Consider the following 245,956-nt stretch of genomic DNA (forward strand, 5'->3'; position numbering starts at 1 on the left):
TTGATTTTCATCACGCAAAGAAAAGAATCTTCCAGTGTTTGTTAGGAAAATCTCTAGCCCAACTACTACTAGCTGGAGTTTGCAGGAGCCTCCCAGGCCTTCCCAACCTGGTTTTCTCCCTTCCTGCCGCCTTCCTTTTGTGAAACGTTTCTTCCCTTTTTTTTTTTTTTTTTTTTTTTTTTTTTTTTTTTTTGCTTGCAGCCAGTTCAGCTCTCCTGTAGGCTACAATGTGTCAGTTGTTATAAAATCCGGGAGGCGGAGTCTAGTGACGAGGGCGGTGGAGGAGAGCTCCACCAGCCCTGCGGGGTGAGCAGTCCATCCCTGGGTCCGGCGGAGCTAACACACTACAGCCGGAAAACTTCCATCTCCATCTCCTGGCTTTGATCCTCACCGGACAGCAGACCCGAGGCGCCGACCGACCGGAGGGAGGATGAGAGATGACCGGTCCTTTGGCAACCTGACCATCTCCTTAGCAGAGCCTTCCAAAGCGAACCGGAGGCTGGCCACACGACCCAGGAGGCGCCGCGCCTCTTGTGGATGTGTGTGTATGAGTGAGCAAGCGGGTGTATGTGGTGTGTGTGTGTGAGTGAGGGTGTGTGAGTGAGGGTGTGTGTGCGTGTGTGTGTATGTGTGCGCTTGTGGTGTGGATGGGTGTGTGCACAGCACAATTGCGTGGAAGCGTGTCCGGGTGAGTGTGCACTCGTGAGTGTGTTTGTGTGTGTGTGTGCGCGCGCGTGCTCTTGGCTGCTATTATTATTATTATTTTGGAAGAAAAATCCTGGAAATCTGGGACAGGTTATGGTACTCCCAGGGTGATTTCTCCTTTTGCAAGAGGAGCTGACCAGAGAAAGCCACCAGAGCCATTTCCCTGCCAGCAGAGAGCATTTTCCTCCCTGAAGAAGGATTTCTACCCAGCTCTGCAGCCAAGTGAAAGAGATTAGCCTTGAAACCTGTGAAATCGACTATCGCTGTGTGATTACCCAGGCTTGGGAGAGGACTTGGAAAGAAAAGGAGAAATAAATCAAACAGCCTGTCAGGTTTTTTTTTTTTCTTTTGCCACGTCGGAAGATGTCATCTCAAACTAAGTTCAAGAAAGACAAAGAGATCATTGCCGAATATGAAGCCCAAATAAAAGGTGAGCTGCGGGGCCGAGGGACTTTGCCCTCCCTCCCTTCCCAGTCTCTCCCTCCTCCGTCTCCTCTGCCTCCTGGCCTTGGTGAGAAGTTGCTCTGCTGCAATAATCTTATTGTAAGGGGGAAGAGCGGCGGCTGCACAAGTCCAGACTGGCTCCCACTGCAGATAGCGCCTGGGCTGGGAGCGTGAATTACAGAAAGGGCAGAAATCTCTGCATTGCAGGTGTGTGGGGAAGATCCTACGCCTGACTTTAGGAGTGTCACTGGCACTCCATCAGCTTGGCAGTGATCTGTCACTCTAAGGCCATTTTGACAGTCCAGGCCTCCTCCCTGTCACTACCACTGTGAAAGCCCTTTGCTATTTATGTATATATTTTCTGATCTGCTCTCCCTCCCCCCCTTTTTTTTGGGCTTTTGTGGGTGGTTGTTTCTGCCTCTGCTGCCTTCTCTGGGCTGAAATTCAAATGCACGCATATCGGCTGTGGGGGGGGGGGGGGCACCGCATCCTTAAGCAGCCCTTCTTTGTCAGCGGCGTGTCTTGCCTGGTCTGAGTTGCCATGGATTAACTGTTATGGGACATATTGATCCAGACTAATGCAGGCATTTAGGCATAAAGCGAGAGTTCTGTGCAGAAGATAGATTGTCTGCTGCTGTACAGCCCGGCCCTTCTGTACGCGGTTGTTTCGGGTCATCAGCTTTGGTCCAAAGCCAACACCTCAGTGTACAGTTTGGACTGGTAGGTGCTGCCTGGCTCCCATGGTTCTGGAGAAAGTCTGCCTGCTTGGGAGAGCGAGATGACCTTTGGGTGCTGATTCCGGCTTTGGTGGCACAGAACCCACACTTCTTGCAGAAGCCGCTCCCTAAATCCATGCTAGCTGAGCAAGAGAAGGGCTGCGGTTGTACAGCTCAATGCAGGCAGGCAGCATCCGCCCTCGGGCCAGATGGTGGGCTTTCTAAGCACAGCTCCAGCGGGGAGAGCTGAAGGCTCCTTGCCCTGCTTCCTCTTTGCTGAGCCTGTGCCCCGAGAGAAGTCCCGGCTGTGGCTCTCAGCACCCATTTTCGTTCTGGTCCCTGGTTCTTCTTGCTGCGACACAGGGTGTGTTGTGGTTTCACATGGAGTGGGCAAAATACATCTCCAGTGGGTGTGGAGGCCTGGCTTGGAGGCTGTGTAGATGCTGCTTTGAGGTTCTTGTGACCTGAGGATGCCACGCCTGTTACTAGTGCTGCCTGAGGGCTCCACGCCCTAGGAAGTCAGGGGCCTCAGGCTGCCTGTCCCCCGCTGCTTTCACCCTTCAGATATTGGGGAGGGCTTTGAAAAGGGAGCAGGCATGGAGTGGGGGTGGGGTGGGGGCTTGATGTTTTCCTTGTCTTTTAGCTTTGGGTCAGACAAGCATGCTGAAGGCCCCTGGGTGGGTCCCAGGGCGAAAGGAAGAGAAATCTTTCCTCCTCTCTGACCTCCTCCTTAGTTTTTAGCTCACTGTCAGAAGCAGTCAGTGTATCAGCCTTGCTGACAATTTCAAAACAAGTCCTTTAGCTGCCAGAGATCGGAATTCACACAACTGCTCGGAACAAAAGCTGATTTTCAATTTCGTCTATCTACTTTTTAAGGAGTTTATATATTTTTGGAGAAACTCTTGACTGTTTTTTTTTTAATTAAGCATTTAAAAATTTAAAAATTAAACATTTAAAATTAAAACAGAAAAACGTGATGACAGAGACGAGAAGGGGATGTTTGGACCAATTTGTCTTAGTAGGAAATCTGCTTATCTCCCCTTGAAAGGGTTGCTGCCACCGTGCCAGTCGGCCTTTCCTGAGGTCCCACAGAGCATCAATTGCTCCAGATAATTCACTTCTTTTCACCTTTCACCTTTATTTTAATGGCTAACCAGCAAATACCAGGCAATGATAATGAATTTCTTCAGGAAATTGGTCCGAAAGATCTGGTCTCTTTGGTTTAGTTAAAAAAAAAAAAAAATTTTTTTTTCTCTAGCTGGCATCCTGAAGATGTGGTTTGTAGGACTGCTACACCTGAAGCCCTTTGAAATCTTTCTGACGACGTTCGATGTGTTGGCCTGGCGTGTAGCTCGGTGGTAGAGCACTTGCCTAGCGTGTTCTGGGCCTTGGGTTCCATCCACAGCCGTGTTTGTTAAGCACTGTCGTAGGATTGCGCCCAGGGATCTCCAGCTTCTGGGGCTCAGTTACAGACATCACTGCTCTTGGCCTGCGTGGTGTGCAGAAGGGTTAGCGTGAATCCAGTTCAGAGATGGGAGCTGAGCCTGGCAGCTCTCGTGACTTACCCAAGGTCGCAAGGCCGTTATCTTCCCAGGCTTGGTGTCCCTGGTACATTGTTTGGCTGACACAGCCCCTTGAAGGATTGATGTCAGTAGCAGATGGGAGTCTTGTGCTGGAACTGGCAGCCTCTTGATGGCATCCCATTGTTTCCCCTCTGATTTTCTTCCCCCTGCTCTGTGGCTTGTCTCTGAGGAATGTTAGACCGATGAGCAGAAATAATGCTGGATGCCAGTTACTTTCTTCCTGGCATTTGGCCAGGTTGGTACAACCAGCCTGCTCCATTAAACAAGTCTCCTAGACTGTAGGTTTCGTGAGGGGAACTTAACGGTTTTTCAAAAACAATATTGAGTTCTCTGTTGGCTTTCTCCTATTTGTCTCTGAGCAAGGCCTTTGCTGACTTGACAAAGGATGGACACTTTCATACAGCATTTCCTTTGTCAACATTTGAGATTCAAGCCTTCTCTTGTCTCCCCAGATACCTGAGTCAATCGCTCTGACTGCATACTTGTGCTTGTGTATTCCAGGGATGGAAAACTCAGCATCCTCCAGGCCCACATACTTTATATTTGGACAGCTGTGGCTCATGGATTTTTTTTTTCTTCGATGGCATCACCCACCCATTGGTTCTATAATTTCTTCTTCATGAGGACTTCTTAGGATAGGATAGACACTTTTCTGTAACTGCCCATACAGCTGGGTGTTGGGAGCCTCTGGTTGCGCCGCTGACTGTAGCTAACCTTATTTGCTTTAGTAACAAGGCCCACTACCATTTCCTGTCTTCTTTGCTTCACTTGTGTATTTGGGTGTTGTGGGGAATTTCTCATGTACCCCAGGACAGCCTTGCACTTTGTAGCCAAGGATGAGTTTGAACTCCTGATACTCCTGCCTCTTAAGTACTGGGTTTACAGGAATGCATCAGCATGCTGGCTTTATAGAAGCTATGCTGGGGATTGAACCCAGGGCTTCCTGCGTGCTATGCGAAGTTGCCAACAGAGCCGCCTACCAGTCCTTCACTTTCCTTCCATCCACTGCTTCATGGGCTGCAAATCCCAATGCCTTGGGTGCCTGGAGGGTAGAATGAAGATGATTTGAGACAGTGGCACACCTTACGGACTGCAGGAGAAAGGGTGGCGACAGTTACGGTAGACCCTAGGGCACACACCCTGTCCCAATGCACAGCCATACTTGAGTGCAACCGTTTGCTGCCACTTTTAAGCCCACCCACATCTTTCAGTTTTCTGTCGATGTCAGTAACTTGCAGGAAAGCTTCACGTTTTCAAAGAGGTTTTGCCGAGAAGATGCCCCAAAGATTTAACTATTAATACTTGGTCAATATGGTAGAAGAAAGACAACAACCCCCCCCCCTTCTGCTGGCTGTAATACTCTACCAGTATATCCTAGGTGTCCTTTAGCACTTTGCCCTTCACTGGTTACACCATGCACGTCTGCTCCTCTAGTCTAGGGGGTCTTGTTAGGAACGCGGTGAATCTGCGCTGACTTGTTCTTGGTTCTCCCACGCTGGCTCCAAACAGACATCACTTCCTATCGTCGGTGCTTCTCGCTGTCCCTTATAATCTGCTTGACAATCTGCTTGTGAACCTTGCCTGAGAGTGAAATTACATTCTCGATCTGGAAACTGGCAGGCTCTCACTCTGTTCCCTTTCTGACAATCAGAACATTTGCCTGTCTCCAGCCTCTTGGCATCTCTCCTGTCCTCCGCAGTTCCCTTGGAGATCACTGATAGCATTTGGGGATCTTATCTGCTGCATCTTCCATACCCTGAGCGCTAATTGATCTCACTGCCAGACATAAAGGTCTGTTCCACATTCGCTCATAGCATTCCTGTTTCCATTTCAGCCCAGTAGACAGTGAAACAGGAGCTCTCTGACTGACTCTAGGGATATTCATATTCGTTTTAGGATAACTTTTTAATAGTAAAAGTGAAAAAAATTGGGTAAGAAAAGCTAGCATAGAGGATAAGCATGCAGGAGTAGGTATTACTCATTTGTTCATGTATTCATTCAACAAACATTGACTGTCGACTGTGTCCTTAAGTCTTGTGTGGAATTTCATGAATATATATATATATATATATATATATATATATATTAAATAGTGTACTATATACATACGTATATAGTACACTATTTAATTTATCTTCTAAGACTTCTTTGGGAAATGATAGTAAAAAAAAAAAGAGAGAGAAGAAAATTGAAAAGGCCCACGATACCATAGTACAACCTTACAATTGAGTGTCAGTATGAGCTTGGTCTTGTAGAGAGCTTCCTACATGATCCTTAGGAGGGCTGGAGCTTCCTTAGGATGCAGGTGCAGCACACTGGATGGGGGAACTGTGGGGAACGGTGGGAAGAGTGGTCAAAAGGGCAGTTCTAGCGGGGCAAGCATTGTGTGCTCCAGCTTGTCATTGCCTGGCTGGAATGTGAGCCCACGGTGGGCAGTTCTCCCACTGTTAGGAGGAAAGCTGAACTGAAACAAAATCTCTTAGTTGCTTAAATGGTGGCCCAACTTTTAAAAATTCTACCCTGTCTAACCAAACAGTGGAATAAGGCCAAGGCAGCCTTTAAGTTGAAGTCCATAAAAACGTGGAGTGGAGCAGCAGCCAACATCTTCCTTCATCTTTGTGGTTTCCTCTAAGATAAGCCCGCGATCTTACAACACTCTAGAAGTCTCCTCCTCCCCTCAGGTCCTCCATACTCCTCTCCTCCCACCATCCTCTTCCTATGCGTGCCTTTGCTCTCCTTTCATTGCCTCTGCTCTGTCCAACCGCCATCCCTCTTCAAAGTCTGCTCAGATGGCCATCCTCGACATAGGCTGCCTTCCCAGCTCTCCTAGGCGGTATTAGTAGTTCCTTCCATCTGCCTCTCTACCCTTAGCACTGTTACTCTTCATCCAAATCTAGCGTTTAGCCCTCATCCATGAACTCCCAAGGGCAAAATGCAGGTAGCTATCTCTGTTTCTTCAGGGTACTTAGTGTACAATTGGTTCAGAGTGGCTGGGAAGTGTTTGTTTTGCCACCTCCCTTAGTCTGGACTGCTTCAGCAGAACACACCAGCTGCGTGGCTCTTCCCTCTTTCTCCCAGTTCAGGAGGCTGGCGATTCCAAGATCAAGGTGCCAGCAGATTCGGTTTCTGGTGAGAGACCACTTCCTGACTTGTCGACAGCTGCATTCCTGTTGTGCCATCACTGGCCTTCCTTCAGAATTCACAGTGATAAAGTGTCTTCCTTCTTTTAGGGGCACAGTCACATCTGGAGGTAGCCACAATCTGTTCCCCCTCTCAGTGCCAACATATTGGGTGTGGGTATGGGGCTCTTATAAGCATTTTAGAGGACACAGACCCTTGGTCTAAAATGTCATTCTTCCTGTTCCATTGAGAGGAGACGCTTTACTGTGTGCTGAGTTTCTTACTTTATCTCTGGTGGTTGTTAGTGGAACTTTGGTGAAGGGTGTGTTGGAAGTCAGTGGGTCTTCGACGAGTTCTGATGGGGTGCAGTCTGGTAAGGCTCCTTCTAGCCAGCCATCCGTGGATCTAAGGGTCTATGTTGGCCATTTCCTGAAATGTTTTTTCCCTATCAGAGGTTATAGATTAGTGATGATTCTCCAGGTAGCTCCTTCATTCATCCTCTCAGGGCTGTTACATGCCTTGCTTTGGGCTATATAGCTTTACCTAGTTGGAGGGAAGAAATTTGTGTTTTTCTCTTGTTTTGTGACCCTTCTACCTCTGCAAGAGACTCACTGCTTTTCTAGATGAAGAGCTGAAGTTTAGAGAAATGAAATCAGTTGCCTTAGATGTCCCAGGGACCCACGGCAAAACCAGGTTTGGAAAGGAATCTTTCCAACTTCCAATGGCATAGGAAGACAAAAATGCAGGTGGAGGCAACATGGTGTTGGAACCCAGGGGTTCCTTTAGAGAGAGTCTGGGCAGAGTGGGCCTGGTCCAGTGCTGTGGCCTAGTTAGTGCCAGCCCTCTTCGGAGCAACTGAGTGCATGTCAGTGGGTGCATCACTCTGGTGGGAAGTGGGTACTTGGGGTGACAGAGTTGCAAGGTGCTTTGGAAAGATGATGGAAAGGTGGGTAGGATGGGGATGATTGGAGAGATCGGGGCTCCTGAAGTACCTGCTGGGAAGGGGACAGTGCTATTGTCTCTAATGTGCTGAGCTGAAGAACCTGTGGCCTCAGACAGGACCCAGGAAGTGGGGTCCCAGCCTCCGGTTCACTGGGAAGTGACTCATTCCTGATAGCTTATTGGTTTTTCTGTGGAGTCTCTTGGCTGGCCAGGAACTGGGCTTTGGGTTACGTTCTAATTTGTTGACTCATCCTACCAGCTTGTGTTTAGGGTACTGTTTCCTGAAGTGTATCAGATGAAATTGGATGGAAGAGATTTTGGGTGAAAGAAAATAGCTGGATGCTCCAATAGGTCTCAAAAATTCTAGGATAATCTAGAGGAAGTGACCCGTTTCCCCAGGGCTTCAGACAGTCGTGGCGGTGCTGGGCATGCACTGTAGAGTCAGGCCAGTCTCCCTAAACTTTGTTCACCCCGAAAGCCTCGTTCCGCTAGCTTGCAAGATCCTTCCTTGGTTCATGGTAAGAAACACGCCATGAATTATCCATGCCTTTTCTTTTTGCCCATTATCCCATTCCCCAATTCCTTAAGTGCTTTTCTCAGGAGGCAGTTTGAAGACAGACACAGGGAAACAAATGCCCACCCAGTTCTGCTAAGTAATATCAGCATGTTGCCTTGTGGTCACTTAGAACATGTGAGTTTTGCCATTTCCAATGGTAGAAAGCTCAACTACTGATTCATATCACATGGCAGAATGGTCAGCTACTGATCCAACAGTCTGGGTGTGACAGCGGGGTATGGATGCACGAGGGTAGGGGGTGTTCAAGGCTCCTCGAGTGGATCTCACACTGCCCTCTGGAATTGTCTGTTCTGTGCCCAGTGATAACAGTGGGGATAAAAACTGAGGAGCCCATGACTCCTGCAGCTCTGAATGAGCCAACCTTGGCCAGGACCCAGAGACACAAGAAAGACCCTTTCTTCTCTTTCTGTTACTTGGTTTCCATTTCTTGTCTCTGTTTTGCTGGGTAGTGACAGAGATAAACCTGGGCCAACTTGGGGCCTTTCTACTGTTTCTTCTGGGATGGTGATCCAAGATCCAGAGGAACTTGAGCAGGCCAGGGTACTTGTGAACCACAGGCTGTAATTTGCTATCAGTCGAGTTTGGCAGCTGCAGAACTGGGGTGTGATTTTTCTTACTGAGTCTTCAGTGGTTAGTCGTTTTTTGTCCCTTATGTGTCCCCTTTCCTCATCCTCTTGTATGTAATATGCAGGAATTGGGGGTGGGGGCCATCGTGTCATCTGCATGTATACTGACTTTGGCCCACCTTGGTTGTCCCTTTGAACCTTGATTTCTGCTTTAACAGAAATCTTGTCTCTTTTCAGTTCCCATGAATCTGTTTGATAACTCTTTTTGCTGGGAAGAGACACCATGACCACAGCAACTCTTGTAAAATTAAATATTTAACTGGGGTACCTTGCCTACAGTTCCAGTCCATTATTGTCATGGTGGGGAGCATGGTGGCGCACAGGCAGAGTTGGTACTGGCTACATCTTGATCAGATGGCAGCAGGACGTGAACTGTTTCAAGGGGAGTAACTTGAACAAAGGAGACCTCAAAGCCAGCCCCCATATCGACATATTTCCTCCAACAAGGCCACACCTACTTCAACAAGGCCACATTTCCTATCGTGCCTCTCCCTTTGGGGGCCATATTGGGGAGCACAGAGGAAATCTCAGCTTCTGTATTTGTTAGGATTTCTATCGCTGTGAAGTGACACCATGACCATGGCCACTTCTGTAAAAGGAAACATTTAATTGAGGTGGAGACTTACTGTTTCAGAGATTTTAGTCCCATTATCATGATGGCAGGGAACATGGTGGTATGCAGGCAGACATGGTGCTGGCTACATCTTGATCAGAAGGTAACAGGAAGTAGACTCAGGTGTGGCTTGGGCATGTATGAGGTCTCAAAGCCCACCCCCTCAGTGACATACTTCCTTCAACGAGGCCATACCTACTCCAACAAAGCCACACCTCCTAATAGTGCCACTCCCCATGAGCTATGGGGGTCGGTTACATTCAAACTACCACACTGTATTTGTAATATACATATTATATCATGCCATTCACACGTATACTGACTCTGAACTATTGCCCCTAGCCCATCTTGATTGTCCCTATGAACCTTGGTCTTTGCTCTAACAGAAATCTTGTCTCTCTTCAGTTCCCATGAATTTGTTTGGTAGCTATGACACCTTCCTTCCCTTGTGATGGGTGGAGCAGAGAACAGAATTTTTTTTCCTTATAGACCTGTGACATCTATATTCACATTATTTTTCTTACTCTCTTCTTTGGCATGGGAAGTCTTTATCTGCATATGTGTGCATGCTTGTACATGCATGTGCATATGCATGGGTGTACATAGCATAGAACTAGAGGAAAATGTGATATCCTCATGTCATGAGATCAGACTTTCTTTTTAAAAGATGTGTGTGTGTGTGTGTGTGTGTGTGTGTGTGTGTGTGCAGGAGTCTGAGGAGTCCAGAAGAGGGTGTCAGACCCCCTGAACCATGAGTTCCAGGCAGTTGTGAGCCACCTGATAGGAGTGCTGGGGATTGAACTTGGTTCCTGTGCAAGAGTAGTAACCACTTTTAACCCCTAAGTCTAGAGTCTCTCCAGACCACTTAAAGCTGTTATCAATATTCATTCATATATTCTTGGCCTTGTTGAACCTAGGGTCTCATATATGCTAAGCAAACTCCGTACTAACTGAGCTACATCTCTGGCCGGATCACATTCTTACTTTGCATCCTAAGGACTAAGCATTTGAAAACCCAACGGCCAGAATGGCTCTTTCTCCACACTGTCCCTGAGTTAGTTGAATATGGAATGCACTGTGACTTGAGAAGGGCTGGAGTAGCCTAAGGAAACATGTAAGGAACCTTTGTAATCAGCACATGGGACTTTCCTTCTCCATCTCCACTGCCACAGTGTGATATCGATTAGCTCTTGCTGGGACTAGGCAACAACTTCCAAATTCATGGATTCTCATGGATGTTGTGATGTAACATGAGGGCCTGCTAGTTGGGGATTCCGTCCTGCCCAGTTCCCACAGTCAGTAAGTCCCAAAGAAAATCACACAGAGGTCTCCATAACTTATAAACTGAGTGGCCCATTAGCTCAGGCTTTGTATTAGCTCTTATAATGTATATTAACCCACTATCCTTATCTATGTTAGCCACATAGCTTGGTATCTTTTTCAGTGGGGTAGGTCACATCCTGCTTCTTCTGTGGTCTGGGCAGGACTGCAAAACTTCCTTCTTCCCAGAATACTCCTGTTCTCATCACCCCACCTCTACTTCCTGTCTGGTTTTCCCGCCTATACTTCCTGCCTGGCTATCAGCCAACCAGTATTTATTTAAAATATAATTGACAGAATATAGATGATTGTCCTGCACCACTTCCCCCTCTTTTTTTTTTTTTTAAACAAAGGAAAATATCCATAGTCCATTTTTTGGGAATGTGGCGTAGTATTCCAGGCTACTTCTGGTTGGTTGGGGGCACTGATAATTTTATGGGGACCTAAAAAAAATTTAGAGTTATAATCAAGTCCTGACTGGAGTATTCTGTGAGGCTTGATAGTCTCATGCAGCATTGTGACCTGAGTCTTTCTTGGTTGAGGAGCTTAGCTGTATAATGTGTCTCTGCCTGTTCTATATTGGTGGCCAACCTGCCCTAATTTCTGACAACCAAACATTTCTCCAGATATTACTAAATGACTTCCAGGGGACAAACTTGCCCTCAATTGAGAGCCATACTTTCCTTGTCCCCATGGCCTGTTTTCCCCAGAGCATCTAACAGATGTCCTTAGAGTGGTGTCTATGACCTCTGTGTAAAGCCCCTGAGTAGTGTCCCACAGAGTTTCTCACTGAGGACCCTAGACTGGATTTACAAAACCGTGGTGTTCTTGCTTCTTCCCTTGCCTGTCTGCCCTCTGGGTCTCTGCTGATTCTGCAACTTCTCCAATTTCCCCTCTTTCCAGAATGCCCTTTCTCTGGATAGCCACGTGCTTGGCTCTTTGGTATTCAACTCTCTGGTTGTGTGTCACCTCCAGCCTGGACAATTGGACAATAGACGTGCAGTAGCTCTTCATTGATCAGCTGACCTGAATTCTCTAGCGCTTGGACTACAGGGTGACTTCCCCCCTGTATTTATTTGTTCTCTGTTCTTGAGCTAAAGCTTCCAGAATGAAGCTGAAGGCTGCCTTCAGTAGCCATGCTTGTCTTTCCAGCCTTAAAAGGCTGAGTCAGGGGGATGGCACATTGGAGGCAAGCAAACTCAGAACTTTGGCGTCTCTTGTCTTGTTTGTGTGTCTGGCATGCAGAGCTTCTCCTGGTGTCTGAGAGGCGCTTGCAGTGTTTGTGGACTGCTTGAGTGTAGGAATCCATGTGATGGACTCATTACACAGATTACATCTCCAGGATGAAGCAGATCCAGGCTTCCTACAGTACAGCTGAGAGATAAGACAGAGGGTCTAGCCGGGCAGTGGTGGTGCATGCCTTTAATCCCAGCACTGGGAGACAGAGGCAGGTGGATCTCTGTGAGTTCGAGGCTAGCCTGGTCTACAAGAGCTAGTTCCAGGACAGGCTCCAAAGAGAAATCCTACCAAAAAAAAAAAAAAAAAAAGACAGAGGGTCTAGAGATGGGACTTCTGCATCCATGAAGAGCCGTCTAATATGTGCTTAGGTGGTTACTTGTGGGATGCTTTAGGAAACTGAATATAGTCTATTAGTTAAATTCTTAATGCATGTGAGATTGGAGCATGGAAAGGAAAAAAATGTATTTCTCATGCCCCTCTTCATGTTTTCTAGAAAGACGGTTTTAAAAATGGACAAAGCAATGATATATAATGTGCTAAGCGTGTCGGATCCTTTTGGAAATTCCCATAAGGGTTACGTAGATGCCTAGGGAAAGCGGAGAAGTTATTATAGAAGCAAGACTTTTTGGGTGGGGCTTTTGGTGGGTAAGGAGAAGCTCTCTGGATGGTGGAAGGCGTTTTATGAAGTGAGAATAAAATGGACACAAGGTGTGGGGACTGCAAAAGGGCCTGGGCACTTGGGAAATGCTGAGGCATTAGGTGTGTGTGAGAGGATGGGAGTGGGAATCTGTGCTGGGGGACTGAGGAGCTCTCCAGCCTGCAGGTTCATGAGTCTTTAGCAGTGGAGAGCGTGCTATGAGGGATGGGCTCAGCTTATTTCCTCAGTGTTGAAACACACATCTACGTTGTAGCAGTCATCAGAATTTTCTTGCTTTAACCTTTTTATTTAAAAAAATTTAAATTCCATTTATATATGCATGTATGTATATATGTCTCTATATTTATGCGTGTGGGGTAGAGGCATGTATGTGCCATGTGGCTGCACCTGGAGGTCAGAGGACAGCTAGTGTGAGTTAATTTTCTCCTTCCATTGGGTGTCAAGTGGGTTCTTGGTGGCAAAACCTTCACCTGCCGAGCCGTGTCTCAGACCCTGACTTTTCCTACTTTAAAAGGCTGGCTTTCTTTCCATGGTCCAGGCAGACCACATTTTGTTTCTCCATTTGTTTGTCAGTGGCTACTGGACTTGTCCCTGTGTTCTAGATAGTATGACTATTGCTGTTACAAACAGAGAGACCACAAAAGCCACAGCTTTTATAACCCCATTTGTGATTATGGGTGTGTTACACATTCACTATTTCAAAAGTTTTAGAAATAATGAAAAATATAGAAAGAAGGAGAACAGTCTAGAAGCCACTCTTGAGGTAACTACTACAGGCATTCAGTGTCTTTCTTCCTAACCTCACGTCTCGCCTCTCTTAAATCTGCTTCCTGTCTGTATGCAGCAGAAAAAAGATCTTTAATGGAAACTTATAAAAATAAATCTCATAGATAGGGATGCAAGCCTAGGGCTTAAAATAGAGCACAGCTTGATTCCCAGGTGAGGGCCTTGTCCATCTGGGTGGGCCTCTTAGGGGGTGTCAAAGGGATACTAGGAGCCGCTCTGTAGTGGTGCAGGGCTTGTCTTGTATGCTTCTGACCCAGCTCTCTGCAGATTTTAAAGACAAAATGTATGCAAAACTGAGCTTTCTCATTAGGAACAGCCTCCACACTCACAGCTATCATAGCCACTTCCAGCTTGAATGTCCCTCTTCCTTTCCTCTTCCAGTCTCACTTCCCTCCTGGTCCCTAGCCCTCAGTTCCTGTTCCTGGCACGGAACCTTCAAAGGACAGCTTTACCTGAGGAAAATGATCATTCCCTCAGCCGCTCACCTTCACCACTGGCCGCTCTTCTCCGGACATCACTCCTTCCCCGTTGTGGCTGTCTGTGGGCTCCTCGAGTTGTTGCTGGTGCTCTTGGGGTTCCTGATCCCCTCTTTGCTCCTGTGGGCTCCTCGAGTTGTTGCTGGTGCTCTTGGGGTTCCTGATCCCCTCTTTGCTCCTGGGGGCTCAGTATTTTTGTCAGCTTGACACAAGCTAGAGTTATCTGGGAAGAAGGAACCTCCATTGAGAAACAGTCTCCATCAGTTTGGCGTATAGGTAAGTTTGTTGGGCGTTTTCGTGATTGATGATTGATGTGGGAGGGCTCGTGTGCTGGTCCTGAGATGTAAAAGAAAGCCAGCTGGCAAGTTCGTAAGCAGAGTTCCTCCATGGCCTCTCCTTTAGTGTTTGTCTTCAGAGTCTGCCTTTAGTTCCTATCTTCACTTCCCTTCATGACAGATTATCAGATGTGAGCCGAAATCATTTTACCTCTGTTTAGGTCCTGGTGTTTACCACAACAATAGAAAGCAATATAAGACAGCCTTAAGAGGTTGCGGCCCGCTATCCTCTTTCCACCATTGGTGAAGGTGTTTTTAGTCTGTAGCTCACTGTAAACCTATAAACCTACAGTGTGCTGTAAATGTCTTCCGGCCATTTGTCTAATTGAAAAGCCTAGATTTTTTACCAAGTGGTCAGATTCTCACATGGATTTGAGCTTTAGCCGGATGCAATTGCTCCTAAGGGGGAAAATGTCCTTCTGTAGCTTATAGTGCCTTCAAAGGAGAGAGAGAGAGAGAGAGAGAGAGAGAGAGAGAGAGAGAGAATAGATATGAATCATTACTGAAGCACCTTCGTTTCCTTCAGGGACAAACAAGAGTGGGTGTCATTTCTTTGACTGAGTTTGTGACAATGAATGCCACCTGAGTGGCAGAGCTGCTCCCGTGTTCTTATCTCATTGAGACATTTCCAGGCAGAGTTAGTGTTATGGTTGGAATGTGTCAAGTTCCCCATAGGCCATGTATAAGAGCTTGGTCCATAGTTGGAGAGGCTGTCTGGAAGGCCACGAAGCCTTCCAACTGGTGGCAGTAGTCTCTAGGGGCAGACCTTTGGAGGTTCGGTGCGCCTCGTACAGTCTAGCTCTGTCTGCTTCCTGTCTACACAGTGGGAATAGCTGGCATTCACACTCCTGCTGGTGTGCCTTCCTGGCCATGATGGCCTGAAATCCCTCTGGAAGTGTCCGTCAAAATGAACCCTCTTTCCATTAAGGTGCTTCTGCTAGGTGTTTTGATCAGAGATACAACCATTTGTATGGTTGGCCAATAGCACTGTCTTTCCTTTGATCAGTGGCTTCTTTAGATAGGGTGTCTCCCATGATGGGAACTTGGGGAAACTGAGGAAACTTAGTCCCTGGCCGCAGATATCTGGTTGCTCTCTTGCCCTCACCTCTGGGCTCTTGCTCTTTCACTTGGCTTTTGTCCCTTGCCCTGCTCTGGGGCTCTGTCCCTGCCTGGTCCTCTTAGTTCAGGCCTTACGCTGTGCGTCTCTGTCTTTGGCTTCTACTTGGCATGCTACTAACACTGAAACTCTGCTTCAAAAATGCCAGAGGCCTGAGGACTCCCTGCCAGAGACATGGAATTAGTGTGAAAGAAACGCTGAGCTATGGTGGTCCACCTCAGTTGCTTTAGTTTAACAAGTATTTATTGAGCGCCTGCTGTGTTTGCCGCCTTCATAGACTTTATCATTCTACGGGGAATACACCTTGTAACTTGTAATTACTAACGTGCTGAACGGTATGTAAGGGGCTGTGCAGAATACAGGGAGAATTTGCAACAGAGATCTAAATGGTTGAAAGTGCTGTTGGCGATTTTCTGATATTGATCTGTAGCACTGGATCATACCGGCCAAGCTGATATCACTGCAATTATTTCCAGAGCTCTTTGGGATCCAGACAGAATCATCTTTCTATTTAGAAAAGGGTCAGAAGTCATGTAAATATTTAAGGGATCAGTGGGTCTAAGTGCTTCCAAGAGAAAAACACAACTGCAGGTGTAAACGATCCAAATAGTTCCAGAAAGAGGACACTCGAATATCTGTCCTGAGGCTGATGAATACAGTCATGGAATAGGGGCTTCTGAGGTGAAAAGGGTGTGGATCAGCCGAAGAGATGAGAAGCACTGTGGTTGTGCAGAGTTTAGCAGAAGTCACGCTAGATGCGTGAGGGATTCTACAGGGTAGAAGGCGTTGCTAACAGGGCAGACACCATGCTCTGCCCGGCCTGACTCGTAGCTCCTGGCCAGTCAGACCAATGAGACGTTCACAACAGATGAAAAGGCATTTGATTTTCTGTGCACTGGGTTTTCCACTCGAGAAAGGAGGGTCCCAACACCTCACAGTGTGTATTTGTGTGTGTGTGTGTGTGTGTGTGCACGTAAGTGTGTCAGTTAAAATGACACATTAGAATTTCCAGCACAATCCTTAGTACACAGTGGCATTTGAAAGCCATGCAAATGTTAACAAATCCAGGTGGGTGCCTGCATTCTGCACCCTGGACCGTGAACCTCAGCTTCCAGTGAAGAAGATTAAGTACCAAAGGTTCCCGGCAGGGGTTTCTGACAAAAGAAAGTTCTAGTAAGTGGTGGATAGCTTACTCTTTACTTTGCCTTCTCTCTCATAGTCTCTGGACCACCTGGGACAGTTGTGTAGCAAATTCAAAACCTATGTAGGGAGAACATTTCCCTCCTCCACACACTTTTTCAGACTTCTAAAGGATAGATGGAACAGAAGTGAAAGCTCACACCCGACCTTTTAACTTCGGTGTAAGTCAGGGGCTATGAACGTGCTGTGGGCCAGAGCCGGGCACGCACAGTCCTGAGACCTGGTTGTCTGTTCCTGCTCTGTCTTTCGGACAAGCGGCATCTCTGGTCTCCATGGGGCCCCACTGGCTGCTAACGGAGGGCTTGCCTGCCCTAACTCGTAGCTGCTGTGAGGCTCAGATGAGGTGGTGTGTGAGAAAGTGGACTCCTCTGGGCTACACAATGCTCATTATTTCTGTTTTTTTTTTTTTTTTGGTTTTTCGAGACAGGGTTTCCTCCCCGGGACACGCTGCTGCGACAGTGGCCTTGTTTACGTGTCTGTCTCCCTGTGAGTCCATTGAACACAGGGGCCTTGCTTTATTCATACTCGGGGGGCCTTGTGCTTAGAGCCGGTCACACAGGAGACATTCAAAGTAAGCTTTGGACTATCAAAGGCAAAGAAATAAAAATATAAAAGTAAAAAAGGGAAGTGCAAATAATTAAGTGTAATCCTATGAAAATGTTAAGACTGTTTTCTGGAAAACATTGCCGTTCACATCTTTAAAAGAATGGAAGAGATCAGCCTAAGTTCTAAGCAGAAAGGACATTGCTGAGGCAGAAGTGGAAACTCCAGCATGGAAAATTTCATCGGCCACTTTTGTAAAGAGATAGTAGTGCCCTCCTCCCCAACCAACCCAAGGGGCGTTCCGTTTCCAAGGGGAGAAGTGGATGAAAAGAGGTTGTGAAAAGCAAATCCTGGTACTTCTGGAGAAAGATCTCCCAAGAAACAGGAATGCCCCTCCCCCCATCCCCCCACTCCCCACGGTCCCCAGTTTCACTCATTGTCTGTCGGAAGCCTAGAAAAAAGCCTTCTCAGGGCTCCCTAGACAAAGGCCCTCCTTGGCCTCCACTCCAGACTTTGGTGGTAAAAACATGTCTCCCACAAGTGGGACAAATTCCAGTTGCCTGACAAAGTTGGAGGCTCCTCTGTAGCCTTACTGAGGCGGGGGGGGGGGGGGCTCTATTGTCTCCAAGACCCTGAGGATTGTCAGGATGGCTAACGGGGGGAGGGGGGAACCAGAGCGAATCCAGTAGAGTCCAGGGGGGCAGGCCTGCTGTTAGGAAAGAGGCCCACGCTTAGCTTGATACTTGTGTCCTTATCCATATAATGCCAGAAACCTGCAGTTTTTCCTATTCTCCCTTACGAGTGTCTAAGCACAGGCCAGACAAAGCACCATTAGACAGGTTCTTGATTGCTTAGAACACATGCCAATTCTATATGGACTGCCGTTCGCCTCGGTGAAGCCTATAGTAGCCTGCCAAAAGGCTCTGTGTTGCTTGGGATTTTAATTGGATGCTTGGGTAAGGATGTTAGCATGCCTATGTAGTTTGAGTGGCAAGGAGCCATTGGAGGCAGGCTTGGCACAGAGGCTCAGTGTCTTGATAAACTCACGATAAGTTAAAAAATATGGCTAAGTTAAACCTACCAACATTGCAGCCATGTTCCGCCTACCTTGAATATGCTCTGAACACCTACGGCGGCCTACAGTTGGGCAAATTTATCTAGCACGAAACCTGTGCTCTAACAGGATGCTTAGCATCTCACACAATTATTGAATCCTGGTATGTAGAAGCCTCTGCATTGCTGAGTGTTGTTTTCTCTGGTGATCCCGGACTGACTGGGAGCTGTGACTTCCTACAGTCTCCTGGCAATGAAAAACAGTATTGTGTAGTGATGCACACCTTTAATTCCTGCGCTCTAGAGGCAGAGATAGGTGGATCTCCATGAGTTCAAGGCCAGCCTGGTCTGTTGTGTGAGTTCCTGGACAACCAGGCCTACACAGAGAAACCCTGTTATCAAACAAACAAACCATCAAACAAGCAAACAACAAGCCAGTGTTGCCATACCACACATTGCTAGCCTTGGGAAAGATCAAAATTCAAAATTAGACACACGGTTTTTCTACTGAGCTTCAACTGTGTTCACACCATTGTCAAGTTAAAAACAGAGATGTGATTGCTGATATTGAAGTGAAGATGGTCGTGACACAGCCTCGGCATCCTCATATGTTAGGCGAAGACAATAGTCGGCCTAGACGAAATGACATAGTGCACAAAATCTCTAGCACAGCGTCTTGCACACTTGAGGACTCAAATGACGTTACCCATTTTTATTAATAATTGCAAGAGTACACCTCTGCAGTCTAAGCTCTGGGCTCAGTTTCTAATTCCTCTGCCCCCAAAAGCATGCCCGAAAACAGTCTTAACATTTTCGTAGGATTACACGTAACTAAAACAGGTCTGGAGTCTGTGAGTTCACATGCCCAGCTGGAGCACCCGATCCCTTCCCATAGGAACTAGTGTGGATGCCTGATCCTGTCCAAAACTCTACCAGACCCAACCAGCCATAGACAAAGGGGAGAAGGTCCGACCCACCCAGGCTTACCTTTGACCCCTTAAAAGTACCTTCTCCAGGATTTTGGTTCATAAAGCTATCTTATGAATGAACTGGTCCATAGATCTAATCTTCCCTTCCTGTGGGTAGATTTATTATTATTATTAATTTTTTTAAGGCAGAGTCTTGCTATGTAGACCAGGCTAGCCTCGAGCTCATGGTGATCCTCCAGTTTCTGTCTCCTCTGCGCTGTATTTAGAGGCCTGTGCCACCAGAGACAACTCAGTGAATAGCTTTCTATGACCTTAGCTGTGACCTTGATCTGGGGAAGAGCCGCTAGAATGGCCTTTGAGCTCACTGGAGCCTCCTGCTCCAGTCTCACTGATTTCTACTGTTCCAGAGAAATCACAGCTTAGCCTGGAACCAGCTCAGGCTGAGCTCTCAGGAAGACCTGGACAGAGACCCAGTGAGGTTTGGCCTGCACCTTCAGCCTGGGGGGTACGTAGCCCTTTACGATTAAACAGTGCCTCTTGGACACCTCTGGCTCTCTTCACACTCTTGAAATGTTCAAGATCCCCTAGGACAGTGGTTCTCAACCAAAACACAGCCTCTTTGTGAGGTCAAATGACCCTTTCACAGAGGTTGCCTGAGACCATTGGAAGAACACAGATATTTACATTACAATTCATAACAGTAGAAAAATTACAGCTATGAAGTAGCAATGGAAATAATTTTATGGTTGGGGGTCAGCACAATATGAGAAACCTGAGTCAAAGCTCATAGCATTAGGAAAGTTGAGAGCCACTGCACTAGGAGGAACAAAGCGAACTGACAGCACCGACCCCACTGCTGCCCCAGACTGACACCAAGCGCCAGGCAAACCAGTGACTGGTTTTGTTGAAAGGCCAACAGAAGTGTCAACTTCACATCCACGTCCACATCCCCGACTCTTTCAGACTGGGAGATCAGGAGGTCACAGGAGACCAGCCACCATCAGTGCACAGGAAACTGTCATGTTCTTGGCGGGGAGTGGGTCCATCCCTGTATCAGTCACTTCTTTCATTTTTGACCAAAGCGACTGAAGCCAGGAAGAGTTGACTTTGGCTTGGGTTTTGGGAGGACAGTCCGTCGAAGTGGGGAAGACATGGCAGCAAGAATATGGGCCCAGCCCACAGTCAAGGAACACAGTGTAGGACCCTAGCGGTGGACAGGTGCTGTCCATGTTCACAGTGGCTGTCCCCTCCTCAGCTAAATCCTCTGGAAACACCCTCACAGATGCACTCTTAGGTGTGCTGCCATGGTGCCAAGGCCCATGATCCCCTCTCTCACACCCGCTGCTTTAGACCTTTGCTTTAGCTGCCTCGTTTCTCCAGGCCTCCGGTTTCCCACTTCTGCATCAAGCTAAGAAGTCCAACGAGCCTCTCTAGATTGGCTGGCATAATGAACATAGCAGGCCAATGTGCCATACAGTTTGATGTCTTTGATAAGGAAATGCCTCCATCATCTTTCAAAATTTCACAGCAGAAATGCCATCATTATTGCCATGTGCCGAAGAGTCAAGTGTCAACCAACAGCTGCAGGCCACATGTACAGCCTTGTCCCTGGGGGCTTCATCGTCGTCTTAGTTTGTGTAAGTTCACTCTGATGTTTGCACGGTGAGATTAATGTTTGCACAGTGAGATTAATGCTTACACAGTGAGATTGTCCAATAAGTGTTCATTCCTCCACATGTCTCCTCATCAACAATAGAACCGTATGTCTCTTTGAGGATGAGTTTGAAGTTGGAGTCAAGAACAGGAGGCTGTTGGTCAAGGACTGTTGGCCGAGGATTGGGGATGAGCCTGAAGCTGCTGGAGGTTACTGAGGGCCTAGGGATGTGGTGGGTGGTGTCCTTAATTATCCCTGTAATCATTATCATAATGTTTTTGATATGTATATATGTATGTGTATATATATATATGTAGGCCAAAGGTAGATGTGTGGTATCTTTAATTACTCGGGTGCTCTCTACCTAATTTTTGAGCCAGTCTCTTACTGAACATGGAGCTCATTCTTTTGGCTAGATGCGGCTAGATGCCTGGCCAGTGAGCCCTGCAGATCCTCCTGTCTCTGCTTCCCCAGCAATAAGATTGCAGGCATGCGTTGCCATGCCTGGCTTACACAGGTGCTGAGAACTGAACTCATGCTTGTGTGGCAAGTACTATATTGACCAAGCTGCCTCCTTAGCCCCATGATATGTCTTTGGTAACTAACATTAATTCAATGTAAGGTGACAATTTTAATGCCATTGCACACTTCATAAAGAACAGTTCTGCCCAGCCTGGTCCAAGAGCTCTGACTGGACTGTCAAGTCAGAGAGACCTAGGACGGAATCCCAGATTCAGCAGGTAGTACTTTCTTGGCCTCCGGCAAACCCATTTTCTATCTCTGCCTCAGTTTCTCCCTCCTGGTTACCTCACTGGACTCTCGTGAGGCTTGGATAATATGGTCCAGGCTCAGTTCTTACCCAGTGTTTGCAGCGTGGGCCACACTTGAGTGGGTACTCTGTTATTGTTCATACCCAGATTTTCAGGGTTTGATTGGATCCAAGAATGAAATTTCGAACAGTTACAGCAGCCAGGGCAGCGTGCAGGCAAGTTAGACTCACTAGCATATTTTCCTTGGCTCTGTAGCACTTACAGAAACTGATTCATTTCCAACATTTAAAAACCAAGAGGGTTACTTTAAAAAAAGAAAAAACCAGGAGTGCTCACATAAAAATCCAGACTTTTGGCATTTTTCTCTAAGTAGGAAATCGCCCTTAGCGGGATGAATAATGGAGTCCTCGTCCCCGGGATGGGGGCTCACACTTGTTATAGTGTCCTCTGGTCTGTTTCACTCCCTGCTGTCTGCTTTGCTCATTGGGGCTTCTGAGGTCTTTGATCTTGGAGGAACGGCTCAACCTGGAGTCGACACTCTATAAATACGATACCCTGCAGAGTGCTCGGGAGAAGTCGAGCGAGGGCTGTATTTACTGGCAGGGGTCCACCGTACCATCTGCGTTATCGATTAAAAAAATCGCAAAATACAGAACCGTTGACCTCAACCGTCTCCAGGGTGGTGGCAGGGGCTTGGTCCTCCTAAAAGGGGCTCAGTTTGTACCTGTGAGTGAGATGCCACCTGATTGCAACATGTAGGTGGGCTGAAATTTAATAGGGAAAGGTGCAAAGTCTCACCCTGGGGGGGCTGAAAAGCCCTCGGGCCAAGTGCAGGCTGCTGAGCCGTGCGCATGCTCAGTGACAGCCCCTGTGAAAAAGACTGAGGTTCGCCTTGACGGTGACTTTCAGTGTGAGTCACTAGGAGCAGCTGCCAGCAAACCTAGTCTGATCTGGGACTGTGTTTATAGAAGTCTAGTGTCTGGAAGATCTTTCTAACAGAGCAGTTGAAGAGACAGGCAGGCGGCCTCAGGAAGCCTTGATCTCTCCCGGGTAGGAGGTGTTTGAGGCTCAGTGAGCTGTCCCTGCCCAAGATAATCACAGTGGGGGGGGGGGGGTGGGGGGTGGGATTGAGGCTTCAGAAGGAGATTTGTTATAGGTGATGTGAAAGGTTGCTGTCAACCTTGAGCAGCCCAGCATAGGAGGACACTTCCTATAACAAACCGGCAAGTCTTGCTTTCGGTGGGAGAAGAAAGCAGGGTGCATTGCAGAGGCTAACTGGGTGCAGCTGTGTGGTCAAAACGGGACCATGAAGGACTGTTTCTCACCAAGGATTTTTAGGCAATGGAGGTCACTGGAGATGCAGGGGACAGGAGCTGGCATACACATTACTGGACTCCTGGGTGAGCTTCACTCAGACAGCATGTGGGCCAAGCACAGACTCCGATGTTTTATTTGGCCTCGGCTGTGTCTTTTAAAAATGCGAATTTGATGCCAACGTGTAAAAGTGAGAAGATTTCACATAAAATCTGGCCTTCCGGCACCTTTGGAAAGAGTCAGAGGGTCTGGCAGTGCCGGCCGGCGTTCCTGTGTGGCAGCTTCAGCTGAGGTTGAGGGCTGGATGACTTGAGCGCTCACTTGGCCGTTGTTCTCCATCCACGTGTGTGACCCATTGAACTCGATGAGGCGGCCACTGTACGGATTGTAGTTAATGACCATCGCATCATGGTTCGTTTTGGGGAGGGTGTTGGGGGCTTCCTGAGGGAGTCACCCCTGACTCCATTTGCTCATCTGCTCAGTGGTGTGGGCAGTGGGGAGTTCACTGGGGAGGAAGCAGAAATGCCCGTCACTGTGGCTTCTATACAACCAGGTCCCAGTGGTTTCATCTCAGAAATGACCCCATGTATCCTTCGAGTGGTACCGGGGCACCCAGGGTTTACCCCTGAATTGGCCCAAATCTTCATCCTTAGGACTTCTGTGCAGCGGGGCCTGGCATCTTCTTCTGCAGCAAATCCTTCTATCTGTTTGCACATAGATGGTGATCTTCCATTTGGCGGGGCTGACTGTCCTTTCCCTGAGACTACGTAGCTAACAGGGACAGAGGTACTGGGGCTAGAGAGGCTCGTCGTCATTGCTGTCAGGCAGATGCTGAGCTAGGCTTCTGCTTAGAGGCCCCGGGTTGCCAATGAAGCACTGTGATCATGAAACATATATATTTGGCTTTTGTCTCTTTCCTAGCTTACAACTTCTAAATTCCTTAGGATTTTCAAAGGACGTTTTTGTATTCTGTTGAGTTGTCTGACTGCTGGCAGTCTTTTGGTAGGGTTAGCCTGGCCGCTGGGCTCTGAAAGGAGTTTTGTGTAGACATCTTAACCAAGACAGGGTTAGAGGGCTGGGGCTTTCAGCGCCACCCTATTTCCAGCTTCCAGAGAAGAGGGAGAGAGTGGATCACCAATGGCCAGTGACGCAACCGGTAATGCCTACATCATGAGGCTTTCATACGCCCAAGGATGGGACCTTGCTAGCTGAGGACATGAAGGTGCCAGGAGGGTAGCATGCTTGAACATGGATGTCCCACACCTCTCTCATATCCTTCACCCTCGCTCCTCTTCTCTTTCCCGGTGGATAGGATTTATAGTGAGCCACCGGACAGAGTGTTTCCTGAGTTCTGTGAGACACTCTAGTGAATTAATGGGGTGTAGGGAATGGGCTGGGGGAACACTGGTTGACAGGCAAAAGCATAGGAGAAGCAATGCGGGACTTGTAATTGGCATGGGTGAGGGGTAGGACAGTCTTGAGGCCGAAGGCTGTCTCCAGGTGTGTGTGTGTGTGTGTGTGTGTGTGTGTGCATCCATGCACGTGCTTGCGTGCTGTGGGTTGAGTGGAATGGGAATTGCTTGTGTGATTGACATATAGGACACATCTTTTTCCATATCTGATGTCTCGTGTGACAGAGAGGGAAGAACTGAGGTGGGTACCACCCTCTCTAAGAGTTGCCCACTCTGGGCTCAGAGCCTGCCTTCCAGCTGCTGGGGTCTGGGAGGGGCTATGAAAGAGCCGACTTTAGTTTGGAAGGGCTGGAATTTGGTGGCAGCAATCATAGGAGCTTAATCCAGAGCAGGAGCCCAGGGGCCAAGGCCTACCTCAGCCTTGTTGGTCAGCTTTCCTGCTCCATGATGGAATTGGCTGGACTTCTAGTCTGTCTGTGTCTGTCTCTTTGCTCTTGAGTTTTCAGACCAAAAGTGTTCAAGCTGGGATTTTAAAGTTCTTGGGACCCCTTCTAACACTGCCTGGTACAGACAGTTCTTGCTGGGTTTTCAGGCTTGTTACTTAGGAAGTGTCCTGCTGGTCTGATGGTTTTTGTTTTGTTGTTTTTGTTTTTGAGACAGAATTTCTCTGTATAACAATTCTAGCTGCCACTGAACTAGCTCTTGTAGACCAGGCTGACCTTGAACTCACAGAGACCCGCCTGCCTCTGCCTCCTGAGTGCTGGGATTAAAGGTGTGCGCCACCACTGCCCAGGTGTTCTGATAGTTTCTTGTTTAGACAGAGTCTGCTTGTCTGGTTGTCCACAGTATAGCTGTCTGGTAGCATTTTGGATTTTTTTTTTTTACCTTTTTTGCAATTATCTCAACATTTTCTTTTACTGAGTCATCATTTGAGTCTCAATTCTCTTCTGTTTTTTCCCATCCTTTAAAAATCTTGTTTATTTATTTGTTTGTTTGTTTATGTTTTATGTATGGGCAGTGTGCCCTCATATATGGGGTTGCATCACATGCATGCAGTACCCTCAGAAGCCAGAAGAGGGCATTGGGTCCTCTGGAACTGGAGCAACAGATGGTTGTGAGCAGCCTTATGGGTGCTGGGAACCCAAGCCTGGTCCTCTACAAAAGCAGCCAGTGCTTCTAATCACGGAGCCCTCTCTCTAGTGCCAAACTCACCTTGTTTTTAGGGACTTGTGCTTCAGAGGACCCTTCTTCAATGGCTATGAAGCATTCTGTGAACCGGGGCAGTTTTCAGGAAGGTATTTCCTCATGAACTAGCTGGGCCCCCATAATTACTTGGCATCAGGAAGACGCTGGGGTCTTGGAGGAGGGAAACAGGCAGGTACCATCCAATCTGCCTGGAGAGAGCCCAGTTGGCAGGACTGTGGTAGAGTGGACTGTGGTCTGTGTCTTCCTTCTCTCGCTTTCTTCTCTCCACCCCAATTCTCACACTTCTCCAGTATTTATTCAGAGGAACTAGCCCAGGGCTGTCTGGACTGCTCTGTCCTTCCCCTTGTAAAAGACACGGCATCTTAACGCAGGCATCCTGCTTCTAGGTTTAGAGTTCCTGCCTTTCCCCGTGCCGCCGGTCTCAGGCAGAAAGTAGAGACATCTCGTATCTAAATGAGGTGTTCTACGAATTGGGTGACATTTGGTGACAATTCTCATCTTCGCTGCAGGTATCAAGTGGAAAGGGCGTTATGGCTGTGAGAACACGAAGAGGGGTCTGTTGTAGGGTGGCCAAGGAAGTGGTCTGGCACTTCTGAAGGGGCATCTGATCCCTTCAGAGCCCCGCAGCTAGGGAAATGGCTTCGCACAAGGAGACTTTGACTTTGCCCATTTCATTACTGGGCAGTGTGGGGAGCTAGGACCCGGGAGAGAAGCCTGTCTGCCACCCGCCACCCCGGTGTTCTGTGTGGGAAAGTGATGTTCTCGCGAGGCTAGGCGTGGGATGAAAGCGCAGCACAGCCCGCCTGCTAAACTCTCCAACAGCACTTTCTACGAAGGCCAAGGGGCGCTTCACAGTCGGCAGATTCGTGGAGACAGACAGGTGACTCCCTGAAGCCTGTCTCTATCGTCAGCAGCTACTGGTGAAAGGAGACAGTCTGTCTTTGCAGCAGCTGATAAAGAGCCGGGGTGGGGGAGGGGCGGCCACCACATGCCCTGTGGACTGCAGAGCGCATCCCTGCCCACACACTTGGTTTTCCCTATAGCATCTTGGGGCTGCTTTGGTTTCCGGTTGACAGATGAGGACCTCCTCAGACCTTGGGTCACTGGCCCCTTATGAGGCCACCAAGAAAAGGGCTCTTTGTTCAAAAGGGTGTAGGAAACACTCCGGTGGGTTTCCTCTAGAGGTTCCTAGATTTTATTTATCTCTTAAAGGTACTGGCCGAGTCCTACATAGGAAAAGAACCTAGGCCAGTGAGTTGGCTAGAAAGCGAAAGCTCTTGTTTATGACTCAGGTTTAATCCCTGGAACCCACATGGTGGGAGGAGAGAACCAGCACCCCAAGTTGTCCTCCAACTTACCTACACACACACACACACACACACACACACACACACACTATATATATATATATATATATATATATATATATATATATATATATGTATAACACACACATATATAATTAAAAGAAATCTACTTAATTGATTATATTCTGAACTTGTTAGCTTTGTCTTTATGGTGTGCCTGTTATCATCCTCTAGACACACAAACTTCTGGAAAACACCAGACAGTAAATATTTGAGGTTTTGTGGAACATATAGTCTTGGTCATAATTCCTCCACCCTGCAAAAACATCCATAGACAACAGAGAAATGAGTGCATGAGGCTGTGTTTCATAAAACTTTATTTATAAAACAAGCTGGGGGACCGGATTTGACTCGAGCTGTGTTTGCCATCCCCGTTCCAGGGCATTGCAGTACATTCCAGCTGTTATAAATGACAGAGGGTCCTAGCCGGGGACTTCATGCTCTGTCCTCAGATCAGCTGGTCTGAGTGACAGTGTCTGTCCTGGATGAGCATGGCCGAGGTTGAATGCCTTGACTACTAATGGCTGTCACAGATATGCCTCTGGGCTCAGGACTATGAATCATGTTTCTTTTTCATTATTTGTAGCTCCTTTGGAGCAAAAGACAGGTGGGGGTGGAAGTGAGATGCTTACAGTGCTTGCTGCACACAGTCCTGATGCGTGCACAGCTGCACGAAGTTGTTGTGTGGAAGCTGATGTCTGTGTGGCTGGTGTTTGTGTTAGTAAGCACGAAGGTGATTGACAGGGAAGTCACCTAGTTAGAGGTCTTTATTTTAAAACACTTAGTGGGAGATAGTAGACAGAAGCCTCCCCCGGGCTACTGGAATCTCAGTCTTTGGTGATGACTCGGGAATACAGTCAACCAGTGTGTGAGAGTTCACAGAACACTTCACGTGTGCCTTTGCTCAGAACTCAGACTGAAAGCAGCAGAATGCCGCAGGAGCCCGGGGCAGTGCAAGTAGAGTTTACTGCAGGGGTGCAGGATGCCCCAGGACACCCAGATAGACAATGCAGCCAGTCTCAGGATGGCCTAGCACCAGGAACTGGGGTGCCAGGGAGCCCTGGTTTACTCCGGATAACAGTAACTATGCTTGCTCTCACTGTTTTCTTCTCTGCACGTCTGCTTCATTCTTCCTCAGGAAGCCATCCGGCTTTGGATTTAGACCTCATGTATGGCAGACAGTGTATGCCCACTGACCTCTAAGATTGCCCTCCCTCTCTCTCTCCCTACCCCCTCTCTTTCTTTCTCTCCTGACTTTCCCACTCCTCTACGTCAGCATTTCTAGTGAAGGGAAAAATCTCATTGGCTCAACTTAGGTCAGCCCTGAACCCCTTGCTATACTACTGATTTGAGATTCATGACAGAATGGTGTCAGCCTGAATCCTACCCTGTTGGTGGGGCGGACAATTTAGAGGAAGTCCCACAGAGCAGATGCAAGGCCAAGTAGAATTCTTTATTCCCTCTGTTCTTATAGACTAGTGGAAAATAAAGCAAACCCCTAGGAGTAACGACACGGGCAGATATTCTAGGTCATTTCATCAGACAGTGGAGACTATGCAGAGGTGAGGAACTGACTTCTGAAGATACCATGTATAATCAAGAGGTAGAAAGGTTGCGTTGGGCAACATCTTTGGGAAGGGGCTTTATATTTTTATTTTTTATTTCATTTATGGGTTACCATTAATAATTATATGATGTGGTGTCTCAGAACATGCATGTAGCATGTGACAGCCCACCAGGATAGCTACTGTACCTGTCAGCTGAACTATTTATCATTCCCTTGGAATGAGAACATTCAGGATGCTGTCAGCTAGATGTTTTACAATAGCGGCTGATGTTTAGTCAAATGACTGTGAAAAAATATAAGATATGTCCCTGTTGTCAACCTGCAACTTTACCAATCTCTCTTCATCCTTTATTCAGCCTCCCTTCCCCAGCCTCTGGTAATGGTAACTCTCTTTTCTTTCTCTGAGAGCAATATTCTCAGATTCCCAAAGGGAACGAGCACACACCATATTTGTCTTTGCCTAGCATATTTCCCTTAACATGGTGTCTTCCAGGCTCACCTAACTTGCTGTAAATGACAGGACTGCTATAAACAGTAGTCCATGGTGGATAAGTACCACCCCATGTCCCTTATCGCCTCATCTCCTCGGGGCAGCTAGAGGATTTATCTTGACTGGTGTTGAGTAATGCGGATGTCTCTTCAACATGAGGAATTCATTCCCTTTAGATGTCATTGCTAAAATTTCTTTTCTGGGAGAGACTTAAGCAATGTCTAACCCTTTTGCAAGTCCATCAAAGTTCACCTGGGGTAACCAATGCGTTCATCAGGCTTCATGGCAGAGCAATGGGTGAGAGGTTACAGACAGGAGCATAGGTGACCTTGAAGTGGCCACACTGGAAGGTCTGCATCCCACAAGGATGATGGCTTCTCCAGAGCTGCGGAGATGGAGTCCCATTCCCTTATCCTTCTAGCCCCATCCCCAAGACCGTATGCAATTAAGGGAGAATTGCATACAATTGGTTGGGAGATGGTCTGGATACTCAGGTGAGGGTCCCATGACTCTCCACACCCCTTCTTCCATGAAGGAAGGTAAACAGCCAACAGGCCCACTGTGATGATTTTCTGACTACAGGCCCAGCAGAACTCCTGAACAAGGTGTCAATGTGGATCTGAGCATAGTCCTGTACAGCTGATATGTACCCAGCGAAGGCTTCCTGCAGCAAGTACATTACCAAAGGACCAGGAAGCAGGATTTTAACAAGGGAGATTGGCAAGGATAAGACCCTAATAGTACATGCAAGTGGACTCTAAACAGAAGGATCAACCTGGAAGAGTCCTTGGCCAGAGCTGAGTGTTGTTTACTAACTCTAGAAGGCAATGAGAGATACACTTAGGGAAGTAGGCACTGTGCAAGAGACCTAGACCACAGTGACCTGTTGACGGTAACCAGAGGGTCTTCTAGACAGAATGACTACTCTTAGCACTGTGTACGTGCAAGAGAAAGTCCAATCTGGCAGCTGCATGGCCTGGCCATCGGGCTGGGAATTTCAGGGACAAGACTCAGACCCTGGGGACAAAAGGACATGCATTGTCATCAGAACAGTGCAAGGTGGAGTTTGAAAGAAGTGGGGGCACTGTAGAGTAAGATTCCCCTGAGAGTCAGTAGTAGACCGGGGTGGGGAGGGCAGCAGCAGCAGGCTGGCAAGGAAACCATGCTCACTGCTTCTTGTCCCTTTCTTCCAGCTATCTTTCCTCTTGAGAGAACCTCCCTGTTGTCTGTCCCAGTGACTTAGGACTCGAAGCCTAGCTTAACTGATCATCTCTAGAGTCTGTGACTGGTGTGGCTTGAGATTCTGTACCAGTTTAGTGACCTTTGCCTTGGCACAGATACCCAGAGTGCCTTGACACAAAAGGATAGTGCTTGGGATTTTAGGATACAGACACTAAGCCCAGTGTCAAGGGTGCCATCTGTGTCCCTGTAATGGAGTGAGCTCTTGTTTGGGGATGTAGTGATAAAATAGGATGCTTGCTGACCAGCAATGAGAGAGGTGAGCCCTGCCCTGGATGCATTTAAAACAGCGGCTGTTGGGTCATGGCCTCACAATCTGGGCAGTATCTTCAGTGATGAAAGAACAACCAGCATAGATACCATTGTGGGTAGTTAGCTCTGAGAGGCCATCTCTGATGTCTGGAGCTTTTCATAGAGGCAGGCAGAAAGGGTGAAGGCGCTGAAGCTGTGAAGTTGGTCCATCTGCTCCTCTGCAAGTGGAAACAATAATACCCACCACAATAACACAGTAACTGTTCCTGCTGCATCCTAGGTGCCCAGTCTGTGTTGTGTCTGAACCTTGAGTCCTCACAGTGTTTACCTGGGTGCCCTGCCAATGTAGGACCCCCGACAGCCATGCAGTTCATGGTTAAAATGCCTATTAATGGCTGCAGGGGACTTTACTTCAAAATCAGGCTGGTTTCTTGATGGAAGCTAGGTAGGAAGGTTTTCCCGAGTGGAGCTGCAAGATGCTTCTGTCTGCTAGAATGATCCAAAAACAGTCTAAGCTGCTAGACTATGGTGGATTCTTCCATTCATAGAAGCCAACTCTCATGGAGTCCTCGTCAGGGATGGGCAGTTCCTATCTGGTGTGCCTAGTGTGATGTGTGTAGCAGTCGCCAGCGCTGTGTTGAGGAGGATTCTGAGGCTGTGTCTATGGTTTATAGGGAAGAATGTCCCACTGGCTGTGAGCTCAGGGTGTTGCACGGGGATAGGTATTTTCCCCCTGCTAAGCTTTCTAAGGCTTGAATTCTACCACCATGGGTTAGGTGGCTGATTTCTCCACTTCTGCTCTTTTCCCTTGCCACACTTCAGCTTCCTGACATTTACAAAGTCATCTGTGTATATATTAGACACTTTTCTCATTGCTGTCCCCAAACATCTGACAAGAAGCAATGTGAGGTAGGAAGGACTTGTTTTGGCTCACAGTTTCAAGCAAACACAGCCCATCATGGTGGGGGAAGACATAGGGGCAGAGGAGAAGTGGCTGGTCACATTGCCTCTGCAGTAGGGAAGCAGAGAGAGGACAGGAGGTGGGAGGGGGCTTTAAACTCAAAGCCCACCTGCAATGATCCACTTTCTGTAGGTTCTACATCCTTCCTAAACAGTGTTACCATCTGGGTACCAAATTTCTCTTAATTAGTGTTACTAGTGTGATGAAACACCATGACCATGGGGAAGGAAGAGTTTATTTGGTTCACACTTCCTTATCATTGTTCATCACTGAAGAAGTCTGAACAGGAACTCAAACAGGGCAGGAACCTGGAGGCAGGAGCTGATGCAGAGGCCGTGGAGGAGTGCTACTTACTGGCTAGTTCCTTATGGCTTGCTCAGCCTGCTTTCTTATAGAACCTAGGACCACCAACCTAGGGATGGCCCCACCCACAATGGTCTGGATCCCCCCACTTCAATCACTAATTAAGAAAATGCTCTATAGACTTGTCTATAGCCAGATCTCATGGAGGCATTTTACAATTTGATGTTCCTTCCCTGATGACCCTAGGTTGTGTCAAATTGACATTAAAACTAGCCAGCCCATGTTCAAACACATGAGCCTGTGGGGGACATTTTACACTCAAACCTCAATAGTGGCCTCTTCCACCTGGTTCATTTCTAGGGCAGATGTGAGCAGTCTGGCTCTCTGGACTGTAGTTACAGTGTTCCTAGGGTATCTTCTCACAGAGAAGGGGACCATCCTGGATTCTTCAGTCCATAGATAAACCTCTTACAGGATGGACATCTCTTGTACAATCTGAAGTCTAAGCTAAACAGTGAAGTACTCTGAATACCATGAAAACCAATGAAATTGATAACAGGCCCTAGTAACAGGCTGCAAAGGCATGCCAGCTTTACCTGTACCCGGAAGGCTTGAGCCCCAGAGTGTTCTCACAGACATTAAAGTATGTCCTGCCACCACTGTGCTAACTCCCCCTCCTCTTCTCTCAGGGACATTGACACTGTAGGTTGCTCAATGCATGAGGAAGAGCTTACGGTTAGGGTGGTGCACCTTCTGAGCCACCTGGTCTTGTTTTCTCCTGTGCCAGTCTGGCCTCTGTGATCCTCTTGGCTGTTTGGCTTCAAGTCTGGAGCTGGGAGGAGGAGAGGGACAGTTGGCTCCAGCACAGTGAGGTCTCTTTTCACCACAGCACAGTTGCTAATTCGTATTCTTCCTTTCTGCTGTGTGTGCGCATGCGTGCGTATGCGTGTTTGTGTTTGCGTGTGTATGTGTGTGTGTGTTACCCCTCCTTCAATGCTCTTTGAACTTACATACCCCTTGAAGACCCCTTTATCGGCCACCTTTCTGTGCTGTGACGCATCCCAAAAGCAGTCAACTTAAGATAGACAAGGTAGAGAAAGCTGCAGACCTGGTGGCATGGGGACCAGATTAGGCCATAGGCATCTGGGAAATCATGGACCTTTTAGCAACTCCAGGTGTTACTGCAGACCCAGCAGGCTGAACCCAGACTAGTGTAGCTCTCAGACCTCATCAGAGAAGTCTCTTTGTGTAGATACTCACTGCTGGTCAAAGTACAGAGAGTAAGAGACTGTGGACATCTGAATCAGTCTCCCCACCAAGGCACAGGGACATGAAGATGGACATAAAGGAATGCTGTAAAAGCCGGAGGTCTAGAGGACAAAATCTAAACCAGTGGCTCTCAACCCACGGGTGACCTGTTTAGGAGTCGCACATCAGATATCCTGTGTGTATATTACTATTCATAGCAGTAGCAAGAGTACACGTATGAAGTAGTAATGAAATAATTTTGTGGTTGGGGGTCACCATAACCTGAGGAACTGTATTAAAGGGTTGCAGCATTGGGCAGGCTGAGAACTGCTGCTCTAGACAGTATCGTGTGGACAGGACAAGATCCATGCACTCACAGCAGCTGTGGCTGCCCACCCGAGACCCACACGGATCAAACCAGTCCACATTCTCAACTGGGGTGGAAAGGGGTTCACGAGCTCCTGCCCCTCAAATGGAGTGGTAAGGGGTTCACGAACTCCCACCCCTACCCGAGGAGCTGTGTGTAACTGACAGCCTCTGAGAGATGGAGAAGTAGTTTTCTTTAAGGGTATTGGTCCTGGTAGGCTGACCCTGCTTCAGTGGATGGCCCCACCCCCACCCCCAGGAGTATATGGGCAGCACACATGGAGTTGATGGGTTATTGAATAATAATAATTAATAGTAATGACAGCACAAAGTTATGGAGGGTAAGGAGGTGAGGGAGATCTGACTAAAGAGAAAATATGATAAAATCACATGATATGAAATTCTTAAACCAATTAATAAAGTATAAAGAAGGAGAAAAAGGAGTATTTCCATTCACAGACCTGGAGGTATTGGTTGGTTTGGGCTCATTGCTCCTTGGCCTGTGACGAAGTAGCATATCATGACAGGGTCTTGTGATAGACCAAGCTGTTCCCCTCAAGGCTGGGATGCAAAAGAGAAACGAAGATCCCATGGTTCTCTCCTGGGTAAAATGCTCCATGACTAGACGTCTCCTGGGCCCCTTGAAGGCACCGTGGCCTCCTATAGCCTGAAAGTGGCACTAAGCCTTTAGCAGTGGGACTTTGGGGCATTCCAGATCCACACTGTAGCATCCCATCTCCTGTTTCAGAGGAAAATAGTTTTCTTGAACTGTGAAACATGGTTTGACATCCATAGTTTTATCCCGGGCAAGGGCATGACAATGCTACACACCTCCTGCAAAAGCTGCAATCACTCTGGGGGCCAGTGAGAGGACAGAGTGGGGACAGGCGCTGGCCACCTGATGACCTGAGTGTGATCCCTGGAACCCACATGGTGGGAGAAGAAAACCAGCTCCTGCCAGTTGTCCCCTGACTGCCACACACACATGCATATCCACATATACTCACATACAAATAAATAAAGATGCTAAATGTTAAATAGCAAAAAAACAACAAGCCACAATTCTGACACCGCTTGATATAGCTCTTCAATGTTCATCTGTCTGGTAGCATGTGCTGAGATTCCTTCCTTTACAAGGCTGAGTGATACTCCATTGCACGGCTATGCCACGCTTTGAATGTCCATTAGTGTGTCAGTGAGTCACTTTCCCACTTAGGCTGTTATGAGTGATGAGGTGGCCTTGTCAGTGTTTAGCTGCGGCTTTGACAAGTGTCTGGCATCTGTGTGCCTCCACTGATTCATCCATTAAGTAGGAAAGCGTGCTTCTCCTCAGATGGCTGCTAAGATTGCTGTGAGTGTCAGAACTCCCTCGGATTTTGCTCATTAGTGTCATTCTTTCAGAAAGCACCCGGCTGTCTGCATCAGGCATCTGCTCTAGGTGTCCGGCTTTGCCAGCCTGTGGCCTGGGAAGGAGGTGGGACAGAGTCCTGAGAAGCCAAGGAGTGGCGATGAGGGAGGTGGCATTACATAGACATAGTATGTGCTGGTGACAAACCTCTGTAAGACAGTGGTTTTCAACCTGTGGGTCAAGACTGCCTTTGGGTGGGGCTCAAATGACTGTCAGAAAACACAGATATTTACATTATGATTCATAACAGTAGCAAAATTATAGTTATGAAGTAGCAATGAAAATAATTTTATGGTTGGGGGTAACCACAACATGAGGAACCATATTAAAGGGTCACAGCGTTAGGAAGGTTGAGAACCACTGCTCTAAGGGCTTGTTCATTCTCTCCAGCTTCAAGGTGGCTGGGAAGCAAAATTAGTCATCCTTTTTTAAAGGATCTTGGAATGAGAGAAAGACAGGGCTGGGTGGTTTTCAGACTTCTTTTTCCAGGCTGTGGTGACGCCTGGAGAGTTAGGGATTCCATACAGCTTGTGACCAGATGTGCTATCTTTAGCTGAGACCAGACACTATCAGAACAGTCAGCTTTCAACAACCCCTTTTTATTTACCTATTTATTTTTGTGTGTGTGTGTGTGTGTGTGTGTGTGCGCGCGCGTGTGTGCGTGTGCGTGCGCGCGCTCATGCTGAGGTTCAAATCTAGACCCATGTGCATGCTGAGAACAAAGCACTAGCTCTGAGCTACACTCCCAGTACCTGGGGTCCATTTTTAAATTATAAAAGTAATACTTGTTCTTCTCACAACATTTTGTTGACAAAATGCTCTTAACATACAGCCAAGAAATCAAGCTGGACCGTGTAATCCCAGCTGTTTGGGAGGTTGAAGCAAGGGGGCTGCAGAGTGAGTTCAAAACCAGTCTTGGTAACCCTATCTCAAAATTTAAGAAAAAGCCAAAGGTGGGTGGGGCTATATATAGCTCAGCTTTGGAATGATTGCCCAGCATGCATGCCACTAGGGAGGTGAGACTTTGACCTCAGTTGAAGAAAAAAGAGGAGGGGGGGAAGCTATCAAAGGAAGAAAGAGGACTAGAGAGTTGGCTCAGCATTAAGAATGCTAGTTGCACTATCAGAGGACCTGAGTTCAGTTCCCAGTACTGACCTTGGATGACCCACAACTGTCCGTAGCTCTAGCCCTAGGGAAACTCATGCCCTGTTCTGGCTCCAAAGGCACCGAGGGTACCTGTACATACACTCACGAAGACAGACACACAGAAACATAAAGAAAAAAACATGCTTTTAATCCCAGCATTCAGGATGCAGAGGCAGACAGACCTCTGTGAGTTCGAGGCCAGCCTGATCTACAGAGTTGACTCTAATCTTCAAGAACCCACTATAAGACCCTGACTTTAGTCAGTTTATCCACCCCCTATTCTTCGCAGCATCATGCTGTGCAGATGTTCTACATCTTAAAGTCACCAGCTCCACAGGAGAAGAACCCTGGAGGTAGCTTACAGTATCACTCAGGGATGTGCAATAGTGCAAGGAGGAGCTGAGAAGGTAAGATGTGATGAGGAGAAAGTTGAGGAATGTGGTGTATCACAGGAGAAGGGACAAGTCCCTTGGACACTTCTGGGTTTTCTGTTTGCCTTATGGCAGAAATTAGTTATCTGTTGGCAGTTGGAGTTTGGGCTTGTCCCGTGGAGAGAGGACTGAGTGGCAAAAGAAAAGGGAGTGAGGTGGGAGTCAAGCCCCAGCTGCAGCACCTTGTGGCTTTTAGGTAAGCATTGCTTTGCCTGGGTGCAGTCAGGCCATGAGGCATGCTGTAGGAAGAAGAGATCAGGAGAAGAGAGGTGGTTCATATAGGAACTGCCGTGGAAGCTGAGTGTGCCCTGTGTGACTGCAGGAGGGATGGACAGTGAGTCAGATGTGGAACTGTCTGGGAGGAAGACAGCATCCATTCAGATGCTACTGCCCTGAGTACAGAGATGAGGGAGAGGCTCGAAGGGCTGAGGCGGAACAGAAGGAGACCAGAGTGCCTCGTGATGTTATTGGTTGGGCGCTCACTGTCTGTGTTACTTGTAGCAGATGTGGAGGTGTAGCTAGGTATGATAGCTGCAATCCCTGCCCCTGGGGGTCTGAGGCACGAGGATGGTGGCCATGAGGCCAGCCTTGGGCTACGTGGTCTCAAAAAAGAAGCGCAAATGAACAGGATAGATGCAGTGATCTCTTTCAGTAATAGGCAGCTATCTGTTGCTCTAACAAAATACCTGAGATGATTATAAAGAGAAAATGTGGCTTTTGGGGGGCTCTAGGCCATAATCACTTTAGGCTTGAGGCCTGGCAGTCCACCAGTTGGCATCACTAGGTTGGGAAGGTGATGAGCCAGAGTTATATGAAACAAACAAGTTTGAAAAGTGAAGAGATTCGATTGTTGGAAGGGATCTGGTTGAAGTCCTCTGTCTCTGGGTCTCTGGGACTGAGATTTTTTTTTTTTTTTTTTTTTTGATTTTCGAGACAGGGTTTCTCTGTAGCTTTTTTGGTTCCTGTCCTGGAACTAGCTCTTGTAGACCAGGCTGGCCTCGAACTCACAGAGATCCGCCTGCCTCTGCCTCCCGAGTGCTGGGATTAAAGGCGTGCGCCACCACCGCCCAGCTGGGACTGAGATTCTTATCTGGTAAAATGTATCTCATGGTACGTAATGCCGGTGCCATGAGAACGGATGAGCAGCTTGTCCTGGTTTGCCTGGGACTTTCCAGTTGCAGTACCAGAAGTCTTCCATTCCAGAATCCCCTCAGTCCCTCGAGAGCAGGACCGGGGTCCCCTGTTCTGGATTCAGGGATTCAGGGCTGAAATAAAACCCTCAATGGAGTCTTCCTCCTATCCATTCATTCAGCAAACACATCGAGCATTGACTGCACTCCACGTACCAACTTAGGGTGCAGGGCTGTAGTGACCGACAAGGGATTCCCTGCTCTCTCGGAGATACCTTTCATCTGGGGAGTAAGAGGGTCATGAGATAGAGAAGAGGAGCAATGACAGAGAGTGTGGAAGAGAATGGAGAGAATGGGGGGATGGGTGCTGCTGGGCTGAGGGCTAAAAACATATCCTGTTCTGAAGGAGGGGAAACAAGACTTCTGGGGGTCAGGGACTCCTGGAGCAAAGTTCTAAATGGCAGGAGGAACTGGCCAGGTGGAATCCAGAGGACGGGAGCCGCAGGTAGAATCATCTTGTCACTGGCTCCTTTTCTTTAGCATAATGTCCTCAAGGTCCAGCTCTTGGTAGTGTGTGTTAGCATCCCCTTCCGGTTTAAAACTAAAGGTCCATTGTATGGATAGATCACGTTTTCTTTATCTGTTGATATGATAATGGACATTTTGGTTTCTTCCATCCTTTGGCAGAAATATGGTACCTGCATTTTATTCACACTGGTATATTATTGCTATTTTTTTTTATCCTGCTTTCCTTGAGTGCAGGGAAATGGCAAGCATATAGGACTAGGAAGCAGGAGATCTAGATGCGCCATTGATTTGGTACCAGCTCATTGATTTTGTTACAGCCTAGAGTCTCTCATCTCTGCAATGGAGATGCTAAGGCCCAATTCAAGGGCTGGTTACAAAAGTCAAATTAGATACCAACTTTAAGACTTCCAAATTGTCTCCAGTTTAGTAGCCATCAGCCACAAGGGATTGGTAAGTAGACAAGAGGTGGTTGGCATGGTTATAAGTATAAAATACACAACAAATTTTTGTGCTAAACACAGAATACCAAGAATGGGGGCCGAGGTTGGGAAAGTAGCTGCTGCACAAACCTGGAACCTGAGTTTAGACTCTGAAATCCATGAGAAAAAGCTGGGCGCTGTGCTGTATGGGGAGGCAGAGGCAGGTGGATCTCGGGGTCACTGGCTAACCAGCCTAAACTAGTAGCAAGCTCCAGGACAGTAAGAGTCTGTCTCAAAAAACAAGGTGGACAGTGTCTGAGGAATGACAGTGGAGATTGACCTCTGGCTTCCACATGCGCTCACACAATGCACCCCCTCCACACACACAGAGAGGGGAATGTAGAATGCTTTATATTTATTGCATATGTAAATAGTAACAGTGTGAATATCCAGGGTAAAGAAAATACAGCATTAACGTTAGCATGAATCTCTCTCTGGTCACATGGCTCCTGGAGCATCCGGATGACTTACTTTGTGTATTCACTGGACGGTACCCTGTCTGAGGTTGCCCACACATCTTTGGATGAGAGTTAGCCATGGTCTGGATGTTCCTTCCCCACTCTGGGGTCTGAAAGGAGAGCCTTTCCCGGCAGTTCAGACCCACACGAAGTTTGCACTGCTAAGTCTCTACATTCTAAATGGGAATCAACATTTTACAGCCAGTGAAAGCTTAAACAAGTCACGGGGAGACTAGGCCTGGGCACGGCTGCCTCTGAAGCCTGCCCCGCACAGCACAGCCTTTGGCTTCCTCCACAAAGAGGTTCCCAGCAGCCCCACTCTGTTGGGATTTGTGATTTAGCTTCCCAGAGACAATAGATTTCTTCATTTCAAAGCCTCACTCCTGTGGCTGCTGAGGCTGGGGGTGGGGAGGACCAGCCTTTCCCAGATTAGGCCTCTGTGTATCACTAATTGTATTATCACAGTTTCTTTAGGGGAAAAATCATGCATTTGATTAACGCTTTCAAAAAAAAAAAAGACCTTAGGGAGAGTTAAGATCTGCTTGGTACCACCTTTGGGTGTAGAATTGTCCTCCCCATGGGGCAGAAGAGAGAAGATTTTGTATTTTGAAACTGGAAAAGGGCTTTTGTGTGCCGGCCCCTCCCTTCCCCCCACTTTATCTCCTGACTGATGGGTATTCAGGGAGCTAGCGTTCAACACAGAGCTGAAGCCCCCAGATGACAAGACATATCTAGTTCAGGCCCAGGAGAGAGCTGGGTGGCAGCCATGCTGGAAGGTGGGGGTGTCTATGTTGGGGAAGGGGGCTGGCCGCCCTCACCCTGACAGTGCTAAGGCTGCCTGTTAGTGCGCAACCCAGAGCTGTGCGTGTGACGGCCCCAGCAGTTTGTGCCTCTGACTTTCCCATTAGGCTCTCTGCCTGCTCCAGCTGTCACAAGACCCCGTTGGCTGGTATTTTGACACATGAAGTATTCTGACTTGGGCTTTAAGTGGCTTCCAAATTCCAATTCTCCCATAGTCTGTTCGCTCACTCATTGCTCGGGTGGTGCTCTCCAGATGAGGCAGTCACAGAAGCAAGAAAGGGCCAGCTGGCAGAGACAGGTCTTGTCTGCAGTGTCTTCATCTGTCTCCGGGGTTCGGTGGGAGGTGGGGAAGGGAAGGAAGCCCTGTACCTATGTGTCTCCATCCAGATGAGCTCCTTGCGTCTTCAGCAGCAAGAAGGGTACAAGGTTGCCATGAAATGCAAATGAAGTCTTGACCTATGGGAATCATTTGTAAAGGGCTGTGTCGATGCCAGGGTTCTCTTGCTTCATTACTTAATGAGCAAATTTCCAAGAAAACAATTTCTTTTTGGAGTGTGTGGTGTGTTTGCATGTGTGCATACATGTTTGTATATGTGGGCCCATATGCAGGTGTGTGTAGAGGTCCCAAGCCCGCATCAAGAATTTTTTCAGTCACTCTCCACGTGTTCCCTGAGGTCTCTCAGTGAACCCAGAGCTTGCCGATACGGCTAGTCTCGCTAGCTGCTTGCCCCCTTGATCATTGTTTCTGGTTTCTGAGTGCAGACGAACACGCCACCACACCTGCCAGGCTTTTACACGGTTCTATGCGTCTGAGTTCTAGTCCTTGTGAGGAAAGGGCTTTTATCTGCCGAGCTGTCTATCCAGCCCCTCCAGATAGTTTGGAATACCAGCATGTGCCAGGCTCTGAGCTTGGCACAAAGGGACACCGAGTGCATAGCCACATTCTGTCCTGGAGCTTCTTGGCAAAAATCAGATTGTTAAAATGTAGTGGGTAAGAGCCGTAGTGAGGTATGGCCAGGCACTGCAGGAATGTAAAACAAAATTTCTTGTTCTAGCTTTAGTGCTGGGGAGGGTTTCCGGGAGGCCGTGGCATCTAGGCTGGAGTGGAAGTTTTCAATAAATGACAAATGAGTCCTATAATTTAAATGGCTATGAGCCGCTAGGGTAACCATTCCAGTATTCGGTGAGTAATGTATAGCTAAGAAACTGGTTCAGAGAGGTTAAGTAATTCCTCAAGGTGTCCAGCCTGGATGTGGCAGAGTGAGCATTAGAATCGAATTCAGTGCTTAGACTAACATTCCTGAGCTTGGGAGAATAGGTGATTATTTGGTTATGGGAGGAAACAGTAGCTTCAGAGACAGGGCTGGGGAACTTGGACTCTGGTACCTTCCAGTTTAATGAAGACATTATCTCTGTTATACTGAGTTCTCTGGGGACCAACCTGTGGGTTTTAGACTCCTGGGCAAGTCCACTGGAGATTTCTTTCTCAATGAAGATCTTCACAAGCAGGAAGGAGGCAAGACTGGACAGGGGAAGAGGCTGGACTCTGATGTGCTCCATTGGAAGCCTCGCTGAACTCCCAGGGGCATCCGAGATGGGTATGGCCTTTAAAGCTTGTTTGACTGGAGAGACGTGGCTCAGCTCTGTACCTTCCCATCAGCATGCTCGCTAGAGAAAGGCTCAGCTGATACTCCTGTCCTAAGTGGGGAAAGATCAGCAGAGGCCAGGCTGCAAGGTGCCAAGGGCATGGTCTGCAGGCTCCGTGGAGATGTGGGCCCTGTGTTACCTGGAGATGTTCTTGGGAATGAAGCTTCCAGGGGTCAGCTCAGCTGGGTCAGAAAGCAAGAGGAGGCATATGAATGTGGTTCAAGGAGGCTGGAGGTAAGGGTGGGGCTCTGCTCCAGAGGAGAGGTCTTGATTAGGATTTGGTCTTGCTAGAGCAGAGCAGACTAGAGAAAGATGATCCTGAGACTACCTCAAGGGGGTTTTGGGCTCCCTGGAACTGGGGATCTTGAAGGGAGATAGACTTGGAATCATAGAAAGCCTAGTACCTGCATTGGCTGATGTCTTAGTAGGGGACTGAATCTTCAAGAGTCTCAGCTCCGGGACAGGGAAGGCTAAGACTAACAAGAACTTGGGAGCTGCCACCAGTCTCTCTCTTCATGAAGGAAGTTTCCAGGGTTCCCCATCCCAGCTGCCTCAGGGCTGAACTGATTTGGCCGCTTCCTAACCATGGCTGTTTCCATGGCTACATTTCAAGCCTCCGTCTGGCCATCTTGAAAAGCATCAAAAGCATTGAGCCCCATCCATGCATAATCTTTTGTTAGAGTCCCATAAATAGCTTTTGTTGTAAGGGCTCCTCCCACCCTTCCCACCCATCCTCCCAAACCAAAGACAGTGGCTTCGGTGGCACAATCACAAGTGAAAGAAGCCAGCTGCTTTTTCTGGAAGTTGGAGGACCTGAGTTTGAAACCCTGCTTGGTTATTTGTAAAAGGCAAGGAACAATCCCTAGAATGTAGACTTGTGAAGACAAAATGGCAGAATCCTTTGGAAACAGCCTAGCTCATTGTCTGGCCTATGCGGGATTCTCAAGACATGATGGTTTCCCTCCTCTTTGTCAGGCTGGCCACTTAGGAGTGACTTTGCCCCAACATCACCCTTCATCTTCATTTTTTGTTTCTTTGAGTGCCACACGTACTTGATGTGGCATGAACTCTTCGTTGATGACAGGTTGCGCGCCTCATGGCAAACACTTAAGTTTTGTGACGGTGTCTCCGTGATATGTCTCCTGACCATGGTCTTGGGTTTTGGCAGCTCCCAACTTTGAAAGGAGCCAGAGAGCTTTGAGAACAATTGGAATTGTTCTCTTTCTCTCTCTCCTCAAAGCCGGGCTGATTCTGGGAGCTTCCAGAGATACCCAGGGGTGGGGAAGTCTTTGCCTCTGGAGTCTGTTCCAGCAGATGGCTCTGCTGTCGTTCTGCTTAGGAGGTTAATGAAGAGCAGATGCCTTCGTGGGCAAGCTTTCATTTTCCCCTAGAACTGCTTCATTTGGTTGAGCATCTGTCTTGGCTTCAAGGTTTTCCTGTCACCTGAGCACCAATACTGATTTCATCGTCCTGGGTTCAGAGGAGCCCACGTTGCCCTTGGCACACTCAGGATCTTAGGGGTCTGTTAGCCTAACCTGCGAGAGGTGGAGGCAGTGGTTGAAAGAGGGCAAGAGTGGGCACAGCTGGCTTCTGTCCTTGTCCTTCCTGCTGGTCTGATGTTAACTGAGTATTCCTGCTAGGAACCCAGTTATGAGATATCAAAATGGTGTGTGCCAGATTAGGGAATCTATCCATCTGGACCAACATTAACAGTCTCTCAAGGGCAGAGGGTGGGGGGGAGTGTCTCCTAACTTGGCTTGTAGGAGGTACCACCAGGCTCACATTAGACTTGTTTCATGGCCTGCACTGTGTATTTTCAAATCACCAATAGCCAGTGAGCTCAGGCTACAGGCGTGGCTTGGGTTGCATCAGGAAAGTGCCACGCCATCACTGGTATTGGTGGTTTTCAGATTTTAGCACATGTGACAGTGGCCTTAGTAAGTTGCTGATTGCTAGACCCCACATGATATTCATCTAGTCCGGGGTAGACTCTTGGAGGATGGGCCTGTTTATCTTTCTATTTATCCCAGGGTTAGCAAAGAGCCTGTCATAGATGCCAATCATTCATGGACCAAACAGAAGGATGCTTGCCAACTTCCTCCCATGTAGCATAGTTAGTATATAGAGGGTCTTTCTAAAGTCTATTCAAATACAGCTCATTTATCTTAAAAGCAAACTACGTCAGTTGCACTTAAAGGATACATACATTGTCTTCCCACAGCTCACGATCCTAACCCGAAGGGTTGTTGTTTTTCTTCCTGACAGTAGATGTTCCCCCTCTAAACACGTGTACCACTTCCCTAATTTGCCTCTACTCTTGTCAGATTGCTTTTAAACGCGCTTTTCGTGATTCCGAGCCACTCAACAGCATGGTGCTGCACCTTGTGACGCATAAGGCCCTTTTAAAACTCCACTTGTTTACTGAGGACACTTAACGCGACACTGTATTTTTGTCTTTAGCTTTTTGTTTAATTTTGACGTCAGGGTTTCAGAGGACAGGCGCAAGTGTTAGGAATTCCTTTAGGACAGGGTTTGATGAATTAGGAGACAACAAACACTTGTAGGGTGTTTATGTAATTCATGAGACACTTTCTATTCACTGTGTTATGATTTGGAGAATACTGTTGCTTCTCCTTAGAATCTCACTAGCCAATAAGAAGACCCAGAGCCAAGATTTGCATCCCAGATCCTCAAAAGCGATAGTTAACAATGCTAAAAATCCAAACCAGGGTCTTTGTCTTTGTCCAGCAGGGTGACTAGATTTAATGATAACATACCGTATATTTCAGAAAAACTAGGTGGAGATATTTAAAAGCTTTCACCATAAAGAAATGACAGATGTTTAAGACAGATAGCCTTACCCTTTCTTGAATATTATATTGTACCCAAGTATCAAAATATTACATGGTTGCCCATAGCATACACTTTTTTTTTTAATTCCCAAAGAAACCAAATTTTCAATGTATGGAGAATTCAGCGCCACCCAGGACCAAGGGGTCACCAGATCAGGTGGAATGTCAACCAGTATCTGAGGAAGGGCTGGCAGGTGACAGCTCCCAGAGTCTGGTAGAGCTAGAGACTCTGTTGACAGACTGGGGATCCCATGCCACCATTGTAGCTCACAGAGAACACACAGTGAAGTACATAACCTCAGACAGTCTCCAGGCCAGGTCCATGCAGAAGCCTTTGCTGCTGGGTAGCAGCCCTGCGGACACACTGAGGCTCATCCTCAAGCATCTGTACAGCTGCTGTGGGTCAGCAGGTGCAAGGTCCTCAATTTACTGTGTGCAGCGGCCAGGTAAAGGTGCAGAAGCAAGCCCAACACCTCCAGCACCATCTGTACCACTGCTATGCTTGTGCATAGGTGTACGGCCTGCTGGGAAAACCTTTTCTGAGTTCCGGGGCCTTCCCAGCCCCAGCATTTAGATGATGAAGGCCGTATGATGCCCAGAGGTCTTGCTATAAAGGCATGTCACAGCCGCGCTCCCAAGTTCTAATGGGTAGAGGGCAGACTGGTAGACCCAGCTTGTTGACCATCTCTGTGTTTTGTTCACAAGTACAAAATGGTGCCACTCTTGTGCACCATGTCCTTCCTGTGGCATACAATTTAGCTGCCGTAGGCCATAGCTATGTTGGCCATTGGGTCTCCAAACAAGTGGTTGACACTGATGGCCATGTTGACTTCTGGGGCTACCTAGGTATCTGCCTAGCTGGTTAGAATAACTACCGCTGTGCCATTGAAGACTGGAGGAGGACCCTGTGCTTGGAAGCATGGGCTCTGTAGAGTGAGAAGCCACAGCTGAAGCATTTGCTCTCTCCAGCGGCCAGCTGCACTGCCTCATGGGTACTCTCTCCAGTGGCCAGCTGCACTGCCTCATGGGTACTCTCTCCAGTGGCCAACTAACTGCACTGCCTCATGGGTACTCTCTCCAGTGGCCAACTAACTGCACTGCCTCATGGACACACCCCAGAACTGGGAAACTGTAGTTGTCATGTCCACTAGTATGCACATTTTTTATGTATTCCTTAAAAAAAATGAAGAGAAGCCTGGCAGTGGTGGAGCATGCATTTAATCCCAGCACTCGGGAGGCAGAGGCAGGTGGATCTTTGTGAGTTCGAGGCCAGCCTGGTCTACAAGAGTTAGTACCAGGATAGGCTCCAAAAATACAGCGAAACCCTGTCTTGAAAAACAACAACAACAACAAAAAGAAGACGAGAAGCAGAATTATATAAGAATGCCCAGATGAGGGGACTGGTTACTTGTTGCATGGTCACAGCCTTTTCAGGGACTACGATAAAGCCATGAGGAATGAGACCTGTGAAGGTGATATGGCAGCTCAGAGCAGAACCATCATAACCATGACACAGAATGAACAAAGAAAGAAACACAGGCCACGGAAATCATTTGATCGACTGTGGAGGGATGAAATGCCATGACATTAAAAAAAATTCAATCAGTCGTCTGGAACCTTAGCGTTATTGACAAACAAGACAAAATTGCACCTGCCCCTGGCCTTGCCAGTCTGCATTTGTGCTGATGCGTGCGTGCGTCGAGAGGCTGATGAAGTAGCAGCAACTCTCGGCTCTGCTCCTTTGAACTGAGTGTGAGTGGCTGAGTCATGGGAGTGCAGTCTGATGCAGATGATTAAGCCCGTGGCGAGTGCAGAATTAAGCAGGCCTGATAACAGGGCCCTTGAGCATCCTTCTTGGAGATTAAACCTTTCAGGCTTTTAGCAGCTGAGAGGTGCTGGGGATGGGAGATAGCTGGCTTAGGAAGGAAAGGAGGGGGCTGGGCAGATTGGATGAGGAAGGAAAATGTATCAGATTCTGGTTAAGGTTCTTTGCTGAAATTGACTGTTGCCCGCAGAAGCGCTGGAAAATGTGCCGTTCTTTGTGGAGAGGACAGTGCACTTGCTTGCTTCCTTTCTTTCTCTTGCTTGCATTTCTATAGGCTGAGTTTTTAATGTGTGCTAGCCTGCACCTCCGGCCCATATATGAGTTTTTATCCTTGCATGGGTGGCATGTGGGTATTCTTCAGAGCAAAGAGAGATGCCCCGCCTCTTGTGGCCTCTCCTTACACAGAAGGATTCTCTCAGTGTACAGTTTGTACTTTCTCATGGTAGAAACAGCACTGGAGAGAGACATGCGATCTTTCCTGGAGCCTACTATTAACCAGGGTTATTTGAATCCTGCTACACGATGTGCAGGGCTCAGGAAAAAAGGAGAAACTGTGCGACTCCCTGTTCACAGATGGAATTTTAAGACAGTGCTGGGGGCGAGGTGGCTGCCCATGCCACACGTCCCGGATACGAGCCCTGTGGTTTCTTGAGGGGATTTTGTATAAAGAGAGTGAGTTACTCTCTGCTTATCTCCCCCACCCTCCTTTCGGCTGTGTGTAGGATTGAAAAGACGGTATCTTTCTCGACTCAGTGGGCCAGGAGGGAATGGACCTCAGATGAAAGGAGCATGACTAGATATTGATGGACACATTCAGCAGAGGCCATGAAGACTCCTACAGAACGTTCAGCCACTCTGAAAGCAGCAGCACATAGTCAGTAATGATGAGAGTTGGTGCCATAAGAGGAATCACTCCTGGAGCAAGTGCAGTGATTGGTCTAACCCTTACAGGCCTTCTGGGGGAGGCAGTCGCCAGCTTCTGAAGAGCAATGGAAAACTCACCCTAAAGCAGTGATGGTCCCCAGGGGCACCAGGGTAGGAGTTTCATGTCTGAAATGCCCGCTTGGATCCTCTGCTGAAGTCAGAGTCTACTTCTGATGGATGATTTGACAGATCGGTTTTGGAAAGGGTTCATATTCATGTTCTATTTACACGAGCTCCCTCTTGGAGTTTACCTGAAGGGTAAACTCAGTAAGGAAGCCCTTTTAGCTTTATAACAGCAGTGTGGTTTAATGCTAACACCGCGTTAGAAGCAGCAATAATTCTCTCTCTTTATGTATTATATATATAGTATATGTGTGACCTACTCCAAGGATCATAAACTGTTGTTATGCACAATGTTTGGTGGTATTGAAATATTGAAGGCTGCCGGGAACTATTCTTTATTTGAAAGTGGGTACACCGAGGCCTTGGGAGTCTAAGAAGGATGTCTGGGATCCAATAGTCATCTGGCATCCAAGTCAATTCCTGGCTTATAATCTCAGCATGCTGATAGAGCCCAAGTTAGTCCCACAAGTTCTGAGCCAATTCTGCTTGTAGACTTTTGTTTGGAAAACAGGCCACTCTTTTGACAAGGCCTGGGCAATAGCTAGAGGCTGGCACTGGCATCAAAATGCCAACTTCCCTTTCCTTCCCAGCATTGATAAGTGATGTTTACAGAACGATGAATTCAGGAGTGACAGATTTCTGCAGGATTTGTGTCTTCTCCAGGCTGTGCGCCCTGACATCTGAATCCTCCTTTCCTAAGGACAGCATCTCTGGGGTGGGGTACAATGAAAGGTGCCTTTTTCTGGTCACTTTTGATGAGTTCTCTGTTGTGTCTTCTAGAGGAGGGGAAGTGTGTGCCTTCTTTTCCTTCCTTACGGGGAAGCAAGGCAAGAATGGAGGAGTGTAGCCAGGAATGGTAAGACCCAAGTACTAATCTCACTTCTGGAATTGGTGTGTGACCTTTGGTGGCTCCCTCCCTCTCTGGGCTGTGTGGCCATCTTAAGACTGAGAGTATAGGGCCAGTTTTCAAAGCTGAAGATTCCTGTGTCTTTCCTTTAACTTCCGTGGGTCTGTAGCACCTGTATTCTCTCCCACCCACTCTCTACCTAATATTTTAAAAGGAAGTCTTACAGACTTCTTGCTGTAGTTTAAGGCCCCTGGAAAAGTACCAAAGAGAGGATTGTTTATGGTGTATATATCCTGCAACTAAAAACTTAAAACCAATCAAACAAACAAAAAACAAAAGCAAAGGCAGCACAGTTAGAAAAGAAATAATGTCTACTCTTTCCCTGTGATGAGTCTTTCATGTCCCTCCAGCCAGCTCCCAAATAAAGACACAGAGACTTCTTATTAATTATAAAAAGCTTGGGTTTAGCTTATGCTTGTCCCCCTACCTCTTATAACTTAGCCCGTATTTTCATTAATCCATGTTCTACCATGTGACTTTCACCTCTCCCATTTTGTGTGTCCAACTTGTTCTGCGTCTAGATGGTATCTCCTGCGTACCTCAATCCTCTCTTCCTAGAAGTCCCACCTATCTCTCCTGACTATTGGCTATACAGCTTTTTATTACACCCATCAGAGCAAAATATCCACACAATGTACAAATATCTCACAACATCTCCCTACCTTAAGCTCTGATCTATCACTGTACTAGATAACCAGAAAGAACTTTCAAGCCCTACAGCATTTGGTACAGATGTTGCTTCCAGTACAAATGACACCTTAAAGACCTTGCCAAAGAGCCACACTTTTTCTTTTTTTAATTTACAAAAATGTCTAAGGACCTGGACATGGTAGCAAGTGCTCGTAGTTGTAACACTTGGGAAGTGGAGGCAGGAGAATCAGAAGTTCAAGGTCAGCTTTGACTGCTTCCTGAGTTCCTGAGTATCCTAGGTTACTTGAGACCCCGTGAAAAACAAAAACCATAAACAAGAACACAAACAAAAAACCAAGAGCAAAAGCAAGAGAGATGGCTGCTCTTACAGAGGGTTTAGTTCCCAGGCCCTCACAGATAGTCATCCCCATTCCAGGGGATCCAGTGTCCTCTTCTGGCCTTGTTGGGTACCCGGCATGCACATTGTTCACATACATACATGCAGGCAAAACAATCATTTATACAAAATAAGTCTAAAAACAAAACAAAATAAGAACAAACAAACAAAACAAAACAAAAATTCAAACAATAAATGTCTTTTTGAGATGGAGTCTTGCTATGAGCCTGTACTTGCCAGAACCTTTTTATATATCTCAGGCTGTGCTGGACCTTACGATCCTCCAGCCTCTACTTCCCAGTGCTAGGATTTAAAGGCATATGTCACCTCCCTTCGGGTGCCACACATCTTGATGTGGAAATGTCCCCTTCTCCCATTTTGGTGACACCCTCGTGGGTAGTCTAGGGCCCATGTCTTATTTCTGGGAGGTCCTGTCCAGACTGGTAGATAGATCCATCAAATGTATGGTTGTTGGTTTGTCTTGGATTAGTCTGCTCCAATCTGCCTGGAGTACCCTCCTGCCTCTGCCTTTCTTTTCCAGCCCTAAAGTCCACTCACTCTTGGCCGATTGCCTCTTTGAGAAGCATCCCATCAACCACACAAAGTCATGGTAGTCTTTTTTGCTGTCATTCTTCCTGGGCCCTGGGTACATGTCCTCTACTGAAGAGCATCCTTCCAGAAAACTCTGGAGGGTGAGATGGAGATAAAGAGTAGGTCTCAGGTCACAACCAAGCAATGACAAAGTCCAGGACCCTGGGCTAAGAAATTTTATCCCATTGTCTGTTTCTCTCCATGGAAACTCATTAAAACAAGAAGACTGGGGTGCCTCAAATCAGAGTGTGGACAAAATGGCACATGGTGGCTATGGAAGACAGTACTGGTCCTCTGTCCAAATCCCTCTTTCCAGACTGGATACTCACAATTTCCTCATCTGCCAAAGTGGGGATCAGAGAACCTCTCTGGAGTTTCCAGCTGTGCTTGGCTCAGACTGTGAGCTCTTAACCATTCTGCCTGAGTAAGGCACACCAGCACAAAGCAGGCCTCCCAGTGGGACCTGTAGACCGTGAAGCTCAGAAGTCTGTCCGCAGACTTCGAGGCGTAGTGAGCCAACAGTAGAAATAGATGCTGTTTGCTGAGCCCGTGGTGTAAGCAAAGTGCTTTAGACTTCAGCTCGCTAAATCCATGCATCTATCGGAGGAGCAGACTTTGCTCAGATGAGAAATCCGAGGGTCAGAAATACATGGTGATTTGCCTGGTCCACAGCTACAGTGCCTGTTTGTTGGATCCCAGTCCTTGTCTCCATTCCAGAGTCTCTGCTTTTAGCCATCTACCCTACTACTTCATTTGAAGAAATATAGAAGAGGCTCATTTCTAAAGTTTCCATTTGAGATCCAGAGACTGATTGGTCCCATCCCTAGTTTTACCTTTCTCCTTCTTAGCCCTCTTCTGGGTAGAATGGGCTGTCTTCCCCTCTGTAGCCTCGTCACTGTAGAGTAAGCACAGAAGGGAGAAAGGTCAGGAGGGCCAGAGCTAACTGTGCTCTTAGTGTTGTTTGGGATGCAGATGGGATGGGACAGAGAAGCAAAGAAGGTGAGAGCGAGCCCCCTGGGGGTTACCTCTAACAGACCTTGACATTGCTTGTGGGGACCGTTGGAGCCATCCCAGCAATGCTACAGGTCATGGGATTCATCTCTGGATTTGGTGACAGTTGGAACAACTTAATCCAGAAAGTGTGGCACTCTGTGATGTTTGGAAGGACTACAGCTCTCACTGAGTCCTTGATGGGGATTCAGAGGGTTCCACTAAGTCCTAGCCAAGTGAGCCATTTCTACATAGACCAGAGAACCCTTCTTTCTCACTATTTAGCTACCAGATGCATCCCTACTCCAAGACCCCAGGGATCACAATCCCTCCCTCCCTGGTACCACACGCAGGTTCCCATCTTGATATCTGAAATCTGCTTATATCTCTGTAGTTCTGCTGCCCCACCCCCATTTCACAAAGCTTCTAATGCCTTTCTTATGATTCTGCCAGCAAGGAAATCAAGGTCAGGAAGACTGGCCAAGCGCTTTTCTTCTGAGAGGCTTCTAAGGGAGACTGAATGAAGTTGGCGACCACTGAGGGCAGAGAACCGAAGAGATGACTTCCAGGAGGGAAAAAAGAAGGGATGAAGTACCCTGCTGGGCTCTGGGTTGCAGAATGAATACAGTTGTAGTAATAGGAGCGTTGGGTGCCATTCTGTTGTATTAGGAGCGGCGGGGCTGCGTCCCCAGAACCCTGGCCGCCTGGCTAGCTTATGCCCCGAAATAACAACACACAAACTGTATTTTTTTAAACACTGCTTGGCCCATTTCTATCTAGCCTCTTCTAGGCTAATTCTCACATATTAATTTAGCCCATTTCTAATCATCTGTGTTGCACCCCAAGGTGCGATTACCAGGAAGATTCTAGCCTACGTCCATCCTGGGTCGGAGCTGAATCGCGTCTGCCCGAGAGAGCGGAGCATGGTGTCTCTGTCTGAGGCGTCTTACCTCACTTCCTCTTCCTCCCAGCATTCTGTTCTGTTTACTCCACCCATGTATGTTCTAATTTATGAGCCCAAGCAGTTTGTTTATTACTTAACCAATGAAATCAACAGATTGATATATGACACTCCCACATCATACAGTGAAAGACATAGGCTGGACTTGGGAAGGAGGACACCCCCCAGGCCTCAGCTTCACTTCAGCTCTTGGTACATGATCCCTCAATTGTCTGTGAATCATCCCAGCTTGATGTCACTCCCCATAGAGTGTAACTGATCAGCATGTCTTCGCTAGCTCTTAAAGTCAACTCTCCTCTTCAGCTCCTGCCTGTATAAAGGCATATCAGCTCTCTCCTGGACTGGCTCATCCATCCCTTTCCTGGTCTTGGTCTCCCTGCTTTAGTCCTGTCCTTTCTATCCACCCATTTCTACTTGTAGCCTGAAGAATTTTCCAAAAATGTACATTTGATTTGGTCGTGCTAGCCCTGGGCTTGGACCCTTCAGTTCTGTCCTAGCTAATTTATTAACCTTTGAGGCAAAGAGCCTCTCACCCTATCTCTCAATGACCCTCCATAGTGGGGACCTCTAAGATTCCCCTCATGTTTGATGATAATCCAGGACACATAGAATTTAGAAAAACAACAACAACAACAACAACTGTTCTTGTGTTATGGTTTATTGCAGCAAAAGGATGTGTTGAAATTAGTCAACAACAAAAATGCATAGCTCAAAGTCTAGGAATGCAAAGTTTTGAAAAGTTTCCTCTGTGTGGTCCCACACATGGTATGACCCAGTAAATATGTCGGACACCACCTGAAAAGTTACAGCTACAGAAACTCACCTGTGCCCCAGTATCCAGTATCCAGGATTTCTCTTTGGGGACAGTCATAGAGGTATGCATGTCTTAACTCCTTAGTCTCCATCCCCTCCACCACTCTGAGAAACCAAATTGACATAGCATAGTCCAGAACCCCAGGCAAACAAGAGCAGGCCTTCCCTATGGCACACAGCATTAGCACACACTGGCTGGTATGACCCCGGTGATACAAAGGCAGTCTGATAGGCAGAGTCTTCCCAGGTCTCAGATGTGCTTCCCAGGCCCAGGTCCATTATCTTCTTGGGAATGTGCAGGATTTGATGACCACCCCCAAGTCTGTGGGTCAACCCTTCCTTCCATGCTTTTCAGCTTTCCATTCAATGGTCTCTTACACCCCTGACATTCCAGCCATATCGTGTAGCCTACACTCTGATGCACTTCTGCCCAGCATTTTCTTCTACCTTCCTTTTTGTAGTCTAGGGAAGAACTTTTACTCATCCCTAGGTCTCCAGGGAAACAGGCCATGTTGTGAAGTTGTTCCTCACCCCTGCAGGCATACTTCTTCACTTCCTGTGTGCTCAAAGCTCTCGGTCTATGCCTCTTGCCGTCAGTCAGTCATTTCATGCTCTGTGAATAGGTTTCAGGTCTATTTCCTGTGCAGTAGGATACACCATGGACTTGTTTAGTGTGGGGAACATGTGGTCCATTAGAAAAGCTTGTTTTTGTATTTATAAAAGCAGTGCTTGCTCATAAGGGAGGGATGTGGGCAGCACATGAATTTCAGGCCTATCACCCCAGTGGTCTCTACATGCTAATGATTGAAGTCATGGTGACCATGGGACATGGTCTTAGCTCTGCCTCCATGTCATGCCTGATGTCACCTAAATCTCTCTGAGGCTGGGAACCAGGGCAACTGCACACATGTGCCCACATCCATCTGTGTGAAGTGCTCTGTGTCTGGTCCAGCAGACTTGTCCATCCGTACTTGAAGGGAAGAGTGAGGGTTACGGAAAGAAATAGATGAGAAACAAAAGATAGAGTTGGTAGGGCATCCAGTGAGCACTGTGATCAGCCCTGAGTTTATTACTCAAAGTTCTTATATTCCTCAATCAAAGGGGGAAGGCAAAAGATACAAAGAACCAACAAATGTAATTACCTTCTTCATACCCAAAACATCAAGTAGCCACACCCTAAACCAAACATCTGTTGCCTGGCCTTTGGAGAATAAGGCATTCAGTAGTCACACCTTTGGTCAAATATCTTGTTGTTAACCTGGAAGGAGCAAGAATAGGTCTAAACTTTTTGACTTTTAGTCAAGATAAAATGGATCCATTTCTGTGGACTCCCACAGTGCTGGGGGCTGAAGAGAGAGAACAGAGGAAGTAAAGAACTCATCCTCTTCCTCTTTTCAGGATGTGGATGAAGTATAGGCACAAGTTCCAGGAAGTCTTCCATAATGCTCTGATTCAAGGCCACATCTTGAAGGAATTCTAGGTTAAGGTTGAAAATTAAAGGGATGACTGGTTGAACCTGAAGTGGTGTGCTGTCCTATTTCCAAGACTCCTACCCTCCAAATGTGACACATTACTGGACTCCCCTTTGATCCCAGGTTGGGGCTGACCTTGTGGAACCTCTAGCCTCAAGTTCTGTTCTGGTCATGAGGCTTCTTTGAGATTCTTGATCATTTGGCTCTGGATATGTGTGAAATTCTAATTGAGGCTCCAAACAGCAGGGTGATTAAAGCTGAATGACACAAACAAAAACACAGGGGAAATGTGCACTAACGCAGATGTCAAGTGACCCCAGGTGGCTTTGGTTTGTGCCAGCCGGAGGCCTATAAATACATGGATGGGCTCCTTTCTCTTCTGAAGCAGCAAGCCCCGGGGCCAGGAGCCAGCTTGTGATATTCCATTATGCCACAGTTGTCCTTCTAGGGCTTCATTTGGGCAACTGCAACTGTTGGAGACCAACTTATCTCAGCTGACATCATAGTGAAGCCTGTACCCTCTTCCTGTCCGATCACCTGTCTGGTTTCCCAGTCTTTCCTCCTCTCACTTCTGCTTCCTGATATGGCAACTAGAATGTTTTGTTCCTTATCCTTCAGTCTGTAAGGCTGTTGAGATGATTGCCAAGCCCCGGCAGGGCATTTTGTTCATTGTGACTTTGTTTTGGTGAAATTTCCAGAATCTTCTGTTGGTTGAGGATGCTCCTAAACCCAGTTCTGTTTTCTAAGACCTTCCTTCTTACTGTGTTTAAATCCCCACTCTGCCACATTCAGGGCTGGAGACTCAGGCAGGTTACTTACCTGTGAAGTAGGGGCGATCATAGTGCTTTTCTTGGTGTTCTGGTAGCACTGAATGAGGACATCCTTGTGTCATAGGTGATGAGATGGTTGTGGGGATTGTGATTGTTCTGTTGGGCTTAACTCTTGTCTTTAATTCTAGACTACAGTACAGTGTGAGGTGCTGAGAACACTGGGTTTTCCAGAAATTTATCTGGAATAAATACTAACGTCAACTTCTTCTCTTTGATCTTAGCTTGGTTAGAGTAAACTGATTAGATCAGACAAGAAACAGTAAAGGATGCCTCCTGGCTAGTCATTGTCACTTAGTTTCTCCTGGACCCAGATAGGCTGTTGGGAGCTTGTGAACACAACCCTTCAGGAGCCACTTAAAGTTGAAGCAAACCAGGTAGGGTGGTGTGAGCCAGTAATCCCAGCATTTAGGAGGTAGAGGCAGGAGGATCAGGAGTTCGAGATCAACCTCAGCTATGTAGAGTTTGAGACATGGTCTCGTGTCATCCAGGCTTCTCAACATACCTGGCTTTCTTCATCTTTTAATTTTTAAACTTTTTTTTTTTAGTTTAAATTTTGCCCCTGGCAGATAAAACTGATCAGTCACAATAGTCTTTTGCAGATAACTCAGTTGCTACCTAACAATCCCCAGCATGGATGTTGTGGCCATGAGTCAGGATCAACAGATAAAGCAACATCTGGGTACTGTTATGTATTAAAATATGTCAAATGTTTGCTCTAACAAATCAGTATCAAAATCTTGAGAAGTAGCAAAAAAACTTATCTCAAGCTCATTTTAAATTGGTGGGGGGAGATTGGCTCCATATAGCCATTTAGAGACCCAGGCTGCTTTTAGCTTGTGGCTGGACTCTACTTAAAAGCCTGTAGGATTTCCATGCAGCTGTGGATGGAAAAAGAAAGAATAACCTGAGAATTCTAGATGGGATAGGCCTAGAAGAGATGCTCCCTACTCTATGATATCATTGGCCAGAACTCAGGCCCATGGTCATGTCTGGCTGCCAAGGAGTCTGGGAAATGCAGTCCAACTATGTAAAAAGGACAGAAATGCGAGTAGTGAATGAATGGGCTCTAGCAATTTCTGTTGCATACACTAAAGTAACAGGAGACTCCCCTGAAGGGTTGAGGTATTGAGAAGATTTTCAAGAGGTCTCAGAAAGCTGCGAAAGGGATACAGGATTTGATCATGTTGCAGGGGAGTAGGAAGGCACTCTAGACAGAGGAAGGACAGGTGGGTCTGTATTAGTCCGTTTACTGTTGCTATAACAAAGAAGTTACAACGCTGGGTACTTACATGGAAAAAGAGCGCCTCTAGGTCACAGTCTGACTTTGGCAAGATCCTCATGGCTAATGGCAGGCACCACAGTGACAGGAAGAAGAGCCATATTACCACACGGAACGCCAGATAAAGCAGTAGGTTCTTTTTAAATAACTTGCTCTTGAGAGAGGTAATTCAGGGTCCTCTGAGAACTATGTTAATCCATTCTGAGAGAACGTTCCCAACCTCCCACTAGACCCCACCTTCTAAAGCTCCTAGATCTTTTATCATTGCACACTCTTAAACACGGAAACCTTTGCGGGTGTGTGTGTGTGTGTGTGTGTGTGTGAGGTGGGACAGCGTGCTCAAACTACACGCAGGCCTACCGTGGCAGAAACCATTTGGCCTTGGTGGAGAAAAGAACGAGGACAAGATTGGCAGCACGAAGTGTCCAGGGAAGATTCCTGGGCAGTGCGACAAAGTTATGGTGGGTCCTTGTTGGTGGCAATGCGCCCTTTAAATGGCACGCATCTAGACAAGTAGTAGTTGCCTTTGTGACTGTGACAAAACACCGAGGAAAGCCACTTACGGGAGAGAGGAGGGGTTCATTGTGGCTCCGGTGGGAGGTGCTACTATCATGGCAGGGAAGGCACCCATCAGCAGTGAAAGGCAGTTGGTCATCTTGCACCTACAGTCAGGAAGATGAATGCAGGTGTACCCTCAGGCTGTTCTCCTCTTCATACTCAGTCTGGGAACCCAACCCAATGGATGGCTCACCTTCACACACACCCAGAATGTGTTTCCATGGTGACTGGCAGTGAAGATTAACCATCACAAGCTTGTAGCAGTCACTCAATGCTCCCAGCATCTGGTTTTCCTTCTCTTGCCGTTTTTTTCAGTGAGCCCAGCTGCCTCCTCAAGGAGGGCTGTTTTCAAGTTTCTTGGCAACCTTGTCTCCAGTGGTACAGAGACTCCCCTGCGTGAAGAGGGTGGCCTGGGATGAGGAAGTACTAGCTTTGAGGCCATTTTTGCATCCTTCCCTGTTTGCATTTATTATCATGTACTAACGATTCACAGAGAGCCTTGCCCTTTGTGGGCTCCCAGTGTGGGCTCGCATTAATTTACATTGCTTTTGAAAAGCAATCAAGGAGGGAATTAAGTGATCATCCATCACAGCGAGAAAAATGTGCTGTGCTGTAACTGGCCTTGTTTGGCTACCCGGGAACCATGGGAAGATCCTTCTGAGCACCCCCAGCTCTTTGCTGCCTTGGTCACCTCACCTTTTGTCAGCCCTGGAGTGGGTGAAAAGGAAGAGGGGGAGGGGCAGAGGATGCTAGACTGAGCCAGGCTCCTCATTTTGCTCAGCCTCCTCCTTTGGACAAGGGAAGGGTAGCTCAGATGATGTTTCTGTACCCCTCCTTTTAGGCCTTCCACTCTGCCAGTTGTTTCTGAGGAGAGATGATTGTATATCATCCCAAATGGAGGCAATTACCTGCTCATAATCCATACAGTTCCCTTGCGCAGGCTTCTCTGGGACATTATTAGGAAAGTGAATTACCGTTTTTATTTCTCTATTCTACTACAGTTGTTCAGTGCTTGTTAATCTCAGCTGTGTGTTTTCTGTGGTTGTTATTGAGGTATACTATACATACAGGATGTATGTCTGTGCAGGTTGCTGCTTGCAGTCTCTTGTTTGGAAATAGTCTCATGTAGCCCAGGACAGCCTCCTAGTAGTCATGTGTGGAGGTTGACCTTGAACTCTGAACTCCGATTCTGCTTTCACCTTCCCAGATACCTGGACCCCAGGTGTGTGCTGCCACACTCAGCTGCTTGTCTTTGTTTTCTCACCACCCTTCCTTCCTCTACTTCCTTCTGATGTGGGGGGGCCTGGGCCAGAGCCCCAGATCTGTTGCCTCCGTAGGCATCTGGAAGTGGATGATTTGCTGGGTGAGTGGCTGTGGACCTGAGCTCTGTTTCTGTTTTTGATGACTTTTGAGATAGGAAGGTGCTCTGAGGAGGTCATTGATTGTATGGGGCCACATCTTATATGGCATGCATGAGATCACCTGGAGAGCACATGACCAGGAGACCAGAGGAAGCTGAAGAGATCAAAGAGATTGGCAGAGAAGAAAAGTGACCAGAAACATACTCCAGCAACACAGAGCGATAAGAAGAAGGGGCAGCAGTTTGGACTATGCAGGCCACGGGGCTGAGGGCAGGGACAGAGAGATGGTGGTGGGAAAGAGATGCGAGCTGAAGCTGGAGCTGCTGGGGGAGAGGGAAGAGGAGCAGGGGAGGACTCACTGTGTAGGTGATGAGGGTGGTGGTGGAGACTGCCCCGGCTCTAAAGAGTTACAGGAAGGTGACACATGGAGACTATGAATGCTAGGCCCTTAGCACAGGGTTTGTGCCTCTGTTGGTGTGGTTCCCCTTAATTACTGTCCATCTACCCTCAATTATGGAAAGCGACGATGATTAAATCCTGCCCCTCCCCCCTCACTTAATCTGCCCACCTTCCTGCCTCTCTGGGATTTTTAATCTTGCAGCCACATTGCTATGCTACAAGGAATACAGGAAGATTGCTATGGAAACTTTCTGCCAAAGGAAAACAAATAAGATATAAGGAGAACTCAGTGCTCATTGGCTATATATATAAGGACTAATAATTATTCTTGCTCCGGAGCTGTCAGAATATCAGGCTGCTCCTCTGTAGAGCACACTACCCCCAATGTTTATTCAAATGGAATTTATTGATTGGACTGACCCAAATTGAGGAGATTTCAATACTGTAAATAAAACATCTACCCTGGACCACCTAAGGATGCATGGGTGATTGTTTCCGGGACCTGATGGGCAGCTTGGGTTTGAGTTTGTGTCTTGCTTCTTCCTTTTGTCTTACTTTTAGCTCAACTCTGGACCTGTAAAATGGGGTAAGTAATCTTGGTTAGCAACTTGTATAAAGCCTAAGTGTGGTTTTATATCTTGTGTTTCTTGCTGCTGCCAAAATTCCTACCTTGGGGAGATAGAAACAGCATCTCCTAAGACGTAAACCCACAACCAACCAACCAACCAACCAACCAAACAAACAAACAAAAAAACCATCTGATTTCCTTGTCAGCATTCTGAAACAGTGCAATGACTGCTGACATCTTATTTACATGTGTTAGAAATAAATGATCTAGAGGAGACTGGAAGTCCACGGGAGGGTTAAGTGTATATTTTCTGGTCGGACATGCACCGTTTCCTATTAGGAGCTTGCACAACCATGGATTTGTGTGTGTGTGTGTGTGTGTGTGTGTGTGTGTGTGTGTGTGTGTGAGAGAGAGAGAGAGAGAGAGAGAGAGAGAGAGAGAGAGAGAGAGAGGAGGGGGGATTGTCCCCAGGAAATAATCACAAGGCAGCATGATCAGGGTAATGTGGGGATCTTAGGGTACTGTGAGACCTCAGGTGAGCAGAGAAGACAGATTCTGTCTGGGAGAGGTAGGCGAGGCTCCTTGAAGGACTCCTTTAAGCCCTCAAAGGCAAGGAGAAGGGAATGAGAATGAGGCATTGGAGACTCCGAGTCCGTAGCTCCTGGGGTCCAGACAGCTGGGTGTTCTTTGAGGTAGTGGGAATGGTAGGTTCAGCCTGGGTCAAGTAGGGGCTGGTGATGATTTGTGAGCGCCTCAGAGTTTGCAAAGGGCAGTGTGGGTGGGGATGCTGAGTTGTCTGGGCAGTCAGTGGTGCAAGGGGGTACAGGTTAACCAGGCATAGCATTGTTGCTCACTGCCTGCCCCTCTACTCAGTGCTCCTGGGAGCCTTCTGGAAGGGAGCAAGCTTGAAATCAGAAGACAGCTTTGGGAGCTGGGTCTTTCCTGTTACCATGTGGGTCCCAGGGATTGAACCAGGTCATCGGGTTTGGTTGTAAGCACCCTTACCCACTTAGCCACCTTGCCAGCTAGACTCAAGCTCCATATAGTCTGTTTCTACTATTCTTTTAAAAACTACTTATGTACTTTATATGTTTGAGTGCTTTGTCTGCATGTATTTCATGTGAATGCCTGGTGTCTTGGGAGACCAGAAGAGGTTATCAGATCCCTTGGGACTAGGATTGAGAGCTGCCATGTGATTGCTAGGGATTAAACCCAGGTCTTTTGAAAGAGCAGTCAACTCCTAAGTGCTGGGACATCTCTCCAGCCTCCGTTTCTGTTCTTTATTCTTCTTACCTCGTACATCAAAACGTCTCAACACCTGCCCAGCAGCCCCCTTATAAGTGGGAAGCCACTGATGCACCTGCTTCCTCTCCTCTGAGTCCCATTCACAGAAGTCTTCTTCCTCTGAGCTTTCTTGGACCACTCCATCCTCGCTTCTCTTTTCTGGAGCCCAGGATGTCTAATGACAGGGACTAGAAATGGCCGAGACCAAGCAGATGGGGGATGGAGAAGCTCAACTCATTGAAAAAGGTGTATGGTACTCAAGTATGCTCAGCCTGAGAGCTGGACATGCAGGCAGGTGTCGGGGTTAGCAATGCTATGAAACCAGATATGTGCAGTCGGTGGCTAGAACACAGCACAGGGGAGCCGGGGTCAGGAGCCCTTGGGAATCAGAGGGGAAGACTGCGATCTGGGTAGCAAGAGCAAGGTGCACGAGGATGATGGTAACTTACATGTTCAGCCAGCAGACAAGGACTTAGGAGCAAGGGAGGCAAGGCCTGGCTGTTTGCTGTGGAGGATGCAGGGCGGGGCTGGGGCTCATTTAGACTTCTTGCTCAGGGGCAGGTTCTGGAGGTGGGAGAAGAGGTGTGTGAAGAGGTGCCAGCATGAGGAACCGGCTGGCTGGATCACCTCTTCTAACCTTTCCTATAAAGCTGTAAATGATCTCTTAATCATCCCCTGGATCTTAGCTTCCACAGAATGCCTGACTGCCATTCAGGACCAAAGCTGCCACAGGGCAGGACCTGTGGCTGCATATCTGATGACAATAATGACATTCCTGGGAGCAGTGAGCATCTGCTGAGAGCAGTCACCTCACGCCTCACATCAAACCCGAGTTCTGTTCTTCACTGTTGGAAGAAACCGAGGCTCACAAGATTTATCGCCCAGGCTGGAAGGCCCCACAGCCAGTCCCCCACTGAACCCAGACTTGTATCAAGGCAGATGCAAAAGTCTACACATTTATCTGTTTTCAATATTTTGAGACAGGATCTCTTGTAGCCAGGCTGGCCTTGTGCTACCAATCTTCCTGCCTCTACTTCCCGCGTGCTAGGATGGATGATCACATCACCTTTGCCCTACTACAAAGTCCCCACTTTTAACCCTATGCTTTGCTGTGAAACAGTCGTTTCACTCCTGGAGAGGAGGAACAGCCATGCCTCTCCTCACCATGGCCTCTGGCATCACCTTGTTCCATCCCTCTGTGGATGAATGCACTGATGGCTTGAGTAGGGGGGTGGTGCAGGCAGCATGGGGCAGTGGGGGTGGGGTGGGGAGGTGAGGTAGGGGCACTGGTGAAGTTCCCTTTCTCCCTTCAGCCTCTTTGGAGGAGAGCCTCCTGAGAGCAGATGGAAATGTCTGCAGAGTCTCTTTCAGACTGCCCCAGAAAGCATTCTGCCTGGCAACAAAGAGCCTTTCAGAACGCGGCTCCTAGAGGAGGCAGAAGCTTGCAAGCTGAGAACCAAGAGGGGCTGGGATCGTTACTGCATCTGGCTGTACAAAAGAAGCAAGCCACAGAGGATTGGGTTTCAGCTCTGGGTACAGCTGGAGGGGCTGCGGGGGCTGTGCTGGCGGGCGGTGGGGGTTAGGGCCGATGCTGGTGAGGAGGTCTTTAGGCAAATGCTACAGTGTGCATCTGTGGCAGCAAATTTGTGTTTTAGCATGATGGCATAACCACGTGGGTGTGAAAGGACACACTCAACTAGTTCCCTGGGGGAGGTGTGTGCTTGAATTAAGAATAGTTTAAGATTGCAAGAGCAATACATGCCTGCTAGAAATGTTCAGATATTCCAGAGGCATAGGAATGGGCAGCCCGTGTTACCTGGCTTAGATATCCTGTTAGCATCTTAGAATGCGCTCTCTCAGGCTTGGGTTTGCGCATGTTTGTGTGTGGTATTTTACATGCAGTGACCCTGCCTGTGGAAGTATGTTAGTCACATTTCTGTTACTGTAACATGCTCTGGATACTTAATTTATAGGGAGAAAGGTTTTATACATGTCACAGTTTCTGGGGTTTTAGTACCTGGTGGGGTTTCAGTCTGTGGTAAGAAGGCACAGCATGACAGGAGCTCTCAGCATAGGAGACCTAGTCATCCCACAACCAGGAAGCAAAGGAGAGAAAGAGCATGCAGCCCCATGACCCCATTCCGAATGACTTGAGGACTTCCTGAAGGTCCCATCCCTTCACAGTAGCACCACCCTGGGGATCAAAGAAGTAAACACACGGATCCTGGGGGATGGATAAGATCCAGTGAGAGCTGAAGAGCTATCGCAGAAGGCACCTGCTACAGCGAGACATCCAGACTGCTTGGCCTAAAACCAATAGAGATGCCCCGCCTCTCTGTTCTGGAGACTGGAAGTCTGGAAGCATGTTCTTGCTGACGGCTCCAGGAGAGAATCCTTCCTTGCCTCCTCCAGCCTTGGGTGCATGCCAGCAATCCTCGGGGTTGTTGGCTTGCAGCTGTCTCCTTCTAGTTCATGGCCATCTTCTCCCTGTGACTTCATGCCATCTTTCTTCTGTGGTGTCTGAGGGTATGAGTCATATCGGATCAGGACCTGACCTGAGGGCTTCATTTTATTTGATCACCTCTGTAAGACCTTATGATTAATGGTCACATTTAGACATCTTGGAGATCAGAACCTCAATCTGTCTTTGGGGGGGACTCAGTGTACCCTAAAACAATTTTAAACTATGAAGGTCATTTTGGAGCACCTCTGAAAGCAGAGAACTTTCTCTGGCTAGAAGCAGGGGATACCGCTGGGCGAGGTGATCCACACTTGTAGCAGGACTTGGGATGCTGAGGCAGGAGGATTTTGAGTTGGGGGCCATCTTGGACTGTATAGCAGACAACCTCAATAAACTAAACCAAACAGAGGAGAAGGAGGTGGAAAAGGAGAAGGGGAGGAGGAGGAGGAAGGGGAGGAATCAGCAGGCTCTCTATGTCTCATCCGTGACTCTGAGATGCAGGAGTCCCATGCAGAGAATGGAGACCTGAGAAGCTAAGTGTCCTCCCTAAGCTGGCAGCTCACCAGGAAATGGAGATCCTCACACTAACTGCAAGGAACTAGATTTTGCAGTGACCATGATCTACCCAGAAGATGAGTCTTCCAGAATCTTCCAATTAGAGTTCAGGCAGCGAGAAAAGCCTCTTCACCCTGCCGTGGGATGTTGGTAGGTGCCCCCTGGGTCCCTATTCAACTTAGGATCTCTAGGGGTAGGGAGGAGTACTTTGTGTTTCCTTCAGACAGGGGATGTTCCCTGGCAACTGCATGGGCCAGGGTAGGTTCACAGAGTAGTACCATGGACCCAACAAGGCTCTGAAGAATTGGCCGGACTTTGAGAAGCTTATTGCCTTTGGTTCTCTGGTGTGATTGCAGGGTATGTCTTTTTGTCCATGCCTCTGACTCTAGTCACTTTGATGACACTTTTCCACAGGAAGTGGGCCAGACCTGAAGTTTATACACCCTACAGTATCTGGGACTGTCCTGATACCTTCAACCTGTGTCCTTCATGGTGATGAGGCTACAGTGCGTGATTGCAAGCTTCTGTAGTCCGGAGGGAAGATGGGGAGAGAGAGGAGAGATAAGGGGGAATACACAGACCCCGAAGAACTTCACACCTTGGCCTCACTTCCTGTGGCTGCCAGCTTACCTCACCCTTAACTCTCTTTAACTCTGCCTTTCTGTGGGTGGGAACCCAGAAGCTTGTGTTGTTGTTGTTGTTGTTGTTTTTGGGTAGGGGGAGTTGAGACAGGGTTTCTTTGTGTAGGCCTGGCTGTCCTGGAACTCGACTTGTAGGCGAGGCTGGCCTCAAACTCACAGAGATTTACCTGCATCTGCCTCCCTAGTGCTGGGATTAAAATCATGTGCTACCACGCCCAGGGGAAGCCTGTGTTTTAAAGATAGAGTTCTGCCATTAAGGTTCCTTAGCATTTGGGTGTCCCTTCCCTTGTCTTCCCTTTCCCTATGGTCCTCATGTGTCCTGACTGCTGTTCCACGTGTCCTCAAGCTACCTGTCTCCTGGGGTTATATGAAGGTCAGTAGAGGAGAGCTCATTGCTCTCTCTCTCTCTCTCTCTCTCTCTCTCTCTCTCTCTCTCTCTCAAAGGCTCTTGTTTAGCCCAGGTTGACCTCAAACTCACTCTGTACCTAGGGATGACCGCGATCCTCCTGCTTCTACCTTACAAGTGCTGGGATCGTGTGCATACACCTCCACATTTCATTTGTGAGGTGCTAGAGAGCCAGTTCTGTTTTTCACGCGTGATAGGCGAGCCCTCTGCCACCTAAGCTGCATGCCCAGTGCTCTTCCACGCGTCTTGATGTGTGGCTCTCTTTGAGAGTCTTCCTGGCATGTCAGCTTCTCTTCACTATGCTGAGAAACAGGACAGATACTCTGAACTACTGGCCTGGCAGCCCTCACCCTGGGGGCAGCAGGGTTTGTAGAGAGAGCCGAAGTATTTACTGACTTCGGGTCCCTGGACTAGACTTTCCAATCCCTTGCTAGCTGTGTGTCCCTGGGCCCTTCACTTCACCTGTGTGTCTTCACAGCCTTGTCTGGCCAGGACATGGGTGTCACTGAAGAGTATGCTGTGAACTGCAAAGCCCTACAGGGGTGGCGTCCACGCTGTTCTCTCACTGGACATCTCCCTTGGCCTATGAGACGGGCACAGCCCATTGTATAGGTGAAAAGGTGAAGACAGCGGGAGTTCAGGAACTCAACATCCAGCTTCTCGACTGCAGATTCGTTTCAGTTGTTTTATGACGTGGTCGCAGCCACCAGGAACCCATCGGTGACTACCGTGGGTGATATCTTTAACAACGGTGCCAATAATCAACACCCAGCCCTTTTATGCCTTTGATTATTTTCACTTCCCAGACGTGAAACTTGAGACTTAGCTGGGATGAGTAACTTCCCCCAGGCCACGTTTCTGGGATTCAATCTCAGGTGTGTCCGACTCCAGAGTGTCTGCTGGACAGGTCACCTCTGTGCTACTTGCCTGTGAAGTTGCGTAGCTCCGCCCACCTGCTTGAGAATGCTAGCCAGAGTAGTGCAGAGAGCGGCAGAGAAGTAGTTCAACTCCTGACTCCTACGAGAGGCGTGACCTCAGGGTCGGGAAGAGGTGACTTCCTTGTCAGGTGTGATAGAAGAAGAGCTTGGGTTCAGGCCAGGCAGGGCCTTGCTTAGCCCAGTAAAGGTAGGGAATTGAGTTGTGGCCAATGAGAAGATGGGAAATGTTTGCAGATTTCCTTTGAGTCCTGAGATCATCTTCACTGGTTGTGGAGAGCAGATTCTCAGGCCCATGGTAAACCCTGGGCAGTTGATTATGTCAGTTACTGAGTTGCTTAGTGAAGTGAAAGGCTGTGAGAACTACAGTTTTCAAAAAGGAAGGATAAGAGAAAGGCAGAGGCTGGTAAGAATGAGGAACCCGCCTGGCGGGAGGAAGCTGTGCCGGGTGAGTCATGAGAGGAAGATGGGCAGTGTTCAGGGGCTGGAACTACAGCCAAGGCGCTGGAGTTGGTTCAAGCAACCATTTCAGCTGTGGCCTGAGGGTTTGCCAGGCTGTTTCTGTTCCAGCCACAGAAAGAAACCCGTCCCTGGGGTCATCTCCGGGACTGCAGGGGGAACAAACATCATGCCCCCCTTGTTTCTCTTTCTGGGTCTTTGAGGTTAGGAAAGAAGAGGCACAGACTTTCTCCCTAAAGTCTGTGGGGGAGGAGGGAGCAGACTGGAGTTCAGCCCAGGGGAAATGTCAAAGTATCCATAGTAAACCTGGCCCGAGAATCAAGAGACCCGGGGGCTAGGTGAGTTTCAGTGTCCATCCCTTTAAAACGGAGATATATCAGTAAGAACCTTTGGCTGTAGAAATAGAATTCAGAAGTGCTGGAAAGAGGCACTTTTTGGCTCACGTGATTGATAAGGGAGAGTTCTGATTATGGGCAGTCTGATTCTGATGACTCCCCTGGTGTTATCAGGGGAGGGCCCCCTCCAGGTTTTGAGGACTTCTGTTACACGCAGGCTTCACCCTTGGCACTCTCAAGGTGACTTCTATCTGCTCTAGGCCTCAGAATACCAGGAAGAACTTGGGCTAGGAGTTCCTCCAGTGGTTCTGGCTCTGGTGTCGATTGGCCCTGCTCAGATCCATCTCAGAGTAGGGTTGCGTTTCTGTGACTGGCCAGGCCAGGGCCACACGATCTCTCCTAGAGTTAACAATAGAGTTGGTTTCCCAGCAACAATAAGGCCTGAGTATGGGGTGGGGTAAGAAAAGGGATGTGGATATTTGACAAACCAGAAACTATAGATGACCTCAGTGTCCAAGGTTAGTCTATGAAGGAAGCCAATGACCTGGGCATCTGCCATGAGCCTCTGACAATGGGCTCCTTGAAACCAAGCTGGGGTCATGGAACCCCCTGGGGAATACAGTGAAAACGTCTTCCCTAGAAAGCCTCCTAAGCATGGCCTCTGAGCTCCCAGACAGCCACAGCGGCCTCACTGTTACTGGAATTCCCTCTGCTGCCTCCTCCTTAAACCGTGGGAGGGCCCTGAACTTGATGCCCCCTCTCACCTGGTTAGTGCCTCCCATTTGTGTATTTTTATGGCTCTTTGAACCTTTCCCCGAACTCATTTTAACTGCAGCTTTAAATTTTAATACACACATAACCTAATATATATTTTATGAATCACCAGAGCAGAGTAGCTCAAGAGCTCCAGTCACATGGTTATGATAAAAAAGGGACACGTTAGTCACCTGACCTGACAATCCCATACCGTCTCAGTGTATTCAAACATTGCACCCTCCCACAAATATTGCGATTTCTGTGTATTATCAAATACGTTAAACATGGTTAGGATGTTAGAAGTGGTCTTTCCCCAACATGGTCCTTACACAGAGAACACATAGATCAGCTATCATACTATAGCTCACGAATTTGTCCAGCTAAAATAGTGGTGAGTTTAAAAATGATATCTTATGTGACTACTTGGTTGGCATCACTATCTCCTGCCTGATGGAGACCCCATCAAGGGAAGGACTGGCTTGCCTTTGGTGTGCATAGCACTAGGTAGCATGTCAGACAGCCAGCTGGCCGCCTAAGAGCAGAGAGGGAACTTAGGTGCTCTTGGTTTCCCTAAACTTTTTGTGGCATGTCTCCCCAGAGTCAGTCTCTGAACATCATGTTAAGAATTTCAGAATAGGCCAGGTAGTGGTGGCACACTCCTTTAATCCCAGCACTCGGGAGGCAGAGGCAGGTGGATCTCTGTGAGTTCGAGGCCAGCCTGGTCTACAGAGTGAGTTCCAGGACAGCCAGAACTACATAAAGAAACCTGTCTTGAAAAACTGAAAAAAGAATCTCAGAATCAGAATATGGGCTGAGGATAATTTAGTGGTATTGTCCCGGCCCAGCACGTGGTAGGCCTTGGTTTTGATTTCCAGCTTGTAAAGAAAAGATTGGAAGAGAAAATCTAGAAAAAGCAAGTATGACAGCTAACCTTGATTGTTGACTTGGCAGGATCTAGAACCACCATGCTTCTGGGTATATCTATGAGGATGTTTCCAGAAAGGTTCAACTGATGAGACCCGCTCAAAATCTAGGCAGCACCGTTCTGTGGACCAGGGCTTCAGGACGAATAAAAGGGAGACAGTGGTTGAGTACCAGCATTCCTCTCTCTCTCTCTCTCTCTCTCTCTCTCTCTCTCTCTCTCTCTCTCTTCTGCTTCCTGACCACGGATACCACGTGACCAGCTATCCTGCCTTCCCTGACATGATTGGCTGCACCCTCAAACTTGGAGCCCTGGTAAACTATCTGGGTCTTGCTTACATTGCTTTTGTTGGATTTTGTCAGATCCATGAGAAGTAACTAATAAAGCAAAGCACTAGACAGCTCTCCCTGAGCAGGGCTAGGGAAACAAGGACCTACCCGACAGAAGCCAAGAGCCACAGACTCACCCTGATAGGCCCTCAGTGGAGGCTCCTCCCTGATCAGCTGCAGGTGAAAATCGTGTTCAGATGCATCTGAGAAAGAATGTGCAGTACACCCTTCGCTAACAGAACCACGGTTTATGTTAATGACCGCATGGATTTACAGTGATTGCAACTGTCACTAGCATTGTTGGGGGATCTCTGTCCTGGGCACCTGTGCTTTCTGTCTTCCCAACAAATTTCCAAGATCAAGCAAATTAGAAGGAAGGAAGTTTATTTTGACTTACAATTTGGAGGTTTCTGTCTATGAGCATTTGGGCCTGCGGCAGCACGTCAAGGCAGTGTGCCTGATGGGGTAGATTCAATCCCTGCACCAGGAAGCAGTCAGAATAAGAAACTAGGGTTCCACAGTCCACATTTGGGGGCATAAGTCCAGTGAACTAAGGCCTCCTACTAAGAGACCCCACCTTGTAAATGTACAACTACCACCCAAGAATACCAAGCAAGTGGCTGAACTATTAACACATCGGTTCTGGTGTGGCATTCTAGATCTAAACTATAGTCACGTCTTATTGTCCTGTGTCATTCCATAGTAACCTTGTGCACCAAACACTAGGTGAAGGGAAACAGTCCTTGGAGGGTTAGAAATCTCCAGACAGCAGTAGAGCTGGTCTGTGTCCAAACTCTGTAATCACTGAAAATGTGACCCATCCTACGGAGGGAGCAGTGGGCCTCTGTTTAACTTATCTTTGTCTCTCTCCAAATGCATAGGGCATCCTAAGGGTCACACCTACTTTGGGACTTGCTGGCAAAGTGCTGGTTTACACTGACCAGGACCAACATCAGAAGAATGTAGGCCTGGCGCAGCCCCAGTTTCGCAAATATTTCCTGAGTGCCTCCTGTACCAGGCGTGGTGCTTCTAGTGCCAGAAACACAGACAGGAAGTCACGCCTCATTGTCAGACCTAGGCTGCCCCACCCACCTATGGCTCCCGTCTTTCACAGGCTCCTCTCAGGCCATCCAGCTGTGTCTTCCCTCCAGAGTGCTCTGAGTCCCTTTCAGGAGTTAGGTCAACGTGAAATGCAGATTCATTCCGTAAATGTTTTTGGGGAACTTTCGGTGACCTCTAACCCTGGGCTATGGATTGAGTATTAAAAAAAAAAAGCAAAGAAAAAGTGTGACCTCTTTTTCCTCCATGCCTGTCACCTGGCCGGGAGACAGGACAATGCCTGTGAAGCTGTAAGAAGTCAAAGCAGAAGGTGGACCGTGGGTGCCTTCACTAGAAAGATAAATCAGCCTGCTGTGGGAGGCCAGGCAGAGGAGTGGTTTCTGTTTCTCTCTTTAATTAACAAAATTAATTTTGGTTTGGGGTTTAAGCTTGTGCCTAAGTGTTGTAATAACATCTGGAGAGTGGGCAGCCCTTTGCCAGCTTCCTGGATGTTTGGCTGACGGGAGGGAACAGTTGGGTGTTCCCAAACATCCCAGGGATTTAGGGGGTTCTGTGAGGTTGAGGGGCTGGCTCAGAGGGCTTCCTTGGCCTGTGCCAGCCAGTTAGGCAAAGCCCATCTGCCCTCACCCCTTCACACCACCCACTCTGCCCACAGGGCTCTTTCTCATGTCTTGGGCTTCCAGAGGAGCCTCAGGAACAAGCCTGTGCTTGTATTTCATGGCCCTCAGTTTCCTTTTCTTCCAAATGGGGTTACGATTGCGCTTTCTAATGCGGTCAGGAGGGTCCAATGCTCAGCCATGCTTCACAGATGTCTTGGGCTGTTCTTGTTTTGCCAGGCACCCAGTTTAATTCTCCTGGGGAAGTAGAAGACGATGACCTCATTGGCCTCTGTGTCCTTCTGACACACCCAGGCAAATTCAGGCCAGGTGGGGATTCTTTCTTGGTTCCTGGTACTTTCCGTGGCTCTCGTTTCTGGGCTTTTACTGGTTTATTAGATGCCATGCTTGGCGTGATGGATGGTATCAGTTGTCGACTTGATGCCGACTAGAATCACCTGAGATGGTCCTTTTGGCATTCCTAGGGGGATTGTCCTAATTGGGTTAACTGAAGTGGGGGGAACCTATCAACTGTGGGTGGCACCATTCCCTGACTGGGATCTTGGACTGTATAAAGAGGAAAAGTGAACTGAACTTACACTTCTTAACCATGGATGTAAAGTGACCAGCGACTTCAAGCTCCTCTGCAGAGACCTCCTCACCATGATAGACTGTAGCCACAAACTGGGAGCCAAAATGAACCCTTCTCCCTTAAGTTACTTTTGTCAAGCTGTTTTATTACAGCAGTGGAAACAGTAGCGAAGATACACAGTGGGAAGACTTTTGTCTGGGGCTTGCTGCAAAATAAGGGTGAATGAAGTGGCAGGGGTTCAGGAACTAGGATTCTGTTCCTCTGTTGCACCCCAACCCCTTTCCTGCTTCCTCCACCTTGCTCCCTCCCTCCCCTCCCCTTTCCATCCTTCTACCTTTCTCCTTGACATTCTTACTTCCTTACTTAATCATTTGCTTAGCTGCATTTAAAAGTGATTTTAACTGTGGTTCACCCTACACATTAAGTAAGCATCCTAGCTTTTCCTAAGTGCACAAGGCATTCAGCTCACTTGCCATGCGTTAGCCTCTCCACTGTTCATCTCCAGGAACTTTCCATCATGTGAAGCTGAGCCGTGGCTTGTGCCCTCCCACTGCTCTAGCTCCCTACCCCACCTCTGCAGCCCTTAGCGCCCCACCTCTGCAGCCCTTAGGGATCTGGTTAGAACCTCTTTCCATCTCTGAATATGATTCATTAAGGAACCTCACACAGGTGTAATTATACAGCATTTGTCCTTTTGTGCCTGGCTTTCTTCAGAATGTCCTTAGGTTTCATCCGTGTTGTAGTATGGGTGAAGACTTCCTCTCCTTCCAGGCCTGAGGAGTATTTTGCTCTACTGGATAGACCACATTTTGTTTATCCATTTGTCCAGAGCATGAGATTGGTATCTATTCTGTGAAGGCAAAGAGAGCAGGTTCCAGCCAGAAGGACAGAGAGAGGGGATGGGGAGGATCAGGTAGAAGGACCTAAGCTACTGTGAGTTGGAGGAACTGCGTGAAGCTAGTCCCTAAGAGGCCCTTTCACTGTGAACTCTTGCAGGGAGCCTCTTGCTGATGTGCAGGCCCAGGGATTGCTTTTTCCCTACCTGCTCTCTGTCCTGGCTGTGCTCCAGTTGTTCCTAACTTTCCCCTTGACTGTCTTTCCCACTAGCCAGTGAGCTGCCAGACTACAGGACTGGTTTTGTTTTTATTTCAGTCTGCCCTCAAGCATCTTGATAGGCGTCCTTCACAGTCAAGCTGACACCTTCTCAAGGAGGGCTGAAAAGATTTATAGTCTTTTCAGTATAAATCCCATCAAAACAGGGAGAACTGGGTGTCTCTGGCATCTGGGGACTCAGAGTTGTGCTTGGAGGACTTTCAGTTTGTCCCAGAAGCCTGTCCTCTGTTTAAGAGCCGCAGTGCACAGTCACGCACGACCTGAGTGTGCTGGGCTGCCTGTTTGACTGGTTGAAGCATCCCTGCTCCACAGGGGTGTGAGAGGCACCTCCAGCTCAGAGTGGGGTCCATGTGGCCAAGCCTCCAGCATTAGCCCTGACATCCACACTCCAACAGAGCCCACTAATCTTTCCAGCCCAGCACCCAGGCGGTTGTGGCTGTGAGCCACGCTCTGCCACCTCTCCAGTTGTTCTTGATAACTTCCAAGTTGCTTCTTGCAAGACTCTGTCTGTGTTTACCCCTCCCTCTGGTCTCCCTGCTTGGGCATCACCATGCCATCATAAGTCTATCCTGCCTGGCTAGCTTATGCCTGAAATAACAGCACACAAACTGTATTCATTTAATCACTGCTTGGCCCATTTCTATCTAGCCTCTTCTAGGTTAATTCTCACATATTAATTTAGCCCATTTCTAATCATCTGTGTAGCTCCCCTAGGTGCGCTTACCGGGAAGATTCTAGCCTATGTCCATCCTTGGTTGGAGCTTCATCGCGTGCGTCTGCCTGGGAGCTGGGAGCATAGCGTCTCCCTGAGGCATCTGCTCCTGAGAGGAGCGCTGTGGAGTCTGAGCTCACTTCCTCTTCCTCCCAGCGTTCTGTTCTGTTTACTCCTCCCACCTATCTTCTAACCAATGAGGGCCAAGCAGTTTCTTTTTATTTAACCAGTGACCTTCCTCCATCATACTCTAGACCCCAGCTCTGCAATGAAGCCTTCTTGGGGCTCTTCCAGAGTGTTACCAATCCTGGGGGACCCCTTTCCCCAAAGGCACATGCATAGTCCCCATCTCTACTGTTGCTAATAGCACAGGAGGGGCCATTATAAAACACCCCTGTTGTGTCCTTCCTTCACACCTCCGTTCAGTGAGGTAGAGGCTCTTGTGGGATCATTTTCACAAGTGTAGGCCTAAGGTTCAGGGATGCCCCAGGTTGCACACAGCAGAGGCTCAAACTGGGCCGTGAACTCTATCCTACCCAGGTGTCTGTCTCCTTCAGTCTTTCATGTGTTGTGGGGGGGGGAATGAGGCTTTTGCAGCTCTAAGGGACATTAGGAGCTCCTCTGGACAACATGCTGCTATCCTGAGACTCAGCTCCATCCTGCCCCTCAGCAGGAGACAGCTCACAAGCCTGAAGATGCCTGTCTCACTGCTGAGCAGCCAGCTCCTACTTCCTGGGTCTATAATCCCAAAGTCCTACAACAGGATACTGTGGAACATTCTCACAGGGTTTCTGCCACTGACCTCCACCTCCTGGCACAGAAGTCAATGAGTTGCGCGAGATGCTCAGTGCTTTATTATGAAACAGGCTTTGCGTTTGATGGCTTTGCTTGGCTAGTGTAGGTCAATGCTGTTGTTCCGCACATCTGCATCATAGGCAGAGCTAAGTGGCGTTGATGGTTTAGGCGTGAACTGAATGTGTGATGTACCATAGCTTCCATTCACAGTGGCTTTTTGGGATGTCACCCCATCACCCGTGCAGGCCTCTCTGCAGTGAGCCTTTGCATTTGTCACTTTCTGTGATTTATTTAATTCCATCGTCCACGGCCTTCAACGATGCTTACTATTATTGTCCTCGGCTCACAGAGAGGCTTAGGATTTGTCTGGGCTTGTGTCAAAGGAGGCCGGGTCTGGACTGGAGCCTGGGACTGACCTCTGGCTGTGACTGCACAGGGTACACTGGGTGGGAGGGACCCTCTGAGGCTCTTGCCACCTTGCTGTGGAACTGTGAAGATGCATTCTGTTTTCTGCCTCCTATGCAACCATCATGAGGCTTGATGTCAGGGTGCCTGCTCTGTACTACTGCAACATAGCAGAATGTAACTATGCATGTTTGTACCACCGGTGTCTAGCCCGGAGCAGGGACCCCCCAAAACTGAATGAGCGGGGCGATGGTAAGCCAGCAGTCTTCTCCTTTTCTTCCGCTCATCTTTATGCTTGTGGGCAGAGCTAACTGGTCATGTCACAGGTTACACGGCATAAGAAGTACTTCTTTTTTTTTTTTAAGTTTATTTATTCATTTATTATGTATACAGTGTTCTCTCTGCATGTGCATCTGCAGGCCAGAAGAGGGCACCAGACCTCATTACAGATGGTTGTGAGCCACCATGTGGTTGCTGGGAATTGAACTCAGGACCTCTGGAAGAACAGCCAGTGCTCTTAACTGTACTTCTTAACAGCTGGTGGCCTTGTAGCAGGTACACAGAGACAAGAAACAGCTGCAAGCCCAGAATGATCTCTGCTCTCTTCGTGTGGCATGCCAACAGTTACAGTGTCTGTTAGAGCCAGTGATTCCTAGTCTGCTGCCCCGGATCCTCAGAAAGTGGTCGGGGGAGTATCCAGAAGCTCGGCTGACCTGAAACGAGGAGTTCATTCTGAAATCAGCGTTGGGAATTGTGCCTTCTGAGTCATGTGCTCCCACTGGCTCTGGTTCTGTAAGCTCTGGGTTCTCCAGCAGGGATCCCTCCACCCTCACCCCCCAGCAAGGCCCGAGTTCGGGCGGGTGGCTGCTGTCTAACCAGTCCCTGTCTTCTTACTCAGACCGGCTCGATGATAGTTAGGTTTGGGTTACGGGCAGCAATGGGGCTTTGGGCGAAATGTCTGAGTCTGTGGTTCTGAGCAAAGTGCTGGAGAAATCAGGCCTGTGTTTTCACCGGTTCTCTAGCTGAGGAGGGAAGCCTTCATTTTGGTGATCGCTTCTGACTCCCTATTGCAACCTCCGGTAAGTCTCTTCAGCCCTCTGATCTTCTGTGTAGTCCCCCGCAGAAGGGAGAGAGTGTGGTCTGGAGACAGTGAGCAGATGTTTGTGAAGAAAGTACATTGTAGATGGGAAAGGGCTGTGCCCACGCTGTGACTGCCATGGTTTGTCATTAGGAGGTTTCTTGGTCATCCCTGGAGGCAGTTTGCTCCAGGCTACATCTGCTGAGCACTCCTGGGGGTGGTGGGAAGGGAGGAGTGAGGCGGAAGGGGGGGGGGGCAGCCAGGCAGGCTGAGGGCTGGAAGAAGTCTGATCTGTGCTCTTGTTGGGAAGCAGAGGGAGAGCTCGCAGCTGCCTTCTTCTCTTTTCCTGAGTTGCATCCTTCATGTCTGGGGGGTGTTCCTCAAAATCAGCACTTTCCAAGGACACAGCCAGCCCAAAGCTGAGGACTTGACAAAGGATACGGGTCCAGCTTCCCACTCCTTCTGAACTAGTCTCTTCAATCTGTCAGCTGCATTGTCTCCCAACTCTCCCTTTCATCCTTGCTCCGTCTGGTACACACTTCCCATGATGTCCAAGTCACACCAGACCTCAGATCGATGCACACCTTCAACCAGCCCACAACTACATTGGGGCTGCCATTGTCCAAGGCCTTAAATCTGGTGAAGGCTCACTGTTTGGAGAGCACCCGAGAGGGTGGGCTTTGTTGGGATGTACTGCAGGTGTCTGGCGGCTGTCCTGGAGACAGTGGGAATCCAGGAACTTAGAAGGGTGTGAGAAGGATGTTGGAGAAGTCAAGTGTCAAACGTGTAAGTGCAGAAGGGAATTCATAGTGGAGAGAGAGAGGAGAGAGAGAGAGAGAGAGAGAGAGAGAGAGAGAATAAGACTATGAATTAGAGAGATCACCAGCAAGATATATTTACCAGAGTGCTTGTATTTTGACCAGAATGGGACTCATGGGAGAGAGAGAGAGATGAGTAGTCAAGGCAAGGCCAAGGTGGGGTCAAGCAGAAGGGACATGGACAAAGCCCACTGGGGACTGTACATGCCCATCAGTGATCTTCTCCTCCTGCTATACAGGTTTGCTGCTGCTGGGGGGTAGGTTAAGGCTCTCATGGCTATTGGGTCACAGAAAAGAGTAAGAAGCCCAGGGCTGCCATTCCTAGGAGGCTGAAGAGCAGAGGTAACTTTGAAGGGGATATGGAATGGAAGACACTTAGGTTGGTGAGATGAAATGAAGTCAAGATAATAACTGACCATCGGTGTAGGTATAAAATGGTGCTAGACAGTGGCTAGAATCTATGTCATGAGGGTGGCTGTGTGTCAGCACAGTCGATATATGTGGTCCTGAGTGATGATGGTGGTGGTGGTGATGGTGGTGGTGGTGATGTACCAAAAATAATGGGCCTTAGGGAGTATGCAGATGATGTACTATGCTTGCTAAATCAGAAGTTGATTTTTTATCTCACACCACAGTCCAATGATCTAAAGCTGTCAAGGAGGCTCAGGCTCCATAAGGTCACTGAGGGCCTTGGCTTCCTTCCACATTCTTCTTTTTCTATGTTCTAGGAGGTTCTGTCCACCGATCTGTGAGTTCTGGGTGATCACGATCTTATCTATTCCTGTTCTTCTGGAAATTGCTCATATGGACACCCTTGGCTGTAAAGAAGACTTGGAAATTTTTTTCTGGGTAGAGTGATGAATCCAATTCCTTTCTCTGTGGATGAAGAGGAGGAGAAATGGGGGATCTTGCAGTCTGGTTAAAAACGAATAAAGGATGGAAGTTTCCCATCCAACAAGAATTATTGAATACTGTGTTAGACACCTGGATTATAGGAGACAGACATGCTGCTCATGGCTGGGTTAGTTAGGGGGCCAGCTGAATGCCGTGGTCATCAGAGAAGGCTGTAGCTTCAACTCTGAGGACAGAGACTAGCACTGTCAGAGATGAGGGCTGTGGCAGGAAGGGAGGCATCATAGAGTAGGCTTGGGTTCATGTAGTAGCCACAAGATGCCCTCCTTCACTTGTGTTCAGCAAGTGTTTGTGGATGGGGGGGCATTTGGAATAGGTAAAAATAGGGTCCCTTCTTGTGAGGTCTTCCTCCCTAATTGGGCTTTCTTTCTTGTTAATCAGATAACACACATACAGCATGTGTAATTATAACCAGTGATAAGGCTTTGAAGGGTGGTATCCAGTTCTTTGAGTGTGCTTAAAAGGGCGTCTGAGCCATACCGAGGGTTTGGAGGATGCCAAATGGGCATCTGAAAAATGAATGGGAACCTGGTAACCCAGGACTCAGGAAGTAGAGGCAGGTAGGGTGTGAGTTCAAGGCTAGCCAGCACGTCATAGGGAATTTTAGGTCAGCCAGGGCTACATAGAGAGATGCTCACTAAAAACGTAGAGGAGAAGAAAAAGAAGAGCGGGAGAAGGGGAGGAGCCGGTAACCTTGAGAACATATTTGCTCCAGAAGGAACGAACAGCCTGTGCAGAAGCAGAAGAGGGATTGAGGAACAGCCTGGTGTGGGCGCGGGGTGGTGGTGGCAGGCAGCAGAGACCCTGGAAGGTGCAGTTGTTATTTGCATTATTGCAGGGACAGAATACCCAGTAAAGGCAGCCTGAGGTAGGAAGGGTTTGACTCCGGTTTCCTGGTGAGGAAGGCATGGCAGTGAGCAGTGGAAGGAGCATGGGGCAGGGGGTGACATCACTGTAAAGACAGTCCAGGAGGCCACAAGACCTTCAGCAGAACCCAAGCCAAATCCTAACCCAGAGGCCCACCTTGTAGCACTCCCTGTCTTCCAGCTCCACCCAGCTCCATAAAGGTTCTCCAGCCTCCACAGCGTGCTGCTAGATGGAGGCCAAGGTCTCAAACTTCCGAGCCTGTGATGACATTTCACATCCAAACCGTGGTAGAATTTAGTCAGAGGCAAGGGCACGTAGCAATTTGATGGCTCTATTAAGGATTTGGGCGTTTATCTTAAGAGCCAGGGAAAAAGGGCTGGAGAGATGGTTTAGTGGGTAAAAAGTACCTGTTCCCAAGGCCGATGGCCTTAGTTTCATCTCCAGGACCCACTTGGTAGAAGAAGAGAACAGACCCCCATAAGTTCTCTGACCTTACATGTGGACCATGGCATGCCCCTCACAAACAAACAAACAAACAAACAAACAAATAAATGTGATTTTAAAAAGCTAGAAAGGAAAGATCCAGCTGTAGATGGGCTTTATGGAAGAGAAGGGCAACATGGGAAGGGCCCTGGGAAGGATGATGCATAAGAGACAAACAGAAGACAGAGGGGGTCAGAAAGGGTGTGGGCTGAGGGGATGGGAAGGATGGGGAGACTGACTTACTGGGTGGCCTTTGTAGTTCACATGGATGATGGGGGAAGGGGGTGAGGAGCAGAGAAGTGGGTTGGAGAAGGGCTCATTCACCCTGACTTCCATGGAGCTGGGCTGTGCAGCTGGGCATGAGGCCTTCGCGGGGTGGGGGTGCTCTACAGCTACCTAATTTAATGGCTATCATGGTAGGTGGTGCCCACAGATCTGGAAGTGCCTCCTAGAGTCCCGTGTCTCATAGGCTTGGAGAACTGTTGGCGATGTTGGAGCCTTTAGATGTGGGACTTGGGTAGTCTTCAGGTCACTGGGGGCTTGGCCACGAAGAGCAGACTGGAACTCCATCTTTGTGTCCTTGTCTTTGTTCCTTGATTACCATATGGTGAACAAATTTCCTTTACCACGCTCTCCTTTAAGGCCCTGAGCAGCAGAGCCAAGTGACCAGGAACCGATACAGTAAGCCGAAATAACCTTCCCTTCGTCAAGTTGACTCTTTCCGGTATTTTGTTACAGTGATGGAAAGCTGACTGGCCCAGTGGCTGACTCAGCATGGGTCCCTTCTCAAAGTCAGATGGTGTGACCCTCCCTTCCCAGGAGGAGGCCCCTCTGTCCCTCTGAACACAGCACAAGGGACTCCAAGAGGACTCGGGAACTCAGAATCCTCCCCATCCAAAGGCTTGGCCTTATACTCTACTCCTGCCAGCTTGTCTGTGAACTTCCAGTGGGAAACCAAAGGCAGACACTGGCTCAAAAACCCCTGGAGGCCAGGCCAGCGGGCACAGCGACAGGGCAAAGGAGAGTTGATACAATGATGTCACATGTAAAGCACTTCATCCAGCACCTGGGACAGCAGGCTGTGCATTCTGCGGGAATGGTGGCTGTGCAAATTCCTTGTGCATCAGATGGGGCTGGGGACTGCCGCCTGCAGCCCCAGAAAACCTGTGTGGGCATTACTAAGTGTGGCCTGCATTTGTTTCCCCGCCTGCAGAAGCAGGCTCTTCCTGTGTGTGGGTGTGAGTGTGCAGAGTACCAGTGTGGAAGTCGGGGTGCAAGCTAAGCACCAACAGCACTGGCTGGCTCACCTTGCCCTGTTCGGTTTCCTGATGTACGTGGTAGATTACGGTGTCTAAAGGCACAGGGTCCTACAGAAGGCCAGCAGTTTCAAGCCCCACTGAGTTATTTACTAGCTGTGTGACCTGTAATGACAACATAGAAATACTCTCAACTTCGGGGAACATTGACCACATCATGTGGAAGGTGCCATCACGGTGCCTTGAATAAATGGGTGTGGGGACCGTGGGAACATAACAGTTAACCCCAATTTCCTCATATGCAAACACTTGAGCTGAGTGTGTTCTGGTGGTGACAATGACAAAGATTTCCGCGGCGAGAGTCAGTGTTTCCTACTGGTGTTTCTCACTGGTGCCATCCTGGGGTCTTTGACTCACTTAGCTCTTACTGCCTCCATTGAAGCCACCTGCTGCAGACAGGGCCACCGAGGGGGGTCACTGCATAGGTCGGGCCAGGATTCCTGTCTTTAGGGTCTATACCGCTGTTCCTGTGGGCCCACCTGACCCCGCCTCTGCTCAGATAATGGCAGTCTTCCAGCTAGGCCTGGCAGCTGAGTGGCCTAAATTTAGCCCTCTGGCTTTAGTGGTGAGCCACAGGAAAAGACCAAAGGGAAAACCAATGGGTTCTACATTTTCCAAATACCTATGGTCCAGACCGTAAGTGCAGCAAATGTTAGGCTGGCAAAGGGGCCTACGCCCTCGGCTTGTTTTTGAGGGAGGCCTGGGAAACAATCTTGTTTCCTTCTCCTTCATCTTCCCCAGTTGAACTGCCCTGGAGAATGGCCAATCGGAAGTGGTCTGTCCCCTGGGAGTGGGCGCTAGGTGGTGGGAGCACCCCTGCGGCCGCTGTTTGGTTTGGCTGGATCTGCCCTGGGTTTGGCTCGCACAGCTCAGCCCCTGTCATGAGGGCTCTGGCCATTTTGTCTCAGCAGGGCTGCTGCTTTAGGAAGCCTGGTCAGCCTGGTGGCCTGGGGAAGACAGTGTCCCCAGAGCTATCTGTTACTGAACCCTTGGGCAACCTTATTTGTGTGGATTTGCTTAATCTTAACAGCTTCAGGAGGTGGGGGAGGGCTCCACCCTCTTTTTATAAATGAGGAAAATGAAACCCAAGAAGGCTGAAGAACGTTTTCAAAATCACACAGTGTCTCAAAAAATAAGCAGCTGGGGCTGAAACCCAGCCTGCCCCTGACACCGGCCCACTCGCCACTGCAGGTACTGTGTCTGCTACAAGTGTTTGTTTGAAATCCTCAGCACATCAGACGTTGTTACACACATCATCTGGAGCCTCCGCACACTTGGAGGTAAAGATCCCGACGGATCCAATTGTGTGGCTTTAGAAGCGAGACTCACAGAGGCTGACTCCTCACTCCCTGTGAAGCCATGAGGTCAGCCATGTTGCCTGCAGGACTGTGGGCTCGTGCTTCTTAATCGCATCTGCCTCTGGTGCTTCGTCCAAAGCCAACGCACCGTGTGTGTGTCCTGCTGTCAGGTCATCTCAGGCCACCCATCCAAGCCTTGTCCTGACTGCAGTTTGTCACAGTGGCCTGCCAGTGAAAGACAGGACACAGGGGCTTCTCAAGATTCAAAAATTTGTATCACTAAGCTCCGCAAGCAGACTGGGCCCCGGATAGTCCACGAGCCCTTCAGGAATGAAGATCCTTTGCAGCCATCTTAGTGGAAAGGAAAGGCATTTTAATATCTGATGCCCCCTTTTTGCATCATCTTTTCTCATTTAATGGGTTGTTTCATTGTGGAGATAAATATCTATGTGTTTGTCTATTTATTGTGTGTATGTGGTGTGTGTGAGTGAGAGAGAGAGAGTGAGTGCAGGTGTTTACGAGTTATGGCATGCATATAGGTGTGTGTATGTTATGGCATGTCCACAGGTATGTGTGTGTTATGGCATATACATGGGTATGTGTATGTTATAGCACATACATGGGTGTGCGTGTGTTATGCCATATACATGGGTGTGCGTGTGTTATGGCATATACATGTGCGTGTGTTATGCCATATACATGGGTGTGCGTGTGTTATGGCATATACATGTGCGTGTGTTATGCCATATACATGGGTGTGCGTGTGTTATGGCATATACATGGGTGTGCATGTGTTATGGCATATACATGGGTATGTGTATGTTATAGCATATACATGGGTGTGCGTGTGTTATGGCATATACATGTGCGTGTGTTATGCCATATACATGGGTGTGCGTGTGTTATGGCATATACATGGGTGTGCGTGTGTGTGTTACGGCATATACATGGTTATGTGCATGTTATAGCATATACATGGGTGTGCATGTTATAGCATATACATGGTCATGTGTGTGTTATGGCAATCACACGAAGGTTAGAAGACGTTTTCAGAAGCCCATTCTCTCCTTCCACCACTGAATCTGAATCTTACTGTTTCTGCCGTGCTGTTCACTCCAGGCTCGCTAGCCTGAGAGCTTCCGAGGGACAATCCTGTCTTCTCACAGCACTGTCTGAGTGCTGGGGTTTCAGATGTGACACCACATCTGGGATTTTGTTCTAGGAATTGAACTCTGATCATTAGGTTTGTGTGGTAAAAGCATGTGTGTATAATATGTATGCATATATACAGATTCATATACAATTAAAATATATATCATTAAATTTGTCATCTTAGGCATTTGAAGTGTCTTAATCTATGCCATTATGTCTCAGTGACATTGAGTGCATGCTCAGTAGTGAACTACCTTCACTATTGTCCCTGCCAGAACTTTCCCATCTTCCCCAACAGAAACCCTGTCTCCTTTAGACACACTGACTCCCTTTATCTCCTCTTCCCAGCTCTGGCAACCACATTCTATTCCTTCATCTGTGAATTTGAGCACTTTAAGGGCCTCCTTTGACTGTCCTTTTGTGTCTGTCCCGTTTCTCCTAGGGGTTATTCATGTGGTCTCTGGTATTAGGGTTTCCTTCCTTGCTAAAGCTGGTGATACCCCATTTGTCTCAGTGGACTCATGACTGCCGCTAGACAAACTGCTGAGGATGGAGAGGTGAACGGTGGTGAACGGAGGTGAACGATGGCCATGTCGTTCTTCTCGCGAGTGATATGAGGAGCAGATTTCCCCATCTCTGGTGGTACTGACATTTATTGGTTGGTTAAGATAGGTTCTGCCGGGTTTCTCCATCATAAAGTTAATTAGCAAGTATTTTATTCTTGTTCGTGAATTAGTATTTAATAAGCACTTGGTGGTGTCTCTGCTCAAGCTTTCCTTATGCCATGGCTTCACATGGGAAATAGTTATTGTTGTGAAGTTATAACAATACACAGCAGGTTAAAACGACAGACATCATGTCTCACATCCTTTATGGGTCAGGAATCAAGAACAGCTTCCCTGAGTAGTTCTGGCTCCGCCTCTCCATCACCTATGTTTTGGACCTGACGGGGCTGCAGTCAGCTGAGAGTATCTGGGACTAGACAGTTTGGGCTAGCCTGCTGTCAAGGGGTATTCAGCATGAACTATCTTGGTAGAAACCCCACCTTGTCTGCGAATGAGACACAACTGTGGGAACCAGTCTACAGTTCTAGGCTTTGCCTCCTGTGCTAACATGTGGAAGAGTTCCTAAAACTCTTTACAGATGTAGTTCACAATGAGAGCTGAACTCTCATTTTGCCTCTTCTTGCTTGCGGGACCTTAGGGAGATGACATGGTATGATTCCCTGTCTGCGACACGGGGATAATGAATACCCACCTCCTGGGGGTTTTAGGTGATCATTTCAATCACACATGTGAATATAATTGTTCTATGTGAGCCCCAGGGAATGTGACTGCAAAATAGATTTTACCCGGTGAGAACTGAAAGATGCTGACAGCCACAGGATGCCTCTTCAGGCCGCGACCTTTGTCAGCCTCGCTGACAGGATCGCGGCATAAATGACAGGCTTCTTGGTCGTCTGTGGCTCTTGAGTAAAACCTCAGGGGAAACCTGGTGAAGAAACCCTTTAGTTTGCTTACGGTTCCCCTCCACCCCCAACTCTCCGTAAAAGACTAGGGTCATCAATGGAAGAGTTGTACAGAGCCTTTGGAGGCTGAAATAGGTGTGTGAGCCTGAAGGAAGAACTGTGGTTTGGCCCTGTGTTCCATCCTAGCTACAAATGGGCATTGTTCTTGTGGTTTTATTAGAGATTTGAGCTACTCTCGGGGGCCCAGGCTCACTGCTGCCACAACAGATGATACCTGACTGGATTGTTTCTTGTACACACACATAAATGCTTAAATGTGTGTGTGTTATTTGTATTAGATGGAGGACCTGGCACATGGTTAGGATACAGGAGCCATATCCCCAGACCTGTCATTGGTTGGTCTTATATAGAAACACAGTAAGGACCAGGTCCAAATATCATCAGCTATTACTCATTGACTAGCAGGAGAGCAACCTCTGAATGTGTTTCCCCTTGAAGATCCTTCCCTTGAGTGAAAAAATAATTTAATTCCAGGACCACTTCTCTGTGTAACTTCCTGTGTTACATCCTTAGTTTTCCCTCTCCCCTGAAGCAGTTTATACGTGATCTGTATGGTTCCCACATATATGTGGGTCAGAGATGTCTTTGTTCTGGGTTTCATTGGCTTCTCAGGATTCTCTGACTTTAGTTCTCACTGTCCACTAATGTGATTTAGAGAGCTTGGCCTTGCAGCCCACCAACTGGGGGAGCCATGTGGGACAGACTCCATCATTATTGGTGATGGGCCATAGGCAAGCGTCTGTTTCCTCTATGACATGAGGATAACCAAGTATCCGCCTCACACGGCTCTTTTGAGGCTCAGAGATGCTATTATACACAGAGTGCTTAGATGGCTTTAAAGCATAGTGAACACTCAAGAAATACCACTTGGAATTGTTCGAGTGGCACTTAGGAAATGTAATGCCACCCCCAAAATTTATTCCCTACCCCAAAACATCTTGAGAGGTTTGGATAAGTCCATGGATCCTATCTTGGTCTGTTTCTGTTGCTGCAATGCACCCTCTGAAGCTTGGTGATCTGTGAGGAAAGAAGCCTAGTTTGACAAACGGTTTGGAGGCTGAGAAGCCTAAGGGCATGATGCCACCTCTGCTTGGCTGCTGGTGGGGGCCTCCTGCTGCTTCAGCACATGGCATGCAGTGGAGGAGCACACAGGTGATGGCAGGTGACACAGGACACAGGAACAGCCTTGTTTTATCGCAGCTCTCTGGATAACCAATGAAGTCTCAAGGCTTCAAGAGCTCACTCTTTCTTTTTTTTTTTTTTTTTTTGATTTTTCGAGACAGGATTTCTCCGTAGCTTTTGGTTCCTGTCCTGGAACTAGCTCTTGTAGACCAGGCTGGCCTCGAACTCACAGAGATCCACCTGCCTCTGCCTCCCGAGTGCTGGGATTAAAGGCGTGCGCCACCACCGCCCGGCTAAGAGCTCACTCTTGCGAGAAAGGCATTGACCCTGTTTATAAGGGGACACCTCCATGGCCCAGGTGCCCACCACTGTCACTCTGAGGAATTAGGGTCTCAGTGCAGACATTTTATTTTTTTTTTCTTTTTTAAATTTATTTATTTATTAAGGATTTCTGCCTCGTCCCCACAACCGCTTCCCATTTCCCTCCCCCTCCCCCCGATCAAGTCCCCCTCCCTCATCTGCTCGAAGAGCAATCAGGGTTCCCTGACCTGTGGGAAGCCCAAGGACTGCCCACCTCTATCCAGGTCTCGTAAGGTGAGCATTCAAACTGCCTAGGCTCCCACAAAGCCAGTACGTGCAGTAGGATCAAAAACCCACTGCAATTGTTCTTGAATTCTCAGTATTCCTCATTGTCTGCTATGTTCAGCTAGTCCGGATTTATCCCATGCTTTTTCAGACCTAGGCCAGCTGGCCTTGGTGAGATCCCAATAGAACATCCCCATTGTCTTAGTGTGTGGGTGCACCCCTTGTGGTCCTGAGTTCCTTGCTCGTGCTCCGTCTCCTTCTGCTCCTGATTTGGACCTTGAGATTTCTGTCCGGTGCTCCCGTGTGGGTCTCTGTCTCTGTCTCCTTTCATCGCCTGATGAAGGTTAATATTCCTGAGGATGCCTATGTGTTTGTCTTTGGATTCGCCTTATTTAGCTTCTCTAGGAATATGAATTATAAGCTCAATGTCCTTTATTTATGGCTAGAAACCAAATATGAGTGAGTACATCCCATGTTCCTCTTTTTGGGTCTGGCTTACCTCACTCAGGATAGTGTTTTCTATTTCCATCCATTTGTATGCAAAATTCAAGAAGTCCTTCTTTTTTACTGCTGAGTAATACTCTAATATGTATATATTCCATACTTTCTTCATCCATTCTTCCGTTGAAGGGCATCTAGGTTGTTTCCAGGTTCTGGCTATTACAAACAATGCTGCCATGAACATAGTTGAGCATATACTTTTGTTGTATGATAGGGCCTCTCTTGGGTATATTCCCAAGAGTGGTATTGCTGGATCCAGGGGTAGGTTGATCCCGAATTTCCTGAGAAACCGAAACACTGCTTTCCAGAGTGGTTGCACAAGTTTGCATTCCCACCAGCAATGGGTGATTGTACCCCTTTCTCCACAACCTCTCCAGCAAAGGCTATCATTGGTGTTTTTTATTTTAGCCATTCTGACAGGTGTAAGGTGGTATCTTAAAGTTGTCTTGATTTGCATTTCCCTGATCGCTAAGGAAGTTGAGCATGACCTTAAGTATCTTTTGGCCATTTGAACTTCTTCTGTTGAGAATTCTCTGTTCAGCTCAGTGCCCCATTTTATAATTGGGTTGATTAGCCTTTTACGGTCTAGTTTCTTGAGTTCTTTATATATTTTGGAGATCAAGCCTTTGTCAGTTGCAGGGTTGGTGAAGATCTTCTCCCAGTCAGTGGGTTGTCTTTTTGTCTTAGTGACAGTGTCCTTTGCTTTACAGAAGCTTCTCAGCCTCAGGAAGTCCCATTTATTCAATGATGCCCTTAGTGTCTGTGCTGCTGGGGTTATACATAGGAAGTGGTCTCCTGTGCCCATTTGCTGTAGAGTACTTCCCACTTTCTCCTCTATCAGGTTCAGTGTGTTCGGACTGATATTGAGGTCTTTAATCCATTTGGATTTGAGTTTTGTGCATGGTGATAGATATGGATCTATTTTCATTCGTCTACAGATTGACATCCAGTTTTGCCAGCACCATTTGTTGAAGATGCTCTCTTTTTTCCATTGTATACTTTTAGCTCCTTTATCGAAGATCAGGTGTTCATATGTTTGTGGGTTAATGTCAGGGTCTTCTATTCGATTCCATTGGTCGACTTCTCTGTTTTTATGCCAATACCAAGCTGTTTTCAATACTGTAGCTCTGTAATAGAGTTTGAAGTCAGGGATGGTAATGCCTCCAGACAATCCTTTATTGTATAAGATTGTTTTGGCTATCCTGGGTTTTTTGTTTTTCCATATAAAGTTAATTATTGTCTTCTCCAGATCTGTGAAGAATTTTGATGGGATTTTGATGGGGATTGCATTGAATCTATAGATTGCTTTTGGTAGAATTGCCATTTTTACTATGTTGATCCTCCCAATCCAAGAGCAAGGGAGGTCTTTCCATTTTCTGGTGTCTTCTTCAATTTCTTTCTTCAAAGACTTATAGTTCTTGTCAAGTAGATCTTTCACTTCCTTGGTCAGGGTTACCCCAAGGTATTTTATGCTATTTGTGGCTATCGTGAAAGGTGATGCTTCTCTGATTTCCCTCTCTGCTTCCTTATCCTTAGTGTATAGGAACGCAACTGATTTTTTGGAGTTGATCTTGTATCCTGCCACATTACTAAAGCTGTTTATCAGCTGTAGGAGTTCTTTGGTAGAATTTTTGGGGTCGCTTATGTACACCATCATATCATCTGCAAATAATGAAAGCTTAACTTCTTCCTTTCCAATACGAATCCCCTTGATCTCCTTATGTTGTCTTATTGCTATTGCTAGAATTTCAAGCACTATATTGAAGAGGTATGGAGAGAGTGGACATCCTTGTCGTGTTCCTGATTTTAGTGGGATGGCTTTGAGTTTTTCTCCGTTTAATTTAATGTTAGCTGTTGGCTTGCTGTAAATAGCTTTTATTATATTTAGGTAGGACCCTTGTATCCCTATTCTCTCCAAGACCTTTATCATAAAGGGGTGTTGAATTTTGTCGAATGCTTTTTCAGCATCTAGTGAAATGATCATATGGTTTTTTTCTTTCAGTTTATTTATATGGTGGATTACATTGATAGATTTGCGTATGTTGAACCAGCCCTGCATCTCTGGGATGAAGCCTACTTGATCATAATGGATAATTTTTCTTATGTGTTCTTGGATTCGGTTTGCCAGTATTTTATTGAAAATTTTTGCGTCGATGTTCATGAGTGAGATCGGTCTGTAATTCTCTTTATTGGTTGGGTCTTTTTGTGGTTTTGGTATCAGGGTAACTGTAGCTTCATAAAAGGAATTTGGCAATGACTCTTCTGATTCTATATTGTGAAATACCTTAAGGAGTATAGGTATTAGTTCTTCTTGGAAGTTCTGGTAGAATTCTGCATTGAAATCATCTGGTCCTGGGCTTTTTTTCGAAGGGAGATTTTTGATAACCATTTCTAATTCTTCGCGAGAAACTGGTCTATTTAGATCATTCACCTGGTCTTGGTTTAGCTTTGGTATATGATACTTATTTAAAAAAATGTCCATTTCTTTTGTATTTTCCAGTTTTGTGGCATACAGGCTTTTGTAGTAAGATCTAATGATTCTCTGAATTTCCTCTGTGTCTGTGGTTATGTCCCCCTTTTCATTTCTGATCTTATTTATTTGCGTGTTCTCTCTCTGTCGTTTAATTAGTTTGGATAGGGGTTTGTCGATCTTGTTGATTTTCTCCAAGAACCAGCTTTTGGTTTCATTGATTCTTTGGACTGTTTTCTGTGTTTCTATTTTGTTGATTTCAGCCCTCAGTTTTATTATTTCCAGTCTTCTACTTCTCCTGGGCGCGTCTGCTTCTTTTTTTTCTAGAGCTTTCAGGTGTGTTTTTAAGTCCCCAATGTATGCATTCTCCGTTTTCTTTAAGTGGGCACTTAGTGCTATGAACTTTCCTCTTAGCACTGCTTTCATTGTGTCCCATAGGTTTGAGTATGTTGTCCCTTTATTTTCATTAAATTCAAGGAAGACTTTAATTTCTTTCTTGATTTCTTCCTTGACCCAGGTGTGGTTCAGTAGTTGACTGTTCAGTTTCCATGAGTTTGTCGGTTTTTTGGGGGCAGCATGGTTGTTGCCTTCTAACTTTAATCCGTGATGATCTGATAAGACACAGGTGGACACTGATATTTTTTTGTATCTGTGGAGGTTTCCTTTGTTTCCGAGTATGTGGTCAATTTTTGAGAAGGTTCCATGAGTTGCAGAGAAGAAGGTATATTCTTTCCTATTTGGGTGGAATGTTCTATAGATGTCTGTTAAGTCCATTTGCTTCATTACCTCCAATAATTCTCTTAATTCTCTATTAGGTTTCTGTCTGATTGACCTGTCCCTTGGAGAGAGAGGTGTGTTGAAGTCTCCTACTACTAGTGTGTGTGGTTTGATGTCTGCCTTGAGTTCTAGTAATATTTCTTTTACATAAGTAGGTGCTTTTATATTGGGGGCGTATATATTCAGGATTGAGACGTCCTCCTGATGAATTGTTCCTGTTATGAGTATAAAGTGACCGTCTCGGTCTCTTCTGATTGATTTTAGTTTGAAGTCAGTTTTGTTAGAAATTAGTATGGCCACACCTGCTTTTTTCTTAGGACCATTTGCTTGAAAGACCTTTTCCCAACCCTTTACTCTGAGTAGGTGCCTGTCTTTGTGGTTGAGATGTGTTTCTTGCAAACAGCAGAATGTTGGATCCTGTTTTCGTATCCAATCTTTTAGCCTGTGCCTTTTTATAGGTGAATTGAGCCCATTAATATTAAGTGATATTAATGACCAGTGGTTGTTTACTCCGGTTATTCTTATTGCTTTTGGTAGTAGAGATTGTGTGTCTCCCTTCTTTGAGATGTGCTCGTGAAGGGTCATTAGATGCCTGGGTTATTGTAGGCAGTGTTGGCAGTGTTGGATTCCTTGGGTTGCGATTTTCCTTCTATTACTTTCTGTAGTGCTGGATTTGTGGCTACGTATTGTTTAAATCTGTTCTTATCCTGGAATGTCTTGTTTTCTCCATTGATAATGAACGATAGCTTGGCTGGGTATAGTAGTTTGGGTTTGCATCCATGGTTTCTTAGCTTCTGCAGAACCTCTATCCAGGACCTTCTGGCTTTCATAGTTTCCATCGAGAAGTCAGGTGTAAGTCTGATCGGTTTACCTTTATAAGTTACTTGCCCTTTTTCTTTTGCAGCTCTTAATATTCTTTCTTTAACCTGTATATTTTGTGTTTTGATTATTATATGGCGAGGAGATGTTTTTCTTTGATCCAGTCTGTTTGGTGTTCTGTATGCTTCTTGAATATTTAAATGAATATCTTTCTTTAAGTTGGGAAAGTTTTCTTCCATAATTTTGTTGAAAATATTTTCTGGGCCTTTGAGCTGTGACTCTTCTCCTTCTTCTATTCCTATTATTCTTAGGTTTGGTTTTTTTATTGTGTCCCATAGTTCCTGAATGTTTTGTGTTGAGAATTTGTTGGCTTTGCTGTTTTCTTTGATCTGTTCGTTTATTTTCTCTATGGTGTCCTCAGCATCTGAGAGTCTTTCTTCTAGCTCTTGTATTCTATTGATTATGCTTGTTTCTGTAGACTCTGCTCGTTGGCCTAGATTTTCCATATCCAGCTGGTCCTCAGTTTGTATTTTCTTCTTTGCCTTCATTTCAGTTTCCAATTCTTGAACTGTTTCCATTACCTGCTTGATGGTTTTTTCTTGGTTTCCCAGGGTATCATGTACGTATTTACTCATTTCTTCAAACTTTTTGTTATACTTCTCAGCCATTTCTATAAGGGCATTTTTTACATGTTGTTTAAGGGACTCTATTATCTTCATAAAGTCGATTTTTTCCACTTCTTCTGTGTTAGGTTGTTCAAATACTTCTGTTGTAAGATCATTGGGTTCTGATGTTTTCATGTTGTTTTTCGGATTATTGGGTGAATTCTTGCCTTGGCGCCTGCCCATTTCCTCCTATTGATCCTATCCAATGGGTCCTTTAAAAACCGGATCAGGTTTCCCTGCTGGCCAAGGGCTCCGCTTACAAAATGCCCTCACTCTCTTTCGTGGTTCCTGCTGCAGGCCAAGAACCCTCTCACCCCTCCGAAGGATCTTCAGGACAGGACCAGGCTCCCCTTGTGCCAGTGACCTGGCCAACCAAAAGCCTACCTCTTTGATTCAATTGTAGTAGGGCGAACTGCTCTCCTTATTGCACGCCTGTCCCCGCCGCTTGGGTCTGCCGCTGTGCTGGTCCCAGAAAGCCTCTTCCTGTATGTGGTGTTGCTCTGCCGCGTCTGGCCTCCGCGCCGCTCAGCTGTGTCTGGCCGCTGCGCCGCTCCGCCTCTGCGCGTCTGGCCGCCGCGCGCCGCTCCGCCTCTGCGCGTCTGGCCGCCGCGCCGCTCCGCCTCTGCGCCCAGTGCAGACATTTTAAAAGGATACACTCAAACTTAGCAGATTATGTTTGAGGTTTTTTTTTTAAAGAAAACAAGCAGGATATTAATATTTTATCCATTGAGAAATGAATGGGTGCAGGGGTTCCCTTTGAGAGGCCAGGCCTGTCTTTACTCACATGCATCCTGTTTGTTGAAATATAATATTCTGAGGCATTTCCCTGTTGCCTTCCCTTTCTCAGAAAGAACCCAGTTCCCTTGGGAAGTATGTTACCTGTTCTTACTGCTTGACCAGTGTGAGTTTTCCCCACTCTAAGCTGACAACTCAGTGCGTTGGTGACAAGACCAAGTTGTGGCCCTGTTTGCAATACACCATGGCAAGGAAACAGGTCTCCGAGTATCCCAGCGAGAGGTGGGACACTATAGTCAGGCTTAGTGCTTGAAATCTGATTGGAGTGGGTTTTCTCACCAGAGGTGGGAATTTTAAGCATGCTTCTTTTGGTTGTTTCTGAAGGCATGGCAAATTCAAGTGTGTCCTGTGGACAGTCCCTAGCCAAACCACCCAGAAAACCTGCCACTCACCATAGCCTTTCCAACTCAAAACCATTTGTGAGGAAAACTGCCACTAAGGAAAGTGAATGAATGAATGATCAACAATAGGCAGATGGAGTCACCTCAGGCTATAAGAAACAAGAACAACAAACCATAGCCTCAAATGTGAATGTTGAGAATCCCCAAAGAGCTAAGGGAAAGAATAGCATCTATAACAAGTAAGAAATAGTGAAATAGAAAACAAATAGAAATGAAACAAGAACACAGGATGTAAAAAGAATCAACTAGAAATCAGCAAGAATAGGTTATCATTTTGGATTCATTAATAAAACTTCAATAGATGGAATTGACCCAATCTGACATGCCTGAAGTGAACTGAACTGAAAGATTGCTCTGAGGGCTACAACAACCACGAGGGCAGCTGAGAGAATGAAGGAGCAGCTAAGAGACTTGGAGAGTCTCTGCAAGGCTCAAGGTTCTTCAGTGGGGGATGAAGAGAGTAGACAGAATGTGTAAGAATCAATATTTGATAAGAAACCAAAGATAATATTTTCTTATAACTGAGGAAAAAGTAGCCCTATGATTGAAAAAGTACCATGAGTGACATATAAAAAATAAATCCCCATTGTAGGGGCATGATGGTGCATGCCTTTAATCCTTATGCTGGGGAAGGGAGTCAGAGGAAGGTGAATCTGTATGAGTTCCAGGCCTGCCTAGTCCATGTAGTGAGACCCTGTTCCAAATCAATCAATCAATCAATCAATCATCAATCAATCAACCAATCCACATATCAACAGAGTGCCACTTCAGAGCCTCAAAAACACTTTCTTCGTAGCTGCAGAGAGGGTAGACAGTGTCCCTCCAAAGAAAGACAACTAGGTTAACAGCAACAGCAAGGGCCAGAGGTCTTGTAGGAACCTTGACGGTTCTGTCGACCTGGCCATCCATGCTCAGTTCTGCTAGCACACAGCAGCAGAGCTGAAGTCAAAGAATTTTCAATTATTCAAAAGGAAGAACGTTCACTATGTGATGGCACCAGCGAAAAGAAACCCTCCAGGAGGCTGGCGTTAGACATGGTTTGAGTGTGTCCTCATGGGTCATGACTAGAAAGCTTGGTCCTCAATGTTGGCACGTAGGCTGGGCCTTTGAGAGGTGCGACACAGTAGAACCACACTCAGGAAAAAAAAAAAACAACGTAGTTTTTTTCAGGATGGATGCCAATGAGAATGAGTACGATGAAAGAGCAAGCTGGGCCTTGAATCCCTCTTTCTTCCTCTCTCGGTGGTTTCTTCCTCTTGCGTGATGACTTTGACCACACTGTGATACAGCCCGGATTCCCTCGCTGGTGACTGAAGGCAGGAGGCTCCCTGATGTTGTACTTCCTCTTAGTAAGTGCTCAGCCTTGAGCATTTTGTTAAAGCAATAGAATAAGGACTTGTAATAAAATAGCCAACAGTTAAAGAATATTAAGGCCAAAAGGATGGGATTAAAATAAAAAACTGAGGATGTAGCTGGGGCTAGGATGTAGGTCAGTAGGCAGAGTAGTTGCCTAGCCTGCAGGAAGGCTGCGGGTCTTTCCGAGTCTGCATAAACCAATGGAGACCCTTGTTGGTAACCCCAGCAGGAGGATTGGAAGTCTAAGGTTATCCTCAGTGACATAGTGAGTTCAGGGGTAGCCTGGGTTACGTGAGACACTACTGCCAACAAACAAACAAACAAACAAACAAATAAATCAAACCTTGAGTCTGTGTATTGGTGAAAAAAAAGTTGTATGACAAGTGGCTGTCTTAAAAAAAAGAAAAGGAAAAGTAAGTGAAACTTTGTTTACGAAAACCAAAACAAAAGGGTTCTTAAAAGGGGCTACAGCCCTTTCATGTGATGGTTGCTTGGGAGGAAGGAAGCCTGGTGTTCCCAGATCTCTGGGTTTTCAAGACAACCCAGACAGCCGGAACTTTTATGTGAAATTCCTTGACGTTTGAGAACTAGCAACAAAAATATTTAGCACACCAAGCTCTTCAACACCTTGTAGGTTCAAATAGAACTTCAGACAGCTGTTTGCCCTGCAGAAAGTGACCTTTAGTGCCACCCCAGCTCTCCAGTCCCGTGAGCAGGAAAATCTTCAGAGAGGAGCTGGTGCTTGTGCTACGACTGGGAGGAAGGAACTTGAGTAGGTGAACAGGGGTGGGGGTGGCCTGCCAGGTAGGAATGGTCTAGGGGCCTCTTGGGAGGAAACATATTTGCTGGGGGTGGGGTTGGTTGTGCGAGATATTTGAATATTATTATTTTCTTAATGCCTTTTCTCTTGTTCCAAAAATACCCCCACCTTAGTGGACTGTCCCTGAGGTTGAAGAGAGGCAGATAGATCTAGTGTTCAATGTATTGAGAGACTTACTGAGGGAAGTGTGGATTGTGGTCCTGGGTGGCAGCAAGGCCAGTTGGATCTCTGTAATTTGGGTCAGGAAGAAGGGTCCTTGGGGTGGGATGGGGAGCTCAGGACAAAGGTGTTAGTCCAAGTTGGGAAGAACCAGGATTTTTAAAGCTCCTGTGTGTTTAGACACATCCCTGAAAGAGGTCCAGCTAGAAAACTGTGCTCACCACTCTGACTGTCGTTTGCTAGGAAATTGCAGAAAAAACCCAGTCAGGAGCAGTCAAGGCGATAGAGACTCAAGATGGCTGCAGTCCTGTCAAACCGAATGCACATAAGCTGGAAACTGGGCTGCTCTACGTTTTGCTGTTTAGTGACTTCGCTCATTCTCTAGGGGGTGGGTGGGGAAGAAATGAACACTATTTAGTGACAAAAGTGAGAAAGGGGAGCAGGAGAGGGGATGGTGCGGGCCGCTTCCAGAGGCGCTGTGTCCTGGGTCCAGCCCTTTAATTGGAAACAGTGCTGTCCACAGTGTGGTGACAGTGTGGTAATTCACAGGAATTTCTCAAAAGCTCTAAGGCTCTGGCTCTGAGCTTTTCTAAACAGCAGGGTGGCTGTGCTCAAAACAGGCTCAGTTTCTTTGAAATCAAAGAGGATGCAGGAGTGGCGGGGACTGAGTAGGAGTGACTGGGGGAGGCTGGAGGGCAGGCAGGAGCTCAGGTTGTCATCCTGTTCTTGCTATAGGCTTCCCCAGAGGCGGAATCTGCCTTTCTGGAAGATTAGATTCCAAAGTCAGCATGTCAGCCCCCAATCTCTGAAACTGCCTTCAAAATGATTTAGTGTGTATAAACCTGCACAGTAACATGTACTGTGTGCACATGTCTCACAGAGTGCCTGCAGCAGGGTAATTCATAGCATTCTTTCCGTGATCGTTTTGTTCATTTTTACATGTCTGTTTGATTACATGTAATCGAAATGTTCTTATGTTCACGTTGCTGCTTCATTTTATGACCTCGAGCATTTAAAAAATAAAGTAAAATGACATTAGTAACTGATTGTCACCCAACAATCTGATGTCACTGAATCCCTGTCCTCATCACAGGAGGCTAGGTGGAATTTGGTAAGGACGCAGGTTCTGTGTTGGGCAGATTCAGTTTTTATTTTGCTCCTGTGTAACCTGTGACTCTGGCAAAGTGGCCATTTGTTTGTTTGTTTGTTTGTTTGTTTTGTGAATGATAGCATCTGCCTTGCAGAGGGGGCTGTTGAAGATTAAGAAAATAATATCTGGTATATAAAATTTGCTTAGTAAATGTTACAAATTACTACTACTTTTGTTACTATCGGCCAAGGACCACAGAAGGAGTCGCCTCAGATGAATGTGGGTTTGGAATCTGTGAAAGCCAGGCAAGGGCAGCAGGGTAGGGTGTTAAGCTCTGGCCCAGCCAAGGGCTCAGCCAGTTTGGGTTGCCATGGTCAACTGTGCTGTCTTGAGTTGGAGCCGGAGTCCTGAGCCTTTATACATAATTCGTCTTATACAAACATCAAAATGGACACTTAGCAAAAAAGGACAACGAAGAGGTTATTTACATAATTGTCTCTCTGCATGTTATTCCCCAATACACTAAGGTGTTCACTCTGCGTATGTAAATATTACTGTATTGCATACACTAAGTCACGATGGGCCGCAGATATGGGTGGTCACTGGAAGACAGTTTCCACAGAAGGTTGGCAGGCACAAATAGTCTTCCAGCCATGATGGTGTGTATCATGACCTCCATGTTCTGAGATCAAAGCTTAGCCTGCTTTCTGTGAAGAAACTGGAAGGCTAGGAAGGGAAGCTGCTCTCCTCATGTCTCTGGGCCTGTGAGTGCTAGTGTCTGTTTCTTTCTGCCCATCTTCTGTCCTCAGTCTCTGTACTGGCTCCTTCTACCTGCTTGTTTGGTATGTGGCCACCAGCCCAGGCTCTAGTGCCCATTACAACTGACCTCAACTCATGTCTTAATGGAATGGGGGGGTGTGGATACCCCATCTCTGTATCGCCAACCACAGTCTATGCCACAGAGGCAGTAGGATACCTATAACCTCCCCTTTCCAGTGGTTTGCCAGCTCACCCTCTGAAAACAAGGGTTTAATAAGCACTTATGATGTACTAGAGACTCAAACAGGCGCTAAGCCCTGCCCTCAGGAAGGTATTTTCTCCATGGGACACAATCAAAGCAGAGATGGGGTGACTGAGGGAGCTTCCCCCGGTACCGAACTCTCCTTGCTCCTCTCCCTGTGCGACTTCAGTCATCCCCTCCTTCCCTCTGCAGTCTCTAGCCCCATCCTGGGGTCGCCTTCCCTTTCTTATCTCCGTTCTGCCGTTAGCAGTTTGCTGGCTGCCTCCCAGCCGGTCTCGCCACGGCTGACAGCACCCTGTTCTTCAACTAGCAGCCTCCGCTCAGTTTTCCGTTACTCTGAACATCACAGCCATCCTCACAGACACCCAACCTTGGCGTGCTTGACTGTTTTTCCATCCAGTCAGCTGTCCAGTTGTGTGAATCTGTTTCTTCTCTGTCTGCTCACATCTGTCTGCTTTTCACAGTCCTGGCATGGTTCCTGGCTTTACTTTCTCCATTCCGACCTATCTCATTAGCCGGTCAGATTAGCATTCCCTGAAATGCGCCCATGTCCTGTCCTTCAATCTTATCTTCTGGGCAGAAGGTGCCCTCCTTCTCCTGGCATCTCAGGACTTCCCTGGGCTGTCTTCCCCTTTCCTTTCCAGTTGCCTTCTCATGGGTTTCAATAGTCTTTTAATTAAAAAATTGTTTATGAGTGATTTGCTTGCATGCATGTCTATGCACCACTAGTGTGCCTGGTACCCTAGGAAGTCAGAAGTAGTTGATGGATCTCCTTGGACTAGAAGGTTGTGATCTACCAGGTAGGTACTGGGAATTGTACTGCAAGAGTAACCAGTGCTCCTAACCACTGAGCCATCCCTCTCAGCTCACTTTTCCATATTCTTGACGGCTGTGCTAAAGGATTCAGAATGAGGTGGGACTGCCCAGAACCACATCCCTTTTTCCTTCTTCCCTTTTCCTCAAGGTTTGGCTCCTCTTTCTGATTGGCTCAGCCTGGTGTGGCCCATTTTGCCTTCCTCCTCTGAGGTTCTCCAGCTCCCTCTGACCCCCTCTCTGCTCATTACCATTTGTTAGCTACTCCATGCTACACCCTGAGCAACAGGGTGGCCGAGTGGCCGGGCAACCCCAACCCGCCTTTGCCAAGCTACTCCAGGTAAATACAAAACCTAGCTGAAAACAGAGCCTTCCTGTTCTCACCCAGCTTCAAGACAAACTCCCCAGGGGCGGCTTCAGGCAAGTGCCACCTGCGCTCTGCCTGCACAGTATCTGGAGTGGCTTTGGTTTCTTTGAATTGGGAGGCCTGGTCACCTTTAAGTCCTTCACAGCATGCAATGGAAGGGCTTGCAAAACTGTGGCCAGCTAGACTGCTTGAAGCCAGAAGTATGAGTGAGCAGATAAGGGAATGATGAATGCCACCGTGTGCAGCTTTCCTGGGAGTCTCTTTGCCTCCCTTTTCTCCATGAAGGTGAAGTATAGCTTTTTTTTTTTCTTGCTGACTGGCTGCTTTAGAACAACATTTAAGATTCCAGCGCTCCTTCATTTCCTGTCTCAGGCCCCACTTGAGAAGCAGCAGATCTGCAGGTGCCCCTAAGGCTGGACCACTGACTTGAGTTGAAATGGGGATGTGGAATCTACCCGTTCCCTTCAGAAGGCTGCCCCTGTCAAAACTCAGCATCCTCCAGGGACTGGCTCTCAGACATGAACCCCCATCACCACGTCACCTTCGACTCCTGTCATGGATGCTCAAGCCAGGCTATCTCTATCAAGTGTGGGGTAGGATTTGCAGACAGCATAGGTTCATCTTCTGGTACAGTGTAAATCATCTCCATATAAAAAATACTACCCAACACAATGCACGTGCTGTGTCAATAGCTGTTGTTTCGTGGGGAATAATAATGGAAAAGAAGTGTACACACTGCCGGTACAGGCCCAACTGCATCTTTGGTCTGCAGTTGCCTGAATCCAGGGATCTTTGGCCTGTAGTTATGGAGGGCTAGTGTGAGTATTTCAGAGGTACCTGGGCTGTCAGACTGTGTGTTTTTCTAGAATATTCTCTTCAGCATCTCTCTCCAAGTATCCCAACTCTGCCTGGTCAGGTCCTCTTGGAACTTTAGACTTCAGATTAGCTTTCATAGCTTTCAGGAACCTCTTCTGACCTCATTTCATTAGGATCCCCTCCCCAGGGCCACAGTGAGGCTATGTTTACCTTTTCCCTAGGCTTCAACTTCCTGTTTCCCCATGTCTCCCTGTCTCCCCAGTGCCTGCGCCGTGCTGGACACATGAAAGGGACGTAGTACACAGATGGTCCATGAACGCATTGAGGTGTGGGTGGTGCAGGAACTGGTGGGTGGTGGACAAAGCAGATGCTAAGTGGTGTGTATCAGTCAGCACCTGCCACAGCACTGTGTTCGACAGAAGCAGAACCCTGGTAGCATTTGGTTACAGGAGTTTACTCTTTGTTCTTCAGGCCTTCTTTGGGGGTCAGCTAGGCAGCTCTGTTGATCTAGGTTGGGCTGGCTTGCATGTTGAGCTTGACTTTTTTTGTTAAGGTGGACAGAGCAATATAGTTCCCCAGCTTACACTGAGAAGACCTCTGGTGATGGGCTGGGTCCGAGGGTGAGTGCACACACGACCTCTTGGGGCCTTGGTGGGAATAGGCACACCACTTTTTCTTAAACGAAGTCCTGCTTAGATCCAAGGGCAGAGGGTAGGTCTCATCTCACATGGTGAAGATGGAGGTAAGAGGAGGGACTGAAGGAGCCACTCCTGGAGGCTTTTGGTGTCATAGCTGTCCACTGGGCTCCTGCGTGTCACTCACTCTTCCCATGGTATTATGTGGCGTCTGTTTGCCCTTTCTCTAGCATCCTCTCAGACTGGGGAAGGGCTGCAAACTGTAAAGTCCTGTAACAGAAGACCTAGCTAGATTGCCCCCCCGAAGGCATTTGGCCAACAGCACTGACAAGGTTGTGGGGTAGTGGAGGGAGGGTGTATGGTGAGACTAAAAACATGCCCACCGGCCCTGCATCCCAGGCTCCGACAGCTAAGTTCCCTGGTAACTGAAAGCCCTGTGGGCTCTCATAAATAATACATGTAATGAGTTTCGAAGTGCATCTCACATGTGTGGTGGTAAAGTATTAGCAGGAAGGGGTACTACCTTGGCTAGAGTAGCTATTTGCCTTTGTTCAGATGAGAAGTTGGGGGACAAATTGGCCTGTAAAGATATTCTTGTGGTCCAAGAGAAGGACAGGGAAGAAACCTTGAGTGTTTTTCTGCTGTGTAATCCCTGGGGTGGCAGGGGGCAGAGGCGGGGGGTGGTGGTGTAGTGACTGCAACTCTATACGCAAAATCACGTGACTGTACCCTGTGTTCTTCCAGGCTCATCTCCCCAGTGTACAGAGATGTTGTACTTGCTCTTCTTAGGAGTAGCTTCTCCTTCCAGGGATGCTGGTGAGGCAGGCATTTCTCCCCTCCTGAAAGTTTTTGGTTCTTGGCGATTAGCAATGACTTTCTGCAGCAGAAACTGGAGGTTCAGTTGAGCACTGGGGCTAAACTGGACCCACAGACATTTCTTCCACTGACTTTGCAGGACAATGCTAATAATGCTGCAAACAGGCCCTGGCTCTGGAGAAGCATGGGGTAGAGGGCAGGGCTTGAGGCCATTCCTCCCCAGACACAGAGAAGACATTTGAGAAGACGTCTCAGGATGGAAGGCAGAAGCCTCGTGTAGTGATCTGGGTTATGGGTTCTCAGGGTCTAGGCCGCTGCTCAGTGTAGAGGCCTCTGGATGGCCCCGTGTCATCCGAGGCTGCATTCCTTTCTCCACAAGCCCTCACACATCTCCAGAGGCTGGCCCTTGGATGGCCTCGTGGAAACACCTGGGCCCAAATGTGGCCGGTTCCCGCAGCACAAGAGGAAGCGTCTGAGTGCTCCTCGCTGAGAGCATATTATTATTTTTTTCTCTCCCTTCTCGCATGAATCATTTTGCCTGGAATCTTCCCAGGGAGGGTTCAAATGGCTAATTGATTCTGTCCCCACAATCAGGGAATCCGCCTCGCTAACCAGGCAGAGCAGCTGAGACTTAAGGGGGAGGGGAGTGGAGCTCTGGGCTCACCCAGTCCTGAGCTCGGTGTGGCTGCAGCACGTTAGAATTTTAGAGCCCAGCAGGCTTGGGGAAGTCTTAACAGAACTTCCCACTTTGCTTAGCCAGAAGTTCTTTAGGGTTCAAGGTCACTTTAAAGGCGTTGAGAGACGTGAACTGCCCAGCCAATGGGCTTGGGAACAGTCTGGCCATTAGCACTTACCATTACAACTCCCTAGTCCCTGGCGGCTGCCTTGACCCCTGTCTTGCTCTTGATTTCTCTGGAAGAGGAAGTCAAACAGACAGCAGGGTCCAGCCTCTAGAAAGGAGTTTCTGTCTGTGTTGTTGTTTTGGGTGGGCTCTTCTATAGCCCTGGGGCCCGGCAGCTCTTAGTGTAGGCCAGGCTGGCCTCAAAACTGAAAGAGATCTGTTTGCCTCTCTGCTTCTGAAATGCCAGGATTAAAGGTGTGTGCCTCCGTATCTGGCCTGGGTATTTTATTTAATTAAACTGATTAATGAATGAAACCGTGTGTGTTTGCATCTGGTTAGAGATTGTGTGGGCGGAGAGCAAGAGTGAGGGTGTGTCCTTCGCAAATTATTTCATCTCTGAACTTCAGCTTCATCTTTTTTTTTGATTTATTTATTATGTATCCAACATTCTGCCTCGATGTATGCCCGCACACCAGAGGAGGGCGCCAGATCTCATTACAGATGGCTGTGAGCCACCATGTGGTCGCTGGGAATTGAACTCAGGACCTCTGGAAGAGCAGTCAGTGCTCTTAACCCCTGAGCCATCTCTCCAGCTTCATCTTGAAAACGGGAGTTGATTGCCCTCAGTGCCCCTTGACCTTTCCAACAGACCACAGCAAGCAGTGGGTGGCACTGGCTTTTGTGCTTCCGCTATCTTTATTCGTTAACACGCTCTCTATTCCCTATCCCAACTCTCTTTAGAGCGCAGAAGGCTCCAGTGGCACGTCACCCATTCATTTCCCCAGTGAGCCAGCCCCCAGCAGTGTCTCTCATTCAGAAGGGCAAATGTAAGGCAAACAGAAGGGAACAGGCAGTACAGCGGAAGTTAGGATCTGTTGTCACCGAGTTCCTGCTAGAGCAGACTGTGCTGGCACTCCACACTGGTGCTGAGGAGAGGCCAGGGGAGAGGGAGGGAGGGAGGGCCTGGGAGCGATAAGTGCAGGCCCTAGGCTCCTGGCTGGAGACCCTCAGGCAGTCTACTGAGCAGTACAGAGGTTTGTTGAGAGACTGCTCACTTGGTTCTCAAGTATGTGTGTGTGTGTGTGTGTGTGTGTGTGTGTGTGTGTGTGTGTATGTGTGTGGTGGGGGTGAGCCTTCCCACTTTCTGTGGAATCTAATACCACAGCTTGGTATTAGAAAGGCACCCCCCCCCCCACCACCACCACCACTGACCTAGGGCAGTAAAGCCATTTGCCTAAAGTCTTCTGAAGAGTTACTGCCCAAGCAGAAAGCATGGAGACCTCTGTACAATGCTGCCAAGTGACAAGCTGACATTCGAAATGCAGGTTGTTTCCACTTTGGTTCAGGACCCAAGATCTGAAATAGGAGCTTGGCAAAGAATTCCAAACTGTGCCAAAAGGACAAATGGATTTATGTTGGGGTGATGAGAGCTTACCCTGAGTGCCACTGGGAATGGCTGGATTCCAGTCTGACGGTTCAGATTTGCGGCAACACTGGGAGAGATGTCTAGGAGAGAGCCCCGAACACTTCTTCATTGGCTGACCTTGGGTCATGATCATCGTTACTTAGTATGCAAACATAATTGATGCTAATCTGAAGACAGTATGCTTTGTTTTGTTTTGTTTAGAGACGAGGTCTCAGGTGGCTCATGCTGACCTCAAACTTGCTACGTAGTTAAGGATGACCTTGAACTTCTGATTAATCCCCCCCTCATCTTTACCTCCCAAAGCACTGGGGTTGCAGGTGTGCACCGCCACACCTGGCTTAGATGATGCTGGGGACCAAAGCCAGTAAGTAGTTTGTGTGCACTAGACAGGCACCTTACCAGCTGAGCGACATCCCCAGCTAGAGGGGTTTTAAATAAAGTAATAGCATTGCTAAAATGCCTCATTGACGGAGTAAAGAAAGTCACCCTCTCCTTCCGCGGTCCCAACAACGAACTGAGGTGGGATTCCACTAAAGTTCACTCTGGAGAACAGGTGAGTTTATTAGGCTTCCTGCAGAGCCGTGGGTGAGGGGTTAGGGCAGGCACATGGGTTGCCTTGAAACAGTCCTGCCGGAAGGTTTGCAACCAGCATGGATAATGGCTCCCCCATGGCTGTGTAGACAGAGACCCCTCCCCTACTCCTTCTCAGCCTAAAAATGCCAGCCTCTCCCAGAAGCCACATGCAATTAGGACAGACTTGCATATAACTGGCTGAGAGGAACAGCTGGATACTCAGGTGAGGGGCCCACAGCCCTCCCCACCCCTCCTAGGAGGGAACATCAACAGCCAACAAACCCAGCCATGATGGTCTTTTGCAAACATGCCTAGCTGAAGTCATGAAAATGGTGATAGTTTGGCTTGGGCTATAGTCCTGCACAACAAATAATAAATACACCCAGTAAACCCATTTGCATATATTTTACTATTTAGGGAACTCTTCCATATATATGTGTGTGTGTGTAGGTACATATACATACATGCATACATACATATCATCATATGCTCATATACATAGAAAACCTGGTTTAAAACTTTCCCAAAATACCTAGATAGGTATCATTAAAGTATGTCCTTGGCGAGGATCTTAGGCTTCTGGGCATTTCCTGTTTCTCTTTTCCTTTCTTGATGCCACACATTTTGGAGAAATTTCCTTTCCTGCATCTCCCCTGATACCTTGCCCCTGGTGACCCAAAGCTGTGGGCCTAGGGACCATTCAGGGACACCTTAAAATCCAGCCCTGAAGTAAACCTTCCCTCTTTTTAAGTTGATTTATCTTGGATATTTGTTACAGTAGCAGAAACTGAGCAATATCAAGCTTTGTCCAACTGTGGCATGTATAGGTATTCTGCTCTCTACTCTGGAGCTTTTAACCCATTCATAAACTGCTAGGCGACTATGGGGTTGTAATCCCCACCTCTCCCTGCCCCCAAGGCTTAGCCTTAAAGTTGCTGAAGTTGGAGTTTGAGGAGTCACTAATATAGACCCCTCTTAAGACGTCTTACTTCACTCTGTCTATTCTCAGACACAGAAAGGGTCTGCTGAAAGCTTTGAGTGTTTAGCGATGGGCAATAGGATTTGGTAATGGTGGGTGAATGAGTTTGATTGATGTGAACTGTGAGTTAGACCTGCTCAAATAATCAGGCGCCATTTGTTGACCTCAGAAATCTAACCTACATTCCTGTTATGGTATGAATTGAGGTCCCCTTTGAGAATCATTGCAAACTTTTACGTTAACGAGAAAACACACACATGTGCGGACACACACACACACACACACACACACACACACACACACACGAAACACGATCCTTCTTGTTTCTCCTTCTTTCCTTTCCAAGAACCAATTGAGAAGAAAGCACACAGTTGCCAGAGTGAGAGAATGAGGTTATGGACCATAATTCATGTGGCTTTCAGAAACATAAATCACGCAGCCTGCTGGAAGGGCTTTCCATTCCAGGGGAGCCTCTGAGAGCAGTGGCCACAATATGCATAAAGTATTTGGGCTTCACCGTCCTTCCGAGTGACATTTCCATCAGAAGGTCAAGGGAACTCATCCTTTGTCGCATTGCTGTCAAGTGAACGCACACCGGCCGGAGGCGACCTGGACACAGTTCTCAGGCGGCGGGGAGCCACCCTGCTCCGCCTTCCCGAAGTTATAAGCTGAAGGCTCCGTACATTACGCATATTTGAACCTATTCAGTCCAGTCGTGTGTTCTTCCTACTGTTTTACACAGGTGCCTCCAGGGGGATGTTTGGAGATTTCACCCCTAGAGGAGTTACTGCCCTATAGTGCTCAGCTATAGGCTTCAAAGGCCCACTGATATTTTGCAAAATTTAATGTCTCTTCTTATGTCAGATGAATAATGTATGTTGTGAAGAAGCTTTGGAAAAATGAAGCAAAGCAAAACAGCAAATGGAATGGGAGTTGGTATTCTCTGTCCCTCAACCCAAATCTGGCCAGTTACCCACTTTTGTAAATAAAGTATTATTGATACAGCCATGTACATTCATTTCTTTATTGTCTGTGGCTACTATTGTTCCACAAAAGCTATGCTAAGCAGTTGCTACACAAGCTGTGTGTCTGCAAAGCCTAAAATATGTGTCCTCTGGCTTCAGGAGGAAATTTGCTAACTCCCGTAGAGCACATAAATTCCTAGGAAGTATCTGCTGAGGGAATGGGTTGATCTGTGACCCATGCTAAAAGGTGATCATGGCCGATTTTCTGAGGTAGGCTCTTCAGTCTTCCCTTCATGTGTAGGCAGCATTAACCACAATCCCATTTCTGTACCCTTCTTTTGTTATATAGCAATAAGTATATGAGTATATTCTAAGGCCACGGACTCTTCTTATGTGACAAAGTTTTTACAGCATAGGAGAATATTATATAGGTATACCAGGATTATTGAAGCATTCCTGTATGGATATGTTATAATCCATTTTTATCTTTTATAGACAATTCTGTGATAAATATCCTCATATATACGTGTTTGTTTGGGTTCATGTTTATAATGTCTCTGAACCCAGGTGAGGGATTATTCCATTTTTAATCATTAATACTTTTTTTTTGAAATTAGGTGTGTCTCATCTTCCTATCATATAGGGACTTTCTGGGCTTGTTTGGGTTTTGTTGTTGTTCTTTAATTTTTTTAAAGTGGATCTCATCTAGCCTAGGCTTCTTTTTAACTCACTGTTTGGCTGAGGAGACGTTTAAACTCCTGATCTTCCTGCTCCACCTTCCTGATGCTGGGATTACAGACATATGCCATCATGCCTAGCCAGCTGGGAGTTTCTGGCAGTGCTGTTGTATGAATGGTTATGTCTGCTCTTCCTCTCTCGTGTAGATGTAGTGAGCAGTTATTAAATACTTGGTGGCATGCTTTCTACTCCATGCACCTCTTAGACTTAGACTGCATGCTGGTTTTTTTGTTTGTTTGTTTGTTTTGTTTTTTTAAGGAGGTTTTCAGGATGGTGCAACGTCCATTCTATTAGTTTCTAGCGGCTGTCGTTAACAGATCTGCTGACTTAAAATACACATTTATTCTTTTCTAGATCTGGAAGCCAGGAACCCCAAATCTATTTCACTAGTGCAAATCTATGTGTTATCAGTGCTTGCTTCTCTTCTTGTTGGCTACTGGCATTCCTTTTCTTGTAGCCTCATCTGGAGTCTGTTTCATGGCTGCATTACCTTCTCTTCTGTGCCAAATCTCCCTCTTCCTCTGTCCAGAGAAGACATATGTCATTGCATTAAGGATCCATTTGGACATCATTAGTCTAGTCACATCTGCAAAGTCCTTTATTGCCCCTGAAGGTAACATTTGGGTGTTCACAGAATTCGGGATGAAATGTCTTTAGGGGATCATTGTTGTCTTACCTTGTGCACCATCTCTTATTCGTTTGAAAATATGTATAATGCTGAGTATGGTGGTCTATATTTGTAGTCCAACTATCTGGCACTTCAAGGCCAGACTGAGCCACAGTACAACATAAGTGGGTTCTGGGTCTGTGCTAATCGCCTTCTGTAACGAGGATGCCAAAAGGACTTGTGTAAGAAAAACTGTGGATAAGAGAGCTGAACATAGGCTGTGTAGACTGTGCTTTGTGGATACCCAGGTTCTTGGGCTGCCTTGGTTAAGATAAAATGTTTGCTTTGCCCTATCGTGAGCTAGTGGTGCAAGCAGTCACTGTTAACCGAGGTGAAGGACAGGTATGTAGGATGGCATTTTGCAGGATGATCTTAGGTGGTCTGCAGAGACACAGCTGGCCTCACTGGCTCACACAAAGGGACAGTTCCTTCATCTCTCTGCTTACCCAACAGAGTCTCTGCTTGCTTTCAGCACGTCCTCAACATTTCTCACCCTTGCCAAACCTCTTCTATCAAAAAAGAAAGCCGATCACGGGCTGCAGAACTCTAGAGAATTTACTAACCTTATTTTATGTTTGCTGTGTTTATCTTTACAGCTACCCCTTCTTCCCCTGGTGGCAGTACCATAGAGCATCCCATAAGAAAGAAAATACAGCTCTGTGGTAGAGCATTTCCCTGGCATTTGAGAAGTCCTAAGTTCAGTGTCTAGTACTGAAAAATAAGATGAAAAGGTAATGATTTACAAATCTGAATCGAGCTGGGCATAGTGGTGCACACCTTTAATCCCAGCGCTTGAGAGGCAGAGGCAGGTGGAGAGCTGTGAGTTCAAGTCCAGCCTGCTACACATAGTAAGTTTCAGACAGCCAGAGCTATATAGAGAGAACCTGTCTTGAAGCCCCCTCCTCACAATTCAAACAAACAAGCTAACAAAACCCTCATGGGTTAAGCAAATACAGGACACGTCTTTCCTAATGCGATCACCTGATGACTGCGGTGAGGTCTGTGATAGACTCAGGAGCCTCCAGCCTGGTCCTCCGCTCTCTGCTTCTTTCACATCAAATGAGGCATCCTGAGTCCGAGGCCACAGCTGGATGCTCTCCGCGTTAATGACCTCCTCATTTTCTCTCATTTCAATGCATCTGATCCTTTAGGGACCACTGAGCATCAGAGTTGTGAATATTAATCTCGTGTTGAGATTGATCACAGCCTACTTTAACTCAGGGCCTTGGGCAGGAGGAGGCCTGGCTTCACCCTGCCTGTCCTTTGCCTTTCAATGAACATCTGGAACACAGAGAAGTCTGACTTCAAGGCAGGGACTGGCTGTTATTTGGACGTAGCACAGATGTTAGGGGAAACTCTCTCCCGGCTCATCATCAGATTTCCATGGCATCTTTTTGCTGACTGCTTCCTGCTTGCAGGACTGCAGAACTGGATTTCCCTGTTTGGATGGTTGTAGGAAGTGTGAATCTCCTGTCCCCGTCCCCTCCCCTCCACAGTCTCCTGGCCTCAGATATATGAGTGTGTGTGTGGGGTGAGGCGTGGGGACTATATCACTTCCCCTTAAGTGAGGAAGATCTTCCTTGTTAACATTTCCATCATCATTACAAAAGAACTCTTGTTATTTTGAAATGCTAGCCCACAGACCATGCTTCTTTTTTGGGGTGGGGGTGAGAAGTAGAGCAATAGGTACAAGTTTTATCACCCAGCGTCTTCCTGGCCCGTGTGTACCCCACTCCTCAGATAGTTGCAAGCAGATAGGATTTGCTTCAACAGTGCCCCTGGAGTTGGTAGGCTCTGACTCCCCGCTTCCCCAAGGAACGATGGTGTGTAAGCAGGCTGATGGGTAGCGCATCTGACATGTTTGGGAAGCATCTCTGGCAGCCACCTCGTGCCTGCGCCTTTTTCTTCTGTGAAATGGAAAGCTGCCTCCCACAGCTTTAGCAGACATCCACGGAAAATACTGAATTCCACAAATGCCTGCTTTTAATTCCCTCCCATTCGCAAATGGGAAAACCAGGGGCCAGAAATGAACTGGCTTGCTCAAGGTCACGTGACTCGACAGTGTCCAAGCCAAGTTCTGAGTGCAGCCACATTTGATGCCAGACCTAGCATTGGCCACTGTAGCACCCATTTATCCGGACTAGAGAAACAGTTCCATCCTGGGGCTGATTCTTTTGGGAGCCTGGGGAGCCCTGCTAAAGCCTGGCAGTACCTGGTGGAGCCTCCAGGGGATTCGGGTCAGTCCGGTTTGGTTTGTGTCCTGTGAATTCTTTGCTCTGTTTTGCTCAGTTTTCTCAGCTTTGGAATGGTGTGACAGTTACCACTTCCATGATCAGAGTGGTGGCGGCTGCTAACCTGCCTGGCTTGCTAAGGCTAATGACGGAAAGTAGAGATACTTGATCAGAGGAAGGAGGGAGAGGAGACAGTCCAAAGTGCCAAGAACTGGCTAGCCCAGGCAGAGAAAGATTCTGAAGGGAGCCACTCACAGAGGGGTACTCTCCTGGTCTCTTGGGTTACTCCCTGCTGCTCAAAGACAAAGCAGATGCCTCTGGGCCTGGGCCCAGGTTGCCAGGGTAACTGCTGCAGCAGCTGCCTGGGACCTTGCAGCTGAGGCCCTTGGTTGCCAGGGAGGCCACAGAGCTGGAGCAAACGGGCAGGGGGCTGCCGGAGGAAAGCTGCATCTCCATGTAAGGGAGGCTGGAGAAAGGTCGTTCGTGGGATCACACAACCTTCCTTGTGGGGTTGTGGACAACTGAGACAGAAGTGGACCCTGGGAGGAAGCTCTGTGACCAGGACCTTTGGTGCTCATTGTACCTGACGACAGGAGTGATGTCTCCTTTACTGCAGCCCTACTAGGTGCCAGGTGCTGTGTGAAATGCTTTATGCAGCTCTCACCATTGACAAGCAGGTTTAGAAGTCAGGCTGGCTGTCCCCGGAGCCTGTGAGCACATACCCATTGTTCTATGTCAGGCTACCTCTGTAGAGATGCTGTGTGCCAAGAGTCCCTTAGGTGCCTGGCATGTTCTTTCTAGTCTGGCTGGCATCAACCCCTCAGGACAAGACAGGTGGACTCACCTGCCCTCTACAGTAACTGGACATCCAGGCTTTATAGTGTACACCTGAGAGATAAGGTACTTTTCAGAGACATTGGCTGGATGATTTCATTGGTCACACCATTTCCTCCGGGGTTGGCATGAGAGCGCAGGGGCCCTGTCAGGATGCTCAGTTTTGGGCTAGGCAAGGAGGGCCTTCATCACCTTGATGTTCTAGGAGCTTGTGGACCCCACCACCTGCTCTTGTCAGAGCAGACATGCACACATGTGAGTCGTAGGATCCAGTGCTATCATGCCCTCTCTGGGCTTCTGTTTCTATTCAAGGAAATGGGGGAGATAATACTAATGGGCTTGCAAGATATCATGGCAACCAGGAGAGGTGCGCATGCAGGTAAGGCCCCGTTAGCTTGCTGTCCTGATTAGCTCCGGGAAACTGAGACTGGGAAGGGCATGCTGTCTTGCTTTCCTGGATGTTCAAACCATGAAAGGTCTTTCAGTGTAAGGGTACAGAATGACCCCTGTATTCCCAAGACAGGGTTCACATAGCAGATCCGGCAGGAGCTGGGAGCTGTGTTTGGAATGCTCTTTTAGTGGGCATTCTGGTTAGCCAGTATGCTCGTTTGTAACCCAAGAGGCTATCTGCACGCTGGGGCCAGAGGCCTTCAGGCGGAGCTGGCACGTCTCACCTGCCAGACCTGTTCACCAGAACTCAGCCTGGCGTCAAGTTTCGGGGCTGGACTGCTGTTTTCTTCTTCTTTCTCATGGAAAATTTCAACTACTAACAAGAGCAAGGTGAGCACTGTCACTTGCTCTGCCACACCACCGCACATCTGCCACACCGCACATCTGCCACACCGCACATCTGCAACACCGCACATCTGCCACACCGCACATCTGCCACACTGCACATCTGCCACACCGCACATCTGCCACACCGCACATCTGCCACACCACCGCACATCTGCCACACCACCACACATCTGCCACACCGCACATCTGCCACACCACCGCACATCTGTCACACTGCACATCTGTCACACCGCACATCTGCCACACCGCACATCTGCCACACCACCGCACATCTGCCACACCGCCGCACATCTGCCAAACCACACATCTGCCACACCACACATCTGCCACACCGCACATCTGCCACACCGCACATCTGCCACAATGGCTAACTTCTAGAGTTAACCCAGAGTTGTGATGAAGTGATTCCTTTGTGTGTGCGCGCGTACTAGAGAGTGGGTGGGGGCAATGGTCACACGGGCATGCGCAGATCAGAGGACGATTTGCAGGGTAGTGGATTCTGAGGGCTGTGGCGGCAAGCCCCTTTATCAGCTCGGCTCAGAATTTTCGTACTGGAATGTATAGGACTGAGAAGAGGATGAGGATGTTTTCACTTGTAGAAAATTAATACAACTGGAGATGACCATGTTAAACATTTATAGAATTATCTTATTTTTCTATTGAGGAGTAGGAAGGGGGCTGAAAGGCTCAGTGGTTCAGAGCACTGGCTGCTCTTGCAGAGGACCTGGGTTCAGCTTCCAGCACCACATGGTGACCTAGACCATCTGCAGCTCCAGTTCCATGGAGCCAATGCTTTCTTCTGATCTCTGTGTGAGGGTAGCAGGCATGCACATGGTGAACACGTACACATGCAGGCCAAACATTCATCAGATGAAAGAAATTAACCTGAAATGTTAGAAAAGTGCAATTCCTTTTTTTTTTGTGTGTGTGTGAACCTAAAAAAAATTGAATCTTTTTTTGTTTTTGTTTTTGACTTTAGTTTTGGTTTTGGTTTTCCAAGACAGGGTTTCTCTGTGTAACAGTCCTAGCTATCCTGGAACTAGCTCTTATAGGCCTTGAACTCACAGAGATCCGCTTGCCTCTCCCTCCTAAGTGCTGGATTAAAGGCGTGCGCCACCATAGCCCCGCAGGTTTTTGTTTTTTTCTTTCTGAGACAGAGTCTTGCTGTGTAGCCCTGGGTAGCCTGGAACTTTCTACACAGATCAAGCTGGCTTCAGGCTCATAGAGCTCTGCCTGCCTTTATCTCCTGAGTGTTGGAATCAAAGGTGTGCACCACCATGGACAACTTATTTTGAAAGGATATTTTGCCCAAATGAGTTGAAGATGTATGTTTATTCAAACGCCTTCCTCCAGATGTTTGTGACAGCTCATTCATTGTTGCCCACAATAGGGAGTGCTCAACCGCCCTTCAGTGGACAAGCACATAAACAAAGTGAACAGTCACCTGTGCATTGGAGTATTGTTCTGTCATTTGATAAGGGCACATTCTAAATGCACAGTGCTGAGAGAGAGAGTTGGGCAGGAAGGCGGCCTGCTGCAAGGGTCACTAGACATTCTGGGGAACATAAGACTGAGGATACAAGAAAACACATGGGTGGTGAGCAGATAAGATGGACACAGGAAGGGGTGACATAAGGGGTGACTAGGCAAACCACAGGGGACTCTGAGGGCAGTGAAACTGTGCTGTATGGGCTGATAATGGCGGCACTTGTCAATTAAAGGCTTGTCTCAACTCTTCAGGAGACAGAGCATTGAGAGAGGACCCCAAGGTAAAATATGGGCTCAAAATAAGAGCATTATCTGCGCCAGTTCTTCAGTGGTAACAAATGGGGTGCACCAGTAAAAATGCCAGTGAGCAGGGAAGCCGCAGGGGGTGGAGTCGATGGGAGCTCTCTGCACCTCCTGGCCAGTGTTTGGGCAAACCTGAATTTGCTCCAGTGTAGTTTGTTTATTAAGAAGAGCTTGAGTGGGGTGTGATGGCTCACACCTTCCATCCCAGTGCTCAGGACGTAGAGACAGGTGAATCTCTGTGAGTTCAAGGCCAGCCTGGTCTATAAAGTGATTTCCTTGACAGCCAAGGATACACAGAGAAACCCAGTCTTGAAAAACAAAAAACAAAACAAACAAACAAAAACAAAGACAGAAAGAAAGAAAGAAAGAAAGAAAAGAAAGGAAAGGAAAAGAAAAGAAAAGCTTGAATTCCTACTTCCCTGGATCTTCTGTGAGGAAGGCCTGTGGCTATGACGCACAGCGTGGCCCTGGCTTTTGCCGTGGGCAGCAGCTTTGGTGAGACCGTGGCGTGGGGAGTGAGCTGGACCGTGACTAGATGGGCAACTGTGGATTCTTAGGCTATGGATGCCAGAGAAATACGCTGCCCTATAAGCAGAGGGGGGGGGCACTGAGAAGTACATCAGGAGTGGCATGGGGAGGTGGATGCTTCAGGAGGCCTGGGTTGTCTTATCCCTCCTCCCAACTTCGTGCCCTCTGTAGAACTGGAAGACTGTACTAGTAGTCAGGGATGTTGTCTTCAGGCTGAAGGGTCTGGGGCCAAAACCTGGCCCAGCTTCCCAACCCCTTCCTCTCCCTGCCCCACCCCCTTCATTTTTCTGTCACATTGTGCCACGCTTTGGCTGGCTGCTTCCCCTCAGGGGACATCTACTGAAGAGGCTGTGCCTGGGGAGCAGCTCCATTTGATTTGATTTGATTTCTCTCTTTGAAGTCTCCAAGGAGAAAAGCCAAGGCTGAGCCTGTTCCTAGCAGCCCCTAGAGGGGAGGCAGAAATCAGGAGACTGGGAACCAACTCCCTTGGGGCTGAAGAGTGGGACAGACCGCAGAGGCTGAATGGGAGGTGGTCTCTGCCTGCTAGACACCTTGACTTCCAGCTAACCAAACTCAGAAGGTTCTCCATGTGCCCCTGCTTTGGAGGCTCTGGCTGTGTGTGTTAGGGGAGGTGTCTCTGCCCCTTTAAAACTGTCTCCTGTCACTGCAGTATGATTTATGCGCTTTTCCTCTAAAATGAGAACACTGGCTACCAACACTGCCCTGTAGTCTGTCTAATAAGTGGTATCTTCTTGTTATGCATAGGATGCCAGGGGCCAGAAGACGGGGGGTTCACAGTGGGCTGTGCTTTGTTTTGTTTTTATCATGGAAAACACTAAGCTCTTGGTGGATCCTAGTCTATCGTAGTGTCCAAGGCTTTGTTGTCACCTTCTGAGGGCTGCGAGTTTGATTCCTAGCTCAACCTTGCACTAGCTTTTAGGACCATAGCCTGATGGTGTCTTCTGAGCCACCCCCCCTCCCCGCCCGCCATCACCTACAGAGGTGAAGTTGGGGACGCCATAGTACCCGCCTTCTAGGGATGCCCTGTGGTTGACATGAGAGAAACACTCACAGAAAATGAGCCCTTGAGACACCAGCATCGAGATGATTCTAACAGTGGAGTGTTTGGAAGTTGTAGGGGAATATCTGAAAAGATTGTCGTGGCTGTGTGTTGATACAGCTGCTGGGTCTTACAAGAGTGACGGCATTTCCATCCGTTTATACACACGGGCCTGGGAATGCACATGCCTGTGCAGCTGTGATAGTTCATAGAACACAGTGTGGCCTTTGCCACGCCTCCTAGCTTAGTTTACATGAATCCTTTGTTCTTCCTCTGTAGAAACTGATGAGTGAGACCCACACTCATGTGCTTGTGTGTAAAAGCTGATAGTGAGTGAGAGCCACACCAAGTTTGTGTGGTGTATGCACATGTGTATATGTGTTTGTATCTGTGGGGCGTGTGTATCTGTGTGTGTATGTATGTATTCCATGTATGTGCATGTGGTGTGTTTGTGTGTGTGAATGTTGCACATGTGTGTGTATATATATGTGTGTGTGAATGTTGCATGTGTGTATATATATGTGTGTGTGCATAATATGGCATGTGCTGGAATGTAACTTTTGTCTAAGTGTGTCTGGTATGTGAGGTTGGTGAGTAGTATGTGGTTAATGGTGCATATGTGGCATGCACTATATTCTGTGTATGAACTTTGTGTTTATCTGTGTGTTGATGTGAGTGAGTGTGTGTGTGTGTGTGTGTGTGTCAGGTGAGGTGCACACAGCTGCTTTGTGGCCTGGGCAGAGGAACATGAAAAGCATTAGTAGAAATTTGTTGGACAGGAACTGTTTTCTGATGGATCTATTTTGCTCTGGGAGAATTCACTCGCTGGGCTTGGATTTCACTTGTGGCGACCTCAGATACTGTGTGCAAGAACAAAAACAACCAGCATCCAAAACTCGTCCTGGTGACGTGTGATGCTAGGAGTCCCATAGTGTGATGGGAATGGTGGCGGGACCTGTCCGCCAGGCCTTGCTGGAAGGAGGCCTTTCCCGCCAGGGCTGCTGAGCAGCAGTGTGGGCTTCCTGCTGTCTACCCTCAGGATGAACTTAAAACTCTCTGCTGTCCCAAAATGTTTGAGTCTGAGTGTTAGTAGTTTCAAGGATATATTTCTACCATGTTTTAAATATTGGCACTTTAGAATAACATTGCACCACTCTCTTAAAAGCAGATCAAACTGAAACTCAGTAACATTATAGTTTAAAAAGTTGTCTTCTCATGAGGTGTTACTTAATCCACAGGAGTGCACATATAGGGTGCAGCTCCATTTATCTGACCTGGCTTCTGCCCAGATCAAGGTTCTGGGCATGCCCATAACCCCAGAAGGCAACCTTGTCTTCCTCTGAGTCAACATGCCCCTAAAGGTTGCCTCCTCCCTCTAACACTGTAAACTACCTTTCCTGGTCTCATGTTTCCTGGCTGATTCAACAACAAAGTCTACACATTTCAAGCCTGTGCAGTATGTAGCCCGTACTTTCTCTCTGCATAGCACTCCCTGAACAAATGCCTCACTTTGAAACATCGCTTCTATTCTTACTGGATTTTTGGAGCTTCAAAAGCTTAGTTATAAAGCTCTGATTCCTGAACAGATTTTCAGGTGGACATAAGCGTTGACTTCTTTTGGGTCTTTATCTGTGAGTGGAACTCTCAGGTCTTGGCAAGAATTCTGCAATCTATCACTATTTTCCACTGTCCATTAAAAAAATCCCAAACACATAAAGATTTTGACATCATTTCTTATCTTTTTGAATTTATAATTCTCTTCAATTTCCTTCATAGAATTTTATCTTAATATAGTTTTATGCTTAAACCTTATAAATTGATTACCATAGTTCTTTTCAACCTATGTACAAATTGAAGTAGACATTTTGATTTTTAAAGTTACATTTATTAATGAATTAATTTGAGCACAAATGGTTTGTGGTCCTTTGAATCGATGAAGGTTTTCTTTTCTTTTTTTCTTTTTTCTTTATCATTTTTTATTGATTTTTATTGAGCTCTACATTTTTCTCTGCTCCCCTCCCTGCCTCTCCCCTCCCCTTCAACCATTTCCCAAGGTCCCTATTCTCCCAATTTACTCAGAAGATCTTGTCTTTTACTACTTTTCATGTAGATTAGATCCACGTATGTCTCTTTTAGAGTCCTCATTGTTGTCTAGGTTCTCTGGGGTTGTGATTTGTAGCCTGGTTTTCTTTGCTTTATGTTTAAAAACCACTTATGAGTGAGTACATATGATAATTGTCTTTCTGGGTCTATGCTCTTGTTTTTTGTTTGTTTGATTGATTTTAAGTTTTTAGTTGCAGGATATATACACCATAAACAATCCTCTCTTTGATACTTTTCCAAGGGCCTTAAACTACAGCAAGAAGTCTAAAAGGCTTTCTTTTAAAATAATAGGTAGAGAGTGGGTGGGAGAGAATACAGGTGCAACAGACCCACGGAAGTTAAAGGAAAGACACAGGAACCTTCAGCTTTGAAAGCTTGCCCTATATTCTCAGCCTTAAGATGGCCACACAGCCCAGAGAGAGAGGGAGCCACCAAAGGTCACACACCAATTCCAGAAGTGAGATTAGCACTTGGGTCTTATCACTGATTTCAGCTCTCAATTTGATTATTTCCTGCTGTCTAATTTTCTTGGGTGAGTTTGCTTCTTTTTGTTCTAAAGCTTTCAAATGTTTTGTTAATTCACTAGTGTGGAATTTTTCCAGCTTCTTTATGTAGGCATTTAGTGCTATGAATTTTCCTCTTAACACTGCTTTCATGTGTCCCATAAATTTGGGTATTTTGTATGGTCATTTTCATTGACATTTAGAAAGTCTTTAATTTCTCCCTGTATTTCTTCCTTGACCCATTGATGATTCAGGTGAGCATTGCTCAATTTCCATGTGTTTGTGGGCTTTCTGGAATTAGAATTACTGTTGAATTCTAGCTTTAAGCCATGGTGATCTGATAAGATATATGGGATTATTCCAATTTTTTTTGTATCTGTTGAGGTTTATTTTGTTACTGAGTATATGGTCAATTTTTCAGAAGGTTTCATGAAGTACTGAGAAGAAGGTATATTTTATGTTTGGATGGAATATTTATAGATGTCTGTGAAGTCCATTTGAGTCTTAACATCTATTAGTTCCCTTATTTCTTTGTTGATTCTTTGTCTGACAGAACTGTCCAGTGGTGAGAGTGGAGTGTTGAAGTCTCCCACTATTAGTTTGTGGACTTTAATGTATGATTTAAGCTTTAGAAGTGTTTCTTTTAAATATGAGGGTACCCTTGTATTTGGGGCATAGATGTTCAGTATTGAGATTTCCTCTTGATGTATTTTTCCTCTGACTAATATGAAATATCCTTCTTTGTCTCTTTTGATTGATTTCATTTGAAGTCTATGTTGTTAGATGTTAGGATAGCTACATCAGCTTGTTTCTTAGGTCCATTTGATTGGAAATTTTTTCACAACCCTTCACTCTGAGATGATGTCTATCTTTGAGGTTGAGGTGTGTTTCTTGTATGCAGCAGAAGGATGGATTCTGGTTTTGTATCCAATGTGTTAGCCTGTGTCTTTTTATAGGTGAGTTGAATCCATTTATATTAAGGGATATTAATAATCAGTGATTGCTATCTCCTGTTAATTTAGTTTTTGTTGTTGGTGATGCTAATCTGTGTGTTTTTCCCTTCTTTGGGATTTGCTGCTATGATATCATCAGCTGTCTTTTTGTTGATGTAGCCAACTTCCTTGGGTTGGAGTTTTCCTTCTAGTACTTTGTGTAGAGCTGGGTCTGTATTGGTTAAATCTGGTTTTGTCATGGAATATCTTGTTTTGTCCATCCATGGTGATTGAAAGTCTTGCTGGGTATAGTAGTGTGGGCTGGCATCCTTGGTCTCTTAATGTCTGCATAACGCTTGACCACGACCCATTGTGTCCAATGAGAAGTCAGGTGTAATTCTGATAGGCCTGCCTTTATATGTTACTTGGCCTTTTTCTGTTTCAGCTCTTAATATTCTTTATTCTGTACGTTTAGTGTTTTGATTATTATGTGGTGAGGGGACTTTTTTTTTTATCCAGTCTATTTGGTGTTCTGTATGCTTCTTATATCTTCATAGACATATATTTATTTAGGTTGGGAAAGTTTACTTCTATGATTTTGTTAAATATATGTTCTGTGCTTTTGAATTGAACTTCTCCTTCTTCTGTACCTATTATTCTAATATTTGATCTTTTCATGGTATCCCATATTTCCTGGATATTTTGTGTTAAGCTTTTGTTAGATTTAATGTTTTTTTGACTGATGATTCTATTTTCTCTATTGTATCTTCAGTGCTTGAGATTCTCTCTTCTATCTCTTGTATTCTGCTGTTTATGCTTGCATTTGTGGTTCCTGATCACTTTCTCATGATTTCTGTTTCTTTAATTCCCTCGGCTTATGTTTTCTTTATTGTCTCTATTTCAGTTTTCAAGTCTTGAATAGTTTCTTTCATATGTTTGTTTGCTTTTTTTCTTGGTTTTCTTTAAGGGATTTGCTGATGTCTTCCAATTATTTGTTTGTCTTTTCCTCCATTTCTTTGAGGGAATTTCTCATTTCCTCTTTAAGATTTTCAAGCATTCTCCTGGAGTTATTTTTTTACGTCATTTTCTTCTGCTTCATCTATATTTGGTTGTTCAAGTCTTGCTGTTATAGGGTCTCTAGATTTTACTGGTGTTGTTTTGCTCTTTGTGGTGTTGCATTGTTCTTACCTTGTCTACCCATCTTTTCCTCTGGTTGGTGTAGTTGGGGCTGTCTGTGACTCTGATGATTAATCTTCTGGGTGCCAGTGGATCCGAGGTACAGATGGTTGTTCTTCATGGTACAGTCAGTGCCATGGTTCTAGTTATCCCATTGGTCACTCTGTGTTCCTGGAGGTCACTCAGTGCTCCCAGGGTTTGCTCTGCTCCCGTGGAGTTTGCTGTCTTAGGCCTGCTCTGGTATAGATTCCCGGCTTAGAGTCAGTTTCTGTAAATGTCCCTGGTCTGGATCTGCTCCAAGGGAGATCCCTGGCTTAGGGTTGGTCCTGCAAAGGTCTCTGGCTCTGATATTCTCCTTCAGAGGTCCCAGACTCAGGTGCGCCAGACCCTTAGGAGACCTGGCTCAGGCCTACTCCCTCAGAGGTCCCAGATTCACACCAGGACCTGCAGCAATCTCTGACTCTGGCCCACTTGCTCAGTAGTTGCTTCCCTCTATTTGCTCCTGTGGAGTTAGCTGTTTCAGGTCTGCTCCAGTCCAGGTCGCTGGCCCAGTCCTGCCTCCGCAAATGTCCCTGGTCTGGATCAGCCCCAGCCTATGTCACTGGTTCAGTCCTACTTCTGTGAAATTTGTTGCCTCAGGCCCACTCTTGCCTAGGTGACTGACAGTTCTGCTACTGTGGCGTTCACTGCCTCAGGCCTGCTCTGGCCTAGGTCGCTGGCCCAGTCCTGCTTCTGCAAATGTCCCTGGCCTGGATCAGCTGCTCCTGCTCCTGTGGAGTTCACCATCCCAGACCCCCTGCTCCTGTGGAATTTGCTGCCTCAGGCCTGCTTTGCCCTAGATTGCTGGCTCAGTCCCTCAATGAAGGTTTTCTAGCACCAATATTTGAAATTGCTCTTTTTCGAACATCCAGACATTTTTGACATTTTTGGGGTCTTCCATCATAGTTAGACTCTGGATGAATTCAGCCTTGGTTTTTGGGAGCAGGACCATTTTGAAGAGTAAGGTGGCAAGAGGGTGGCATTCTCAAGCTGAGCTGGAAGCATAGTGATGGAAATTAGGCTCTTAGGTGGATCCTTCATACTCCTGTCTGCAAACCCATTGGGAAGTCTTGCTGTTTCCCTACATGGCTCTGTACTGGTTTGCAGCCCCCCCCCCCCACCTTATATGATGATATGGGAAGGGGACACTGGACCATTGAAGGATTGGCTTGAGTGACTTACAAAATTCATGGGCTGTGGAAGGGGACTGGATGTAACCTTTAGGCAGAAGGGAGCCTGGGGTATTTTTGAGAAGGTTGTCAGTGAAGAGCAAATGTGGCATCTTGAAGAGCTGGATCTATTGAGGACCCAGGAAGGGGTTGCTGCACCTGAATTGTAGTGACAGTATTAGGATTTGACAAAATATTGGGTTGTGACCATTAGGACATCAGGACAGTTAAGGTTTTTAAGGGTTTTAAGGACTGAGGTGAGTTTTTTTTTTTTCATTTGTTTTGTTTTAGTTCACCTCCCAGCTTTTGAACATTCCTCCTGGTTGTCCAGACCCAGCTCCATCAGTCAGTTCTTCTCCAAGTGTGGACTAGGTTCTTTTAGAGGTACTTGAGATGTTTAGGAGCTTAGAGTAATTGAAAGCAGTATAGGCAGGACCTTGAAGAACAATGGAGCTCCAAATACCTTTTGGGTCCTGCCTGCACGAATGAGAAAAATCTTAACATTTCTCCCCAGGCCACCTCCTTTTTGTTGACAAAGAATAAGCCTCTTGGGCAAGGCCTCTGACCCTTTGGCAAGCCCCAGTTGTAGTGTGTAAATAGGACTTTAAAAAGTTATTTTCATAGAACTCATTTCCGATATCCCAGGGTGCAAGGGCTGGAGCCATGTATAGCTTTTTAGTTTAAGCAAATTCATTCCAGTGAGAAAAGTTAGTCTGCTAATCATATGGAGTAACAATGTAGCCAGTGGCCTATGCATCAGTCAGGAACCTTGATGGCAACAGAGAGTTACTCAAGCCTGGGAAACAGTAGATTAGACTGTATAGCAGAAAGGGGCCCTTGCCAAATCTCTGCATAGCAAAGTTGGGGCTCTGTGTGGGTTCTGGGGGGCATGGGTCCACTGCTATTCCTAGCTCCAGCTTGATGCTCATCAGCTCCTTGCTTCCTACAGAGATCCGCATGCAGCTGGTGGAGCAGTTCAAATGCCTGGAGCAGCAGTCAGAGTCGCGGCTGCAGCTGCTTCAAGACTTGCAAGAGTTCTTCCGCAGGAAAGCTGAGATCGAGCTGGAGTACTCCCGCAGCCTGGAGAAGCTGGCCGAGCGCTTCTCCTCCAAGATCCGCAGCTCCCGGGAACACCAGTTCAAGTGAGAAGTCGGTTGCAGGTCCTGGGATGGGAGGTGGCCCTGGGCAGGAGAGCTGTTGGCAGAGGCAATGAGCGAAGGAGGCTAAAACCAGATCCTGACCTGCAAGGTCCTGCAAGGTCCTGCAAGGTCCTGCAAGGTTCTGGGTTCTGCAGCTTCCAGGAGCTGGTTGTTCTCATGCACCAAATAAAATGGCCATGGCTTCCATGCAGAAGGTCGCTATAGAGTTAGATGGGTGGTATGGAGCTACTTTAGCTTATGCCCAGCAGACTTTGTACCTCTTTTCAGCACATCCTGACTTTATCTGGTTGGGTTTTAATTGGGCATCAGCTCAGCTTCTATGTCCTTAGGATGGTCTTCTTGAGGATTGGGTTCACAGAGCATCCTTCTTCCTTGCCGTTCTGGATGACCTCAGTACCTAAACACTCTCCTACCTTCTTATTTACAACACACCGGCCCTTGGATATCCTAAAGCCCTGAGTAGTAATGGTCTCTATCTAATGAGAAAGATTCCGAAGACTTCCAGTTACACCCTGAATTGTGGCTGGAACTATCCACAGGGGGTGTGCACAGCTGGGGTCTCGTCACTGGCCCCTCCTTCCTCTTGATTTGAAACCAGCCCCCCTCACGTGCTAAGTGTAAGTATGGAGGAGAGGGGCAGGGCAGGCCTTGAGGACACAGGGGTCCCTTATTCCCTCACCTTGTCTGTAATGAGCCCCACTAGCCCCTCAAGGGTTCATTAACACAGCCACCAGCTGATGGGAGGCCCAGCTGGCAGTCGGACCGTGTGGGCTGCTTGGCTCACTATGAAAGTCTAATTAGGGGGTCACCCAGGCCACTGCAGCTGGGGTAGACCCTCTTCATGGCGCTCATGTGATGGGCCAGTCCTGACGGCTTTTGGAGGTTCAGTTTTCTGAGCAGGCTGATTCACCTTTGACTCCAGGGTGCTCAGGTACCTGGCCGCTGCTTCTGTTCATAGGTTCTGTGCTGTGTTCTGGTCCTTCAGCCTAGATGTCCTGAGAAGCCAGTCTGTTTACAGATTCTTCACATAAGAGTGCCCCACCTTCCAGGTTGCTTTCTGGGGCTGGAGGAGAGACCTGGGTAGTCTCACTGCAACAATCATAGCTGAGGAAGCAGATGGGAGGAGGGAAAGGAAAGAGAAAGGCAGGAGGGGAGGGCGGAATTTATTAATTCTTGGTTCACGCAGTTTACTTGAGTTGAGAAATTTGGCTCAGAGAGGGAATTGATTTGCAAAGATGCCACAGCAAGTTAGGGACAGAGCTGGGACGGAAATGGAGGTCCTTTTGTTCTAGGTTAAGGTGTTTTCCTTTGTCTGGTGGGTACTTCTCCCTAAGGCCCAAGCTTTTCCCCATCTGCCTGGGCCGTGGGGATGTTTACACCTGTGGACCATGCTAAACTTAGGTCCAGACTTAGCTGGGAAAACTTCCAGGTGGCACTTGATTTAAAGAAAGGCGTAGGGGCTGCCATGGAGGGGCAACAAGTTAAGGGGCTTGCTGCTGAGCCTGACAACTTGTGTTTTGAACCCATATGGCAGAAGGAAAGAACTGACTTCTTATCCACTAGGTCCAAAGAGCCTGATACCAGCTCCTGGGCTCTCCTGGGGGAGCTTGAACATTGTAGAGAAGGGGAGGAGGCGGTGAAGATTGGCATCCTTCACTGACTTAAGATGGGAAGGATTTATGAAGGGAATGAGGCAAAGCTGGTGCCCTGGGCCTTGATCTGTCTTTGTGCATGAGCACTGGGTTTCAAAGTCTGCAATGACAGAGAAGATGGCTGATGAGCAAGGGTGTCTAGCACCTAGCAGAAGTCTTGGCCTATGGTTGGTACACATGTTTCCTGAATAAATGCCCAGTGGTAATTAGAGTTGCCACAGGGGGCAGTGTATCTTTTGACTTCCTCAGATGGCTGAAATGTTTGAGCAAACTGTTTCCCATTCATGTACCTGGTATTAGTGCTGTATTGCTGCAAGAACAGCTGACCTTGATAGTAACCTTCTGGCTGGAGGGTGGGGGCCACTAAGGGACTGGTGTGAAGGCTTGGTAAATAGAGGCTTCTCTAAAATGCAGGGGCCTCTCCATCAGAAGCCCTGGGGCCTCAACAAGCCTTTCTGGGGATGCTGGTGAGCAGCCACTTTGGAAGGTTTTCTGCATGACAAATGGTATTTGGTCTTTTTAATGGGCTATGCTGGCCCACCTTCCTTGTCACCAGCATAGAAGTCACAGTCATGCCCTTTCTGGAAGAGCTTGGCTTTTCCCCCTGATGATCTGGACTGAGGAACATTCGATGGGCAGGAAGATGCCATGGAGGGCAGCACGTAGGGTCCTGACCCTGCTTCTCAGGAGGATGGGTGGCCTGGTCCAGACAAGCTGGCTGGGTGTGCAGAAGCAGAGGTTTCCTGCCACCAAGACTTTCTCCAAGAGCTGTATATTCTAAAACACCGATACTTTGAGATACTTGGTGGGGGAAGTAAAAAAGAAAAGAAAAGAAAAGGAATCCTGTATTTGGGAATCACTGTCTGTTCTGGAATCCACTATGTAGACCAGGCTGGCCTTGTCCTCACAGAGATCCATCCATCTCTGCCTCTTGGGTGCTGGGACTAAAGGTGTGGACCGCCACAGCTCACAGACTGCTCTTAACGAGCCCCTGAGATGTCCCCATCACAGTGTTTAGAAGGCTCTGAGAGGTTTTACTAAGCCTGGTTGTAGTGATATTTCATTTGCCTTTTAATAAATAAAGCTTGCCTGAAAATCAGAAAAGTCAAACAGCCGCACTGGCCAGCCTTACAGACCAGGCAGTGGTGGTGCACACCTTTAATCCCAGTAGCCACACTAGCTTGCCATAGAAACCAGGCAGTGGTGGTGCACACCTTTGATCCCAGTAGCCACACTAGCTTGCCATAGAAACCAGGCAGTGGTGACGCACACCTTTAATCCCAGCACTAGGGAGGATTATAAAATGGGAGGAGACACCTTTCAGACACAGTCCCATTCTGAGATCCCTGGAGGCAGGATCGCAATTTCAGACAGAGGTAGAGGTAAGAGCCAGTGGCTGGCTGTTTTGCTTTTCTGGTCTTCAGGTTGAACTCCACTATCTGTCTCTGAGATTTTATTAATTGTTCTTCAACTGTTGTCTTCTTTCTGAAAGCTATATGGACATAGCATTTCCCCTCCCCAGGACGAGTGATTATACTTTACAAAGGAGCGCTCCCTAGGAATCCAGATGCGTAGCTCTGTTCTACACAAACCCCAAAGTGTAATGACGTCCACCCAAACAGTGTTCAGGGCCCCTTTTATTCTGATTCCATTGGGTTTTGGTAGTTCTTGCCTTTCAGGGGAATATGCCTCATGACAGTTCCCTGTCCAGGGTTAAGTGACGCTGGCTGCTCTGTGACCCACAGAGAAAAGCAGCAGAGAAGTCTGTTCAAACACATTAGAAATATTTGGGGGGAAAGCCAGAGTTTGGGAAGAGATGGGCGGTGTTTGGCTGAATGCTGCATAATATTCTATGCAGAAATTCAGTGCTAGCACAGCTGGGAGTGTCTTCCAGCTTCACAGAGCAGTTGAGAGGGAGGATCCCAACTGACTTCGTTTCCAAGAAAGCACTTCTTACTGAGAAAGAAGTGCCATGGTTTTCACAGCTGCAGTATGTCTTAAAATGATAGTATAATTGAGATTTAGCCTTCCAGGTTATTCTTGACAGAAAAGCATTTTTGCAATGTGGAATTTGAAGTTGGTGTGCAGAGGACCCGGAGTTGAGAGGTCTGGGCAGGATGAAGGAAACCCTCAGGTCAAGCTTGTGTTTCCTACTGATAGTTATGACTGCTCCCAGGGCCAGAATCACACCGATTAGTTGTTTAATTTTCCAGTTCCCTCATGTCTGCTTTACCCTGTGCCAGGTGAGTAGTAGTCACCATCTTATGGCACTTTCATAGCATGGAGGACAGCTGCATCTCTAGCTTCCTGGGTGACACTAGTAAGGTTTGGGGAAATTAATTTGCCTGGGACACAGCCTTTGTTGCAGATAGTACAGGTTGTCAGACTCCAAATGCAGAGTGCCTCTGGCTGTACCACCGCATGGCCGGTCCGTTTCCTTGGCTACCTGCCTGGGTTAATGCTCGCTGAGTGTCACCATCTAACCAGACCTGTGTGAGCATCAGCGGTCTGGAAAAGGCACTTGTGAAAAGCCTCTGTTGTAGCCTGGCGAGTTGTGGGTCTCACAGGGCTCAGGTCAGAATAGCAAGGCACCGAACAGTTTATAGGCCTGGCATGCGCCTTCATCCTGCTAGGTACTTGAAAACAAGGAAACATTTCTAGTCTCTCTGTCTCTTTGTCTATCTCTGTCTCTGTCATAAACACAAGACAGAACTGCTTGGTGCTCCTCAAAATAAAGGAAGGCTCACTGGTGCTCCCTGAGCCATAGCTGCTCAATTCTCTCCCAGCCTCCTTGATGCTCCTGCCTTGGTAACACCTCTCTACTCTCCCAGTCATCCCCAGGCTCCAGTACCTGCCTAAGAATGCATTATGCTGTGTGTTTCCCTTCAAGTTGCTTTCTCAGGTACCTTCTATTTGTGGCAACATTTAAAAAAAGAAATCTATGGCTAAGGAAAGTTCTTTGTCAATATCTTTAGAAAAAGGCAGCAATAGACCTGAGAGATGGCTCCATGGGTAAGATACATTTTGTATTTGAGTGTGAAGACCCGAGTTCAAGTTCATAAAACCACAGGAAGACCAGGTGTGCCTGCACATGTCTGTGGCAGAACTTCAGAGAGAGAGGAGTCAGGAGGATCATGGGGGGGGGGGGGTGCTAGGTGCCAAGCTATCTCTAGGTTCACTGGGAGACCTTGCATCAAGGGGGTAAAGTATAGAGTGATAGACTAGGATGCCTGGTGTTCTCCTTTGGCCGCTGTGTGTGCGTGTGTATGTGCACACCACACACACACACACACACACACACACACTTAAAATCAAAGGGAGATACTGAGCCTGGGCTTTGGAATTTGATAATCCCTATGCGAACAAAAGTTCACACTGCGGTCCGTTTCCAGTTGCTTGTGAAAAATTATCACCTTCTCTCACCTCTAGTTTTCATCCTGCAGAATCTACCAGATCAAAATGTCCATCATTTTCATATTCTATTGTCCCTTGTCCACCTTCCCTCACCTCCAACATCTCTCTTCCTTCTTCGGTCATTTCAACCTTCTACCTCCCACCTTCCATCTTCTACCTTTTATTATCACCAGTTTCCTCGTCTGGTCTGTGGCAGGGCTCTCAGGGGTCCCCTACACTGTGCTCTCTGTGACGGCTGCAGCCCTTTCTTCTCTTCTTAGTTTTCCATCTGGTCTTCACTGCTCCCACACACGTTCCCTGGAATCCTCAGGTCATAATCAGTGGATTGCAAACTCTTAACCAGATTGTGATTTATTTGTGTGTGCATATATACATACGTACATATAGATCACATATGCACCAACAGCACCCTGGTTTTTGTATTAAGAATGATGAGTAGATTTAAAGGGCACACTGCATGTAGGACTTTAGTTTTGTCTCCATTCCGTTAGGCAGGTAGAATAATAGTGGATTTTAAGGCTTGTGTAGGACGTTATACTTCGCAACTTCATTCACGAACCATTAGTTTGATCATCCTTCTAAGAATCCTGGTGGCATATGGAGAGTCAGAGGAGGCGTCATCACCCCTCTGGGACAGACAAGGGACTTGAAGGCCAGGCACAGTGGACCCTAACTCAGGATCCACAGTTGAAGGATGAAATAAATGACCAGATGAGCCTTAGCAGGGTTTCCTCTGCTTGATTCTGTTAGATAAACTAAGGCACTGAGGCTTGCAGGGAAGGAGATGGAGAGATTGCCCAGGTGATTCCTGATGGGGCAGTAGTTTTCATTTCAGGACGTGACCAAAGATGGGGTCTGGTTTTTGAAGAAGGTGCCAACTGCAGGGACTTGTACTCTCTAGATCCCAAGATCCCAGGACACTGGATTTAGATCCACGTGCCTCTAGGGTTCTGCAGGCTTGGATCTGGGTTCTGTTTGCTAAGCGGAATTTTCCAGCCCCCAGCTGGGAAGCTGGCAGAGCTAGCTTGCTGCTAATTTCATTTTCCTAACTTACCAGCTTGGCAAGGCTTGGCCTCTCCAGCTTCAGTCTCTTGGAACCTCATTCCCACCTTTCTTAGCCAAAGAAAGCAAGCAAGCTGTGACTCACCAGAAATGTTCATTGCTAGTTTCTAGCCATAAAAAAAGAAAATATGTACATCTGCGGAAGTTCTGCCCTTATGTCCTAGCTCAGCAGCTTCTGCCTGCCGAGAAGAGGCTTGGGTGCAGGATGAAAAAGCGTAAGAGTCACTCAGAGTGGGCCGGAGAGAGGGAAGGCTGCCTCACTTCATTTTGGTGTCTTCTAAGAAGGGGGCTGTAGCAAGCAATGGTGGCAGAGGAAGGTAGGTATCAGGCCCAGGGACCCTTTGGAAGAAGGACAGGTGACCCCAGAAAAAGGAGAGTGGAAGCAGAGATTCCTGAGCATCCCCATCCTGGTCTGTCACCTGTGTTCTGGGTATTGTTTTCTGCAGTCCCAGGGTAATGTGGATGGTACATGAGATGAGGAACCCAGGGCCCATCCTCCTGCAGGCTCCCAGCCACACTGTGCAGCCTGCTTATCCTACCCATTCATTCCTCTGCTTCGTCCACACTGATCTTTCCTTAGTCCCTTAACTACATGTGCTAAATTCCCTGCCCCTTAAGGGAGGCCATGCTTCTAGTACTTTCCCTTAACTCCCTCTAATTCTTCTTAGAAGCCTACCTTACTTACTCCTTCCTCATAGACCCTTTAGTGGAACTTTGAAGTCAGTATTTACTCTAGCACTTTCTGTCAGTGTAATTCTGCACACACCTGTGATGTCTCTAATGGTGGGACAATGGTCTTTATCCTGCCACTTGTATTATTTTAATAAAATGCAGATTGGCCAGTAGCCAGGCAGGGAGTAGAGCCGGGACGACCAGGCAGGATATAGAGACAGGGCAATGAGAGCAGGAGAATTCTGGGAAGAGGAAAGCTCAGTCTGCAGTCATCACCCAGACACAGAGGAAGTGAGATGAGAATGCCTCGCTGAAAAAGGTGCCAAGCCATGTGGCTAACATAGACAAGAATAATGGGCCAGTTTAAGATGTAAGAATTAGTTAATAAGAAGCCTGGTCTAATAGGCCAACCAATTTATAATTAATGTAGACCTCTGTGTGTTTCTTTGGGACTGAACGGCTGAGATACCGAGTGGGACAGAAACCTCTGTGAACATGATTCTGTGTCCCCCAGCACACTGTCTACTGTATGGAGGACAGGAGCCACGCATGTGCTCAAGGTCATCTTGGAGCCTGGCCTACAGAATGCACATCATAAAGGCAGTGCACAGATGAGCCACTGAGGAATGACCAGGGAGCTCTTTCCTGGTGTTGAGTGGCATGATTTGAGTAGCTAGGCCACCTGCATAGGTGACCTGTGTATTGTCACTTTGCTAGAAGGTAGATGGTCCGGGTGTCTTTCTACTTCACCTTTGTGGCTCTTATTGATAGCCCAGTGAGGTAGTGAGGGACTGCTACCATTGTGGCTAAGGCCACAGATGCCAGCCTTCTATAGAAGGGCTAGTTCTAACTCTGATCCTGGCTGTGAAGAGCCTACTTGGCATATTAGTTGCTTTTGGTTCTGTGGTAAATGCCATGACCGAAAGCGAACATGGAAGAAAAAGTTTATTTTGTTAGCTTATGGTTCCAAAAGGGAGGCCATAGTGACTGGGGAGGCGTGGCAGCAGATAGCCATGGCGGAAAGCTAAGCAATCACATCTTCAACCACAAACACAAAGCAAAGAATGAGAACTGGAAGGGGGTGAGACTATAAACTCCCAAAATGGTCCCCAGTGATACCTCCTCTAGCAAGGCTGCACCTCCCCAGACAGAACCTCACCAGGGACTGGGTGTTCAGACAGAGGAGCTGATGGAGGACGGTTTACATTCAAACTGTCATACCCAGCTTTTTGTGTGTGTAAGCTGAGACCACACATATGAGTGGAAACAGGGCAGGGAGGAGATGGGAAGGTAGAGCTAGCTTTTTCCCATGCTGGGTGCCGCTTGGAGTGGGCATGCTGCCTAGAAGGCAGGTATGGCTCACTGTTCTTTTATCGGGTCCTTGTTCCCAGCCACGGGAGTCAGGAGAGCCGACTTGTAGACTCTCAGGGGGAGGGGCTCTCTCCCTCCCAGTCATATCTCTAACCTTTGCTTCATTCCCCAAAGGCTACTTCTATGTCCCCAGGTGTCCAGCTAGAAAATGGGTGTCATCCTGGAGTCTCCCTGCTCATCCCCCACCCTTCTCAGTTGGCCCCCAAGTTCAGTCAATACCCAGGCGCTGAATCCTTCAGCTTCTCTCTTGGCCCCTGGGTGTCACCCCTGTCCTTCCAGGGTCCCACTGTAAGGACTGAGAAGATACTTCGGCCCCTTTACTCCTTTGCTCTAGATGAGTTGTTCTCAATCTGCTGGTCATGTGTCGAACAACCTTTTCACAGGGGCCACCTAAAGCCATCAGAAAACACAGATGTCTACATTACGATTCATAACAGTAGGAAAATTTCAGATATGAAGTAGCAGTGAAAATATTTTTATGGGTGGGGTCACCACAACATGAGGACTGTATTAAAGGGTCAGAGCCTTAGGAAGGGTGAGGACCACTGCTCTAGAGCCTTCTATTGCTCCCTGATGACTTCAGGATAAAGATCCAACTCTTTAATGGTCCTTAAAGGCTCTTTGCTATTGGTGTCTTCCATATTCCTAGCCACATCTGTCCCCTGGGATCTCACCCCAAGCATCACACGGAAGCTGCTCGTCAGCTCACCAGCATGCTCTCTCTTCTCCTTTTGGCTGGCCCTTTGGTAATAGTTCTCCACCCAGAAGGTTCTGCTCCAGGAATGTCCACTCCAGCTTTTGATCCTCAGTCTAGAAAGTACTATCTGAAAGAAGACAGCAGTGACCACCTTACTTCTGGGTCTGGTATGGAGGCTCAGCAGCCTCCTTCCTGTGGATATGTTAATGAGGCTACAGCATTGTCTCCTGTCTCTCATGCATCTTTAAGTAGAAGGCTCAGGCGGAGGCTCACCAGAGAAGTTGAGCTTCTATACACACAGCACCTGCACGAACTAGTGTATGTGTGCATGTGTGAATGCATGCAGCCCCACATGTGAACACATGCAAATGCATGCATCCACAGAGAGACGATGAACTAGTGTATGTGTGCATGTGTGAATGCATGCAGCCCCACATGTGAACACATGCAAATGCATGCACCCACAGAGAGACGATGAACTAGTGTATGTGTGCATGTGTGAATGCATGCAGCCCCACATGTGAACTCATGCAAATGCATGCACCCACAGAGAGATGATGAACTAGTGTATGTGTGCATGTGTGAATGCATGCAGCCCCACATGTGAACACATGCAAATGCATGCACCCACAGAGAGACTATGAATGGAAGCCTGAAGGAGCCCCAGGATCTCTTCAATACATTAGCTGCTGCTATTATCTTCCTTCTCCTTCCCCTCTGCCCCCTTCTTCTTTCTTCTTCTCTTCTTGCTCCTCCCCATCCTCACTCCCACACTCTTCCTCAACAGTCTTGGGCTGTGCCACCTCCTGGTTCTGTCCCTTTTGTCTCTGCTACCATTTTGCTCTGGCCAGGCAACCCAATTAAAGGTCATCATTAAAGTCAATCTAGCACTTCCGAGTCCTTTCAAAATCACTTGCCTTTTTGCTTTCCTCCGAAACCTCCATAATTTTTACACATTTAATTCCCCAGATGCTGTTCAATTCTTGCATCCCAGATTGAGCTAAGCCCCTGAAGCGATTTCAGTAACAGCTCAATTATGCTTCTCTCCTTTAATCCTTTGATTCCCATCGCCTCCCAGGAAGTAGCAGGAAGTGGGATGGATCGTGTTCTCTGCCCAAACCTGCTTCTTTCCCCGCAGCTCTCCTCCTAGCTTGTCGTTGGCTTCCTCCCAGTAGCCTGAAAGCCAACTTTCAGAATCACCATTCCCTCCTTCTGCTCACACTCGTCTTTCCTGCAGCTCTTCAAGATGAGATGTACCCTGATGTGGGGGGTTTGTCTAGACTTCAGTGATCCCAGTGCTACCACCCAGCCTTCCCCAGCTCCCTTTGCCTGAAATAAGGTTCCTTCATGAGTGGTACTCCTGTCTCTAACTCATATTTGTGTCCACACTTACCCACCTGCTCGGTATTCTATATCCATTTATCATCTTTATTTTCTATTCATCTGTCCACTCAGCCATATAACTATCAATGCATCTGTATATATACATACATATGTATGTATGTATGTATGTATGTATCTATCATCTATCTATCTATCTATCCATCCATCCATTGTTCATCATCCATCCATCCATCTGTGCCATCCAGCTGCCTACCTACATATCTACCTCACTCAGTCATCTGTCCATCCATCTGTTCATTATATCTACCCACCTTACTCTCCCTCCAATTGCCCCTCAGTGATTTTTTCAAAACACACACTAGTTATACTTACATAACCTCTGTGACCTCCTACTTCCAAGAAAAAAAATTCTGAATTCTGACAACAGAGTAAAATCTTTTGAAGAATGTTTTTAAAGTACCAATAGCAAGTTCCACTCTAGCACTGTGTCCTGGTATTTTGATAAGTCCCCGAGGTTATTCCACTATGTAATGTGGGTTCAAAACTCCATAGCCTAGATGGCAGAGTCCCAACCACTTGATCTGACACTCCATGCCTGCTGCAGTCAAGTCTCTATGCTGTTTCCCAGCCCCTCATTTCTAACCATCTTCCAGTAGTAGCCTCAGAATTCAGGGCTTCCCGAGATGATTTATTATTCAGTCTCCCTCACTCTTTCTCTCTCTCTCTCTTACACACACACACACACACACACACACACCACATACACACACACCACACACACGCGCGCGCGCGCGCGCACACACACACACACACACCACACACACACACACACACACACACACACAGACTTCTGATTGGAGCCCCATATCCATTCTTCAAAACCCCAGTACAAATGAAATCTTTTTTCAAGGGTCCCTTTAGCGTAGCATCTGCTCTGTGGTTGCCACCTTACTGGGCCCTGAGCACAGCGAGTACAACAGAAACAGTACCTGCTCCCTAAGAGTTCCCAGGAAGGTGAAAGGAGGGGCCTAGAAATTAAAGGCAGAATGCATGAGGCAGCCTTCTGTAACAACAAGGAATTTCATGAGATAGTCAATTTCTGAAGAGAAAGTTTTTTGGTTTTGTTTTCTATTGTTTTGGGCTAACAGTCTTATAGGTTTTACTCAACAATTGGGCTTCCAGGTCTCCCGCGTATGTGTGTAGGGCATAGCATATCATGGTGTGGTGTGAATTCATGGTATCGCAGAGCTGATAGCCTCACGGCAGGAAGTGGAGAAGGGGCCTGAGGTCTCATGAGGCTGTGCTTTCAGTGAACTAATGGCCTCCCACCTCTTAAAAAGATTCCCTCATTTCCTAACAGCACCACCCTGGGAACCACTGGGAGATGCTCAGGTCCAAATTTTAGCGTAGTTCTCAAAGTCACACATGCATCCGAAATCCCCAAAAGGGCTTGTAAAGCCAGGGTGCCTGGCCAAACTCCAGGGTTTCTGATTAGTGGTCCTGACAGTTTGTACCTCCAACAAGCTCCTATCAATGCCAGTGTTGCTGGCCAGAGAGGACACTTGAGAACCACTGTCAGCCACGGTCAAGGGATTACTCTGAAGAAGAATGGCACTTGAGCTATACAGGAAGTGGAGGAGGCAGCCAGGGAAGGAGTTGCTAGCGTGGTCCAGGTAGCAAGAAGGGCACGGTGTGCAACTCCCAGAAGGAGGAGCCTGTCATGAAAACAGAAGGGACCAGTGTAAAAGTGCTTAGGGTGCACGGCTCCTGTAACTCCAGCAGACGGGTGCTCTGGGTGCATCCACATTGTTGACCTACATGGTCTCCTCTTTAATTCTTTTTCTTTTGCTTTGATCTCAACCTCTTGACAGGGAACCCCTTCAAGGCAGAGTCTGTGTTACAGACGCCTGTAGAAGAACACAGCCCACTCAGAACCGGCTGTGAAATCGGTGCACCTAGCTAGGCCTGAATTTTACCATTTCAGATCTTTCCAGAATGTCAGCAAAGGGTGGCTCGTTAGTGTTGCATCCTCTTTATGTTTTCTTAGGCAGTTGCGTACTCACCCTGACAACGTGTGTTTCCAATTATTCCCCAGTAAAGCCAGTGCTGCTGGTCTGACCATTCCCTCTGTCCCAAACTCTCTTCTCCCAAATACTTGCTGCCTAGATTTTCCAGCCCATTTGATGATAGAAGAAGAAAAAACTCCTTGAAGTTAAATGGCTCCTCTTCTCTTACCTTCTCAAATTCCAGGAGCTGGGGGAAGGTGAGAGAGGAACATCCCAGAAGCCCATGGGGCTGTTTTCCACAACACCTCTGCTGTGTCCTGGTGAGGAGGGTGCAGTAACAGCTGGAGTCAGCACTTAACCTTCCTCACAACCTGACCCAGCGGCTGCTTTTCCTTACTTAGCCTGCTCCCCAAGGAGTCAGTCATTCAGAACAAGGGTGGAACAAGGCAGGGTTGGGGTTCTCTGGAACTAGTGGTGGGCCTTGTTTACAATATTTCTTTCAACAATAGAAAGCACAGTGAGAGAAGAAGGAGAACCCCAGTTCAGGTATGCTATGTGTCAAGATGGGGTCATCAATTGCATTGAGTTTAGGGTTTTATTTGCCTTTCTCCTTACAGAAGAGCATGTACCCCTTTTCCTGAGCCCCACTGAGGGATCTTTGGGAAAGTAGAGACAAGAGAGATTTTTGATTGTCTCATTAGCCTGGGAAGCAGTGATACACAGAGATTCTCAGACATCAGATCACATCGGAGTGCCTGGAGGGCTTCTTAAAGCCCAAATTGCCAGGCCCAAGCCCAGTGCCTCTGATTCTGCAAGGGCGGAGGATGCATTTCTGATATGTTTTCAGGAGATCACATCATGGCATCCTGTGTCATCACCAGCTAGACCCCAGCTAGAGTCAGTCTGATAGCCCATCAGTCACTATCGGACAAAGGCTTATTTATCCTGTAGGTGCCTGTATTTTCCTTTGCCTCTGCTCTCACAAGCAGACTCTGAACCCCTCAGGCCTATCCTCCCCAGCTCTTTCAAGCATCGTCATTGTCAGACTGGTTTTTAGGAGGTCAGGAGCTCCCTAGGGAAGGACAAAGGTGTTAAGAGCCCAAGGGACTCTGTGGGTTAGTGGAGGCAGGTTAGCAGAAAGGAAGTAGCTTCTTCTGTTTTCCACTGCATAGACCTAGCAACCCTGAAATATTTCAGAGCAATCTGTTTAGTATTTCTCAGCCCGTTGAGATAGATTCTTCCCAGACGAGGGAGGGAATGTGATGAGTGCTACATTCAAGACGAGCATGGATGGCCCAGGACAGAGACAGAGTCATCGACCCCAAGGGCTAGCTCTAGAGCTGCTTGCTCTACAACCATGAAATATCGCTTCTCTCCTCTGGCCTGTTTCTATAGTTGTAAGAAGTGTAATAAGATTGACTTTGAAGGTGACTGTGAGGGTCAAAAGTGAGTGACCACGTGAACTGACGTGAAGCCAACCTGAGCCATCTTGGTTCCCACAGGAAGGACCAATACCTCCTCTCACCCGTGAACTGTTGGTATCTGGTACTGCATCAGACCCGGCGGGAGAGTCGAGATCATGCCACCCTCAATGACATCTTCATGAACAATGTCATCGTCCGTCTTTCCCAGATCAGTGAGGATGTCATCAGACTCTTCAAAAAGGTGAGCTGCCCTATCTGCCCCAGGTGTCTTTCCCAGACTGGCCATGACAATATTCTACCGTATTTTGGGGACAAGGGACCAGAAAGGCAGGCGTTGAATGATACAGGGGGCAGAGGAGTTCACCATACTCTCCAGCCCAAATTTGACCTCTGTATGTGCCTTTGAAAGACTGTGTGTACTCAGCCTCTTTAGCACCTACGGACACAAGAGTAAAAGCCTTTACGTAGCTAGATATGTAGTATATGTTTATCATAGGCCATCTGGAAAAGTGGAGGTGGGCATGGGCACAAAAATTTAAATCAACAGAAATTTTGCCTGTCAACCAGTTTTAAAATTCTAAGAATGTATACCTATATAAATTTCCCGCTAGTGCCTCTAATTTGTGCATTTTCTAGAGTGCGTACACCTTTCCCCGTGTAAGATCATACTGTGTATTTGATGTGACTGCCTGCTTATGTCACCTACCAAACTTAGGTGATGCTCTCTGTCAGAACTTTCCCACACTGAAAATAAACTTCTGTCTTGAATGCCTTCACAGCATTTTGTTATATAGACTTACCCCGACCTACGTGCCTGGTGTCTCTCTGTTGAACACTTTGGTAAACGCCGTTCTTTTACTGTTACCGAAAGCCCCACTGTGAGCTTCTCCCCACGTCCATTGTTACTCAGGATCAGTTTCCACAATGAGAATCATAGGCTCAAAAGTTGGTTTACTTTTCAGGCTTTGGTGGAATACTCCATTGTTAAAAGAAAGGTTTACCCAGGGAAATATCCAGGAGCCAAGCGTGAAGAGAGCCATCACTTCTTATGTCCCCTAAAGCCTTTGTCCTACGCGTCTTACACAATGGAGGCTCTATGTAACTGTGCAAAGAATTGAATTTTCTATAAAATGGGTGTGTCATTTAGCTTTCTTTTAGTCTGTTGAGCGAGGCTGAAGTTGACTGCTTTGGGGGGCCTGTGTGAAGGTCAGGCATGCTGTCCTGTGGGGAAGGACCGTAGCAGGACACTAGATTCCTTAATATTTTAGAAAGAAAGTAATCCTGGTACTATCCCTTTAAAAACCCATGTGTCCCATATATCTTCAGGCTTGTGACTCATACCTGTGCCTCAGTTTCCTCATTTGTGAAATGCTCACAGACCATCCCGCTAGCATTAGACAGGATACGCCATTCTCGTGTGATCTGTGTATCTTTGGGTTCATGACTTACATTTTCCGTGCCTCAGTTTTCTCTCTTGTGAAATGGGTAAAAACACCTTGGAGGGGAGTGGGCAACGCAGGCTAGCCTGGCCTTCCTTTGTGAGAGCTGGCTGTGACCCTAGGATAGCAGCGGTTGTCACTCAGTGTAGCTGAGGTACAGTTTAGTGATCCAGTGACCCAGGGTGGCTAGACACACAAGGAAGGGGACAAGCTGCTGACTTGAAATAGAATCACCCTCCCAAGGTCTGTGCTTGGATGGTCCCCTTTGAAGGTGGCGTCCACAGAAGGGCTGTGGCTGCTGCCTCATGACCTCCCACCACACAGAATACTTCTGGTTTCTTCCTGAAGCCGTGTTTATGAAATGTGGTCTGAGTTTAATATTTGCATAAGCAAACATAATTAGAACAGTAAATATAGTGCCAGAAAAAAAAAATCTATCACCCCCCAGTGCTTCGCAGAGGCCAGCCAGCAAGCGTTAGCTGTCTGCTGCTTTGGAGTCCTGATCCTGGCTTGGCCCCCGCCCGCTGCCGCTGTCACAGCCTTGCCTGGGTGGGAATGACTCAGGGAGAAAGGGCCGGCAAGGCCTTTAGGAAATGAAGGCTGTCTTTTCCCGAGCTGAGCCCTGGGACAAGGGAGATAAATCTTCACAGTTCTCATTTAGCCTGACAGCAGCCTGACGTGTGATGGAGGTTAACAGGGTGGAAAATAATGAAAAATGTCCGCAGCTGAGCTCCTGGCTGCCTTGTTACCAGGCCCGTCCTGTAGAACAAAGGAACTGACCTGGCCCCTGTGGGCTGGGAGAGGGTTGGGGACAAGCCTGCCTGGCTGATTGAGCCCAGTGAGGTTCCTTTGTTTTGCCCGTATTAGAAATAACTCAGAGCTAAGCCCGTGTTTCTTATATAGAGAGAATTCTTGTATCTGTATCAACCACTTCAGGACTAAGTCCTGGGCGAATGGGGGGCACACCCCATTTTACGTAGATGGGAGAGAGTCTTGGGCAGCTTCAAGGAGAGCCTAAGTGTGGCTTCAGCCCCTTACCATCAGTGAGGCAAGGCTTTTAGAGTTTGTCTCTGTACTGCCTCACTGACCACCCTGGAAAAGTCTCTTTAAGCCTCAGTTTTCTTATCTGGGAAGTGGGTCTGGTACAATGCTCACACTGGGGAGCACTTGAAAGAGCAGAGACAGAGACCAAAAGGTATGGCACTCTGAACATACTCAAGAAATGGAAGCTCACTAATGGTCCCTCGCATGGAGGCATGTGGCCAGTATGGTATCCTAGGGCTTGGTGGGGTGTTTCCTGACCACCCACCCGATCTTACTGTAAAAGTCGAGCTGCAGGAGGCCAGGAATGGTTGCTGTGGGCTTGAAATAGTTGCCCTGCCGGTCATCTTCTCACTTGATTCTCACACTTTCAACATTCTCTACGCTCCCTTTCACGGAGTCTGGATTATAGTTGTTTGTTTGTTTTATTTTGATTTGGTTATTTTTATTTATTTATTTATTTTATTTCATGTGCACTCTTAGTGTGTGTGTGTGAGCCAGGTGCATGCAGTGCCTGTGGATGACAGAAGAGGGCGCTGGATCCTCTGGAATAGGAGTTACAAGCAGTGTGAGCCATAACATGGGTGCTGGGAACTGAACCTGGGTCCTCTGCCAGAACAGAACGTGCTCTTAACCACTGAGCTATTTCCTAGCTCATGGGGACTCTATTCTAAGCAGAAATGACAGCATTGAAAATTCTAAAAACTTAAGTCACTTAATGTTATCCAGCTGCTCGGGCCACTGAGTCATCATGAGTTCATCATAAGTTCAAGGCCAACTCAGGCCACAGAGTGAATTCAAGACTAACCTGGGCAACTTAGAGGATCCTGTCTCAAAAAAACAAAGGAGTGTAACTGGCCTGTCAGAAATGAGGATCTTCCAAAGAGATACTTGTATCTCTCAGTCTGACTATCAGATCTTGATACAATGGACCCCAGAGAAATAAGGTTTTCTCCAGGAACTTCATGCTAGCAAAAGGAAAAGGTAGGAGTGTACGCGTGTGTGTATGTGTGTGTGCACATTTGTGTATATTTGTTTCCCTGTAAGATATTTCACACAGGTATAGCAACCTGTCAGAATACCTTTTCAAGATGAGACTGAGTCCAGAGAAAGATGGGTCGGTGGGCGGGACCACACCTTGACCGGGACGAGTCAAATGTGCAAGTCCTTTGCTCTCTATTTAAACTTCCATCTCACTTCAGGGCCCCAAAGACAGACTTGAGGGTTTTTATGTAGCTCTTTCTGTCTTTTCAATGTAGCATTGAATAAATCTCCTCCTGGTTTTTTTTTTTTTTGGGTGGGGGGGCTTTCCACTTTTAAATTGGCTCTCTTTATTGGTTTATTGAGAACAGGTTGCTGGACCTGACTTGGGCATAGCTTGTGATACCCTCACCCCCAGTTCGATGACAGATGGGCTCAGGATGGAGCTCAGAGACTGAACATTTGACTGGTGTGCATGTCTAGCCCAGCATTCAGTCCCCAGCAACAGGGAAAGGTAGTTCAGAAGCTGACTTTAAGAGGAGGGGTCTGGCTCAAACAGAGCAAAGTGGAACAGAATGAGGTCTTAGAGGGCCCTCTGGAATGGTCAGTACCTGTGTCCGTGGACAACGGAAATACAGTTCAACCCGCTTGAGGGGGAAAGGCTTTTCCCTCCTTTACAAGGTGACCTTGGCTTCAGGCATGGGTGTGTTTCTAGGGACGTAAGAATTGTTTCCAGGAAATCGCCTATTTCTGCTATGTGACTTTGGTGTCTGTTTCCCAGTTTTCAGGGGGACAGTTTTGATGAGGAGCCTTTTCTTAGTTAGTTTGTCCCACTTTTATGACCAGGGGGCTCCCAGCAGCTCCAGGCTTGAATCCCATGTTTTGAATCTAGCATCAGATTTTCTGAGCACTGATTGGCCCAGCACTGACATGCAATCACCCTTGCTGCTGCAGTCTGGTGAGGAAGGCCTAAGTGTGGGAGAGATGCCCATCTCTGGAGCAAGAGGTGCTCAACCCCGCTGATCCACAGCCTGAGGATGGGTGAGGGTGGCTCCCCAAGAAAAGTTGGTGTGGTCCTTATGAGAAGAGATATTAGAAGTCCCCTGAGCCCTCTACTCCAGTTTTTTACCATATTTAACTAGGCGTCCCCTCAACGAAGGATATGCCTTACCTCTCAGGATTGCCCTCTATCTGGGAACAGCTATGATCAACATGCCTTCAATGCAGAAATGAAATATTACGAGTTTTTTGCTCTTGGGTTCCTGAGGACCACAAATATCCAATAAGTGTAAAAACTCATGTGTGGCTTGGAGACAGACATGAAGGTGGTCCGCCCAGGTGTTTGCTGCCTGGAGACGAACATTCTCGTTCACTTGTATCTTCTCAAGCTGCTCCCCATAGGTCATGCTGAGTTTTCTCCGACCTCTAGTAGTCTAGGGTGAGAAGCACTGGGGAGAAAGGATTGGCAAGCTTTGGCCTGCACACCCCTGTACACTGCCCCCCACCCCCCATGTTAATCTCTTTAAAACTTATCTCATTAGATTCTGGCCAAATTACTTCAGTGAAGTTTCTAGGATTTTCTCAAGAGGCAAGAACTCCTCATCTGTGGGGAAGGCCTGTGTCATAACATCCTCATGCCGTCCTTGTGTGTGTAGCCTTCTGTGTTGATTTGAACGAGATGTCTCCCATTGTTGTGGGATATTTACCAGAGAAGATTGCCAATAGAAAAGCTTTATTAGCGGGCCTGTGACTATACCGGGTGTTCAGGATCCTGGTGTAGCATTGAGTCTTTCTCAGGGTGAGCTTTGAAGCACAAAAACCACATTCTGGGTTGACATCCTTCAGTTAACACAAATAGTTGGCCAGAAGTAGAACTACAGAAGCTCAAAAGCAAGGTTAGTACATTCAGAGAGTTTGCCAGAACTATGGACTTTGGTGGGTTAGGCCTTTGTTTTAGCTTTGGCAGGTGGAACTGTTTACAGCCTGAAAGGAACTTCCATCATGGAGTCAGTCATGCTAAGGTCTGGGCCCTGTTACACCATACGCCTTGAGCACTGGTCCCTATTTGGTAGCTGTTTGGAAAGCATTTGGAAATGTGGCCTTGCTAGAAGAAGGGTGTGGCTGGGGCCAGGCTTTGAGGTTTCAAAAGACTCTTTTTCACCACCTCCTGTTTGTGCCTGGACATGTGAGCTCTCAGCCATTGCTGCCACCGTGCCCTCACTTCACTCTCATAATCTCTAGCCTGAGAACGAGTTGGCAGTGAGGGTGTTGAAGAGTAAAGGTGAGTGTGCCAAGTGAGAGAGGGTTGGGAGCTCCGGAGCGAGGCAAGAGCTCAGGAGACAGAACAGATTGTGACGGAGGTCAGAGGCACACCAGAACTGAGGGGACAGACAGCAGGCTAGGCTGAATTCAGCTCTTAAACATAACCTGCTTGGTTATTACGTTAAGACAGTTCTCACCCTTCCTAGTGCTGCGAACCTTTAATACAGTTCCTCATGTTGTGGTGACTCCCAAACATAGCATTTTCATAACTGTAATTTTGTTACTGTTATGAATTGTAATGTAAATACCTGGTTTTTGATAGTTTCAGGTGACCCCTGTGAAAGGGCTGCTTGACCCCAAAGGGGTCGTGACCCACAGGTTAAGAACCACTACCTTAAGCTAGACCATTTTAAAACTTGGGAGATTTCATACCAAGTGTTTTGGCATTTGCTTATAATCTCAGCACTCGGGAGATGGGGGTAGGAGAATCAGGAGTTCAAGTTTAGCTACATAGTGAGTTTAGAGAAGCCTGAGCTGTCTGAGACCCTATCTCACAAAACCAAACCCAACAGGACTGCCTACGGCCCAGCCTCCCTAATGTTGTCCAGGATGCGTATTGACTCTTTTACTTCATCTTCCCCACCTTTTCCGACTTTGCGTTTGTGGTCTCCCCATTAAACATTACCTGCCAGTGGGCGTCATATTCTAGCCTGGGGTAGCATTCCCTGGAGACGTGTTGGGGCAGATCTCTGGGGTCCATAGTCTCAGTTGCTGATCCAGTAGGTCCAGAGTGTGGCCTGAGAATCTGTGTTGGAATCTCAGTCGACTATGGAGACCCGCATGGGAAGGACTTCCAGTGCAGCCTTCTTGTTTTATAGGTAAGGAAACAGAGGCCTGTGTCTGCTAGGGAAATAATCTTCCCCAAGCTCTCCAGGGGATGCTACCCCAGGCTAGAATATGACGCCCACTGGCAGATAATGTTTAATGGGGAGACCACAAACGCAAAGTCGGGAAAGGTGGGGAAGATGAAGTAAAAGAGTCAATACGCATCCTGGACAACATTAGGGAGGCTGGGCCGTAGGCAGTCCTGTTTGGTTTGATTTTGTGAGATAGGGTCTCAGACAGCTCAGGCTTCTCTAAACTCACTATGTAGCTAAACTTGGGGAATCCAGCCCTATTCAGCACCCCAGCTGGGAGGGTCACTGTGTGTCACAGGCATCCCTCTTTCCCCTGCCTGTTTCTGAGAGTAGGTACTGAAGCCCAGCCCATTTGCAGCCTCTTCTATTTTCCTCCGCTCCCTTCACAATAGCCATCCATTATTCTGCACGCCGATGCCTGTGGAATTTAATTACTTGCCCTGGCCGTGATGTGAATTTGATTGTTGGAAGCTGCAGCATTCTGGAAGAAGCGCTAATGAGGAGAGACTCTCAGCAGAGACGAGAGGGCATTTGGGGGGCCTGTGTTTGAAAGCATCCCTTCACTGTGTGGCAACAAGGACTTGGTCTTTAGTGAGTTTTCTCGTCCCCGCCTCGAAGATGTCCATTGCATTTCATAAATAAATCAGGGCTTTTGTGTCCAATAATTGCTTTGCTTTGTAACAGATCAAAAGCAGCCGTGGCCTTGGATTCAAAGCCAAGTTTATTTTTCAATTTTTTTTTTTCTTGCAGGAGAGAGTGAGGGTTTGCATGCTGGAGGGTCCAGCGGTGAGGTCTGCACTGGGGTGGGAGAACAAAGAGATGAAGAACCTCAGCCTGTCTCCACTGTCTCCCAGGGAGACAGACAGCCTGTGAAGCAGGCCTCAGGGGCCTTTCCTGCTCATTCAATACACATTTGCCAGTGCTAGTATGATGGCAAATAAGCAATTGTAGCAAAGAAACAGTTAGTGCTTATTCTGCACAAGGCCCTAAGCATTCTGTATGCACTGAATTCTTCAAGTCTGAGAAGAAGACTTCCCATCACCCCATTGTACAGATAAGGAAACCCAAGCAGGTCGAGGCTGCAGTTTTATTTCAGATACATCCAACTCAGTGGTAGAGACAGGTGATGAACAGGCCAGAGAAACAGTTTAAACATAGCGCCGTCCTTTGGGATGCTTCCAGGGTAGTATAGAAGTTGAGCTAGATACAAAGAAATGATTGTTTGGAGCACCAGGGAGGGGTGGCCATCCCTACCCAAGTTCATTCAGAGGGAGGTTCAAGGAAGGCATGGTGTCATGGATTCAGTGCTGCAGTGAACACTGGTGCTAAGCGTTGATCACGGCTTGGCTCCCTTGGGAAGCTGACGCTCATGGAGATATAGTACAGGTTGGGTTGGGGGTCCCACCTGAAGAAGGAAAGGGACGGGGAGCAGGAGGCATCAAGGGGCAGAGTGTGTGGTGGAGTCATAAGAAGCTGAGACGGACCTGCAGAGCTGAGCCTAGAGGTTGGCCCTTCTATCCTCACGCTGATTGATCAGTTGTCTCTGAAGAGGGTGTGCGCATGCTTAGGCAGATTGCTCCTCCAACCATGGTGTCTATAGGTAGCATTTCCTAGGAGGACGTTCTCAGTCCTGTAGGGAAGCTTGAGTGTCACACGATAGTGTCCTCAACAAATACACAGCGCTTTGAGGGAAGCGAGAGAAGCAAAGTTGAGTGGGTAGGAGAAGCAGACCAGCACCACGGCTGATCAGAACTGTGGCTGAACTTAGAGACTCTACCTCAGACCCTGCTGCCTTCGGCCATCTGAGCACAGTTTGATCCTTCCACTCTGTTTTGTCATTTTCAAAATGAAGCGAATGGAAATCTCCTTCCAATGGCTGGTCAAAGATTAAAAGATGATGTGAAATGCCCACCCAGCACACAGTAAGCAATCAGTACATGCTAGTGAGTAATAGGGTTGTTTTCAGGTCTTTGAGAAGGAATGAAGTGAGGGAGATTAGAGGTGGGGGGGGATGCTGGGAAGGTTTTATTCAGGGTCCACAGGTTAAACAAATTTTGGGAAGACATCACCTCTAGCATCTCAAAGAAGCTGGTGTGTTTGTCTCTTCTTTTGTGACCTCTTATTTCTTTTTCTTGCCTTATTAGTTTGGCTAGTACCTCTAGCCTGTACAACGTGGATGGAAGAGGCACCCTTGATGTCGAAAAGGCGTGCTTCTAACTCTTACCATTTAAGAAAAAAAAAAAAGGAAAACTAGGCCCACTTAAGACCCCCACCACCACCTGCTTCCTGCTTCATGTCTGCTCATAAGATTAATATGCACAAGTTAATAATGTTTTTGGGTGCTAATCCTACTCAGTTAGGAATTGTCATTAAAATGCATAGTGAGAAGAAAAGAGTGATTGCAGATTCATGCTGCCGATGCACAATGAGCTACATCCCAGGAGTTTTGGTATATGGCACCGTCATTGCCATCCAGACATAAATACCGCATAGTTCCCATTGTAATTTCATTTTGCATGGGTTATTTAAAGTGATGGGCTTTCTCTCCTTATTTTAAATATTTTTGTTTTGTTTTTGAGGCAGGGTATCACTGTGTATCCCTCGCTGGCCCAGAGCTCGAAATGTAGAGTGGACTGGCATTGAACATAAATCTATTGCTTCTGCCTCCCAAGTGTTGGGATTGAAGGTATAGGACACCATGCCTGGCCATTTCAAATATTTTTATATATTATTTTAAATTTCTAGCTTTATTGTGGTTTGGGCTGGAGATACCGCTCAGCAGTTAGGAGTACTTCCTGTTCTTAGAGAGGATGTGGGTTCAGTTCCCAGCACCCACACAGTGGCTCATGATCATCCATGGTTCCAGTTTCAGGGAATCCAACAACCTCTTCAGACCTCTGAGGGCATCAGGCATGCATGGGGTACACATACATATATACAGCAGGCAAAACACTCAAATGCATATAGTAAATAAATCTTTAGAATCATCTATAGTTTAAATCAGGCGGTAGTGGCACAGACATTTGATCCCAGGACTCAGGAGGCAGAGGCAGGTGAATCTCTGTGAGTTTGAGGCCAGCCTGATCTACAAGAGCTAGTTCTAGGACAGGCTCCAAAACTACAGAGAAACCTGTCTTGAACCACCCCCGCCCAAAAGAAAAAGAAATTCAGGTGTGTGTGTGGGTGTGTGGGTAAGTGTGGGTATGCGTGCCCGCATGCGTGCCTGTTGGGCATTGGACTTATCAAATACTGATCCTTCCTCTAAGGCGATAGTCAGAAGTCCTAGAGCATGGCTAGAAAAGTGAAAAGGGCAGCGCAGAGCCGAGGGGTAAACCAGCTCTCAGCACAGGGGAACCTGGGGCATAGCAGTAGTGTGAGAAAGGAAAGAGAAAGGATGACAGTTTAGCAGATGAGCTGCTTCAACTGGTTGGTGGCTTTCACTTCTGAGTTATAGAAACAGATTTTGCACAGACACTACATATTACACACACATGCACAGGCATGTCTATATTTTTACACACAACCCCCTTTCCAACCCCACAAAACCCATATCTTATTTCCCCAAAGTGTATTTCAGATAAGTTCGAATACTAAAGATAAACAGAAAAACTTGATTGGAAGAAAATGTTGGAGATTATGAGATTGTGTGCATTTGTGTGTGTGTGTGTGTGTGTGTGTGAGAGAGAGAGAGAGAGAGAGAGAGAGAGAGAGAGAGAGAGAGAGACAGAGAGAGAGAGGAGATGATTGTGACACATACACATTAAGTGCCAATGCCTGTGGAGTCCAAAGCAGGGTGTCAAATCCCCTGAATCTGAGTTTACGGGGAGCTGTGGGTTCTGGGAACCAAACTTGGGTCATCTGCAAGCGTCGTATATGCTCTTACCTGCTGAGCCATTTCTCCATCACTCTAAATTAAAAATAAATTAATATACACTCCAAAAGAAAAATACTAGTAAATTCAATTATAATACTTTAAAAACTGTCCATACAATAACAATCATAAGTTAGTAGACTAATAGACAAAATACATTTGAGACAAGGCGAAGATATTTGGTCTTTACAGAATTAATAAAATCAGCTTTTACAAATACATAAGAAAAGAGCAAACAGCCCAGTAGGAATGTGGGTAAGAGATACAGCTGCGCAGGTCGCAGAAGATGCAACTGCAGTACTAAAAATAAGAAAGAATGCTCATACAGGTACTCAGAACAACCCGTTGCTGGGTGGGTTAACTAAGCAGTCCCTGGTGGGGACCAGTATGTAAAGTGTCAGGGGTTGTCATAGGAGTGTAAATTGTCTATTATCAATGGCAGCTGCAAATTACCTAGTATCAATGGAGAAAGAATTACAGGCTCTGCAACTAAGCAATTCCATTTTTCAGTATAACCTAAAGATTTTTTAAGCCATCTACACACATACAAATTTTTATAGAGATGTTTTCTATAAATAGTTCAATATTTCGCTCACAATTGTTGGTTATAGTCTGTGGTTTCAGGGAAATCAAGGTCGGAACCCTACATCACAGTCAAGAACAGAGAGAAGGTGGGGGAATCCATGCTGCTGCTGACTTGCTTATCCTGGCCTAGCCTCCTTCCTTCTTACACAATCTAGGCCCCTGCTCAGGAAGCATGCTACTCACAGTGGCCTGGGGCAGTGAACCATCAGGACAGTGGCACTGTTGAACAATCACAGACATGGCCACCATTTACCTGACCTCTAGACAGTTCCTTGTTAAGCATCCGTCCTGTGGGCTGGAGAGAAAGCTCTGAGGTTAAGAGCACCTGGGTTTGGTTCTCGGAACCCACAAGGTGGCTCATAGGAACATAGACCCTCTGTAACTCCAGCTTCTGGGGATCTGGTGCCCATTAAGAGAATGGTTAATTAATAAGCTATAGGCAGTCACATGCTAGAACAGTATAAATCTACATCTGTTAATAACAGTTCAGATAAAACTTGAAAATATGATGTTAAGTGAGAAAAGAAGGGTCAAGCATTATATTTTTCCTGGTATTGTGGTGCAGGCCTATGATCCCAGCTCTTGAGAAGGTTGCACAGGGGGGATTTTGAGTTTGAAGCCAGCATGAGCTAGAGAGAGTCTCAACAGTCTCCCTCCAACACAGAGCAGTGCTTAGTAAAATGTACAGCCCAGGTGAAAATTTTATACTGTTCATGTTTTTAGGCCCCTGTCTGGAGTAAGGCCAGGTGGCAGTGGACCTGTAAGAACACACACCGGCCATAGAACAGTTATTGAGGAATGAGGAGGGAGGAAGGACCCAAGGTCGTCAGCTGTCGCTGTAACATTTCACTTCCTAAAGTAGTTTCAAAGGAAAAAAATGTACCACGTCTTCCTAATTATCAAACTCAAGTAGTGTGTCCTCTGTTCTCTGCATGTTTTAAGTATTGGGGGATTTAAAGTAAGGGTGAAATCAGCAGAGGCAAATTGGGTCAGGAAGGCTCTTGAGAGTCAAGCAGAGAGATCGGATTGTGCTTTCTAGACCCCAGAGACCCACTGGAAGTTCTTGACTGCACCTCATTCATTCAAGGATTCTACGTCACTAGTGAAGTGCTCAAAGTCATGCTAAAGGGTGACTAATTTGACAGTGCATTTTGTGTCTTTGAAGACAGAAATGCTGAGCCAAGGGGTGGGGCAGTTAATGCTGCTCCATGTATTTTCATATTTTCTTACGTGCATATAGTGGTAGACTGTTCTCAGGGCCAGGATTAAGGGAGATGATACACAAATGGAAAGGAAGGATAAGTAGATGGTAGCTCAATGAGTGGATATGTAGGTGGTTGGGTGGATGAGTGGGTAGGGGAGAGAGCGGATGTGTAGGTGAGTAGGTGGATGGTGAGGGAATTTGTAGGTGAATGGTTGGATGGATGGATGCATGGATGCATGGATGGATGGATGGATGCATGGATGCATGGATGGATGGGTGGTGGCTGGGTGAATGGTTGGATGTGTAGATAAGTGGGTGGATGGCTGGATGGCTGGATGGATGGGTGAATGCGTGAAAGGTGATGAAGAGATGGTGAAGCACATGTAGAGGCATTTTTGAAATGCCAATGCAATTCTCAGTCTTCTCCTGTCCACGAACACTGCAAGCAAACAGAAGATCATGTCGTAAAGTGATGGGAGCTAAAGCAATGTCTTAGGTCAGTGACTTTAGTGCCGATAAGTGATGGGCAGTGTTTTGAATGATACAAAGAAACCCAAGAGCATCCATAGGCTTGAAGCTAGCCCTGAGAGGGAGAAAACACCAGACTCAGAACTGAGGAGCAAAGGTTTTCATAAGAAATGGAACTTGCCTGCTCCCAGGACAGGAACCTCTTCTACTCTTGGATATTAGTTTCTCATCTGTAAGAGATTCTAGCAGAAAAAAATAAAAGAAAATGAAAAACTGTCGGCCACCATCGGGACAAAGCCAAGAAAGATTACTTCTGGAAAGTTCTGTGTCCACAGAGGTACAACCAAGCCTTCTACACCCACTCTACTCACAGGAACCCAGGGCCTGGCCAGGGACTTCTTTACCAGTGACAACTGGTTCTACATGATGGCACTGGGAACTGGATGTTGACTGACATTTACCATGGTCCGGAGCAGAGTATGTAAATATAGTGTACTTTCTAGACCAGGGCAGGGGGACATCCATGTGCTAGGATTATTTTTAAATATTTCCAAATAGTTAAAAAGCAAGCAAGCATGCAAACAAACAAACAGAAAAACAAAGAAAAAGGACTGAGGGAACAGACTGGAATGGCGGGGACCGACAAACTTATCATTTCGGTAACATGGGCCTTCGGTAACATGGGATGTCCCTTTGTTGAACTTCTGCATCCTGGTCTTCATAGTGGGGTCTGCCTCAGTGCCTCCCACAAAGGGCTGATTTAGGCTCACACAGGCATCATCTGAGAAAGGACTTAGTGTGGTCCTCAGCATAACACAGTGTATGTGTGTGGGGGGTAGGAACAAGAGCTGGTAATGGCATTATCTACAATGGTAAGTACCATTCGTAGTAATAGCACTGGGCACTGTTATGAATGATGATAGCAGTAATTTAGAGATCCAGAAACTTCTATCCTGACCTGCCAGTCACTCTTTCATAGCTGTGTCAATTCTTTTCTCATCCCTGTGAATACCCAAGAAGCCATTCAAGAGAGGGGTTTACTTTAGCTTGCATTTGGAGATGGAACGCAGTCTGCCAGGGTGTGGAAGGCACAGTGGCAAAAGTGTAAGACAGTCACACTGTACTGGATTTAGGAAGCAGAGAGAGGACGGGAAGTAGGGCTAGTTTATAACACTTGAAGACCCACTCCTAATGACATATTTTCTCCAGCAAGGTTCTACCTCCTCTGGCTTCACAACCTTCCCTACAGCATCACCAGCTGGGAAGGCAGCTCAACTACAGGAGCCCAGGGGGCCTTTGAACATTTAGAGCACAGCTGTAAGGAATGTTGGCTGCCTTGGGCCAGTTATTTCAGCAGCTTGGAAAAAGAAGCTTTCAGGGTCAAAAATGTCCCCAGGAGATACTGAGAAGCACTGCTGAGTTGGAGGGCAGGAGGAAGACAGGAGGAGGAAGTAGGGTAGACTTGAGGCCACATTTGCTACTTAAACAGGAATGATCCCATCTGGAGCTGCAGCCACAGGAGGAAATACTAGTTGGTTCTGAGACAAAAGGAACCCTATGGGTGGCCAAGAACAGGGAAAAGTCAACTAGTGGAAGGTAGGAGACACTAGTGTGCTCCCAGCTGCCCAGACTCCCGAAATAACCACACAGAAACCGTATTAATTAAATCACTGCTTGGCCTAATAGCTCTAGCTTCTTATTGGCTAGATCTTACATCCTAAACTAGCCCATCTCCATTAATCTGTGTATCACCATGTGGCTGTGGCTTACCGGGTAAAGTTCTGTCTCCAGTGTCTGTCTCCTGTGGGGGCTACATGGCATCTCCCTGACTCCACCTTCTTTCTCCCAGAATTCAGTTTAGTGTCGTCCTGTCCCCATCCCCATTCCCCCTCCTCTACCATCCTTCCCCTCTCGTGTCTCCCCTCCCCAGGTCTGTTCTGCCTTGCTATAAGCCAAAGCAGTTTCTTTATTCACTAACCAATTAAAACAACATATATACTGAAGGACTTCCCATACCATTTAAGGTCAGGTGGGAAACAGGCTGAGGAAGGTGTTCTGAGGGGGTGAGGCAACAACATACAGAGCTGTATTAGTGACTTAAGCCCCATCTAGAAAGCTGTGTATTGACCTTCCAGGACAAGCAGGATAGGCCCACATCCTCTGGGACATGCCTTTAAGCCTTTGCTTTGGACATAAGAAAGAACACAGTGGTTCTGGGTTCTGGCCAGTGCTTACATGGTCCAGGTACCCATGATTTTTAAGTCTGTGATTTGATGGACAAACAAGCCAGAGGATGGAAGACAGCAGAAGGATGTGTCAGGGCTTTGGAATGAAAGAGAGGAACAAAGGCAAGGAAAGAGAGACTGGCCTAGCTGTAGCAGGCATTGATGAGACAGAGATAACTCAGAGTCGACCAAAGTTATTCCTGACCGAGAGTGGTCTAAAGAACTATTTATGGTCTCCTTGGAGAAATGAGGAGAGGAGTCTTGTTGTTTACATCAGCATTTAAGAAGTTTCCATTGTTTGATTGATTGATTGACTGGTGTATGTGTGTGTGCATGTGTGTGTGTGTGTGTGTGTATGTGTGTGTGTGTGTGTGTGACAGCACACATGTGAAGATAGAGGACAACTTATCCCACATGTAGGCTACAGGTGACAACTAGGTTGTCAGGCATTGTCATAAGTGCCTTTACCTTCTAAGCCCTCTCCCCAATCCCAGTCCAACATTTTAAGATAGTATTAATTTTTATTTACTTTTTAAAGTATTTTTTATTCTTTGAAAAATTTCTACACTTATACAATGCATATTGCTTCTATCCACCCAACACTATCTTTCTCCAATCATCCTATTATCCTACCACCATCTCCCTCCCAACTTCATGTCTTCTTTTATAAATTGGTTTTAATAACCTGCTGAGTCCAATTAGAGCTGCCCATATGCCCATGAGTATGTGGCCATGAACTGGAGCATGGACAACCTACTGATGCTACTGATGGCCATGTCCTCAAAGGCGTGTGGCTCTCACTCCTTGGCTATCAACTGCCAAGAGAGCTCCTTATATAAGGATGGGTCCAGAGGGACCCTTCTGTCATCCAGAGTAGAATCTTGGCTGGCTTGGTCTTGTGGACGATCTTATTCTTACACAGGTAACAGCAGCTTCTGTGAGTGGACGTGTACGGAAAGCATGTCATATCCAGAACTCTGCATGTCACAACTTTCTTCTCCATCCTTTCTGCCAGCCCTTCTGTGAAGTTTCCCGAGCCTTGGATGGTAGGAGGTTGTTATAGATGTTTGGTGCTTTGACCAGTTAGGAGTCTCTGCATTAACCCACAGGAAAAGAAGCTCTATGGCCAAAGCCGAGAGCAGAACAGATCTATGCGTATAAACACAATTATTCAGAATGCAGCTTGACAGCATAATCATTTAGCAAAATAGCAACAGTAAGTTATTCCGTAGGGTCTGTGATCTCCTCTCATGGGCTTTTAATCAGGTGCATGGTACCAAGCACAAAATCCCTCCTATGGTGCTGGGCTCACATGCAGTCAAAAGACCATTGCTTTACCCCTATAACCATCACACCCATACTGCACCAGAGAGCGCGTGTTCCCAGCAGGTCAGTATTGTAGTATGCAGGGTCCTGTGCTGAGTAAGAACACTGATATTGTTACACACACGCACATGCACGCGCACGTAACCTACAGAGCACCTTCTGTTATTATGTAAAGTAGCCAGCAGGGAGAGTTTCCTGATCAGTCTGAGGTTGATTTCTCTCGGTCTGTCTTCTACAGTGAATGATGTCTTCAGCAGTATGGTCTTACCATGTAGTTATGATGGACAGCCAAGAGCAATGGCAATAGCCTGTGTAGTTTTGGGGACTTTGAGGCCTTCCCGATGAAAACCTTGTAGAGAGGTAGCCCGTGTTTGGCCCTGAAATTTTCATTTAATAACCCATATATTCTAGAAGCAGCGTTGTCCACCCATGTAGGGTACTTGTGTTCAAACTCCTTTACCAAATGAGTATTAGGACCTTTCATGGATCCTTAGTTTAGGGTAACCCATCCCCTATACTCTTCTATCCTCAATCCCCCTTGCTCCGCTCAGGGTGTTTCTCCTCTCTCCTTACATGACACTTGCATTCTCTTATCTACACCAACCTCATTCCCTCATCCTCCCATCCCCCTCCACACTTGGACCTTTCCTCAAATCTCCCAGTGTTCCTGCTTTTTACTTTCATTTTGTCTGTTTTCCTATTCCCTCTCTCTTGAAGCTTGCACTCCTATCTAGTGGTCTGCTTCTGGTTTCCTGGCTTCCACCAGCAGGTTAAACACACTAAACACGAAGATCCGAAGCTAGGATCTGCATATGAGAGAGAATATGTGCTTGTTGTCTTTAGCCTAGGTGAGCCCTACCCCACATAATTAGACAATGCGACTTTTAGATGTGGTCCTAGTCTGCTTTGTGTTGTTATAACTGAAAGATACAGACAGGGTAATCTATAAAGGGTTAAAGTTTGCTCTGCTCACAGCTCTGAAGGCTGGAAGGCCAGGCTTGGAGGGCCATAACTAATGAGGCCTTCCTGCTGGTGGGGACTTTGCAGAACCCCAAGGCTGTGCAAAGATCACACGGGATCTCTCTTCCTGAGAAAGCCACTAATCCCGTTATGGGGGCCCCATTCTCCTAACTTAAACTAATCTTAACTACTTTCAACATTATTACCATATGCCTTTGAGGGTTAGGTTTCAGCATGGGTTTGGGCAGGTATGAACACTCCAAAGGTAGGAAACATAGAAGATGATATTAGTGTTAGAAATGGTTCATCTTTGACTTAGTTACAAGGGGATATGGACAGACTCCTTAAGAACATAACCTTTCAATGTATCTCATAAAGTCCTAGGGTGTTTATTAAGGTAGCTTATTTTGGGGGTTTTATTTTGGGGTGTGGTGCTGGAGACTGAACCCAGTCCCTCTGCATACTAAGCATTCATTCCACCTCTGAGCTATATCTCAGTTCTATAATAAAGTCGTAAGGGTTTCCCTCAAAAACATAATTAACCCTGCATTAAAAACCAAATTGAGTCAGACATAGCAAGATTTTCATAGCAGTGCAATTTATTTCACTTGGGAACTGTGTCGTTACAAGAGCAATTTCGCCGTCTCATCTTTCGATGATGTAAAGCAATATTTGCCTGATTTGATGAAGAAGGGTAAAAATTTTCTCCAACTTTCATCCCTGAGAGTATCTGAGGGCATTTATAGAGTTTCTCGTGTACGCACGTCTCTGTGATCAACATTTCACAGAAAATGCCCCTACAGAAAAAGGTTCTGGCTTCAGCCTGGGCCACAATTCTTTCTGTGATCCAATCTGTGAGCCAAGTTTCCAGGTCGCCCTGTCACAGCCAGCCCACGTCCGGTGGATCAGCCAATCACAGGCCAGTCTCACCCACATCCCTTGTTCTCTTAGGAGGAGGAATGGAAAAGCAAGTGATGCTTATTGATGCTGATGTGTCCCTAGCAGAACCACTGGAGCAAAAGCGACCAGACTTGCCTTGAGGGCGGGGGCATGGCCTTCGAGTAATACCTGAGCAGAGAGATGTAGTGTTCTGTGGGATTGGTCTTCCCATTCACCTGTGTGCCCTCATGTTGTCCAGAGTCCTGAAGAAATAGACCAGACTTTTGAGCCAGACCAACCAAAAGCTGATTCTGAGTTCTGCCATTTTCCAGTTGAGCCATCTTGGGCAAGGTACCCAGCCCTTCTGAACCTCTAGCTCTCCCCACGTGTCAAAGAGAATAATCATTACAGGTTTACATCAGATAGCACTTGGGAGGGACTCTGAATAGTATCGAGCAAATGGAAGATGTTCATGAATGCTGTTGCTAAATACTGCTTGTAACAGGGCTTTCCTGCTCAGCTTTGTCTGCGGTGCCTGATGGAGGCTGGTCTCTACTAGATACTCCATTCCGGTGTGAATGCCCAGAGCTAGGGCGGAACTAGAAGAGATAGCACAGGCTCAAGCAAGGGCTTGGGGTACTGTGACTCCACATGGGTCGTGGTGCTGGGGGCCGCTGCAGAACCATGAGGCTGGGTTTCAGCAACCACACTCTTCAGACTTTCCTACTTAGAGTGGCCAACCTTTTGCCGCTGCCATACAGTGTGGTTGCAGACAAAAATCAGGATTGGGAACTACGCAGTTGAGTTACAGGAAAAAAAAAAAAAACAAATTCCAAAAAGAAATCTGATAATATGTTAAGTACGTTTCCAGCTTTGTGCTGGGTTGGATCCCTAGCTACCCTGAGGTGTATGCAGCCCGTGGACTGTGAGTTGGAGTGGGATGGCTGAAAGGTTCCTTCACATCCCAGTTTTCCTGACCCCGCAGTTGTCATCCTTATGAGCACCTGGAGGTACAAATGGCCACTCCTTTCTGAAATGCCTCCTGGTTTCTGAATCATAAATTGAAACACCTCTGTGGGCCAAGCCGACGAGGTCATGGCCTGGTGAGCAGGCCCTGGGCCCCGTGGCCAGCTGGAACGCATGAGCCAGCCATAGTTGACACAGGACTTGGAATACTGGGCCATCTAGTCTTCCTAGAGGAGCTGAAAATTGGGGCTTATGAGGGAAATATCTTGATTGTTAAATGCTGGGAAAGTGTTCAGACTTTCTAGAAGCTCCAAAGGGCCAAACAAAATATGCACGCAGGCCAGAGAAGCTGCTGTTTGGAGGCCTTGCCTCAGGCAGTATTTCACTGAGGAATGGTTGTAGTGGCCCAGGACATTTGGTAATGTTTAGAAACGTTTGTTGTGGTCACAACTTCAGGCTAAAGGTAGGGAGTTTTCCTACGAAGAGGCAGGCAGACTCCCCATCATCCTGTTATCCATCCATAGGAATGCGTCCCAAAGAGTTGGTGGTTGTCCTAAGGAAATTTAGCCAGGATTAGCTTTTGAGGAGAAAGAGGCTGGGGACACCTGCTTCATGGTGGCTGGCCCTTGTGACTGGCTAGCCTCAGTTTACTGTCGGTATGTCAGAAAGGCAAGACTGGGATGGTTGAGCCTTCTCTGGCCCAGCCTTGCATGTGAAAGAAGTGCCTTCTACCCAATGTCCTTTGTAGGCATGAAAACAATGCAAAAAAATGTGGGGAGTGAGGCCCAATTTGTTGTCACTGGAGTCCCCAAGGTTTGGGTGTGGTGGCCTATTGAAGATCATCTTGGTTTTGGCCTCCTGTCCATGGTGGAATGTTTGGTTTGGGCTCACTACTCAGTAGTATTTGGAACTGTAATTGGGAATATTTTCCTTCCCTAACCAACTCCAGCTTTAAAAAAAATTAACAAAAATAAAGATGCTCTGAAGGCTGCCTGCCAAGCATCAACTTTGTGGCTGCTCCGGGGAGGTGCCCAGGAGTTGACCAACTGAGACCTAGTAAGGCCCATGTGGTGGCCTACAGTTCTCTTGAGGAAATGCAAGAGCATGCCTCCAGTCCCACCCCACCCCCACCCCACAGTCCATGCTCTATGCACATGTTCTTCTTCCTGAGGTATGACCCTGAGCATCCTATTCTATGACTCCAAAGCCTTCAGTGGTTCCCAGTTTCTGGCTTCTGAATGAAGTCAGAGCCTTCTCAGCCTCCATGATATGACCCTGGCTTAGGCAGAAAAGGCAGTGTTGGAGCCCTGGGTCTAGAGTGAGGATGTCGTATTCTAGGAACTGGTGATGGAAGACGAGTTTGTGTGCATTAGGATGCTCTAGCTACAGCAGGAGGAGAATGTAACTCAACATGTCTTAAACCAAAGAAGTAGATGGAGACTAGAGGCTGACGCTGAGTTTTGGGACCAGTCAGTGCTCAGAGAGCAATGATAGGAACCAGGTTCCTTTCACTCTGTCTGTCTAAGGCAGTATTCTCTTTCTGTCTTTACATGCCTGCTGGTATCAACTGGGGCTACACGGAGTTTTGCTTGCACTTGGTAGAAGGGTTCAAACATTCTCCTACAGCTGCAGATCCTGCTTCCCTGTCTAGTTAAGTCAGCCTAGACCATATCAGCACAAAGAGCAACCCACCATGTGGAATTAGGATGACGTTCCCTGGGAGAACTGGGCTGGAGGGACACATGCAGGCCAAGTGTGTGGTTCTATGAGGGAGTAGAAAGAACAGAGATGGGTGATGGGAGGGAACCCCCAATTCTTGCTGCAAGGTATAAAAGGTTGGGCAGTTGGAAAGTAGGACATAGTGATAGATTGAACTGAGGAGAAGGGATGATAAAGTCTACCAGGTAACTCTAAAGTTTTATCTTGACAGCCTTGGAAGATGTTATCCCCTACTTCAGAATCAAAGGGCTGGGAGTATGTGTCTTACTTTTGGGCAATTTGACTTTAAATGGGACAACCAGACCATTTCCGTGTGCTGACATTTGTTCTTTCATATTCCAGAGCAAAGAGATTGGCCTGCAGATGCATGAGGAGCTGCTGAAGGTGACTAATGAGCTCTACACAGTAAGTTCTGTCCAGGACCATTGCTATCTGTTTGGGTCTCTCGTCTTCATCACCCATAGCCGGAGGGAGGGAGGCAGAATTTGGAGTGATAGCAGGTCACCATGAAAGTATGTTGTGACTCATGATTCAAACTCCTGATTACTTGTGTTTGGAATGGGTCCTGAACATGTTTAGCAAGCTAAAGTGTGTGAGAGAGTAACACGATCTTCCAGATATAGGATGTGTTACTCATGAGCGCAAAAGTCTGGAGGTGGAGGATGAAGAACACAGCGTGAAGTCTCCAGAGGACAGGGATATGGACTTGGGTGTCAGGGGCCATAGGTTCCAGGCTTAATGACTGTGATCTCAGGCAGGCTCATAGCTGCCTGAGTGGAACATAGCTCCATAGAATGGAACCCGGCTCTGAGGATAGCTTGAAGTAAAATAGTGAGCATGCCTGATTGTCACCAGTGGAGAACATCACACTTTAGCCCAGAGCTGACTTTTCTGCCTGCTTTGAAGCCAAGGCCTAAGCATACTTACGATGGGTGTTAGATCTCAGGGAGGTAGGGAGTGGAGGGCAAGAACAGACGTTGGCTTCCTTAGTGAGGAGTGTGGAGAGCCCCATAGATAGCCTTTGGTACAGTGTAGGGTAGGCCCAAGAGGGAAAGTGCCGGGTAGAACTGTTATGTTTATACATTCAGGGGTTCCTTATGAGAGTCGTGATTTAATATGTGAATAAGTGCAGACTTTGTGAAGCTCTTTCTCTTTGTTATTACTATCTTCCTGTATATATACCCATGGTGGTAGCAATGGGCTCATCAGGGGCTAAGAACCTGGGCTCAGGGCCTGTACTTCAGGTGGAAGGCCCCATGTTGACCTCAGCAGCTCTAGGACCTAGGATAAGACATTTTTTTTAAACTGATGTCAAATAGGGAGAGTGTGTTCCAAATTTGTTTCAAGATAGATAGATAGATAGATAGATAGATAGATAGATAGATAGACGGGTAGGTGGATGAATAGACAGATAAACAGACAGACCTGTGATTCCCATCTACTTAGAAAGCTGAGGCAGGAGGATTATAAGTTAGAGGCCTTCCCAGGCTAAAGAGTATGGGCAAAGCCTAGACAACTTAGTAAGAAAGACCTTATCCTGTAATATATAATATATAATAATATATATGCCCTATAATACATAAAATATAATAATAAAAAAGTAAATATAGGCCTGGGTGTGTATCTCAGTAATAGAGCTTTTACCCAGCATGTTCAGGGCCCCAGGTTCACCCTAATAGCACAGAGAAAAGAGGTAAAGAGAAGGCAGACACTCTGAAGTCAGAATCTGGGTCAAATCTTGTTTCCAGCTGGAAAGAACAGTGAAATCCTCCCACAGTCTTTGTAGCCTCATAGACACAGGAGCTCTGCTGATGCTCAGGCCTCTGTATAAAGTGGTGTCATGTCACACATCCTCCCAGGTACTTTAAGCCATTCCTAAACTGCCTACTACTGTAAATACAGCATCAGCGCCATGCAGACAATTATTACGCGGTGTTGTTTAGTGATGAGAAAAAGTTTGTTCATGCTTGGTATAGATAAAATTTTCTTTCCTAAATATTTTCAACCTGCAGTTGGTTGACTCCACAGATGTGGCGAGCACAGCTATAGAGGACCGAGTGCCCTGAGGGTGCACACATAAAAAGCACTGTTAGCGCAAAGGGTAATGTGCTAGAGAGGCTATGAGCCATTCATCATGACTGTCATAATTTTGTTACCTTCAACGGGTGTGGTAGGCTGTTGTCTGTACTCACGGGAGTGGGGTCGGTGCATGTGTAGGGTTGGTGAATGAATAGATTGTGTAGCTCAGAATTCTGGAGAGGATAGCCCCACGCTGGTCATTACCCAGGCTAGGTCCTTCCTCTGCTCCTTCAGTCCCTCTGTGAATGGAGTACTTACTCTACAGCAGCCCTGCAGCATTGCTCTAGGCACAGAACCTCAGTGCTCCTGCCTGGGTCTCTAACCTTCCCTCCATCCGCCAGCCGGAAACCTCATTCTGGCTAGCTGTTCTTGTTCACTTTCTGTCACTGTGATAAAACAACTTGACCAAAAACAACTCAGGGAGAAATAAGTTTACTTGGCTTCTACTTCCAGGTCACAATCTGTGATTAGGGGAGGTCAGGGTGGAAACTCAAGGTAGGAGCTCGAAATGGAAACTGTGGAGAACCTCTGTCTACTGCCTTGTTCTCCAGATCGCTTGCTTTCTCATACAGCCCAGGCCCACGTGCCTAGGGAATAGCGCTGCCTACAGTGGGCTGGGCTGGGCCCTCCCACATCAACCACCAAGCAAGACACTCTCACAGACAAACCCAGACGCCAGTCTTCTGTTCTTCAACCAAGGTTCCCTCTTCCCAGGTGACTCTCGGTTATGGTCAGCTGACAATAAAAACTAACCAGGAGAGCTGTTTATCCTCATCCCCAATACCTTTCTTCACCACCATAGTTTCCCTCGCCTGCTGTAGCCTGTGTGCTTTTATCCTCTGAGTCCTGTTGCAGCCATATAAAAACCTCATGTCTTCATTGTCTGCGCTGCTCCTGTCGTAGAGTGATTTCTCTGGAGTCAGGTCTTGGCTGATGAGTGATACCGCACTAGATACCCAAAGACCATGTGGCATTGACAACGTTACTTCATCTCTCAGTTTTGTCTCGGAAAACGGGGGCTTATCCTTTTCCTCTGGTTTATGGGTTCCATAGTACCAAGTGATGTCAAAGATTGAAAGGATAATGCCATCTCGTGTCCCTCATAGTGCCCTGAACTCAACAAGTTCTGTGTATCTAGCTGCCCATTCTGTCCACAGGTTAGGGCAGCTGGACAGAAACACTATTGGCAGCAGACATGCACATAGGTAGTTTCTCACACCGTAACAAGCCTCTTACTGCCATGCTGTGCTCATGGTGGCCTGCTAGTGATACTCCAGGAGCTGGGAGAGGGGAAGGGCCCAGTGCCTCCCAGCTCTCTCTTCTTTTGGTGTGTGTGTGAAGGAGAGGGGGCCTCAGGTACCAACATTAAATATTCCATATTGCCAACTGCGGCCCTCTGTGTCCATAGGTCCCCAATCAGTGACTCTGAAATACCTCCAAAAGCTCATTTGCTACAGGCTTGATGCACCAATGCAGCTTTATTTGATGACAATATTGGGAGGTAGGAAAGCTGGGGCCTGATTGAAGGAAGTAGGACACTGTGGACACATCCTTAAAAGGTGTCTTGTCCCTGAACCCTTCATGTCTCTCTGCTTCCTGGTTGCTATGAGGTGAGCCACTCCGGTTTGACCCACAGTCTTGACTCACAATGCTCTGTATCACCATGAGCTTACAGTAGAGGAGTCAGCTGAGCATAGACTGGAAACTCTGAAACCATGGACCAAAATTAATCTTTCCTCCTTTAATTTCTCTCAAGTGTTGCCATGGTGACAAAAAGCCAACTAACATACATAGGTTCAATCAACCTTGGGTCAAAAATGGTTTTTTAAATACTGTATGTTACCAACACACGAGGATATCTTGTTATTTCCTAAGCATCACAACACAGTGCAATGCCCATTTATACAACGAAACGTTGTTCGGTACTGTGAGGGCTCTCAAGATGATCTGAAAGTAGGGAGAGGGGTGTGTAGGTTCTTTACAATCACTGCACCGTTCATATAAGGGATCTGAACAATCATGGAATTTAATATCTGGATCTGTGTGAAGTGGTGTCCTGAAACCATCACCATAGGTACTGAGGGATGACCACAGTTACTTAGAAGTACAGTTTAATTCCTAAATTCAGGGTTTCCCGCTGTGGTACCGGAGAATCTTTGCTGTCCGGGAACTGGGAACATTTTAGAGTTGGTCTCTATCAGCCCCTTTCCCATCCTTGATGCTCCCGTGGCTCTGACTGGAACAAAGGGATGAGGAAGTGGTGTGTAGACAGTGAAGGTGAAGGGTTTTTGCCTCAAGGAGTGTTAGATTTGAGCGTGCAGACAAGGATAAAGTGCATGTGTGCTGGTGACAGAACATGAAGCCGAATGTGCTGCTTGCTCACTGTTTCTCTTAAAAATTGCTTCCAAACTCAACGGCTTCAAACCTACCATGTTGCTTGCTTATGAGTCTCTGGATTGATGATTTGTGCTGGGTTCAATTGTAGCCAGTTATGTGGTGGCGGTCTTCCAGATGATTAAGATAAAGGAACCCAAAGAGAGTGGACAAATTTCTGCTAGTAACCGCTTTTGCTAATACCCAAAGCAAGTTACATTTAGGCCCCAGGTCATGAGATAGAAAAGTAGACTCCCTGTTTTTCTGTAGCCCCAGGTGCTAAAAGCCATGCCTGAGCAATGTCTAGCTGTCAGTCACAGCTACCCAGCTTCTGGGAGCATTACGGACTTCCTGGACTTCACTGCTAGAAGTTTCTTCTTAATATCCGGGTAACACACATCTTCCCAGCTCCCTTTGTTCCCCAGCCGTAGTCTCACAGGCGTAGTAACTAAGGAATGAATGCGGTAGAGAAAAACTATGCAGTCAACCCCATTCTTTTCCTTCTCAATGCTCAGTGGAAGTTGTCTGCTTAGGGGCCCTGCCGAGGGCAATGATGATGGCGATCAATTCTACCCTTGGTCTGCCAAGCCCTTCTCTTCTCCGAGCTCCCATCAGCCCCCCACATTATAGTCTTTGATCACATATTGACTCGAAAGGAAAGAACACAGGGTGAGATTGTAGACTATGGTGCTGTCCTTCCAAGGAAACGAAAACAAACCAAAACAACAAACGTCAGCTAAAATTATGTTTAGGGTTTCACTGTATTTCTAGGTCATGAGATCCAGCTGTTGTTTGGTAACTGATTGGTACCCTGGATAGGCCTCTTCAGCCCCTCCCTTGTGCCCAGTCGCTCTGCTCTGGCTGCCTGAGGAACGTTGTTTCTTTGTTGAGAGGAAAATGGAGAGGACTTCAGGTGTCCACACCGAGCAGCAGCTGATGACTGAAGATACTAACGAGAATAGTGACTAGGCTATACCTTGTGCAGATTCAAACTGGATTTGGTTGTGTGTCAGACTCAGGGCATGAAATCCACTCTGAGCATCCAGGAAAATATTTGTAATGTTGTCTCTTTCCTGATGGGGTAGTGTAGAGGGCCTCGCCGAACCTGAGTTCTAGTCCCAGCTCTACCCAGGCTCTATATGTATCCTCCTTTGTATTTTACATGTCTCTCTCTCTCTCTCTCTCTCTCTCTCTCTCTCTCTCTCTCTGTGTGTGTGACAGTACATATGTATGTGCATGTACGTGTGTGGGCACACATGTAGAGGACAGAAAATAACGTCAGGTGTCCTTCCTTGGGGACCGTTCACCTTTTTTTGATACAGGATCCCTCACCAGCCTGGAGCTCACCAAGGAGGTTAGCTGACCAAAGAGCCCCCTACATCTTCTAGAATGACCTTTAAATACAACCTTCAGCATTTCTACATGCCTTTGGGCCCTTTAACTAATTGAATACTTTTCTTTAAATTGTCCAAATCCAGCCCCCTTCTTCCTTTCTGTAAATTCTCCCTGTCCTAATTAGTGAGTGGAAAAGCAGCCTTGTACACTGGCAAAAGCACAGGCTTTATAAGCCCTGCCAGAGAGTCCCTGATTCCTCTTCCTGGGAACACACGGTTATTTCCAGCTTCCCTTCTGGAGATGGATGAAGAGCTCAATGGCTATCAGAGAGCTCTGGGTTTGATTGAGAATCCCTGCCTCATTGAATTAGCGGGAGAGTGTTGGCTACTATCAACCTCAGGGTCCAGGATGTTCACATATGCAAATATGTATGCATATATACATGCACACACACCACCCATACAAATGGGGAAAAAACAGGCTTCATTTTTTTTAAAGGTTAGGAATAGATTAATATAGATTCTCCATAAACAGTAAAAACAGCAATAATTAAACTACTACAGAAAGGGGCATAGCAGGAAGTCTCCCGTTGCATTGCCTGGCTCTCTCCCTGCCCCCACACCACCTCAGTTGCTAGGTTACTGGCGTCTTGTTAGTGGGGTCTCCTTCCAGAGCTATTTTTTTCCAAGTCAGTGCGCCTGTCCGACATGCCTCACACACCCAGTTCCCATGAGTGGGAGCCACTGTCCTCGTACACCCTTCCCATGGTCGTCATTTTTTCTCCCTCTGCACCCGGCGCTGGTCACAGGCTAGGTGCTGGTCTCAATGCTCCTGTTGTACTGATTCCTTTTTGTTCTCACATGATTTTTGGAAGGAGGAGGCATCCACAATATTATGGTGGGTGGTGGGTCTGAGGCACAGAAGAGTCAGACAGCAAGCCCAGGGTCACCCAGCTGGGGAGTGGCCGAGCCTGTGGTAGAGTCCCTAGGCTTAAGCCCCATCCCTGTGTGTCTTAAGGAAATATATTATCTGGTCATATAAATATATGCCCACTACAGTTGTCCCTAAGCAATTACAGGAGACTGTTTTCAGGACCCCCACAGATGCCAAAATCTGAGAACAGAGTTCCTTACATAAAACAACATACTATTTATATAAAACAACATACTATTTGCATAGAACCTACACAAGCCCTCCCACGTCCTTCAGATACGCTTGCTTCTGTATGATGCTCACTGGAAGTAGACACTATACAGACAGGCGTGATGCTCTATTCTTGAGGGGATAACAACAGGGGAAACAAATGTCCGTGCTGAGTAGGGGTGCAAGCAGTTTCTGAATATTTTCGACCTGCAGTGGGTCGATGAGGGAGTGGAAACCTCGGTGCAGGGGGCCAACTGGGCTTCCATAGACAGGCTTTAGAAGATGATGTTGCTCACTTGGGCAGTAAGAGGCAGCCTGGTGTACCAGAAGCCGTTTGCTACTGCCGTAAGTTTAGTCTCACTCACTTGTTGGGTGGCTGTGGCCAGAGACAAGCACTCAAGATACATCAGTGTGAGGCTTAGTTCCCCAGTGGCTTTCCCACCTGCACCACAAGGGTCCCAAGAGCATCGAGGGGGTTTCTCGTAACACAAAAGGGACTCTGAGAACCATCTTGTTTACATGAATAATGTTTCTATCGTGTGTGGGGAAGCCCTGACCCTACACAGTCAACTAGCCTGGGTTCTCGGTCGCCCCATTCAAAGGAAAGAAGGATTGAGGTTTTGGCATTTGGAGGGCTTTTTTTGTTTGCATGTCTGCCTTTATGCCACCCCGCCCATGAGGGATCATGTGATGAGCATGTCTAGACTCAGAGCGAGATCACTGTCAGGTGAGGTCTCTCTCTTGGTGCCCTTCTCACTGCTTCCATCTGTCCTGTGGGATGCTCGTTCAGCCACGGATGTGCCTGGTGCTGCTTATCTGTGTGGATGACGAGATGTGGCTAGACACCGAAGAGAACTCCTCCATGGGGATCTGACCCAGTGTGAGGGATTGGGAGAAGTGAGGTGACCTGATGAAATCTTTGAGCGGAAAGTCAACAGAGAAGAGATGGCATTTGATAGAGCATGAGGGGGAGGCGCAGTGGCCACAAGAAACAGCAGGGAGGTGGCTGTTGGCATGTGGGAGGAGCCTGTGCTCTGCCAGTCAGCATTGTTCATGAGTCATTGCCCTAAGCTTGATCAGTTGGGATCAGGACTGATATGGGTAGCCGGGGAGCTCCAAGGGAAGAAAATCTGCCATTGGGGACTCAATTATTGGCAAGGGACAGGAATCCAGCATAGACCAGCTGTTTTAGTGTTTAGTGGTACTGTCACTGAGTATCTGAAGCTAGGTAGGTGACCTACTAAAAAAATAGTTGCTATTCGGTGTAAGCTTTGGGATCTGGGAGGTCCATGAATATGGCACCAGCTCCCGGTGAGTGCCTTCATGCTATGCCATCTGTGGCAGGAAACGGGAGGCCATGAAAGGGCCAACACAGACAGTGAGAGGAGTCTGAATCTGTCTTATGACACATTACATTCATAACCAGCTTGCAATAGCCAACTTACTCAAGCAATGGCCACATTAGTCACCTCTCGACATGATCGCACTGGGGACTGATGTCCTAATGCCACAAGTTTTGGGGACCCAGTCACACCACATCACTAATTATGTGAACTTGTCGATCTTTTGGTGGCTCAGGCATATCTGAATCCAGGCAGGGACTTGTCTGTCATTTCATGACCAACTCACCAATACAGTGTGTACTTTGAGGACAGAGACTTTCTCTGTCATCTGTACTATATTTTGAGGACATTAGGTGTAATCCGGGTGCACAGCTGCTTGGTAAATATTTAATCACAGTGAAGTATAGCTCTCCTTCCTCTCTATTATGCTCACTAGCTCTAAGGCAGGAGAACTTGGCTTCCTTCCTTCCTTCCTTCCTTCCTTTCTTCTTTCTCTCCTTCCTTATCTTTTCTCTCCCATCCATCCTCTGTAATCTACCCATTCATTGTGCATCCATCTACCCATTTATCCACTCATCCGTCCTTCCTTTCTTCCTTCTTTCCTTATTTGGGAGCCAGCATGTAGCTCCTTTTCGTTTCATTTTCCTCTGTGTGAGCTTCTCCTACCAAGTTTCCCCCTCTTGAGCTCCTACCCTCCTCCTGATACCACAGCGCCATGCACTTCTCAGTATTTCAAATAAGGTCCGCAGGGTACCATCCAATTGGTTTGGCTTACATTGTTAGCCCCCATCATTATGAACGGATTGAAATAATGTTTGCCAATTGTCCAGGCCTGGGTCTCGTGGCCACTGCCAGGATTGGAGGTCATGTCAGTTTCCCATGAACTCCATGGAACTGAGAATAATGGAGGGGAATTTTGGGGGTTTCCTCGAATAAAATCAGGAAATTGTTCTTGGAGGAGGACTAGATGATCCCAGGCAGAGAAAAACAACAGATGTGCGCTGTGGTGACAGCAGGGCGAGGAGGGGAAGGGGAAGGCAGTGGCGCCGACGACCTGGCATTTTTCTATACATCAGCTATTCCTCAGCCATGGTCAGCTCCTGCTCCTCTTGGGCTAATGTCTCCTGTCTAAAACACTCATCTGTGCCCTGAGCCCTGTTCATACAGATAACAGCAACTCCTTCTTCAAGGCTTGGTTTGGCTATCACTTCCCAGGAAGGACTCCTATAGTGCCCACACTCCCTACGTCACAGCTCTTACCACGTTCTGTGATTCTCTGATAGTAGCAAGTATCATTGTTCATGTTCCCACCATAATGCATATTCTCTTAGGCTCTATATGTCTTATACTCTGCAGTATTTCCTGGTATAGTGTCTAATATAGTAACAGCTACATAAGAAGTATCTCATTGGGATTTAATGACAAAGGATATAACTTCTCCTTATCCGCAAATAGTGTCATCAGATCAAAAAGAGAAAAACTAACTGTATAGTACCCATTTTACCTTTCTTCCCACCTTTCTCCTCTCTTTCATCCCCTTTCCTTCCACTTCCCACCCATGCATCCCTCCATCCTCCCTTCCATCCACCCGTCCATTCAGCCTTATCCATCTACACATCATGCATGCATACAGAAATACAGTGACAGCTGATGGCAGTCTGCCGTGACCTAGTGCCTGAGGCAAGGGCCTACCTCAGGACTTCGCATTCTAGTTGGGACAAGATAGTCTCTGGACAGGAAAAATGAACAAGTGGACATAGAGATCAAGTTCTATAGAGATCATAAGTCATTTCAGTGGGAGGTCAAACACGTTGTAGAACTTCCCTTCTTTCTTGGATGTCTTTGAAACAGCTTAGCCCAGGAGTTGTGGGCAGACGTCCATGTTCCTAGGTTGGCCCTACCCGAGGATCAAGGCACAGCTCGACTGCATCTGTGAGAAAATGTTTCCTAGCAACTGATCCTTTTGATGTCTTATAAAGCATGCCCCCTTATGGATGCTCTTGACTTCCAAGCTCTCTGTTATAGTTTGCATTTAAATGAGGGTCTAACAGATCTCCACCATCCTTCCTTCATGATCTGGGAAACTGGGAAAGGCATGTGAATATAGCAAAAGACAGCAAAAAAGGCCAGGCCTAGGGATCAAAAGACCCAGCCTCCAGTCTCAGTTTCTTTGAATAAGGGATTACTACACCAAGATCCCTAGAGGACCTCCTCGGTCTTGCATTCTGAGAACACACGAGTCCAAGATAGTGTCTCAGCTTATGTGTCCCTTTGAGGCTGTTCTCTAGAACCGCTGTGCTAGGTATCATGTGGGATGGAGCCCTCTGGATAACACACACACACACACACACACACACACACACACACACACACCCTATCCTAGTGTACGGCTGCTAAAAACCAGTCACTTTGCACCTCTATTTCTAAAGTACCTATGCCTGCCCCTGTCTGGACATCACCAGGAAGGCATGAAGACACACATCCCATCCATAGACACCTTGGGTGTAGCAGCATGGTTGAGACTCTAAGTTCTTCTGAATCCCTGTGAGCTTTAGGCTCCTGTCATCCCTTTGCATGATAGAGGAAGATGTACCAAGAGGGAGCCGCAAACTTGTGCCCATTAGACTCCCACAGGAAGTCAATCATCTTGGCTTGGAGCCTTAACTCCATGGGTTTTTGTGAGAAACAGATAGTGTGGTGTGTGCAGAGCTTAGAAAAGGCTCAGTCTGTAGGAAGTGCTCAGTAAATGTTAACTGCTGTTGCCCTTTTAATTGATATCACACTGCCTCCTAGAGTGGGCTGAGGATGGTTTGAAACGCTCCTTCCATCGAAGTAGATAACTGGACAATGTTTGTAAACTCTGAAGTACCAGATAAACTTAAGTACGACTTAACAATCCTGAATTGGCAACATAAAGCAGGCTCTCTAGACTATTAAACCAAAGTCTCTCCCGAGGAAGCCAGTGTTTCAGTCCAGTTGGCTCTGGGTATCTGTCAGTTTGGCATCTGCGGAAATATTCAGTAAACTTCAGGGAATATTCAGAAAAAAAAGTCTATACTAAGTATGGACAGACTTTGTCCTTATAATTATTCTCAGCACAGTATGGCGTCTATTATATAACATCTATTACAAGTGACATAAAGTCTACAGAAGGACAGACTCAGGCTTTACACAGTTTTATGTAAGAGGTGAGCATTTGCAGATTTTGGCATCGGTGGGGGAATTTCTGAGAACCAGTCCTTCATGAATAGCAAAGGACAACTGTAGTTAAATAAAGGCAACAATCGAGGGTTCCGGTGTAAATAAACCTGTTTCAGAGTGGTCTGCAAATAAGTTCTGCAGTAGCAGCTGCCTGACATGTCACCTTTACAAATGAATTCCCTGTTATCTTCGGGGTCAGGATTCAATGGGATCACGGGCAGCTGGGCCCCAGGTTCTCAGGACTCCATTCTTCATGCATGGGAACTTTAGGACAATCCAGGAACACTGTGTGGTTCAAGAGAAGTGAAAGGAAATTAGGCGATGGGGGCGGGGATACTGAGGCAGAGGAAAATGGTGGGAGCACCCTGCTGGGACTTCACCCTGCAGCATTAGACAGATACACACGTGAATGACTGAGCAGATAATCTAAGCAGTGGTTCTCTACCTTTCAGTACAGTTCCTCATGTGGCGGTGACTCAACCATAAAATTATTTTTGTTGCTACATCTTAACGGTAATTTTGCTACTGTTATGAATCAAAATGTAAATGTCTGTGTTTTCTGATGGTCTTGGGTGAATCCTGTGAAAGGGTTGTTTAAAGGGGTCCCGACCCACAGGTTGAGAATCACTGATGTAGGCATACAGAGAAAGGCTTCCCCCACCACCCATATGAACTGCCTGGTACAGATGATAGGCTGCTGCTGAGATGAGCTGAAGTAGAGAAGTCGATGTAGCAATCATCCCTAATCCCAGGAGGGTGTGTGTGTCTAGATCCAGACAGCAGTTAGCAACATGCCAGCAAAACCCCAGAGCTGAGTGCCTCTGAGTGTAGAGGGATGGGGGAGCATCACAGGGGGAGGTAGGAACCCCGAGAAGACCAAAGTAGGTATTTCCAGTTCTTGACTACATGCTCTCTGCATCAGTTATGGCCTAAAGACCCTTGGGAACAACAGGACCTCTTTGCTCACCTGCTAAGGCTGCAGTCGTTCCTTCCGGCCACTAGATGTCAAGCACGTACCAGTAAGAACTCTTTATGGGCTGTGGGGGTTTGCAAGAGTTTACCGGAACCGGCATCCTAGAATGGATGAAATCAGCGAGAAGTGGGTTCTTGTGGCTTTGGGGTAAATTGCAAGTGAGCCATGCGGGTGGGCTGCAGAGAAGTCTCCATCAAGATCAGAGAAGAAACGCTAGCTTCACTTCTCATTCATAGGACGCTTGGCAAGTTTAGAAAAGTTTCAGGATGAAACTTGGGGCTCAGAATTCCCCCTGTTATAATCATATCCTGTTTTGTTATAGGAGACGAGTAGCAGAGTGCAATTTGCTTTGTTGGGATTCTTTGTATAGCCACGGTTGAGTGTATTCCAGGGACCACAGAGTATCTATTAGGTTACGTAACAAGGCAGTTTGCAAAGCCCATTTTAAGGGCTTTCCCACTGACTTGGGGGTAGAGATGAGGAGGAAGGATAGAAGGGTTACATCTAGCAGGACTAGAGATGACAGCCAACGAGGGCCCAGCTTGCCATGCCACTTGTGGGCTGTGGTGGCTCTTCTTCATTTCCTGTTTATTAGCTTGTGCTTGACACTTAGCAGGGACTTGATGATGTGGATGATGATAATGAAGAAGAGAGTGATGTTGATGTCACTTGTGATAAAGTCAGTGTACCTGAGTAGCATCTTCATCTCCAGCCCTCAGGAAGTTTGAGCAGAAGTAAAGCAGTTAAGCTGTGTGGAGTCTGAAGTGGGGCCCAGGGACCATAGGATGTACTGTGCAGAGCCGTAACAGGCTACTGGTTTCTTGTACGCATGTGTCCCCAGGTCATGAAAACTTACCACATGTACCACGCGGAGAGCATCAGTGCGGAAAGCAAGCTGAAGGAGGCTGAGAAGCAGGAGGAGAAACAGTTCAACAAATCAGGAGACCTCAGCATGAACCTGCTCCGGCATGAGGACCGGCCCCAGCGCCGCAGCTCTGTGAAGAAGATTGAGAAAATGAAGGAGAAGGTGAGTGGGAGAAATGGGCCAAGGCACGAAGAGGAGAGCCATGCACTCAGCTACAGACTTGCCTTCCTCTTTGCATGAAGGGTCCTGTCCTGGTTCTGTTTGTGTTGCTATGATTAAATAGTCTGACAAAAAGCCATTTAAGGGGAGAAAAGAGTTTACTCTAGCTCACAGTTCCGGGTTACAGTCCATAACAGGAGGGGCATCCTGAAAATGGCTTGTCATATTGCAGCCACAGTCAAGAGCGGAGAGAAATGAACACACTCGCCCACTCAATTGCTTGCTTATGCTAAGCTGGCTGTATTCACTTAACAAAGTTCAGGACCCAGCCAATGAAAGAGTGCCACCCACATTCAGGATGGGTCTTCCTATTTCATGTCACTCAATTAAAACAATGCTTTACAGGCATGCCCAGAGCCCAACCCAGTGTAGACAGTTCTTCATTGAGATTCTCTTCCCAGATCATTCCAGATTGTGTTAAATTAACAGTTAGAGCTATCACAGGCCCGCTGTGAAATTGTCATGGCCATGTCAAAGACCATAGCTTCAGAATCACTGTGTATGGGTGTCACAAAACCTTTTTGTAGGTGTGATGGAGAGAGCTCACGATTTCGAGGCTGATAGCCTGGGGTTGGTTTGTTTGTTTACTTCTGTGTGTTGTGTGCAAGTGTGTGCACATTTGTATGCCAGTGTGCTTCTCACCTGCGTGCAGGTATGCAGAGGCCAGAGGCTGACATCAAGTATCTTCCTCTCTTGCTCTCTCTGCCTTACTCTTTGAGGCAGGGTCTAGCTCTGAACTTGTAGTGCATTGATTGGCTAGATTGGCTGGCCATCAAGCCCCAGGAGTCTCCTATCTCCCAGCTCTGGGCTTATGGACCTGCGTTGGGTTTTCACGTGGGTGCTAAGGATCCAAGCAAGTCTTTATGCATACAGAACCAGCACTTTCCCCACGAGCCTCTCCCCAGCCTCTCAGCTGAGGTTTTCCATGCTGTATTAACAGTCTCCCTGACCTTCAGTTTTCAAATCTGATAAATCAATCTTATTGCTCACGATGGCTCTGATATATTGATAGCGGCTGACCAGAGGGCACTGTTGGGAATCCTCAAACCTTCTCAAAGCTTAGTTGAAAAGGTGCTGGGATCACTTAACGATGTCTGCTATGGCCAGGGAGTTTTGCAGGGCAGGCCCCATCTGTGGCTGCTAACTCTTTCTCTTCAAAGGCTATGATCTTCTTGCTGAACACTCCGTATCCATCTGCTCCCCGCAACCAGGAAACATTTGCAGAGTTCTTCTGCATGCAAGTCATTACATCAGATGTTTGTCTGCTCTTCTATGGGTCTAATTCTATGATTACAGGATCCGTTAGCTCTAGAAATTATAGACTGGGTAGGAACAAAGTGTAACAGAACCTGGGTAAACTGGGAAGCATATGAAAGTGTGTGTGTGTGTGTGTGTGTGTGTGTGTACTGGCATAATTTTTGAAAGTGAGGAAAGTACAAAATCCAGTCAAAGATTTAATACCAAAATGTGCAAGGAATTTGAAAAGACATTTATTATTATTATTATTTTATTATATGTGTGTTTTGTCAGCATGTATGGAAATTCCCCACTTTTATACATGATGCCCTCAGAGACTAGAAGGGGATCCCTTGGAACTGGACTTACAGACACTTGTGAGCCACTATGAGGGCATTGGGAATTGAACCTGGGTCCTCTAGAAAAAGAACCAACACTCTTAACTGTGAGCCATCTCACAGAATAGACAATTCTTAAAAACCTGTCTAGGTGGTCTGTAAACACAGAACAATTTCCTCAGCATCATTAGCAATGAAGGAAATGCAAATGAAAACCACAGTACAATAGTGCTCCACGGCTCCCCCAAGGACCAGGATAAAAGGCTGGCAGGAAGAAGCAGGGATGAGGATACGGAAATCAGGAAGTCTCGCGCTGCTGTCAGAGGCGGGTTGTGTTTGTGAGTGGTTCCGTCGCTGTGGAAGGCCATCCAACAGCTCTTCAGATGTTAGATCTACATGGACCAGGCTACCATGTGACTTAGTTGTGCCACCCCTGCGTACCTGCCCCAGAGGCATGGAAACATATTTGTATAAAAATTTGTATGTGAGGCCGGGCAGTGGTGGCGCACGCCTTTAATCCCAGCACTCGGGAGGCAGAGGCAGGCGGATCTCTGTGAGTTCGAGGCCAGCCTGGTCTATAAGAGCTAGTTCCAGGACAGGCTCCAAAGCTACAGAGAAACCCTGTCTCGAAAAAAACTAAAGAAAAAAAAATAATTGTATGTGAATATTTACAGTAACACTGTTTATAGTAACCAAAACATGGAAACAACTCGAAGACTCAGCTACTGATGAACATAGCTCAGCCATGAAAAGGAATGAAGTCCCGATACATGCCACAATGTGGATGAACCCCAAAGACATCATGCTAAGTGAAAGAAGACAGACTTAAAGACCACAAAGTATACAAATGAACTTACGTAAAATGTCCAGAATAGACACACCCATGGTCACAGGAAGTAGATTGCTGGTATTCCACATCTGAGGAAGAGGGGATGACAGGTGCTGCTCATTGGTCCAAGGTTTCTCTCAGGAGGAAATGCTGGGGTGGAAAGATACTGCCTGGGATGCTAAAGGCTCATTCCTGGTGCAGCCATATGCTAATTAGCCACGTGGCTCCTGGGCAACTCATTTTTCTTCTTCAGCTCTCATTTCCTCACCTATAAATAGATGAGTTCAGCTAAGATGCCATGATTGTCCTTTTCCGTTATAAAAGCGAAGTCAAGCCAGGAAAGTGGTCTCAAGGTCATAATGGGCCCCCAGATAGGGTAAGGAGTGTTCAGACGTTCTATGGCTGGATGCCTGATTGGCACAGGACATGAGGTCCAGGGGACATGTGCTGAGTGGTCCCAGAGTGAGAGGACCTAAGATGCCTGAGGAGAATTACAAGGTTGGCAGTGGGACTACTCCAAAGCTAGAGCCCATGGATGGGAAATGGGAAAGAGAAGCTAGCTGAAGTAAGAAGGCACAGTTTCTTTAAAGAGACCCAGTGCCAAGACTCACCAGACTGAAAGGGGCAGGGGCAGTTGTCCACTGTGCCTGCTTGCACTCCTCCCTTTTGGACTGGCTCAGGACCAAAGCAGCTTTGCCAAAATTCTGGGTACTCCGCCCCATTCCTCCTGCCATTCAGAGCCAGACTCGCTCCCTTCCTTTCTTCTCTTCTCCCTCCCTTTCCCCCTTTCTTAAGAATGACCCAAGACTTACTTCAGCTGCTCCGTTGTTTTGGGGTGCCACAGATCCACCACCCACAAGCAAGGCAAGTCATGACCCTGCCTGCATGGCGTTCACTTTCTCGTGGGAGTAATAGTGGTCAACAAATAAACAAAGCTCAGGAACACATCACAGGGCAAGGGGAGGGAGATGCAAGAGAGACATATCAGACAAGGCCATCATCAGTACCTTGTGTGGCTATCACTTTGGGTAAGAACCTGAGTGACATCAAAGAATAAACCATGTAGAGATTCAGGAATGTGACTTATAAGGACTCTGAAGGACTCAAAGCAGAAATGAACTTGGTCTCTTGAAGATGACAAAGGAGGTTAGGTGAGAGAAGGGGAGTCTGCAGAAAGATGGGGCTGGAATGGTGGCTAAAAGCCATGTCTTGGAGAACCTCTGGGGCATTGAAAACAGCTTGGGAAGTCCATGGAGGGCACTGAGGGTGGGGTATCTTGTTTATAACCCATCTGGTAGAGACCCTCTGAAAGCTTCTGGGTAGCAAATGATGCCATTGCTGACTGCACCTGTGTTAGACAAGGTGCATTGCTGAGTTCAGGGTTCAATAGTGCTTCCTTGGCACAGAAGCATCCCATAGCCGGGAGGTGGGACTCACTCTCAGATGGTTCCCATGGAGACCATAGATCCTCCCTCCATCTGGCTTGGCTTTGATATCTTGCTCTTCTCCCTCCAGAGGCAGGCCAAATATTCTGAGAACAAACTCAAGTGCACGAAGGCGCGCAATGACTACCTGCTGAATCTGGCAGCCACCAACGCAGCTATCAGCAAATACTACATCCACGATGTGTCTGATCTCATTGATGTGAGCATCCTGGGTTGCTGGGTGGGGCTCCATGCAGGCTGAAACATCTTGTGCACTAGGGGAAGATGTGTCTGATCTCATTGATGGGAGCAACCTGGGTTGCTGGGTAGGGCTCCATGCAGGCTGAAACATCTCGTGCACTAGGGGATGATGGGGCTCGCCATGGTCCTCAACTGGTGTGAGCTGACTAAGCTTTTGTAACCCTGCTAGAGGGGAAGGACTGAAAGTGTCTGTGGCTGGGGTACAAGCTAATTCATGATCATACCTTCCACAGATAGAAGTGAGTTCTGGTCCATCCCGCTCCCCCCGCTCCCCAGCTTGATTAGTCAGATTTCCAATACCAACTTCCAGTGCACCAGAGCCTCTGCGGAGTGTGAAGACATAGGAGGGAACTGTACACAGTTCACACCCTTAAAGGCTGCTGGTTTTAGAAGGAGAGGGGGCCATTCATTCAGATCCCCTGGGTCCAGTCAGCCAGGTGTACACCTTGGGAAAATCACTGGAGAGAGAGAGAATGGTACAGAAGCTCTTGGTATGGAAAATTCTCCTGGGAGGAATGAGTTTGATCACCGAAGAGCAGAACACTGAGTCTATGGGGAGCTGGCTGTGCAGGGCTCCCTGGGGAACACCAGGCTTAAAGAAGGATGTTGTGAGTGGCAGCAATGAGAGACTGTGTCATCTACATCAGAGCTGGGACTGTTTCACTTGTCCCCCCCCCTTCCCCCATGTTAGATGGGGGAGCCATTCATGTAGGTGCTCAGTAGAGGTTCGGTACTGGTTGCTGGATTCATCTTCTCCAACCCTGTATATCCTATTCTGGAAGTCAGGGCATGGGGAGAAGGGGGGGCATTCTGCTCAGCCTTCCTGTGGCATAAAGTCACCTCCCTCTTTCCTTGCTTTCAACTTTCCTTTTTAGCTTTTAGCCTTTTCATCTGTTCCCTTTCCAAATGTTTGCCGAGCGCCTGACTGTGCACTAGGACTTGAGTCTCAGCAGTGGGCAAGAGCCAGCAGGTCTATTGAGCACACCTTCCTCGGGCATGTCAGTAGGCAATTACAGCGGCAAGGGGGGGGGGGAGATGTGCAACTCTGCCCAAAACTCAGTATGGAGAACATCAAGGAAAACTTCCAGAAGGAAATGGCCTATAAACTAAATGGCTGGTGGAGAACATTCCAGACAGGGAGCATGCATGGAGAAAGCCCAGAGATGAGAGATTGTGGCGAGCCTGGGGAGCTAAAGGAACTCTGTTGGTACCCACATTTCAGTTCTCAGCTCCCCCTGAGGGATTTGATATGGTTTGTTCAGGACAAGCTATGGACTGAGAGGTGACCATGGGTCACCCACCCCAGCTCTCACCTGTACCTTTTGTCCTTGCCTTTCCCCAAGTGCTGTGATTTGGGCTTTCATGCCAGTCTGGCCCGCACCTTTCGGACCTACCTCTCAGCAGAATATAACCTGGAAACCTCTCGCCATGAGGGCCTGGACGTCATAGAGAATGCAGTGGACAACCTGGACTCCCGCAGTGACAAGCACACCGTCATGGACATGTGCAGCCAGGTCTTCTGCCCTCCGCTCAAGTTCGAGTTCCAGCCCCACATGGGGGATGAGGTAGGCTTCCTGCCAGAACTCTGCCTGGGTTCTCTATAAGTCTAGTTTCCAGTACTGTATGAAAGCTCCTAAGCCTGAATAACTTAGAAAGGATAGAGCAGTGGTTCTCAACCTGTGTGTGGGTCATGACCCCTTTGCTGAACATCTATCTCCAAAACTATTTACATTGTGATTCTTAACAGTAGCAAAATTACAGTTATGAAGTAGCATCAAGATAATTTTTTATGATTGGCGGGATCACCAACATGAAGAACTGTTTTAAGTTGCAGCATTAGGAGGGTTGAGCAGCGCTGGAATAGAAGCTTCTTCAGCTCCCAGGGAGGCAAGCTAGGGAATCCGAAAGCAGAGCGCCAGCATCTGCTCGCATCTCACGAGGGTCATCCTGTTGTATAGGGACATGATGTGGTTACCACCCGGCAAGGCAAAGCAAGCATGCAGCTCCAGTCTGCCTTTATTCCAGTTCTCATAAAGTCATTGGTGTCCTTATCCTTACCACCTCATCTAATCCTAATCATTTCTTGGCAGCCTCACCTCCAAACGCCATTTGTACATGACTTTGAGAGCAGGGCATAGGCCCTTAGCATCATAGTTACTAACTACTTCTGTTCTCGCCCATGCTCCTAGAGCATTGTGGGATGAGGAAAAAAGCCTCAAGTACATATGTGGTTTATTTACCACAGAGGCCTAGGGTCAGCTCTTAATTCATGAGCTTCTTCAGATGGTCTTCTTGTCTTGCTGGCTAATGTCACCATCTACAGAACTGTAGGGCCTTGGCTTTCCTTAGGCTCTCTCTTAGATGTGTTTAGGAGACCTCAAGGATGATCTAGTCTGCCTAGAAATAGTCTCCTATCTCCTTAGACCTTAGATGCCCTCATCTGATGCCCTACAGTACCATGAGCCTTTGACACATCAGACAATTGACTTTCCTTCCCTGCTTGTGCTGTCTAGACCCTTGCTGAGGTCTGGAGAGGAAAACAAGCAGAGTGTGCAGATGGCATGACACTGTCCACTCTCCCCATGTAGAAGACAACTCCCTGTCCACTCTCCCCATGTAGAAGACAACTCCCTGTCCGCTGTCCCCATGTAGAAGACAACTCCCTGTCTGCTGTCCCCATGTAGAAGACAACTCCCTGTCCACTGTCCGCATGCAGAAGATAACGCCCTGTCCACTCTCCCCATGTAGAAGATAACGCCCTGTCCACTCTCCCCATGTAGAAGATAACTCCCTGTCCACTGTCTCCATGTAGAAGACAACTCCCTATCTGCTGTCCCCATGTAGAAGACAACTCCCTGTCCGCTGTCCCATTTTCCCTCTAGGAGCTGGGAGGCAGGTGGGTGCAGAAGCACAGGAGGGAAGAACCAGCCAGTCTTGGAAGGCTAAGGGGAGCTCAGCTGGACCATGTGTAACATCTGCTTCTGGGGAGGGACAGGAGACAGCTTAGAAGATGACAACTGCACCCTCTATATGGCTTTGCCTGCTTCCTTCATTTGCACAAGAGAGGACTTCTACTAGGTGACACCACTCTTCCTGGGGCATCCCCCTGTTCCTTTCTGCCCTTTGGTCTGTCACCTGTAACTGAAGATTCTGGAACTAACTGTTTACTTTAAAGTTTGGCTACCTAGTTAGCAGTTAGCGGTGAGTAACTACTCACCAATTAGCTTTTTTATCCTACATGATCTTTTTTTTTTTTTTTTTTTTTTTTGGTTTTTCGAAACAGGGTTTCTCTATGGTTTTGGAGCCTGTCCTGGAACTAGCTCTTGTAGACCAGGCTGGTCTCGAACTCACAGAGATCCGCCTGCCTCTGCCTTCCAAGTGCTGGGATTAAAGGCATGCGCCACCATCGCCCGGCGATTATCCTACATGATCTTAGCTGTGTTCCTAGAAGGGGTGAGAACACACAGTGTGCCCGGTAGCCTAGCCCATAGGTGGTAACACCTTTGGAAGGGAAGACTCCAGAAGAATAGCTCAGCTGATCGTGGTATCTGTGGGTGACTGCTTCCAGGGGATGGGGGATGTCTGAGTCCAAGGGTAAGGAATACCTCATATAAAACAGCTGAGTGGTTACAAAGAACCTGGGCACAGCCTCCTGCAGACTTGAAATCTCCTTTGCATTGCTTAGCATATCTAACACTCTGCAAATGTTGTGCATTGTTGCTGTCCTGTACTGTTGGGGGGGGGGTGAGAAGAAGAAAATGCACGCCCACATTCAGTCCGGGTGTTTGCTTTTCTTCTTCCTATGTATTCTGTCCTTGTGGCCACGAAACTTGTGGATGCAGAAGACCAACAGTGTGAGCGTTCAAGTTGTCTCTCTATCTTTATGCATTCCTGTGGTGACAGGATCACTTGTCAACTGCTTCATTGTACTTGCTACTGGCTGTTCAAGCAGTTGCTTTCATTCCACAACTTTCTGACTTGCAATTAATTGGTTTGGCTTGCCAAGATTATGTTAAAGGTCTTTGTAAGCCCGCAATTACTGTGTGAATTTAGAAGGTTGTGACTGGGAAGCCACACTGGCCACAGCAAGAGGGTAGGCTCTGGATTAAGAGGACCCTAGTTCCAACCTGGTACTGCTTTGGCTGTGTCCAACATGGGTGACCTGGGGCAGTCACTCTGCCTTGCTGGATCTGTGTCCCGGGCTCCAGATGGAATGGTAATGATAACCTCCACACTGGCTCCATGCAGCTGCAATGACAGAATTTCTCTCTGCAGGTCTGCCAGGTCAGTGCACAGCAGCCCGTCCAGACAGAGCTGCTTATGCGGTACCATCAGCTGCAGTCCAGGCTGGCCACTCTCAAGATTGAGAACGAAGAGGTGAGTGAGCTGCTGCCCTGGGTCTAGTTCCCTGGACCTTGTGCTGGCCAGTCTCATGCCTTGGAATACATAGGAAACAATAGTCCGTTGGTGAGAGTCTACACAACCACACAGCATACCTGCACTGAAAGTCTTTAATGGCCCAAAGGCGCTTGCAAGATCTCAGATGAAAAGGAAACAGGAGGAAGTGGAGCTCTATGTTTAGAATGATTGCAGATTTACAGGCATAGAGAAAAGTCTGCAGGCAAAATGTTTTGAAATGACCCTTGGCTCCATCTTAGCTGTAGAATAACTGGTGGTTACTATTGACTTTGTGCTTTTCTGCCTCATTCTCTGAAATAAGCTTCTATTATTATCATCAGAAATCAGAGTAAGTATTTAAAATTAATCAATGAAATAGTTAGCTCAGGCTGCCCTAAATGTATCTTGAACTTTAAGCCATTTGGGTCCGTCTCACAGCCCAGTGTTCCCCCATATTGCTAGTGTGGCACAGCCTCACACTGGGTGGGTCCATCTTAACATGGACTGAAGAGACCAGGTAAACAGTGCCCTGTTAAGACCTAAACACCTCACCCAGAAAAGGAATGCCAGCCAACCCTAGCACCCTGGAGAAAAGACCTCAGAATTTGGGCAGTGCCACCCAAGGTTGCTTGACAAACTTATCCTCGAGAAGTAGTCATGGTGGAGGTGAGAAGGTATGGCCACTGTCTTCAGATGTCATGCAGGCTATCATGGACAGTAGAGACAGTTATGTCTGTCCTCTACAAAGGGCAGAGATAGAACAGAGCTAACACAAATCAAGGCAGGTCTAAGGAAGGTCACAAGAAGACAAACTGACTTGTTTTTTAAACCTGGCTCGAGAGATAGAAGGCTTACTTTCCTTCTGTTTATCTTCTGTCTCCCCCCCCCCCCCCAAAGGATTTTAAATGGTTCACATGTATAATGCCGTTAATGGAATTCAAATGGAAATCAGGGCCACAGGGAGGCGAACTAGGCACATAGCCTCTCTGTGGGCTGCGGATGGGCTTGGGTATGCTTATCCTTGAATCAGCTTCCGGCAATCTGTGTTGGAAAAAAGAACTGATTTTGATTTAGTCATTTATTTATTCGACAAGTGTTTATTTATGTAATATATATTCACACAATACATGCTAAACATTATTCTAGATAGAGAATAAATCAAAGGAACACAGCCTCATAGGTTTTCCTCTTTCTGATGAGAAAACACCAGAAATTAAAACATGAAGACCAATGAGTGACTAATGGAAAAACACTAGGCCAGGAATGGCACGTGCTAGGGGCCCTGTACCATTAGGAGGTGATATTTCAGCTGAGGAGAAGTAAGAGAGACTTGGAGTGACGATGATCTCATAATAAATGGAATCCGATTTTCTGCCAGTGATTCCTTTGGAACTGCCCTACCTCTGGAGTATAGAGCCCATCACTGAGACCCCACTCATCCGAGTGCTTCTGTGAGGTCCTCATGCCTAGCTTTTGCAGTCTCTGTGATGTGTGATTTCACTGGACCCAGAATGGAAACTGGAGTCCTAACTAGATCCTGTAGCAATGAGCTGACTTCCTCAAGGTCCTGTCTCCCAGCAGACCGCTGCCCACCACCAGATGCCCCCTTCCTCCCTAAACAAGAGGAGACACCAGAGCGTTTCTGCTGATTTCCATGTTCAAGTGACCCCTCCCCCCCTTAGAGGGCGCCTCCTTTAGGCTATCTAACCAGACCAGAGAAATAAGCCTAGGAACTTGACTCCATTATCCTCATGACAACCCCAAGGTCCCTTAGACAAAAGCAGTCCAATAACTGCCCTTAGATTGGACACTCTGGCTTCTTACCCTGCCAGCTATTTGGTCTTGGACCAATGACCAATCTGCCTCATTTGTCTAAGTCAGTATAAGAAAACCATCTTGTCTTGCCTTCCTTCTAGAGACATTAAGTAAAAGAACAAGGCCACTATCAGGTAAAGGACTTAGTGGTCATCAGAGGCATTATGAGAATAAACGTGTTTGTGCTGTTTTTCCCTAGGTTAGGAAAACCCTAGATGCCACCATGCAGACCTTACAGGATATGCTGACTGTGGAGGACTTCGACGTCTCTGATGCCTTCCAACACAGTCGATCTACAGAGTCCATCAAGTCAGCCGCTTCTGAGACCTACATGAGCAAAATCAACATCGCCAAACGGAGAGCCAACCAGCAGGAAACAGAAATGTTTTATTTCACGGTAAGTGACATCTGGGACCTGGAACTCACTGCTGATCCCCTGCCCGTGGCTTTGGAAGCAGCCTGAATGAATGAGAGAGGGCCAGTAAAATAATATGACATAAATCTCCTAACATGCATTTTAACATTAGGTTGCCTGGCTTGGTTTTCTGAAATGCAGAAAGTGGCTCACCAGTGGGTGGTATCAACTTTAATCTTGAGTGATGGTGACTAAAGCTTTTGGAAGGAACAAAAGAGAGTTTGATTCAGTTGGGTTAGAGCAGTGGTTCTCAACCTGTGGGTCATGACCCCTTTGGGGGTATCAGACAAAACGCTTTCACAGGGGTCTTCTGAGACCATCCTGCAGCTCAGATATTTACATTATGATTCATGACAGTAGCGAAATTACAGTTGTGAAGTAGCAATGGAAATAATGTTATGGTTGGGGGGAGTCACCACAACATAAGGAACTGGATTAAAGGGTCACAGCATTGGGAAGGCTGAGAACCGCTGGGTTAGAGGAGCATGGTGAAGGAGCCAAGTAACAACCTTGAGTTATGTGTATGCTATTGTCTTAAATTGGTGACTGAGCTTTGAAAACGAGGATCCCATTTCAAGAAAGTTATTCATGAGCTGCTAGTCCCTCCTGTGAAATTCCAAGTTACAGGCCTTCATTTTTGCCAGGGGCCCAGAGGATAGTGGGGAAGGAGAATTGAGGCTTTAGTTTAAATTCGGCTTATTGAACATGGAGATTGGGGCTACAAAGTGACTCACTTCTGGTGCACATCCCACCAAAATCTCACAGGGACTCTGCTCAGATGCCCAGAATAAAAAATTCTTGTTTACTCAAATACTTCTCCTGCTTGAGTTGCGGTTAGCATCAGATATGAAGCTTTCCTTGTTATCTTTGGAAAAATTTACCACCCTAGGATTCCTAGCCATTGGTCTTTATGCTGTTTTCTTTGGTGGAAACACCACAGTAAAGCTGATGCTACTTAACAGCCTTTTCCGAGCTGTAGGAAGCTCGGTTTCCTTCCTCCAGGCTGAGTGCCCTGATTCTTCTAGTCGTACCTTATAAGCTTGGGTTCTGAGTAGCCTCAGTACCCGAGCAGCTCCTGAATACTTTCTCTTCAAATGTCTACAGTAAAATTCACTGAAGACATACACCAACACACCAGGACCTTGTTATTTCATTTTTAAAATAAAACTTAAAAGAGTTGTGTCAGCTGACTCTTCTCTGCATGAAGCCAGGTCTCCCTCCTCTTAAAGGCCCCATAGGTAAAGACTTAGGTAGGTCTTTACTGAGATGTCCTCTTGATGGGTTCACATCACAGGTCCAGATTTTCAGCATCCTAATCTAATCCCTTACCCCGAAGCTTTTTTCAGATCTTGTATGACACACAGATTCAGGGAGCATGGCCTTCATTACCTTCAAGTTTGCTAATAAGAAAATGTCATGGCTGAGCCAGGCTACTGCCAAGGCTCATAATCAGGTCACTAGAGGCACACAGCTAGGCTGATGTTGACCGGATTATGCAAATAGAATCTGTCACAAATTATCCCAATCCTAGCATCCAGCTCTATAATTGGTAAGCCTTAATCAACACCCTGCCACAATCCAATAGCTGATTGTACATACTTCATTTCTTCCATCAGTAGTCTTTGACCTCATCAAGGAAGAAAACAAAACTAGTCCTCATGATTCCTGGCACCTACTGCTTCTGTTAGAGGCCTACTGTGTTGACAAAGAGAAGTTATCATCTCTAGGGAGCAGGGAGTGCATGTGGAGATAAACAGAAAGTCACTTTAGCAGTAGAACAAAGTCTGGAAGTGGAAGCAGGGGAAGGGGCTCAGCCTGCTTATAGTTAAAGAAATCTAGTGTCTTTGACCAAGGATCAGAAGATGTTTTGTTTTTGCTTTTGTTTGTGTATCTTTATATGCTTTATATACATATTAATGTGTGTGTGTGTGTGTGTGTGTGTGTGTGTGTGTGTGTGTGTGTGTGTGTGTTTCTGGAGGACAGAACACAATTTGAGGCACGATCAACCTTTCATATATGTACACCTCACCTGTGGCTTTTGTTAATCCTTAGACATGTGATGAAATCAGAGGATGGTATTGTTAGAAGTCAGAACTTACTGACTGAAGCAAAGGCATGCGTTGCCCAGAGTCAGGGCACTCAGTTAAAAACCAAGTGCTTCCTCAGCAGGGCTTTGAAACTTGGAAGCTTGAAGGCCTCTGTGATTCCTCCCCAAGTGAGAAATAAGGGTTAGAATCTGGGTATCAGGAAGCAGAGATTTGCATGTTAACAGTCTTCCAACTGGTGATGCGGCTGCTGTTCCTCTGCTCCACGTTTGGAGGGACATCCTGAGTCTACTCTCAACTTACCTCGAGGAGCTAATGGGGGTCTAGAAACTGGCAGGGCTCTACTCCACATTGGACAACAGGGAGCCCAACTCTGGGCTTCTGTTTCCTTAGAATAAGTACAACCAAGTTTTCTCCATTGGTCCTCCAAGATCATAGAGAGACTCTTCTCTCCCCTAACCCCTCTCTTTCTGGTACTTGGGGCAAAGCATTTTCTGTGCACCCTTTTTTATTTCATTCGCCCAGAAAGTCATGTCCCCCTGTGAAGCGATAAGCCTTCTGATTCAAGGTTTCTCAGTGGCCTGCATAGCCCTTCCTCATTTGGAAGAAAGGGTCGTCTTTAGCTCTGTTCCCATAGCTCTTAGCCTCAGCTGCAGGGCCTCCATATGGCTCTCTTCCTTATGGCTCTGCTTCTGTGACCTAAGGGGCCCTTCGTCTTGTGCTGCCCACAGTCATCACAGTAGAAGCAGCCTCCACTGTGGCCATACTCTCCTGCCACTTATGCACCCAACCCAACCTACATGGCCCAGGAACCCCCAAGAATTAGACATTTGGAATAGCTCAAAGCAGATACAAAGTCCTACCTGTCCCTATATCAGGTCCTGGATAGCCTGACATCTGTTTGGTTTCCCTGCTGGGATGATGATGGGGGAGGTTAGAGTTAGAGACCCTGTCATCACTTGGTTGTGTGACCTTTAACTTCCTTATGCCTGTGTGTTTTACAGAAATTTAAAGAATATGTGAATGGCAGTAACCTTATCACCAAGCTGCAAGCCAAGCATGACTTACTCAAGCAGACACTGGGTGAAGGTAAGTTGGATGGGAGAGAGGCCAAGGGGGACGGCCGTATAGCCAGAGTCACTGAGCCACTTCAGGTCAAGACACCTAGTGCTGGCCAGGGGCGTACCTGATGCTGAACCCTTGTGTAGCTAGGCAGGGAAAACCTCGCTGGTTCAGGGGCTGGGAGGGGGGTCCTATGTGTCTGCATAGGGGCAAGACCAAGTGGTGGATATGCTATAAGTAGGAGGTGGGGATCCAAGGACACAGGTAATCAGCACATACCAGAGGAACTATGGGAGGGCCTCACCAAGGTTCTAGGTCCATGGACGAAAAATACATACATGATAGGGTTTAGTGATGTTTGTTGTTGTTGGGGGCCAAGTATAGCGGCGTAAAATGCAGACAGATTGTTAAAAATATATACAGCTTTAATGTAGAAATAGACTTACAGTACCACGGCTCCTGCAGAGAACAGGAAGCAGAAGGGACGGCTGGGTGCATGCCTGGCAGATTTATAGGTAAACATTAGCCTGAGGCAAACACGCCCCCAATGGGCTGGACTTGGACTTATCCCTACAGTTTAGTCCTCAGGAGACCAGCAAACTAGGCTTGAAGTCACCCAGGATCTCCCAATGGCACTAGAGTAAAACCCCAGCTACCAAGAGCACACAAGGCCCACTGCCTGCTTCCCTGACCCTGCCCAACATCCTCCCTCCCCTTAATGTCCTCCTGCCAGGCTAGGCACATTTGTGCCTTCTAAAATTTCCAGCTTGTTCCTGCTGTCTTTGAGTCTCCTTGTGGAAACACCACCCAGCTTGGTATATAAAACATTTCCATTAGCCTCAGGAATGTCCTTATGTCTCTTTGTAGTCAGTCCTTCCATTCTCTGCTCCAAGCCAATCACTGATCTGATTCCTTCACACACACACACACACACACACACACACACACACACACACCCTCATTCTCACCCCCATATCTGCCTTCTCTTTGCTTTTCTATATATATGGTTCTTCCTATATAGGCCAGCATTACTTTAACTTTGTAATCCTCCTGCCTCAGGCCTGCAAAGTTCTAGGATTGCAGATGTAGAGGAGTTAGCTACATTGAGCTTTTCCTTTATCTGTTCTGCTCATCCTGACATCTCAGTATTGGGCCAATGTTGAAAGGGGGGAGGGGCGGCCCATGTGATTTGGTGGCTACTAGTGTTTTGAAATGAGATTTCCTAGGTTTAGAACCCAGGTACTTTTTTAAAAACCCAAGGTCCCGGTTGGATTCTTGATCTGTGGTGTAGAGAGGTTTCTCTTCCCTATTTCCTTATTAGTGCTAACCCATTACTACCCTTGTCTGCATGGCCTTAATTCAATCATAACATTTTGACTGACCTGGCTCCTGGTCCATTTGTTCTTCCAGGTTTTGTCAACCATGCCTCACTCTGAGATGCAAACTCTGATGTCTGCTTTCTGAGTTTTGAGCTGGTTGGCAAGAATGTCTCTAGGAAAACATTGCTTGAGAGATGGAGGAATGGCTAAGAGGCACCTAAGAAGTCCCTCTGGGTGTTTCCTAGCAAGCCAGACATAGAGCAGCCCAGTGTGCTTCCATTGACAGTGGGGAAAGATCTTGGTAGACCGGTCAGTTCTAGCCAAGACTGTCTTCTTCTAAATGAGTGTTTTGTTTAGAATGGGTTTTAATTTACAGGAAAGTTGAAAAATTGTAGAATTCTCATATGGTCATCCTCAACTCTCCTTTATTCACATCTTATATTAGTATGGTATGCCACAGTTAGTGACTATACATTACTTTGTTCTTTTGAGACAGGGTCTTATGTAGCCCAGGCTGGCCTCAAACTTGATATGTAGCCTTGAATTCAAGGATAGTCCTGAATTCTTGATCCAGTTCTAGGAACTACAAGCATGTGCCACCATGCTTGTCTTTGATACACTTTTACAAAGTAAAGTTAATAAAGCACCGAATTACTCAAAACAGAGAAACCCGAGTAAGTTTACATCAAATCGCTGGTCATTTTACATATCTGTGATCTAACAAAGGTATGTTGTGGATTCTTAGGGCATTGAGTGACACAGCCAGGAGAATTTGAGCTGAGCAGGGCCAGCCGGAGCTCAGAACTTCATCAAATCCATTCTTCTGAATTTTTGTTTAGGTGGAGACAGGATCTCACTATGTAGCTCTGGATAGCCAGGAGCTTGCTGCATAGACCAGGCTGGCCTTGAACTCACAGAGATCCCCCTGCCTCTGCCTCCCTAATGCTGGGATCAAAGGTGTGTACCGCCATGCCAGGCCTCTTCTAAATTTTAATGCTGGAGTCGCCTTACCCCTATCTGAGCAGTTTGAGTCTTTACTCAGTAGATTATCATCTATGTGTAGGCTTAGTGTGTGTTTATGCCACTTCACTGGTCCTCTCCTGTCAGCAGAGAGCTATTTCAGGTTGAGAGGGATGAGGTGGAAATGTTAAAAACAAATGAGAAATATAGTCCCCAGGGAATATGCAAAAGGATTCAAGCTGGGTTTTTTGTTGGTTGGTTTGTTGGTTTTTTTCCTTTGGTTGGATTTTTTGTTTTGTTTTGTTTTTATGATGTCGTGTGCCTCTGTTTCTCCAAAGCATCCCTTTGACAGTGTGAACCAGGAGGGCAATTCAGTGAATATTGAATATGCCTGCATTTATTTTCCATTTTCCATATGCTTATATACTCCAATCCAAAAAGGGGGGAAGAAGGCAAAAGACTACTTCAACATGACACAAAAAACAAACAGAGCAAATAAATACTTGCATCAATGCTTGAAACATCAAGCCACTATATCCTGAGTTCTGTTGTTTATGCAGGGCATGCAGCGATTATACCTTAGACTTGCGTCCTGTAGGCAGCCGTTCCCTGGATCAAACCTCCTGTCATAGCCTTGAAAAAGCAGGAATAGGCTTGAATTCTCTGACCTTTGGTCAGGGTGGAATGGATCCAGTTCTGTGGATCATCTCAATATCCAAAACACCAAGTAACCACATCTTAGATCAAGATATCTTATTTGTAGCCACACCTTAAGTCAGACCTCTTGTCAATAACTTTGAAAGAGCCAGGTAGGCTTAAACTCTCTGACCTTCAGTCAAGGTGGAGCAGACACACTTCTGTGGGCCCCTACATATTCGGTCAAGGTGGAACAGATGCACTTCTGTGGACTCCCACAGCAGCAGACCCCAGACACATGAGCAAACGAAACAGCTTTGCCTGTTTTACCTTAATTCTCATCTGCCCTTCATGGGTCTTTCACTGCATTTCAACCCTCTGCAGTTAGTTTGGGGCCTAGTGAATCTGCTCAGTTTCAGCGGCTTCCTGAACCTACTCTGTTTGCCCTCCTACTTAAGGCGCTTCCATACAGGAAACAATCCTTCAAACTTTAAGGAACCTCTTACACAAAAGGTAGTTATTGACAAGTAGGTAAGGAAACTGCGGTCTGGAATATTATTCAGCCATAAAAAAATAAACGAACTTCTGAATCATGATCTATGGATGAACCACAGACAGATTATGGTAAGATAAAGAAGTCAGATTCAAGAGAGAAACCAAGGAGAGTGATTTTCTTTCTAGGAAATGCCTATCAATCCTGCAAAGACAGAGAAATCAGCAGTTGCCTGGGGCAGGAGGCAGGAGGCTGGATAAAGAACAACTGTAGGATGGGCACATGAAATCTTTCTGATATTGTCGTCATTTAAAGGGGAAACAAAGTTCTCTGGCTAAAACAACCAAAGCCAATTGAACACCAACATGCACTTTTGTTTTCTTTCCCCAGGGGAGAGAGCAGAGTGCGGCACAACCAGGTGAGAGTTGGGGAATCTTGTCTCCTTGTATTGGCTGCTTGGAGTCTGAGAGGATGCAGTGGGTGGGTAGAGGTGTAAAGTGAACGTAGCCTCTTGGGAGCTAGGAAGCTGGATAGTTTTTACCACCTCTGGGCTGGTGGGGTAGCGGGGGAGGGTTCCCTGGCTACTGAGGCAACATTGCTTGTTTTCTCTTTAGACTGGCAAAGGCCGGCCACAAGGAGGGTGCTTGCATAGCTGCTTTGGGGCAGTGGGGACATGCCCCTGTTCGGTGAGAGGGTAGTTGATTCCAGGGTATCTAAAGTCACTAGCAGGAGCCACAGGCTGTAGGGCAGCTGTTTTCTTCACTTGGATCTGTTACATGGCCACTGCCCAAACTGCCCTATGGGTCATCCAGGGCCACCCTGGATCCTCAGTTGCTAAGGCTTTGGGGTTGGCTGGTTTTGTGCACAGATGGTTGGTCACGCGCATGCTGCATACACATGGACGTGTGCCCAGATTACGCCCTCCCTCCCTGCACTGCCCATCATATTTGGCTTGAAATTTAGTGGGAATTTGGATGGGCTGGTGAGGCCAGTCACATAGGCAACTCACGCTTCCCTCTGCAACTCCCTATGTGCTGAGCACATCAGAGCCAGTGAACACTCACCCAGCAGCTTTCAGCCTTTCCTAGGCTTCAGATGCCTCAGCAGCCAGCACTGCCCTGGTGTCTGAGTTTTCACCATGAACTAGCAGTGGCCCAGGGGTCTGCCGTTTATCATCTGTGGCTAATTTTTAATTGGGAGCTACTTCTTCCCTCAGTCAATGGGGCTCAGTCACCCAATGACATTCTTTCCTTCCAAACAAATTCTCCCCGATGGCTCAGAATCCTGAAAAGCTGTCCTACTTGGCAAGAGCAAAGATGACCCTTCAACTCTCCCCTGCTCCTGGGGAAGCACGAAGGCGTGGCCAAGGCTTGAGAAGCTGTGGAGGTTTAGGGCTTTCCAGGAATCCAGCTGTTCCTCTGGGCCCAGGCAGTTTGGGAACACTGAGATGATTCACAGACAAGGACCTTCCCACATGTGGAACAGCAGATGTGCAGGTCACTTTTGAGGAACCCAAATTTGTTACTATTTTTTTTTTTCGGATAAGAGATTCTCTAAGAGGACAAAAGCTCTGTTTTATACCAAAGTGGGAAGAATTGGGCCATGGCTCACTGCCTCCTGATCTCCAAGATGCAGGGAGAAGGAGACTGCTCCAGAGGATGGTGGGGGGAGGAGCCACGATAGATCTCTTGTCCAGGTCTCAGGTTCACCCCTCATATATATATATATATATATATATATATATATATATATATATATATATATATATATACACACATACACACACATACATATATATATATATATATATATATATATATATATATATATATGAAATATTGTCTTCCTCACCTGTTTTGACCTAGGGCCTGGGAAATCCAAGTTCAGGTTGGATCTCCACTTAGGCATCTTGTCCTAAATTGCAGACCTAGCCAGATACTTTCTGGCTCATTATTAAACTTGTGGACCTCGTTGTCCATCTGAAAGCATTTTTAAGTCTCAGAGGCCCTTGGCAATGTCTCCGCACCTTGGCTGTGCTGACTGTAGATTCTCACACACAGTCAAAGTCATCTGGGACCATCATCAGATAGGGTCTCTCAGCCAAGTTCCTCTTGCCCTCGTCCAAATGGCCCTTTTCTCACACTTATGAGCCATAGTTTTGAATGGCCTCAGAACATCCTAGCCCTGGGATTTAGGCTGACCAGATGTGCTAATGTATTTTGAAGAATTGCTAAAAAATGACCAAGTACGGGATGTAAACATCAGTTGTTAATCATGTTTTGAAGAGAGGTTGGCCTCCGTCACCAGGTTGACAAGAGGCACTAGTCCTGAGTAGAGGGAACTAGTTGATAGCATCACCATCAGATACAACCCAGCCCCTGTTTTCCAACCATAGCGCCCAAGAGCTTACCCGCCCTCGAACATCAGTGTTGCCACCGGTTTAGATGCTGATACCCACATCTGTTGGGTGTTTAGGGAAATTCTCAATCACTTGCTCTTTGTCACAGACTAATTCTGAGGCCACGCCTATGTTGCCAGCATGTGCTAGTTTTATTCCTGCTGAGAGGCTGAAAGGGGACATTGGTCTCTGGTTTCCTCGCCCTCCCCTCTGTGGCTGTCTCTGTTCCTGTCTTCCCTGCTTTTCTCTTTCTTCCTTTTGTTTTTGCTCTGCATCTGAGCGGCAGAAGAGATGGAAGGCTTAGGCTGCCCCACTTTCCTTGGCTGAGCTGTCCCCCTGCTCCCCACTTTGTGCCCCACCCAGCATTCCTGTAAGTTGACACAGATTTGATGTTGTTCAAAGTTGGGATAGCTATGTTTCCTTGTCAGAGATTCCAGGCAATGCCCAGTGCACCGTGGTGGGGGAGGGGGGAACGACAAGGACGATCATTGTGACTTCATTTTCTTTTACACCCTGGGTTTGGCAGAGAAAACAGGGAAGCATACTCTACATTTATCTCCTTTTATTCTACTCCATAAAAAAATTAAAAGAACAAAACCCAGAAACTCTTATGAGTTTTTTAATGGAAACCCTCCAACTGGGTGCCCTGGAGCTTTTGATTCTGTATTTTAGTACCTGTTCCAAGATCCCCACTCTTGCCAGCCTTGAGAACTTAATAGACAGTTGGCAAAATCACTCTCTCAACTTCATACTTGTTCTGGAGCCTCTAGTAGGAAGAACTACATTCAACTCCCAGTTCTTGAAGGATCCCATTTGTGTGGCCTTGGGCAAATTTCTTAATCTCTTGTGGGCTCCTTTGCCTCCCAGGCTCCTGCAATGTGAGATAAAGAAGTGGCCCTGGAGTCCAAAATACTACGAAAACAAACGACAACATTGCTGTCCTCCTTCCTAATCCCTAAGTTTGGATCCTATAGTTTAGTGTCACATTTTTTGATGATCATTTCTTTCGACTTTTACATTTGAAAACTCAAAAACAGACCCACTGTGTGAGATCCCCCCTCCCTGATTTCATGCATCCTCAAAAAAAAAAAAAGATGTAATATACTTTGAAAGGAAATGACATGGACTTAGCTAACCGCACAGATCCAAGATGGGCTGGAGATACTCTTGCCTGTTGTTTCTCTTCAAATTTTTGGTTGTGTTGTTCTTTTGGTTCCCTTGATTGGGTGGCATGCTATTTGGACTTAACTGTGTCTTTGCCCATGCATGTCCTGGAGTTTGCAGCCTTGCTCAACACTTAACCATCTAGGAGGACTTGGCTAGAGTGTCCTGCGTGGCTGGACTGCTAAGGGTCATGAGACCAATAAACCCACGAGAGAGAGGCAGGGCAACCCTCATTCATCTTGATTGGTTCTACAGTCCATATGATTCTTGCCTGTGGCCTGGGCATGTACCTTAGTTGATAGGATCCTTGCTTAACATGCATGAGGCCCTGACTTCAATTGCTAGCATCATATAAAACCCAGCGTGGAGGTGCATGCCTGTAATCCCAGCACTGAGGCAGGAGGATGAGGAGTGTGAGGTCATACTTGGCTACATAGCAAGTTTGAAGCCACCCTGGACTATATGAGACGCTGTTTTGGAAACAAACAAAAACAGATAGAAGATTCTTGCCCATGTACAGAAATCAGTCAAGACATAGGGAAAGGGCAAGACTTTGCTTCTCATACATGACCATTATCTGCCTGGCTGAGTATGTACTTATTGCTTCCAAAGTTTGGACCAAACCATTTGAAAATGAACTGCCTCGTTTGGTAAGGGGACTTCCTCCTAACTTTCTAAGAACTTTTTCCCTGAAGGCCAGCAGCACTGAATCAGGCCAGTTTTATGTAGTGAAATGAGCAAACAAGCCAACCCAGGTCTATGCATGGCGAGCAACTATGGACACGGGTCTAGCACCTGTGGCCATTTCATTGTTCCTGGTGGATTGTGGTATAAGGTTTCCCCTCCCTGTGGATAACACCAGAACACAGGGAACGGAGATCTGAAAGCAAAGCAAGACACTTTCAACCTGATCCCTCTGGCAAGGACTGACGAGGCAGATGAGTCTACAGTTAGAAATGACAAGATGTCCCAGGGCCGCGCCCATGACTTGAAATTAAAAGAAACAAGACAAAACAAAACACTCTTCCCCACAAACAACCACAACAGCAAAAACCCTGGGCTTGGGGGGGGGGGCTTGGGGGGGAGGAGGCTAGAGGTGGATGTGATGCTCTCTCTAGGCCTGATTTCTATAGAATAGAACCGTGTGGAATGGGAAGATATTGGGGTAAGTGTGATCATGGATTTGACAGTGCTCCAATCAAAAATGTACTCGATTGATGAGTGGGATAATAACATCCCAGGCCACCTACGGATCCTAAAGAAGCTGCAGCTTGCCTCCTGGCATCTAGCTGTCTGGCTCTCAGATCTATGCAATAAACATGAGTCATATTCCTTTGAAATGTCAAGAGACATTAGGAAGACAGTGCCCCCAGTACATTGGGAGTTGGGCCTTGGTGATAGATTTAAGCTGAAATTACAAAAATAAACCTTCTCGGTTATGTTCGAAAGTTTCTTGCTTTCCTGGGCTACAGATGACACCTCCCTCCCCTGACCCACCTCCATCTGGTCTGCAGGATGCCAGCCTCTGATTGGCATTGCAGGCGCTTCTTGGATTTATCCCATCCCCTGTGATGTAGAATGCGTTTGTGTTTTGTGAGAGTTGCTCCTGTTTGGTATTGTGGGTAAACTAAGACCTGAAACATCCAGAGGCCCTTCAGATGGAACTTGGGAAACCAGTGTGTTGGAGGCCAGAGGCTCCCTTCTGTGTTTTGTGTTTTCCTCCCATTGTGGTTGGAAGAGCATCTCCCCCAGTGGTATGTTTATGTTGGTTGCTTTCTTGATTTCTTTTGTTCCATTTTCCCCTAGGCCCCCCTGCCTTCCCCCTAAACCACAGAAAATGAGGAGACCTAGGCCTCTTTCAGTGTATAGCCATAAGCTCTTTAACGGCAGTATGGAAGCGTTCATTAAGGTACTTGCTGGGGAGCCATGGAGTCCGCGAATGAGTCCAACGTAATGGCAGCCTCTCTTCTCCCTATCCCCTCCAGCTAACAGCCCTGTCGACCCCTTAGCCAGGCCCCATGGAGCTAGCTTCTCACTGCAGTCTGTTCTTGGCTTCAGTGCGGCATTCCACTGGAGAATTATGCTTCTGACCAGTGGCCCCTAAGTGGCCATCCATCGTTCTCGGAAGCATGGGGGAGGGGTCCGATCATTTCAGCACAGAAGAGGTGGACCGTCAGTCAGCACAGTGGTCCCAGCCAGCTGGCCTCATTGCTGCCAAAGCTGCAGCCCTAACACCCGAAGGGCAGTTGAGGAAACTCTATCACTCAGCTCTACCCCACAACAGGAGACCAATGGAGAACAACACAAAGACAGCTCCTGTGGGTCTCCATACAAGGCAGCTACAGTTTGGTAGCTGAGTCTCTGCTAGCATGGGAAGCCATTGAGTTTTCATAAGAAGAGTTCCTTTCACTTAATTTAGCTTTGGATGGTTGATTTGAAAGGAGAGAGTAGAGTTGAGGTAGGCCTTCTAAATGTCAGGTTAACCCTGGACATTGAGCTTAGGCTCAATATTTAAATCTTTCAGCTTAAGTGGGTTTATTTTTTTTTCTGTCTTCACCCCCCCCCCAGTGTCATTCAGGATCAAACTGAATAAGGCAAAGATGGTGTTAGAGTCAAGATGTGTTCTTGGAGAAAGAGGAGGGGAGGCCTTCTCCAGTTGTTTGAAAGCCCCCCCGCCCCCAGCCAGTGAAGACAATTTCTACAGAAAAAAAGGGCTGGTGTAGGTCAGGGGAAGGGTGGAGTCTCGCGGCATCAGTGATGATTTGGGAGTTATAGAGGCTGCCCCATGCACCAGCTCTCTGTCCTCTGTTCTCTGGCAGGGTGCAGTTAGACCTGGAGGGCAGAGAAGGCCTACAGACACGCAGATGTCAGCCTCAGGGATGGATTGGGGAGGCAGGACCATCCTAGATCAAAGGATTCTCTCTGCCTGTAGACTTGAGTCCTCAGAATAGAAGAGAAAGAGAAGAGGGATTTCCCCTGGGACAGTTGGGGGATGCCTTAGGATGCCTCGTAGGACTGAAGGCCCCAAATTAGAGGTCCCTCGGGAACTGTGTGACAATAGAGAGCCACTCAGTGGGTTGTGGCAAGTGAGGCTGTGTCAGAATGATGCTCTGTTTCCTCATCACCTCTCTGTCTTCTCCTTTCCCTCTCATGCCCCCTTGCTCCTGGCTGAGCCATTCTCCAGGCTGCAAAGGAGCTGGCTGATCATTTCCTGTCTTTACAGAGCCTAGCAAGGGGCCAAGAGTGCAGGGGGAGGCACGTGAGAAGTCCCGCAGGAACATGCTATTGCAATTGAGTCCTGCAGGAACATGCTATTGCAATTCAGAGCAAGAAGAGCTGTGAGCTGGGACCCAGGTGACATTGCCAGGGTTTTGAAAGGATGAGGAGGAATAAGAGGAGCAGGACAGGAGTCCCCGAGGAGGGAACGATGCAGTGAGATCTGACATGGGGACTTCGTCCCCGAGTCTCTCTGATCTCTGGAAATAGGAGATCAGTCTGTATACATGGAAGGAGCTGACTCTTACTTGACACTGTTTGAAGATCACATCTTTAGTGGAACTGAGTATCTTCGTAGTGGGATTAGAAAGCAACTTGACCATGCACCCGACCAACACTTTAGACCTTCTTCGACTCCATGAGTGTTTGTTTGCCCCTCAGGTGGTTACTTTGGGAAGCCATCTTACTATCCTACTACATCACCATGCCCAGCAGTGTTTGGCTAATCTTCTTTAGAGCCTGTTACACAATCTTTATCACTGGTGCCAAAACTTCCTGCTAGCATGGATACTTGGGTCCACCAGAATTAAAACCTCCACACCACAAGGCTGCGGGGATAGTGTAATTACAAGGCATGTCATGCAAGCATGAGGACCCGGGTATAGTCTCCACAACCTGTGTTAAAACGCTGGGAATGGTTGCACACACTTGGAATCCTAGTACTAAGGAATCCGGTGGATACCAGTGGCTCCCTGGCTAGCCAGCCTAACCTAATTGAAGAGCCCAAAATCAAGGTGGCTGGTGCCTGAGGAATGACACATGAGGTTGACCTTTGACCACATGCACATGCTAACACACACACACACGAACATAAATACCCTCCTACCACCATCACTATGGCACGCACATGCTTCAGTTGAAGCATAGCTTTGTGGCATCATTGAAGGGATGAAATGGCAAAAGGAAGTGTGGTACAGTGATACTGGTCAACTGGCTCTGAGGAAAATCTCCAAAGAGGGATGAGCCAGCTCTGTGGGAGGGAATGGCAGAATACTTGGAAGAACGATAGCCATTTGACTAGGGAAGAGAAGGTGGTTGGTGGAACACAAGAGCGTGTCTTTATACTCCCTCTGCACTTAGGCTGCCTCCAATCAGTGAGGACTTCAGCTGTGGACCTACTATGAGCAAACTTGCCAAAGCTCCATATGACACAGACTTACTCTAAAGAATCCCGGAGTCCAGAGAGTGAAGGGCAGCATCTGCAGCCACTCCTTCAACTGCCGAGAGTAGAATTTCAGCTTCTATCCTAATTCTCTCACTGTCTGAATGTACAGCGGAGTCCTCGGCTTTGACAATCCAGGCCTATAAGAGGAGTTTTGATCAAATAATCCCACTGTGATGCTGCGATTATGACACCTAGGCAGGACAAAGAGAGAAGCCCCACATCAATTATAGAGAAGTATTTGTGGAGTTAGACTTTTGAACTTCCTGGCTCTTCCTGAGCCAGCCCCTTATAAAAATCAAAAACTGTTTTTTTCCTCTCAGACTTATATAGTATAGTCCGTGGTAAAGCCCGAAGGTCCACTGTGGGGGTGGGGGAGGGTTCCCATTCTTGCCCTGCGAAATGTGAGTAATCACCCTGGGGATTTAGGAGAGCACAGAGTGAGCTGATGCATGCATGTTTCTAGATCACGCCTGGCACTGTTTAAGCCTGCTCTATTATTAATTTTAGGACACCATCTCACGAGTCCCTTTGGACCAGGCTGTTACTGGGTTCAGGGTTTAGCTGACATCAGAGCAACTCAGATCCCAGTTGTTGAGATGGCAGGACTGGGCATACTGTGCCCCAGGAAGGCATGTGTCCATTAGCCAGCTTGGTTTCTTCACTGAGCTTGTGTGAGACTCAGCTCCCACCTAGACCCTTGAGTCACTGTCCATGTGACCAGAAAAGTCGGGCAGGCTCTCTCAACATGGGGACAAAGGCTTCAATGCACCCTCAAAGTCACTAAGGTGTTCCAACTTACTCTCTCCCTCATCTCCACTCTTACCAGCTTCTGTGTTCCTAGAGGGTTTCGGTGCCAGGGTGACAGTAAGGGGTTTAGAAAGAGGAGCAGAGCCACGCTTCCACTCAGAGAAGGTTATCAGGGTATTGGGTATGTTTGGAGTCTGGAATCTGATGCACCCTGCTGCATCCTGTCTAAGGAGATCTTATGAAGTAGAACATCTATCCAAGAATTGAGGATTCCAGAGATGAATTCTAGGAGCCAGCTTACAAAAGACATGAAAGATCCCTTCTGTGGGCAAACGGGCTAACCTTATAGGTCTTCAGTGAACTCTCGCTCATTGATGAATCCCTTGTGTTGAGGAGAAAACAGACGTGGATCTGGGAACAAGGTTGACACACATTCCTTACATATTGACAAGGAATCGCTGCTATCTGAGAAAGAGGCTGGGCAGCCTATTGGAAGGCTGGCTGGGGACTGCTTCAGAAGTCCTAGGAGGCTCCAAGGCTGAGGTTTCTCCCCGTGGGCAGGTTGATGGACAAATGCACCAGGACCATTGCTGGCTGCCATTGCGTTTTGGCATTCACGGACTCTGAAGGATCTGCATACTCTAACTGATCTTACTCCTGCATAATCTTTTCTTTTTCTCCTGCTTTGCTGCCTGTTTCTTTTTTTTGTTATCAGAGGAAGAAGAAATGCTCGAACCAGGAACCAGGTATTTACTAGCTAGGCCCATGAGCCCCATGCAAATAGTAGGTCCAAAGCCTTCTAGAGAAGATCCACATTCCCCGTTGCTTGATGGGCCTGTCTCCTATCCTCTCCCCAGATGCAGCATCAGCAGGTGGGGGGTGTGGCAGAGCCAAGAGCCCACCAAGTTACTAGCCTTCTGGGGAGGCTCATGATCTAATATGGCCCTTTTAAAAGAAAGTTTTGTTTTGTTTTTTAAATGATACTCATGATGTGACCTAACATCATGATGTAAAGTAGCACAGTCCACCCAGTTTTGGGACTCTGAAAAAAAACCTGACTCTTACCCAACCCCTAGGAACTGTAAACTAATCTAGAAAGGTGTGATTGAATGTCCTTTCACATTCTATGCATAACTATTTAAATTGCATCCCATTGAGTCTTTTCAATTGAAGTTGGCCATCAGATGGCCAATGTCTGATATTAGCATCCACTAGAACTTCTCCACATACTATGCTTACTGTTAAGCAAAATACCTGGATAGTTGAGACATTATGACTAAGATTCACCTTCCCTTCTTTGAGCCTCCCAGGGCTTGTAAGGGACCAGGCTTCCTCACCCAAAATGTGTTCTCAGTTCTGACGCGGGACAACCTCAGTAATGGGGAGAGGCATTGATCCTGCCTCTTCATCCCCAAGCCCCAGGAAAAGATGCTGAGTTTGGGCTAAGTGTAGTTGGGAGAAGGCAGGTCATCCTTCAAGGTCAGACTCCAGCCACCTCCACACACTGGCTTCCATCTCTCCTGCCCCCAGTGTGCCTGTCAAGCTGACCCCAGTTCCTTGCCAGATGGGTAAGAAGAGAGAGCATTTCTTTGAATTAATCCTAGCTATGCCTTCTTCTGCACTTAACCGAAGGCTGTATGGTAACTATTCCTGGAGACTAGAGTTAGCAGTTCCTTGCTTGGTTTCCTACTAATCACGTGGTACTAATCTTCTGGCTTGACTTGATCATTGTGTTTGCAATGTCCTTCCTGTGGTTGGATGCCAAGCCTGATAAAACTCACTTTCTTTTTTGTCTTTCTTAAGGATTCAGGACAGGCTATACCACTTGTAGTCGAGAGCTGTATCCGATTCATCAATTTATATGGTAAGCGCTGTCTCAGCTCAGTGTGTTCAGTTCACTGTGGAATAGTGCTGGACTGTTTTGGGAGAAAATGATATTCTCAGTCACCTTGGAAGACTTCCTGTCCTCGCTCTGCTCTAGGGAATGGCTGTTACTCAGAATGCTGTCTTTGGAGTCTGCATGTCTATGTCCGGGGTGAGAGAAGGAAGGTTGTGTGAGGGGCCCAGCACATCTGGTCACAGGGCAGTACTAATGACATGGACAGAAAGACTATTCCAGCTCTGTCCTCACTTGTAGTCAATCAGGTTGATAGATTGTAAACTCCATGAAGGGAATGGTGTCGGGAATTTGTTGACCATGGTAAACTTGTGTTTAACTTACTCATTCACCTCAGAACGTAACAGGCTTCATTTTGGCTGTGAGGAATGCAGGAGCAATAGAGGCAAACACTTTGTCGTCCCTGCAAGCCTAACATTCTCGAAAAAGCAAGGAAATCAACAGCAGAAAAAAGAATTGTAGTCACCCTTTGGCATCTCTAGGGATTAGATATAGGCCTGCAGACTGCCAGCCAGATCAGCAGATCTAAGGTCCAGTGTATAAAATGCTATGGCTTTTACCCACCACCCATGTAATCTTCCCATAGTCAGTGAGTCACGCAGAGAGACAGATAGGACCAAGTCCTATGTAAATGCTCTGGAAATAATAATATTGTTTGGGACTAGTAAAACAATATCTATACATATCTAATACAGACACAACTTTTTCTTGAATTTTCAAGCTGTTGTTATTTGAGCCACTAAATATAGTAGCTCATGGATATAATAGACTGTAATATCATGCCTCATAGTAACTCTACCATATGACTAGTTAAAAGAAGTATAGACAGTGACTTTGGGGGTAGGCTGCTTGACCAAAATGGCAGAAGAGCCCCAAGGAGAGCATCCATGCAGCTGGGGTGGGGAAAGTGGGGAATGGCAGTGGTGGTTAGGGATAATGTCCCAGAAGGGTGGGAGAAGACTCTGGGGTGGTAGGAATACTAAACAAAGCCACACTTGTGGGTGTATATGCCTTTCATCTCAGCATTAGGGAGACTGAGGCAGAAGGATCATCGAGAGTTGGAGGCTGGCCTGAGCTACCTAGTAAGTTCGAGGTCAGCCTGGGCATATGATGTCACAACTTACTATCCGTGTGCATACCTTGTTTAGCAGTGAGCATGACACATGAAGGAGCTTTAGAAGCTCGTTGTGTCAGCCCCTGGTCTTCTAGTGGCTAAGCCTTAGTGTGGAAGGCTTAAATGAGTGCATAAAAACAAAACAAAGCAAAAACCCAAAAACTAACAACCAAAGCGCATAATATGTCCTAGCCAAATGTCCACTAAATCCTTACTTTTAAGGGGAAACAATAAATTGTAGCATGAAGAATTGTTCTACCTAAGACAACTAAGACAGGAGAGGTATCCAGTGTCTACAGTAATTTCCATTTGAGAGAGGCTGGCCTACAATTGTGTGGGTCACTGTTTGGTCCTCAGAGCTGCCGGGTATCAGGGACTCCACTGCTTTGCTATTGTTTCTTAGAAACGCTAAAAAATAAAAAAAGAAAGAAAAGGAAGGAAGGAAGGAAGGAAGGAAAAGAAAGGAAGGAGGGAAACAAAGAAAGAAAGAAAAGAAAGAGATGAAGGAAGGAACGAACGAAGGAAGGAAGGAAGAAAGAGTGAGCAGCCATGCTGCTTTTTAATATTGAGTTCACACTTTTTTATTTTTTCTTTCTTGGAAAGGGGTGTTATTCTGTAGCCCTGGCTATCCTTGAACTCTGTAAAATCCTCCTGCCTCAGTTTTAGTCTTGAAAATGCTGGAACTGTAATATGAGCAATTCTGCTCATATTAATAGGAGCTAACCAATTTATTGTATTTACTGATTTTTGGCACCGGGGACCTAACCTTGTGCCTAGTGTCCACAAGACAAAGCACTCTGCCACTGAGCTATGCCTCAAACTCTCTGACTCCCCAATCCCAGGCCAGGATGTACTCTGAAGTTTAGGTTTTCTAAAGGCCAGAGATTACCCATGTGGGAGGGAAGGAATAGTTAATAGCATTTTCCTTCAGACCCAGGAGCAAGTTCACAGGCATGAGACTCTGCATGTATCTGAGTATTTGGGCCAGTTGCTAGCTGTAATTCATTGTCAAGGCCCATTTGAGGTTTCAACTAGGAGCTTGTCAGCAGGAATGGCTACTATAAAAGAAGAGAAAAGAAAGAGATAAGCACGGGAGAGAATTGTCAGTAAGTCCCGTGGCCACATGGAGTCTAGGCCTCGTGTTATTTACATTTACTGTTTGCTTGTGCTGTTATTTCTTTTTTAGGACTCCAGCAGCAGGGAATATTCAGAGTTCCAGGGTCTCAAGTTGAAGTCAATGACATCAAGAATTCCTTTGAGAGAGGTGAGTGTGGACTGACCACCTCACTTGTGGTCAGGAGAAGCCAGGGTTAACACATGTCTCAGGGCCAGTAGTGTACAGGGGCCCTGGGCCCACGCTGGCTTTCAAGAGCTGTGTGTTCATCCTTTTCTTAACTTTGTATTCCACAACATAGTGATGGTAGCTGGAAATCAGCCATATTGGGAGTGTTTACCCCATAGAAACTGGCAAACCCCAAACTCTTTTTTTAGCAGTTCTCCTTTAAACATCCAGCTCTTTCCCCTTCCCCCTTTACTGCATGCTGAAAATCTTAATCCCACGTTCTACATACAAACATTTGAGTGTTTGCATTAGACACAAGTGGGAAGTTTCACACTTGCCCTCATGGGCCAGACATAGTCATGATGTATACACACAAATTATACCTTGTCAAATTACCATCACGCTGTGGGTGCAAACTCAGGTGGATTTTTATGTAGATAGTTGAGCTCATTCCCAAGACACCAAAATTCTAAAATCCCAAAGCTTCTGGCCCCACCCATATTAGTGTTTGATAGTTTTATTGCTTGATCTTATTTATTTTTAAAATAGTGTCTAGGCTAGCCTTAAACTCTGGCTGATACTCCTGTCTCTACTTTCCAACTACTGAGGTTACAGGTGTGAGCTATCATGCCTGACTTTCCACATACTGTGTATGTGTGTTTACATGTTTGTGTGAGTGTATGTATGTACAGGTATACATATGCATTTGTATGTGTAGGGTGGTTGTGTGTGTGTGTTTGAATGTGCAAAGCTGGTATGCTTGTGGAGGCCAGAGGAATGGACAGAAGTTTCTGTCCCACCTGGTCCCACATCTGTTCAGTCCCAAAGAAACACACAGAGGTTTATAATAATTATAAACTGCTTGGCCTGTTAGTTCAGGCTTATTATTAACTACCTCTTACAACTTAAATTAACCCAGAATTCTTATCAATGATTAGCCATGAGGCTTGGTACCTTTTCTCAGTGAGGCATTCTCACCTTGCTTCCTCTATGTCTGGCTGGTGACTGCATCTCTGCCTTTTCTCTTCCCAGAATTCTCCTAGTCTGGTTGCCCCTCCTATACTTCCTACCTGGCTACTGGCCAGTCAGCATTTTATTAAACTGATACAAGTGACCAGTCTTTACAGGGTACATGAGCATTGCCCCACAGCACAGATGTGTCATCCATAGCTGCCACCTTGTTTTTTAAGTCAGGGTATCTCTCACTGGCCTAGAACTCATCAACTAGGAAAGGATGGCTGGTCAGTAAGCCCCACGGACCTGACTGCCCTTACCTCCTCAGCACTGGGATTTCAAGGGCATGCCATTGTGCTTGACTGGTTTTTGTTTGTTTCATTTTTATACTTTTTTTGACTTTTTTATACAGATGGATTTAGGAAATTAAACTCAAGCCCTTAAGCATGGCAAGAACTTTATCAACTAAGCCATCTCCCAGGCTGCTTTTCATTATGTTTTGGGATAGAGTCTCAGATAGCCCAGGTTATCATGAGCTACCATCCTGGGCCTCCCAGACCCTGTTGTCTTAGTTAGGATTTTTATTGTTGTGATAAAATACCATGGCCAAAAGCAACTTGAGAAGGAAAGAATTTATTTCAGCTTACCACTCTTAGGTCACACTCCATCAACTGAGAGAAACCAGGGTAGAAACCCAAAACAGGAACCTGGAGGCAGAGCTGAAACAGGCCCTTGAGGAATGCTGCTTACTAGCTTGCTCAGCCTGCTTTCTTAGACAACCCAGAATCACCTACTAGAAGTAGCATCACCCACAATGGACTGGGCCCTTCCACATCAATCACTAATTAAGGTCAAGCTTATGGAAGTGTTTCCTCTTCCCATATAACATTAGGTATATCAAGCTGATAACCTGTGAATAAAGGCTGCTCATCTTGAGTTACAGTTGCTTACTGGTGACTCTCCATTGAGCTTTACAGTGGTGTCTGGGAGGAAGAACCTACAAACAAGTTTGGCATGTTTCTATGTATAAAGGAAGCTGCTTCTTAGGAAAGTTGGAAAAACTTCTAAAATAGCCCAATTCTTTGTTTTTCCAATGCACTGTTTTGGGGTGGTTTTGTTTTTGTTTTTTGTTTTTATTGGTTTGTTTTGGCAACTTATACAATAGGAGGAATCAGCCATATATTTTCCTGTCCCCCTCCACTTTTCCACTTCAATTAATCAAGGATATAACACAGAGGTGGTAAGGGCAGGATGGACTGAGTGCAGCGTCCCTTTTCCTCAGAATTGCTGATGAGGATAGGTGGCCAGTGACAGTGTCCTGCAAAGGAGGGACCCAATGTGCCCTAAGAAGCCCACTTAACAAATGTCTACCTTTATCTTCATAGTGCCTAGCTTACTGCCACAGCAGAACTGGAAATTTAGCTTTTTTTTTTTTTTATTTAAGGAAAGCATTCAGACATCTTGATCCCTGGCTCTAGGGCCAAGCCCTTTACTGGCCATCCCACATCCTGGAAGACCAGAATGCCATGGGCAGTATGCCATGGGCAGAGCTGGAGAAGACGGCCTTCTTAAGAGAATGTCATAGCAGGAGTACAAAGATGTGACTCCAGTGAGGGAAACCACACCCAAGATGACCCAGTGTGCCCACTTCCAGGAACTGCAGGGAGACCTGCCTCCAGACATACAAATGCACACATGCAGGGTGTTCCCATTGGCAGTGTTTATCACAGCAGGCGACTTAAAGAATGGATGAAAGCATTTGTTTCTAAGCCTAATGACCCAAGTTTGGTTCCTGGGTTCCATATGGTAGAAAAAATGACTTCTGCACGTTGTCCTCTGACCTCCAGGTGTGTGCCTTGTTATATATACAAATAGCTGAGGTAATAACTCTGGTTTAATAATTAGGTTCAAGACCTGTAAGAGGTCAAGTGAGTAGAGTGTGGCCTCCCTATGTGACAGGGTTCTTCACTGCCATTAGGAAGGAAGAAGACTTCTGGGAAGTAATTTGGAGAGATTTCCAGGATTTGTTGTTGAAGCTAAGGAACAAGTTTCTGTAGGAGTGAATGGCATTCTGGGTAAGAAGTAGGGGTCAGTAAAGAAGACAAACAGCTGTTCCCATATGTAGGGTGCTGGCTCACGAACCTCCCTAGAAGACAGGAAAACAACAGTGCTCAAGTGTATTTCTGAAATGTAGCATTTTTATTGATCCATACCACAGATACATCCACCCATCCTCTGTAGATGACTCACGATGCTCAGCGCAATGGAAACACCATATAAGTGGTGGGTAAACCATTGTTTAGGGAAGAGAGACAAAACCCCAAACAAACCAAGTTTGCATGGGTTGATTGCAATAGAATCTCTTTTGTGTGTGTGTGTCTGTGTGTCTGTGTGTGTATGCACACGGAGGCCAAAAGTCAATATTAAATGTCTTCCTTTTTCATCTGCATGTGTTTGAGACCCAGCCTCTCACTGAATCTGGAGCTTGCCAATTGGCTAGCCTGGCTGGCCTATGAGCTTCAGGGATTCTCCTTTCTGCCCCTCCTCAGTACTGGATTGCACACACTACCAAATCTGTCTTTTTATATGGATGCTACTGATCAAACTCAGGAGCTCATGTTGTATAGCAAGCCATCCACTGACCCATTTCCCTAGCCCCCAGAGGCAACCTTCTCTTGAAAATATGTTCATTAGCTTTCGTTGAATCCACAAATGTGCAACTTGTGAGTAGGGAATCCTGACTGCACATGCATTTGTTTATCAGCTGCAGAAGGAAATACAGTAGACAAGTCAGACTAAGAAAATGGTGATGTACAAGGTGTTAGGGAAAGGGTAAAATTGGACCTTCTTGCTGAGAAACTTTAAATCTGGTTTTGGGGGCTGAGGGGATGAGGGCCTGAGTTCAGATGCCCAGCATCCACATAGAAGCCAGGCATAGCAGTTCTTGATATCCTAGTGCTGGAGAGCCCAGGCAAGTGGCTATCTGGAGCTCCCTGACCAGCCAGTCTCCCTGAATCAGTGAGCTCCCAGGGTAACAAGGCGAGAGCCGTTACTGGAGACTGACTCCACGGGGTGTGTCATGCTAACCACAGGGACTCAGACAGGCTTAGAGAGGCAGGGCTGCTAGTCTTACTTTGCAGGTCTCATGTTTGTTACAAAAAGGAAATACCTTTGTGGTGTTTAAAGAAAAAAAAAGGCTACCACCTTACCCCGGCGTCTGTGTCACCACTAGCAGGGCACACATGGCATATGTGTCTCTATATTCTTACCCAAAGTAGTCAACCTGAATCAGGTCATGAGGAAAACAAGAGAAAGCCAGAATATGAGGCAGTTCTGTCTTCTACAAGACAGAAAGGAGTACATCATCAAACACAAACTTAGCACTCAAAAAACATTGGCATTTATTTTATATTTATAAAACCAAAAAGGTGGCTGGCCTTTAAGCCAGGCACGCTAGCGGGACACCTTAAATCTCAGCATTTGGGAGCAGAAGCAGAAGGATTGTCCCAAGTTCCAGGTCATCCAGGGATACATGGAGACCATGCCTCAAACAAACAAAAAGAACAACTGCCAACTACCAAATGAATTGTGGGAACTCAGAATAGCACATGTATTTTGAAAACAAAATTCCATGACAGACATAGTGGGTGGAGTTTGAATGTGGGCTGTGTACAGTGTTATTTTTGGAAGGATTGTCTCTTTCTTGGTTTAGATAAAGTTATTGTTAGCTGAGAATATCCTGATTCTTAAGAGAAATGTGTTATGATATCCAAAGTTCTCTAATCTTTGAGCCATGATGTATATAATAAAGAGAAAACTCAGGAGAGGGATGAGTAAAAGGTGATAGACATGCATGATTAGATGCTTATCTCTTTTCTGGGGATTTGAACATTTTCTAATAATAATTCAAAGCATGCAGAGACTGAGGATCACAGGTTCTCAGGCTTGCCCCATCCTTTCCCCCTCCTATCCAGGCAGGCCAGGTCACCTCCAGTGTTGGAAAGAGATTCTCCTTCCTCACCAGCCTAAACCATTGTCTCCACACAGGTGAAGACCCCCTCGTGGATGACCAAAATGAGCGAGATATCAATTCAGTCGCTGGTGTTTTAAAGCTGTATTTCCGAGGCCTGGAAAATCCACTCTTTCCTAAGGAAAGGTTTCAAGATTTGATATCTACTATTAGTAAGTATTTTCCAGGTGGACAACCCATTGCCAGGGTCTTTACAGAAGTTGCAGGGCTGGCTCTTTATCCTGCCAGGCACGGGAGAGGGACACTTATGAGAGAAGTCTGGTCCTCAGAGTGCTCCAAGACCCAGCTGTATAGATAGCACAATGGACTGATGGACATGGTGCATTCATGTACAACAGAGCTAAGAGAAGAGGTATAGAGGAACCTGGGGTCAGAGTAGACCTGTGCGGGGGATGTGGATAAGCCTTCCAAGAGGAGGGAACACTGGAAGACCTGGAAGGGTTGGGGACAGTGGACCCCTTGGGTCAACAGTGCATGGTGCAAGAGGTTGGTACAGTTGCAAGAGAAGTACGTATGAACATCTTTGAAGGACCCCACAGCTTTTGTCTTTGGGTGGTAGGGATCTGTGGAAGGCTTAGGGATCAGGTCAGCAGACAAGAGAAATGGTGACAGTCAACTGCCTGGGAGATCATCTTTACCCTGCTAGTCATGAGAGTGCTTGACAGATGGAGGAGATACTGGCAGTTCCTGGGATGGGAGAGAAGGAAGGCCATGCTTAAGCCCTCATGTTTTCTTTCTTTGTTCACCACGTTTCTCAGTGTTTCCTTCCTGCTCATCTTTTAAGATCTATGCCAAACTCTAAACCAAACTCTAAATCCCAGTACACAAAGACTCCGTGTCGCTGACTTAGCCAGTATCATTAGACCAGACCCCCATAACTCAGAACCTTGTGCAGGACAATGAGTGGATAAGGAGGGAAATCCCAGCATAGATCATGACTGTGCCTGACCAAAGTCTCATGGTGAGAGGGTCTCTTCTGTTCTGTCTACGGCTCTGACTATGGCATAGAGAATCTTTCACACATCAACCTCCGTCCAAATGCAATCGCCAGGGTCATCTTTCAAAGCCTTTGTCGTTTAGTGGCACCCCTTGCATTTGTTGAGCAGTAGCTCCCCTTCTGTGCTCTTGATTGCCAGAGTTGCAGTTATCCCCCAGTTGACTGCAGTGCGGGGTTTTGAATAGGAAATCCTAGAAATACTAAGTTTTAAGTGATCTTCATCCCATGCACTGCTCTAACTGTTCTCATTCATTGTTGACTGCTAGTACCTTCCTGTGTCTATTTCATGAGGTAAATTTTCCCAAAGGTGTGTATGCTAAAGGATATGGTACAGATGGGTTCCCTGCCTTCGGCATGTCTTAGAACATAGCCCCGCCGTTACATATTTGTATGCTCTTTCCTAGTTATAACAAAGGATTGTCCATTTTTTCTTATAACAGAATGATAAAAGTTCTTTAAAAAAATCAGGGAGGTGGCTCAGAGGTTAAGATTACTGGCTGCTTTTCCAGAGGTCCTGAGTTCAATTCCTGGTAACCACTTAGTGGCTCACAACCATCTAGAATGAGATCTAGTGTCCTCTTCTGACCTGCAGGCAGAACGTTGTATATATAATAACTAAATCTAAATCTAAAAAAAATACAATGTAGTAAATAACCAAAGAGGGGGTACCTGCCGTGAATGACTGACAGGTGGGTCTGGAGGACTTGTAAAGAGGCAGTGGAATTTATGCGTAAAATACTGACTGATATCTTACTTGGGTGAAACTTTCTCCAGCCAGGTCTTGAAGGTGAGCTAGAGGGATCAATAACCCTGTTGAAATTTAAGGCAAACAACATCTCTCTGCACATGATCCACAGTCAGGGCATATGGGGGCTGCTGCCAGAATGGGCTTCCTTTAGCTATACATCCCACGCAATGCCTTGTCAGGAAACAAGCATTCCAACTTTGGCAATAACACCTCACAGACAGGTGTGTCTCCAGATAGTTTTCAGACCCCGGGGGAGAACAGTGGCCAGAAGTTGAAGCAGGCAAGATTGTCTGTAGCTCTGCCATGTTGACTGCTGAGGAGAGCAGTGGCTTTAGGGAGCTGGGATACTGTGAGGAAAACATCACTGACGTGTGGCATGTTGGCTGGACACACATCATCGGCATCACACTGCTTGTAGTTCTAGGCTGTCAACTCTATAGGTCCTGCTCTGTCTTGCAGGCCATAATATCAGCATTTGGCTCTTTAAGGTTCACTTGAGAACCGATCCCAGGTGAGATGCTTGGCATGTGCCAAGCCATCTCGTCAATAAGTCATTCAAGGAGCCTGTGTTTGCACTGTTCTTTTCTGAGTGACTGTGGTGTGCCAGGCCTATGCTGTGGCTGGTGCCTGCTACACATTACTAAACCCCCATCCCTGCCTGTGTCATCAGGACTCCAAGACTGCCAATGACAGAAACTTAAACTATCTGAGACCATACAGCAGCGTATGTCAGTTCCTCTACCAGAACACTTTAGAGCCATCGGTTTTGGATGTCACATGTCCACTCTGGGGTTCGTGACACTCCCTTGATCCTCAGACAGGATACTCTTTCCTAGCAGTCCCTAGCTGCTCCAGATTTTCTGCTACTGGAGTTCCAGGTACCTCTCTGTAGATTTCTCCATGGTCTTCTAGACCAGCTCAAGTCCCTGTAACAGAGAGGAGGTGGGGTCTGGAGATATCTGCTGCCTTGCTTTATGGGTAACAGGCATCCTGAACCCTCTGTGCCTTACAGAACTGGAGAACCCAGCTGACAGGGTGCACCCCATCCAGCAGATCCTCATCACCCTGCCCCGCGTGGTCATCGTGGTCATGAGATACCTCTTTGCTTTCCTCAATCAGTGAGTACTGGCCCGGGGAGCCCTCCGACTGGCCTCCTGGGGGAGGGGTGTCCCAAGGCTCTTAAAAACACTACTGTGATAAATCGGAATACAGGAGCTTCCTGCATTTGTGTGGCGTCCCACTTTCCCCCACAGAAGAAAGCATGGAGGAGGATCTGCCTTTTGGGTGAACGGTGGGTACCTGCTCTCTCCTAGCCTTTCCCAGTACAGTGATGAGAACATGATGGATCCCTACAACTTGGCCATCTGCTTCGGGCCCACCCTCATGCATATCCCTGATGGGCAGGACCCTGTATCCTGCCAGGCGCATGTCAATGAAGTCATCAAAACCATCATCATCCACCATGAAGCCATCTTCCCCAGCCCGCGGGAGCTAGAGGGACCCGTGTATGAAAAATGCATGGCTGGAGGGGAAGAGTACTGGTAAGGCACCCTTCCTCTTAATATGACCGTTAGCACCATCCTATCGTTGTTAGGAACAGTCAGAAGCCTTCCAGTTTTCTCATTACACTAGGGTCCGTGTACCATACATAGTTTTCCACGCAGACTTTGCCATAGTCCCGCGTGAGCAACAGATACATCGGCTAAGATTTTGTAAGTTGCAAGGAATAAAACACACTTTCAAATAGCTGAAGCCAAACGTGCGTTGACTTAACTGTGTCATCAGATATAGCTGGGCGCAGAGGCGCGGCTGTTGTTATCAGGACCTGGCCCTGAAGTTTCCTACCCTGACCTTGCTTACTTCTGTGCTGGCTTCAGCATCTCACTTCATGGCTGGCAGAAGGCAGCCAGCGAGCACCTTAAGCTTCGTCACCCATTCTCTGCATCCCCAACAGAAGAAGAGCTTCTCTTTCCCAGACATTCCTATAGGAAGTTCCCAGGAATTGTTCTGGGGGCTCCATTTGAGTCTGAGGAGCTCTCATAATGTGGTGGCTGGCCATGTGTGAGGCCTATCTCAGGAAGCAGAAGAGTGGGTGTCCCCATAATGGACCTCAACAGCTGAAGTGATACCCTTGTCACCAACCTCTCCCATCCAGGAGTTCTCTCTTCCAGAGCTTCTTGTCTCAATGTCCCACCTCAGGTCAGCGATCATTAGTGGTAACTCTCCTAGCTGTTAGGACTCCCTGTGTCAGGAGAAACAGTTAAGAGCCTTTGCGGGTCCAGGCCTGGCTGCCTTCCCCAAGCTAAGCCTGAGAGAGAGAAGATGACTTTGTGTTTAAATTGTAGTGAAAGAGTGACCACAGACAGCGCCAGCATTCCAGATGTTGCAGGAAACTAGGGTGAAGGGAAGTTTTTGCGCTGAAAAAAACGACAGAGAGGCTCTGAACATAGCCCGCTGGTAGAGCATATACTTCCTGTGTGGGAGGTCCTGATTTGAGCCTCAGCACCAAAACAGAACAAAAAAGATCCATGTTGGGGCTAGAGTGATGGCTCAGCAGCTGAGGGTATGAATTGTTCTTATAGTGGATTCTACTTCATTTCCCAGAACCCAGCTCACAGCTGCCTGAACTCCAGCTCCAGATAATCTGATGCCCTCTTCTGCCCTCCACAGGCACCTGCATGCACACACACACACACACACACACACACACACACACATACACACACACACACATCCTCCCCACCCTCCACCCCGCATACAAATAATTATTTTAAGGTAAATGTTTAAGGAAACAGGTATGTTTACCTCAGTTATCACCCAATTTGTGTATCTATTGAATGATCACACGATACCCTACAAATGTGTAATTTGTATGCTTTTTCTACCAATTATGTTTTTAATTAAGAAGGCAGAGAAGAGAAAATTACTAAGCATACTGCTTGAGACAAGTCAGATGTTCCAGCTGTTACATTGTCCCCAACCCAGGTCAACACAACACTACACTTAAGTCTTTCTGCCAGGTGCCTGCAGGGAACTTAGACATTTTAGTTTGGTGTTTTTGAAAGAGTCTTACTATTTAGCCAAATCTGGTATTGAACTTGTGCTCCTCCTGCCTCAATAAGTGCTGGGTTTGTAGACTTGATCTGTCATGGCCAGTGGGAATTTGGGCTTTTGATTAAAGAATGCCTGGATGCTTCAATTGCCCCCATTCTCTAGGGTTACTAGGCAACTGCTTTAAAGAAGCCTGTCTGTCTCAGTGCACATTCTTCTCCAAACAGACATGAAGGGCCACAGGGTGTCTGGTCACAGTGGCCTCTGGTCATAGCTCTCTGTCCTAACACTGTAAAGGACCCACATGCAGCTAGAAAAGCACAGTTTCAGCATAAAGAGAAGCTAGACATACAACTTACACATGCACAATACACACTCACCACTTTGACACTTTTCTTCATTTCCTGTGAGACTAGAAAATTAGCAATCACATGGTCACTTTGAAAGTATTTTCAAAACTAAAAACAGAAATGAAGGTCTGAAGGTCTCAGTGTAGGGATCAAATCCATTCGTTCAGCAGTGCCCACCCCCTCCACCCAGCATCCTCTGGGGACTGGATCTTCAGGTGGCAGGGATGGTGCCTGGGGTAGAGTAGCTTCAGTGGGAGGAGTGTTAAGAGGACCAGAGGCAAGTTAGTTCAGAGGGAGCCCCTGAGCCAATCACAGGCCACCAGGAAAGGCTTCCCAAGGAGGTAAAGAAAGATCCAAGCCAGCAACCGAAACTGGGGCCAGTTCACAGAGGACTAGGGCAAGAAAGTCCGAGGCTTGCAGCACTCAGCAGAGTGAAAAGAGTCTCGGGTTATTGAGGGTGGGGTGTGTGACGGGGGTGGTGAGGTGCCAGGCTGCATAGGTCAGCTGGAGGCCGGTTCTGATGCCCTTGATCTGGATCTAATCCTGGTGGCAATGGGGAATTTTTCACAATATAGTCTCTATCTCTTTTTGTTCTTTTAAAAACAGTCTCAGGTAGCCCAGACTGGCCCCAAACTCATTATATAGCCGAAGCTCACTTGAGCTTCTGATCCTCCAGCCGTTACCTACTGAGAGCTGGAATTACAGGCATGCACTACTAGGCCAGGTTCGTGTGATGCCGGAGAGAGACGGCAGGCCTTTGGACATGCTAGACACTACCAGCTGAGCTGCCTAAAGCTATTTTTTTAATGGCATCGTAAATGTCACCTCCTATTAAAAGCCATCCAGATCATTCTATGTTGGTTCCCTCTCCTGCTCTCATCTAGACCTATTTTTTATAAATCATTATTTCATCTAGCAACTGTTTTATGCACTGGCCCCATTACGTGGGCTGTTTGCTCTCCCTAGAATGTGAGCAGTGAGGTCAGGACCTGGTCCACTTGATTTCTCATTGTGTCCTTCCTACTTAACACAGTGGGATATAGTAGAACCCAGTTAATAGCTTGATGAAAACCTGGCACGTACGCACGCACACACACACACACACATACACACACACTCCATGAGGAGAGCCCTGGCCTTCAGATACTTGCAGTTTCCCGCTGCCGTCTGAATCTCATTGAGCACTTAAGCATTTCAGCCCACATCGGCTACTATACTTGAGACTGTATCATCAATACTGAACTGAAGTCTCTGTAGCCCAGGGTTCTGAAAACTAAGAGGTATACCACATGTAGTGAGGGCATTCATGCTAAATCATCCCATGGTGGAAGGCAAAGGGGAAGAAAGTGTGAGAACAAGCAAGAGAGCCCCAAGGGATCAGGGCTAACGCAGTAAGTCTGCTCTCATATAACTGGCCTTGATCAACACCAGTTTCTGACAACACAGCCCCTATGGTCTGATCGTCCTTGCTTAGACTGTACCTCCAAACATGGTGACACTGAGGATGATGCTCTCAATACACATACTCAAGCCTTTGACAATCTAGTCCATTCCAGAGCTAGGGTCACTAAGGCAGTATTCAGGAAAGTCCCCAACAAGTCCTCTTCCTATGTTTGCTTGCAGCGACAGCCCACACAGTGAGCCAGGGACGATTGATGAAGTTGACCATGACAATGGCACAGAGCCTCATACCAGTGACGAAGGTGAGTAGGGGGAGGGTCTAGGCCAAAAGACCCACAGGGATCTCTCATGCTTACTCAAGCCAATCACAGAGGCAGTACCCACAGCCCCACTGCTCCAGGTAGCACGGGGGCCCTTCAGCATGGACAGGGACCCAGAAAAGGCTTAATGCTTGCCTTGGGTCCTAGCATAGGTCCACATAGAGCAAATCCTGGTAGGTGCTATACATTTACAACACACCACTCCTGGCCCATGTCATCCTCTGTGTGTTCTGCCTGGATCAGTAAAAGTCCTCAGAGACAAATGTCTAAGAGGAAAGTATCCCCTGTTCCTCTGCTGTTCCTGGCCCCAGCTTGAGGATCTGCTTTGCACCAGGCCTTTGCTGGGACCTGGGACCTGGGACCTGGTGATGAATGAGGAGATCCTCAAAAAGTTTCCGAACTCTCAGCAGACTTCAACAGATTGGAAGCACCTTTCAAAGAACAGATTGACAGTGTGAGCTAAAAGGGACCTGCCCATGTAGGGGCACCTGAGAATTGCTTGGATAGTGTGGAGTGTGGAGAGAAACAGATGTGTGGGGGAGGGGGACCACACAGATGAGCAGTCTGAGTTAAATGGGCTCAGGCCTCCTTACCCACTAAGACATAGTGGGCAGAGTCTAGGTCAGAAATCTCACAGGGGCTCTCATGCCTGCTGGAGCTGGCCACAGGACTAGTCTCCACCGTCTCACAGATATTCAAGCAGCATAGCTACCCTTCAGTACATGAGGACCCATGGTGCTGAGGGGCAGCACTAAAACCTTCTATCTCCTGGAAAAGCAACAGTAAATATTCTGTCTTTAGGTCTGTTGCCCATTTTAAATTTGTCTTTTTAGTATTGAGTTGTAACGGCTCTTTACATATTCTAAATATAAGTTTCTTATCTCAAATGTGATTTTCAAATGTTTTCTTCCATTATGAGACTTGCATATTGTTTTCCAAATGTTGTCCTTTGAGGCACAAAAAGTTTTAATTTTAATAGAGTCCAATTCATCCGTTTTTATTTTGTTGTTCATTGTTTTGACTATATTCATGAAAGCCCTTGTCTTGCCTTCTTTTTTGCCAGGTGTCTTATGGGGGTGGGGTGAGGGGGGAGATGGAGGGAATGGGAGGAGGGGAGGGAGTGGGAACTGGGATTGCTGTATAAAATTTTTTTTCCATTTTTTTATTGAGAAAAGGAGAAAAAAAACAAGTTTCCACCTCCTCCCAGCCTCCCATTTCCCTCCCCCTCCTCCCACCCTTCTCCCCCTCCTCCCACCCTTCTCCCCCTCCCCCCACTCCTCTCCCTCTCCCTCTCCAGTCCAAAGAGCAGTCAGGGTTCCCTGCCCTGTGGTAAGTCCTAGGTCCTCCCCTCTCCGTCCATTTCTAGGAAGGTGAACATCCAAACTGGCTAGGCTCCCACAAAGCCAGCACATTACGTAGGTTCAAAACCCCGTGCCATTGTCCTTGGCTTCTCATCAGCCCTCATTGATCGCCATGCTCAGAGAGTCCAGTTTTATCCCATGCTTTTTCATTCACAGTCCAGCTGGCCTTGGTGAGCTCCCAATAGATCAGCTCCACTGTCTCAGTGGGTGGGTGCACCCCTCGTGGTCCCGACTTCTTTGCTCATGTTCTCTCTCCTTCTGCTCCTCATTGGGACCTTGGGAGCTCAGTCCAGTGCTCCAGTGTGGGTCTCTGTCTCTATCTCCATCCATCACCAGATGAAGGTTCTATGATGACATGCAAGATATTCGTCAGTATTGCTATAGGATAGGGTCATTTCAGGTTCCCTATCCTCAGCTGCCCAAGGAACTAACTGGGGACCTTGGCTTGGGCATCTGGGAGCCACTCTAGGTTCAAGTCTCTTGCCAACTCTAACGTGGCTCCCTTAACTAGGAATTGTGCTTCCGTGCTCCCCTATCCAACCTTCCTTTATCCCAATCCTCCTTTTTCCCCAAGTTCCCCCCATTCTCCCCTTCTCCCTTTTCTCTCCCGATCTCCCCTTACCCCCATCCCACCCCACCCCCAAGATCTCAATTTTCTCCCCGGCCATTTTGTCTACTTCCCATAGCCAAGAGGACAACTATATGTTTTTCCTTTGGTTCACCTTCTTACTTAGCTTCTTTGGGATCACCAATTGTAGACTCCGTGACCCTTGTTTATGGCTAGAAACCAATTATGAGTGAGTACATCCCATATTCATCTTTTTGGGTCTGGGTTACCTCAGTCAGGATAGTATTTTCTATTTCCGTCCATTTGCATGCAAAATTCGAGAAGTCATTGTTTTTTTACCGCAGCGTAGTACTCTAATGTGTAGATATTCCACACTTTCTTCATCCATTCTTCCATTGAAGGGCATCTAGGTTGTTTCCAGGTTCTGGCTATTACAAATAATACTGCTATGAACATAGTTGAACAAATGCTCTTGTCATATGATCGGGCATCTCTTGGGTATATTCCCAGGAGTGGTATTGCTGGGTCCAGGGGTAGGTTGATCCCGAATTTCCTGAGAAACCGAAACACCGATTTCCAAAGTGGTTGCACAAGATTGCATTCCCACCAACAATGGATGAGGATACCCCTTCCTCCACAGCCTCTCGAGCAAAGGCTATCATTGGAGTTTTTTATTTTAGCCATTCTGACAGGTGTAAGATGATATCTCAAAGTTGTTTTGATTTGCATTTCCCTGATCGCTAAGGAGGTTGAGCATGACCTTAAGTGTCTCTTGGCCATTTGAACTTCCTCTGCTGAGAATTCTCTGTTCAGTTCAGTGCCCCATTTTTTAATTGGGTTAATTAGCATTTTAAAGTCTAGTTTCCTGAGTTCTCTATATATTTTGGAGATCAGACCTTTGTCTGTTGCGGGGTTGGTGAAGATCTTCTCCCAGTCAGTAGGTTGCCTTTTTGTCTTGGTGACAGTGTCCTTTGCTTTACAGAAGCTTCTCAGTTTTAGTAGGTCCCATTTATTCAATGTTGCCCTTAATGTCTGTGCTGTTGGGGTTACACATAGGAAGCGATCTCCTGTGCCCATCTGTTGTAGGGTACTTCCCAATTTCTCTTCTATCAGGTTCAATGTGTTCTGACTGATAGTAAGGTCTTTAATCCATTTGGACTTGAGTTTTGTGCATGGTGATAGATATGGGTCTATTTTCATTCTTCTACAGGTTGACATCCAGTTATGCCAGCACCATTTGTTGAAAATGCTTTCTTTCTTCCATTGTATACTTTTGGCTCCTTTATCAAAAATGAGGTGTTCATAGGTTTGTGGGTTAAAATCCGGGTCTTCTATACGATTCCATTGGTCGACTTCTCTGTTTTTATGCCAGTACCACACTGTTTTCATCACTGTAGCTCTGTAATAGAGTTTGAAGTCAGGGATGGTAATGCCTCCAGACAATCCTTTATTGTATAGGATTGTTTTGGCTATCCTGGGTTTTTTGTTTTTCCATATAAAGTTGATTATTGTCCTCTCAAGATCTGTGAAGAATTTTGATGGGACCTTGATGGGGATTGCATTGAATCTATAAATTGCCTTTGGTAGAATTGCCATTTTTACTATGTTGATCCTCCCAATCCAAGAGCAAGGGAGGTCCTTCCATTTTCTGGTATACTCTTCAGTTTCTTTCTTCAATGCCTTAAAGTTCTTGTCAAATAAATCTTTCACTTCCTTGGTTAGAGTTACCCCAAGATATTTTATGCTGTTTGTGGCTATCGTGAAAGGTGAAGCTTCTCTGATTTCCCTCTCTGCTTCCATATCCTTTGTGTATAAGAGGGCGACTGATTTTTTGGAGTTGATCTTGTATCCTGCCACATTACTAAAGCTGTTTATCAGCTGTAAAAGTTCTTTGGTGGAGTTTTGGGGGTCGCTTATGTACACTATCATATCATCTGCAAATAACGAAAGTTTCACTTCTTCCTTTCCAATTCGAATCCCCTTGATCCCCTTATGTTGTCTTATTGCTATTGCTAGAACTTCAAGCACTATATTGAAGAGGCATGGCGAGAGTGGACAGCCTTGTCATGTTCCTGAGTTTAGTGGGATGGCTTTAAGTTTCTCTCCATTTCATTTGATGTTAGCTGTCGGCTTGCTGTATATAGCTTTTATTATATTTAGGTATGACCCTTGTATCCCTAATCTCTCCAATACTTTTATCATAAAGGGATGTTGAATTTTGTCAAACGCTTTTTCAGCATCTAATGAAATGATCATATGGTTTTTTTCTTTCAGTTTATTTATATGATGGATTACATTGATAGATTTTCGTATGTTGAACCAGCCCTGCATCCCTGGGATGAAGCCTACTTGATCATAATGGATAATTTTTCTAATGTGTTCTTGGATACGGTTTGCCAGTATTTTGTTGAGGATTTTTGCGTCGAAGTTCATGAGTGAGATTGGCCTGTAATTCTCTTTCTTGGTTGAGTCTTTGTGTGGTTTTGGTATCAGAGTGACTGTAGCTTCATAAAAGGAGTTTGGCAATGACTCTTCTGTTTCTATATTGTGAAATACATTAAGGAGTATAGGTATTAGGTCTTCTTGGAAGTTCTGGTAGAATTCCGCATTGAAACCATCTGGTCCTGGGCTTCTTTTGGTAGGGAGGTTTTTGATAACCTCTTCTAATTCTTCTCGACTAACAGGTCTATTTAGATTGTTCACCTGGTCCTGGTTTAACTTTGGTATATGGTATTTATCTAAAAAAGTGTCCATTTCCTTTACATTTTCCAGTTTTGTGGCATATAGGCTTTTGTAGTAAGATCTAATGATTCTCTGAATTTCCTCTGTGTCTGTGGTTATGTCCCCCTTTTCATTTCTGATCTTATTAATTTGCAAATTCTCTCTCTGCCGTTTGATTAGTTTGGATAGGGGTTTGTCAATCTTGTTGATTTTCTCCAGGAACCAGCTTTTTGTTTCATTGATTCTTTGGATTGTTTTCTGTGTTTCTATTTTGTTGATTTCAGCCCTCAGTTTGATTATTTCCAGTCTTCTACTCCTCCTAGGTGAGTCTGCTTCTTTTTTTTTCTAGAGCTTTCAGGTGGGCTGTTAAGTCTCCAATGTCAGCTTTCTCTGTTTTCTTTAAGTGGGCACTTAGTGCTATGAACTTTCCTCTTAGGACTGCTTTCATAGTGTCCCATAAGTTTAATTATGTTGTTTCTTTATTTTCATTGAATTCCAGGAAGACTTTAATTTCTTTCTTAATTTCTTCCTTAATCCAGGTATGGTTCAGGAGTTGACTGTTCAGTTTCCATGACTTTGTAGGCTTTCTGGGGGTAGCATTGTTGTTGAATTCTAACTTTAATCCATGGTGATCTGATAAGACACAGGTGGTTACTAATATTTTTTTGTAACTGTGGATGTTTGCTTTGTTACCGACTATGTGGTCGATTTTTGAGAAGGTTCCATGAGCTGCAGAGAAGAAGGTATATTCTTTCCTATTTGGGTGGAATGTTCTATAGATGTCTGTTAAGTCCATTTGATTCATTACCTCCATTAATTCTCTTATTTCTCTGTTAGGTTTCTGTCTGATTGACCTGTCCATTGGTGAGAGAGGAGTGTTGAAGTCTCCTACTATTAGTGTGTGCGGTTTGATGGCTGCCTTGAGTTTTAGCAATGTTTCTTTTACGTACGTGGGTGCTTTTATATTAGGGGCATAGATGTTCAGGATTGAGACTTCATCCTGATGAACTGTTCCTGTTATGAGTATAAAATGCCCCTCTCCATCTCTTCTGATTGATTTAAGTTTGAAGTCAACTTTGTTAGAGATTAGTATGGCCATACCTGCTTGTTTCTTAGGTCCATTTGCTTGATAAGCCTTTTCCCAGCCCTTTACTCTGAGTAGGTGCCTGTCTTTCTGGTTGAGGTGTGTTTCTTGTAAACAGCAGAATGTTGGATCCTGTTTTCGTATCCAGTCTCTTAGCCTGTGCCTTTTAATAGGTGAGTTGAGTCCATTGACATTAAGTGATATTAATGACCAGTGGTTGTTAACTCCAGTCATTTTTTTAGTCGTAGAGTTTGTGTGTTTCCCTTCTTTGATTTGTGTTGGTGAAGGGTCTCTAGATGTCTGAGTTATTGTGGTCATTGTTGGACTCCTTGGTTAGTGATTTTCCTTCTGTTACTTTCTGTAAGGCTGGATTTGTGGCTGCGTATTGTTTAAATTTGTTTTTATCCTGGAAAATTTTATTTTCTCCATTTATAGTGAACGAAAGCTTGGCTGGGTATAGTAATCTGGGCTTGCATCCATGGTCTCTTAGTTTCTGTAGTACATCTATCCAGGACCTTCTGGCTTTCATGGTTTCCATGGAGAAGTCAGGTGTAAGTCTGATAGGTTTACCTTTATAAGTAATTTGGCCTTTTTCCTTTGCAGCTCTTAATATTCTTTCCTTATACTGTATGCTTTGTGTTTTGATAATTATATGGCGAGGGGATTTTTTTTTTTTGATCCAGCCTATTCGGTGTTCTGTATGCTTCTTGCACCTTCATAGGTATATCTTTCTTTAAGTTGGGAAAGTTTTCTTCTATAATTTTATTAAATATATTTTCTGGACCATTGAGCTGCCCTTCTTCTCCTTCTTCTACTCCTATTATTCTTAGGTTTGGTCTTTTTATTGTGTCCCATATTTCCTGAATATTTTGTGATGAGAGTTTGTTGAACTTGCTGTTTTCTTTGATCAGTGTGTTTATTTTCTCTATGGCATCTTCAGAATCTGAGATTCTTTCTTCTAACTCTTGTATTCTGTTGGTTATGCTTGTTTCTGTAGACTCTGTTTGTTTACTTAAATTTTCCATGTCCAGCCGGCCCTCTGTTTGTGTTTTCTTCTTTGCCTCCAGTTCAGTTTTCAAGTCTTGAACTGTTTCCATTATTTGTTTGATTGTTTTTCCTTGGTTTTCTAGGGTATCATTCACTGATTTATTCAATTCTTCAAACTTTCTGTTATATTTCTCATCCATTTCTATAAGGGCGTTTTTTACATGCTGTTTAAGGGCGTCAATCACTTTCATGAAGTCAATCTTTTCTACTTCTTCTTGATTAAGGTGTTCATGTCCTCCCGTTGTGAGGTTGCTGGTTTCTGGTGGCTTCATGTTGCTTTTCAGCTTGTTGGGCGAATTCTTGCCTTGGCGTCTGCCCATCTCTTCTTCCAAATGCTCCCTTATGAATCTTCTTTTACCGGATCAGGTCTCCTTGTCTACCCAACGCTGAATCTCCCCAACGTTGGCTCTCCTGGCACCAAGAGATCAGGTCTCCGTGCTGTTTGGGCAGCTTACAAACAAAGTGCCTACCCCCAACACTGTCTCTCCTGGCGCCGAGAGATCAGGCATCCGTGCTGGTGGGCAGGTCGCAAACAAAGCGCCTACCCTGCTTGGTGCAGGCAGGCGATAGAAACAAAGGGAGTCCTGCCCGCTTGAGTGCCCCGAGGATTCGGACCCAGTGCCCAGACAGGCTGGGCTGGGTGATGTTATGTGCAGAAAGAGGGCAGTGGGGCCGAAGTGGGGAGGGTTCTGATGGGAGCTGGGTGGCCTAGGAAGAAAGAGGCAGTATGCAGGGAGTGGAGGCCCTGCAGAGAGCCCAAGAAGGATAGGGGGCCAAGTAACCTCTGAGCTCCCCTTCGGAGGCTGGCGCCGCGGGGCCAGAAACTCACCCCAATGCTGTCTCTCCTGGCGCCGAGAGATCAGGCCTCGCTGTATAAAATTTTAAAAAGATATTTTTCTTTTTTAAAACATATAAAATAAAAATAATTAAAAATTACTGTGATAAGATACCATGGCCAAGGCAACTTATAGAAGAAAGAGTTTATTTGGGGCTTACAGCATCAGAGGTCTAGAGTCTAACCATCCCCCCCCCCCCACACACACACAAGTGATACACCTTCTCCAATTAGGCTACACCTCGTATTCCTTCCCAAACAGTTCCACTAACTGGGCACCAACTATTCAAACATAACAAACCCATGGAGGCCGTTCTCATTTCAAACCACCACACAGAGAAAGCAGCCAGTGGTTTCCTACCAGATGCATTATTACCTGTCAGGGTTTTTCTTTTTTTTTTTAAATAAGTGTCTGTGTGTGACTGTATTTTCATGCATATGTGTGCATGTGTACTCATGCCTGGCACACATATGCAGACTAGGAAAGGGCTGTTGAGCATCCTCCATGATCACTGTTTCTTTGAGGCAGGATCCCCAAACCCAGGTTCACACATTTTCTGCTGGACCAGAAGCTAGTAAGCCTCAGTGATCATTCCTTCTTCATTTGTCTCAGAGTTGAGATCTCAGGTGTGTTGCCAGGTGCCTGACTTGTCTCATGGATGCTGGGATCTGAACCCCAGTCCTCATGATCATACAGCAAGCGCTCTTTATGGCTGAGCCATCTCTCCCACCCAGCAGTGAGGTTTTCAATCAAGTCAAGGATGCACCCTTCTGTTCCTGTTTTTCTGAAGTGTTTTGCTAGGAAAACTTGTTAATGTTTGCCAAATGCTTTTCTTCATCTTTTGAGATGATCATGTCAATTTTTCTTTTTATTTTATTGACAAGAATTGTTAAATTTTAGATATTAAACCAATTTTACATTCCTGGGATAAACTCTTCTCAGGTATGGAGAACAATTCCTTTTACATATTTCTGCATACAGTTTGCTAATATTTTGTAGAGAAGAATTTCATCCATATTCATAAGAGATGTCAGCCTGCGGTTTTCTGGTAATATATTCCAGGTTTTGTGTTAGATAATACTTGCCTCATGAAATGGGTCGCCAACTGTTTCCCTGTCTTGTGGTTTTTGGAAGATGTGGTGATTAATTATTGTTGTTTAAATGTTTGGTGGAATTCAGCAGTGAAGCCTCATGGGACTGGGCATTTCTTTCTGAGTAGGTGCTTTGGTAGTTAGTTCGTGTTCTCAGAGACTCATTCAGGTTTTCTATTTCTTTTTATAAAATGTATTATTAGCACGTGTGCATGTGCATGCATGCTGGGCAGACACATGCATGGTGTGGCATGCACCTAGAAGTCAGAGGACAACCTTCTCCTTCATCTTGTTGAGACCTCATGGTTTCTCTTGTTTCTGCCACTGCATGCTACAGGCTATCAGGCCTGTGAACTTCTGGGTGATTCCTATGTCTGCCCTTTCCATCTTACCACAAGAGTGCTGGATTACAGATGTGGACTACTGGATCCAGCTTTCCCCCCCCCCCTACATTGTTTAATAAAATCATTAAACTTGTATAGCAAGCACTTTTACCCATGAGCCATCTTCCTGACCCCAGGTGTTGGGTTTTTTGTTTTTTCCATTTGTTTGTTGAGACTTATGTCTGTGAGGTTGAAGAACAGCATGCAGGAGTTGGTTCTCTCCTTCTTTCATATAGGACTCAGGGATCAAACACGTTGTCAGGCTTGGTGACAAGCATTCTTTCCTGTTGAGTCCTCTTGCTGGCCCCAGATATTCAGTTTCTCAAGTCAGTTTCAGGAGTCTACATTTTTTTTTTTAGTAATGTGCCATTTCATTCTACTTAATCTAATTTGCTGACATATAATCGTTGGTAACATTTCTTTATGATACCCTTTTTCCTCCCAAGTAATGACATTAATGTTTCTCTTTCATTCCTGATTTTGAATTTTATTAATGTGATTTTTCTCTCTTGTTTTCTTAGTTTATTTAGCCAAACGTTGGTTAATTGGATTGATCTTTTTCAAAGAAGCAGCTTGGACCTTTTCCTAGTCTCTGTCTCATTTAGTTCTACTCTAATCTGTATTGCTCCCCCCACCCCGCCTCTTCTTGCCTTATCTTTAGTTTGCACTTTTTTTTTTCAAGACAGGGTTTCTTTGTGTAATTGTTGTCCTGGAACTTGTTTTGTAGGCCAGGCTGGCCTCGAACTCACTGAGATCTATCTGCTTCTGCCCTCCCAAGCTGGGATTAAAGACATGCTCCACCACCATCCCGCTTAGTTTACACTTCTACTGTCTTTAATTTTTATATTTTAATTTTTTTAGTTTATGTGTATGAGGTTTTGCCTGCATGTATGCTTGTGTGCCATGTGCATGCAGTGCCCTTGGAGGTCAGAAGAGTGTGATAGATCGTTTGGAGTCTGAGCTGAGTTGTAGGTGCTGGGAATTGAACCCAGGTCCTCTGGAAGAGCAGCCTGCTCTTAACCACTGAGCCTTCTCTTTAGCCCCTGTACTTCCTGTTTTTTTTAAAGGTGAAGACAGAGGTTACTGATTTAGAATTTTTCTTAGCACTGTCATCTACATCTCTAAATTTCCACCCGAGCCGTAGCTGTACCCATGAGTTTTGGTTGTGCTGTGTCCTTATTTCCATTCACCATTCGGAAGTTGAAGAGCCCCTTGAAAGCATCGTGAGTGGATAGAAATGAAAAGCTAGTCCTACAGGCAGTACGTGATACTTCTGTGTAAGTGGACAAGAGAGAAAGGGGCTCATGGGTGGGGGTAGGATGTATGCTGAGGTGTAGAAGGAAAAGGAATTTCCTCAAACACACACGTAGCTCAGGCTAGCCTCCCTCTCCTGTTATCCTGCATCCACGTCCCAAGTGCTTAGATTACAGGTCTGCATTATCACGCTTAGCCAAACTGGTTTCCATAATCATGCAATGGAAAACATGGACCTGGCATGCCAGCTCCCTGCGGACGTTTTATATTTGTTCATTTATTTGATTTTTTTTTATGAGATAGGTTATTGCTGTATAACCCAGGTTGGTTACAAACTCTTAGTCCTTCTAGAACCCTGAGATTCCAGGTCTGCACCACTGAGCCTGGTACCCATTGGACATTCTGAGAAGTCGCATGGATTGCCTAAGATTGACAGTGGGGAGGAGTCTAAACCTAGAGGGCTGGTCCCAAGCCCCAGACCACCTGTGCTTATCAAGCCTGCTGCCCATCTTCCTCACGGAAGCCCAGGCTGTCTGAGTCTTGGGCCTTCCCTCCCACCTCACAGATGTTCTGTCTCTTGACTTTCTTTCAGAAGTGGAGCAGATCGAGGCCATCGCCAAGTTTGATTATGTGGGGCGGTCCCCTCGTGAGCTGTCCTTCAAAAAAGGGGCCTCATTGCTCCTGTACCACCGTGCCTCAGAGGACTGGTGGGAGGGCCGTCACAATGGCGTGGATGGACTCATCCCTCATCAGTACATAGTTGTACAGGACATGTGAGTGAGAACTGGGGCCTTCTGTGAAGAGTGAGGTAATAGATTAATGATGTCTGGAATGGGCAGTAGAAGGGGAATACTGGGTTATATGCTGGCAATTTGTTCTCCCAGGATCAATATCAAATCTTGATGATCTCTAAGAATGTTTTTTTTTTATCTAAGTCCCTCTGAGTGCAAATCCACAAAAGAAATATGCACCTTGTTCATCCTTTAGACTGCCATCCAGACCCATATGCCATAACCAGGGCTCTCACCATCCACCACGGTCACTAGCATCCCATAGTCTTTTCATATCCCTCTACTATCCTGAGCTGTCCCTGTAGCCAGAGATCAGCTCACCACCCCTTAATGCTCACAGCCCTCCATTCCAGATGTGACCTTCTCAGGGAGTGGAGAAACGCAAGCATCCCGTTTTACTTTAACCAGGTGTCATTTTTAATGATTTAAGGAGTTAAAAACACCATACATCCCAAATATCTGGCACTGTCAGAAAGTTAAAGAAGTTGGGACTTTGTGTAAGGTCCTTCCTAGGCTCTCATTCCCTTCTAGCTTGGATTGGCTCAGTGGAGCTGACCTATCCTGGAAGCAGCCATGGAGCTAAACCGCACAGGAGGGGAACCCCAAGCCTATGTTGTGATGCAGGGTTCTGAGTGTGAACAAAGGCCAAGGCCAAGCAAATGAGAAAGGGGATGCTGTAATAGAGGGCCACCTCGCAAGTATCCTGGACCCCAGATAGGGAGGTAGCTCCCCCCCCCCGCCTTGCTTGACTCTGAACCACTTTGCATGAAGCCATAGGAAACTCAGCATACAGCACTCTGTGCTAGGAGACTCAGCACTCAGCACCCTGTGCTCAGCTTGTAGACTCCAACACCCATTTCTCCACCTTGTCTCCATCATTGAGAGGGTCTCGGAGAGAGGACAAAGTAGAGAAGGGGAAAGAAACAGTGGAATGGGGGTGGAATCCAAAGGAGCCACCCATGAAAGAGCCTGGCTATGGGAGCATGTGGTAGGCATGCGTGGACGGAAGGTGCTCAGTCTGGGCTGCTGGTACAGGCAACCATAGGTGTGTGCAGACAGCTTTGGAGGAGCTCTGGGCATCCTGGGCCTTCCTGCAGAGGACGGGGACCACCTCCAATTCACTCTTCTCTTCTCCACAGGGACGATGCCTTCTCCGACAGCCTGAGTCAAAAGGCTGACAGCGAGGCCAGCAGTGGACCACTGCTGGATGACAAGGCCTCCTCCAAGAATGACCTCCAGTCCCCCACAGAGCACATCTCTGATTATGGCTTTGGGGGGGTGATGGGCCGGTAGGAAATGCGGGTTCATTTTTGTCCCACTAGCGCCCCATTTGTCTGCGTGTTTGTGAATTGGGGGAAGCAAGAGGGTAGGAAGGGGAGGAGGAGACTCCTACAGCTCCTTGATTCTGCAAACCATGACCCTGAGTACAGCTGGGTGGGCTGGCTGGGATGGCCCAAGGATTCCAGGTGTGAACTGACCCAGCTTTGGTGTGTAGGGGGTGTGAAGGAAGAGGAAGACCTATGCTGGCACTGCAGAGCTTCTTATTTTAAATAATAATCATAGCCCAGCCTGTCTTAAAATTTTAATATAATAATGAGAGAGAGGGAGACATGAGGGAAAAACTGGCGTGTGCTTTTCCTTCTCTCTCCAGCTCCTGCACCTCCTCCTAGCTGTCTGTTGTTATACAATATTTTGAAAATGTAAAGCTCCCACAGTCCCCCCATCCCCGAAACACACCACTTAAACAGAGAGTTCACACCTTCATCTGTGAAAGTTGATACCCGACTCCACCTACCTGTTTGGTGGGAGGAGATATGCCAGTTTCTCCACTGAGCCTGGCTGTGTCACGTGACCGATATGCCAACAAGGAGCTGTGCAAGTCACCCGGGGAACAGGAAGAGAGAAAAGGCTGACAGCCTCTCTCTGCTTCACCCCACACCCCTTGTCCTCTTAGAACATCAAAGTCTGTGCCCCATCTACCTGCTGCAGCAGGAGGGTCATGTGATCAACTCAGTCTTTGCAGAGAGAGCAAGAGAGTCCTGTGGCAGCATAAATGGGGCCATTAAGAATTTATTTTAGTTGAGGTCCTGAGGCCTCTTTTTAGTGATGTTTGCTCAATTCAGCTTCGAGCACTGCAAGATGATAGGAACCATGGGTGAAGAAGCCGAAGGCTGGGTCCATAGATGAGGATGGTATGGTCCCAGTTCCTAAGAGGAACATACCATCTCCTGCCTCTCTCCTCCTCACCTTCTTCCCTCTATCAGCCTTTCTCTTTTCTTTCTCAAAATCTTTTCCTCCCCAACACCTATGCTTTGGTCCTATTGGGGCACCTGCAGGCTTGCTTAGCTTTGCTGGGGCAGAGGGTTTGAATTGTCACTAATCCAGTGGAACTTGGCCCATATCCAGCCTCTGTCCCTCCCTACCCTCATCCACATCCAGCCTTCCCTCCCCTCACGAAGGTCTCTTTACCTTGGGTGACCTCCGTAGGACACACAGTCTGAGTTATTTTCAACCCCACCCCAATTTGGGCAGATGAGGGATAGTCCGTCAATGTATTCACAGAAGGGAAATGGAGAGAATACAGGAAAGCTCGTGGCAGACATGGGTCAAAGACTTGTCCTACTGATTGTCACTCGTACCCTTTTATACCAGTAGAACCCTGGAGGTGGATAAAGTACCCATAGGCACAGGTGGAGGTGTGTTCACTCTTCAGTGACTTACTTCCCAAGATCTGGGAAAGCTGTATAGGTAGCCTTGCTCTTGGGAGTTTGGTGGGTGACAGTGGTGAGCAGGTGTTTCATTCCCAGGGCTCCCCTCCTGTGCTTAGTGTGGCCTTTGGGTACAGTCAAGCCTCATTGTTTCAAACCAGCTAGAGTCTGAAAGGCTTCAGACTATATATATATATATATATATATATATATATATATATATATATATATATATATATACACACACACACATGACCACAGCTAGCCACAGCATTTCTGTTTTGGACCTGACTTAAAATTTGGTTTGCAGTGCAGCTAGCCTGGCTCCCACTCTCGGCTCTCCTCCCTGGGCCAAGTTACTCTTCCCCTTTAGGGCATGTGTCACAGGTCTGAGCTGGCCCTTTTATCGCCAAATTGTGTGGTCGGGCTGAATGAGGCTTCACTGTGCGAGCTGCTCTAGATTAGCTTGTAGCTATGGCTTGGGGGTTGGCTGGCCCATTCTGAGACTGGCTAGGGTTGACTTCTGCCCCATGCTCCCTGCCCCTGGCTCCTTTGCAGAGTGCGGCTACGGTCTGACGGAGCGGCCATCCCCAGGCGCCGAAGCGGGGGCGACACACACAGCCCACCCCGGGGCTTGGGTCCCAGCATAGACACGCCACCCCGAGCTGCTGCCTGCCCCAGCAGCCCCCACAAAATCCCCCTCAGCCGTGGGCGGATTGAGAGCCCTGAGAAGAGGAGGATGGCGACATTCGGGAGCGCCGGCAGCATCAACTACCCTGACAAGAAGGCACTGGCAGAAGGGCTCTCCATGAGGTCAACTTGCGGCTCTACCCGGCACAGCAGCCTAGGGGACCACAAGTCCCTGGAGGCTGAGGCCCTGGCAGAAGTAAGGGCTCCACAGAAAGCAGTTAGGCCAGTTAGACACTCAGTGGGACAGAGGGTGGGAACTGCTGAGAGGGCAACCATAGTGGTTTTGGTTGAACTTGAGACTGAGCCAAACAGCCAGACAGTGAATTGGCTTCCTTTCCATGCCACTAGCAAGAGCTCCTATAAGGACTGGAAGACCCACCCTCCCTCCATCCAGTGTCCAGGTAGAAGAGAGGGTAGCCAGATTATGGGGCTGCGGAAATGGCAGACCTCTCCACAAGATGCTAAGATTGAATTCATGTATCTACCAATGCATGCATGCATCCATCTTTCATTTATTGCCCTGTTCATTTATTGATGAGTCTTGATTCAGCATCTGTTGTATGACATTCACCACGCACAGTGGAGTGCAGTGGAGACCTGATGTGCTTCGGTCCTGCCCACATGAGCTTATAGTTAAGGAGAACTGCCAACCCAACACGGCAGCTGGGCTGCGAGTCTTTAATGAGCAAGGGAGGGTATATCATACTTTGAGAGTCTAGCATTTGAAAGTCATTCCCTGGAAGGGTATGACACAAGACCCAAGATGGACAGGACTAAATAGCTGAGGACAATGAAAGAATATTCCAGGCTCTTCTGGAGTGTTTTCTGTTTGGATGATTTTCGGGGGGATTGGCCAGATGAACAGAAAGTTTGTTTACCAGTTCATATCACTGGTTGGGTCTGTTTTTTACATCATATTCCCAGAAATTTCCCCTTTTATTCTCTTAGCTGTAGTTTTGAGCAAGGGTCCATTCTGTACCTCCCTCAATGTTGACTATTACCAATGAGATAATAGTCAGGGACTGTAAGAGATAACAGTCAGAGACTAGCAGATCCTGCGGGCTGCGGGGAATCTGTTGTGCTAACAGCCTTTTTGAATACCCTTTAGAAGGGGATGCAGTGAGCACGTACGCTTCTGAGCATGTCCTTATGAGACTCTAGGGAAGCTCCTCAGAGAACACCCTGGCTGGAAGCAATGCACCAGCATCTAGAACTCCACACATGGCATTTACCTCATATCCCAGTGCCCATTTCCAGGGAGTCCTTGGGGTTGATACCTTGGCATGGACCAAGCAGGGGAGATAGCCAACCTGGCTTTCCATCCTTGAAGGCTAGCCTCTTGAGAACCATCACCCTAGTACCCATCATCTTCCAAAGATTGCTATCACAGCAAGGCAGGGGTTTCCTAAAGCTGGCTCAGACTCCTTTACATGGACAATCAAACGCAGTCAGGGGCACTGTGCCTAATGCATCAAAGACTACCACACAATGCCGGTGGAGTGAGTGGAGGCAGAGCATCATGTATGCTATGGTACTCACCAAGTAGAAAGACATACTGACAGACTTTTTAGAACCTTGAAATAGTTTGCTGTACATTGTGGATCTCTAGCAAGAACAAGGTATATTGTATCTCCAGACTTCTGTAGTTTTCCTCTGAGGAGCATTTTGTTAGCCTAACTCAGCAAATACACTTAGCAATACTATCTGTGCTGTTAGTATACTCGCCCTCTCTAGCTGGATAGTGCTTTTCATGGGCTGAAGTGAAACTGACGCTCGTGGAAAACAGCCATGAGGACACTGGACAGCTGCCCACTTGCTCAGCTTCATCTCTGAGGAGCTCTTGACTTTGTTGGAGCCAAACGGGAGGTGATGTAGAGAACCCCAAATAGTAAACGGAGTCATCCTAGATTCTTGGTCTTCCAAATACCCTGAACAAAGTAGATTTGAAGCCCAGGTAAAGAGGCTGTTTTGGAAATCTGCAATACTGTCATCCAAAGTGGGGGAGGAGATGAAAATGAGTTCCTTCCCAACTGTGTCCCAGTCCCCACTGCCTCTCTGCAGCTTCACCTGGCAGACTTACGCATCCCTCATCGGACTAATGCAAGGCTGCAGTCTAAACCCCTGAGCCCACCTTTCTCTGAGCTTTTTCTGTCTTTCCCATTCACGCTCTACCAGGGATGGGGAGATGAGAAAATGACATTTTAGTTATTGACAGTTTTACCTTTCAGATCCCATTGCATTGGAGCAGATGTTGGGGGTGGGTTGTGGGGATAATAGGAGACTAAGTTCCAGAACAGTGGTGGAGGCTCTGGTGACCCTGCAAGTGTGTATACAGTAGACAGGTAGGAGAGCTCTTCCTGCAGGGTTCCCCACAACTGAGCCTATGAATAAAGATTCTCCAGAAGGGCCCCTTTTTAAAGCTGCCACACAGTGGGCAAAGGGGTAAACATGATGGAGAAACATAAAAGCGGGTGTTAGTCATTAGCAGGATGCAGAAAGCAAATGGGATAGACCGAGGAGTGAGGTGAGCAAGAGGCTGGTTGGGGATATGCCCTGGGCACATTGGAGTCTGGTAGGAAGGAGGCTGCCTGCAGATCCAGAAAGGACAGGATGAAGACTCCGATGGTAGCTCCAGGCTGCAGCCCCATCTGTCTCCTCAGGCCCATGCATTTCTTTCAGGGCTGGCCTCAAACTGCTGAAGAGCGAGCATCCCTTAGTAGTCAACATTGCTCAGATTGGGCATGGCACCTTCAAGTGAAGGTTTAAGCCAGCTCCCCCGTTGGGCCCTCCATGGGTTCTGGGTCAGATCAGCCTGAGCAGCCACTCTCGCATCCACTGGGTGTGGAGACAGCTTTTTAAAAAGCCCTATGAAGAAGGGCTCTTGCGTTCTGAGGAGTTGGGTGGCCACCATCTGGCCATTTGCAGAGAGTCGTGTTCATCCTCTCACCGTATCTTCCCAGCAAATGTGGGCTTTCCACAGATGGATGCAGTGCAGTTCAGAGTGGCTGCTGCTCTCCCAGCTTGTAGGTCAGTGCTTTCTTCCAGCCCCAGCCCTGCCCTGGATTGGTTTAGAAGGATGCAGGCTGGCCTGGAGTGCCTCCCATCTGTTACCTGAAGTCTTCTCTTCCTGATGAGCCTGCAGATACAATGATGCCCTTATGTGCCATTTAAACTTTCCCCACATTTAAAACAAGAAATGAGCCTCATAGGTCACAATGCTGAGAGCAAAGTGGTCTTCCTGTCATTCTAGGGTGCACTCCTCATGCATTTCCCTGTGGGTAAGGATTTCTTTCTTTTCATTTTAAGAACTGACCACAGCTACCCAGTTCTATATGGTAGAGTGTGAAGTCTTGCAATATCTGTATTATTAAAATGAAGGACTTTCATTTTTTTTTTCATTTGATTTCATGTATGGATGTTTTGCCTGCGTGCATATGTGTACCACATCTGTGCAGTGCCTATGGAGGCAGACAAGGGTGACAGATCCCTGGGAGGTACTGGAGGTACAACCTGTTACAAAGCCACTGTGTGGGTGCTGGGAATCGAACCTGGGTCCTTTGGAAAAGCAGCCAGTGCGCTTAACCACCAACCCATCTCTCTACCCCTAAAATGAAGGCCTTTTAAGAAAAAAAAATGGCAAAGGCAGAGATTTTGGAGCCAGACTCCTGACTTGGACTGGGTTGATTATTTAGCTGGGTGACCCTGTCTGGTCTGAGCTTCAATTTCTATATGTGTGATATGTACTCATATCGCATATAACAGTTGTCCCTACCTTATCAATACATTATTAAAAACTTTGGATCAGTGCTCAGCATGAAGTATCATTGCTATGGGGATCATTACTACTGTTTTTGAGTGCCAGGTGCCATGCCAATCTCTTTGCATGGATATGATCGCTTTATACATTCGTCAACCCTCCAAGGTAAGTGTTAGAATTGTCAGCAATTTACCAGTGAGAATTCTCAGGCTCAGAGAGGTACCTGGCATTCCATAGCAAGAGTCAGGTTTTGAACAAATGTCTGTCTGCCTGCCATAGCCTGACCAACCTTTATGAAGGCAACTTCTTTCGCAAGACAGGTACAGGGGGTGCCCATGTTGATTCCCTGTATTGGTTACAATATACCCTCAGGGTCTGGCCTCCCACAGGGAAATGAGAAAACATTCTGGGGAAGGTCTGTGTTGACCAGAGCCTTCTCTGTCCCCAGGACATCGAGAAGACCATGAGCACAGCTTTACACGAGTTACGGGAACTCGAGAGACAGAACACTGTCAAGCAGGCGCCAGATGTGGTGCTGGACACCCTGGAGCCCCTGAAGAATCCACCAGGCCCCATAAGCTCGGAGCCTGCCAGCCCCCTGCACACCATTGTCATCCGAGACCCCGACGCCGCCATGCGCCGCAGCAGCAGCTCCTCCACTGAGATGATGACCACCTTCAAGCCTGCCCTGTCGGCTCGCTTGGCTGGTGCCCAGCTGCGCCCACCCCCGATGCGCCCAGTCAGACCCGTGGTCCAGCACCGCTCCTCCAGTAGCAGCAGCTCGGGCGTTGGCAGCCCGGCTGTGACACCCACCGAGAAGATGTTCCCCAATAGTTCCTTGGACAAATCTGGCACTATGTGACCTGCAGGACTGGTGACACCGCCGTGGCCCACTGCAGCACACCGTGGCCTAGGGTGGCCTCGGTGGCTTCCACTTGCTTCCCAGGGATCTCCTGGCCATGGAGGGCAGATCCTGCAGGTCAGCCTGGGAGGGTGTGTGTCTGTGGAGAGCAGAGGGCCAGGCGTTAGCTGTACCTCCTACTCAGCCGTGTGAATGCCACAGACCTCTTGTGGGCAAATAGACATGCCAAGGTATGCTGGAGCAAGATCAGTCCCAGGGACCGTGTTTCCTAAGACTGAGGCAGATGCTTACCAGCTTCTCATATTGTCACTGGAAAATTACTCTCTCGATATTCTCTACATACGTATATATGTGTGTGTATATAAATACGTGCATATATATGCATATGTGTACGTATGTGTCTGTAGGTGTGTGTGTATATATATTTATGCATCTATATACATATACTAGAGAGCTGGACATACACACATGCTAACTGTATATAGACGCTCCTTTTTTTTCTTTTTATGAAACTTAGATTTACCTCAGACCCATGCCACCAAACATCTCCCACTGTTATTCGGTGGGATTTGCAGGGACTTCTCTGGGAGAACTTAGAGGCCCCACAGGAACTGCGAACGAAGCAATATACCACTAACCTGCAGAGACACAAAACCAGAAACAGTCTCCAGCTGTCTCCAGAAGTCGTGGCCTTCTAGAACAGTCTGCCCCTCAAGGAAGGATGGGGCAGGCAGTACCCCCAAGCAGGCTGCTCCTAAAGGTGGGGAATCCTTCATAGAAAACCCTTCATCCACCCCCACAGAGACCCTGCCCTGCCACCCAGAGGCCAAAGGTCAACTGTGTACCCCAAAAGGTACAGGAGAGGTTGGTGTGAAGACCCTTGGGTTTGTATGCAGAGTCGGGATGGTGAGATGCTATGCCCCATCATAACACAGCATTACCTGTGGGTAGGGGAAAAAGACAACAAAACCCCCCACAAAAACCAAAACAGTGATATGGAGTATTTCAACCCCTAGCCATGCTGTAGGGATAAATCAGTGGTGACTATAGAAGTTTACTTCTCTCATCTTCAAAATATTTCATGTTTTTCTTTTTCTCTTTCTGCTAATCATGCTATGTCAGATTTGAGACTGAATGGGCAAGGAGGTGTTGACTCACGCCATTTCTTTTGAAATTAGGCCACAGCACGCTGTGCTTCCCCACCAGAGCCTCCAGCACCCAGTCAGCCCTTGGCTCCGCCCTACGAGGGCTGTGCTAGGAAACACCATAGGCCAAGAGTTTATGAAAACAGTAGTGCTCTCCACCCTCCCTCCCTTCTCCTCCTCTCCCTCAACGTCTTCTAAAGCAGTTCATGTAGAGAAAACCTGGTGGTAGAAAGAAGGTACGTGATTCTGCAGTAGGACAGAAGCCTTCTGCATGGCTCTTTTGGGTTCCATTTACCTGCACTTTTGCTGTAAATTTCCACTTTCCAGATAGTTCCAGGTTTCCTGGATAATGCATCACATGCAAATCTAGTCCTGATGGGACCATTTCTACTCTCCCTCCTCATGCCAGACCCACACGCACGCACGCGCACGCACACAGACCCCTCCTGGCTGGCTCTCTGCCTGCCTCTTGAGTTTTACAGTACAAAACCCAAAATTTGGGCCACAGCTTCCACCAGATAGGAGCTGTGTGACCCTTGGATATGGCACTCCTGTCAACTACAGACACTTTGAAATGCTACCCCTGGCATTTCTTTCCATTGGGCTTGCTTCCATCATCTCTTGGGTCCTCTATTAAAAGGCAACTTGCCCCCTTCCTCAGGAAGGGGCCTAATGAGTCACTGGTACTCGGGTGTGAGGAGGATCACTTTCTACCTTACCTGTAGGATCATCACCGAGTACAATATGGAACCAAGAACGGGCAGAAAATGAGAATGTCAGGGAGATGCTGGAGCCACCAAGACTTCTTTCCCTATCAACTCTTGCTATGATGGGCCCTCTGTCTTTGAGCACATAAAAAATATCTCCATTTCACAGTTGAAGCGAGTAAGGCCTGGGGGGTGGTGCTGGACTGGAACCTTTGCAAGATGTGGGCTGCATCAGGCTCCAGCGCCCTCATTTACCAATGTCTGCTATCTCTGCTATGCACCCAGGAGAGAAGACGGTTCTCTTTTGTATCCTAGGGCTATTCCCAGATTTTTAAGCTCATTTACCTCCCAGGCCAAACAACAACAACAACAACAAAAAGCAACATTCCCTGCTTGAATACTGGATAGAAGCAAAATTGAGTTTACAAATCTGTTACCTGACACACCTAATGCCAGTTATGCTTTGCAGATCCGTCTCTCTCTGGGTTGGGTTGATTTATTTCATTTTTCCTTACTGCTCTCCCCAAATGTCCCAAGAGCAGAGCCTCAGCTGTTTCCCTTAAGCATCTATTTTCCCCCCATTGGCAAGTGGCTGATGAATTCACGTTTAGGGAAGCGCATGCACAGATGGCAGACGAGTCCCCATCTCCTCCAACCCCCAATTTGAGCTTTGATGCAGAACAAATGGAAAAACTGTCCAACCCTACCCCAACACACACACACACACACACACACACACACACGTGCGCGCGCGCGCGCACACACACACACACACACACACACACACACACTTCGTCTGGTCCCCTGCATGTCTCAGCCACCCCCAGGCCCCAACTCAGTCCCATCCGTGTCTATCGAGTGTGAGCATCTCCCTTCCAACTCCTGCCTGTTTTTAGTCCACTATATATTGCTGTATTTGTTAAATGCTGGAAAGTAACTGTTAAAATGTGAAACTGTAATTTTTTTTAAGAAGGCTACAATTACATTATAGCCAACGCCACTCACCAAATCTTTGCACCTAGTAGATAGATCAATGTAAAAACAAATACCAGAAACCTAATTGTACAGTGATTGGGGTGGGGGGTGTAGTAACATAGTTAGTAGTCCTCAATATAGCCAAGCGTACAAGGGGAGTGATGTCTACCAATGTTCATCACCATTATTGAAAGCTGTACCGATCAGTTAGTTGATAACGGGCATTTTAAAAAGATTTATTTTGGCTTCACAGAATGATCTCTTTAACTTCCAACTCATCCGAGGTCAAGCCTTTTGTCTTTATGTATAACCGGTGTTCAGTCTGTTTTAGGAATGAACCAGCAAGATGTTCATTTAATTAGAACTGACCAAAGACAATTACTTCCTGGTCTAGTTTCCTGGGCACTGTGTGGCCCAGCTGCCGCTAAAGACCTTGCTCCGATCAATTTGAGAACAAGCTGAGCTTCCGACCCCACTCGCCCTCCCTGCCCTCCCTTCTCTTTTCCTCATCGAGCTGCTCTGAGCTGTGGGATCCTGTGAACTGTCGCCTTTCCTTGTTTTCAGTGCTAACTTTTCACCTCGAAGCGCCTTTTGAACCCCGGACAGAGCACATCACTGGAGGGAATTGTGGTCTTGGGCGTTAAAAGACTACAGAGCCTTCTCTCTGAAGTCACCAAACCAGGGGTCAGGAGGGAAATGGATTCCTAAGGAACGTAAAGGTTTATGTCCAGTGAAGAAATCGAATCGGAGTGGGAAGAGACACAGGGAAACGGAGCCATCTGTTGGCTACTGGCTGGAACCAGCAGTTCAGAGATCTGCCTTATAAACACTAAAAACATTTGTGGTACACAAGGGGAGCTGGTGGGAGAGAAACCTGTACACAGGGCTCCCTTCGTTGGCGTCTCCTGGAGTGCCTTGTTGGGTGCATTCCTTTCTTATTCGGGAGGCCTGGATGCAGAGGACATCACGTGACCTGGCGCCTGGTCATCACTGAGTGGCCAGTGCACATGCATTCTAAACAAGTGATGGAAAACCCCGAGGACTCACACAATGGCCCTCCCTCTTAGCCTCTCTATTTCTAACTTCTCATCTTCCAGATGGTTCCACACTAGAGCAAATGCCTCATTCTCTTGAGAAACCCAGGAAGGGGTGGAGGGGGGTGGTGCTTCTAGCTGTGGTGGTGGGTCCTGCTGGGCTGGGAGGGAAAGGTGTGACAAGGAGGGAAAGGCAGGAGGGGGTGAACTGAGGCATTGCTTAGCCCATTTTCCGCTATGCAAATGATGGCAGTGCAGGTCAACTTCCCTGGTTCTCTGGGGTCTCTTCTACACTGAGCTGAATTCCAAGTGGAGAGTTCTACATACTCCAAGCTGCCCAGGGGAACTGCCAGAAGGGGCATCACTGTCAGTCTAGGACCTCCTGGCGTCTCTGAGGTTCATCTGCCAGCATTCTCCTGTCCCATCATCTGGGACTGGCCAAATGGCCGTTGCTGCCCTTTGCTGACACCTCCTTTCTGTGCGAACTGTCCCAGGCAAATCACAAAGCTGTTCCTTGACGTGGAACTGCCAGAGTGCACTTTCCTTCCCTTGATGGAAGTGGGTCAAGGCTAGCTCTGCTGCCCAGGCCCTCGTTCCAGGCAGTGTGACTGTTTACATGGTTTGACAATAGGTTTGCTTCTGATTGCTTCAGAGTGGCTGGTCTATTTTGTTTTCTTTGCTTTCCTTCTCCCCTCAAATTGTAACAGGAAAAACAAACTGAAACCACCCTAGGAAATTGCTGGTTGCCTGTCCCCATGTGATGCTAACTGTTGCCCTCTTCTGGATATCGTTTCTCTACCTTATGACCAAATGCCCGTCCTATAGAGTGTCTGATTGGATCCTCTGTTGCGTATTCTGATGGTGCCTGCTGGTTTGATGTGGAGCTATCCTGTGAAATAAAACAGCTTAACTTTTTCTCAAACATATTCTGTGGTTGTTTGCAAGGGTAACTTGACCATGGTGGGGGAGAGGGCCCAGAGTGGCATCCCTACCCTCCAGTCCACTGTCTGCATGCTTCCTCCATCAGCCACACTGAAAATATACTTTAGCTGAAAGTCAATGTTACAAGAAGAACTACTGACTGCTTCAAGTGTAGAGAGCTAAGAACATGGCTGGACACAGGACTAGGCATAGGAAAACTAAGATGGGGGAAGCAGGAGCTGTTTGGTATTCCAAGAAATGTCCTAAAAATTTAAGGACAAATTGCCAGAGCTATGCAGTGATGATGTTTAGTATCAAGGCATATGTGAAATTTTAGTATTAATGTCTCAATATAATACAGCCTCTGGGACCTTTAAGACAGGTGTAGATATGGATGTTCACCGTTAACCAGTAATTTCTGCCCCAAGCACTAGATTACACCTCCAGGAAATTTCTCATCTCGTTTTCAAAACAGCCACTGCAGGGAGTTGCTATCAGACTCAGTCCTGCAAGAGGTGAAGCAGAGGCTCCTGGGGGCTAATTGACTTGCCTAGCCAAGGCTCATCATGTAGGAAGTGCAGGAGCAAGGATTTGAACCATCTGTTTATCAAGCCGTGTGTTTTTCCTGTGCCTTGTGCTGCCTCTATGTATTCATGGCTCCAAACTGGGTCCAGGATCCTTAGAAAGTGTCTTGTAGCCACCTACTGTAGTCAAGGAAGACTTCAGGGCTTGAGCCACCCCCACCCCCATGGATCTTCATGTAACAGTCTCTGTGCAAAAGAGAATGGGTCTTTGCCACATTCCCAGAGCCTACCATAGCCACCCATTTCCCACACACTCCTCTTGCTAAGCCAGACTTTTTGTCTATGGTACATTTCTATATGCCTTCCACAACCCATTTACTTGTCATAACAACCACGCTCACCCAGGAACCCCAAATCAGAGCCTTTCATCCAGTGAATATCTTTTTATGTGCCTGACCCCAAGTGGGCTGTTGGGGACACAGATGGATGAGACTGGGTTTCCATCCTCCAGCTCTCAAGCTGCTCACAGCCTCATTGCACAAAACAATCACCCCAATCAATTCGCAGAACTCCAAGGCACCAAATTTGCACAAAGGGCAAATTTTAGTTGACTGCCTGCTTTCCTGACAAGTAGCTGAAACACTTTCTGCTCAGATCTGTTTAAGAAGTTTTGGGTTATGAATGACAATCTCCCCAGGTAACCTCAAGCAAGAGAAAATTGGCTACCACATTAGAAACCAGATTGGAGTTATCGTCAAGTTCAGCATAAGGCAGGGATGAGAGGGGCACTGTCTTGGGCTATTCCTCTCATTAGCCCACCACAGCCTGTCTCATAAAGTGACTACTCAATGATGTTAAAAGCTTCCACTACCTACAGCTCCTTAGCCTCAGGAGAACAATCATCTTGGGCCTGATTCTCCATCCTTAGAACTGAACCACAGGCCCACACCTAAAGTAGCTCTACAGGAGTAGACAGCCCCCTAGTTACAAGGGTACTGTCATCTCTATCCAGACTGTTTCAGCATAGAATAGCCTCCCACAAGAGACGCTGAGAGCTGCCTTCTGTAGGCCCGAGAGTAATAAGCAGCAATGAGTTTCAGTCCCACTCAATTTTAGGGTGGTAATTACACGGCAGTCACTAACTGATACATCCCAAAGAGGCTCACTCAAATGCATTAGTTTTCCACCTACCAATGATGACAGCCATTGAGTGTGCGCTGTGTGCAGAGTGTTTCACATCTGCCTTAGTTAGGGTTTCTGTTGCTGGGAAGGGACACCATGATCACAGCAACTCTAATAAGGGAAACATTTAATTGGGGCAGTTTGCTTACAGTTGCAGAGGTTCAGTCCATTATCACCATGGCAGGGACCATGATGGTATGCAGGCAGACATGGTGTTGGCTACATCTAGTTAAGACTAACAGGATGTAGACTATGACACTGGGTGTGGCTTGAGCATAGACAAGACCTTAAAGCCTGCCTCCACAGTGACACACTTCCTCCAATAAGGCCACACCTTGCCCTAGTACCACTCCTTTTGGGAGCCATTTTCTTTCAAACCAGCACACGTGACCTCCCTCGCTGCATTCATACAAAAACCCACGGAAGAAAAATGTTTCCTTCCTTTATAACTTAGGAAATGAGCGCTTGCAGCTGGGACTCCACAGTGTCATGTCTACTGCCCGGCTTGTCGTAGGACACAGTTCCCAGGATTCTGTGCCTGATTGTTAAGAGGCTGGGTTACTCTGACAGCCACCAATTAAGTGTGCCCCCAGCTTCTTCTGGGGGAATAGACTGATCCTTCATTATTTCCTTTAAATGCTCATATTGGGAACAATTCTAATCGATTCTCTACATTTGTACCATGTTGGTCTTTACTATTATAACAACACTTTCTGTTCTTTCTCTCCTTTTTCTACTTTAGCTCTCCACAGAGCGTATGGATTTGATTCAGGTGGGGTCTTAAATGTATGAGATGGAAAGCTGAAGGCAGGACAGGATTCAGACCCAAGCCTCAAGTCCAGATGGAGGAAGTATCTTAGCACAACTACCTTTTTGCTTTAACCCAGTACTGCATTTCCCACAGTGGCCTGGGCCCTGCTATATGATCACCAGTCAAGAAAATGCCTTATAGACTTGCCTACAGGCGCCTCAATTGATTTCCCTCTTCCTAGATAACATCAGCTTATGTTGACAAAAGTTGACCAAAACAAACAAACGGAAACTAACTGGGACAGGAAGAAAAGAGGCCTCTGGCTATCCTGACACAAGCACAAGGCCTTGCTCCCCATTCTTCCACACAGAAGGGGCACACCCACTCCAGAATTCTATAGTTCCTGCACACAGGTTTGTAAAGCTTTCACGCAAAGACTCTGGGGTCACCCAGACCTGAATATAGATCTCAGCTTTGATTGACATCAGTAAATGACCTTGAACATGTGGCTAAGAAGAAGCTGTGTCTCACACAGTTTCGAAAGGACAATCTGTAACACATATTGACTACCCGAGTTCTGTTGCCACAGGCCCTGGTGACACTGTCACCTTCTTCATCTCTGTGCTCTGCAGAGCACAGAGCAAGCTGCTGGGCTTCCAGTGGCTTGAAGCATCAAACTTGCTCCAAGGAAAAAGAGCTTTTCTTCAAATTCCACCATTCACAGACCACTAACTGGAGGAAGTCTCTTTCCCAGGCTAACCTCAGTTCCCTTATCTTTAGACAAGGGACTGGCGGGTGGGGCTAATTTTATTTCTTCCTGTTCTGAGTGCCCACTTGCTGTGTGGTTAGAGGCTGCAGAATCACAGAAGGAATGTCAGTCAGTCATCCCTACTCTGCCCGCCATTGGTTTTTAAAGGAAGTAGCCTAATGCCCAGTGACTTCAGAGAACACTTTTGGTATCAACCTTATCTCCTTGCCCCAGTGGACTGAGTCTGAGATGGCCAGTGACCTAACGGAAAGTGTAGTCCATTTGGATAGTAACCCTGGCCCTTAGTGAGTTGAGCCAATAGATGGCTTCCCCCCCCCCCAGGAAGTTTAAGCAGAAGTTACAAAATGCTAGGTGGTTAGTGGGAGGAGCAAAAGGGAAAAGGCCACACTGACAAGGTCAGAGGTGGAGAGGTGGCACTCAAGGACAATGGCAAACTAAAGTCACGAGGGGTGAGATGTAGTGAAGAAGCTGTAGGAAGTCCATGGAGGAGACCAGAGCCTCCGAGAGCGAAGTCATGTGGACCTGGCATCAGAACAACCTGTGAGTTTCCACCCCACCGCCTTGAAATCACCGGGAGACTCCCCTCCCCCTTTCTTGGTGTAATGTGAGTAGTTTTTGTTATCTTGTAATTGGGTAATTGGAAGGTCGAAGAAAGGACCCAGAGCAATGGCTCAGCAGGTGAAGTCACTGGCATCCAACTCTTGAGTTTGATACACAGGACCCACAAGGCTGGAAAGAAACTCATGACTCCCCAGAATTGTTCTTTGAGTCCTAAGCACATACCTTGCCTTGCCAAGCCACACACCTATAAATAAATAATTAATTAAAATGATAAAGGAGAAAGGGAAGGGGATGGTTATAGCTGAGATTCTGAGCCTTACTGTGTGTAAGTCCTCTCATCTATCCTGCAAGGCAGGTACCGTTATTTCTCTGGCTCAGTCAATGAATAAGCAGTCTGGAGAAGTCGGAAGGCCTGCAATAGGGCCACTGCTAAGAAGCACAGGGCTGGGGACAGATTAAGAGAACATCACTCTGGAACCCAGTCTTTGCCCTTCTCCCTCAGAGCTGGGAACCAAACAGGGTCATACAATCAGAACATAGCCAGTCCAGGGTACGACTCTCAGTTTTGCTTCTCGGATCAAAGATACATGTGCTGGATAGTTTTATATCAGCTTGACACAACATAGAGTCATTTCTCAATTGAGAAAATGCCCCCAGCAGATGGCCTATGAGCAAGCCTGTGGTGCATTTTCTTAACCAATGATTAATATGGGCAGGGCTATTCCTGGGCTGATGGTCCTGGGTGTTATAATAAAGCAGGCTGAGCAAGCCACAGGGAGAAAGTCAGTCAGCAGCATGTTTCCATGGCCTCTTCATCAGGTTCTGCCTCTAGGTTCCTGCTGTGAGTTCCAGCCCTGACTTCTCTCACCGATGAAGTGTGACCATGGAGTATAAGATGAAATAAATGTTGTTTTGTTTTTTCTTTTGACTTTTTGGGGGCTCACCTAGCTCTCAAATAAGTTTCACATGGAGACTTATTCTTAATTATAAATGCCCAGCCTTAGCTTGGCTTGTTTCTTGCCAACTTTTTTTTTAACTTAAATTATTCTGACCACTATATTACTTTCACTCCTACTCTGTGGTTGGCTGCGTGGCCACTGACATCCTCCTTGCCTTGTTCTCTCTTCTCTTCCTCATTTCTCCTTCTATATATTCTGTCTGACAGCCCCACCTATCCTTTCTTCTGCCTCACTATTGGCCCGTCAGCTCTTTATTAGATCGTTAGGTGTTTTAGACAGGCAAAGAGTCACAACTTTATAGAGTTAAACAAATGCAGCATAAACAAAAACATCTTTACATCATTAAACAAATATTCCATAGCATTAAACACAAGTAACGCACCTTAAAATGATATTCCCCAATGAATAAACTATTTCCTCTCCAAGTTGCTTTTGGTCATGGCATTTATCACAGGAATAGAAAACCTAATCAGAACAGCCTGACTCTCTATCCTCTCTCTGCCTCTCCCAGCCACTCCCCACTTTTTTGACTGCATAAATCTTTGTCCCTGTGAGCTCTGCAGCCTCTGTCCTGGCTCCTCCTCGGCCTGGGACACTCCCAGGCTCTCTCCCTGTCTCCCTCTCTTCCTTCGGTCTCTGGTCACATAGCCTCAGCTGACCACTTTGCCTAACATGGCCCCTTCCCCAGTTCTCACCAGGTGACAGGCTCTATTCTCTCTCTCACGGTTACCATCAGAATTATTTTGTTTGTATTGTTTCTTCCTTCAACTTAGAAAGTAAGTTCTAGAAAGTTCAGGGATTTGTCTGTTTCTTCCACACTCCCAAATAGTGACACAGACTCATTATTAATTATGAAAACTTGGCCTTTAGCTTAGGTTTGTTTCCAATTTCGCTCTTATAACTTAATCTGTTTCTGTTGATCTATAGTCTATCACATGGCTTTTACCTCTCCTCCGTTCTGCATGCCCAACTTCCTCAGTGTCTCGCTGGCATCTCTTGCTGTACCAGATTCTAACCCTGAGTTCCTATCTCTACCAAGAGCTCCCACCTATTCTCTCCTACTTAGCTATTGGCCAGAGTGGTCTTTATTAAACCAATCAAGTGCCTTAGGCAGACAAGGCAAAACATAGACACATTTTTAAGAGGTGTAAACAAATAACCTGCAACAGAAATCTGGTACCCAGCACATAGAAGAGGCTCAATAAGTGTTGAGGGATGAGATGAGGATCTGTCCACAGCGAGGGACCAGATGCTACTTCTGAAAGGAGCTGTGGTTATTACTACCAAGCACAGGTATCATGGACAGTTCCCGAGAGCCCATTGTATGCCAGTTGTGTGTTGCTGTGATAAAATACCCAGCAAAAGCCTACCAAGGTTTTCTCTTGGCTCACAGTTGACGGATATAGGCAACCATGGCAGGGAAATCACAGTGCCAAGAGTTTGAAGTCACATTGCATCCACAGTCAAGGAGCAGGCAGTGACGAGTAGTAGCGCTCAACTAGTTTTCAATTTATTATTGTCCCATGACCCAACTCTATAAGGCGGTGCTGTCCCAAATTAATGGACTATACACTTCAATTAACGGAGACTAAGTAATCGCTCGTAGGTGTACCTGTACACAGGTGTACAGAGGTTCATCTATGTGATTGAAGATCTTGTCATACTGACGGTATTAATCACCACATGTGCCAGGTTTGCTGGGGGTCGGGGACACAGCCATGAACAAAGTGGATCAAAATGCCTACGCACTGGGTCAGATGCTGGGGGTCAAAAGATGACATCAGCAAAACAAGAAACTCCAAAGGTACGGGAGAATGGGCAGATATTGATTTCAGCTCTGAGCTGGGAGGTTGAGGCTGCCATGTTGAGAAGAGGAATTTTAAGCTGGGCGGGGCCACTGAAGGAATGCACAGGCCAGTGATTGTTGAAAGAGCCTACTATGTAGGAAGAAAGAGCCTACTATGTAGGAAGAAAGAGCCTACTGTGTGGGAAGAAAGAGCCTACTGTGTGGGAAGAAAGAGCCTACTATGTAGGAAGAAAGAGCCTACTGTGTGGGAAGAATGGAGAAAGTCAAAGAGGCTGGAGCAGAAGCAGAAAGGTGAGATAGACTGGGGGTGTAGAGTACTCAGAGTACTGGCTTTTAAGCCAGGGTAAAAATTGTGAAATTATTCTGAGACTGAGAAGCCCTTGTAGGGTTATAGTAAGAGTAAAGATCCTCTTTACTGTTGTTAAAATGTTATTGGTAGGTGCTGGAGAGATGGCTCAGCGGTTAGAGCACTCATTACTTTTGCAGACCTGAGTTTGGTTCTCAACACCCACATGGTGGTTTACAACCATATGTAACTTTAATTCCAGGGAACCCAACATCTTCTCACTTCCATGGGTACCATAAATGCAGGTAGTATATGTATACATATATAGTATATGTATAGTATACATGCGGGCAAAATACACATACAAAATTTTTAAAAAAACTAAAAGTAAAAACATTATTGTTAAGATTGGGTGTGTCAGGAGATCTCAAATTCAAGGCCAGCCTTGACCTAGAGAGACCTTACCTCAAAAAAAAAAAATTGACCTCAGCTAGTCTTTAGAAATGGAGGATATGTTGCTATGTTGCTGGGGATTTGGATCTGGCTGTAGCATGAGTCTTTGATATAGTCTTGTGTCCCATATTACAAAGGAACAGCTTCTACTTACCTGAAACATGAAAAAGGGAGTAGCCAGGAATGCTAACTCACACTTGAAATCTGAGCATTTGAGAGACCAAGGGGGGAGGAGGATTCCCTCTAGTTCAAGGCCAGTGCTCTCTCTAGTCCTGCCTAAGTTGCTGAGAGAGACCTGTCTCACAGAACTAACCAACTGACAACTGATAAACAACAAAAACTTAACACATACAGATACCACACACCCACACCCACACACACCACACACACACACACACACCACACACACACACACACACGTACACACACCCACACACACCACACACACACACACACACACACACACACACACACGTGTCTCTCTCTCCGAGGAACTGACTCACACTCTTCACCGTGGAGGTCAGTGGCTCACTGAAAGGACTGGAGATGGCACCAGACACATCAAGACCAAATTTTCAGCACAAAGTGATTTGTTTGCCCCTCAAGGACAAAGGACAGCAAACAAGAGACAAAGACAGGAGACAGAGGATAAGAGAGAAAGGAAAAGCACCAAAGGAGAAAATGAAAGGACAAAGGACTATGTTGTTTTTATCTAAGTTGTTCTATTTACCAATAATCACTCAGGAGACAGACATTAGGGTGAAAACTTGCTAGAGCAGAAAAGCAACCAGCTGAGTTTCCTTTTTGGCTGGAGATCCAGGAGGAGAGCATCTCTCCACTGGTCCCATACTCCAGAGGCCCCAGAATCTCTAATTCCTATTCCTTCCTTGCCTCTCTCCATCTATCTTCCTGGGTCCTCCATACTCTCTATGGCCAATTCTTGCCAACTAGTCACTGGCTCCGCCTCCTGATCCAAAGTTAATTTTATTAACCTGGTCTCAAAAGTTTCACAGAGCAATCAGGTATCCCACAACAGGACTTCCTGAGTTGGTTTGTTTTGATTGGGCGCTTTAATTCGGTGAGCTAAAAGGAGGCTTCTGATTGCTGGACTTCAATACTTTGATAGCTGTACCCTGGTGGTCAGCCTCAGGAGGAGGAAGGAGCCAAATAAGGGATAGACCTTGGTGACCAGTTTTAGGGATGTAATCTAATGGGTTTTAGCAAGAGGGAGAAGGGTGAAAGGCAAAACCTATTGGCACCAGGATTGCCGTGCTCTGGCCTGCTAGAACCCTTCACCTACATGAGGCAAAGCTGCAGACCCTCTTCCGAGGCCACTTCAGACTCCTGTCATGTTTGAAGCAAGATTTCCTTCCTTCATTGTAAATTCTATCTGGACTGACATGCACAGGTCTTTCATCCCTTGACAATAGCTTGGTCCTCGCTGTCTTAAAGCTGTGGGGAAATGCACTAAGTAAGACTCATTTCAAAGGGACAGAAACCCAGCACGGCCTGGCTAACGTGAAAAGCTACACTTAGTGCCCCCACCCCCATCCCCGGTGCTCAGGGATAGAACTGAGTGGAGGATGAGAAGGTGAGATCCAAGACGCCAAGTTCCGGATCTCTTCCTCTCAGTTCTCCCTCCCTCACATGGTCCATTTGCCCATCCTGCTCCTTCCCTAGTGGTGATAAAGATGGTCCTAAGGAACCACAGCCTCACACCTTAGCACTTAGCCACTTTAGCAGGAAAGCGTTTATCTCTTCTCCAACTCCTGGGTATAAATCCCAGGACTGTCTCTGATTGGCCTTTCCTGAGTCACACGCTTCTGTGGACAAATCACTACATAAATGATGATCTGACTGTTGATGGTCAGATTTCATGCCCATTCTTGAGCTAGAGGTTCAAGCTTTTTTTTTTTCTTAACCATATCAAGGATAGCTAGGAATATAAATGTGTAGTGGTATTTTATTTGTATTTTAATAAATAAAGCTTGCCTGAAGGTGAGAAAAGTGAAACAGCCTCACTGGCCAGCCTTACAGACCAGGCAGCAATGACACACACCTTTAATCCCAGTAGCCACACTAGTTTGCTATAGAAACCAGGCGGTAGTGGTGCACACCTTTAATCCCAGCACTAGAGAGGATTATAAAAACAGGAGGAGACAACTCTCAGGCTCAGTCTCATTCTGAGATTCCTCGAGGCAGGATCCCCATTTGAGACTGAGTTAGAGGTAAGAGCCAGTGGCTGGCTGCTTTGCTTTTCTGGTCTTCAGGCTGAACCCAATTTCTCTCTCTGAGTTTTTATTAATCATATTCATAAGTGCATTTTATTAATGCCTTGTACCCTCAGAGGCCAGAGGAGGGTATCCAATCCCCTGGGACTAGAGTTACTAACAGTTCTAAGGCAGCACGTGGGGGCTGTGGGTTGAACCCAGGTCCTCCGCAAGATCACTGAGCCATCTCTCCAGATTCCCCAGGCACTGTTCTAAATGAGTCTCATGGACAGTCTTGTGCTCCTTTAACAGAAAAGCTATAAAGTCAACTCTTTTTAGCCCCAGGTTCGGAGAGGTAGGGTCACTTTCCTCAGACCTTGCTTGGTAAGCAGTAAACCTGACCAGGAGGTCCACTCAGGACAAGTGACTGTCTCTGCTTCTCAGAATAATTTGTTTCTTTCCAAAATGCCTGGCCACATCTCTATTCCAAACAGACACCAGTACCAGGCAGAGCCTCCTAGGAACAGCCCACCTAGTGTCTTTCAGAAACTACACGTGTGACCTCAGAAAGGCAGGGGTGAGGCAGGGGGATACTTTTTTCCCTCCTTTCTTCCTCCTCACTTTCTTTCATTCTCTCTTGACAGGGTCTCACCACGTAGCTGTGGCTGGCCTTGAACTGCCTCCGCCTCTTTTTCCTGAGGGCTGGGATTAAAGGTGGTTGTCACCATGCCCTGATTTTTTTTCTTCTTTAGGTTCAGAAAAGGACACAAACATGCTCAGAACTCATTAAAGTCAATTAAATGAAAAGATATAAATAAGTTATGGATTAACGGGGTGACTGACCATCTGTTTCACCCTCAGTTTGAGCATGGCGTTTGTATGGCACTTTTGTATGGTACTCTGTTGCCTCCATGTGGCCACTGGTAAGATGGCAGACAGTAAACTTCCAAATTTTGATGGAAATTTTCAAAATTTTAGAATAAAGCAGGGAGTAATATAGTAAATTTGTTATATCTATCAGTCAGATTTTAAAATCATGTGTGTTTTTTCTATGTTTAATTTGTATTTGAATTCCAAATATCATTGCAAGGCATTAGCAAGTATCTTAAAAGTTCCTTCCAAACAAATGATAAGTTCATTTTACAGACGAGAAGATTGAGGCATAGAGAGGCACAACTACTTGCTCAAGTTAACACGCACTGAAATCCAGACACTTTGCCAACTCCTCGCCCTAGGTTCTAACATGACTGCCGGTATCTTTTCCAAAATGGGTCACCATGCACATGTTACCTCCTGTAGGGGACTTCCCAGGTTGCCCAATTCATGGTGTCTTCCATTAAACCATCAACTTTTAATATATTAACACCCATTTTCCATGTAAGGGAATTCGTATTCATTCACTTTCTTTTGTACTTCCTTGTCTATATTGTCTCCATCCCTGACCCACACCCCTCCAACACCTCGGCATGTCAGCTCCTAAAGATTAGGGACCACTTCTTATTTGTTTACTTCTGTAGTTCAGGCCCTGGCAAAGGTGTCAGGGGTCTGGAAACATCTACTAAATTGAATGAAAGGGCTGGGTCTTATAGTGTCCTACAGTTTCTGTAGTAAAAGCAGATACCCTGGGTTTCATAGCCAAACCTTGTCTTAAAAACCTAAAGGTTAAGGCTTGAAAAGATGGCTCAGTGGTTAAGCGCATTTCTTGCTCTTCTAGAGGACCTAGGTTCGAATTCTGACATCTATATTGTAGTTCACAGTCATCTACAATTCTAGATCCGAGGATTCAGCTCTCTTTTTTGACCTCTGCAAACACCAGGCATGCATGTAGTGCACAGGCAGACAGGTTGGCAGAACACTCAAACAAATAACTAAACTTTAAAGGTGTATGGGGGCGGAAACTGAGGATATAGCATTGTGGTAGATTGCTTGCCTAGTTCACTCAACACCCTGGGTTTGATACCTAGTACTGCAAACAAACAGACAAAGAACAATAAAAACAAGAATGGAAGAAAGGAAGGGAGAGAGAAGGAAGATGGGAAGGAAGGAGGGACAAAACCCCAAGCGCTTTAAGAGAGTGAAGCAGTGCCTCAAAGAAGAGGGGATGAAGGGTAGAGAGGAAGAAAGATGCAAAGATACTTTTGGCAGGTGCTCAGGACCATGAAACATCAAGGGTGAGTCCAAGACAGGCCCCACGTGGCTGGGAGCACATCCCTCTGATTAGAGTAGTTGGATTTGACAAATAAAATCACAATGTGACCAGGTTAAAAATTAACTTCAGATAAACAGGGAATAATTATTAAAACTATAAGTATGTTATGTGCAATATTTGTGGCATACTACACTTCAAAATTCTCTGTATTTGAAATTCAAGTTGACTGGTCAACTGTCTTTTATGGAGCTACCCTCTCGTGGCTCTTTGCTTGGTTCTAAGTGTTGTGGGAGATCCTACTGACTTTGGTATCCTTTTAAAATACAGAACATTTTGTTTTTGTTCCTGAATAAAGAAGCACACACTCTTTATTGATCTAAAAAAAAAATAAGGACACATGTCACAGAGACAGATGGCAGCTTGTTACAGGAGAATGGTTCTTGAGGCTTAAGGGAAGGTGTCAATGTATTGTTCTGAGCCCATGGTGGCCTCCTGGGATCTGCTTATCCCCTGGAACTTTCCTCCACGGTCCATAGGTGACCTGGAGTAGTGCTTAACTCCCTGGTTGCTGCCAAAGAGAACAGGAGAGAGACATTGGGCTCAGGAGGAAAAGACAGCCTGGGAATGTGAGCTCTCTGGTAATTTGTTCATTCATGCAGTCTCACCAAGTGGTTTCAGAGATGAATTGCATGGGGTGTAGCCTTGAGGCTCTGCCCAGAGAGGGGAGTGCCTCCGTATCCCTGCCTAGTCTCTCCCTCCCTTCTTTCCTTCCTTTCTCCTTCCCTCCCTCCTTCCATTCCTTCTTCCTTTCTTCCCTATTCTTAACTCCCCCCCCCCAGCCATTTGTCAACTTACTTACCCACTATCCAAAGAGGACTCTAAAGGAATAACTGCTGTACACTGGCCTTATTGTGTTGCCCTATCTTTGCACAGATACCTGCTCCTGATGCATCCACAACTATCCAGCAACATCCAAGTTAACCTAGTTCATTTGCACACTCTTCTCTGATTGGTTGGTACAAATCCACCAGGCCCCTAATCCTCCATTTAGCCTGGTTTTTGGTTTGCTCAGTCCAGTGTCCTGGGATTCTCAGACTTGGCTCTGCTCTGTGTGCTCTTGTCTGCTCAATAAAGTGTCTCTGGTGATCTCTTTGGGTTGAAGTTAAAAATCTGGTTCAACCCCGAGCATTGCCATTGGCAAAATTATGTGATCCTGATGAATCATTTTGCTGTTCTGACACT

The 245,956-nt window shown here is 46.9% G+C and overlaps 1 protein-coding gene across 2 annotated transcripts; it reads left to right on the forward strand.

The window, feature by feature from the left end:
• The first annotated feature begins 271 nt into the window (after positions 1–271).
• Positions 272–233,062, forward strand: LOC121442700 (SLIT-ROBO Rho GTPase-activating protein 3-like). 2 transcript variants are annotated; one of them, XM_041644313.1, is made up of 22 exons: positions 272–1,135; positions 118,777–118,969; positions 132,708–132,870; positions 153,815–153,877; positions 166,761–166,946; positions 170,922–171,050; positions 172,435–172,656; positions 175,367–175,468; positions 177,504–177,701; positions 180,769–180,853; positions 184,625–184,652; positions 189,603–189,705; positions 194,788–194,848; positions 197,182–197,259; positions 202,279–202,413; positions 205,019–205,124; positions 205,320–205,547; positions 209,031–209,110; positions 220,066–220,246; positions 221,404–221,553; positions 223,531–223,858; positions 227,868–233,062. In XM_041644313.1, the coding sequence occupies exons 1-22, from the start codon at positions 1,069–1,071 to the stop codon at positions 228,279–228,281; spliced, it is 3,300 nt and encodes a 1,099-aa protein (XP_041500247.1). In that variant the 5' UTR covers positions 272–1,068; the 3' UTR covers positions 228,282–233,062. The 2 variants fall into 2 exon arrangements, with proteins under 2 accessions (XP_041500247.1, XP_041500248.1); XM_041644314.1 differs by lacking the exon at positions 189,603–189,705 and adding an exon at positions 193,700–193,730 and having other exon boundaries at positions 273–1,135.
• Positions 233,063–245,956: the final 12,894 nt, after the last annotated feature.

Source organism: Microtus oregoni, unplaced genomic scaffold, assembly GCF_018167655.1.
Source record: "Microtus oregoni isolate MIOR12 unplaced genomic scaffold, Mior012 000094F_ref0000399, whole genome shotgun sequence".
Lineage (NCBI taxonomy): Eukaryota > Metazoa > Chordata > Mammalia > Rodentia > Cricetidae > Microtus > Microtus oregoni.

Excerpts from the sequence above, each read along its gene's own strand:
- LOC121442700 (XM_041644313.1), top strand. The coding sequence starts at position 1,069 with ATGTCATCTCAAACTAAGTTCAAGAAAGACAAAGAGATCATTGCCGAA. Across the intron at positions 118,970-132,707 it reads TCCCGGGAACACCAGTTCAA|GAAGGACCAATACCTCCTCT; the intron begins GTGAGAAGTCGG and ends TGGTTCCCACAG. Across the intron at positions 172,657-175,366 it reads AGCCCCACATGGGGGATGAG|GTCTGCCAGGTCAGTGCACA; the intron begins GTAGGCTTCCTG and ends TTCTCTCTGCAG.